The sequence below is a fragment of the Falco peregrinus genome, chromosome 8 (genome assembly GCF_023634155.1).
Source record: "Falco peregrinus isolate bFalPer1 chromosome 8, bFalPer1.pri, whole genome shotgun sequence".
Lineage (NCBI taxonomy): Eukaryota > Metazoa > Chordata > Aves > Falconiformes > Falconidae > Falco > Falco peregrinus.
Window position 1 is genome coordinate 63569644 of NC_073728.1, and position 277105 is coordinate 63846748.

At 45.4% G+C, this 277105-nt stretch overlaps 4 protein-coding genes across 20 annotated transcripts; all 4 read right to left on the reverse strand.

Annotated features, from left to right (window-relative positions):
• Positions 1-11572: 11572 nt before the first annotated feature.
• On the reverse strand, positions 11573-81883 carry FNIP1 (folliculin interacting protein 1). Of its 4 annotated transcripts, none has more exons than XM_055812001.1 (18): positions 81681-81883; positions 51042-51168; positions 42143-42286; positions 37814-37914; positions 37502-37576; positions 36879-36970; positions 34216-34299; positions 33136-33207; positions 32262-32397; positions 31507-31708; positions 30628-30713; positions 24062-24208; positions 21914-22083; positions 19123-20548; positions 18588-18756; positions 16348-16545; positions 15846-15961; positions 11573-14858 (listed from the first exon to the last, which is right to left on the reverse strand). In XM_055812001.1, exons 1-18 carry the CDS (start codon positions 81767-81769, stop codon positions 14780-14782), a joined length of 3513 nt encoding a protein of 1170 aa, XP_055667976.1. In that variant the 5' UTR covers positions 81770-81883; the 3' UTR covers positions 11573-14779. The 4 variants fall into 4 exon arrangements, with proteins under 4 accessions (XP_055667976.1, XP_055667978.1, XP_013159011.2 ...); XM_055812003.1 differs by lacking the exon at positions 81681-81883 and adding an exon at positions 62412-62430; XM_013303557.3 differs by lacking the exon at positions 81681-81883 and adding an exon at positions 58284-58864.
• Positions 81884-82403: 520 nt separating this feature from the next.
• On the reverse strand, positions 82404-96805 carry MEIKIN (meiotic kinetochore factor). Of its 6 annotated transcripts, none has more exons than XR_008748403.1 (13): positions 96572-96805; positions 95044-95131; positions 94658-94736; positions 93571-93631; positions 92632-92769; positions 92078-92197; positions 91797-91836; positions 90484-90545; positions 89627-89721; positions 89142-89300; positions 88710-88778; positions 87448-87626; positions 82404-85965 (listed from the first exon to the last, which is right to left on the reverse strand). XR_008748403.1 is itself a non-coding variant. In XM_055812006.1 (13 exons), exons 1-13 carry the CDS (start codon positions 96723-96725, stop codon positions 85919-85921), a joined length of 1233 nt encoding a protein of 410 aa, XP_055667981.1. In that variant the 5' UTR covers positions 96726-96805; the 3' UTR covers positions 82404-85918. The 6 variants fall into 6 exon arrangements, 4 of the variants coding, with proteins under 4 accessions (XP_055667981.1, XP_055667979.1, XP_055667982.1 ...); XR_008748404.1 differs by having other exon boundaries at positions 82404-86814; XM_055812006.1 differs by having other exon boundaries at positions 87448-87571; positions 92078-92194.
• A 597-nt stretch (positions 96806-97402) lies between these two features.
• Positions 97403-157959, reverse strand: ACSL6 (acyl-CoA synthetase long chain family member 6). 5 transcript variants are annotated; one of them, XM_055812118.1, is made up of 21 exons: positions 157808-157959; positions 130663-130883; positions 129403-129517; positions 127035-127099; positions 126543-126644; positions 126299-126398; positions 125574-125752; positions 125020-125052; positions 123991-124042; positions 118918-118991; positions 115883-116095; positions 113249-113383; positions 112009-112143; positions 110368-110463; positions 108733-108805; positions 107237-107325; positions 106531-106647; positions 106142-106285; positions 105240-105341; positions 104530-104601; positions 97403-102405 (listed from the first exon to the last, which is right to left on the reverse strand). In XM_055812118.1, exons 1-21 carry the CDS (start codon positions 157854-157856, stop codon positions 102265-102267), a joined length of 2307 nt encoding a protein of 768 aa, XP_055668093.1. In that variant the 5' UTR covers positions 157857-157959; the 3' UTR covers positions 97403-102264. The 5 variants fall into 5 exon arrangements, with proteins under 5 accessions (XP_055668093.1, XP_055668096.1, XP_055668094.1 ...); XM_055812121.1 differs by having other exon boundaries at positions 97403-102368; positions 115883-115960; positions 157808-157958; XM_055812119.1 differs by having other exon boundaries at positions 115883-115960; positions 157808-157958.
• Positions 157960-215506: 57547 nt separating this feature from the next.
• On the reverse strand, positions 215507-246033 carry P4HA2 (prolyl 4-hydroxylase subunit alpha 2). 5 transcript variants are annotated; one of them, XM_055812714.1, is made up of 17 exons: positions 245926-246033; positions 244767-244870; positions 237540-237639; positions 235695-235791; positions 233494-233645; positions 231861-231998; positions 230380-230619; positions 228448-228659; positions 227477-227653; positions 223749-223819; positions 223427-223526; positions 222225-222278; positions 219648-219707; positions 219514-219579; positions 217316-217384; positions 216764-216860; positions 215507-216021 (listed from the first exon to the last, which is right to left on the reverse strand). In XM_055812714.1, the coding sequence occupies exons 3-17, from the start codon at positions 237619-237621 to the stop codon at positions 215951-215953; spliced, it is 1686 nt and encodes a 561-aa protein (XP_055668689.1). In that variant the 5' UTR covers positions 237622-237639; positions 244767-244870; positions 245926-246033; the 3' UTR covers positions 215507-215950. The 5 variants fall into 5 exon arrangements, with proteins under 5 accessions (XP_055668689.1, XP_055668685.1, XP_055668687.1 ...); XM_055812710.1 differs by lacking the exon at positions 219648-219707; XM_055812712.1 differs by lacking the exon at positions 219514-219579.
• Positions 246034-277105: the final 31072 nt, after the last annotated feature.

The following is a 277105-nucleotide window of genomic DNA, read 5'->3' on the forward strand; positions in this document are numbered from 1 at the left end:
GACTCCTGCCAAGTCACCAGAGCATCCAATCTGCCCCAGGCATGGTATAGTGTACAACGTTATCAAAAGTGTCTGATAAAACTGAATAAGAACTGACAAAACCATTCAAAATTGTTATAAAATACCATCTAAAATAAAACCAGCTGTTCGCTCAAAGGCAGAAGTTCTTGCCCCAAACGCAATGAAACAGCTCTGTACGAAACAGGCTCTTCTATCAAATGGTTTGTCTGCCTTCTGCTGTTTTATTTTTACTATGCACAACCTACAGATACTTGATTCCAGCCCCAGCACTTCGTTGGCAAAAGCTGAAAGAGCATATGGACCTGTCTAGATATTGGAGGTATCCAGCAACAGTATACAGATGTCCAAGCTCTAGCCTGAAAAAATTAAAGATGGGGGCGGGGGGGGCGGGGCGGGAACCGGCCCTGACAGGAGGCAATCTGGAGCCTAGTGACTACTCCATTTGCATTTTCTTTGTTGTTATAATCAGGTTAAGACTTTAGCTGAAAGATTTTCTTCATTTGTAGCAGGAAACCTCATGCCAAAAAACATTAGGAAGAGAAGGGTGGGTAAAAGAATGGGCTGGGCACAGATAAGATGAAGACTTTTGAAAAATAACAAAAGCAAAACAAAAAGAAAGAACACTCTTGCCATGGGAAACTCCCCACCATTAATCTGGCAACAGTAACCAATTCAACATATCTTATTGCAAACATTTAATGTCTCTTTCATTAATTTCGGGGGTCAGCTTCAAGTTGTACAACTGGAAGTTGCAAGACGATTTCACAAACAGTGGGGATTTTGTGACTGTGACCTGTTGTAACCCAGAGAGAACATGCAACGGTATTTGTATTTTTCTACTGAGTAGCTGTTTTCAGAGGCAAAAAGCCAAAGGCTTGCATAACTCCATATTACCATTCTGTGTATCTGTGACATTTCTAAGTGGACAACATTTTCAGCTAGTAAAGGAACAGGGCATGCCTACGGAGAGGAGCCAGTTTAAATACGATGAAGACTAGAGTAAATAGGAGTTCAGTCCTCCCCCTTTTTTAAGTAAATGGAGTAATTCTGTGAGCATGTGGAAAAATAATAAACAACCTTTCTGCTGCCAAATAACAGGCCAACAGTCTAGACTTTTAACTGGCAATCAACTAGATTAAGAAATTGTGGATAAACATCTGACATGCTATTTCTCTGCTCTATGCAATGGAATATATGCTACTTATTTGTGAATCCTACGAGAACCATTACAGCATTTGGATCCAGATCAAGGCTGGGGAAGACTTGCAGTTCTTACCATTTTCTTGCTGCTGGTGTCACCAGCAGGATACTTTGCAACCGTGAGCATTGCTGTCACCCCTGAGACCAGTGCAACAATTCAGCCAGCATCACATCAGCTTTCCACTGTGTGCATATATTTTGTATGTTTGTAGGAAGATACGTGTCTCTGTGCTTCTGTTTCTGTGTGTGTGTATAAACTGTAATTTGATTACAAAGAAATGTTGCACACTTGAGGAGACTCGGTTCAGGCCCAGGAGCCAGGAATGCTTGGTGAACTCATTGCAAAGTTATGTGGGCCAAAACTCCTTGTATCATCCTCTGGTTTTAGTCGCATATTGATGCTGTCGGTCTGATTTTTCTGATGAAGAGAGTATAAACAGGTCCCACTGACATTAGTGCGTTAGCAAGCACTCAGCTCCTCTGTGCTGTTAAACTGGGTCCCCTTGCATTGAAGCGCTCGGTGTCAGAGGCAGTTGCTTTTATCATCTGCCTTCGCACAATGACATACAACCTTATTATTCCTTATGATCTGTTCTCCAGCTTTTAATGACCTTACAGAGCTAATGAGATGTTTCATTCCCCCACCCAAGCACAACCATATGGATGAGATGGTGGGAGCTCGCTGAAACCATTAAGTCTCAGGCATGCAGAATATCCAGAAAGTTCCTGTTTTCAGCGTGTTGGTTTTAGCCTTCAAATGCAGAAGCGTATGGCATGCTCACATGATGTCAGCAGCATAACAGAACAAACTGTCTCCTGCAGACAAAATCCTGCCTATTTTTAACTTTAAAAAGAGCTGCAGATGACTCTTCTTCCACTTGGTGTGGTTTTCCTCCCTTCCTCCCCTCCTTCCAGAGGCCCTGGCCTTGGTAACATCCCACAGCAATTCTGTATCATGGTAGAAGTGATGGCAGGGGATATCGGTCCCAGAGCCCGGGGTGGCCTCTTCTCACAGCCCAGAAGCTCTCCTGCAGTGGACAGCTGAGGTGCTTGTGCTGAGAGACCACCAGACTCTCTTTTCCCTTCATACATCAAAAAGCCAAGACATCCAGGAATGCCAGCCGTCCTTCCTCGGCTGCAGTGGAGGGACACAGACCCAAAAGGAACGGCCTCGCCAGGCGCAGCGTGGGAGCTGAAGGTACAGCACCTGCAAGAGCCAGCATGCAGGGTCAGACAGCTCCTGCAAAACCTGCTCACTTCTCCTTTCGGCACACAAAATGAGGAGGAACCCTCACTGCAAAGCCTGCCATCCCACCCCAGGGTCCGCAGCACCTCCTGGCAGGGCTGCCGGGGCAGGGGAGTTACATGTGTGGGGAGAGGGAAGCGTTACTCCATCCTGTGCTTTTCAAGTGGATGATTGAACCGGTTGGATTTTTAAATGCTAAAAGTACAACCGCTCACAGTCTTCCTTGAATGAAAGGAAGCGTTGTGTATGAAACACAGGAAGAATTTCCTTTACTGTAACTTGTAGGGAGCAGAGCAAATAAAAGCAGAACAGCAGCTAGATGGAGGTCAGATGATCGTGTGATTCATACGGTGATGCAAGTTATCAAGTGCGCAGCTCAGTGCACCGCCCAATAAAACCAGATGCCACCTAAGTACACAAATATCACTTACCTCCAGTCACTTACCCCACATGGAAGTAGTGTCACTCAGAGCAGAATGGGCAGCTTTTTTTTTTTTCTTCCCAGTTTCCTACTATGAATTTAAAAATCAGGGAAAGATCTATCAAGTAGGACAGTGATGATATTGAGGCAGAAGCTGGTTTTTTAGAGTTTTAGACCTTACATTCCACCTAGGTGAAGGTTGAGACGCAAACGTTCCCCAGTCGAAATACTGAAGAGGCTGCGGTTGGGTTATCGGCAGAAATGTATTTTCAATTTCCATTAGAAATGGGAACACAACAAAATTCATGCAGAAACCAAGGCTGTAGGAAGCACACTGACTTCCAGAAACACCCCGACACCAAGAACAATCTTTTCAAGGAAATACTCTTTTTAATAACTGCATATGAAATGACTGCACAACTTGAACCAGCAAACTTTGACTTTTCTGGAAAGCTGAATGGGGCTCGCTGTATTTTGACACGTCGCAGACAAGCTGTCCCCCGAGTGCCCCAGCTCCCCTCCATGCCATTGGGAACACCCTCAGTGCCGTACCGGCATGCTAAAAGCCATGGATGGTACCAGCAGATATCTCAGCATCTGAATTCTTCAAATTGCTTTAGTGACTAATATTTTTCTCAGCGCTTGGGCTAGTGGGCAGATTCTTTCCATGCAGGTCTGCATTGCATTTGAATGTTGGGTTTCATCACTGTCTTTGTCCAAAGCAAAATTGCCTGTGCTGTGCAAGTGTTTTCTTTTATGTAAATAATTGCGTAGTAGTTGCTATTTTATGAACTACTGGTTGGCTCTGTCTGCGGGAGGGTGTTACAAATGCACTGCACTTTTCCAAGAAGGTACCAAGAGAAATGGAAACAGTCTGTGGGCTTGCAGTTAAGGAGACCTTGAGGGAGCAGGAGCCACCCCAGAGTTTTTTCCAGTTGTGGTTGAAAAGAAGGATATGCTCACAAATGGTGAAGACTCTGCAACCAAAAATGGCAGTAAGAGTATGTCCTGGCTTTTTTACAGTAAAAAACTAAGAGCACAGAGCTCAGCAGGACCCTGTGTCCGGGGTGGGAATTACCAGTAGTTGCAAAGGCATCTCCTGGGGTCTGGCCAGTAGCCGGCACTGACAGACTGTGCATGGAGACAGGTGCCAGAGGCCCCACAGGGGTGACAGTGCAGGGACTGTCGCACTGCCTACCAGTGGCGGTGGTCAGAGTCACAGAGTCACTGAGGTTGGGAAAGACCTTTGAGATCAGTCCAGCCACTGACCCAGCACTGCCAAGCCCGCCACTAACCCACGGCCCCAAGCACCGCACCGACGTGTTTCTTAAACACCTCCAAGGACGGTGACCCCACCACTCCCCAGGCAGCCGGGTCCAGCACTGGACAACCCTTTCCGTGAAGGAATTCTTCCTACTCCCCCATCTGAACCTCCCCTGGCGCAACTTGAGGCCGTTTCCTCTTGTCCTGTCGCTGGTTACTTGGGAGAAGAGACCGACCCCCCTGCCCAGCCCCCCTGTCAGGTGGCCGTAGGGAGCCACCAGGCCCCCGGAGCCGCCCCCTCCCCAGGCCGAGCTCCCCCAGCCGCCCCCCATCAGACCGGAGCCCCAGCCCCTTCCCCAGCCCCCTGCCCGTTCCTGGACACGCTCCAGCCCCCCAGCGTCCCCCCTGCAGTGAGGGGCCCAAACCTGAACCCAGGGTTCATGGTGCAGCCCCCCCAGTGCCCAGCACAGGGGACGGTCACTGCCCTGGGCCAGCTGGCCACACCGTTTCAGATACCAGCCAGGATGCTGTTGGCCTCCTCTGCCACCCCGGGGGCTCATGCCCAGCCGGCCGTCAGCCAGCCCCCCAGGGCCAGCAGATGAAACTGTAGGTAACACCGTGGACAAGGAGGGGGTGACAGGTCTGTTGGGAAAGTATTTTCCTTGCTGAGGTAGCAGGACGGCCACGTGCTCCAGTGATGATGCTCAGCTGCCTCTTCAGTTGACCGTCTGAACAGGAAATAGTTGAATCACAAATTAATTAGAAATGCTTAATGAGCCCTCATGCTTTGACTGTGATGAAGGCAGAGGACAGACACTGCTGATGGAAGACATTGCCTCTAAAACTGCCTCTGTGGTACATGTTCTGAAAAAGAGGGAATTCACCCCGTATTCCTGAGCCTGATGACTTGCACTGGACAAATCCCACGTGGCTTCTGCCGACTGCTGCCCGAGCCGGCGATTCCTTGGCAGACCCGAGGGTGACCTGCCGCCGGAGCCTGCGATCCAGCGGGGTCAGCAGCGAGTGAGCCCCGGAAAAACCAGACAAGGATGTGACAGTCAACTACAACCTATCTGAAAAGTTGTGTTTCTGTTACGGATTATTGTCCCCCTAAGACTGGGAGCCTGAATTTGTGGCTGTGGAGAGCTGCGATGGCCAGCGACATGGGGGTTCTCACTAGCCCAGGGCAGGCCCCTCCATTTTAATACTAAATGAATTCAAGCCTACAGTTCTTAAAAAACCTGTATCTGTTTCCTTGGGAAGGGCCTGCTTTACCCTAACCTATAATTTAAGAAATGGTTCGCAGATTTAAGCTGTATTTTGAAAAATAAATTTGCCTCCAGGCTGATGGCTTTTACAGCCTAACCAGCCCCAGAACACTGTCATGTGAAATGACAGAGATCAGGACCTTTATTTAAACTGTTGGAGCCGTACAAGAAAAACAAGCTTGCAGAATAAAGCGCACAATCATTAATTACTGAGGCACACGCAACACAGCTGTAATTATCTTGTTCACCAAGAATGTCTCCCGCAAATTTTATCAGTCATATTGTTAATAAATGCAAACAGGAGCCCTTTCAGCTCTTTTGGTAGTGATCAAAATTAGACAAGATTTCTAGTTACAGCTGCTATTAATAAATCTGCTCCTTGAAAACTTGGTAGTTAATTTCTTAGGATTCAGTGCACTCAATAAGCTATTGAAAAATATAATTGCTCGTGGCTGTAATTTTGAAGTAATTATAGAAGAATTGCTGAATGTAGTCTTTTCAAATGCATCAAACTTCTCCAAAGTGAAAAGCATCTCTGGCAGGAAAATAAAGCGCACAAACCCATTTGTACCCTCTTCCTAAAGTCATGGTTTACAAACGCCTTTGCAGCGTAATGACCTTTCGCGCTCGCCACGCCAGAGCCTTTAAATGAGGCCGTTTGCCCCAGAGAGGTCCCACCACTGATCCCATGGCAGCGCTGGGAGCTGCCCAAGCGACCTGCCATCGTCACCCCTACACAGGCTCAAGCTTTGCCTCCGTGCGCTCTCACTGCTGCCATCACTGGTGACATCAGTGGAAACATTCTAGAAATTCATTATATTATCCAAGAAAACTGAAGTATTTTGTCTTTAGGAAGTAAGATGCTCATTTCTCATGGAAACGCTCTCACCCATCTTTCTCAGCCCGACTACACGCACTTCCATAAGAAACACGGCTTTCATTTTCTGTGCCACTCAAGGAAAACACGTGTTTTCCATTAAAAGGCTGGGACAAACTCCACCTTCAGCTGTCCCACCCAACCCCAGCGATGCCACAAGCGACACATACGTGTGTCCCAGAGTGCGACCTCAGCCCATCCTACTCGAGAAGGAGATAACGATGAGAGTGCACAGTCCTGCGCCTTGCGCATCGCAACCGCTCCAACACGGCAAAGCTACATGTGACCTGCACGGCGGGACATCGCTGCAGCTCTCCGTGCCTCCTTGGTGGTTTTCCTTAAGAAAAAAGCTAGGTCTGTCCTACCAGCAGCACAAAACCTCATGCTAAGGAGTTAACGAAGAAGAAAAAGCAAGTTCCAGATTAAACAGACACTCTGGTTACAGTGGTTAGAAGGAGCAGCCAAAAGCATAGCGGTTGGAGAAAGTTCCTCTCTCTTAGCAGTTTAGAAAGTGCAGGATAGATAAAACCTGGCAACAAAAAAATACCGGCATTGAACCATGCTTTTACCGGGTAAAACCTGGTGGGCCCAGGGACAGCCCCCACCTCTGGCAGCTGTGGCTCCCTCTCGTTCCTGCAGGTTCTGGTTTGGTAGTGGGAGAACAGGTGAGCCAGGGCAGGACGGTTCCCTCCTGCCACCCTCGCCCCCAGGTAATAAATGTTGAAGACTTTCCTTGGTCTTTTCTTCATCTCTGAGAAGACACATCTGCAGCAAAACTGTTACCAAAGGAGCTGGGTTGCAGGTCCTCATGGAGAACAGCAGCAAACAAAGCACAGAGGCGCTCGGGGAGCGAGGGGTGCATCGCTCCATCCTCCCCCCCAGACCCCAGCTGGGGCTCCTCTCCCTGCCCCCGGGCTGGCTGGGGACGGGGCACAGGCAGAGCAGCTGTGTCACAAGGAGAAGGTCCCTGCTTCTCTCCTGTGCTGCTTCTGAAACCCGGGACCAACCTCCGGCCCAAATTCTTCCTTTGGGGTGTTGCGACAGGGACCTTCCGGCTGGTCCCGGCTGCCCCTCGGTGCTGAAGGCAGCTCCGCCGTGCTCTGCCCGGGAGCCACGGTTGCCCACCCTCGGGTGCTCAGCGCCCGGGCCGTGGCTAGATTGCGCTGCAAGGCGCCGGGACGGAGCTCTGGTGGAAATCTGGCCTGGAACAACCACGTGTGCCTGTGGCGGGGCTGGAGCGCCCGAGCCCCAGCGTGAGGAAGCCGCCCGTCCGGGCTCACCCCGCAGAGCACGGGGCCGGTTATCCAGCCGTGCAGCCCAGCCGGCGGGTCCCCCGTGGGTGCCGGCGGGTCCCCCGTGGGCGCTGGTGGGCCAGCGCGGCGTGCACAGGCTGCCCTGCCACAGACCGGCCGCGGCGGGCATTGCTCAAACCCACAGAGACCTTGAGCAACAGGTACCGGGCAGAGCTGGGCTCAGCTGACGTGCACCAGCGTCACGGCTCGGGACGGAGCACGGGGCACTGCTCCGGAGCTGATGGCGTGGCAGAGCGGCTGTGCAGGGCCCGCAGCCGGCAGCGCAGCAGTGCCGCTGGGCACCCCACCACAAACACTCAGGATGTTCTTCAAGTCACCTTTCCTGCAGCAGTGACGCCTCAAACCACAGGCCCAGCTACTCGCTGTCGTCTGCCTTGCTCCTGCACCTTCTGCCTCTCCGCAGTAATTACCGGTGGTTACACGGAGCTCCTGGTGCCCTGCGGAGGCTGGTGCTCTGGAGCGCAGCTGAAGGCAGGAGCTCAGCGGGGACTCCCCACCCTCGGAGCAGGTGTCTTCAGCTCCAGCTGGGAACAAACAGCTGGAACAGGCAGAGGTTCAGAAATCAAATTCTGCTGCTGTACAAATATTCTTGGCAATGAAAATAAACAAAGACATGGGAGTAACATGCTTCCCCCTGCTACTATGCTTCCTAGGAGGAGACGGGGTGTAAGAGAACAGGGGACCTGCACAACGGTCACACACTGGCACAGGCTGCCCAGGGAGGTGGTGGAGTCACCATCCCTGGAGGTGTTTAAAAAACACGTCGGTGCAGTGCTTGGGGCCGTGGGTTAGTGGCGGGCTTGGCAGTGCTGGGTTAGTGGCTGGACTGATCTCAAAGGTCTTTTCCGACCTCAGTGACTCTGTGATTCTAAGGCCCAAGTGGGTGACACGAGGGTGATGGCTCACGCCAAGCTGTGCATTCCCAGAGGCCACACGACGCATCCAGCCTTGCAGGCCAGCCGGCAGAGCTTGGGAGGCTGGAAACGCTGCCCAGCAGCAGTGCCCTGGGGAAGGGTGAGCCACAGCAGCCCTCTGACACACAGCCCCTCCTGCCAGCTCCCTGATTCCCGTGGGGATCCATAGCTCCATGGGGATCCATAGCTCCATGGGAAGCTCCATGTTGGCACCTCTGTGCCGGCTGGGGCAGGACCTCACAGCGCTGTACTTGGGTGCTGAGCAAGCTGTGTGCCCTGCAGTGACAAAGCTGGCACAGCACCGCTGAAACCTGGAGGAAATATATTAAAAATAAAGTTTTTCTATTACAGACAGTATAGAAGTGCATGCTCTGGAGCAGCAGTTAACCCCTGCTCTGCCGGGTGGGAACTGTGCAGTGCCTCTGGTGTTACCGCAGCCAAACACTGTTCGTGTTTTTCCCACTTTTCCCCCCAGAAGGTGGGGATGGGGGTTCCTGCTGACCTCCAGTATTAATTTACTACCACAATTAATGACACAGGGCACAGCTGATTTACCTGCTAGCTCCTCTGCCAGGAGAGGTCTCAAAGCAAAGCCCGCATTGCCGGGGAACCAGATTCTGCTCTAAAAGCTGGCATAGATCCCAAATGGATTTGGACTTGTGGTTCTTCGACTGTCAAAGCTGAAAAGCACCGATTTCAGTAAAGCAGCAACTCCAGCCAGCACCAGCGAGCACTTTTCAGCAACCCGAGCGCTGGTGTGTTTAGATTTGCCTGTAGCAGCAGCACAGATGGTGTTACTGTACGCGGCAGGACAGGACGGCCATGCAGTTGGTGTGCAGCCTGCAGCCGCTCCTGCAGCCCATAAAAACCGAGAGGGTGGCTGGAACAGAACGTGCCTGCTGCAGCACACAGAACAGAGGCATCACTTTCAGCACAGACTCAGAAGACGTGTGTATCTCCAGGGTGTCTGCTTTTTTATAACTCCAGCTATAAGGTCACTGTTTTTTAATGACAAATGTTTAAGTCATGTTTGCAGCGAGAGAAGAAAGCGGCAGCAGTCCAGCGGCGAGCTGTGTGGGAGCTCTGTGCGCCGGTGCAGCCAGCAGTGACACAAGGAGCTGCTTTCTGCCCCGCGGGTCCAGCAGCTGTCCTGTGGCTGCTCTGCACTAAGCCACACAGAAATAACCGCCCCTGCTTCTGCAGACCCCCCGTAATCACGCAGGGGGTGAAAGACGCTGTGGTACTTGGTGGCTATGGCTTGCTTCCCTGCCTTTGCCTAGGCAAAAGTGAATTAGGTTTCCCCTTTGTTTCAGGAAGATAAAGGGAATTACAGAAAAGGAGTAATAATACATTAAAAATATTGGCTGGCAAGCACGGTATCGCAGTATAGTTGGAGTGTTAAAAGGGAAATCAGTTCTGGGCATTAAATCAGTGTTTTCTGGATGCTGCAGTGACTACACGACTGAGTTTACTGCTAACAGGCACTTGCCAACACCCACACAGAGACACCTGACCCCAGCCAGCCTCGCACATCACGGCAGGAGGGCCCCTCAGGACCACCTGCCCTGTAACACCAAACTCCCTGCCCTGCCTTAGGTGCCCGCAGCCAACGGGGTCAGCGCCCGGCACGCTGCAGGAGGGCTGGCAGCCTGCTTACGGCACCAATGTCCCGCAGCAGGGTCTTGCCGCCTCTCCCGCTGCACCAGCCGGGACCGAGCATCTCCCACCGCAGATCTGGGGGGCCCTGGACTCGCTGCTGCCTGCCCCACATCTCCAGCGCTGCTCGGAGTCGCAGGCTCTGCCTTCCGAATCCCTCATGGCACAGAATGCGGGGCCCAGCAATCACCCCGTCTTCATCGTTACTAAAAGGCAACTAATTCTCTGTTGATCGCTTCTCGCCACCGCACCCACACGCAACACGAAGCCGTTTGCTACCACGCTACTTGGGATGGGAGGTGAGGAGCAGTCGGAGCGGCTCCCCCGCTCCCTGCTCCTCGGGAAAGCTCGCGGTGGTGGTACCCGCACCTCCGCCGGTACAGCCCTCACTCCTGGAGATGAGACCAGAGAGTCTGGTAACAGGAATCTTCTGACCAGAGAAGACTTGGCAGGTGCAAGTGGAAGCCCTGGAAAGCTCCGGCCTCTGCCGCGCTGCCGGGCTGCCATCGGTGCCGGTCACCCGCCCTGTGGCTGGTTCTGCAGGATGGGGCCCGCGGCCACTTGCCTCTGCTCGCACCAGGCTCGGCCTGTGCCAGCCCCGCACCCAGGGGCGCCCGGGGAAGGCACGTGCCAGGGACACAGACCGTCAGAAAGCTTATCAAAGCTGAGGGTGCAACCACGCCAGCGATCTCCATCTCCCGATTATCGATTCCCTCTCCAGCAACACAGGACCCGCAATAATCCGAATGCTCTAAAGGCCGCCGTACGTACACTCTACTACACCTTCCCAAGTTAATTCTTTTACCTGTTGTATAACCTACTACTTCTCTCCTCTTGACAGCACTCCATCACAATCTGAACTTACATTTAATAAAACCTTACAAAGACTTCTCGATAACCTTCATTTGCAGCGGCCCAGAGGGACAGGGAAGGGATTGTAACTGGGGAGATGGGCACAAACCCGGTAACTTGCAGATGAGGAATTACACTCGACCCGTGTGACCAACCGCTTTGCAGGCAACTTTAGGAATGACCGCACCCACCCGCGCGACGACCGCGGCTTTGTGCATTCGTCTGTTCTCCTCGTGCGCAGCCAAGCGTCAGTACAGACGGCCAGGACCAGCCTCCCACCTTGCTGTCACTTTCTTCAGGCCAACAACATTCACAGCTGAAGGGACAGCAAGTTCAAACACCAGTTCCTCTTTGAAATGATTAATTCCCTGAAAGACTCCAAATAAAATGGCTGCAGCACCCTTAAGTGCTAGGCAGCAGGTCTCAAAAGGCATCTGTGATAGGGGCAGACAGACGTCCAGCTTACGGTGGTTAAAGCTTAAACACTCCCCAACACTCTCATGCTATGCGTATAAAAAACAGACACAAAATGTACTAGAAGTAAATTGACATACTGTATTTATTGCACAAATTTCCCCTAAAATTGGGAATGGTTATTATAATACAAGTGCACATCTTGGGAAATATATACAAAACCAGAAGAGGTAACAAGTATGTACATTTTACCCAGCATTTTACAAGTACCACCATCTAAATAATTTAGAGAAAGCAAAAAATTGTCATAAAACACCTATAATAACTAATGGGGAAAACATACGCAAGGTGTAAAATCCTTTCTTTTAAATATTTTTTGTTCTTAGCAGCCCAGTGTTTGCCAATTGCAACAAAAACAAATTTGCTAATTTGTGTGCCTAGTACACTTAGTTTTTAGCCAGAAAATTAAGACATGTTAATGGAGATTGGTAATAGTGGAAAAAAGAAACCAAATGTTAGTTTTCTATTCACATAAAACAATCGCAATATACTTTTAAAAAGTCGATGCTATAGTCCTGTAAAAGATCCCTTTTTGTATTATTTGACAGACATACGTACCGTGTTGTTCACGTACCCTACAAGTTAACTTACAGAAAACCTTCCCATCGCACGAGGGTTTTGGCTGTGCCGGACCATGGCGCTGCTCGGCCACCCCCGCACCAGGAGCGCCGCTGGGGCTGGGGCTCAGCGGGGCTGGCACCGGCCAGCGGGTGACGAGGAAGCCGCATCGGTGGCCTCGTTCATCCATGGCTGATTGAACACACCGTTACGATGACGTTAACGGGCTGTGTTAGGCAGAAGACAGCAGAGAAGGATGCCCACCACCCACCACCTTTTCCTCCTCCAGTTAATACCAATTTAAGCTGCACAGCTGCGCAAGGGCCTTTCTTGAGTCAAATCCATTTCGAAGCGATACCAACAAGTCGCCTAATAAGGTTACGTGGAGGAGAACAGAGTGTTTTCCTGCAAAGGTGCATTATCAGCAGAGTCCCGGGAGGCGCCAGGGCGCAGTGCGGCGCTGCCCAGCGTGCAGGAGCCCCCCCGGCGGCAAGGGCAGGAGCCCAGCCCCGCGTTCCTCTGGCAGCGCCGTGACGCAGCCCGGCAGCACGGACATCACCAGGCTACAGCTGCAAATCTATGTACAACGTTCAGAATCGGAACTATCAGCTATATAGCGTATCATAGCAAAGAGTTAAAAATTCATGTTCTGAGCTCAATCCTGAATTTCATCAAAAACATGTTTACACCACTGGGCCCCTATGTTTTGTGCTCCTTCCAAAAGCCAGGTGTAACATCATTGTGTGGTGAAGAAAGGACATTTGAAGAATAGGGGAGAAACATATCCTTAGATCACGAATTAAACACAAGTTTCTTCCCTGCAGCAGTCAGCGTTAGATTTTATATACAAAAGTTTCAAATGACACTGCCTATATTAACGTCTGGTTTACTTACTGACACAGACTCGGTACTACACGGAAAGGGGTGGGGGTTTGCCATGTAGATCTTTCCTGGAACAGAGTCCTTACATTACAGATTTTGAATATTACTGAAAAAAAAACCACTCCGGGTGAAATCCTGGCCCCAGCAAAGGAAGGGAGGAGAGTTTTGTTGTTGACAGTGGTGGGGCAGGGATCTCTCCTATTGTTTTCAAGTTTATCAAATGGTTAAAATAGATTTGTGTTTAAAATAACTCTGCAAACAAGAATAGCAGGTGTGCTACACTACTGAAAAGATGATTACAGAATGACGTATTTCTAGAACTGTTTATAGAGTCTAGCGACCAAGTGAACACGTATCTCCGACTTCTGTGGATAAACCATAAATTGCAATATACCGAAGAGAATCAATGAAAACAGACCCTAAAAATCAGCAACATTAATTGGCTGCTAGGACAAATACGCAAAGAAAAGCCTATAATGAAGTGTCCAGTTAAACTGAGGTAGTAGAGCCTTTGAAAACATAATCCACCTACCACTGTATATTTACATTACTTACACCAGATTGGGTCCATCAGCTATTCGTACAACTATTGTATATACAATGACAAAACAGTGATGGCTGAGTGAAGGAGAAATGCCGAGAATAAAATAAACAACATTTCCTGCTGGTAATCACACAAGCGAGTAGAAAAGGGATTAGAGACATCTGCATCAAGGGTATATTTTTGAAAAAATAATTTTGATATTACTATACTATGGTGTAATCAATGTTCAGTTTTTGTAGAACGGTTTTAAAAAATATATCAATTAGTTACCTGAGCAATTAAGGGTAATAGCCTTTTCAGTTTTTCCCCAATGCTTTGGTACAGTTATTTCTAGTTCATTATTTCAATAGCTGACTGACTGCTGTAAAAAGAATATGATGTTGCAAGAACATTATAGACCATAAAAAAGTTAGAGGTAATAGTCATGTCATTCTGGGGACCCCACAGGGAACTTTCAGCCAACATTCTCTTTAGATTTTTTTTTTTTTTTTTTTTTTACATTTTGATTACATTGTGGAAGAAAAGCATCACTTAGTATAAAGCAACATTTAAACATTATAAACATTTAATACTGGTTGCAACATCTGGCCAAGAAAGAGACTCTCCATCGCTGGTTTGTCTGTTGGCCTCTTCCTCCCTCCTCCTTGTGCCCTCCCACCCACCCCTGTTATTCCCTCTCCCCAGGACAAAGATCATAAATAAATTTTGGAGCCGAGTGACATTAATAAGCTTTTTACAAAAACAAACCAGCCCTCCCACCCCTGTTCTTCCTCTGGGAAGTATCCAGAATTTGACTATGACATGAAAAAAATAGAAGTTGTTTACAAATCATTGCAGCTTGAGAATTACGGATCTTAACGAGGTCCTAATCAGTAGAAGCCAGTCTGAAGACAACTGCTGCATTCTCTTAAGTTTGTAATTGGTGATAGCATCACGTATGTCTCAAAGCAGCTCTTCCTCACATTCCCCAATATAAAGTACAGTTAGCCATTGTGGTAGAAACTGGTAAAAAATGCAGATCTTCAGCTTTTGCTGAAATCTTCGCTTTCCTGTGGCTGAAATCTTAGGCTTACTCATTTCTCTTTTTTCTTCCTTTATCCTTTTTTATAAATGACCAAGTGGGAGAGGGAAAGTCTCCAACTGTCTGTGTAACGTGCAGTCATATACGGAGGTGCTGCGGCTCCAGGAGCAGTTTGTTTTAATTGCATCAAAGAGAGAGGAGCCAGAACAACTTCGCCTTCCACTGTTTCCAGAGGGGGGAAAAAGTCAATCTCTGTGGCCTCTGGCATTTTAAAGTAGTATCTGGGCAACATACGGAGAGTGAGTGCTTGCCACAGCTGCCAGCAGAGGGAGGTCACTGGATTCAATCCTAGAAGGAAGCAGAAGAGGCACGTTTAACCTAACCCGAAGCGTAGCTGGGCTGAACCCGCGCGGCAGCGGCCGCACCGCCTGCCGAGCCTGCGGCGCTCGGGCCGCCAGCGCACACTGCGCCGGGTGGCCGGGCGCTCCCCACGCCAGGGAAGCCCGTCGCGCTCCTGTGCCACGGCAGCGCCAGCGCGGTTACACAGCGCAGCCACCACCCTGCGCCCGCCTCCCCTCGCTCACGCCGATAGCGACGGCTCTGCGCCGCCAGCGCCGCCCCGGCTCCCACCCGCCTGCTCGGGTGGTTTTTCCCCACAGGGCCGACAAACCGGTGAGAAAGCAGACGGGGGGAGAAAACCCAGCAGATTCCTTCCTCCTCTCAAAGCAAAGGGAGCAATAGCTGAGGCGCCAAGCGCAGGAGCAGAGGACTAGGCTGAGCTGCGTCTGCAGCTCCCAAGGAAGCCCTGGCACTGTGCGGCAGCTCACCCCGCTGCAGCTGCTCCCCCATCTCCAGGCTCCACACACGCTCCGTGTGCCCGCCTGACCACCCTGTACTCCTCTGCATAAGAAGATACTCAAATCCTTCCTATAAACACCCCGTAAATAGCTTCTCTGCCTGTGCCCCACACCCACAGAGAGGTATTATGTGCCTTACATGACATAGAGGGTGTTTTCTGCCACGTAGGGAAAGTCAACCCGGAGGAATCAGGTGCCCCACGCTGTCGAGCACTGACTGACCAACTAAGGAAGGAATCTGATAAGCTCTGGAGTGCTGAGCCCACCTTCCTGCCCGGAGGGAAGAGAGAAAGGTTGGGGGATCCTCGGGACCAAGCACTGGCTAGGGAGAAGCCTGCAGCCATGGGTGATTTATGCCACTCTACGGTTCCAGTCCCACTTAGGAATCCGTTTCGCTGTGCTTAGAACAAGCCCAGGCAGAGGATTTGGCACCAGGACGCGCAGGGCAGCGCTGCTCGGAGCGAGTTTGTGACCGTACCCCAGCACCATGCCCAGCTCCTTGACGTGAACTCTCATCTGGCCCTTGAGATACTCGGACAGCATCTTGCTTTTGAAATAGAGCTCCTGCAGCCGATCCTCCAGGTGCATAACACACTAGAAAGACAAAGGGAGTTGTGTCAGGGAGGAGACAGCGCCATATCCAAACCGCACCCCCCTCAGAGCAGAACACCGCGGACCCCATACATCTATTGCCTTTTCCGTGGCCGTGTCTAGGTGAATAATTAGTAAGATATTCACTGGCAAGACTCTTACTTTTGAGCAGAAGCCTTTGATTGCATGTTAAAACAGAATTAATGAGACAACTGTCTCGGCTACAGAGTGGTGTTCAGACAGCTCAAAGAGTTACATCAGGGGATGCACTGGCTATGAAAACTGCAGCTACGGGTATGTAAACTAGGCAGAACCTTACAACCTCTTTAACCTGTGAAGTGAAAGGATGCTTTAAAAACACCGCTCACTCGATTGTCATTCATACTTACAAAGTTTGGAGATAAATTATGCTTGTAAAGCTGAAGAGTGGAATGAAGCAGGTTGGAGACGAGACTGGAGACTAACACTTCTTTTCCCAGCTTATTATCGATCATTCGCCTCTGGCTACTGGCCACTTGCACCGTCCACTTGTCTGTGTCAGCAATAATGCAAACGGCTTCTGCAATCGGTTCATCCAGAACAGGATGCTAGAAACAGAAAAAGAATAGCAGAACCCTGAGAATGGCAAATGACAATGGTCCTTTCACAAAACATCACCATCCTGGATAGCAGGGATAGCATCCCAGGCACTGCTTCATCTAAAATACAGCAACATGTGCTAGCATTGCATTCCACCTACTAAAATCAGAGCTTTACTGGAAGCAAGGTACAGTCTTAGGAGGATAGTTGCCATTTTACATTTTCTTCCAGGCTTGGAAGTGTGTCACTGGCTGACAATTATATCTTTTGATACTTGATATAAAGAGTTTTGACGTATCTGAAGGATAATTTAAACCTCTAAAAAGGAAAGTACCAAAAATCCAACTTGCTGTTCGACAAGGCTGTGTTAACACGGTTGGATTTATTCCCAGTTGTCACTGGTTCCCTTTACGGGAAGGCCGGCAGAGGGAGTCAGGAACCCAGCCTGCGCCCAGCTCCTGCCTGCTTCCAGCCAGCCCACACCACGAAGGTTTTAGAAAGGGGGAGCATGTGGAACCCCACTGTCCTTCCCCGGCACATTTTTGGGGCTGACTGTTAGGAAGCATCTCCTTCCAAAGAGTCCCACAGGGACTTCACAGCGGGCTGGGATGCACTTACTATTTAAGTTAAACATATAAAATGGTGCTCGGTCCTTTTGTATCCTCTCAATCTTTGACTTTTGCAATTGAAATGTAAATCTCCTGATGGACATGCACCACAATTCGGTTATCGTCATCATCGAATGGTTTGGGTTGGAAGGGACCTTAAAGATCATCCAGCCTAGTGCACTGCCACGGGCAGGGACACCGGCCACCAGCCCAGGTTGCCCCCAGCCCCGTCCAGCCTGGCCTCGGGCACTGCCAGGGATGGGGCACCCACAGCTGCTCGGGGCAGCCCGTGCCAGCGCCTCGCCATTATGTCTCAGACACATCTGTCTCACAGCAGCAGCTACCTCACACTGCTGCTTCTGTTGCCTGTAGTTCAATTACACTTTGCAAATGGTTTAAACATTCGGCTTAAAACACAAGGGTTTCAAACAGCCCCTAGAACAACCATGCAGGGAGCACACTCACCCCCTGCGGGGCCGGGCACAAGGAAAGGGGGCAGTAAGGTGGGCCGGGCTCCAGGTGTGGTGCACAGCCTTAACTTCAGAGGTGGGGAAGAAGGGGACACTCCGGAGGCTCCCAGGGGAGCGCTCAGAGAAGCAGACTGCTCACCAGTCTGTGCACGGGTCTTTCCCCATTCCCTCGGGAATAAACTAGAGGGGAGCACAATCACACTCTGCAGCGACAGCCTGCTTTCCCCTCATCTCCTGATGACTTTAAAAGGGGTAGGAAATGCCACGCTTCCCAGTCATGCCCCAGTTCATCTAAGGAAATGCTTCCGTGGAGAAAAGATGATTGCCAGCACACACGAGAACTGCGAGTCCCCTGAGGACAATTACCTTCATATTGGTTTCTCCTTTCCTGACAAAGCCAGCCGACACTATAGGACACTTTGACTACAATCCTAAAAAAGGAGTAAAGTCCCCAAATACTAAGCATTCCTGACGGCTTCACCACAGGTAACATATTTTGCCCCGCAAGCAGCAGCACACTGGTTAAACGTGCATGGGAAGAGGAGGGAGCAAAGGGAGCTTCTGCACAACCACCGCAGCCAGACTGTGCCCGGGAAGATCGGCACAGCAACCTCAGCGTCTGGTTGTGATTAACATCATTCCACCGCGTGGGTGTGCAACCACCAGCAGACTGCCATGCCTACAGGAGACTCCCCTCTAAGGCTGAGCACAGAGATCCGTCTTCCCAAGGGCATGAACCTCTCCGCTGGCTTCAGTGGAAATATTAAGTTTTTGTGCTCCAGATTTGCAGTGAAATACCCATGTTTTTGCAGATGTTAATTGAGAGAGAGGAAAAAAATCGGTGACCTGGGACTGGGGAAACCTGAAGAGGCTGCAACAGTAAATATTTCCACTTCCAGCAGGTATGTACATTCAAAAACATTTGCCTTTCCCTACTGTGACAAATACATTTACCAAATATAGCTTAATTACCTGCACAGCGTGAGACAAATCTGACACCAAACAGTGCCTCAGCTTTTCATCACTTCCTATTCCTTGCAAAACAAAGTCAGGGACGTAAGATGAACAGTAGCCGCCTAGTAAGGATCTTCCAAAATTGGCGATACTGGGCTGGACAGAGTTCACTTCAACTAATTTTGACCTGCAAGAAAGGTGTATCAGAGACACATACAATTTGCAAACAACAAATTCAGCTGACAGAGAGGTTGCATTTTCACTTCTATCACATCTCTTCTAACTTCCATTCAAGCACTTTTTAAAAAGCAACAGTTTAAAGTCAGCTTTTGCAGTCAGCCCATTGTGGAAGGAAAGGAAACAAGCCAAGACCACAATACATCATTCGTATTTTTTTCCAGACCACTGATCCCTCGATATTCTTCTACGACCAGCGGGCGCAGGAGATACTCTTCCAGCCACTGATGCCAAGTTAGGCAACGTTCCTCCAAACATGTGACATGAGAAGAGGCTCTAACTTTTTTAGGCTCTATTACTGCTTAATAGTACTTACCCAGGGAAGGGAATCTCGTATTCTTCTGCCCAATCTTCTTGCTCTCCTCCATAATAGTTACCGCTTAGTCTAGTTAGATCATGACCTGTATCCTCACTTTCGCTGTCACCCAGGGCACTATCTGAACTCTCATTTCTTGGAATGTCCCAATCAATTCCTGGGGCAACTTTTTTCTCCACGTTTTCTCTGTCCCCATGGGGGACGCGAATAGAGATTTTCTCTCTTTGGTCCTGCTCATTAAAGCAGTTTTTGTAGGTCTCTTGTCGAACAGAGTCCATAAATTTACAAAATTCGCTAGGTGGTTTGCTAGTCTTTGTACACAGCTTTTTAGAAAAGTCTAAACTACTGTTGTGAGCAAGAAGGTCTGTAGCTGCTTGCCCTGGAATATCATCAATAGTCCGGGTTTCAACTGAACTGTCATCAGTAAAATACTCGTCAAACAGACTCATGCTCTCGGCGTTGTACGGATTTGGATTCCAGCTCTGATGCTCACTAGCAACTTCAGGAAAGGGTTCAGCTGTCCCACAGTCTCTATTTTGGTCCTCGACAGTTTGTTTAGCTTCACAGTTCTGATCAGCAGACGCTCCTTCCTCCGTCGCTGGCGGGCTGTGATGCCTAGCAATTTGTTCCGCTACTGCCTGACTTCGGAGTTCGATGTCTGAATCAGGTGACATGGAATCTCCGATGAGGAAAGTCACCTTTGTCTGCGCTTCGGCAGCACTGCAAGAAAATGCATCGCAGAAGAGCTTATCTGGTGGCTTCTTCTCCACAGCAATGCCAGGTGACCTTGTTACGCTGACCGCCTGGTTGCCCGATTCCAGCGAGTCTTCATTCCTCCACACATTTGCTGTTGGCTCCAAACCAGATTCTGTCACTACACGTTTTTCTGGTGAAGCTGACCCTGCGCACACCACAGTCTCTAGTTTTGTGTCCAGGCAGGATCTTGGTGGATTAATATCAACAGCATCTTCCTGGCAATCGTCAGGAACGATAGTTCTGTTCTCATCTGAAGAAGTTTCCAGCTCTACCTTAGGAGTGCTTTGCGTGTCTTCTCTCTCTTGCTGCGAAACACCTTCTATGTTTTGTGCAAGGGAAACGGGACATTTGCAATATTTACAGCTACAGTTGGGAGTTCTCATTTCTTCAGCCTCCGCTGGTAGCAAGTTGCCCCTGTTCTTGTGCATTGTGACAAGCACATACTCGGATTCTTCTACTTCTCCCTTCTCCAGCGTGGTAGTTATAACAGTTCCAGGCATGACAATGGCTTCATCTTCCCCATTTTCTAGAAGATGCGTTTCTTGAAGTTCAGAACATCTGATGAAGTAAGTAAGGAAATAAAGCAACCTCTGTACCAGGTCATGCCTTTTGCCAACCACAACTGTTTTTGCTAATCTCACAGGTGATCCAATAGCCCCATACAGGTCACCTAAACCAGGAAAAGAAACAGATAATTATTTCCCACCTTTATAATAAGTTGTTCTTCTAACAGACAATTGTTGTGGCCAGTTTTCAAAGGCCAGGTCTACAACAGAAAAATTAGTACTAAGGCAGAAGAGCGATGACAGCTACGCTAGTTATTTTGTTTTCAATACAGAGAATCTCAAAGATGCTGTTGGTATCGTATGTAAGGTGACACACTGGTCAGGGAGACATCTGATCTTGCACGTTAGGGAGCGTTCGCACCACCTAACTTCAGTGCCTAGCTCTGGAGGCTTGTCTCCTGTGTTCCTTATATAGCCATCAAGAGAGAGGAGGCATCTGCTCTGAATTACCCTGGACAGTCTGGAAACTGGGCTGAACTTTTACCCACAAAGAGAAAGCTGTAAGGAGAAACAAACCTAATGCCAAGGACCGGGGCAAAAAGCGGCAGTGGTGGGTGCACAGCTGAACCCAGCCTTCTCCTCCCTCCCTCCCCTTGAGCTCTGCCATGCATTGTTTTGACTGTACTCCAGATTCACCTGGAGAAGTGCCTGTGCATGTGCTGTTCTGGAGGTCTTAGGGCACTGCATGAACAGGGATGAAGGGACGAGGGATCCAAGAGGCCTCGAAAGCCAATGTAACCACAGCGGATCCCTTCAGTCCCATGAGGTCTGAAACGAACTCTTCTTGCCAACTCCCTGGCCACTCCTGCCTATACCCGAATAGGGCAACCTCGCAAAACCTTTCTTTCCCTTCCCTAACCAAATTCCATGAGAGTTTGTGTGCAGAGCAGGACGAGCTGACCAGGAAGTAGGAAGCTCATCTCCCCTTCTCTACTCAGCAATTAGAAGACAGTATGACCAGGTACTCAACTGACTAGTCTTTGAGACCTTACCCAGGGTTTGCCTCGTCATGATTTCCTGTACTACGTCACTCCTTTGCCTGCTGTATTGAGGGTATGTTCATTTTTATCAACTGATGGATCTTCTTGCCTGGCTCTTTCGAGAGCCAGGCTTACTGATAGCAGCATCCCCCAAAATAAGAACCGATTTCCTTACAGAGGCAGGACCAGAGGGGGACTGGAATCCTCCATCATCACCAGGGCAGCTGACCTAACTTAGGTGATCTGCCACAGATGACTGAAGAGGTCTTTACTTTTTGGCTGTCATTTCATCATTGATAATGCCTTAAGAAATTAGGGCCCATATAAAAAAATACAGCGACCACCTCTAAGTTTGAAATACGCACTTTTGTCTTGTTTTGAATTAAACCAAAAATTAACGTGGGGGGAAGTAACAAGCATCCATAAAACCCACCACGCGCATACCATTTACATAAAGCTTTGGACGGTTTAGTGATGTTTGCCACATACCGAGCTGTGCCCACAGTGGGTTGTACGGGTGAGTTTTGGCCAGCATGTCCACGCTCTGGGAAGAATGCTTTTCCAGGAAGATTCTTATAGGCGGCTGGCCGTTTGGCATGACAGTAGGGACCCAGGCCAAGTGGTTAGTCAGGACTGCAGTCAGTAAAGCTGGTAAAAACCTGAAAGCAAAATGTTCAACACAGGTTTTTTTCTAGGTACACACTCAGGATGTTAAACTGACAGCAGTTCTACAGCCTGTATGGATCAAGGATTGCAGAAACAACCTAACAAAGTCAACAGAGATTATTCCTTCAGTCTTGGCTCTCTGGGGGGAGAAGGGAGGGATGTACCCTCCCTCCCACCCCTGCAAAGCTCTTTTTTAGAACACAAATTTAAAGTAAAATGAAATATTTTAAAACTGTGGCATCTCAGTTCCTCTGTTTGGTAATAATTATGAGACTTCCTATTTTGCAAGCTTTGTGTTGTAAAACATCTCAAAACCAACTTACTTTGTTCGCTGTAAGAAAACCGCGGCACTGTGTGGCCTCTGTACACTGAGATCCTAAACCCTTAAGATCTGTGACTGTTGGTGAGAAGGAAGTCTATTGCGACCAAACCTGTAAAATACCTGGGTGCTGTGTTCTTTCGTCTAACTGTGATGTGATTTCAGCACATACAGCTGCTTCGTTCCAAAAATAACACACACAGCCCCCCAAAGTTCTCTGGCTCAGCCGGAGAAGGCTGTGTCCTTGTCACTGGCAAAGCAGTTTTCACTAGCTAAGCAAGTAAGGTGAAAAACCTTTCTGACAAAAGTTAACTATCTGAGTCATTGCAAGGACTGAGAGTGGTTTCTGCTCCATGGAGGGAAGACTTTCCTTCCCAGCCCTTTCCTGGCAGGAGCAGGCAGAAGCACAGCCCCAGAGCCCCCCGCATGCCGACCGATGGTGCTGGCAGATGCCGCAGCAGCTCAGGTGCACAAAGGCCACCGAGCCTCAGAATAACGTCATCTGAACAGTTTGCAAGCGTCAGGAACCCTGCAGCTTAAACTTAGCCGTTTCCTCACTGTTGCCTCACAGCCGAAGGAGGAAAGGAGATTTAAAACCGGATTGAAATGATATGGGGCTCGATTTTCCTCTTGCTTCTGTCAGTGTAAATCTTACTATATTTAAAATAAAGCAAGCAAACCCAAACAAATGACCATGTAAATGTAACAAAGATGTATAGGGATCAGAATGGCAGGGTCCAAAGGGGCCAATCCCAGGAAAAAGCTTCCACTGCAGCAGGAGATGATTTTAAGAAAAAACCTCTGAAGCCCTGAGCACTCCCTGTGGTTTCTCCCATTGCACTGAGGCAGGAGAAGGCAGACCACGCTGACCACCAGCGGTCACCCTCCCATCTGGGGGAGAGAAAAGAGGACAAGGTTGGCGGCCGAGCTGGAAGCCAGTGAGCAGCAGCCCCTTCCCCCCCGCAGCCAGCAGCTTCCCATGAGCTAACAGCTGGTCCTTCAGTGCCATTCTCACTCAAACTTCACATGTTTGTGCTTGTTTTAGGACTTCAGTGGAGCCAAACGCTTTAAAAACTTCCTCTATTCATGCCCTGGGGAAAGAGGATGAAGTGTTGACAAAGGAGGAAATTTATCAGATTCTCCTGAGTTTATCAAGAACATTTTCTCTCTCAGTTTTTAACAACTGCTCACGGCTTTGTCCCGAGGGCAGAAAGGTGAGCACTAACGAAGCACACCATTTCTTCAGTGGCACTTTACAGAAGTCAGGTTTAAGAGCAATTTGCGGTCAGACAGTATTACAGGCACGGCTCGAACTGAATGTCTAACCTTGCTCATCATATGATAACTGATTTTGAAAGGTAGATTAATGCATTTCATAAGGTACGTTCATCCCCTTCCAGACATACACACCCATCACACGCTTCCCATGGACATGTTTCAAATGTTTAGCCTCTACCGACATTTAGAGGACTGCGGGGAAGCAGGCATTTAATGAGATCCTGCCTGATTTCTTTTTTGTTTTAAAAGGAAGGTATTTCTGGATGGTCTTTTGATTCTTTTGATTACCAGGATTTTAAAAAACAATTCAAAAATTGGTTTGAAAGAACAAGGCATAAACACATATATAACTTAAAAACTAAAATCCACCATACTGGTTTTTAGAAGCATTTTCCATCAGGAAAGTGAACTCCTTCATGAAGCGGTGGCAAAGCTGGTTCTTTTCTGGTGTCCCCGACATCATAGTAAGCCAGACAGGCTCCCCAATGCGTGGCATCGTGTACAGATTGCAAATAGTTGTTCTAGAAAACAAAACCAAAAAATCCAGAAGAGTGAACAAAAGAACGAAAGGCAGAACTCCCAACTCAAAGAATTTACTGCAGCATTCAGTTCCAGCTGTCATTCCTATCAGAAACAAGTTTTCTCTCATCAACCATTACCCAAACTGTGCTGTTCATTAAATCGCATGAATTCACCCTTCCACCTCAGAGTGAAGCCTCACAGGTTCTTCATGCACCTCCCTAAACCGAGCCCAAACACAGCAACAACTCACTGTCAGAGGGCAAGAGCTGCCCTGTGCCGAATGGAGAAGTACATCAGTTTTTGTTACCTCCCTGCCTTCTCGCCATTTCATTCAAAACATGTAAATCCTCCCACAGTTCTGCTTGATTTAACGACTACGGCAAGTTTATGTGTATCTGACTTTTAAAAATATCTTAACTTCCTCCTTGCTTTAAAAAATAGGTGTATCTCCAGGCCAAACCCACCAAAGCATGGATTTGTAGAGCAGGGGGGCCAGCTTACTTCTTTAGCTTTGAATACAGCATACGAGAGTCAAAGTCACCCCAGGGTTTTCCAGGATTACATACCTACCCACATCCTTTTTGATTCTACAGAGGACAGTAAACGTCTGATTAAAACTTCAGGTCTGCAGTAAAGCACCGGATTAACCCCCCACCAGTTTATTCTTAAAACAAAACTATAATTTAGTTTAGATTTTAGAGGCGTTTAAGTGCAATGCCTCTGCTATGACAGTATGGGAACCTGCGTTTTCATCACAGTATAAGCCTGAAAAACCAAAACAACAAAGGAAATGACTGATCAATTCAGGTTTCTCCCCACTACTTTTTCTAGAAGAGGTATTTTCGTTTTACAAGACAGAGATTTACATTATCCCTAGAACCATCCTTGATTTGTAAAGACCTTCTATGGATACACTTGGCTAAAAACTTACCGACACTTCCAGCAGTAAAGCAAGGGCTGTGCATGTCAGGCAGGCAAACACACTGGAGCAGCAGCTGCCAAATCTTTGTGGTTTAGTGTTTAAAGTGAAACTCCCTGGGAAGTGAGAGCCCGGCACGTCAGCAGCAGAGCAGCATGCAAGGGCGCCGGCGCAAGGGGCAGGAAGGAATTATTCCCTGGGTATTCGGCAGAGAAGAAAGCAGCTGTACAGTGACAAGACCCCCCCAAGAGCAGCTCCCCAAAGGGCAGCAAAGGTGACCAGGCACTGTGCCAAGGTCACCGTGACTGCTCAAGTAGAAAGGCGGTGAGGAGGACAATGGCATCTTCTGCCTTATTTCTTCTATCAGTTTTCATTACGTACAAAATCCATCCTGTGTGTTTGCAATCAACCCCATCTTGCTCAAAGGTGACATTTTCAGACACCCCACTGCCACAGACATGAGAGGAAAGTCAGAAGAATGGTCAGTGGGCTGGAGAGGGGGCAAACTCAGGTTTCATGCTTACCAGAACACAGCACCCAGAGGGCCTGCTGCCTGCGGGGCCAGTTTCCAGCAGCCTGGGAGCTGCTCTACGTTACCCTCTGTGGCGGGTCCTCTCTCGGGGGGAAGCACAGCCTGCTTACGGACCTGGGCACGGCAGTCCTGCCAGGGTCAACCAGTGGGGCAGGCAGCCGGGGATACCGCACTGCCGCACCGGGGTGGGGGAACCGGAGGGTCTCCGGGGACACCAGGATTTCATGGCAGTAGCAAGCTGGGACTAGAGGTGGGATTATTAAGAGAAGGCTTTCTGTTCACAGCCCGTTAACAGATGGATGGATGTTGAAGAGGCCCAAAGAAAGGGAGAAACCCCAAATCCAGGGACTTCAAAGCTCCATGAGTTTCAAAGCTCTAAACAAGTATCGAAACTTATATCCCCCCACACAGCTGACCTTAGAATCTGAAAATAAATTGCACGACTTAAGGTAAAATACAGCTTATTTCTCCTTCATATGCAAACGAACCCAAGCCAAGCCTCTTGCAGCTTGGCTGTTTTGATAAAAAGAAACGACTTCTATGCTAAAACCAATATATTAAAATATTTGTTTTTGTTGAAAAGATAGACCGAGTCTTGTGATTCGTTATTTACTATTCTGGTAACCCTGGCTGCATCTGCAACTGATAGTGTTTCCTCAGAGAGAGATCAGATTGCCCTGGCCGGTGGCCAGCAGGCATGTGACTGCAGTGCAGGGAACCCTCCATGCCAGCGCAGGCAGCAATGGCACACAGACCAAGGGCAAGGATTAACAGCTTTCCAGCTCTGCAAACACGGGGGGAAACAGCTCCTTCAGTTTCTTAAAGAACCACAAAAAAAAAAAAAAAAAAAAAAGCCCCCCCCCCCCCCCAACAACAAACCCTAAAACACTACAGGGAATTTACCCGGATTTAAAAAATAACAACCATTGAAAACCAAATTGAAGACCCCTCAGCCATCTGCAGCAAGAAGCCCCCTCCCCTCTGCTTGCTGCCTCCCCTCCCCACCCCCCGCCAGCATGGAGCAGTGGCATGCAAGGGAAAAGTTCAGTTAACGAGAGGGACTGTTCTTTTGAGGGTTTTGGTACATTTGAACCGATTTGTATCTGGAAATGCTTCTGGGAGGCAGAACTCCAGTCTGGACTGATGGGCACCTCAGCACCAGCAATGGGTGCAGCCAGCACAGGGGGCCGGGGGAGCTCTGCAGGAAACTGCTTTGCACTCAACAGCGGCTTGAAACCCAACAAAGCACAACCCAGCCATACAAAAATGAAGGCCTGAGCAGAATCCCTCCTGCAAACCCTCTGGGGTTTGCTGCTCTGCAGATGCAGATGGCACCGAGTCGAGCAACCCTGCTGCCTGCAGACAGGACGGCACTCACGGTGCTACGAGTGCCACGGCAGCCGCCCCTGGCATGGCATGGCGGCAGATCAGGTGTCACGCTGCTACCTGCTTCACCCTCACCCAAATACATCTCAAACCTCCCCGGCCTTTTTCCTGGTTTTTAATACCAGTCTGAGACATCTTTCCCTGGCGCTGTACAAACCAAAGGAGCCAGATGGCTCCTTGTGGATGAGAGCATCCCTCTGCAGCGCCCTTCCTCCCTAAGGGAAGCACTCCTGACCCTCAGCACTGCGCAGTGAGAGCTGCTTTGCTATTTAAGAGTTGCAATATAATGGCAAAGCTTAGCTTCTCTTTAGAGATTGTTTCAAAAAAAGAAAAAAATCAGTGGTTTAAAAAACTTAATTCATACGCATCTGCTCCCTATCCTCATCGCTTCTTTCCAAAGATGATTTTTCCTTAAAAAGGGGAAAGAAAACAAAGGCAGTAGTAATTGCTGCAATGACTGCGGGAGTGGGGCTCCCCCACGCAGGGAGCCCGCAGGACTCCTGTCCCATGCTGGCACCGGGGCCAGCCTGCACTGCTGAGCAAAATGCACCACTCGGTTCACAGCAGCATAAGCTGCTTAAAAATTACTAGCATAAAATAGGATCAAATCTGGCTGCCAGAAAGCAGAGAGGTGTTTCCCTGGGCCTTGCCTTCAGTGTTTCCTTGCCAGTCTGTGTATTTGCCACACAGGTATTAGTCAGATGTGTAATCTGTATTATCAATGTGCTGCGTTGGCCTCAGGGACCGGGGGAGTCGAAATGTTTATGCAAGTACAGTAGCTTATTTCCTAAGTCATGTGTCTGCACAGCTGACATCCAAAGAGAGTTTTAAGCCTCTAAGTCAAGTGTTAACAGCTAAATCCATCAGTGCTTTAGAAAATTAAAAATTGCTGGAAAGTGAATAATGATGCAAGGGTAGGCCTGGAGCTGGGCACCAAACTGATGCAAATTCACCAATAGCACAAACCTGCAGAAGCAGCCTAGCCCTTCCAGAGAAGGCAGCTTTGTTTTTTGCTGGATGAGACAACAAGAGCAAAGGAAGAGGTTGGTTTTGCTACCTTCTTTTTCCCCCTCCACCCTCCAGTACCAGCAGGTAAATGCCTGCCAATGTCCAGCTGACCCTGTAGCCGGCTCCTTACAATAACCCTGCTTGAAGGCTAGCCAGCCGACCTACAACCACAGCACCTTCCCTGCAGATGGGGACTTTTGGGTGGCAGGAGGGTATGGTAACAAACGTCACACTCCCTCCTCCCTTCTGGGATCAGCATGGCAGCGTGTAGCTGGTCCCCCATGCCCCAGTGACTTGATTTTATTCTGATCACCACAGGAGTACACACTAGCTACACTTGACAACCTCTGAAAGCTGGGGTTTAAAAAAAACTGAAAAAAAAATCTCCTTCAGAAAACAAACAAAACACCCCAGACTGCAATGAGTTAAACCAGCACAGGATTATGTTTTAGAAACACCAACCCACTGAAGTCAGCACCCTTCTTCCCTCCAGCACAATTTGCTAAGAGAGCAGGAATCAACACAAGTCTCAGGTTCACCAAAGGACTCAGGCTCCTGACTTCCCCGTGACTTCAGTGGGAAAGCAGACGCCTGAAGAGATAATACTGGCCTAAATGGGTTTGCTGGACCTGCGCCAAAGCATCTTTGCATCCAGCCTTCAGTATTTAAATACGCCTTGTTTTCCTTACCAGACCCACATCGTGTTGCTTTGAAAAGCAAACAGCTTTTGCATGTTACAGAAACGTTTTTCTTGATGGCAGCACACACTGCCACCCTGAGACACCGCAGAGGCACGAGGACCTTGCCCGCTGCAGGACCTGCCCGGGCTGGGGGCACTGGCTGGTGCACGCCTCTGAATGCACTCACTTAAAAAAACCAAAAAACAAACCCAAACCAGAATTGCCAAAGTCTGCTGCCCCAGGAAATTAATTTATATGAAATTAAACTGGATTTAATTTACTTCATTACAGTACTACAGGGTAATATTTGTATCACCATGGAAACCTCTGCATAAAACTGGTAGTGGGACATGCTCCCAGCGCTGGTTGCGCAATGGCCGTGTCAAGTGAAGGACGGTGCTCGCCGCGGCTCAGCAGAGTGCTCAGCAGAGTGCCAACCCTCCCATGTCCGCCGGGACATTATTTTCCTCCTCAGCCCGATGAGAGGAGACTTCCTTGTCCCGTCTCAGCTCAGCATCACCGAGCCTCCCTCCAAGGAGGAAAAAGCAAGCAAGGGGGATTTTGCCTGTGTTTTCAGGGTTATTTTTGCTACATTTGACTTGGGATACGTGCCCCTCCCCGGCACTCAGGAACTGTTTAACTTGGAAGGACAAAGGAGAACGGGCAAAGTCCACTGAGTGTATCTTGAGGGGGAACGTTTGGGGGGAATTTTTGGGAAAACAGCTGGGGAGTGGTGTTAACATGGGGTGGGAACATGGAGAATGGCTCTGGGTGAGAGCAGGAAGGAGAGCAGAGCTGGGGGGAGTGGAGGAACCACCGTGGCTGCTCAGAGTTGCCGAACTTGTCTTGGGCCCCTGGGCAGGCTCGGCGGCTCCCAGCAGTCACAAGCTCTCTCTGCTCCCTCTCTTGGCACTGCTTATCCCAATCCACCTCTCGCCGCAGGCCCACGTGCTCTCTTCCCTGCCTCCTGTCCCTGCGAGCATATCCTCTGCCCTTCCATGCAACTACATGGAAATGAAGTTCTAAAAAAATAGAAAACAAACCAAATACACTGTGCCTTCATCCTGCAAAACCGTGGCATTCAGGTAGTAACTGCAATCGCAGAAAAATGAGTGAGCCCTCAGGATCCTTTGCTGTTCAGTAAAATACATCCTGATTGTCAGGATTTTCTTTTTGTAACATCAGAGTGCTCTCTTCTATAATGCCTTTTAAACGCAGCTCTACACTGGTTGTAAAAGGAAGCACTTTGCCACTCCCATCTGAGAGGAGATGAATCACTTGAAACAGACGGATTTCATCTTAATTCCCTCCCCATGACTTAAACTCTGGAAAGAAAATACAGTTAAATGCCAGGGATGTGCTTATCTGCCTTACTTTGTACATTAACTGTTGAATGGAGATGCTCAGCAGGTACTGATGGCAAGAGATTACAATACTGCATTTTACTGTGTGAAAAAGATAGTCCTTCTTAGTAGCTGGTTATCTGAAACGCCTTTAGAGCGGAATTTAGAGATGAATAAAAGCTTTGCTCACACATAAGAAAATACACACTACAGGAAGATTTCCCTAACATGGCTTTGCAATTTTTTTCCCTCCTCTCATAAAAGACAATTCAAGAGGTTGCTAGGAGCTTCATTACTTCCTAAAAAACAGAAAACCTTAATCGTCTGTGTCCTGTTCACACCAAGCCCTGATGGATATACACACTTGGCAAAATCTAAAACCACAAATGGATTATCATGGCTTGCTATCACCAATACCTTTATTGTACTCACTTTTGCAGAAGACTTCAGACATTGTAAGTTACCTATCCTGCCCTAAGAAGATCCTTCTAAAACAGACTTGAGTGCTTTTGAAGAGACAGACACAACAGATAGGAGGCAAACTGCTCACCTGAATTCATTAAGGGCATCAACAATTCTGTTATATGCCAAACTCCGCTGACTGGCATCAGCTGATCTACGACTCATTTTCATAGCCTTGAAAACAATCATTAAACAGATAAGTAACACATAGCTACAGAAGGACAAAAAAATGGAAAACAGTCATGTGTTTTACTTTATCTTTCATGCAACTAGTCATGCAAATAGTTTTTTTAAGTGATAAAATGATGTTACAAGTGCCAACTTTCATTTCTGAGGAAAGACAGGTGAGGCACACGCAACTGCAGCCTCTACTACCTGTGTGTTTTTCATCATTCAAGGCATAAAAGGGGTCAAAGTTTTCATTGTAGTGGCAAAGTAACTACTATTTCCTATAAGAGAGATTTGAAGCAAATCTAACCGCACATCTGAACCTTCGATCTTCAAAAATTTCCTACACATCAGAATTCAGAATCAGAGGGTAAAATAAAGGGAAAGAAAAAAAATCTCGGTATTTATTTACAGCCTGGAAGAGCCTAGAGATGGGTTCTTACTCTGCAATCCACTACACTCAGATACAGCTGAAATGGAGGTAGAGGTGGCCTTAAAAGCACCTTTCCCCCTTGGCTGATCAGGGCTTTGCTGGGAGCTTACACAGCACAGCGACTGTTCTGGCTTTCAGCAATCCCTGTAATGCAGCATGCTCTGTTCTCAGCTTCTCTTGTGCTTCTACGAGCAGTATGAAATATCGTCAAAGATGTCACGGAGCAAAACTGGTGCAATTCCTACACCCAACAGCAAGCTGATCCCACTTTTGTAAACTATTACAAGAGTTGGGGATTAAATCTGACAGGGCTGGGGGGGAACATAGAGCAATACAAGTGCAAGAATCAAAAGAGATTGTATTTACCTGCTCTATTGCACTCTTCAGTTTGTTCATGTGACTCTCAAAAAGAGGGAAGTGTGAGAAGAAGAACTCATTAAATTTGTTGTTTTCATCTTCGTCTCTTGAGAGTGAAAAAATAACTCCAATTGCTATCTTTTTCTTCCTAACAATTCCTTGGCTAGGACCAGAGCTGTCATCTGACAAGTTAAAGCTTTCATCCATGGACCTTGAAGCATGAAAAAAATAGAAAATTAACGTAATCCACTGCTTAAAGTTGTACCTCTGTTTCCTATGTAATTTCAATTCTTGAACATTTAACTTCAATAAGCACCTTTTGTGTGCATGTGTTGTCAAACTGTCACCTTTGATAACATCCACTTTGCAATTTTTTTACAAGCAACCATTAACTGATCCTGCAATCACAAAAGCTGGAGCCAGATTCAAAGCGTCTGTGGGATCAGAATATAGTATTCTACTTCTCTCCCACCTCTGCCAAGCATTTGTTTGGAGTAGGATTTTAGGGCTTCTTATCCTCAAAAGTAAAGCCTACAGGTTTACATTTTGCTGAAGGCTTTCTAGTTTAGTCCAAAACAATGAATGCCACGAAGAAAACAGATGTTAAAAAAGATCAGGCGTTGAAGTGCAGCTTGACTTACACCTCTGTGAATATGCCACAGAAAGCAACAGCAAGAGCAGAAGTACATATGCAAGAGCAGAATCAAGCTGACAATGGTGGAAAAATCTATGGGCAGCAACCAGCATTTTCACTCCCAGCTCACCATCGAGGGAAGACCCCATTCTCCAAGCTGGTAGTCTGGCTGCGACGCCAACGCCGCTGGTAACTGCTAGCACAGCTTTTGTTAAACGAAGAGCCCGGAGATGGAAACGGAGTGATGAGCAGACTGCTAAGAGATGCTGCAATAATAAGAGGAATAAATAAAAATCTCTTCAGAAGAAAGAGCACTTGGAAAATAATACTCGGAACTAAATGAAGCCCCTCAAGGTAAACTGGTGTTGCTTCTCAAATGCCTTCTCTTTTGCTTATCTGTGTTTCTTATCTAAAAATAACCAGTTCATAATATTAACAAGATATACAAGCACTACAAGGGTGGGACAGTCCTGCAGCTTTACATAACAGGCAACATACAGGCTGCACCTTGCTCATCAACCCTGAGTATTGGGCAAGAAATTCCTTGTGGAAAGGAGTAATGTTACATCCTTTAACAGCCTTTCCAATCCTAACCTTAGGTGCCCAATATCCTGAATGTGGGGGGAAGAGAGGGGGTCATGGAGGCAAATATTAATGTTTTAACATTACCATCCACCTCAGCTTGGAAAGGACATGACAAGTATCATTTAGAAATGCTGCACACCCATTTTAATATTTAATTTGCCTTGCTTATTTGCAGCACGCTTTAATATAAACTGCACTGCTGTTCAGATTACCTCTGTGAGGTTCCTAATGCAATACCCTCGACACCTACAACATCTGTACACATAGATACAGGTATGCATTAATGCTTATATATAGCAAAACAGAACAATCACATTTTAGCACAGGAAAAACTATTTCGTGATGTCTAAACATCTCACTGGTGGCTATTACTGAATATTTTTGGAGTCTACAGGGTTAACACATGGAACTGACATTACCAGATCTTGCTATACCGCTGTCTCTGTCCTCATTCTGCTCCCTCCCAGGCATATCCATAGGGTTGCTATGAACTGTAAAACAAGGAATACCAATTAGCAGGGGAATATACAGTTCCTTTCTTGTTTGCAGATCTCCATGTAATTAATGAAATAAAAACATGCTCATTAATTCAGATCAACAGCACTGCACAAGGCCATCACCAAGAAAGACTGCTTAGCTGAACAAGCCAAAACACTTATCTGAAAAACTTGTATGTATTTTTCTGAAGTCCATATGTTTATTTTAGTACAAATTAAAACAATTACACTTTGTTTCTTTACACAGATATTTTAAAATGAAATTTTAATGTACCAGAAGGATGCTGGTCACATTAGTAGTACACAGGGTACAGACAAAAAACTCACCAAAACCAATACAAACATGACTTCATTCATATACCAGCTTTCTCATATTTAAATTATATACATAATTTAAAAAGGATCTTACAATGCTGTCTTGAAGAAAATAAATATTTTTAAATTGTGATCATCGCATTGGTTGTTCAACTAAGCTGTAAGCTGTCCAGATTCACAGTCTGCATATACCCAAGATCAAAAGCGTCTCAGGCTCAATAGTCTTTAAATGTGATATATTTTATACATGTGTGTGTGAAATAAAAGCTACTCAGCCATGGAAATAAGACCCAGCCACTAAAAGTAAGAAATGTCCATTTCAAATGAACCTAGGTTAGCTTTAGTTTTTACAGATTGGTTGAAACAACTCCAGGTCAAAACAGATTGACACTACTGTGAAGTATTATTTCCAGAAATATAAAATCCACCATTAAATGTGTAAGTTCCCAATATTAAAAAAAACAACCAACCCACCACAAAGAGGACTATTAAAATGCCTGCTGTCCTCTGGGGATGTAAAACATGTGTCCAAAAAGGTGTGAGAGCAGACATCACATGCTTTTTTTTTTTTTTTTTTTTAAAAAATATATACATACATCTTATTTCCAGGGCTAAACTACAAATCCACACAGTTTTGTCACACCAGCTAGACTAGCCACACAGCACAGCACACAGCACACTGCAAACCTGCAAAGAAAGAGGCGCTCCGGATCAGGCGGAGCGGACCTTGCTCTGAGAATGCCCGCCTAGGGCTGCAAAGCTGTGAAAGACCTACATGGCAAAACGTAAAATACACATGAAAGAATGAGGTTAGTAAAGCAGAACAGTCTGTAGGGAGGGGGCCAGGGCAGGGAGAAGATATAAGCCAACATAAATGCAGACTAACATATGCAGGAGAACAGCTCTTACGCTTAACAAGAACGTTGGTTCAAGGATATGCCTTACACTTGGACTATATAGTACTTATAGAATTAAAATAATAGACCCAGCTTTACGCTGTCTCCCATACAACGATGGGGTTCCTCTACAAGGGCTTTTTTTTTTTTTTTAAAGTTGAAAAATGATTAATTTATGCAGGCTCAAAGCCTAACTTGATCACAAACAGGAGATTCATGGTGGAGTACAATGTTTGTTTTAACATCCACACTGGTGGGGTGGCTGAGGAACGCTGCTGCTGAAGACAGGGAGGATGGGGGAGAAGGCAGGCAGAAATTCGTCTTAGTAGAACCAACAGAAAATTACAGGCTGAAGTAGTTCTGAGGACAGTCAGTACATCAGCTTAGTAAAATGATCATACAGAAAACAAATGTTAGCAGTCTCAGCAGTCCATTTTAAAAGTAATACTGGACCCTAGATATACCAGGGAAAGAGTGTATTTACTGTACAGAGAGCCAGGAAAAATGCATGTGTAATTTTAATGAGTTAATTGCCAGTTCCTCTCCTCAATTTGAGGCTTCTGCTCACTCAAAACTTTCTGATTATACAAAACATGAAGGTTGCACCTCAACAAAGCTCCCTTCCTTCCCCTTAGGTCTTCAGTTGTTAAAGAAAAAGACAAGACCACCAGTGCTGTGTTTTTGTTTTTTTTTAAACCAGCATATCTAAAAAAAGCAGCTTGTAAACAGTTCGCAACCAAAACACACAGACCCTTCTCCTATTGCAGGCTGGCGAGGGCCAGTGAGTCAGGAGCAGTCCTTGCTGCTGAACACAGTTGCTAGAAATGCCGCAGTTACAGATTAACTTCTTTACCTGCTTTACCCATGGTTCCCTCAGCGCTGAAATGGGAGCTGTAAACCAACACTGTCGAACCAACTGAAAACTTGTGCAGCTCAATTACAAAGAACGTTTCAGCATCCTCTCCTAGCAGGCAATCTCATCCCTTCCTGTTGCAATCCTTGCACCGAGGTGCCCCCACCTCCGGGGCAGCTCTCGGGGCAGTTGCCCTTTCTGCCCGGTGGGAAGGGTCACCCTCACTACAGAGCCGGGCATGAACACGTGGCACTGGCTTCACCTACATCACACTGAGTCCATGCTTAACAGTTGCATTATCTGAATTTGCACTTGCAGTTTACATCACACTGGCGATACAGCAAACTTTTGCCAAGCACGAACCACAGGAAAGCCCTAAAAGTAGATGGAGTTCCTCTTAGACCAAGCACCTCATTCACCCATGCACTGCAACAAATCACAACTGAAGTCTGACAGAAATACTCAGTATTAAGAAAAATGCATCTTTTAAACTTTCCTGATTCAGTAAATTCAGGAAGCATTTAATAGATAATAAGCTCTTATAACTTTAATTGGCTTCCCTTATATAAGGGAGCTTTATATAAGGGCCCTTACTGAGCCTGAAAAGCATTTAAGCCCAAAAAGCATTTAAGCCCATACTTAAATGTTGTCTCATCGAAGTCAGTGTGAAGGAGAGAAGTAAACACACCCATCAAGAATTAGGACCATGTCAAAGCCAGAAACCCAGTTAAAGTAACAAAGTCATCAAATTCACTCCTTACTTCCCACCCCAGAAAAGTGTGTTTGACACACGGCAGTATTTTGGAAAGCAGAAAGCAGCCCGATATTCCACCTACTACAACGGACATTTGCTTGGGAAGTCAGCAGTCTAAACCAAGGGAAAGGGAGGATGTGCTGAAGAGCTCATCAGGCTGCTCCACTGGACAACCAAGCACTGAAGCATCTTTACTATCAGCCCCGCTGCCCTCCAGGGGGAAAGCCAAGACCCCCTCTGTCTGTTATCTGAAGTTCATGGAGCCTTCACCTACAGCACTTCCATGAAGGCTGAGAACCAAAGATGCCAGAAAGGTTTTCAAGACTGCTCAGCTTCCACAGACAGAGAGAGAAAGAGGAAAGAACAAGAAGCTATTCTGTCTAATCTGATACAAAGCTCAGCACAACTGTGCAAGGTTATCTTACACAAGCATGGAATGTGTGGCCACATGCACTCAGGTGGCCAGAGTACAGAACAGAATGAAAATTATTAACAAAAATAAAACTGGGAAACTGAGCCAGGCAGAATCAATCCTGCCTGATCTCAAACATGCTGCTTAGAAAGCTCTACAGACTGTTATTTTCCAATATTTTCTGTATTTGAACTTAAGTATATCTAAATATTTCTATTATGCATTTTATATATACATGTACAGCTGTATATATTGAACCACTGTTAATTCCTTGAACTGTCCAATTTATTCTCCTCTAAACCCCACTGATAATTAATCTGTTATGTCTTTAGCTTTTTTTTTTTTATTTGCTTCTATTTAGAAGACTTTCATACTCTCAGTTTACTCAGATTACTCAGTTAAAGATAGCAGGAAATAAAATCTGGTTTTAATTACCTATATTCCCAAGAAGTCCATTCATAATTGTACTGTGGTCAGGCTTTAACGTATTGCTGTCTTGATTAATGAACTCAAGACTGTCCTGCAACCTGTTACAAACATAAAACATACAACTAAACCAGTGATTTGCATTTCAGTAGAATACAGAGTTACTTCATTATAGCCCAAATAGAATGGACAAGATAAGAAGGCAGGCTTCCACTAGAAAAAGCTTTTCATAGCCTGAGTCACATCCTCAGGTGGGCCAATTAATTCACAGAAAACTAAACGCTGAACCCTCTGAAGCCAGATGTTTTTTAACATCTTTTTTTTCACCTTGGACTGAATTCCCCAACTCCAGTGTTCTGTCCTCATCCCTTCTCCTTTGGTGGTTGCAGGTACGTTTGTATCTCACAAGATCAAGCTTCACCATATCAGCATCAAAGGAATGGTTCATTCATTTGCTTAAAGCAAACAAGAGAACCACAAGGGAAGGTGAGGACACTAATGACAGGATGTAACAGATCAGGGAACAAGAAGTTACTTTTCTAGAGAAAGAATATGGAAGGTCCAAAAACAAACTTCTGTGTTTTTACGTACATCTGCTTATGTGCAATAGATACAATTTGTAACGGACTCACGTATTCAAACTTCCGTAGATGCTGCTTCCAGTGCGAGCTGTGAAAACCTTGCTGAGCATGAGCTGAGGAGGTGAGCTAGAGGACAAAAAGGAAGATGTCAGTCAGAAACACAGTGCCAAGACAGGCTTGTGCTTTCCATTCCACAACCCTCCAGATTTTACAGACCTAAACACAATGTAAGTCTTTTGTGTCAAAAGGGACATCAGAGTAACCCTAAAGCAAACTCAGAAATGCCTTTTACTCTCCACTTGCGGCATTCAATTCATTACATATTAGCACTAAGGAGTGAGTCTTTTGAAAAATTAATCTTACCGGATCTGGTGAATTTTCAACGTGGAGCCCTTGTAGCTCATGGCCACAGAGCCAAACATCATCTCTCCAAGCATGTTAGCATCTGAGGAGCACCGAGAACCCTGCAAAAAAATACCCTTCAACATTTATTTTTAAGCATTTTAGAAGCATACTTCTGTCAAGCCAATATAAAACAAAGGAAAATAATTCTTTATTTAAAAGATAAACATGCAAAATATCCTGCTGTAACACTGCTGAACACGCTAAGTTGAACAGTTCAATGAAGATAATGCCATCACAGAAAACAGTCTTCACGTTGGCTGTGAGCTAAACCACTAACATGCAACAAAGCTTAACCCATCCACAGGAGGTGAGGGGAAGCAGTGGGACAACACTCTTTACTGAGTAAGAGCCATTAAGCCTAAACCTTGTGTCTGCTTGACAAGAAGGATTACAAGTTCATAGAGATCTTACACGGACTGTGCATCGGAGCCAAGCTGGACCGGTGCTTTCTTGACAAAGACTGATTCCTAACTTATCCATGGATGGTATTTTATATTTGATGCATTTTCCCCTGCTGCTCCCGTGATGGTACCAGCAAAGAGCTGCAGCGTCATGATGCCAGGATTAGGTTGTGCAACTTCTGCTTCTCGGTTGCTAAGAGCTTGCTGCAAGGCATACTGGCTAACTACAAAGGAGGAACATCATTATGCCACATCACAGGCTAGATCAAACACTGCAAGCAAAAATCTAAAATTAAAAAGTTACTCAGGGCAATTGAGTGGAGACAACTGCTCAGCTGACAATCATCTTATTTGTATACCTTCAACAACTGTTATTACTGTCCCTTTATCCAGGGCTGTTTCATCTCTAGGTGAGCAGAACATGAGTGCTGGGTCTCCATTTGTGCCTTGCCCTGAATAATTGAAAATATCGTGATCACTCACTCACAGAGCTCAGGCAGTTCATAGATGAGGTACTTTGGTACTGTGCAAGACAGCAACGCATTGCCTCCAAGGTGCATGACAACTCACAACACTTCTTGGAGTACTCCCTCCAAAAGGCCCCTAAAACCAGTCACAGAAATACCTTGTGTTTGGAAAATGCTGAGCACCATACCTCTCTATCAGTTATCCAAGCTCTGAACAACCAGGATCCTCACTCAGATTCCTACCCAGGCTTGGAATACACCTAAATATTTTGCCCAGCATCAGACAGTGAGCTCAGACCACAACAAGGGGACAGGGTGTCCACATCACAGACTCCTGCCAGCAGTAAGGAGTGATATGAAAATGACCACTTTATGTTTCTGCTCATGCTAGCCCGCAGAACAAGGGCAAGAGCCAGGAAATGCTAATCAGCCAAAAGGCAACGCGCTTCGAACACTTTTCAATTTTTAGCTCTTCTCAAGCACTCTCAATTAAGATGATGGTACTTTAACAGACATACCATTAACCTCTGAAATCTGCTATCAGTGCAAGAAAGAAAGGGGATGACTAAAAGCAACCGCAGTTATAAAAATGAGGATACAGTTGCAAGGTTTGTTAGCGTGCGTATGTCAGGGCAAAAGCTGATCATTTGCTGGGTTTCACAAAATTTCCATGTTTACCTCCCAGGATATCACGCTGCCTAGGTGCACTGTAGGCAGTACTGGAAAAACTAGACTTTAAAATCAGTCAGTATGACCCAGCAGCTCCAAGGAAATGCAGGCACAGATGTTAATGGCTCTAGGAAATGACAGGTCTGCCAGCATCATGAAATCCTGAAGTAAGAACACTGCAAATTACTACAGCCAAATGTTATGATTGTTATTTTTAAGTCTGTTGCAGATCTCCAGTTGAAGGACTCATTCTGAATGAATGTCAGGCCCTTGATGGTTGGTTTTGGTTTCAACTTTCTGCTGTTGTGAAAATCTAATTCTAAAGCTGAGGAAAAATACTTTAAGATAAAGTATTGATTTTCTTTGTCAAGCAACTGAATTTAAAAAAGCAAGGGAAAATCGGCTGCTTTCAAATTTAATTATAGGGGTTTCCCTTTCCTCTGAAAGACAGAGACAAGCAATGCTGAAGGCAAAGAGCATGGTAAGATGCACCCATGGCCTGTTTCAGTCTGGCATTTCATTTACACTTAATAATTTTACCATGCATAACAGAAGATACACATATGTAACGCATTTAATATGGAAACACTGCTCCAGCTCAACTCTTTGGGCCTTTAATGCTGCAAAATAAAGGTCACTCAAGACCAAAGTAGAGTGCAATCAACTGAGGAAAGGAGTTAAATATTAAAAACTCAAACAAAAAATAGCCAAGGAGCATCTGGCAAAAAGGGCACAACCTCCGGCACTGACAGCTTGGACACAAACCAATTCCCTAGGTCATATTTACAAGCCCACATAAAAACCAATCATAAAATACCCACCAATGTTTGTTACTGCACATTAGCATATTAGAGGTAGTAAAATTTGCATGATTTGGAAATTATATTTCTGAATATATTCACAGCATTTAGTATTCCATTTACTGTACCTACTGTCCTATCAATAACTAAGTACCTATGTAAATTAAAAATGCAGTACAGAAACAGATGACAAATGTCGTCATAAACAGATCAGAAAGGCTTTCAGTCCTGACTACACTGACAAGCAGGTACCGAGGTAATGCCAGCACCGTAATGTGCAAGTAATTGTGGGCAAGCTTAGAACCAGCCAGCTTCATCTTAATGGATTCTAATCACATTTGTGAGGGAAGGATAGGATGTAATTAAAAATATGGAAGCCTGGAACAAAATCCTGTATTTCACCTTGCAATTGAAATCGCTCATATATAGTCAAAGTGTATTTAAACAATGGGAAACATAAAGAACTATTTTAAAAGTCCTACAGCATTGTATTATTTGGACTTCCATTTTACAGCTTTCAAAACAAACAAACAAACAAACTTATAAATACCGCAAATACATTAAGTAACTCCCGAGGTTACTAGACACAGCAGCTGGAAGTTAGGAAATGCCAGGCTGACCAACGTCTGTCTGGACAAACTTACTCTGGCCCTTCTGCACACATGATACAAAACTTTACTGTGCAGTAAAGAACTCCTGTACTTATGGCGCTCTGCTCACTTGCTGGGGAAGCCTGAAAGGAGTACAGGGAATGCAGTAGATATTTTACAATAAATACACTGTGGAAACCAACTGAAGATGAAAGTTTATCACACGCTTTCTGAGCCGGTCACATAGCTGCACGTCATTGCAGTTCAACTCAGTAAGATTTTGACTAAAGGATACGCGTGAGGAAATGGGGACTTAAAAAGGAAAACTTTCCACAGCTTTAAAATACGCTGTTGTGCCAACCACTAAAATTAATTTCCTTTAATAATGTTGACCATTGTTTGCATAGAGCCTCCCAGCAGGAGAGACAATCTATGGATAGTGGGGGGCATCATTTTGCTTGTCACACAATGCACGAAGGAGGTTATTTTATGCTGGAAGGAAGCTGCTGACAGAAACGCCTCTTCCTTTCATAACTGCGGCTAAATGCCCTTCCAGGAAGGGAGGAATGGAAAACAGATCTTCAGCCACCTTACTAAAGCTGTGGAAAAGAGTGTGATGAGAAAGAGAAAACAAGAATACGCGGTTTGCCAAATATAGAGGAGCTAACGTGACAGTGGGAAAGTCAGCACTGAAAGGTTCTTCATTTATATCTACGGTAGATTAAGACATCAGTAGTACTGTACTTCAGAATAGGTTGTGGAGATAGCAGCTTCCCCCAAACACACAATTACTTCATTACAAAGAGTGGAAGGGCTTAGATCTATTTTAGGGTGGCTTAATATAAAACACTTGTGATCCATGGAAGGAGAGATGACAGAAATATATCCGTGTCAGATGACTCTAGCTACCCTCATGGCCAAAATCTCTTAAGCAAAATTAAACTCTAATGCACCCAATCCCTTGTTACACAGACTATCCCAATAGATTGCGTGTTACTCTGTTATTTCCCTGGCATTCAGCAATAATGTAAAATAAACTACCTCATCTATACCAAGATAAGGTATTTGAGCCAAGGCTGGTTGTACCAAAAAAGTGTTATCACTTGGGTCTTAAGACACAGTAAATGTCCTGGAGAAACTGCTGCCATTCAAGAGACATCCTGAGAGAACCAGCTGGTTGGTTTTAGACTTGTTCAAACTCAAAGCTACAGAATTAAACATTACTGAGTTAGGACCAAAGTCTGAAAACTGCTCTCCACCACAAGCTTCTAATTTCAAGCATTTTAAAACATTCAGTACCTCACCTGCCATTAGCATTTGACATGGGTTACGCAAAAAAAACCCAGGAAGAGTGACTCACCTGGTATTTTGGGCATTGTTCTTTTGGATCAGAGAACGAGGAGGATGAATTGATTGAACTATCCAAGGAAGAAGAGCTGTCTCCTCCGGGCTTCAGCTGGCAACATTTCCCAAAAACTCTCACTTGAGCATCACTGCAGAGTTTCTGAAATATAGACAACACGTGACTGACGAAGACCCATGACCTGAAATCACCATTTAGCAGCATTGTACTACACTGTTTAAGTAAGATATTTAACAGCTGAAAGGCTTACACCCCAGGAAAACAGTTAACAGAATATTTATTATTATCTCTTGCAGCCTGGCTGTATGGAAAAAAAGCTGATCTGTTTTACTTCCAGTTAGCTAGGAGGTAACAGGTCACTCCAACTCCATGTTCCTAAGTAGCCATCCGACCCTGAAGCTTTACCAACTACTTTTTTAGACCCAAGATTAGCAGAAAGAACAGTACCAAAGCATTTAATGGAAGGATGGCAACAATAGGCTCCAGCTGTCTTCATCTGGCTCCCTGTGCCCACTGGGGCAGAGGTGACATGGCAGTGTGATGGACACAGCCCTCCAGAGCAACGATGCCAGCCAGATCACGACCAGGAGCAGTTCACGATGTACAGGAAAACACACTGATTAGGAATAACCAAGCGAGAACAACACACAATCCAAGAAAGATTCACACTACAAGAGTAAGTGGAGAGAAAAGACACTTATTTTTATAGATCTCTCCCTAGCTGTGTCTAAGTCCCCGGTCTTGTTAAAGAGTGGCACAGAGGTGACATGCTCCTCTTGTTTTCAGTACGAGGGAACTGTGAGGCTGAGAAAGGACAAAGCTTAAAAACACAGTGTTACAGAGAGGCCAGAAAAGTTTCACAAAGCCATGGAGAAATGGTCCAAAGGGTGATCTGCAATATTCGGACAGAAAGCATAGCAAAAAAGGGAGTTAGGAGGGCTCAGGCGGAGCTGGAGCTGACATACAGGGTAGGCAGGACCTGTGTCCACTACACACACACAGTATTACCCATCACTTGCGTGGGAGATGCCCCACTACTGTTTTGTTCACTAAAAACATTTGCGATTTCCCTGGTGGAATCTCAGTATCCCAAGCAGAATCAGCATCCGTGTTAACGTCATTTACACTTGCACTAGGCAACCCTCTTCACCTAAAGATCTTAACGTATTTTTCATATACTCATTACACTTCAACACACCCACGTAAGGTTGGCATTATTTAAATTTGCTAGTGAGCAGCACTAGGGGACAGAAATAGTCTACACTGCTCAAAATTACATACTAACTCTGCCCTAAGATCTTCCTCATTAACATTTCCTATACAATCACCAAACCAGTAAGAGCAAGCTGGAAGCAAACCCTACGGGAAGTGAGATTCGAGGGACAGATGGAAATACAGAAGTGCTGTTACATGTCACAGCTTCCCCTGGACTCACACGTCCGCATCTCAAACTAGTGCAATCTTTAATAGCTATGCAAAAAGGAAAATGCATAAGGAAAAGTGTGCAATACCCAAGGCAAAGGGTAGTAACTTCATGACTGTTCTATAATCAGAAAAAAATATACAAAAAGATGACTGCCCCTACTGCTGCCAAAGGATTTTGATGAGGGACAAGATGGGAATCCCATGCATCTGTCCTAGGCTGCGCAGGTTACTTTTTTCCCTGCTAAATCTCGCCCACAGTTAGGGATAGGTGACTTTTATTTGGCCCTAGGTGAGATTTTATTGGGCGAGATTTAGCAAAACAACAGAAAATGTCAGGGATTATCGAGCTCCACACGGCAGTCTGCACTGTTCCCCCCATTAGTGACTGCTGCCACAGAAAGCCTTAAGGAAAAATGTGCAGACAAATCAGCAATTCCGTGGCAGAGGGGAAGGAAGCACTCACTAGCCGCTCAGTCCTGTGCTTCACTGACATATACACCTCCCATAGTAGCATCCCCTCATTACGACATCGTCTTGAGTACGTTGAATTCATGCAATATGTAGATTTGCTAATAGCTAGTAACTGTGGCTTGAGCACAGTACACAATGGCTGGAACATGTGAATGATCATCATATGACTTCAGAGGGAACTCGTGAACTAGAATTGCATTTTATCTCTGACACAAACAACAATGTCCTAGGCTAGGCAAGCATCATGTGATAAAACCACATAAAATCCACAGGGTTACAGAAGCTTTTGCAGGCAAACCACATTTCAGCTTGCATTTTCCATCAGATGTTGAAAGTTCCTTCTAAAAAGTTACAGTTTTAACTAACTAAGCTTCCTTGAGACTGTAAAGCCAGTAAATGCATTTCACATGTGAAAAAAAATTCTGTGCATTAAAAAAATAAACTGGCTAAGTTTGCAAACGACTGACTTCTAAATCATTTCTTCTCATTGTCACTGCATTTTTCTGCATAGCAACTTTCCCCAGATCCATTGGGAGTCTGGTATCTTGAAGTAATAGTTGCCTAATTTAAATAGCAAGCCAGGAAAATGGCTGTTTGGTCTTTGCAATGGAGTTTAATGAACCAAGACTCCTGCAAGGAGTCTGTAAAGGAGGTCAGGATCTTTCACATACCACTTTTCAGAACGTTGTGAACAGTAAATCCCTCCTAAAATGCAGATCACTGACAAATTTCGGTGTTTGCTCTTTTATAAATGTAGCACTTGCTTAAGAATAACCTGTTGGACAATGAGTTATCTGCAGTGCCCCATTCCTCTGCTCCAAATGTCAATGGTATTTTAGATACTACAAATCTTAAAATATTATCCATCAAAGGAGTGGGATTACTTGCATTCCAATGTAATATTCCAAAGATATTCAACCCTGGTTCCAAAAATAAAAAGGTAACCTAATTATTTAAGAACTGTGCGAGGGAAAGTTTCAAAGTTGTGGATTTTCTTTCCAAACAGACACAGTTGCAAGAAATCAGATCCCTAGGCAAAGTGCTGCTGGAGTCCTCCGAAGTGCTCACTTTTGCTGGAGAGCAGAACATCTGCTGGAAGGATGCCGCGGGCAGCTGCTGCTCCTGGCTGCCACGCTACTCTCCCCACTGTGGTCACAGTCTTTGTTCTTTCTCTGCCAACTTGCTGCAGATACCGCCCCGCTCTAAAGACTCCCTGACAGTCACAGTTCTTACATTAGAGGTCATCATCTGCTCAAAGTCTTGGAAGACCTATCAGGTAGTACTGAAGATAACTTAAGAGTAACATGTCTTTACAGTACAACAGGTACAAAGTAGTTTTCCTCTACAGTTCTGCTTCTGGAATCTCTTTTCTCCACCTCTATCAGTAAAGACCTTTAACTCTTTGCAACAAGGTCTATGAATTCCTCACTAAGTGGAAAGTACAGGGCCAGTGCTGCGCAGAGGAAGAGGAATTTCTGCTGGACAAGTTTTGGGTCGGGGATAATAAGAAACTTGAAAGAAGCCTGGTGTGTTGAACTAAATCCAGACTGCACGCGTGTGTGTGAGGGCTGTAAGTGACAGAAGGAAAGAGAAATGTCATCATATGCTTTACTCTTTTCTACCTCTCTGCAACAGCAGGTGCTCAAATACCACTGTGGTGGTAGCGATAAAGAAATCTGTATTTCCAAGGAAAGCTGCCACTCTTCCAAGAGCTCTGTACCTCATTTCTAGAACAAGTTTTTCAGCAACATTGAAAAACTATTCCTGAATAGATAAATTAACTCTTTTGCTTTATTAATATGCATTGGTCTGAATAAGTAATTAAATATATGCATCCACCTAGGACATGAGAGTAACCTGAATAGACATTCATTTCCTCCCTTCAAGTGCTGCTCTAAAAATCCAGTAACTTTCTTAAAATGCAGCTGCCAAGTGCTACATTCTCCCTCTATTTCCAGAGCAGTCAAGCTCCTCTATTACTCAGAGGTCAGTGAAAGAAGTAAAGACAACCCTACACTCCCCCACTCCACTAGCAATCTTCCATTTCTGTTTAGAGAGAACAAGCAGAGCTAAGAAGGTGCAACTCGGTCTCTGGGCTTACAGCTTTATCTGTCCGCTCGCTGGAAATCTGTCCACTGAGAGCCACACAGAGACCAGAGTCTCCATTTCACACAACTCACCTAAAATCAAAAGGCTTGCTCTCCAATTACTAATCCCTCAAAGCAATTTGCTGTTCAACATTTATCCAGTGCTGAAGTATATTAGAACACATGGCTAATCCTGGCTTGTTTAAAACAGCATGCCATTTTTTCTACTTTGGGATAAATATGACATTCGGAGTGAAAGAAATTGCTGCAGTAGGGGATCAAATATCATATGACCTTTCAGTTACATTATCTCAAAGATAAAGACAACTAGGTTACATGGCAAAAGTGAACTTTTCATTCCTCAAATCCAAGTCTCCTGTTGCACCTCTAGATCTCAAATTCTGCAGCCCAGGCCACACTTTCATTTCTTCACAAAAACAGAACAAACTGCTTCTGAAAATCGTCTTTTGCCTCTGGGTTGTAGGAACAAGCCACTGTCCTTCTCTGATTCGTTGTCTTTCCCCTTCTCAGCCACACCACCCAAACTCTAGATCCCTGCTCAGCACAGTGCACAGCGTGGCTCTTGCTTTCTCTCCTCCCTTCTCTTCCTCATGGTCCCCTGATGGTGCTTCTTCCTCCCTGGACTCCATGCCTTCCTCTAGGCTTGTTTTTAGACTTAGGAAATCTTTTAGCTTCTTACGTGTCCACCAGCACCAATCTTCAGTCAAATCCCAAACGGTAACCACTGTCCTGTCGTAAGTCATCAGTGGCCAACTTAACAAGGAAAATGAGCAGCTCAATGAGACAGCTAACCCTGACCCTGAACCCGTTCAGCCTGCTCCGAGGAAAGCCCTGATGCATGGTTCCCCTTCCCAGCTTCTTTGGTTTACTCCCCACTTCTCCCTCGTGGCACCACTTCTGTGGCATCCTTTTCCCAGGCAACTGCCAGCCCTTGGAGGAAAAATCCTCGTACTTCAGCTGGCCTTTGCACACCGACATTTACAGTGACATAACTCATGTACCACGCAACGGCAGCGGCACAGTAAAATACAACACAGCCTTCGCGTAAGGTTAGCGTGAATGCAATGTCAAGGTTGAGAAACCAAGCACACAGGGGTCAGGAAAGGCAGAGCCAAGGCTGAAAGCTCAGCACTGGCCGGGCCACCTGGCCTCTGCATCTTAAAAAGGAAGAGGAGCTGCCTGTTGTGCTGGATTTGAAATTCAAACCAGGCTCCGTATCTGAGCTCTTGGAGGAGTATACCTGTGGTCACACACAGCTCCTGGCTTGGAAACTCAGGGGTGGATGTGGGCAGCACCTCGCACAGCCACAGGGCACCGCGCAGGCGGCCAGGGCCGGTGGTACAGCTGAGCAGAAAGCAGCAGGGAGCTGCTAGAGGAAAAGGAGCAGACAAGCACAGAAATGAGTCTACTGGTAGAAATCAGTCATAGGTTGTAACTCTGTCACCTGCAAATCAAGTAACACAGTCTGATTAGAAACGAGACACTTATTAGCATGAGGAACAAACCCTGAAGTAACTTTCTAGAGGACACAGTGGATCAAAACCATGAGTTTGCCCACAGAAGGACTTCGATATCCAAAAATCCAAGGGATGTGGATGTTTGGGTGTGGAACTAGACTGTTTAGTAAAGGCGTCAGTAACATCGACTTCTCGTATCACACGCTGCCCTGGTACATTCAATATGCAAACGCCTGTCGTGATACATTTGCTCATGACCTAGTGTCACCGGGCTGGAAAGGGCAGCCACTCTCTTCTGGGATGCCCTGGCAGAACTCAAGGCAGGGGAGTTACCCAACTTTCTATGCTAGGAGGCAGCAGCCTTTCGGCTCTGCTTACAGAGCCTGGCTGATCAATAGCCCATCCCCTGGAAAGCTGGGGAAGAACCTCTCCTGCTTAGCACCAAAAAAGGTATAGGACTCACAAAGGGGATTTCTCCACCTCCCCCCCATGCCAAGTGCCCACAGCTGCCTCAGGCAGATCTTTGCCTGGCCTCGGTGGAAACGCCTGGCACAGCCTTTGGCCAACATTCCCGGTGCAGCCGCCAGCCCTCCGAGTCACCAGACTGCTTCTCAGCGTGGCTCGCCAAGTTTAACTCTAGCAAGACCCAGGGAAAACATTACTTCTCCTGAGCAACTGAAACATTTTAATGGCCAAACTGTTTTCTGTCTCTGTGCAATACCCTCCCAGAATTCTTGTTTACCTAATATTTAGCTTTACTGAAGACACCAAGAGGTTGATTTAATATCCAATGAAAACACAAAATCCAAGTTTGTGTTACAGTCACATTTCCCTCATGGAGAACACGAACCCAGTAATGCTTTAATAACTAGAACCCAGCTTGGCGTGAGCACACACTCTGCAGTTTTCACTCATCAAAAAGTCAGACATTACTGTTTTATTTCTTGAAACATCTATGTCTGGAAAAGTTTGCTCTGATGCTCCTTAAATTTTATAATTATACCTTCCCTTACAGAATTCAGATGACTGAGCCACGTTCAACTTTGGTCCACCGCACACAACTCTTGACATATGTAAAGATTTGATATATAAAATAGAGCAAAGTATATCTCATCCTGCTGCAGGCATACAACTCTTAAATTGTAATTGCCTTCACGTCTCATAAGCAACAGAGAATGGGAACTGAAGAGCACAGTCACATAAAGCAAACTGAAACCCTCTCAGTTCCCTGCATTAGACCAATTAGACTTCAGCCAGAACAGTCTGGCCACCGCTAGGCACTCTTGCAAATCTACCCCCTAGTGTTATTTGTAAATCCAGAGGTATAAATCATGTTTGGAAATGGGGCGGGGGGGACACAAGAGATGCAGAAAGCGTTGGCTCTTGTGGGGTGGTGAACAGATACCCTTTCAGAAGAGAGCACCCAGCCCACACACGTTTTGCTGCAAAAGGGCAAGAGTGCCTTGGAATGTGCTTAGAGCCAAGATCTGGCTTTGTATAGGCAGGGTGTGTCTTTGTTAATGAAAATCATGATAAAGAGCAAGAAAAATAAACAATGCAATTCCTTGAAAATGGCCAGTACGTACTGCTAACTGTACAAGCCTGTACTAAGCTTGCAGCAAGCCGAGCAGAGGACTCTTCTGCACGTTTTTACCTGCAGAATGTTTCTGTTACTGCAGTTTGTTTTACCAGGAAAGTTTTTGCCTCACATTATCTGAGTGCTGCAGAAGGCAGATATCATGGCAAGCAAATGTTTCAATATATTCTCTTTTGAAGTCTCCTAATACCACAAGAAAGAAGAAATGTATCAAGTTACTAGAGATGAGTACTGGGCATTAGGAACACCCTGGGAACAGTCTTCCTCCACCAGTCTCACATACTCATTCCACAGAGATGGTGAATACAGCTATTTCCCTCCCCCCACCCCCCCTTAGCAAAGAAAAAGAAAGGAGAGATTAATACGGAACCATATTAGCTTCATTATCTGCCATTTATTCTGTTGCTGCTGAGCTGCCACGCTCAATGATCTGTCTGAAATAAACCAAAACAATGAAGTTTGCAACTCCACTATGCAAGAACAGATCTATCTTAAAAAGGTTTTAGGCTTTCAAGAAATCAATTGAAATTATGGTAAGAGGATTTATACTGCACAACATCTTTTTTATTAATGAAGTAATACTTTTTAATTAATGAAGTAATAGTAATAAGCACAGCCAGCAATTCGTACCAATAAACCACTTCTAAAGATCTCTTGTCTTTAATAACCTATTTTCCTGGCAAGAACATCTAGTAGAACAGGAACTTATAAATTATAAAGCTATTCTAACAAGTTAAAATTAAAGAGAAAGAAAGTTGCACTTTGTTCAACATTTGTGAAGCTTGCTTTACTTCCCAAATTCTCAAAAAGAAATAGGAAATGGGGATCTTGACTCAGGGCTATAAAGTAAGTAACAGAGAAGCCTGGAATTCAGTGCCTGATGAGACACAAACTGGCTCCCAGAGGTTAGGATACACGGACATAGGAAGCACTGCGGACCAGGATGAGAAGCAATCAGGCTGGCAGCACTCAGCAACAGGCCAGAAGAGTTTACAAAGATGGATGAAGAACCTTCTGGCTGTACTCCCAACACTCAACATGAAAACCAGGGCTTGGGGGTAACATGTTTCTTTGTCTACTCCTGCTTACAGAACTTAGTAGGTCCTACGGGTAAAAGCAACCGGGATCGTAAATTTCAGTTCATGCAGTGCTTTCTGCTTGCAGAGCTTAAAATTATTTGCAAATGTTTTTAGAGATGGTGAAAAGGAAGTTCAAAGCAGCGCAGTTAAGTTGTCCAACCTCACACAACCACTTACAATAGCACTGTGGCTAGAAATTAATCTTCTGGCCAGAGCCCTTAGAAGGAAGTATCCTCATCTGACTGCATCCATTACAGTTTCAATTAATAGATTACCATGCAGACCATGCCAAAAGGGCAAACAGAGGAAAAGTTTTCAAGTAACTTTGTGTGAAAAAACTGTCAGCAGAGCATAGAAAAGATTGGCAAAAGCTAACCAAAGGGGACACAAGAGGACACTGGAAGGATCTCCTGATTAAGAATGCCGAACCCACCACAGCATAAAGGCACATCCATAAATATCTGTTTATGCCCTGCCTCAGCTCCCCAGCACTGCCTGCTGCAGCCCCAGGAAGGAATCCTCCTCTTTGAAAGAGCAGAAAGTAGATGAGCCAAGGAATAAAGAGATCACTATAGTATTTAAAGCTGTTAAGAATCACTGAAGCCTGAATGATTTGCAACTTGACAGGAATTTAAATACAGTCCTGCATATAACCAAACTTTCAATGTTAATGTGAATAAAACAGAACATTTGCGATTTATCAATCTTGCCATTTAAAAAAATATAGACAGTAACCGTGTAAATTAGTAAAATACTCACCGACACCGAAACATCTTCTATTTTTCTTTTAGCACTGGAATCAAATAAGACATTCCGTCCTCTTCTTTCGCAGTCCTGATACACAATCAGTCGGATCTGACTTGGGTCAAACTCCGGCAAAGGCCAGCTTTAATTAAACAATAGAAGAGCAGAAGGATCAATTACTACAACTCTTTATTACACTGATCTTTCTACATTATCTGTATATACAACTTTATTAAAATAGAAAGTCGAGTAAATGCAATGCCATTTCATAGAACCTTTTGATGCTGTAGCCAGAACTATGCCTTTTGGTTTTTCCTTTCCCCTACACTTGCCAAATTACATTGGCATAAACGTCACCAATCCACTACAACCACGTACAATGACATGTGCAGCATTACTAGCTCTTGTGCTCTGTCTTGTGATATTTAATGTTTTCTTCAAGTTCCAGCTTTTTGCAACCAAACTCATAGAAGAGCTCAGCTTTTGTGTTTGAAGACACAAGAGCCCCTCATTACTGCAAGCACTAGCTTGAAAGCATTCACAATTCAAAAGAAAAAAGAAAAAAGGTATATATTCACACTGGCCTCTCCCTTAAGGAATGAATTTCCACATTTGCAGTCATGGGTTTTCAGTCTCATGGGTTGGCAAAGCACTGAACTCCACAGCTGAAAAAAGGCAAAGCACTTTTCCTACCCTTCTTCAGGTTTCACAAACACTATATGTGTATAAAACTTACTGCAGCATTATAAACTACAGCGTTCATGTTAATATATATACGTTGATGCTGGGAAACAGCCAGCCATGTGTAGCTTGGTCCTGGCTATACTCAGGTCCTTGCTGCATTCAGACTTAGAAACAATCTTCACTGAAACCACTGAAGTTCAAGGCCATGCTGCTGCACGGGTCAGCAAACTACACGCAGCAGCCCTAACAAACCTATTCCCAAACTGGTTTTGCAGTTGGCAACAAGGAAAGGAGCTTTCCTGAGCCTCTGCCCTCCTTAGTGCCGCTGAGTTCAGAGGAGCTCTGCAGGGTGAACTTGCAGGTCTCAGGCTTCAATACCACTGCAGAATCTTGCCTTTAAAGGTGCTTTGTAGCCATCATCTTAAATTTCCCTTTTAAAAAGCCAGCCATCACCTTAAAGCCCAGCAAGCATTGTTGCCCATGGGCTTGAGAATCCATTTTCACTGCTACCTTCTCAGTTCTTGGAAGACAGGAAACAAGGCACCTGCTCTATCCACGAAACCAACAGGAATCACCTTTCAGCTAGTTACAAGCCATTTCCTAGATCATGCGAAATTCTATCTTCCTTATCCTTGGCTTTTAGGCAAGCAGTGTTAGCATGAAACGCCAAGAAGTGAGAAACGAAGCCCTGGAACTTTCCAGCCATTAATGAAGGACACAGGCTCCCAATTTACCAGAAGGACCCGTACATTTATTTCAGAAAAAAAGACACCCGTAAGTGACAATGCAGATTAAAGTATACATGGCATGCTAGACTCCAAGACTATGGTAAATTTTACACTCCTCTGTCCCTCTAATTCACCATCCAAAAGGTTTCCCCTCTCTGTGCCCCTGCTTTGTGTGATCAGTACACTTATGAGGATTTGTAACCCAACTTCTATAACTGGTCACAGCAGAGAGTCAATTTGATCACCAAAGCCATGGTTACCTACCAGAAGTTTTTAAGACTGTCCAATATAGATCCACAGGCTTTACAACTAGTGTAGTCCTAGCGAGGTGAAACTAAGCACCAAAACATACAGTTAACTCTGTCTCTTGAGAGAGGAAATACACTTCCCAATCTGCTCAGCCCCACCATTTAGCAACAGGAGAGAAAAACAGAAGCCGCAAAGAAGATAGCGTGCAACAAAAGTCAAAATCAACTTACTACAAGAAAAATGCTTGAGCAACTTGAAACTGAAATAACTTGATGTCTAGATTTGGGGGCAAAGACCCACGCATCCTCTCTGGGCACCTAAAAGCCAAGCATCGTCCACAGAGGGACATGCCCACGCAAAGAGCAGATGGCAAACTGAGCCAATTCTCTACCAAAACCCAAGCACAGTGACAGACTCAGAAGAGCCAATGTCTACCGGGGGCTCTGCTAATAAGTCCCATCTTGCACTTCAGAAAATGTAAAAAACCAAAATCCTTGTTGTTTGATGCATGTTTGGAGCGTTACCAGCTGAGAGGCTCATGGGCACTAGAGCTGGGGACGGTTACTGGTAGGAGCCTGACTGTGGCTGGAGGTGAGGAGGTAAGTGAGACCGCTGGATGAACTGGCTACCTGGAGGAACCATCTCCACCTATTCAAGTGACATCAATGGAAGTCTGGAAACTCATTTTGTTTCCAGATAGGCCACTGTGGCTCCTCATAAAGAAACAGTATGTGACAGTAACAACAAATGGCTTGCCAAAAAGATGGTATCGCTTGCTCCACCCTTGCAACACATCTCATTTTCCTTCAAACTCAGACAAAAGCATGCCTTCCATTACCTAGTACTTTTGATATTTGACTTTGAAATTACTGGCAAAGAAGGGCAGTAGCTGTTCCAGATCTTAGGAAAGTCTACTTGTAAAAAGCTCCAAGAGCAGATTACACACTAAGAGGAGAGAAAGCTAAATATAAACTCTTGCTGTATTCAGAAACATATTTGATTGAGGTAAGAAGAGCTTGTTTACTCTTCAGGTTCTTCACGTGACGATTTAACTTTCTCTAGACGAGAATTTAGTAGGTGTTACCCATCGTAATTTGTGATAGTTCCAAATAAGCTTATTGCCATTACATAATAGAGTCCTTAAGCACATTTCAGCCTTGCAAAAGCATTCCCTGGCAATAGCAGGGCACTTCCCAAACCAGAAGAAACTTTAAGAGAGCTGGGGGAAAGTTAATTTAGACAGACAGTAAACAGAGGCAGACTGGCACCTCTGGCTCCCCCCACGCCCCAGCCCCGATGAAACAGGACGCAGAGTAGCTTTGCTTTTGTTGTCAGCAGCTTTAAAATACTGTTAAGCTGGATATCGGGGTAAATTGTCCCCAGAAACATACAAATTGCTGCGTGCAATACCCAGGGCACGTTCTCAAAACAAATGTAACAGGGCAAAACTCCAGCGCTGCTCTTCAGGCAGATGAAAACTGACCTAGATCTTCTGAATATAATTAGTTCTGTTTATAAACGGAAACTGACATTTAACTGATGTTTTCTTGAGATTCTTATAGGAAAACCAGGAGACTTAGAATCAAATGTTCTAGCGATGTTAATGAAAGGTGAGTCTCCATCTCCCACGCTGTTCTGGAAATGACGGTTCTCTTAATGAGGACTTTTTCCTGCATGACTTATCTACCCCTCTTTGATCCTTCCTTGAAACTGATTATATTTACAGGAGAAAAACCAAAAACAATCCCAGAACAAACAAACATACATAAAAACCACCACCAAGAAAACCCCAACAATCTTTTCAGCAGTGGAAATGTTTGTGACTTTGCCGCACAGTTAGTGCTGCAAGTTCGAAAGGAACAGTGATAAATTATTTCTGAGCAAGACACCAGTCCTGCGGAGATCCCCACTACACAAATGGTGATGCTTCTAGAGCGAGATATTCAGAAATACCTATATGAATAGCATGGGGTAGAAATCCACTGCTGTATAAATGCTGCGTGGGATATTTCAGAAACAAATCACGTAACAGCAGATTTCACACGATCACAGACTGGTTGAGGCTGGAAGGGACCTCAGGAGGTCAACTGGTCCAACCCCCCCGCACAGATGCTAATGCAAGTACAAAGCACAAAAGGAAAGGAATTATTTGGCACAGAAAGGCAACATTCCACGTGAACAATTTTGAAATTATTAGAAATTAATAATAATGAAATCAAGTCCTGAAAAATGTTATTTTCATGCATGTTCACACTTAAGCCCTAGTACTGTTCAGCTCTTCTCTTTCACCCATTTCATTTTCCTGCCTTTTTTTACCTTCAACCATGAAATATAATTTGTAGTTTCCATTTAACAGATCCATTATATGCTTCCTGACACCTGTACTGTGAGTTGCATGGCAATCCAGAACTCCAAAAGTTCTCCACGGATGGATTTTCGCATGTATCTAATTTCTGGAGTTTATTACTGCCATAGACACTTCTCAGCAAGAGGCAACAGAATCGCTTTGAATTGGTATTGTTACACTCTGTGCAAGTTCTAACAGAGGAAACGACAGCCACAGAAATCCAGAGTTACCACTCCACCAACTAAAATACAAGATTCTCCCCTGTATCTGAAAGCAAGTACAAGTACATTCCTTCCTCCCTGTTTCCACTACAACATGAACAGCACTTCTTCATTACATTACAGGTTTAGCTTGGTACTATTTTTCCTCTTGCCCAAGACTTAACTTTTAAAACTATTTCATGTTAACACAGCTTAGATAATTATTAAAAAGTAATTGGATACTAACACAGACATTTTAGAAGTCTTAAAGTAATTGAACAAAACTGCTCAAGATATTAAGCACGTAGGAAATGTAAAAAAAGTTTGCTAAAAAGTAGTTGCTCAAAACTAGAATTTGACTAATCATTGAAAAAGTAATTTGAAACTATCAGTCAAACTATTGTTTTCCTACATCATGTTACCCATAGTTATAAAAATTGCCTGGTGATGAATCACTTCGAACTATTTTTAAATGCATCTACGCACATGATATTTATAGTTTATGCTAGCTTATCTGTTCTGCATGTTTTTCATGTTAGCACCTTTTTTTAAAATGCTGACAGGAACAGCCAGGGCAGACCAGACAGCAGGTCCACCTTGCCCCATGCCCTCCTCATGGGGCTCCGCACAGAAGGAAACGCCTTCCTTTACTCCTATTAGATGAACATCAGAACCGAGGCGTAGGGATCCCCAGGGCTTATCTCCAACTTCTGCAGATGATACTCTTCGTGTATGATTGTTGTTACGGCGGTGCTTAGACCCAGCCAACTTCTACACAAGCATTGGACAGAGACTGTTCCTGTCTTGAAGAGCTTACTTTGTAAATATGAGACCGTTCCACTGGGTGTGCTGGGATACTTCAGACGCAGATTATCTCCACGTTCCACAGAGAACGCATTCACATTGAAGCGTGCTCATGCGTGCACACACAGCCCAGTAATACTGAGGATCGTGAAGTTGCTTTGTTATAGGGATGGGTGATCAGAAGCAGAAGGAAAATGGTCCTTGTCTGGTCCAGCCACCCTACCATACACCTCTCGCCCCTGACCGAGATGCTTTTTCCAACAAGAAATTCCCTTCTCCTGCCCAAATTCCTCTGCACACTTCTATTGCCTGCTACTGGATTATTTTTTCCTTTTGGCTTTGAGAAGACACAGCAAAAGTTGAGTACACAGGACACACAGAGAGGGTGTTGTATGGATTTTAATACCTTGTTACTGCAATTCAGTAAGTCACTTATTATTTGACCATTATTGTACGCAGACAGCTGTGTAGACCTTTCTGAAAGAGCACAACTAATTTGGAAGCAATGAAAACAGCAATGTACGGCATGTTAATGATGCTTCCAGCTTTGGAAGACAATCCATTAGCCTTCTTCAGAGAGGCATGGGCAGGTTAGTTATTTTTTTTGAGAATAACACCTGAAACACAAAAGAACTTTTATCAGGATTCCCATGATAAGGATGATCCAGACTGCACTGCCAATTTGCAAAACTGGCATTTTCAGCAAGAGAGTCCATTTAAATGCTGGTGACTTAACACGACCATACGGCTGCGAGGAGGAAGAAGATCCCTAAACTAGAGAAACCACGGGGCCTATACTTAGAAGAAGTTTTGCAAGATAATTGTCTTTACAAGAGGAGGTCACTTCAGGGTTGTGTGACTGTTGTGGTAAATGCCTGCTGATTCTGCAGAGAAAAACCAGTGTTTGTGACTTGACCAAAGCCACGGAGGAAGCCCGTGATGATCGATTGCGAAGTCTACCCAGCACTCTGGGCGACACTGCCCTCTATCACTCTGATCTCAGCTGGGGTTTTGCAAAACTCAAGGGACGTCTACTCTGGGTGGCTTGGAAAAACCAACAAACAGTGGATCATCTTAGGGACAACCACCCGTGACGGTTGGCTGCTTGCAGCAGTTGCATTTTTCAGGTTTATCACAAGGAAATAGTGTTTCTTTAAAAAACAACAACAACAACCCAAAACATAAAACATAAAATCCAAGCCATCCCCTTTTTATTTCTTGAAGGAGGGTGACATGTCCACAGGCACTGCAGCACTGTAGAGGTCAGCTCCATGCTACATCTATAAATCCGTCTCATTCATTTACCAGCTTAGTGATCCTCACCTTGAATAGCTGCACTACTTGAGCTCCAGGAAACTTCTGCTGCTTATACTAAGCACATATTGTACACTAGCCACATATTCAGTCAGCCAGATATTCCACAGTTGGTATAATAAACTTAGATCTAAACATCAATTGGCTTCCGAGGTCCTTGGCTCTGTCCAGTTCTTTAAGTGTATATGAAACTGACTTTATAGTTTGTTTTGATTTTTTTTCTCCCTTCTACCAAGTTATTTGGCTCTCATCAAGACACCTAATTTATACTCTAAAGTCCAATACATGAGCCAGATGCCTTTCCACAAGCAAAAAGACGTTAATATATATAGGTTAGGTGCAGTCCAGTTAACACATCAATCATAATCTGGAGTATGATATTGAAAAGAAATAGGTTGGAAGGTTTTGTTAAAGAGGTGTAGCATGTTGAGTAACTTTGCAATTTGCACAGCTTCAGAATTTACAATTAATATTAGTAATTTCATAGAATATTTTGGGGACTACTTCACACACAAAAAAAATGTTTGTTCAGCTTATAGCTGCTGTAAGCACGTATATGCATGCAAACTTACGCACATACACACACACACACGCACAAGCTCTGTGCTCTTCTGAAATACCCGTTTTAATAAAAAATACACACAAACAAGACACAGCTCCTTTCAGTTAAATTCACCAGCACTGAACACAATGTTTTATATTATTCAAGCAGACCGCACCTCCTTTTGCAAAATTATAACACATAGAACCAGTTCAGGGGGGAAAAAACCCAAAACATTTGTGCCATTTAGCATATAAATATAAGAAAAATCATACAAAAATTAAATCCTTAAAAGCTTCATATGCCTGGAAAAGAAATACTTTCATCACAGACAAAATATTAAGCCATCAAATAATTAAAATAATTGCAAGAACTGTGCGGTGATCGTACCTGGGAAGCATCTTTGTCCCCCGAGCAGTTCCACTTTTCAAAATCCCTATAAACTCCTGTTGTGCCCAGCTGCCAACTCAGGTTAATAATAGCAATGAGCCATATTCATCCAAAACCACAAGACTGTCAGGTGACATATCAAGAGGTCTGAATTTAACTCAAACAAAAGACTCTCCATGCTGCAATGCAAAAGGCTTAATCCTAGCAACAGGATCACAAAAACCACCTTAAAGCGAGCAGTTCGCCGAAGCACAATATAGGCGCTTGCACCAGGCTGTGTTTGCACTGCCCTGGAGTTTCATAACCCAAATCCTGCCCCTCCATTCTGGTGCACAGCCCGGGGTTTCTGCTCAAGTGAATACCGCCCGTCTTCCCCGCGCCTTTGTCTCTTCCCGTGTATTGCTGCAGAGAAGATCAATCTAATTCATCGGAAAGCTAAGTGCTGCTTCGGCAGGCGCCGGAGCGTACATGTCACTGCCATCTATCCTCCTCTAGCGAGCGGATCGGAGTTGAGTCTCATGACCCAAGTCCCCTGGCAACTGTGGCTGCCGTCCTGCACCTCCACGAGCCGCCACCGCCGGGAATTCAGCCTGCTGGGACAAGAAGGGAGCGGGGGGGGGAGCAAAGCAGGGCGGCCTCCTTCCAGGCTGCACCCCCAGCCCTCACATTCCTGGAAGCGACGGGATGCTTGTGCTGCGGCCGGGCGCGGAGGCAGAGGGGTGGAAAGGCGAGCGCGGACAGCCACCACGTGACCCAGCTGTCAGCGCGTGCCACCTGGAGCCGCCATCCGCCACCAACCCCAGCGCCGCCGCGACCCCCGCGCACCATTTCACCGTTAAAATAAAGGCCTTTAAAGGTTTAACCGCGGGGGGCTCGTCCGCATGGGTGCTGGGAAGCGGGGAGAGGCGCCGCACAGCCACCCCTCTTTGGTGCCCGCCTTCGCGTGGCTGGCGCCCAGCGGCGCAGCGCGCTCGCAGGCGAAGCAAAGCCAGCTCTGCGCCGCTATCACAGCAGCGCCCGCTCCCCCCGCCGCTCCTGTAAGAACAAAGGAAGCACTGTATGCCCTCTAAGGGCTCATTAATATTACAAGGGAAGCATCAGGAACGTGCCAGACAACTGGATAGCAATATAGAGGGATTTTTCAGGGGGGGAGTGGGGTCGGGAAAGAAGTGAAATAAACGTCCGAAGAAATCCTGACCGACCTGGTAGCTGTAAACAAGGTTTCGTGATTGCTCCCTGTGGTGACCCAGGCCATGCTAGGAAGGCTGCCCGGTACACGACAAAAGCAAAAAGCTTGCTATTTAAAGAACTTTTTTCTCTAAATTGCGGGGGGAGGAACGAGAGAGATGAACAGGGAAGTGAAGAAGGAACCAAGCATCCAAAAAAGCAATGCACATTAAAAGGCATCAAGTCTTGTCACAGGCGTAGGTGGGGCTAATCATTCATACTATTAATTCTGTATTATCTTCGGACAAAACGCAAGAAATATGTAAAGGCAGAAGACTGTAGCATCATAGATCCTACATCCCCCCCCCCCCCCGCCCCCCCCCCCCGTATCTGAAAACCTACAGCTTTTGCCAATATTTCAAATACAAAGGCAGCAAAAATCCATTGATCATCAGAATCTCCTGTTCCACTGCATCCCACAAGACAAAGTCTAGGGCTACTGACAATTCCCCTGTATCACAGAGTGGGTGAGCTGACACTTGTTCATGGGCTCTGGCCCCAAGACGCAACAATCCCAACAGCCCAGCTGACGTACTGCCCTCTGAGATGGCCTCCACCGGAGAACACTGAGCTCCCTCTTCTGCTACATGTCTCCTGGACTAAGCTAAGGAAGAAATCAAACTATTGACACAACAAATAAATATGACACAACAGCAGTTTTGCTACTTAATTACAGGAAGGTGCTGGGCAAGTTTTTTGACACAAAAGCAGTAATACTAAAAGATAGGTAGGTACTTGGTTCCAAATCCGAACTGTTATCTTTGGTGACCAGGAATGTTTTACAGGAAGTTTCTCATTTCAAAATGAAGAGTTGAGGCCCTGATGCTGCACAGACATGTATTATAGACCTGCCTTTTCATATGTGACTAGTGCCAGGGAACTCAATGCAACTACTCCCATGAGCAGAATGGGGCATGTCCTATTTTACAGGACCCATGCCTTTAAACCGTATCTTGCCTTTTAAGCTTGAAATGCCGAGGCTTGGGAGTTGTAAGCAATAACATTTGACCTCCTACCTTCCCAATCTAGTGAAAGGAATGTGCTGTGCACAGTAACTTACCTTACCTGTGTGGCAAACGCATTGCTCTCCAAAGGTTACTGATGTCAAGAGTGACCTTTTTTCTTAGACATGCAATGGTGAGAAGTTCAGTGCAATGCATTATGTAAACATTTATTTGCAGAAGTAACATCTAAGGTTTCCATTTTACCTCAGGGTAACCTGATGCGTACTAAAGACAAGTGCTTTGAAAGCGGACCCAGCCTCCATCCAACAACTGACCAGGAAAAATATTGTAAGGAATTTCTCTTCAAACAAAGACAGACTCAAAGTGTACAGAGAGTAAACAGTGCTTTAGCCAGATCAGTAAATATTTATTGCTTGAGGAAGGCCTTCAGATACTCAGTGTTGGTTCATGCACGCTGTCACCATTCCCATACCCAAGAAACTACTCAGGCCTCTAAGATTAAACACGCACCATCCTCTTCCCTAGGTGTATATCCAGTCACAGGGAACATTCTATTTACTGAGCTGGAACACAGGAGGTAAGTTTTCAAAAACAATGTCTGATTCTAAATTTCTGAGGACACTGAGATTTTCTGGTCACACCAGTACGTACCTATGGTATTTGAAACCTAGGTCCAAGTCTGCGCTCAAATCCAAACGTACCGGCTGCCAAATGCAGACACAAAGCCAGGCTCCGAGAAGGTTCAGGCTGTGCAGGGAAGGGGGAACGCAAGGCAGGTGTGCAGAACCATAGCCCACCCTGCTCAGCCAACAGCAGCTTGCAGTGCAGAGGGGCACGGCGCAGCCCCTCGGCCACTCCTCGCTGCTTGTCTGTGCTGTTTCTAGGGAGGGGTGTGTGTGTGGAAGTAAAAATAAAACCCAAAATGGGCCACTGATCAGTAAAAAGCTATAACTACAATATTGAGTTATATTCCAGATACAGTAACTTGTTTTCACCTACACCATGAAAGCTTTACAGGTTTTGCACAGGCCTACAGCACCAATCACTGAAAGGTATCTCCAGAAAGCTGCCTTTCCCTGCCCTGCATTCCCCCCCAAAGAGTCCCTCATTCACCACCTAGGCAGTATTTGGCTTTGGCAGGGAATATGATAATCTCCATCTCTTCGAAAGGGTGCAGGCTTTTGTGTGTGCGTGTGTGTAAATCTGAACTCGGAAAACAAAGCTGATAATACTACCTAGCTTCAGAAAGACACTTAACAAGTTCAAAAAATGAAGTGATCAAAAGCTCCTGCCTTAGCACCTCACAGAGAGATCCTGGGAGGGCACTCCAGTATCCATGCACATCCACCCAGTTGCAGATGGGAAAGGTGTGGGTGGCAGTGTTCAGCCCATCGAACAGCCCTGAGAATGAAGCACCTCGGAGCCCAATGGATTCTGTGCAGACCCCGATGCCAGACTGCGGCTCTGGCTCCTTCCTAAACATACTTAAGCCAAAAAAACCCCTTAAACCTCAAAACAAAACAGCACCAAAAAGAGTTACTTTCTTAATTTTAATCCAAAGGCACTTCTGAAAACATTTAAAGCTACTGCAAAGGCTCACAGGCACCTTATTGGGTATAAATCATCTGATTTTAAACCGAACAGACAATAGAGTTTTTCCAACCACAGGCTAAAAAAGTAATGAAATGATTCATTCTCGGTCTCCACTGCCTTAGCAAGTTTTTTCAGTCTTTCTCCTGAAAGAAGGCTTCCCTCACACATGTTGTAAATGCACACAACAAAGAACTGGCAAGCAAGCCAAGAAATGTTTATTGCTTAGTAATGCACGAAGGTAGGAGCTGGAAGCCACATTAGACAAAAAGAGAGAAAACCAATTAGGATTTTATTTGAAACCTGACTAGCAATAGTTGGATACCATTTCTTTACAAATACTCACCTTAGTAAGATCACCACTGAGCCAGACTCTTACAAAAATGTGCTTTCTGTCCATTTTTGCATCCCTGCAAAAAAAATTCCACTGAATTCCTCACTGCTGAAGAGGAAGAGTGGGCAGTATTAAAGCATAAACCCACCGTATACAACTGGAGCACATACACATACCTGCACGCACCATAGATAAGCACACACAGACATAAACTCAGCCAAAGGTCAGCAGGAGCCAAAACTATGAGAAAGATCACTGCAAGCAGCCTGCAGGCTTTTCAAAACCTGGGCCCCTATTTCTTTAAAGGAAACCAGATTTTTAATACTGAAAAGTGCTTTTCAGATGCAATTAAAAAAAAAAAATCAGAGAACAGTTTATAAACTCTCCATACACTGGATTCTAACTAGCAGCAAGAGGTCTCATGACTGGAACAAACTGTCTCCATCGGTGATGTAAAGGAGCATCAGCATAAATACAACTATGCCTGGGAGCATTCCTGGAAGGTACAACATAGAATATTATCTTTCTTTGTAAAACGTGGATGCTGAGACCTCAGCAAATCGACTGTCCCTTCACTGTTATAATTTTTCAAGTCATGATAGAAGAGTCTTAAAATAAAAACAACTATCAATGTAAAAATCTGATGCATGGTTAAGCTACTGGAACATTGGTGTTTGTTTTGAATCACATTTCCAGTTGCAATCTACTATAAATAAGACACCGAACAAACCTCCGTAATACCAACTGGTACTGCGAGACAACAGGGCATTTTCCCCCTGCCAAACAGTTATTTTATTGTGCACTCTCAGGCGTGCAGAGCAGAATAATCTTCTGCTGTAGCTATTAAAGTGTAAACAGTTCCGTATTGTGTGTCTTTAATGAAAAGTTGGGGAGAAAAGAATTTCCAATACAAATTGCTTTTGATGCACACCAACAGCTGTTGGAAATAAAGAATTTTCTAAAATCACACAGAATTATCTAGTGTAGCAGAAGAGGGTTGGCAGGGGGGAAGTCTTTTTCCCCCTCCTTTATGCTGTGTAACTCTGGTGATGCCTAGATACGTTCTTTAGTGTTTAAATCCACACATAAAACTATCTTCTGTTTTCCACCCCCTCTTCAAAGTGTAAATGACAGCACAACACTCCATGACATGCAGCATCTATCTGTGCCCGATACGTGAGAGTTTCCGGAGCACAATAAAGCGACCTTTGCCTATGAAAGCCAGCATCTCTGTTACATCTGTGACCACTGTTGAGAGTTAGTAATATGATAAAAAAGTGACTGTTTCACAGTGCTAGACAGAACAAAAACAAGCTCACAAGCTTATCGACTGCAAAGTTTGCTTAGGTAACTTAATGGTAAATTGATGCTTTTTATTTTGGCGATCATGGATATTAATAGATGACACAAAAAAAAAAGAAGATACATTAGAGTCAAGGTTGACTTCAAGCACTCTGTTGCCATGAAAATTAAGACATCTTAGAGGGATTGCTATAGCTCCACTATTGCTATTGACTCTAATATTAATAATAAGAAGAAATCCTTGAATGACTCCTGATATAACAAGAGTACTTTGGTTGAGGAATCCTAACATTTTCATTTTTTTAATAGGCAAAAATTGAATTTGCTGTATTTATCTTCAGCCTAAAGAGTCTTTAAGGCTTTTATTTTCATGCCCTTCCCAGCAATTTTAAGAACTATGGCAGTTTTCTTTTCACACAGTGGAAACTGAGATTCTCAATACATTACTTCAGAAGATATTAAAAAAAAAAAAAGCGCACTACAAGGTCCGTAAACAAATTGTTAGTGTACTCTAGCTACACCTGACATCCTGACATGACACATGATTTCTGCACCAAGCAAACACACCTAAATAAGCATTCATTCTTTTAACAGATAGATATATTAAGAAATAAATAACTTTTTAAAAGCTAGAAGACTAGAACATAAACAGCTGTATTTTTTTATGTCACGTTTTTTAACCTGTGAGCTGTGCCGGGATGGGCCAGCGGGGCTGGGTGATGCTGTGCCCAGGGCCCTGGGATGCAGCAGGTCCCTGCCGGGGCAGCTGCCCAGACCCTGCTTTCTCCTGGGCTCAGCACAGCCCCGAAACCCACTGACCTTGCAGCAGGCGGGCCAGAATGATCCCAGACTGGTATCTCCTTGCCTGGAAATACTGCATCATGGAGTACTCAAACCACTGCTACTTCCAATGCCAGGGTATGACAGCAATAAAACTGCCCGCTATAGATCCAGGCATCTGCTGCACAGCCCAGCGCATCCCATGTGCTACCTGGGAGCCCACCACCGTGTCGGGGTGGAGGTAGCCATCTGTTTATGCTGATTAAAACATCCTGTAATACTTGTTTTGTGAGTTTTATAAGGGGAAAAAATATTGCCTTGGTGGTGAAAGTCATACAGCGCAAGAAGGCAGCGTGGGGATTTGAGCATTCCTTGGCTGTAGGCCACGTCTGTGTAATTGATTAAGGTGGCTGCACTTGTGACTGAGTGATAATTGAGAGCCCAATAAATCTCCACACAAGTATTTGCCACCCAGAGATGGAAAGCAATTGTTACGGACCTTTCATAACACGCTGCAAGCAAAACAATTACAACTAAAACTAAAAATACCAAGAATGCCCCCAGACCACTCACAACTTCCTTGCCCAACATTCACATTTTCAGTTAAATTTCCAGGAGTGTCAAACGCGCAAGAACTACACACCTTCAAGCTTTCAGCTAAGTCATTCCCAGCACAAACTCAAATCATCCCACTTTCTCAAGATTTTGTCAAGCACTTCTAAGTCTTCTCTTCCCCCTACCCCTTGTCTCATGTATCTGCAAAGACAGCATTGCTTCAGCCGAGGTTTACATGATCTTTTTTCCCTTGGAGAAAAAAAAAAAAAAAAAGGCGGCAAAGCTGCAGCTGTTAAGGTTTCCTTGGAGAAGGAGGAAGACAGATGTAAGTAGTTATTCTCCAAAGATTCACAATGATCACTGCCTGAGCAGCATTTTACTCTGTCCCTCATGTGACTGTTTAATTAGGTGTTGATTCACTCAGTCATGAGACACAAGGAAACAGGGCTGCAAGCCCTAACGTCAAAGAAAAAGTAATGCCTGTTCTGCCAGTTTCTGTATTAGCAAAGCACAAAGGGGACATCCAGTTCTGAGAAGCAAAACTCATGTTTCCTTGCCCATAAGCCAAACCATCAAATCGCTTCAACCTTTCCACATGAAAAAAAAAAAAAAAAAAAAGACAAGACATGAATTATTTCGGAGCAAGATGCTTGTGAACTCCCCGATTATTCTCTGCCGTAAGAGCTGAGACCAGCTTGAGCATTCGCAGCGCAAACTCTGAGGCTCTGCGAGCAGGGTGTGCCCCTCCATCTGGTAATCCAGGTCCAAGCTGCTTCAGGATACCACGCTGGGGCTGGTTTGTTTGCTTTCGGAAAAAAAGAATACAAGTTATCTTGCTATGGCTTTATTCCTGGTTGTTAACTGAATTTCTTAGCCTTATAACCAAGAGGCTTTTCTGTTATGGGGTCCAGTTGCCATAGCAACATGCTTTCAAAAATATCAAAGAAATTTTCAGCACATGGTAAACCAATTTCACAAACTGTATATCTGTAATAGGAAAAGCTAGCGAACAATTATTTATAAGTACTCAGTTCAACTGAGGTTTGACGTAGGGATAATGCCAAAATGCTGCTTTCAGTCTGAAGCCTGGTGTTGTAGAGGACTATGGTGAACTTTAGCTTGCTATGTTGCCAGGTCATTTATCAAGACAGTCACGCTCACAGATGATTATCATTTTTCCGACGAAGGTGACATTTAAGCTCAGCGTGTCACTAAAACGCATTAAATGCCAGAAGCTTTTTTCCTGAAAAATACTACCTTAAACCTTTTATTTGTAGCATTTTAAACATTGCGTGTTTTGTAGCCTTACCCTCCACATTTGTATAGATTTTACTCAAAAACAAAAAAACCCACCCCAGACTCTGGATCACCAACTTATTTAAAACATATGCCTAATGCTAAGCACATGAGCGGTTTCGTTGGGAGCAATGAAACTACTTACATACTTAAAGTAAAGCACATGGCTTAAGCAGAGTGCTGACTCAGTCTTATTCCCCCCTCAGATTTCACCAAAAACTCATCTCAGTTACACAGGAACAACTGCAAACTAAAGACAGAGGATGATTGTATAAACAAGTATAACAAATTAATATCTATGAAATGAAATCCCAGTCTGGCCTATCCATACCTGATGCTCATTTACACCGATACCCCATGAGAGCTAATGATAGATACTCCCCATGAATCAACAACTGCCTGACACCACAGCGTTTGTCACTTGAATCTATGCATCCACCAACACCTCCAATGTGATGCCTGGCCCAATTCTGCAACCCTTCTGCACAGAGAGCTGCTTCCATGACAGCTCTGTGCCCAGGGGCCTTTAACCAAGCCCCTTAGTTAACCCTCAAAACTACTAACCAGGAAGTTCACTGCATTTCAAGACTACTGCCAGGCTCTGAACCAGAAACAATTAGGAATGCTTTCACAGAGCTGCCACATAACATTAGTGAGTATCTAGGTGGACTGGCTCTATCCTACGGCTGCTTTTCAGGAGGGAAGACTTTCCTAACTTGGCTCCAACCCGCGGACTGAACATCCCTCCCTTACTGGCTCTACAAGTTGAACGGGCCCCTGCTTAATTTGCAGAGAGGATGAGATGTTGATTTGTGCAGATATTGCAAGAGCCCCAAGACTACAGTGAGGAGCCTAGACTGCTCAATTCTCCAAGGCAAGAGTCATGCTGCTCAATCGTTTCCCAAATTAAGCATGCAAAGGTGACCTGAAACTATTTCAGGTAGATCTATATAGAGCAGACACTAAAAACATTGCTCGACTTCACTTTTATGTAACTTATAAGGACACGAGGACAAATACAAATCAAGATTCTTGAACAAGCCACATGGCCACACAACTTCATTTAACATCTGCAAAAAACCAGATTGCCAGAATCATGGAACAGCCTGGCTCCTAACAACACACTACAAATGTGAGGTCCCGAATACTTTGGTTCCCCAAAGCAGAAGAGCACTTGTGCATGCTTTTAGCTGTCAGACAGCTAGTGGTCCCTCTGATTTTAAGGAAGCTGCTCAAACTTTAAACGAAGCTTAACAAAGCGCTCTAATGGGTTTGCAATGGGTTACTGAACTCCGCACTCGTATTTCCTGCTGTCCCCACTGGTTTTCTAAGTGTCACTACATGCTCACAGCCCTGGGTTTCTAAGAATGGCAGGAATGGGAAATACAGTGTAGGACTAGCCACTGCCCTATCATGATTAAACAAAATAAGCTTTTCAACATGACTGTCCATCTAGAGGGATTTTCTACTGCAGAACAGCTGAACTGGTCAAGTCTTACTAAGAACTATGCAAGACAGATACACGCAAGCTCTGAGCATCAGCTGAAAACAGTCCCGATGCGTCCACATAGCTTTTCTTACTGCAAAAATCCTAGTCTGCAACAAAGAAATTGCAGATTCAGCTCAGCATGTCCTCCCTAGGAATCAGCACTGAAACTTTTCACGCCACACATACACACACCTTCCTTATCGCAGGATTGAGCTGAAACACACAGTCCAAACCAGCTCTGCCTCACAGCTCACAGAATCAACAGAAACACTTGATAAAACCTACATTGTTCTGCTGGGAGAGGTTGTACTTAATCAAGAGAGATATATATATTTAGTGTATGTTCAATAAACCTCTTTTTGCCGGTGGTAATGGTTTGATGAGAATGTAGCTCCAGATACTCCCAGCCAACACAGCTTGCCAACAGATGGGGCAACTCCTGCCTGTCTCCCAAGAGGGACTCTCTGGGGGTTGCAGCAGAACGAGCCATTTCCCAACTAGCTCCTATCAGCTCAGCATCAGCTCTTGTATCTTCTGTACTTCACATGCTGCAGTCTAACAAGAACATAAACCCCCCAACATTTATTGTTTCCTCTCATTCCCATGGAGTGGCACTCAGCTTTTCTTTCTCATTCAAAAGTTCTTGCCTCATCTTTTTTCTCCTATTCAGTCAGTCCACACGAGCATCCATAAGATGTGGGAACTCAAAGAACCCTAGTGCTGCAGGTATCCCGCTGTGAACCACTAACAGCGCCCCATGAAGCTATTTATTCTGCTGCATCAAGAGGAAAGAAGGGCTCACGTGCTGGACAGCAATAGCTGTCAATGCCACCAGGACATTTTGGACTTGGTTGTTTTGTTGGATTTTTTTTTTAAATGAGCTCTCGACAAAGTAATCGCTCTCTTGGCTCTTCATTTCCCTTTCCCCTTCTCATGCTAGTGCATGTCATCTGAAGTGACACAGCAGTAACCCCAAACAGGATGCACCCTACTGCTTCTGGCAGGAGGAGGAGGGGACAGTACAGCACCCAGGGGAAACCTTGAGAGGAGAGGCAGCACTGTAGGTCTCAGACAGAACAAAACTAAGAGAACAGAAAAATGGAATGGAAAATGAGTGAGGCTTTAACTCTTTTCCTCCTCTGTGTGTGTGTGTGCATGTGTGTAAATACTAGTTTCCAAAGGAGAGCCCCAAACAACAGGGACAGTGATGATGAGGGAGAACATTACAATGAGCAGGGAATACCAACCAAGCAGAAACAGTCCCACTAAATATATGCATTAAGTTACAGCAGCACCACCCAACTGCCTCCAACTACACCTGCACACATATCTTTGTATCTTTCCGCACACAGGACAGCTCCAAAATGCTACCACTTTATACTCATTACACTCACTTCACACACAGCATCTCCAAACTTTTATTTTTTTGTATTCAGCAGCTGTCATCGTTCACATCATACCTTCCAAATAAAAGCCCATGGCACCCCCCTCCGCTCTGCTTTGCTGCAGCTACGCAGAAGGTGCAGGCAGACTACCACCAGCCCTTCTCTCCATCAGCAGACACATAGGCAGTGGTCCCCAGCTGCTCTAGGGCTGCATGCACTGTACTGATAAACGCTGGGAACAATCTATTCCTTGTCCACAAGTGAAAGAAATTCAAAAGTCTCTCCATCTCTTCTGTTGCCAATATCTGAGCTTATATTTATACAGCACCTATTCCCCCCTGCCAAATCCTAACACACAAGTTTTAGAACTATGGTTCTGGCCTAAGAAGCAAACAAGTCTGTCCAGCATTACATTAAAACAATTTAGGCCTGTCTACACAGTGTACACATACACTGAATTTAGCTATCTCACTGTTGGGGAAAAACACAAAAGACCTTACAACAAAGACAGCAGTCAAGCACTGCTGAACAAGGTAGGCAGGCTTCTGCTTCATGGTCTTCTGATGGCTGAGGTGCACATACACTCAGAGCTGTGACAGCCAATGAAGCCACCTGGGTGTATTTTGAAATACACATACACACACATATATATACAGGAGACAGAGATCCGAGAGTAGGATCTTTCTTGCTCTTAGGATCTCTTTTCTTCCAGCATAAATATCCTTTAGCAAAGCTCAAGGCTGCAGCACTGAAAGCCTTCAAATCCCACTGAGTTACACTGAGAACTTTATAGGGTTGGGCCATTTTGCATTTGCTTTGTTTCCAAGTTTCTCTTTTTTTTTAAAAAAAAAATTATATTGAAACAATCTCTTGCTGAACTCCCTGCACCACGTTATTTTCCTCTGTTTTCTCTACCCATACAAATGAGAACAACCGCCATTAGTGAATTTTACGTCATCTTGCACATTTTTTTCTCCACCGCAGGTATAGACTAATGTAATCTCCTGAGAGTAATTTAGCTGATTTGTCCTGCTAGCTTGCTAGCTACCAACAGAAAAGATGAGTCTTTAAGTGAATACATACCAATCCGGGGGACAGGATGGGATGTGGACAGAGGACAACACCAAAAAACCCCAAAACCAAAGCCCAAGCAAACAAAAACCCTAATACCCAGTGTCTTACCTTCTAACCCCAATGTGAAAAGAAGTCCTACAGAACACACAAACACAAGCTGTCTGCTGGTTGTCAGCATTCTTCAACCAAAACAGAAAATCTGATGGCACGTTTTAAAAATAGACACATTTTCAGACTGATCAAAATAATTCATTTGAAGATAACTGCACACAAGGTACTATGAAAAAAAACCACTAGAATTTAAAGCAAGTTAATTAAATCAGTCATATCAAAGTGGTATTCTTCCTTATCTGAAAAACAAAGTTTGATAAACATTGCTGTTTATGTAAAGATACAATTCTGTTAGTCTCATAAGAATTTAAGTTGCTTTGATTTTTTTTCATTCTATCCTTTTTAATTATATCTGTTTTCGAAAAAGAGGTCATGAGTTCATGATTAGCATCTCTTGTATGACTAGCAAATGCATGTAGTTAAGAAACCAACACGCTTATTTTCACAGCTTCTCAGCCCTTCATGCTGTCAGTAGAACAATTTCCTTTTCTACTCAGAAAGTAGAGTAATTTCCAGTAACTCACAGCAGCTGAAATATGTTTAAGTACTGAAAAAAGCCAACCACCTTTTTCTGTCTGACTATTTAAGTTATATGTCAGAGTTTGGGCTGCCTTTAAATAGAAACACAGTTAGCACTGTAAGCCAGTTCGCTTTTTGAGGCATTTCTTTAACTCTGTCTTAGGAGGTAATACTGTTGTTTTTCCTGTAGGAACAAGAAAATTCTGGCAGACTTCTTCCTTAACAGCTTCTCAGATGTTCAGATAATATAATTCAACTAGGACAACATTCTGAGAAGGAGAGTGCATGTTCTGCAGACCATGTTTTGCAGCCTGTGTTCTCTGAGCACACAACCACAAAGCTTATCATCTGCACCTATTTTTCATTAACATCTGAACTAACATCATTTTTCTACCAATTTCTGGTACCAAGTGTCACCAAAAGGTGTAACCAAATCATTCAGCCAACTCTCCAAACGGCAAGAACTTTTTCTAGGTAGGTCTGGGGTGGGGTGGGTGGGGGTGTGTGTGCACGTGCGTGCGTGTGCAAAAAAACCCTCACAAGAATCTCATTCCTGTTTGATAGTTCATTTCTCAGCTAACTGCTCACACGTGCTTCCTTCTGACTTGCTGTCCTCTTTCACAATTACCCTGAAACATGCCAAAATAAGTGCTGAGTCCACAGTCTCTGAAGGTCTGTTTATACCTTGGGACAACACAGTGCAAGGCACGCACAAGGCAAGAGAAATGCAAGTACATAGCAGATGGGTGTGTATTTCAGTACTAGCTAGAAAGCAGAATAACTGGCAAAGAGAAATTTTGATGTCCTGGTATTCACAGTAGTGTGGGACTGGCCTTTCTTGTGGTCACACTATAGCTGTTTCCTGAGCAAACTATGAAGCCACAGGTGTGCTGTCTTCTTCCAATACTCGGGCTGTCCCCACGTCTGCTCTGAAATGCCTTCTGAAAAGAGCAACATGACGAGGTGTAGCCAACTCAGAGCTTCATGGGTACTTACGGGCAGGAAGCACGCAACAGCATGTGCAGGATTTTCACTCAAGTTACAGAAACTCAGCTCACTCAGACTTCTGCTCTCGCATTCTCCACCACACATGACTGAAGCCAACCAAAAGGTGTTGAAATTACTAAGAGGGGAGTGCGAGACTGAGCGCAGCACTGCATGAGCCACCATTTCCACAGGTAGCAAGGCTAAAATAAAAACCGAAGAGAGCATACAGCAAAGCAACTGCTCCAATGGGCTCTCTTGAAGTGGAAAATGACAGAGAAACTGGGGTGAAGATACTGCTCTGGCTTAAAATAGGCACAATGCCAGGAACTAAAGTCAGGGCTGAACTGAGCTCAAAGTTTCTTCATTTATCGACTAAAACAGATGGCAGAGAACTGTCATTTGGCTCCTGTTTCCTCCCAGTTATATATCACACAAACTGAAATGGTAGAGGGTTTGTGGTACTGTTACAAGTTTAATGTTCTGTTGACATTTTGGCTGGCGCAAGGGAAAGACATTTGAAGACACTACTAATGAGGCAACAAGCACATCTGGATGAGTACCATGGGCATGAACAGTACCTATAAATACGATTGTTTCTGTGATGTATTTTACTCATTTTAGGCCAAATCGTTGCTGACAACGTTGTGGAAACATCCTGGAGAAACAGAGCAGGCTCAGTGATATGTAATAGATCATTTCCATGCTTGAAGATTACCACGTCCAGCAACAGCTGCCTCCTGGGTCTGCGCTCACGTGACAAACCGCTCACGGAGTATTGCTGGTGGTTCACTTGTTCAAGCTGCAGCAACAGGGTATCTACAGCTGAGCTTCTTACTAAGTGACACTGGCATCACTCAAAGAGTCCTCTACCTATATAAAATGGGGGTTTCTTTCAAGGCCATAGTTTCAAAGACAGATAATACATAAAAGCTACATTCTAAGTGCAAAACTATCAGACAAGACTGCTTAAAATAAAGAGCTTTTCCATTAGTCAAACTGCTTAAGTCCAAAAGTTTAATTACTTGATAAGGGCTATGAAATTACTTTTTCAGAAAAGACAGAAAACTTTGTACAAACACATCGCACTTGCGGATGCGTGCTATGTGCATGCACTGTTAATATGCTGTATGTAGTTTGTATAGTATTTTGTGCTGCAATTTACATGTTTGAACAAGTTTCTCTGCGGTGTATTGTATTCTGAATAACAGTATCTACAGAAGCTATTGGTTTCAGAAAAGAAAAAGGTTGTACTTCTTACGCAAATGTGCAGAATTACCTCAATTAAAAGCTTCAGTTGAGCACTAAGCAACTGCACAACGCATTGTTGTAAAAAATAAATAAATCCTTTTTAATACAAAGACTACATAATAACTGTTCACACTTCTACAGAGCAGAACACATTTGGGTATGTATTTTTAGAAGTGATTAATCCTGCAGAGAGGACTGCGCCTTTTGAATGTAATCATTACGGTCACATTCCTTAGGCACAGCAGAATCACATGTGTATTTTGTGCAAATGAGTTTTTTCAAAGGAGTATTTCCCATATATTAGTTCTGTTACCACTCAGTGTAAGGTGGAGCAGCTGGTGCATTAGCAAGTCATTTACAGATGAATAAAACGACTTCCTGTTTTTAATGGGCAGAACTTTTTTCCCCTCCAGCAGATATTCTATAGATTAAGGTTCTCTGTCTATACCACAATGCAAAATTTTTGAAGTCTTCAGAGACAAATTCTGCTTTTTGCCGATTCTGGAAGCCCAGCACAACCACGCTGTGGATTCGCTGGTGCAACTCGGAGCTGCATTTTTCCTAACGTTACTCACGAACATGTGATCTTGCAGACATTCTGCTCCAGATGTAGCAATAGGAGGGAACACAGCCTCTGAGCATGAAACCACCGTGTGCGTTACTTTCCACTCGTAAAACACGCTTCTAAAGTGGTCACCTCCAGCATTCAGCCAAAATTACAACACAAGTTGCAGGCTCCAAGTCACACTGGACCAGTTTATTCCAGAACAGAAGCCTGAATTCATCCAAGCTGTCACCATGAGCATACGCTAACTCAGAAGCGAACACACAGCAAAGGATAAAGCCCTTTGAAAACACAAGAAGGACAATGCATCAGTCAACCAGAGGGGCTGGCCATCCCAAGAGAGCAAGGTTGACAACATGAGACATGTAAACACACCTTCAGACACCAGAAAAAGAATGGTAGAATTGTTTCAGAAAAAGAAGCCCTCACAGTGGACAAACAGGTACAGACAGCCCATGCTCTTGGCACATCTTCATACCCCTAATGACCTCACCTGGAGAAGGAGGCGAAAAACCAGAACCCTTAAGTTGGCAGAAACACCTTCTTGCAACACTTGCCAGCATAACCCAAGTGTAAAGAAGCATTTTCACTCCAGTATGCCTACACATACACACAGAAACCATGGCAAGAAGTCAGCATAGCCTTTCTCCCACAGCGGAGATGATGGGCCAGCTCATCTTGTCTCCACAGAACAAGCATGGCAGCAGGGTCTGTCTCAGCCACATTGGGTCAAACCCATGGGGAAGAGGACGGCAGACATCCATGCCTTCCAGAGGGAAAACAGCCACATTCTCTTGCCTGGCACGTGCAATCGGAAATCCAACAAAAACTCAGAAGTAAAATCAAAGGATTCACCTGGTCAGCTGGCAAGATCCAAACTAGCACCGTGGCCTGAAGGCCTAACCACCAGAGGTCCAGTGGTGATTCACTCACTCCAGCTTCTCCTCAAAACAATTTCTAACTTAGAGGAAGGAGATGAAATGCTGGAAGGGGAACCAAGAAAGTGACTGTCCCAAGGGCAGCTTAGCAAGGCAAGAGACTGCAGGCCATGCTCAGACAACCCGTGCCATCCCAGGGGGAGGAAGCGATGCAGCAGGCTGGGAGGAAGCCAAGCACACGCACTGACAGCGCCGACCTTGTGATGTCCACTAAGGGCAGTGTGACCTTGTGACGCCAAGTTCTTAAGTCATTGCAAGATCCCAGCCACCATGGGACATGTCAGTATGAAAGGCAGTAAGGGTGACCCTTAACCTGTGAATTAGCTCATTTTGTATCTTTATCTCCTTCCAAAAAAAGAGAAAAAAAGAACAGAGGGCTTTTCCACGCCACTGTTCATGTTTGTTCCACAAGCGACAGGAAGAAGCTAAAGCAAAGCGACGGCTAGGCAGGGTGTGTTCCCAGCAGGGCAAAGGAAAATTTTCCAAGGGACAAAGTCAGGTAGGCACAAGCACCCCAACAGTTTTCAGATCATTTGGTCACTCTTTGCATTCACATGCACCTAGCATGATGGGGGCAACGATCCAAGTTAATCTCTTTGGATCTAACGACAATACAGGTAAATAACAATCCCTGGCTGGACCACCAACCCTCTGATGTGCAGCTCCCTTCAGCCTTTGCACAGACCCAGCTTGCAGCACTGACTTATTCACAGCTAGCATGTAATACTCAATGACATGCTGGATCTTCTAGCAGCAACACATGCCTACCTGAAGAAGCACTTGGGAGACCTACAGAGTGGTGTCAAGGAGGGCTTGGAGAGCGGCCCCTTCAGCAGAATTTGTCAAAACTTTCTCTGTGCTCCAGAGGTGCTTACTGGAACCTATTAATTTGTACATCTCTGCTTCCAAGACGAAAGCTGACCTAAAGCACTGGAAGGTACATAAAAGCTCAGATGACAGGAAATGCAAAACAGAATCTGGCAAAAATAAGTACTTTAGAAAACAGCAATATATTTCAAAATACAAGCCAAAGTCATTACAGCGATAGAGAAAACCATGCATAAATCAGAGTGAAGTATTTATTAAAACTTGCTACATTCAAGCTAATGAATGCAAGTTAAAAAGCCAAAAACTCTTCCAGAGACATTACAAAAAAGATGGATTATTTTTTTTATATAAAACCCAAAACTTAAGGGACGTTAAAGGGCAGAAGTAATCTTAATAAAAACACATGAGCATTTTGGATGTTTAAGAATTTGAATAGTCTTTAAAAATTATGGGACAAAAGCTTTTTGAATTCATGAGAAAAGATGAAAAGCTAGTGCTATTACAAAATGAAGTCCAGCTAAAGTTCTTTTTGAAGGTAAACTTTGAAGCAGTGAAATGCCAGGAGCTTTACAGCTACTGGTGAAAGACTTGCAGAATGCCAGAAGTGAGCAAATATCAAAACACACTGTTTCATTAATAGCACGTTTTGGTCAGACTGGCTTGACACACTGACACCAGTGCTGAGGAACAGCTTTAAAAAGCCTTGTGCAGTGCTGTTAGGATAATGAATTTGCTAGCTGCATTGCTCACAAGGACTGACACAGCTTGGTAAGAGATTTGCTTCCCTGGGCTCCAGCCAGGCTGTACACACAGCTACCTGCTGTGGATGGAAATTTGATTTGACTGGGTGAAGCAGGATACCTTGTTTGCTGTGGAAGCAGTAATTCAGTAAGAGTAAATTCAGTAAGAATTTTGGCAGTATTTTTGTCAGTTTTTAAGCTCTCTCTCAGATCTGATGATACTACTTAGTCCAGACACTGCTGGCTCTGAATTCCTTTGGCATTTCATGGAGCCATACCTTAAAAATGGAAAGCAACATGGCAATCTGTGGTGGTTACCCCTGTCCTGAGCACAATAAATTATTTATGTCATCAGTGCTAGCCACCTTCAGAAATAATGTGAAAGCTTGCCAGGAAGTTTGATGGGTAAAACTTTGACTGTAAAAATCAATGTAAATACAACTTTAATGTTCCACTTTCACCTTACTCCATCCACCACTTTAAAAAGTCCTCAGCTACACTTTGTTAAATGTCTTCAAGTCTCTTCATAGTTTATTTCAAGAAATCAGCTACTGGTTCAAGAAGCATTTATGCCTTTGAAAGAAAGCATACAGCATTTTTACTGTGCAAGAACAATAGCTCTGCAGAAGAGCTGGCTCATGAAGCATCTTTGTATCATGCTACCCATTTCCAACTCCAGGTTTATTGCAATTCCCTTGATGAATCCCACTGCCAAAAATCCTGTGAAAGGAAACAAATCTCAGGATACCATTTAAAATCACTGCCACAGAGAACAGAAAGAGTCTGGGCTGATGGGGGATACATGCCTAGACAGATTTCAGGAAATACTACTTTCCAGCCCGCCTTAGGCCTTTCATATCTCACAAACCTGGCAAACTATTCTCTCAATAAAGGAGCAGCACATATTACAGAAAGACCCCAAAAAGCACGCTTCCAGGATGACAGAAAATGGCCTCCTCCATAAAAAAGAACATCTAAAGTTATTTATTCCTGTATCTTCCCACTTGGAAAACTGTGCCTGTCCTCAGAAATACCCAGATAACCAAAGCAAACCCCTAAAGGAAAAATGTGCCCAAAGATACTCCACACCATTGGTGAAACTCAAAACTGGAAGGGGTTCTTTCAAGCTTGAACAATTACCACACAGCTGTACCTCTACAACAGGTGCTTTAACAAGAGCAAAACAGAGTTTGCAAACATCGGTGGAATGTCCCTCGGGGTGAGATGGTTCTTTAGAGCTCCCTAGATTTAAAAAACAAAACAAACTCAAAAAAACCCAAAACCCAACAGACACACACTGGAACCTTTATTGAGCCGTAGGGTCAAAAGAACTCCTAATTAATAATCCCTCTACCCCCAGCTAGGTGGGAAAGATGACTAGAGATACAAGAGAACACATATTTGAACTTTATACATAAGATGGGAAAAAACCACTGAGTTTCTCTCCTATATACAACCCCAAAACGTACTAGGTCCCATAATGCAGTATTGTAGGACCATCCATCTCCCTCTGCAGTAGGTTAACAGGGCTCCAAGCCCAGTTACTATCTCAATGGATGCACTCTGCTGCGCTCCTTACAGCTGTATTTACCGTTGGAAATACTGCCCACATATCTTAACAACAAAGATATAAAGCCCAAGACCTCTCAGTAATTTACTGAGCCCATTCTGGAGAACAAAAACCTGGCTATCAGTGATTTAGCAGCTCCCTCTTCTCCCAAGCACTGCAACAGACCCCTAGAAAGCCAGAAGAGAAACAGCAGCTCAAAACTGCTATCTGTGGCAGTCAGTACTGTAAATGTGCAGTGGAATGCTCTGTGTGCCCATACAGTATCTAGCAGAACTGCGTGGCTGCTTCTGCTTAGTTTAAGGAAGTTTTTGTAAGATTGTTTCCATTTTACTACAGAAATTGATCAGAACATTCTGGAATAGTGTTTATTTAATTGCTATTTAAAAGCGTACACACCTTTTAGAGCTTTTACAGCATACAACTCATGTGAACAGCTTTATACATTTTTACAACAGGAATACTTTGATTCTGAAGTTCTAGAAAACAACATACCTGAAATTTCATATTCCCAATCACTGTATCAGCCCAAGCATGGGCTGAGCTCTCCTGTCACCAGCAGCCACCAGTGCCAGATGCTACAATATGGCCAAGAGCTCCTATTTATAGTAAAAGCTACCCTCAGGGAAAATCCACTCACGTGAGTACTATTTGCAGTAGATAGCAGGTACTCTACACCTTGGAACTTCAGGGTTTGTCTCTTCTTTAGAATACTTGCAGGTGTTTCTGTGTTTCTTGTAAACAGATTTTACCACTACAATTTTGAATATTCTTGCTCACCATGTGAATATCCAGCTGTACCAAGAGACTTCAGTCTAAAAGCCAAGCCTGCCAACTGCCCTCTGTTGAACTGAAGAGCTAAAATACTAATACGTAGTGGATCTATTGTGATTTTCTAAGGTTTCTTCTGTAAAATAAACTGGTATATATATATATATGTGGAAAAAAAAAGGCAAACTGGTACATGAGCAAATGCTTGACACTTGCTAACTTACTGGTCACATCACTAGAACTGTCAGCCTCTCTAGCGCCTACTTCTGAAGGATTGTACCCAGTCTGCCTAGACCCAGGCTCGTAAAATTTCACACACCCACAGCACAGAAAGAGATTCTGAGTAAGGGGAAAAAAAAAAACACCAAACAAATAAATCAACAACTAAACAAAGTACACTTCCCCTGAAAAGTATTATTTTATTTTTGGAACAGTGTAAGCTTAGATTAAATAGAATTTATGTCCTGCTAAACTTTGACAATGAACTTGACAGAAATGCAAAATATATTCATAGTCAAAAAGACAATGAACATCAAAATCATCCTTAAACGTTCTGCTATACTGCCGTCATTGCCAGAGTAGTTGGGCTTTTCTCTCTAAGTACATGCTATTCACAAAATCTATTAAGGGAATTTATGTATTTTTTAATAGTTGTTCTACACAGTCTCTTCAGTAAGAGGACAAAGCTTTCAAAGTGAAGACGGTCAGAAATAACAGCGCTCAGAATATTTAGAAAACGTTCTGTTATTCAGAATATAAACAGACAGTAATATATCAATCCATAAACATAACCTAGCCCAAATGAAATTGATGAGGCTGGTGCCTTTAGGTTTACTGGAACCAGGAGCAGTCTAAAAATCCAGAGTGCTTGTTTCCAGTCTCCGAAGACCCAGCTGTAATAAATAATGGTCTGTTTGGTGTGCATTATCCAAGAGTTTCACCAGTAAGTGACTAGACCCATAGTGAGGATTACCTAAAGACTTATCTCCATTTGAAAAATGAAAGCAGCTGTTAGGCAACATGCCTAGAGGGCATCTGTGTTAGTCTTCAAAAAATAGTACTTGGCTATCCTAAGAGCCAGGTCTCTCACCCACCTCCAGAGCCTTAGTCAGAAGAGCCATCAGTCTCTTCCTGGGATTTTATACCTGTGGGTCCGCCAACAAAAGTAACTGCAGATTCACCCGTTACCAGTTGACAGTTCACATCACAACACGAAACAGCGCCATGTAAACACAGGAGGGAAGAGCAGGCAGTGATATCTTTCTTTAAATTTCACCTCCAGTTTGGTACAGAGTGATGCAGGTGAAGAGGAAATAAAAGACCTTGCCAAGTACTCACTCTTCTCTCCTTTCAACACAGGCGTGATCCCCACATTTCTGCCCCAGGGTCTGCACTGCAGCTGTTGAATTAACCACCAGTCTCTATACAAATTCATTGTTAATGAATGTCTTAACAGGGAAGAAAAGGCAAGGCAATTACACAGAGCAGTCCCGGTGCCCCTTCCCCACTAAGGGGTCTGATCCTGGTATTAAGCTGCTTTAGAAAATGACAGAGGCATCATTAAAACGTTTCACCTCTTTAAAAAGATTATTAAAAAAAAAAGGAACCACCATTCGCAGTAAAGAGTGGCGAGGTGTGTGAGCAGCTGTGACTCCTGTCTTTACAGGGTGTGTGCTAGCAGTTAAAGCACTGGCTTCAGGTAGTGTCCAGGAGCTTGTCCCGACTCTGTAAGGACACAAAAAGACCCACCAACATTCTGTGAAAACCCTGATGCTTAAATGACTGCAGATAGACTATTAACCACCTAAATTGCATCACTGCAGTTAAAAGGGATATCCCACCACATAAAATTAAGCCCATCAGCCAGAGACCTACCTTTACAGAGCAATCCCAAGGCTGCACAGGTAACAAATTTAAAGGCAGCGGGTGGGAGGAGAGCTTTACCACACTGAGAAGTGTTTTAACAAGTGCACAACTCTTACTAACGAAGCGTACTGTATTTGCATCCAAGCCTGCACTTCCAAAACGATTTTGCAGGTTCCCTTCTGCCGCCGCCAGCCAGGCCGAGGCCCGCTCGCTGCCCAGCGCCTTCGCCATCCGCTCGGGGAACGGCGCTTCGCCTCCACAGCCACAACAGCCACCTGTTCCCACGCGCGGCGGCCCCGAGCGGACCCCGGCTCGTTCCTGGGCCCCGGCGCTGCCGCCCGTCCCCACGGGGGACCGGGAACCCCGGCCGCCACGGGACCCCCGGGGGGCCTGTGACCCCCGGGCCGCCCTGCCCCGCTGCCCCTCGACCCCCCACGGGGCTTGGGATCCCCGGGCCGCCCTGCTCCCTGCACACCCGCCTGCAGGAGCAGGGGCCGGGGCCGGCTCCCCCTCCCGCCTCCCGTGCTGGGCTTGGCACCCCTCGGCAGATCCACTCACGTCGCGGATACAGCGTGACAAATTTCACCAGAAACCCCACACCCCTCCCGGCAGCAGCCAAAACTTCACGTTTTATACCCACCCACCCCTCTTTCCTCTACGTTTCTAGAGGCTGCTCCCGGGTCCGCCTCAGGCGGAATGGCGCCCTCCCCCCCAGCCCGGCCCGCAGCATCCCCGCAGGGAGCCGCGGCCCCACACCCGCCCCGGGAAGGCCGGGGGGCCCCGCCGCTGATGGCGACCGGGTGAAACCCACGGGAAGGCGGCGACGGGCCGAGCTGGGGCTGAGCCCCGCTCCGCAGCGGGCTGCCCGGGCCGGGGGGGCCGCCCGAGCGGAGGCAGCCCGGGGCGGCGGGGGGGAAGGCGGCCAGGCACGGCCCAGCCCTGAGGAGAGGCGGCCCCGACGTGGCGGCCCCGGGGGCTCCCGCCCAGCGCCCGCCTGAGGGGCCAGGCCCGGCCCGGGGCACCTCTGCGCGGCCGGGGCTGCGGCGGCGGGCGGGGGCCGGAGCCCCGGGACCAGCGCTCCGAGCCAGGCTAAGGGGAGCCGGGCAGAGGGGAGCCGCGCCAAGCGGCCCGCTGCAGCACGGGCGGCGGCCGAGGGGGCCGGGGGCTGCCGCCCTCCTCCCGCGGCGGGGCAGGGCGGGCGGCTGGGAACTCGGCGCAGAAGTTTGGGGCCGGGGAGAAGGGCGGCCCCGTCCCGCTTACCTGAAGACACAGTCGTCCCGGGCGTCCCTGGCCGGGGAGTTCAGCCCGTGCTTCTTGTTGAAGAGCTTCTGGAACAGGGTGGGCGGCATCTTGGGGCGCCGCCGCTGCCCCCCGCCGCCGAGGCGCTGGGCTCCGCGCAGCGCCGTCCCCTCGCCGCGGCTAGTTCCGCCCGCCCGACTCCATTCGGTGTCACAGTCATATGACAGAAATTAGTCACCCGGCGCTGCCAGAAGGGGAGGGCCGGCGGGGCGGGCCCGGCCGGGCGCTGCGCGGGCCGCTCACTGGCTGCGGCCCCGGCCCCACGTGGGGAGCGGCCCCGGGGCGAGCAGCCGCCGCCGGTAGCCCCGGGCCCGCCGGCGGGGAAGCGGCAGCGCGGCCACCAACGGTGGCGGGGGACTCGCCCGCCCCAGCAGCTTCTGCGGCGGCAACCGCGGGCGCGGGGGGAGGGGGGGGACACACGCGCCCCGGCCCCGCTCTCCGCCAGCGGGCAGGGAAGACAGAAGCACCAAAGGCACAACGAGGCCCAGGCCCAGCACCGCCCCCCGCGGCCCTGCCTGCACCCCCGCCCCGTCCTGCCGCCCCCCCCCCGGGCCAGCGGCACGGCACCTGAGGGGGCCGCCTCCACCTCTGTATTTCGGACTTAATACGCGGCAGGTGAACGCAGAACAAGCATACAAGCAAAACAAAGAAGTGCGATTGCTTTTATAAAAGCAAAAGGAGCCGTGGAGTTTTGCAAAACTTTTATTAGTAAATGTTTAAATGAAATGGAAATCTTGGTTACAGTTAAGAGTCTCCTCCAAGCCTTGCTGTTCAGATACAACACTACTAGAAAGTTTAATTAAGGACTGACAAAACTGACTCATCTGCTTTCCCTAGAAAATGGAATTAAACTGGGTATGATGTAAGATTAAATTAAGCAGATTATTTTTAAAAGGCCTAATTTAGTGCATGTGTAACATATCTATACAACAACTCTTGACAGCCAGCCATCTGTAGGAACTTTGGTTTTCATCTACTAGAAGTTGAAGATAATTTTAACAGAAAATAGGAAATGACATTTAGATGCAACTTTTCCTCCTTGTGCTGTATGGAAGATACAACTGCCTGTCACAGCTTTAAGAGATGAACACCCCCTCACCACGTGAAAGCCCCCTAGCTTCGAGATGGGCACGCAAATACTGTCTCAGACATAAAAAGTCCTGAGGGAACACCACGAACTAATAGAATTTTGGCCAGAATACATAACTCTGCTTTCAGTAGTTTCACAATTTACAGCGATGAAGATTTAGCTAATATCAAGTACAGTACAATTCAAGCTGAAGAGTCCCTTTAAAAGTAAAATACTAGCCTCTTCCAAAACTCTATTAATAGAGCAAGTGATTCTGGTAGGTATGTCAATCAAGCCTTAACCAAGGGAGTGGAGGGTGGGCAGCAAGAGAAAAAGTGATAAATACAAGTTTAATCGTCCATGCTCTTGTTAAAATCTCTGTACAGGCAGATCTTCATACCTACACAAAGAACACTAGTTTCAACCGTGTCCACTCAGTGCACGTTGCCTTCGGCCCAAACCCCTCCTGCGTTTAGAGATTATGAGCCAGAACAGAACCATTTGCACGTAAGGGCTTTACCCTCCAACAGTACAACTAGTACATGGACCCGTGTAGCACTCTGGTGTGAGAAGCAAACATCTTTCATCATCTCCAACCACTTTAAGTCAAAGTCTCCTAGAAGTACACTTCAGATAACAGAACTAACTGAACCGTGTTAATGAAAAACCTCTTGCATATTTATATTATATATATAAATCTATATTAAATACAGATTTATGTATAATACATTTACTAAACATGCATCCGCAATGCACAATTCCTAGTGATGAAGTATTATCACAGTTCTTGCACAGACTGACTCACTAAGCAATTCCATTCACGCCATTAAGACTTCATCATGTCTAGGATGAGAGAGAGCAGCCCTATTGACACTGAACAGATTTCTCTCCTGAATCACTGCAGAAATAAGCTCTTCTGTACTACCCGTTAACTGGCTGTGACCCATAACCTTTATCCACTAATATGGAAGAGCCAGTTTCCACTTTGAATGAAATTTTATGCAGTCATTCTTCAGTTTAAAACCAAAACATGGGTAAATGCCTTCCCTTTGAGAAAAGCAGAACAAGAGTAGATATTGTTGCGGCCTCAGCATGAATAAGATTTCCTTCCCTGGGGCAGAGCGCTAGTCTGGTAATTAATTACACTTTCTCTGAGAGTCAGACAAAAGATGAAAATAAGAAGCAGCGCTTTCATAACTGAAGGGAAGGACAAGAGAGATTGTGGCTCATGGTATTTCTGTCCTTCTAACATAGCCTCCTCACATCAAGAAAAACAAAAGCAAAACTCAGCAGTATTTGGGCTGCTACAACTAACTCCAGGGTTACACACCCTAATTGCTTCTCTTGTACTCTCCAGTTAGCTTGTCAGTATTAGTCTGTTTCTTGCATAGAAACTTCAAAATGGTTTGAGGTAAAGTAAGTGTTTTTGCCTAGGACTCTGAGAATACCCTTATGACAAACATCTCTCATCCTAGATCATCCTTTACTTGAACAATCATCATCATAACGACTTACTAGATGCATAACTTTCAATTTTGCTTAAAACTGCATCAAAGAGCTCACCTCTAATCTCCTAGGGGCTCTAGATTCTTGCATAATTACCGGTGGCTTAGTATTTGCAAGAACAAGGATATTGATAATTAGAAGCATACCTGAGAGGACTCCAAGGAGTTATTGGCAGAATTCATTCTACTAACACTTAAAAGGAAAAATAACTTAATGGCATAATTTCTAACCTTGAGCCATATGGTATGTTTATACAATACTTGTTCGTAGACTAATCTAGCAGCATTAATATGCACTTCCTTCTACCCCAGAGCTCAGGGTCTGAACTTTCACAGGTATTTTCAAATGTAGTCAAACTAATTAAAGTTGTGGATTTTCTAAGTCTTCTTGATGTGCTCTTTTTGGAAATACACAACTATTTTCCAGGGCATGAATATTCTGGGTGATAATACTGAGAAACAAACTCAGACTTTAAGAGGTTTGGAAAGCCATACTATAATTTTAAAACATTGAAAAACTTCCTTTATAACTACAAAAGTCTGAGTAAGGGGCAGTGTAGTGAGAACACCATAGGGGATCCAAATTACTTTAGCCTGCAGTGAATTCAAGTGGAGAAAAACCATGCTCTTGTTTTCTGAAGCATTCAGCACGTTTATGGATTAACAATCCACAAACTGAACTGGAAGCACTGACTGGGAATGTATCCTATATGCCACACAGTGTGAGAAGGAACCTGAAAATCCAGAATACTGGTATCAGTTCTTGAGACAGTTCAGCTATAAAAGGGGTTTTTCCACCCTTGTATTCATGTAAGGCACCTACTTCCTTCACCCAAGTCTGAAGCCACTAGAAGACCCAATGACTGAGATAAGTGAAACTACAAAGTGACAGAGATGAAGACAGGAAGGACTCCGAGATGACAGTGGATGTGCCTAGAATGGTGACAGCGCTTATCATAAAAAGCTAGCATGCAGTGATGGTAGGGTGAAGAAGACTTGTTTTCATGTTCTGTAAATGAATTTACAGCAGAAGACACAGAGTCCTGTACCTCCAAAGTTCTGGAGACCAAAGCATTCAAGGAGTGCATTTATACAAAGCATACATGGAGTACACAAGAATTAGCTAGTGTACTATTGACTTCTGGGTCGCTGAAGGTAGATGAATGCTTTACACATGCATTTCCAGGACATGCAGCTACCTTTATAAACAGCATTAACACTGCTTTACTCAAGCAGGGGTAACATCTTTAGATACAAATGCTACTGGAGAAACCTAGAAATCCTGGCAGAGCAAGGGCCAAAAATAATTCCATTAATGCAATTTGGTCTGCTGTTCCCAAGCCACACTTTTTAAAAACCTAAATGAACTGAAGAATCATCTTTAAGGATTTCTTACAGAACAACGCCCAGCATAAAATCTAGTTGCTCGTACAAAACCATTTAATATTAAGTACTTGTGTGAACTATTTACAAGCTTACAGCAAAGCATTGTACTAAATTTCAAACAATGTATATGCCAAAAAAAATAAGGCCATTAATTACTGGTTAGTAGTTCTGTTTCACCTCCCTGCCACAGCAGAAAGACAGTTATTTCTTCTGTTGACTCCTGCTGAAACCCAGAAATCTCATCTGTCTTTAGAGTAGATCCAATTTTTGGTACTCGTAATATTATCTGGTGAAAAAAGGGTAAGTTAAATACTATCAGTTAAGCAGCACATTCTCAAGCGTAAAGGAAAGCTCATTGATCTGACAAGCCATTTAGATGTTCAACAGATATCCATGCTATCATTTCTTTGGAGGAATCTGAATCTTGTAGGTCAATTGCCAGTGAGAACAGTAGTTTTGAGTGTATGTACATTCCTAACGAAGAAAACCATCACTTGAAAGACTCCTTGAGCAGAGGTGAAAACATCCAGCATACACCTCACCACCGCCACCTTTATGCAGCCTAATTCCCGATTCCTAGACTTTTCTAGAAAAGCAGTAACAAAACCAAACTAGTGTTCTGCCAACACTGGCTAATTCCTGAGATCCACTTGCCTATCAAGTACAACTTATGCTCTGTATTACCACAGTTCTCTTGGGCACGACTTAACATCCTTGTTCCTTGATCTGTACAGAACCATCAAATGATTGTCATTAATTCATACTTCCACACACTTAAAAAGCACTTCCCTGCACGCTAGATGCTGAATGTAACTCAATCTGTAATGAAGTAGGAGAGTATTTGGACCTAAGAGACTGCAATTACATTGAAAATTTGTGTATATTCAGTATTTTTGAAAGCTATTATGCTTATGCAGTATCTCTGTATTAAATTAAAGCAGCCCAAGTGACACATACAACTGGCAGAAAGCTTGCAGACATTGTCTGGAAAGAACGACTTCAAACTTAGGAAGATGTACGCCATCCAGCGGCACGGCGGGGAACTGCAAGGGAGACTGGAAAGGGAGCGGATTTCGCCTCTATGGTACTGATGAGTGAGTTTTGTACACAGTTCTCATTTTTGTTTAACAAAAGCCTAGGAAGTGAAGAAAGGAGATTCCCCTATGTTAAGGGTCTCAGGAGAAAAACACAGAAACCTTTAGAAAGAAACTGATAATTTTAAAATACACCCTACTATGAGAACTACTTTCGGGGGGGGGGGGGGGGGTGGGTGGGAATACTGAACGCTAAAGAGCTCAGTTTAGCTGAGCAAGATATAAAACACCCCAATGGCTGAAAAGTTGAAGTCAGATATATTCACACTAGAAATAAGGCACAGGATAACAATTTACTAAACAAGCTGGTATCTTTTCTAGGGAGTCTCTATACCAGCACTGAAGCTCAAAGTTACGTTGAGGAGTAACTGGAAGAGGTGCAGATATCCCGCTTACCTAGCAGCACTTCAGGCCTTAACGATCCAGCCTAGGAAACGGCTATACTGTATGAATTCCTTTGCTAAAGGTCCGTGAAGGAGAAAGCGTTAGTGTACTTCCTTAGCGAAGTACTGTTGCACAAGAACACTGTTAGGTCAGAAATTCAAAGTTTTCAGCCTTTTTTACTATTTAGCCTTGTGATTCTTCCAAATATTCAGACTTAACAAAAAGAAGCCACCTTTAAACACTCAAACAGCCAGTGAACTGCACAGTGAACCAGTTCTAAATTCTGTTACCTTCAGGGACTCCTTCGGGAAGGCAGAACGCTTTTGTGTTAACTGGAATTGGGTGAGGTTTGGAAGGCCTCTGGCGTGGTGAAGTTCTAACGATGGAGCAGATTTCTTGTCTGCCACACAGAGGCTGGAAAGATTAATGACATTTCACTCATACAACTATTTCCATCGAAGAAACTCTTCTAGGGAAATTAAAGAGATGACATGCAGATTTCAAGGGATGTCATTAGAAAATATTTAGGACTACCTGTGTACACTTAATATGCTATTAGAAAGGGTGATAGAAAGCTTCGAAGTTTAAAAATTCTCTTTAGCCATTTGTAATACTGTCAGGCTTAAATATATAGTAAATTACATACTAGCATGCCAAAACTGGATTTAAAGAGTATAATAAAATCAGGACCTCAAAACCATTCTTTTCTCCTGGAGTTCAAGGAATATTTCTGTTTCTGAGCTCAGAGATGCAGGAACAGCTTCTTCTGAATTTACATATGGACCTGTGGTATTCAGCAATAGGTCTTCTGCAGGTGAGGCTTTGCACACCAGTGACAAGCTAAGCTGCAGCTCCATCAAAATTTTAAACATACAGCAATAACTGCCCAAATAAACAATACACAACAATTCAAATTGACCAACACTTCTTGGCTCATGCAAAAGATGTTCTGTTGCTTAAAAAATATAGTTTAGGACTCCAGTAATTCCTGTCTTCAGCCTACAATGAGACCCTGACGTTCTCTATTCGTTAATCTAGTATCCATGAAACTCAAGTATGCTTGCAATAACACTAGGAAATCCCAGTATGGTTTTCTGCCCAATACTCTCCTGCAAAATTACGCAGACTTTCTATTTTAGCAGTCTCCCTTTTTCTAAAAGATGTTAAGAGTTTGCCAGTTTCGTTGGGAGCTATGGCATGAAAGCGAGAGATGTCACTTCTATTCCTGCAGAGAGAAGTGGTGTTACTATACTACATTTACTGGCAAAGAATTCAAACTGGCATTTAAATATCAAGTTTTTATCAAAGTAGTAATGCAAGTAAGGCTACCAGGTGCCATTTTTAAATTAGAAGATGTAAAAATACAAAACAGATAACTACCTACAACAAAGAAACGAGTTATTTTAACTGTCCAGCTAATAGAATTTAACATGTAGTTTGTTGTGCAATTTGTATTGTAGCACAAGTATAGCCAGAATTGGACCTTGCCGTGAAGAACTATTTGTTTGGGTTTAATCATTTAAAAGAAAAAAGCATCAGGATAGACACTCACATTTAGCTCTGCAGGCCGAGCATCATCAAGATTATTTTCCCCTGTGATCAGCATGGTGGAACTCATTTGCTAAACAAAAACAGAGAAGAATTCAGCACCAATTATTTGCTGTTTATTATTAGTCCTACAGTATTCCCTTAGTACACAATACCATTTATAACAACTCCATTTAGAATTAATAATAGTTTTTTTCAGGTTTAAGTACTGAATTCCTGTTGTTCACTTTTTTGTTCTTATGCTTTCCAAAATTAAGACAAAGAATCAGTTTACTGCAGCACAAAGCACACACATTTCAGGTCCCTGTCACAACTAGGGGATAAAGCACTTCCTACCACTTCTCATATTTAACTGTAACTTTTGTCAGGATTTAAAACACTCATGTCAATTTTATATCTTTGCTAATCAGCAGGGCACAATGGGAATACTACCCACCACAGCATCTGTCCGTTTGGATGGCAGTACATCTGCTGCCAACTCCACCGATTTGGCTGAAGTGTTTCCCGAGGCATCAAGCTGACTGAATGATAACGTAGAATTTTTTTCCTTTTTCTTACACTTCAGCATTTTGGGTTTAGCAGTTTGATTATCAGACTAAAAGGTGAAACAATTACATTTTGCGTTATAAAGTGAATCTCCATAGTCTGGTGAACATTAACAGAGTCCCGCTGTCATACCCAAACACAACCAATTCAGTACCACTGGCACAGTCTGAAAACCAGTGAGCTCAGGGGGCACCCACGACTATTACTGCTATTCTGAGGTAGAGCAAGCTACAGCTTCACTACCAGATGTACAAGCTACAGGCAAGCACCCCTTTCAAGGGAACTGCAACACTTCTAAGTGGAGTCTTGCATGTATACAGGGAAAGAGCAAGTCATCTGTGTTAAAACCTGGCTGATCTATTAAGGATCCTTCACCTTTCCTTCCGGTCCTAACGGTGAAGAACAGCGCATACCAGTTCTTAGGTCTGGAGTTCTCTCTCTTGCAGCTGTAATTTTACAGACATTTTTCCCTGTGATAAAATTTTCAACAAATTTAATTAACTTTGAGACAAAGACCACAACTACTCTCCAACCCATGTCTTACAGGACAGCTTTCAAAGAGGGATCGTTCCAAAGCCACCCATGTAAACACACTTCCTCCCTTCAGTACAACCCTCCTCTCCCTCCCAACAGGGCTGCTTTTACCCTTTCCTTGAGGAAACAAGGTTGCTTATTAATCTTATGCTCACCTGGCTATACTGCTAGGCACTCATAACGTGCAAGCAGAGGAACTGCATAATCACAGCAGTCTTTGCCAGTGGCAACTTCTGCTGCTATTACTGTCCAAATTAAGCACGGGAAAATTATGCGGTACCTGAGCTGTAGCCAGAATTGCATCACTCAGAGTCCAGAACTGTAGCTACATGAGAGACTACTAATAGTATTTGTGAAGCTGCTATAAAATAAGTTCAAGTAAGGAGCATGACACAAACAGTTCTGTTCCTGGATAAGTCAAATAAGACTGATTTTCATTGAGCATCACAGGTGATTCAATAAAAAAACTTAGGGTTTGGGGTTTTTTTGCTCTACTAACACATGAATTAGAACCAAGTATTACTCACAGAGAAGGTTTTCAATTCACACTTCCCCTTCTAGACACAGTTGAGCTTAGCCTGTGCTGGGGGACAAATGACCTAGTGGAAGCTTGGTTCTGTTATTTTGGCATCATTTAAGTTTGGGTAGAATATTTTGTTGTCTCACAGCTAGTACAACTGCTTCAGGTTGTATTTTACCTGCCAAAGTAGTTGAAACACTTAACGCTGAAGAACTATAATTGCAATTTGATGGTCGCTTTCTAGAAGAGGAGGAAAAAAGTGAACAACTATTCTGAACGAATGTTAAAGTTAAAAAAAAAAAAACACAACACCACCAATGTATAAGGAAATAATAGGAAAATATAGACTGGGTGAAAAGGGATAAAGCTTCTTTTTAAAAATATCGTTACCGAGTTACTTAATCACACTTAACAGTTATTTGATAGTTTATCATCAAGTCACACAGCTTATTCTGAAGATACTTGCAATTTAAGACCCACAGAAGACATACTCAGCACTGAAGCATATTAGGACAGAACATATTCAAGGAGGATGCAGGGGAAAATTAGGTTCACAATAAAATTCAGATTGAATTGTGTAAAGATCTGTAACACTGTAAGATTGGTATAAATGAGTTATGAATGGAAATGTCTGCATGTAAAAGACTGGAAACAGCAGTACAAGGGTTAAAAGAATTTATACTGTTCCTAGAAAAACACTCAGGTTACTCAGGTTTTTATGTCAGGACCTGAAGGCAACACTGTGACAAGGCCAAGTACAGAAGACCCTTCATTGTGACCAAAGCATCCTGCAGATGACTTGTCAACAGAAACCCTGGCATCCTAACAGCAGGAGGATGGCACCGGGGTCGCAGCATATCACATACACCATTCTACTTCCTGGTAGACATGTATTACAAACAAGAAAAACTGACAATGGGCAGCAACCTGCCCCAAGACTTAAAAAGGCTGAAGTCAGCATTATTCTGAAGGAAAGGCGTACCCGTATGAGCTGATGATTCCTAAAGAATATAAAAGATGCACCCAAAACCTAGTTTTGTCCTGGCTAACTACAGAACACCAGAGACTTAACGAGGAGTTGACAAGAGGTACCCTTCACACCCTGTTCTGCACAGGCAACGCTGGCCAGACCACCTGGGCACACACACCTTGCTGACTGTGACTGAATGAAATCTGACAGCGTAAGTGCAACTGGATAAAAGCAAGTTATTTAGGGATTTTGTAAATAAACATCCCCTTCCCCAAAATCCTTCAGTGAGTTTTCTTGCATTGATTTCCCTACAGTTACAAGATCAAGCAAATTCTGTAAAGCAAACTCTTACTTGACTTAATGCACCAATTTCAAAGTCAGCAAAGACACAGGTAGCTGAAACTCAGAAGAAGCGTGTGCAGGATCAGAGGTTTATTCATACTGGCCTTTCTTTTAAATACCATTCAGAAGAGAAAAAACTGAACATTTATGTGCATCAAAGAGTCTGCTTTGCACATTACCTTCTAGCGTATTGGTCTTGAAAATCCTCCGGACCAGGTTCTAAAAAAACCATAAAAGCTAAACTTTAAAAGAAAAAGCAATGCAAACTAGGCAATGTTTTAGTGCACAATGAATTATAAGGCAAAGTATTACAAGCAAGCACAGACCACTAACAGGGAGCTGTTCCCCATTATGCAGACATGCCTTAATGAAATTATTGTCACATATTTTACACAGGTTCCTTGCAACAGGGTGAGGTTTGTTTATGTGTATATTCTGAAGTACTGTAGAAAAGAATTACCTAATATTGCTGAAACATTTGAGATCTGTGGCATCTTATCTATGGTCACTGCTCTGCTGGAATTCAGGAGAGTAGAGTTCTTGTACTTGCCAAAGTCCTCAGAGTAGAAACTGCTTTCTTCTGGACATAAGAGATATAATTGCAAGCTTCTCATGCTGAAATTCATTGAGTTATTAAATTTGTGGCCAAAATGAAAGCAATCACATTGACAAGATAGGAGCTCCAAAGCAAAGTGAAAGCATTGCCTTGGTTCAAACAGCTGCAGAATAGTTTCAGAAGAATTTGACTCAAAGTAGATTTGTTGGTCATCCCCAATAAGCAGCTTGTGTGTGCTGTTTGGTGAATACTTTTAAGTTTACAGTATCATGCACATTACACCAGGACCTGATTCACACTGGATTGGAGGACCAGATATACAGATCCCATGTTAAGCAAAGGCTGGCTTACAGCAAATATGGTGAGTCAGACCCAAGAGAGGCCACTAGTCTTCCTATTGTAGATAGTCACCCCACATTTTCTACGTCAAACAAAGATCAAAAACCCAGAAGTCTCACCTGAACATCTGAATGTTTCAGGGGATGGGCAACTGCTCAGGCTGTCACTAGTACTTGTGTTACCAACTGCAGTTCTATCCACATCTAAACATTCTAGGAGAAAGGTTGAAACACCTGTAGGAAGAGTCATTCCTGTACCTAGAGAGAGACACAAAAAAGCTGGCTACCAAAAAAGGAAAAAAAAGTATCATCTTGCACAAACAATTAGGATTTCCCTATCTAAGTTCCATTCCTGTGATGAGTTAAATATTGTCAAGTCAGTATCTTATACCAATTCTTAATACAGTTAAAGAAACAAATAAACAAAGGGCACCCTGAAGCCAAATTTACACTACCATAAGCTAACAGAAGGCAAGTTCCTTGCCCAAGGCTCACCAGAAATACCTGAAGAATTTAGCCTCTGGTAAGGCAATTCTTAGGCAGGTTTGTTTTCAGAAGGACAAACTATTTACCCACAAGCTTTTAAAAATACAGCGCTGAATAAATTGAAGAACTCATGTCAACAATTAGTTCTGTCAATGATAAAACCAAGATCATGCGGTTTTCAGCAGGCTGGGCTCAGGACCATCTCGGGTCTTGTAGGGGTCCTCTCCTGTTTGTGCTACCTACACTCAATTCATGTGAACCAAGCCACATGCTAGACTAAGAGGCAGAAATCCAGCCAGTGGTCTCAAAACCTTTACTTTCTAATACCACACAGTCAGAACCAGTACAAGAACAGCACGCCAGTACTTTTATAGAACTATAATTAAAATTACATAACAAATGTTCTATTTAGTTTTATATTTAATATTTATATTTATATTTATTTAATATATTTAATTTATAATTTTTATATATGTTATATATATAAATATATATTTTTATATATAAATATATATAAATATATAAATATATAAAAATATATTTAATAATATAAGATATTGCCATTAAACTCACTTGAAGTCCATTCAGCATCTTTCAGACTTTCTTTACTTTCAGAGCTGATTATCAGGGATTCCTAAAATTAAATGACCAATGCAAACAACCTGAGAAAACTGGATGTACACAAAGAAACCCAATTAAATCTATTCCTACATTAGTAGATCAGAAACTTCCTGTCTGGTACTTCACCACTTAAACTTGCTATTCACAGTGTAATTTGTACTAGGGTTTTTCACGCATTGTTAACGAATCAGCAATCTGACTTTAAGTTCTAAAATTCATAATGAATACCCCATCATTTGATCCTAAAGTCTTTGTTGGATGAGACTTCCAGTGAAGGCATACTGACATCAACTGCAGTTATGCACGATAGCAGTGGAGTAACAAATTCCCCTGTCGTTGGTTTTGGTTTAGTTTGCATTTTTTGTTTGTTTGTTTGTTTTTTTTAACCACTGCTCACTTTCAGAATCCCGGACCATTTCTATAATTACAACTATGTCACGTACGTAGTGCATTCTACAAAACTAAGTATTTGCAGGAAAGGTAAGTAACTGGTGGACTTTAAATAAGGGCTAACATTTTAAAGAAAAATATTTTTATACCAACATCACTGGAGCCCTTTGCTGTAACAGATTTCAGTTCAAACACCTGGTGAACTACTTTCTTGCCACTGCAGCATTAATCGTCCTTAACACTTTTGTTCAGTCATCTCAAAATACTTTGTTCCAATTTTATTAATACAAGGAAGAGCATAGCAGTGACTTGCCAAAGGTCTGTGTCTGAACTAGAAGTGAACAAATTCTCTGGAATCACACTCTAATGAGATATCTTCCACACAACACAACTGCTACAGTCTTTCCTTGTTAAAGGATAATTAGCATTGATGTTTTCTCATGCTACTAATAGCTCCAACAGCTTTTATTCTGGCCAAAGACACAAGGAAGTGTCACCAAAATACAGGACGAAGTTCAGCTGGAAGAGTGTGTGCACACACATCTAACTCACAGAAAATTCTACTTGATTAGAAAAATAATTTAACATGCCACATTTCTTTGATTCATCCTCTATAAATTACTAGCAAAGAGCAAGACAGCATTCTCACCTTCAGTAGTACAGTGCTTTCTTCTGTTTTCTCTACTTTTATTTCCAAGTCCGTTTTTTCTTTGACTTTTACCTGATTGCTGCAGTTGAAGAACAAAGCTAAGCTCAATATACAGAGCTACAATGGTCTAGAGGAAAGCAACAAAAACTACAAAATGCCCTTACGAGGTGCCAACAAATAATCTGACAAACTTTTTTTTTACTGAGAATTTTTTTTTTCAGTTTTCTGAGTTTTCTCTGAACTGAACTTTCTCTGTTCTGAACTGAAATTTCTCAGTTTACTGAGAATTCAGACTGTGTCTCCCCAAGAGATGTCTCATGCAGGCAAAGCAGTATCAATGATTAGCTAGTGTTAATAACAGTGTATTTGAATGAGTTCTAACAGACCTTTGGTTGCAAGAAGGGCTCACATTGGTAACTTCAAGATTTTCTTTGATATCTGGTAGGGTTTTCACACCAGATTTTTTCTTCAGACCTAAAGAAGAATAAATATTTAGCTCAGTAATTTTAGTTTTACTATTAGAATGTAGATTATTATTTCTAATAGGACATATTTAGCTGTTTCCCCTCTTCTACGCTCATAAAAATTTTGACCCTAGTATCAACAAGCACTGAAAAATCTGAATTTGCTTCATTATTTTTACCCAAGCTTTTTTTCAGCAGTATATCAACAAGACAAAAAAAACCAAACCCAAACCAGTAGACTTCAAGAAATACTTCAGGTGTTTTAGAAACCTTTTGATTAACAGAAAACAAACAAAAAACCAACACTCTGGAAGTGACCTTTACTCCACCTAGGTTCAAAGTACTTCGAGTCTAAATCAGTTTTAAATAGTTTCTCAGGCATATCATAAAAATTTCTATACCACCTGGTGCTCACTCTATATAATTCCAAAGGCCATGATAACACACTTACTTAGGAACCAGGAAATTTCAGAAACATATTTCCACATCCTAAAACCAACTTTATAAGCTGTTTAGTTTTGTGGTTTACTTTCAGTAACCAGGAACTAGAAACAGCCACACTTTTCTAGAGTGCACTTTCACGACAGCGAGTTAAATGAGCACCCATCCATCTCCACACTCAGCATGGTGCAGAGGCCTTCAGCTGAAGCTTCCAGGGAGTTCAGGACAGGACAGCGTGTGAACAGGGCTCATCCCTTTTCCCTCTTAAAGCATGGAAGTCATGCAAAGCAAGCAGACCTCATGGCGCCCAGCTGGGTACACACCAGTACAGACCACCGGGAGCAGGAGCCAGCAGAGCACGACCGAGACAGAAAGTAACGTTCATCATACTTGTAACAACAGTTCAAAGTCTTAAACTGTTAAGTTACCAAGACGAGAGTGGCACCAAGACATCCCACGCTGGTCTTTCCCATTTACAAAGTTACCCTGCTACTGCCAGCCTCCACCCGAATCCCACACCTTCTCCTCACACCGTGTTTTGTAAGGGCTCCGACTGTCAACACGAGAGCCGCTCAACCGCACTCCACACCAAGACTGCTCCTTTTGCAGAGTACATAAAATAATTTTTTAAAGCGACCTCTCAAAGGCGGGCAAGGCTCTTGTGCGGCCATCCTGACGGAATCAATTAGCTGGGGGGGCGAAAATAAAGCGTGGCTTACAAAAGGAAAACCCGTTTTTATGACCAACAGCTAAAGCAGCGGAGCGAGCCCGCTCTCCCCAAGCTGCCCCCAGGCCGCCCCCGCCAGCCCCGCCGAAGCCACCAGCACTCAGGGGCTCAGCACGGACAAACCCTCCCCTCAGGGCGACCCGACCCGGCGGGCGCCTTCGCCCGCTCCTCCCGCCGCCGCGGGAGGCCGAGCGCAGCACGGAAAGCACCGCCCCGGGCCCGCTGCCCCCGGCCCTCGGCCAGGTCCCCGGCGGCGGGGAGCCCCGGCGGCGCAGCACTTACTGCCGGGCTGCAGCCCGCGGCGGGCCGCGCTCCCGAAGAGCCGCCGCCGGGAGAGGCTGGCCCGGCTGCCGACTCCGCCCGGGTCAGCACCCGGCAGCGGGGACAAGCGGCGCTTCTTCCGCGGCGCCCGGGCGTGCCGGCACACCCGCTCCATGGCGGGCCGCGTCCCACGGCAGCCCCGAGCGGCCGGGGCCGGCCCCGCTGGCAAGTGTCGCGCCCTAGGGCCGGCGCCGAGCCCGCCCCGCCGCCCCAGCCCGCATGCGCGGCGCCACCCCCGGCCGGCGGCAGGCGGCGCTCCCGGCCCGCGCCAGCGCTCGCCGAGGGGGGGCGGGCGGCCCCTGCGGGGGCTGCTGGGGGCGGCGGGGCGGGGGCGCCGCTGGTCCCGGGCGCCTTAGCCGCCGGCGCCTGGCCTGAGGGGGTTCTGTTGAACGCGTGTGAACGAGGGTGGTGGGGAGGCGGCGGGAGCGCTGCCCCGGGCGGACCCCGCGGCCCTCCGGGCGGCCGGGCCGGAGGAGCCGTGAGGCGGGCGGGCGGCGCCAGGGGCGGCCGCGGGCTCGGAGCAAACACCGAATTCTGAGGCCAAATAATAGCGTGTCCTTGCCCGGAGCAGCCCTGCGGGCCCTTGCGGGGTGGCGCCGCCCCGACACCCGGCCCGGCTATCTGGCAGGGCCGGTGCTCGGACACCTGGCACCCGAATGCGTGCCTGACCGGGCGGGCCCTGCCCGGCTCACCGCCCCTAGCACGAACCGTCTGGGCGATCCTTCCCCGCGCCTGGAGTTCCATCCAGGGGAGAGGTGGAAGCGCACGCAAAAACGGGAATGGAGACGGAATGCTTTTAAACTTTATTGGTTTAGACACATAGTCTGAAAAAATACTATGCATTCCCAATTGTCAATTCATATTAAACAAGCATATACATTTGGTTATATTATTATTATTATTGATTTAAAATAAAAAATGAAACCATTACAGAAAGTGCTGCATCTTCAGAGAACTTTGCAACATTTTTTTCGTAGAAGATTGCTAAAACCAATCTCAGGTTCCAATATTCCTTTGGTTGTTACTTTATTTTACACATAATTTATTTTTTGTTTACAACACGTTTAGTATAGGCACACATTCTGCGTCACCGTACGGATTGCGAGGACAGAGTGCTGGAGCAGCAACGTTTTTTATAAAAGAGCTTTAATCGTACATCAGTCTATGAGAAAAAGCTAACGAGCGGTTTTGAGAAATGGGACAAATTTATTTCTTTACAAAAGTTTCCATAGATGACTTTTTGACGTACATGCTGATATACCAAAACTGCTAAATCTTTAATTACAGATAAGATTTTTCTCTTTTTTTTTTTTTTACACAAATGCATATGTTCTATTTTAACCCCTTCACCGTTAGTTGGAAATAGAATAGGCAACATGGAAACGCCTCATTTGTTTGCTGCTTGTACTTTGCTAAAATACATAACAAAAAGCTGAAATGAAGGGCTTAAAGGGGCTCTAGATGCCTCAGAAAACATTTTATTTTGGAACAATTCCAGGGATCGAAACCCTTTTACCTCCCAGACTACAAGCATCCAGATTTCTCCTCCAAAAAGCATAGCCTTAGCTTCGTCATTTTACAGGAGTAAGGGTGGTATAGAAACCACTGCATATGCAAAGTACTAATAAATGTTAATTCCAAGAAGAAACAAAGATCTAATTCTGGTAACTTTTATTTTCCATAGACAAAACCAAAGTGAGCTAAAGATACAAAAAGTACACAGACAGAATTGCCTCTAAATAAAATGCTTTTCCAAATTTCCTGTAAGGCATCAAGAGGTCTTTAAGTAATCTGTTACCATGCAAAAATAGTATATTCTTTCCCAGTTTACATTCATCTTGAAGCAGTTTATTTACATATAGATCACCAGTTTGTGCTTTAAACACATGGAAAATAAATTAAAAAAAAATTAAGTTAATTTGTTTCATCCCAGAAGATTAAGTCAGATTAGTTTCTGTTATATGCAAGAATTTCATATTCATGGCAAAAATGACACTGGACTTTATTGATGCTGATACATACTTGCTAACAGTGAGGACAGATTGCAAAACAGTACTTTATCAATAACTCACCGTCTCTCTCTCACCTGATGTGCGTCAAGCATTTTAACTGGCAAATGTGCCTTTCAGGACAGAATAATGCTGTGTATTTCCTGCCAACATGGGGTTAAGACTGGTATGGTTTCTGCTCCCACTTGTGTGTACCAGACCGTTTCTGTGGCAGAATGGTATTTTCTCTGTGCAATATATTGAGCAAAGAACATACGAAACACATAACTAAGCAATATTATCTTCCTGGAAAATGTATTTTATTCTGAGTTTTGTATATGAGCACTGGAGACAGCCTCCCAGTGGTTTCACAGGCATAGCACCAGACGCGGGAAGAACCTGCTATATTTAACACGCCCAAGACCACCGTCCCTCAGCCCGCAGCACCCGCCGTTGGGCGACGGTGCCAAATGCTCTGTCTGACCCGGCTGCGCGAGGCCGCTGTGCTTTCGCCGCTCCGAGCCACAGCCTGGGCGCAGGGGCTGGACTCTGACCGTGCACCCATCCCACCGGCCGTGGCAGGCTGGAGCGGTGCTTGTTTCAGTGGGCTCGCTGGATTCTTTTCATTAATTGATTGCGGAATGAAGCCCCAGGTGACAGCGACTAGTTCAAACCCCAAAGCTGTCAAGAATAGGGCTCTTTACAGGGAAAGGTAACTTGCATCACCATTTACACGTTTGAGTCTAAACTCTTTCAGTAAGATGAATATCAATAAATTAATTTTGTAATTAGTTATTTTGAGGGGGAAAAAAACCCCACACTGGTTACTGAACAGCCCTGGAGATTCTTCCTTGGTAGGCACAACAAGTATTTCAGTTTAAGAAAGCTCAATGCAAAATAAATATTCCTGCAATTTGAGGAGAAGCATGTTTGTGCCTAGCTTATATGTTACGCATGTATTCTTTTTGAGTTTTAATCTCTTACAACGTTATTACAATTACGGTGAGAGAGACTGACCTGCAGAGGAGCATCTGATTACACAAGAAAGCATTAAAGAAAGATTTTAGTTTATTTATACAGCTTTTCACAAGCTCTGAAAATATTCACACTTTTGGTGTAACAACCCAATTTCTCCCAAATTTTGCGTCATCCTAGTGTGGCCACGTCCCTATTTTTTCTTTCTTATTCTTTTGGTGTTCTCATCTTTGGCTCTAGTACATCTGACATTTTGCATCAAATACCAAAAGAAGTTACCCAGCATTATATACGTAAAGCTAACAGCCACCTAAGCTGTAAACAAACTCATACTGGCATCTTCTATACTTACACAAAGTCAGAGTTTAGTTGTCTAGAAAAGTCTGGTAAACTGAAATCAACTTAGGAGAAAAGCAAATTAAATTCATGTGGTAGAAAAAGGTCAGTGGAAAATAGCTTTTCTGTACTTATGTAGATGACTAGTTTTGCTTTTTATTTAAAAAATAAGTCACATTAAAACAGACAGGAAATTGTATTGAATCTAATTCTTCATTCTTTGAAGCATGCGTATGTAATGACCGTCTTTTGGCTGATACAAAAATGAGATGAACTAGATTCCTCGGAGATGAAAATCCTTTATGACTTGACGTAAAGAGCCAGATTTTATCCAGTAATTCCTATGCCCTGTAGATGTGGCAGACACAACTTCCCCAGGGATGCTGTTGCTGCGTACATTGGTGACAAATGACTGTACAATACCATCAGGTCACAGTAGCAATATTTCTTACTTGCTTTGGACTGATATGAGTCATTGCACTGGAATCAAATGAGGAATCAGGCGCAAAAAGGGATTCAGACACGTACTCGCGCATTTGATAGATCAAATCACCATGTTCTTTCTGTGAGTGATGGTGTTAGCTGACAACAATTTCCTTTGTATCATTTTGTTCTGAAATCACTGCAATAAATCAGTCTTCATGTAACGCTAACTCATTAATTCAATTTATTTCATTTTGAAGCATGCAATGGAATCTCAGAGGGAAAGTAAGAGATCGTTCAGATGAAAAATTTAAACTTTTAGCTTCAAAAGTCTACAGTGGACTCCAGTTTAAGAGAGAAAATAAGTGTGCTTTCACTGTCCTAGCAAAGATGATCTAGCAGGCACAGCTCCATGCTAGTATGCACTGGTGCAACAAACAGCAGCTATTAAAATACACATAAGTATTTAGGACCCTGTTTAGCAGAAGGAAGCCACCGGCAATCCAAGTATGCAAGCCACTAGACTTGTTTTCTCATTGTTTTGTACCGTGCTTTGTATCAGGAGAGAGCTCTAGAGTCTGTTCCTACTCCACGTGGGACTTAGCCCTTTCCTAATGGCTGCAGCTGGCTGTGAAATCTAAGGTTTCATCTGGAAAACTTGCTCTTTACTCCAGAGAAGGCCCTGGAAACGATGACAGCGGGCACTGAGGCTTCCAGACGCCTGAACACAGATGTTCTCTCAGCAGGCCATTCTGCAGCCATGTCCAATGTTTTACCATGCTGCGACAGCTTACAGCAGCAGCGGCTGCCACCGCCTTTCACCCACCCCTGCGCACCTTGCAGGGCAGTATTTTCTCCTCTTCCCCGGCCAGCCGAAGGATGCCCTCCGCTGCTGCACCACGGGCTGGCCTTCCTCCCAAACGAATTCATTTTGCTAAGCCCTGTTCAGAATCGCAGCTTATATACCTTGTGCTCCGTTTCTTTAGCACTGCTTCTGAAAGGGAGTTAGTCCAACCGGATGATGCAGTATTAGCAGCATGTAAAGTAATAAATTAGGAACCGGGAGCACACGGGTTAATGTGAACTCCCACAGAAAGCTGCCACAGAGCCAGCGATGCTTTTGCAACCTTCTCGGTTTGAGCAGTTCAGATGTCCGTGAGTGTACTGAAGGCGGCCCTAATGCAAAATCAGCACACCGTGTATAAACTGAGTTCAGATGAAAAGGAAAGAGAGGGAATTCTAGCCTAGTGCTTCCTACCCTGTTCATGTAATTTCCAGGTAATGTTAATCTGTTCGATGTAATATACTCATAGGTCTACTAAGTACAAATAGTGGGAGATTCATTCCTGTTTGTATTCTGGTTGTTAGGTAGGTCATTAATGATTAAAACAAATCAATGCCAATTATGTCTTGGAAAATACAAAAACTATCACTTAATATATAAAACAATATCCAGCTTGAAGTTGCAGATCAGGGAAAATAGACTTTCATCATCAATCACTGATTGTTTGAGGTAGACCACATTATTGAATTATCCACAATTTTAGTTTCTAATGTATTAGTTTATGTACAATCTAGTATCAACAGACATACGTGAAATTTTCTGTTTGAATTAGAAGTGTTTATAGTTATTAATAAGGTACATTTTCATAATTTACTTGGTCATAGACTGAAATTTCCATATGTTTTGTGGCAATTTAGCATAATTCTTAGTAGTACCCTACTGTGTACATAGAGTAAAAAATAAACTATCACACCTGATGGAAAAAGAAGGAAAAATGTGGTTAGTGCTGACATCCTAGAAAAATTAAATGCTCAAATGTAAGATTCAGATGCTTATCCGTTTCAGCTGTGTCGTTCTGGCTCTGTACTTTTGAGTATTATTCTAATATTGCTACGAAGTCCATTATTCAGAAGATCCTTGCGGTGATTTCAGATGGAGATGCTTGAATATAGCTCTTCTATTTGTTTTTTGAAGTAATCTCTTAGTTCTGGTCTCTTAGCCTTCAACGTTGGTGTCAACAAACCGTTTTGTACTGAGAACATATCAGAGTGAATATAAATAGCTTTGACCTAAAATAAAAGAGGGATATATTTATAGTGAAAATTACAGGTGCCTCCCTTAATAAGCATAACTCCTTACGCCAGCCTTGCTGCGGTTACCTCTGGCTGTGCCTGGAGCCCAGGGGACCCTTCCGCCAGGTCCTCAGGATTTTCCTCACCTGCCCAAGTTTTCCAAGGTGTCACTAACTTCCCCCCACACCCCTCGGTGCTCTCTGCTCTCCTGCCTGTTCTCCCGTGTCCGCGCTGACCCGCCAGCCAGCCAGCGCAGAAGGGAGCTCTCCGAGAGAATGTGGTCATAAACCCCTTCTCCGTGTGACACCAAGGCCAAAACACAGCGAGGCAGAGCGCAAGGGACCACGTCAGCGTGTGTGATGTTCTACCTGGCAGTACAACAGGGAGGGAGGGAGCCCTTCTAAGAGCCATCACCCCCACTGCACTGCAAAAGTAAGGAAGCAGCACTAATTCGGTCGTGCAAAATTATCGTGAAGTTTTGCAGGCACAAGGAGCGTACATGGTGATCATCTTTAAAGATGAACTGATGGTGGCTTACTAGCTAATTAAAATGATATAAAATCATTCAGCCTAGGCAAAGGGGTTGTGCAAGGCGGCCCTTGTTAGCGGTGGTGTCTCTGAGCACAGCGGGGAGCCTGGCAGCGCAGATGGGAGCGAGCTTTTTCCTTCCAGTGTGTTTATGGGAGTGCCTGTGTGGGAGAAGGCAGAGAACTGCTGTGTGACTGGTCATAGTCCACCGATTTAAGACAAAATTCCCCAGCCATCTGCTGCTTTTGTGACTCTCCAAGCCAGACCGGTTTGCATTTTGCTAGACTGGGAGTTGCAGGAACATAGACTGAGAATCAGATTTTAAATTCCCATTAGATACGTGATTCCTTTTTCCCCTGCAAGCATTGTGGTCCAGTTCCTCCCCCAGTGACGCCCTTCACAAAATCAGTGTTCGTGCTGCTGATGCCTCCCCCACTTGGCTGCAGAAGCCATAGTTGCCATTTCCAGCGCAGCGGTCCAGGCTCAGGCCCCTGGCGCTGCAGACCGGGATGTGGCTCTTTCCCAGACATGGGATCCCATCCCACAGGAATATTAGCCGTAATACCTGGCTCAAAGGTTGGTTTTAAGATTACGTATTGCAACAGAGACTGAATTTTGAAGCCCTTTAGTTCTGAAATGTGAAATGTTCATTCTTAACTTTTAGAAAGGTGGCAAGGCTTTCCTCGCTACTTTTTTAATTGCAAACTGCTGGTAGAATAGATTACTTGAGGATATCTCACACTGTGAAGACTATGGCAGGAGCAAACAAGACTTATTACCACAGACAATTATGTGCATTACAAATGCGCTTTATATTGAATTTAATTTTTAAATTAATTTCTTTTTACTATCATTTCATTTGCATGTGTAACTGAGAAATAAAAAAATAACAAGTTTATGTTTAATGGTGCTTCTGCTGCACTCAGATATGGTGAACTACTCATTAGAATTACCACCCAGAAACAGCCTAAACAAAAGCAGAAAGGCCTTTGCTAATTGCATGTAATGACTAAGATGTTCATTATTTTAACAGAAATAAGCATTTAACATTGTAACATGTGATGGATTTTATTTTTTTTTAACTGTGTCTTTAATGCTGTGTAATCTCTGGCTGATTTTGGATCTCTCCTCAAGTGTTTGTAGCCCTGTTGCAGAAATATTTACACAAGCACCAGAAAATAATTAGTGCACAGGCTGAAAATAAATAAACGAGCAGCATTTCCTAGGTCAGTCATAAGAATGGTAATTAGCGACCCAGTTTCTTTACAGTGCTTTCAGTGGCAGAAGAATCAGTCCTACAGATATTTATCTTGACTTCTGGTTGTCAGACTGGAGATTATCCATGTCCCTGGATTAGGTTTTTACCTCCGCACCCAAAACTTTCAGTAAATTCAATTGAAATTTCAAGTGTGAGTGGAAGGCAGAATCACATGTATATATATTTCAGAGGAACAAATACAACTTGCCAGCAGTGTGCGGCTGCAACAATGACATGTAGTAACATAACAAATGCTGACAAATCCCCATTCAGTACAAATGGTCACATTGCTCGCCTGACCCCCCCAGAATAATGTATTAATTGTTTCATTTTACCTGCTCAAAGGAATGGAGTCCACTCTCCTTACCTAACCGTACCATGTCTTCCATTATCGCTTGCTGCAGTTCCTGGGTTAAAACACATAAATTGCTCATGAAACAGCAGAGTCAACCTTACGCACAGTTAATGTCATTGTTCATCATGAAAACGTGTTTCAGAGTAAAGTTCAAGCACCTTATTGATAATTAATACATAATTAGAAAATATTATATTAAAGAAATGTACAAATGTTAAACTTGAGTGTGGTGGTGTGAACTGTGTCCTCAGTATGGAAAGTACGGTTAGATAGATGCTTAAATTTGCAATCCGTCAATCGCTTGCCAGACTTGGCTGCAGCATCATTTCCCACAGACACCAGTGGGATGGTTCAGTGACATCAGCGTCCATCGATGTGATCCAACTCAGTTATTAGAGAGCATGTGTAAATAAGGCTGCGGTCCTTATTTGGGACATCTAAACAAACACACACGACCTCTCCTAGTGCTGTCCTGCTGTTCCCTGCCAGACAGACCCTTGGTGCCCCAGTGCAGGAGGCTGCAGAGAGCTGTACCGTCAGTCAGCACACATCCCTGTATCCAGGTCAACCCTGCTTGATTTCAGTGAGGAAATCATTCTTGTCACTGAGATCATTAACAGACACCTACTCTAACTAGGTTATGCTACAGTGAAAAAAATGTCTTTCCTGCAAATAGATAGAAAGGCAAACCTTATTTTTACAGAGTTCTGCATATGTTCCATCGAACCCTCTTTTCTTTGCCCAGCCTGGCATAACTTCGGAATCGGGCACAACAATTCCCACCAGAAAGGCCTGTAGGTGAAGGAGAAGGAGAGCTGCAGGCAAAAGCTGAACATTAAGGCTCTACATTAAAGTGAACATACAAACCGGCTGAATTTGATATGTGCTTATCACTTCCTGTTTCATTACATCAATAATTTGCTAACATGACATAGTGACGTCTATTTTGGTGCCTTTGCCTTTTCCTCAGATAAAACTGTTCTCTCTGACTGTTCCTGCATTTGCCAACAATTTTAACACCTTCAGCTGGGGTTGTGTTCTGCTCGGACATTATTTAAATTACTTTTTACATAAGCCAGAGCAGAACGTAGCCCGTATCATTTCTACACATGCAATTCGTAGGCCTGTGAGTCTCAGGCAAACTCCAATGCCAAAGGAAGCCTCACGTTTGTGGCCAGTGAATGCAGAGGAATGAAGTGCAATGGTTTCAGAAGCTGTACACGTTTGTATAAACATGCAAACAAATGGGACAAGATTGGTCAAAATGGGTAGGCAGTGGTTGTGGAGCAGCGGTGGCTTTGCATTCCTCTGGCTCACGGCATGCAACGCGCCCAAGGAGTGCGCTGGAGGCCCAAGGGGTGACACTGAAGCAAATGGAAAGGCTGGAGCTTTGGCCACAGCGTCCTCCAAGCTGCTGAGGGGCAAACAGCAGCTGAGCTCTTGCGTGGCTGGCAGCCAGCTCCAGCGCAGGAGGGAGACGTCAGGGCAAAACCGTGGCATGATCCACTCACACTTTCCCCTCATCCGTGCCCAGCTCTCCATCTTCTATTTACAAAGAATAAAGTAAGAGTTTCTGAAGATTTAGTTTTTACCTGCAGGCTGTCTCCATGGACGTAGATCTGGGCAACAGGGTCACTGCGGATATAGATATTCTCTATCTTCTCTGGTGCAATATATTCTCCCTGAGCGAGTTTAAATATATGCTTTTTCCGATCAATAATTTTAAGAGTCCCATTCTGTTAAGAGAAAGAAATGAGATGCTCTCAGATAAGCTATTTAACCACAGAGACAGTAAGCAGTCTGGTTTTAGCAGATCTCTTTGAATTGCCAGAAAATGCTTCACTGACATATTGAGCTTATTCTACAAAACATAAAATTCATCCTTTGTAAAGATACATCTGCTTGGAAATTTAAGTTTGGTATTTGAAAATTTCCATGGGATAATACAATCGACATGACTACGGATCTGCTCCATACGCACAGGCAGCCATTTCCCAATGTCTCCAGTGTGAAGCCAGCCCTCCTGGTCCAGTGCTTCAGTTGTCTTCTCTTCATCTTTCAGATAACCTTTGAAAACATTTGGTCCTTTCACACATATCTGCAAAAGAGTCAGAGTTGCTGATAAATTATTTTATTATTCTGCTGTAAATACTAACAAGTTAAACAGTAATTAACTAAAATAAAAATGTTTTAAAAGTTGACTTAATGGCTGCGCTCCACGAAACTAAAATATATTTTGTTATAAAATTACTTATGGATTTTTTCAGACTAATGGGAGTTAGTTTTTCAGACTAATAAGAAGCAGGGATTGCAAAACTGATATGCTTGAAGTTGATTCGCATTCAGCTTGCAGTTAAAAAACCCCAAAGTTATTTCAATAAGTTTAATTTATGTGCAATGTGGAAATAACAGCAATGTAGAAATCACACAATTCAGCTCTTCTTAGTTGAACTAATTAATTCAGTCTTAGCTGTTAAAGTAATCAGGCATGGCATTGGCTGGAAGTACTGGCACAGCCCCTGTTTAATTAATGCTTTGCTGCTCTGTTGCTGAATTGACGTTTTCCTTTCCTGGTTGTTATATGTAATGCATCAGCAACCATGCACCTTACAAAGGTAAAATGCTTCTATAACTACTTAACACAGTGTTAACTAGTGAGTATTTGATATAAAAATTTGATTTTCTACCTCTCCTTCTCCTTTGGAAGCAAAATAATTCAGCTCTTCCACATCCTTCAATCTGATTAAGTTACAGGGCAAAGGGGCTCCTACATGACCTGGAAATCAAAGTTATCAAGTCACTTGTCATCTCTCCTATAAACAATAATTAGTGTTTATTATTAGTTGCTTGTGTAGTTGCAGATACACTGGATGTTCTTGCAGGAGCTGTGTCTGTGTGCAGAAATAATTTCCTCATTTAATGTTTTGAACTATGAAGACGAAATACACAACCATCCTATTTGGATATAAACCCTATTGTCAAATGTTGACATACAGACTGGAAAGGCTTCCCCTTTTTTTGAGCTTAGCTCATTCTAAAAGCACACAAAGCTCTGGACTCCCATCACGTTAATGACTCTCAATTATTTTAACCCGGGAATACCAACTGCAGTGACATTATGCTGAACACATTTCCCCCCACCCCTACAGTTTCTCCAAAGATGACATGAGGACACAGTCTGCTGTAGCCGACAAGTGCTGCTAGAGCACCGTGGTGTTCCAGACAGTCCTGTTTCCCCCAGAAACAGCCGCTGGGGAAGATGGACTGGAAAGGGGAGTCCCAGCTGCACCGCAGCCCTTTGTGCACAGTCGCTCTCAGGGGCTGAGGTCTCATTTTGCAAAGCAGCCAGATCAAAGCGTGCTGAGGATGGGGATGCGGTCGGGGTGTGAGCAGCTCTTTGCCTGGTGCTGTCAGAACACGGGCAGGGGGGCGGGGGGCAGCGAGCCCCAGGACACACCAGTATCTCCAAGGGGCTGGTTTGGGTTTGAAGAAAACCCAACAGATGGCCACTTGCGCTGGGAGAAGAAAGCATGTGCTCTTCTCTGGGCATGGAAAAATCTGGGTTGGAAAGATGGAAGCATTTAACTGGCCAGACCCATTAATGTCCAGTGTCCAGGTTTTCTATGTGAATGGGTGTGATACCCTTTTCAAAACATTTTTTATAAATACTGATGAATTATATTAACAAGAAATTCAGCTGCAGTACTTGTATGTGTTATGTGAGTCTTGCTTAGTGCTAATTTTTATCTGATTTTGTCAAGGTTCCAGAGTTTTGAAAGCCCTGAAACATATGAAGTATGGAGTAGCGGTGGATCTGTATTCAAAGCCTGTGTTTGCTCACTAAGTACATGAATGTATCCATCTTTTCTTTGTTCTGGCATTTCATTCTAACAAATGTTGTTTTAAATTCACCTCCAGTGTTCTAGAGAGGACTCACAGCACCAGGAGTGCAGGGATGAGAGTATCACAAATAACAGCTCAACGACCAGTTCCAAATCTCCCGAGGCACAGGTGCCCAGCATCTGATCCCTGTGTATTTATTCTGGACTAGCGACACTTTCAGGAACTTTACATTTTCTGAAGATTAATTACATACTGGTGAATGTTGTGTAACACCCTGGATTTTCTAAAGAAATGCACGTTTCTTTTTTTTTTTTTGGAAATGTTGGAAGAAAATAATTACCTGATGTCCAGTCACCTGGAGTTGTAAAGGTGCATCCAGCTGTGCATTCTGTTTGGCCATAGCCTTCATAAACCTGACAAAGAAACAGGTATTTTTAGAACACCACAGATGATTTCACTATTACAGAACAAAATTCTAAGAATCGCCTTCTGTTGCACAGTCCTGTGAGCTAACCCTGCCAGCTGCAGGGCACGGAGCACATCTAACCCAGGGACGCGTCCCCAGCTCTTCCTGAGCAGAAAATGTCATGTACCTGGCTATGAATGACCATGGCTCTGCAGAGCTGAAAAAAGTGAGAAGACAAGTTCAGCACTTAGCTTTTGAGTCAAGAAATATGTTACTCTATGGAAGCAAAAGTGGGGGGAAAGGTATTTTTGTGGGACATTTTGAAAATATAACTTTTAAATATTTTTTTGCCTAATTTTAGGCTCTTGAATGAGGCCTTTTCATTGCCCTGGGCTTTGTAGTCAAAGAGAAATAACGCAGTGGACATCTTAAGTGGGTTAAATTGCCATCTGAAGATTATCTTTCTCCATTTATATATAGAATAAAACATGTGTAACAAAGTTCCTAGCACACGCGCAAGCACTTTTAATTGCACATACTCAATTAAGTGATGAGTGGCAGGTGGGATGAGTCTATGCGCTTTTTTTGGCAGCTGCCAGCAGCGAAAGCAGCCCTTGCCTGCTGCCCCCTCCCCAGGGCCGCTGGCCGCCCCCCCTCCAGCCCCACAGCTGCGGCAGCCCCGGGGACAGCGGGGCACTGGCTCTGCCCCGAGCCCTGCAGCTTGCTGCTGCATCAGTCCTGGCAAAGCCGTCCTAAGTGCAGTTCTGAGGTTCTAACCCTTCTCCTTGCTTAAATGCAGGTGTGGTGAAAATGGATTGAATTGATTACTGCTAATGAAAAAGTCTTTGTAATTAGAAATCGCTTCACTCAGACAGTGAGCTTGGGGAGCTCAAGGACAACTGTGATGAGCAGGTGGGCCCCCTGCACGAGCAAGATATGATCAGGACCATACCAACAATAAATTTTGCATGTGGCTGTGTCGTGGTGGTGACTCCACCACACTCGTGCATCTGCCCAACATCCCCGGCATGTGTGAGCCTTATGGAGTTCATGAGATAATGCGCGCCTGCACTTAGCCTAAACTTAAAAGTTTACATACACTAAGGTGCATAAACTATTTTTGGTTTTCACCGAGTATAAAGGCAGGCAAGCTTTGGGACTGGGCAGAAGCCTCACCCACAGGCGGACGCACCACACAGGAATTTCCCAGTTCCCAGAGACTCCTGGCACTGGCTGCAATGGGGCTCCCAGCCCAAGTGCGGGCCTGGGTGATGTTAAGGTGGTAATTGGTGATGGATCCTTTCCCTAGTCTCTAACGCTTTGCAGGAATGATTTGATGCTTCACCTTTATCGCTCTTTTATCATACTGTGCATAATAATGAGTGCTATTTCCTTTTATCATATTGCATGCTATTTTCCTTTGTTGTATTGTAACAGAATAAACTGCATTTATTCTTGTATTTGATTTGGAATTCATTTCTTGCTTGGTATCCAGTCAATCAGCAAACGAGCAAGTGCCTTTCCCAGCTAACAGTAAGTGAACAGCCCCGGGCAGCCGGGTGAGCCCACCTGGCATCCGAGGGCTGCACGGAGGAAGCCCAGGACGGTTGGAGACGCGGGGGCAGCACCGGTGACAATCATGCGAACGCACCCCCCCAGGCTCGCCTGTTTGATAGCAGGAGAAAACACAAGAAAGCATCACAAATTACTACAGATGGCAAAACCTGGGTAGGCTGCAGACCTGCGGGGAGGCAGCCTCAGCCTGCAAGAAGCACATCTGACTCTGGGGAACCCCTGGGTAAAAAACAGGCTCTTCCCCCCCACCTCCTGCCCAATAATAAGCAAATTTTTTGCTTATTTGCAACTTGTCGTTCTTAATGAATTGGCTCCCAAGCAATCTAAAATAATGCTGTCCCTTTTTTAAGGCAGATGACCTTCAAATATTTCTGGAAGGCGTTACATCAATTCCTGTGTTGCAGTTTACTTCTTTCACACCCCCCTCATTTCCTTCTTCTTGTTCTAAGAGTAAAAAGAAAGCCCAGCACAAAAGAAAACAACTCCTGATTGAGCCTGCCAGTCTCGCCAGATCCTGAATCAATATGCAGCCTGGCTCGCCTCGCGTCTGCGCTCCCGGCAGCGCCGTGTGAACTCTGCTATCTTTGCACACTGAAGACAACTAATCCGCGGAAGAAAAGTACAGTCAGTTTCTTTAGTTAAAAATAAAGTGGCATGTCTCCAGATAAGTTATCCGATTGAAAAAACGAAGTAATCAGAGCCTCCTAGAGCAGTACGGAGCCTGGAAAACCTGGTTTAAAGCCAATGTTATCTTTTTTTACTGAGTAGATGTGTGGAAGACAGCAGGGCATTCTGATTTCTTTCTCTCTTGTTAAACCATGATTTACACATGCATTTTTCTCTACACCCTTGTTTTCCTAGGAAAAAAAGCAGTTTTGAATATGCCCCGCTGAAACCGCCTTAAATCCAATTGTATCTGTGGAGAATTTGCAGAAAACTTTGGAGCAACATCTCTTTGATCAGTCACTCCTCTTCCCATGGCCGCCTTCCTGGATTCCACCCGCAGCGGGAGGAGACAGGCAGAGGTTTGATGCCACCTCTCCCCTGCCCGTTGCTGGGCCTGAGCCGGGAGAAGCCACATGTCTGTGGGGCACAGGCTGAGCCCAGTCCCCGCAGGGCAGAGCACCCAAATAAATGGCGGGGGGTGACAGCGGCCCTGATGTTGGAGGCTACGATCCTGCTTCTGGGCAACTGCGCTGGGCAGAGGGCACGTGCCTCCGCACTGCATCGCATCCCTGCTCGGTGCCTGGACAGGGGCACAGCTTGTAGCCGGGAGCTGCACAAAATGGGTCCTGTTCTGCAAACAGGGGGTGTTGTGGCAAAAGCTGTCTTAGTCTGCCTTGTGCTTCTCCCTTCCCCACTGGAAAATCCTAACAGAACTGAAATTTTGGCATCTTATGCACAGTGTTTAAAAATAAATGCATAAAGAAATGTGGCAAAAGTTAATGGAACAACAACCCAATGGCACAATCCATTTCATTTTTCTAGTCAATGTTTCGCTCTATTTGCTCGTGAGCAGCAGCTGCCCGCAGCTCACCATGGGGCAAGCGGCCCACGCTGGCTTCAAGGAGAACCAGGCACTGCTGCAAGAAATAACAATTCTTGGACTTCAGACTCACTTCTTAAATTGCTTACCTGTATTTTATTAAAGAAAAGTTTATCCCACAAGCTGTCATTTCTAATGATCCCATTTCGAACTTCAGCCTTTTTCCGTTTTGCAGCAAATTCCAGAATCCAGCGCTTGAGGGACGTGTCTGCCTGGCTGAAGATCTGCGGGAGCGCAGGGTGGCCGGCGGTGGCACCGGGAGAGAGAAAACGTTAGCAGTGGCTCTGACAGCTGCAGCTGCACATCCCACCGGGGCACAGCTGGGTCAGCAGTGCAGGGCCATGAGGCTACGCTAGGGCTTCGTCAGCGGGGGCGGGGGGAGGAGTGGTTTATTTCGCTCCATTTGCTATTGTGCATGCTGTTCCTTGGGGAGCCAAAAAGAGGGCGGAGGACAGCATAGGCTTTGACTACATTTATATGACTGCTATTTCTGTATGATTTCTGTGATAGGATTCAGTGAAATCATGCCATCTGAGCAACTTGAATACCAGAGCAGGTATCGGTGCTGGCTGAAGCGGCGATGGGGGATGCATTTACCTTGGCTTCATCACTAGCATGAACTACACCTCCACAAACAAGAAACCCCCAGTGCCCATCCCTCTAATAAGGCACCAGAACCCCTGATCCAATGGTCCTGACCTTGGGGAAAAAGTAAATCAGTAGCTTTTCCTTAAGCTCATCTTTGAGGATAAATCTTCTGAGGAATAAATATTCCCAGCTGGTCAAACAGATTTAACATGATGACCAGACATGCCTGTCTTAAACACATTTCAAGACCATCTCTTAGTTTTAAAGATTTCTAGATCCAAAGGCCAACCTCACATTTACACTCCCTAAATCCTCACAATCTTTTTGCAGTTCCTGATTTTCAGCTGTTATTGCCACCAGAAAGAGAGATTCCAATTCCAGAACTGGTTGAAGGGCACAACAAGTCCTGGTGCATCCAGGTTTGATTGGTGTTTCTGTAATGAAAAAAATCCCTCATCTCTGGAAATGTCACTAGTGACTTCAGTGAGAACAGGGCGAGATGCTAACACAGAGGAATTTCATATTAACATGAATAGCCATGTCTGCAGTCTGTGTAAATCAACATAATACAGACCTACAGATCGGAGCAGCTGTATCAGTTATGCAGGGTAAGAACATGTTTGCAGCAAAGCAGGAACAGTATCATCTGCTCAGGGAATCTCTGTGACAAAGGGAATTCTGTCACCTAAGTACAAAAGGGACATAAACTTTATGATTACAAAAAGATAAAATTAAACTCACCTTATCATACATTCTGTTTAACAGCCGTGGCACGACAGGGAAGATGGTTGGACGCAATGCTTTCATATCGTCAGACAAGAGACGAATATCTCCTTGAAAGAACCCAATTCGCCCTCCATGGCAGTAAACTACAGACTGACAAGGAGAAAAAAGAACACATGTAACCTCTTTGCTTTTAATTCCCACGGCAGAGCATCCCTCCCAAGCGCAGAAGTGCCCTTCCTGAAATTCTGCTCTCCGAGATAGGAAAAACAGGGCTTCAGAAATACATATAAAAGTAACAGTAAATTTTGCACTGAATAGAAATATATGGATAGCTTTGGGCACTTCTCAGTACTGGTAATTCAGCATTCACCAAATTTGCCACTGTTTCTGGAAGAAGAAGGAAGCAAAAGCTTTTATAAGGGATTTCCCTTTATCCCTTTATTATTCCCTTTATTATCCCTGCACACGGGGGTGGAGAAGTCCAAGTTACGGTCAGATTCTGGATCTGAACTTCTCCTCTGAAGCCCAGACCTACCACAGCAGCTCACAGCATGAGCACCTACTGTCAATAAAAACGCATATTAAGAAACACCGTAAAACATACTGAGCAGCAGCTGATTTTTAGATGTTAATACTTTAGTTTTGTTTAAATTCAACAACATAGACTATGTTAAGAATACAGTGCCTGAGCCTGTATCTCAGAAATAGAAGCCCACTTTGTAGAAGGTGCTTTACTTCTATGGAAACAACAGATCCAGAAGTTTTGTACTTGGTAAGAAAACAGGCCACTTAGATGGGATCAGAGCAGACCTGGACGTGCAGGATGGGGCAGGGGAGGCTGCCTGTGATGCACCAGCTGGCAGCTGAAGCAGCAGTTCTGGCAGTCAGTAACCCTGCAGAGGACTAGTCACTAACTTGGGAAAACTGGTGGTTTATCCCTGGAGAGCATTTGGGGACCAGCATCACTACCCTGCTTTCAGAGTGGAAGCAGGAGAAGGCGTCCTCAGCACAGCACCTGTGATGCGGGAAGCCGAGCCAGCCTTCCTGAGCCCAGGCCAGCGTGCTCTGCAAGGGGTAGACCGGGAACATCAGCTCCCTTTGGTGGGCTTGTCTCCCCCAGATAACTAAAAGAGTTTAAAATTCTTTAAGAGACACCTAAGTCTTTTTGTGCTACTCCTAACAATCTCTAACAGTAACTGGAGCAGTCTTGCTGCTCTGCCATCCAGTTAGAGATTGTCTCCATCAGCTGAAACCACAGGAATTTTATGTCATGTGGGTTTAATGAACATCATGCTGCCAAACCTGTGTTTTACACTGCACGTGCATTAAAAAAAATAATGGGAAAATATAATCAGCGTGCTTGTTGGGAATTAAAACTAACTGCTAGAAATTTTTAGCTTTAAAGAATGTATCTGTATAATTTTGACTGTAAGTTCCAGGAGCTAATAATGTTGGCTAAAACTAGGGATGCTGAAACAGCGCTTGCTGTTCAGAATGCTTTTGAAAATTACTTTTTAGCATTTTGGAGAAATACCTTTATATTAATGAGCTTTTTTAGCAGGGAGGATAAACCTGAACATCCTTTGGAGGCCTGTCCCTTTCAATATGGCAACATCCTGTGCAATGAGGTTATTTCAGATGTTTCTAATTTCACACACATACCCCCTTCCCCTATCAGATGACTTTTTAATAGTTATATTCTTCCTTGCCTGCAAAATGGTTTGCCTGAAGAGTGGTGGCACACCGACCAACTTGCTTTACAAGGAAGGAAAGGCTGTGCTGTAATTTTCCAAATCTTTCATGGACTTTCACTTCCAATTTGCAAGATTTTTAACAGGGCAGAATATATTATTTCTGGCACAGATGTTACTAAGGAGTGGGAGGCTTATATTCGGATGCTTGTCTGACTCAAAAAGTATGCTTTCAGCCCGAAACAGTCCTCCCAGAGAAAGCACAGAGCTGCAACTGACTCCAGATCCAACCTTCCCCTGTTGGATCAGTTTTGAGTTTGCAGGCTCTCAAGCCAGGAGAACTGAGGCCATCGTCCCATCTGACTTGCCTAACACACTGGCTGCAGCACAAATCATCACCGGTCTTTTCAGAAAGAGATGTAAAAGGTCAGTTCCACGGGCCGGCATGCATTAGCACTTCTATTTGCCATTATTACAAGGGATGCTGGCTCCCCATTATTGCCTGCCGTACACTGCCCTGCCAGGAGGATCACGTGTGTCACACCATGATCTTAGTTTCCTCTTTTTCAATATCTGCAGGTTTTTTGCAGATCTGGTTATTTACGCAATAAAAGGATTTTAGCTGGTGGAGAAAACATCACGAAATTATTTTGACTCCCCCGATACCTTATCCTAGAGCGCTTTGAAAAGCTGCCCCCAAAACGGTGCCGGTTGATGAAGGGCTGTTTTCCAATCTCAGAGCCACCAGTGTAAGCTGGAGAGCCTGGGAAACTCTCCTGGAATCGCTCTGGACTCACAGCCATGTCACCAAGACCAGAGACCAGGCCCTGGTGATATGCACGTGGCACTTCTGGAGTACAAGTTTTTTTAGTGCTACAAGATATCGCTGGTTATTTAGTATTTTATTTTTTTTTTTCCGCGTGGAAAAAGGTGATTCCCACTGACACTAGGACCTTACCTGTACCATTCTCTCAAACATGTGTGCTAAAGGCAAATAGGAAATGTGTACATCCTCACAAGTAGGAGACCACTGACTCTGGAAGAAAACACAAGGAGCCCCACGAGGCCTCGTCAGTTCAGGCAGGTTTCTTACCTGTATAACTCTTTCAAACATGTGAGCCAGAGGCAGGAAGGAGATGAGCACATCGTCCTGTCTCGGAAAGATCACTTTCTGCAGGTGAAGGGCATGGGAGACAGAAAGGAAAGAAACACTGACAGGAAGACAACAAGAAAGTCATAAAACAATAAAAAGAAAAATGGCACCAGAGGAGCAAAAGGGTAAAGACTGTCAAGAGAGGAAGGGTGCAGCATACAAAGTGAAGCGTTAAGCCACAGTGTCAATGAAGCTCAGTTAGCAGGAGGAGTAAAGAGCACGGAGATGTACACAGAGGGCAATGGAGAGGCCTCTCCATGGCAGAGGGCATATCGTATCCACACAGCTCACGCTGGAAACGGAGGCTCACCCTGACAGAGAATCCCATTTTTATCCACTGCTTTCTACCACGAGGTGCTGAGACCATGCTTTGCACACCCAGCCGCACGCAGACCGCAGGATCCTGGTGCAAACCTGCAGCAGCCCCTGGGAATCAGCGGGGCTCTACGGGCACATCGGTTTTCCACATTGCACAGAGCCCGTCAGAGATTCACAGCGTTACCCAGAGTCACAGCTAGAGAATTTTTTCTTTTCCTTTGGTTAATCATTGATTTGAATCAGAAGATGTTGGAAAAATTAATGATGTTTTTTTCAGCTGCAACAATTAATGGCTTCTGTTAGTGTTTCTCATAATTTTAAGTGATTAAAATGTGATTTTAGGGGCATTATCGCTGCCCCACAGACAGGTGCAGTGGGGAAAAAGAAGGCCGGACAAATTATTCAAAACATAAAAGTGACCAAAGGCTTCAGTTTGCCAAGGTTTTAACGCTCTCTTGCAGACAGGGCTAAACAAGGGCCCCAAGAGCCTTACCTGATCCATGCCCCAGAAGGAAAATAGCCTTTCGACCTGCATTTCCAAGGGTAAGGCTTGCCATAATATTATGGATTAGAAAAACTGAAAGCTTGATTACCCAGTAACTTGCACCAAGGGCAGCGGTTAGTGGAAAATGGGTATAAAATCTATTAGCTCACAGTATTAACAGTTTATACCCACTTTGCATCTCCACTGCTGTGATGGAATCGATAGCCCGTGACCTGGGACATGGCGGTGGATGGAGGCACAGGAGGTTCTTCCTCGGGGAATATTTTATTGAAGTTAAAGCTGGGAAAGTCAGATTTGGGTATGCCCTCCCAACCATTACCTAGTAAAGTCAAACATGATTGACCACGTGGGCATTTTCAGCATCCAGTTTCATATTATTTTGTCTGTCGGTCTGAATTAAGCCATTAGGGCCTGCAGATCTATTTATACATCATTTCAAATTGGCCTCATTTTCTGCAAGCACAGTAATGTAAAACCAGTAGCATCACCAGCTATGCTGCTCTTTTTTTCCCCCACTGCTTTAAGTGCCTAGACAATAAATTATTTGGTTTTAAATTGGACCAAAATGATGACATTGAATAGTATTTCAGGTTGGCACAGTTGTCCAGTTAAATGTAAAATCAAAACAGTTTCTTGGCATTGGAGAACACCCTTATAATAAAGCTCTAGGTTCACTTAAAAAAATTTTCTATTTATAAAAATCACTGAACTAAGCAAAACTGGCACAAGAGCATGTAAACAGCAAATCTACAGTGCTACTCAGCTTGAGGTATTTTTATTTTATTAATTTATACTGCTTTCAAGGATTTTGCACCCTTGTTTGATTTCATTACTGTGGTTAGATGTTGCCCCAGTTGTGTGGATCAGCTATGGGCATTTACACTCTTGCCAACAATACTCTGGTGACAGAAGCTATCGAATTTGCAACCCCTTACACCAGACTTACGTCTCAATCTGATACCTTTGAGATTAAACAGAGTCCCACTGCCATCAGCGAACACTAAATCCATCTCTGTGGGCCACTCCTGGAAGATGCCAAGTTCCCTCAGCTCCCTCTAAATTAGTTTTTTTCTGCCCTTTGAAGCTCAGACCTATCTATGCATCAGCTTTTATTTGCGCATCGTGCTGCCTCTGAAGCCAACAAAACTCCGCAAGCTGTGAGCACGTGAGTTCAGGGGGATTTCTCACATCATGTGTCCAAGTTTCTTTATAGGAGTGTTCTGGAAATCTCAGAAAATTCAAGGATTAAGACAGTAAGAGTGCAGTATTTTCCGCACCAATGATAACACCAGCAAGGGGTAGAAGGTACCAAATTGTCTGTCCTGTGTCTACATGGCTACCTTATAGAATTGCCTGTTCACTAAATAAAAAAAATATTGATTCTTTATATTTGTTAGGTACAAGCCGTATGAAATCCTTAATATGTTGTACTAAAGCAATTCTGTGTTCTGTATCATTTCTAAACACAAGCTTACACGTTGCATGAAACCGATTATATAGGTATTTGGCTAGTACTATGCTTTTTAAAAAATATGTATAGCAGAAACTGAGATATAATTTAGTATCAATGAAATTAAACGTTCTTTTAAAAAACATGCCTGTTCTTATACATACACACACTCCATATGCAGAGAGCTTTGACAGAAATGAGGGCATTGTGTGGTTATGACGGGACACCAAGAGCACAAGCGGACACTGTACTCTTTTTCTCAAGCACTGGTTGCAGGGCTTGTTTGCTCTCCTAATCCTTCAAAAGGAGTTAATTGATTTACAGGAGCCAGTGCCGCTCCTCTGAAGCGCTTTGCGCCCTACAGAGCCCAGGAGCCAGTGCTGGAAAGGGGATTTAATGCCCTCCAGTGCTGTAAGCTCAGACTTGCTCCCATTTCCAAGGATTTGGCCCTCTGAGTAAAAGACGTTTCACCTCTTATCTGCAAGAGCATACTCCCAGCCCATGCAGGGGCACACCTTAACCCACACACTCTGCACATAGCAACATTTTCTAGATCAGGGTATTCACCTCCGTCACTTTCAAAAAGCCTGAAAAATCAGCAACCACGTTCCCATGAGTCAGCATAGCACCTTTGGGGTTTCCTGAAAGGAGACAAAAAGTGATTTTAAAAGATGACCCAGTAGAAAATTTCCAAAAGCTTAACAAAAACCAAACCAAGAAATGGTTAAAATATTAAGTTCTCTTTTTTGATTTTAAAACTTATGTAATTTTTGCAGTCATTTCTGTGCAGTAACATGCACCAAAAGCACTTACTACAATACCCAAAATTTAACAAAACGATACGACAAACACTAATATTTCTATTGGAGACTCTGAGCAAGTTTCCACCTGGAATAGCCCAACTGCAATTTATAAGAGCACTCAGATGGAGACACTTGACAAGCACGGCCATCCGACCCAGCTGGCTGTTCTTGACTAAGAACGATCTGGAATACCAACAAACCCCATCTCAAAGGCTCTTGAGCTCCGACTTAGCCAGTGCACTGGATAACCCAAACAATGCAGAAAACCAGTAATACATGGTGAAAATCAGGTTACAAGAAGACTCTATGAGACTGCAGTTAAGGAAAGTCATTAATATTATCAGCAGCAGTGTAGAGGTGTCCTGGAGACACACCAAACCCATCATGGAGCCGGCAAAGCCCCCATGTCACATCCCAGTGCTGGGCACTGTGCCTGCAGCGTTTCACCCGCTGCCTGTGTGGCCACCTCCACACTGTCAATATTTGCTTTTGCACCCTCTTTTCTCTTCTGAGCCAAGAATTCCCCTTTGCACCAGGACACATCTTTCTGTACACCAAAATAGGGAGTTTGTTAAGCAGCAAATGCCCAGGCTGAAACCTCCGGGCACAAAAACCAGAGCCAAGGGCCCCATCTGAAACGCGCTGCTTGCAGTGCTGGCATGGGGGCTCTGCACGTCCTTCTGTCATGGAACTGTCCCTTTTTCAGCACCCTCAAAGGGTTTATTGCCAAAAAGAAGATGTAGCTCAGCTTGAATAAAGATTACAGAGCCAGTCTCTCTCTTCAGCATGTTTCTAAGCAGATTGTTTTAATTCGATCACACCGCTGCAGCACGGCTCCTGCCACACCGTGCAGAAGCAGCTCAGAGGAGCTTTACCTGCAGGTCCCCTGCCAGCCCCGCACGGAGGGCACGGGGATGCGCCAGGGGCTTTGCCATGCTCTTACAGTCAATGATGGATACAACAGCCTCGCAAAATTGTAAATCACCCAGAATTTTATTCTGGCTTCCTCAGATTAGGAAGGGGCAATGGTGTTTTGTGAACCAGTTTCAGCACAGGCAAATATGCTTAATCCTTTCGGATTCAGATGAGTTTGCGGCTGCGCGGCTGGCAGCCCTAGGGTGCAGGCATGCACCCACGTGGCACAGCCTGGCTGAGGTCCTGCTCCAGTGCTGAGCCCTGTGCCCTGCCAGCTCAACTGACATTGCTTCTACTCAGCCTCTCAAAAAACTAAATAAAGGCCCCAAACAAAAGTAGTAATTATTGCACACATTTATTGCACTGAAGCAGGACATTTTGAACACAATGTATTTTAGTGAAAATCTGTATTTGAGATTCCAGGTGCCGTTGAGTAATTCCGTTCCCAATACTTGCAGATGAACACAACGCACAGGAGGGTGTTTAGGCCATCAGAAGCCCAGAGGTGAAGCTAGGGCTGACATCTTTGCCAACCACAACTGCTCCTGTCCTAACACGTTGTACCAGACAGGCTTGCAGGCACCAGCTCAGCCAGGCGGGCTTCATTTCAAGGTGTCTGTTTTCACAGCTGGGTGCACACATGGATCCAGACCTCAAGAAAACTCCACAAACTAATGTCAGTTGTAAATACACGCCAACAACCCAGAAATTACTCGTGTTATTTTACTTGTGTCTAGTCAAATATGCATGTCTAGCCCCTGCAACTCTACAAGTAGTCATACTCCCGCAGCATCGCACAAGTTTCTCTGCATCAGCACCCAGCAGGTCACACACTGGTGGAGGGGATGTGCTTAGTACTGGTTTGGAAATTCAAAACTGTGCCCTCCAGCTATACAAACAGCGGATCTGGCTCCTGCACCTTGATGCAGCTCTTCAGACTTCTTTTGGAAGGTTTCTCAAATGCTTTGAGACCTCAGACTCATTTACTTACTCCACCTCTGACATTAATGCAAATTCAGTACCTCTGCTCAGCTCACCACGACACACTGGAAGCAGCGTGAATGTCCTGACTCCTTCCTCTGTGTCCCATCTGCAGCAGGTTCAGTGTCCTGGACAGGCTACAGCGTTAATGGTGTCAAAGCAGAGCAGCAGTGTTAGAGCCAGGATAGCCTTCACCAGGAGAAATCCAGAATAAAACCATCCTGCCACAGGGGAGCTGCAGCTTTTTGGGCTGTGGAATTTTTAACCTTCTTCAGTAGTTTTGTTTCAAGAGTTAACCTAGCGAAACAGGTGCCCCTTGCTACAAGCCCTTTCCCAGAATTACCACTCCAAGAGAAAAAAAGGTGGCACTGATACTGTTTTTTTTTAAAAAAAAAAATATTAAAAAAAAAATCAACGCCAGATCTGTATCACTGCTCTCAAGTTTGAATTTCCTCGTCAAGACATGCCTTGTGTGTGTTCGTATGGAAACGGGCGCACTGTGATCCCCATCAGTTAATAGCCCGGGTATGGCAGTTTCTCCTTATCTTGGTGCCAGGCTGGTTTGACAGTTCTCATAAGCAACAGAGGAACCTGTTCCACATCGTTAAATGGCTCTTTCAAGTAGCAGCTCCAGCACTAACTTGGTGGCATGATCCGTCAGTATTTTGGGATGTAAGCACCTTCCTCCTGCTGGGAGCCTCCGGCACTCAGGGATATCCACTGGCAGACTGTGGGAAACCACTGGGAAGCAATTTTTATCCAGTTGGTTACAGTTGGATCCTTAAGGAAAGGATAGTTTGCTTCTCTGGAATAGCCAGCATGAAAAATTGTACCCTGATGGTTTGGAGACATCTGTGTGTCTTTGGCCCACTTCTGTGTGCTGTTTCTTGGTACAACGGTGAAAGCTGGTCTTGTCATATGAGCTCAGCCACCCTGGCCTCTCACTTCTCCCCAGGGAAGCATTTGGACATCTGGTCCTACCAAAGAAAAGCACACATTAAAGTCTATTTCTGCTTGTTTTTGTTCGTTTGTTTTTGTTTGTTTTGTTGTTTTGGTTTTTTTTAATAAACAGCTAAAATTGTTTCCTATTCTACAATTTCCAGTTTACAAACTCTATAGCTAAGATTGTTTCACACAATACAAAAGTATTTAGAGCCCTTCAGAACATATCTATTGGAAGAAAATCTAAAATCCAGTCATTAAAAATATCCTGATGTAGGCTATACAAAAAGCCAAGCCTTTTATGTCAAAACAACACATGGAAAACAGACCAGAGTGTTGATGCAGCCCCTGGAAAAGCCAGACAGTGATGGGCAAAGCCCTCCAGCAGAGTGGAGTGGAGGGTGGTTCACAAAGCATTACTCTGTGAGAGTTAATTTGCAGATTATTTGCAGAATTTGAAATCTCTGGTTTGGATGGGAGAAAGCAAATGAGATCCCTGGTTGTCCTATTTCTGGAACTTCAGGCATGTTCCTAAGAAAAGCACAAAGTCAGAAACCGGCCCATGATTGCATTTGCAAAAATAATTTCGAAAACCCTTCTCTATTGAGAATTTCTTATTTAGAAATAAAAATATCAGCAAAAATGTGACTTGAAAAAATAATTACTTTGCACTTCAAAACCCCATACAGACTGTGCCCTGCTGTATCTGCAAGCATGGCTTCTTGGGTTTCCTGTAATTCCCGTTTGTGTCTGGCCACTTTGCGCTGGCACAGCCGGCGCTCACAGGGTACATGGCTGCAATGTCCGTATCCTGCACTGGATTCTATCTTTCCCTTTCAGGAATTCCCACTGTGGGACAGAGCAAAGCCACAGGCTCCTTTCACACAGTGAAACCTTGGGTACTCTGAAGCGCTCAGATCTCAACACTAAGAACAATGCATGAAGGTAAAAAAAACAACAAAACTTTTTAATACATTTTGAGTTTGTACGTGGAGTTGATAAAGCAGTTGCCTACCTGATCTGTAGTACAAGTCTTCCGCAGAGGTGGAAGCTGACGATGCCCCCCCTTGCTCAGCCTAATCCGCAGGCTTTGCTCTCTGCAGGCTGAGCAGCACGAGCAGCTCCCTTGGTGTCGAGAGGCATCTTCTGCTTGCCTGAACGAGTGGAGGCCAAACTGAGGATGCTTTGGGGTAGGACCAAGTGTTAGGCAATCCTGAGAGCCCAGGTGAACCTACAAGAGCTGCTCCAGCAGCCCATGGAGCATGGTACTTCCCTGCAGTAAGTATAAAAGCAGTTTCCCAAGCAATCATGCCTTGTGCATCTGTGCCGCCTGCCTGTGTAGCTTTTTGGTGGATGTTACAGAGGTTGAGTTCTCAAGAGTAGGAAACTCCTGCAAGCTATATGAAGACCAGGGTCTGGAAATCACTGCATCTGCTAAGAACAGGCAGGAAAATGCTGTGCTCCTCTCCAAGAAAAAGGGGCCAGTGGCACAGGAGTCCTGGCAGGGTGGGCTACCCAGCCTCACCCCCGAGGGCTGACCCAGGGGTGTGGGCAACACACCAGCACGCTGGGGCATGCTGCTGAGGGGACAGAGGTGCTGGGGACATCAGTGGGCTTAGGATACAGAGAATGGAAAGCTGTGGACCTGCATTTCTTTTTTTTTTTTTTTTTTTTTTTTTTAAACACCTGCAGAAGATAAATACTGATCAATCAAGCTCTTCACAACAACACTGCAAAATGAGAAGCAGAAACATGGGCAGATTTCCAGAGAACTGGAAAATCATTCTTCCAAAGTGTATGCCAGGGGATTCAAGTGAAAATTAAATTAATCATTATTTTTGATTTGCAATCTACATAAAAAAATATATATATTCTTAAATGCATAGAAATATCATTGCTATAGCAGTATAACAGCAAGTTTGCACATATTGAGGTGGTATTAATAATTCATTTCATAATCTATTCTAACATTATGAAATTAAAATGCCTCTTCTGTTACCTGTAGTGCCACTAGTAAAACAGACAATCGATAGATCTTCTGGCCGAGGAGGCTAGAAATACACAGGGAGAATAAGAAAATCACATCAATCAAATGCAGAACAGTCAATGGTAGACAGTTGTCATCGTATAAACTTGAAGATCAAACCACTTATATTTCAGCTTTCCCATAAAAAGCTTTCATTCCCCTTGGCAAATATAAGAGACCCTCATAAAACTCTTTTTATCAGGTTTCTTCAGTTGATGCAGACTCTATTCCTCCCTTATGTTTTGCTCCAGCATACACTAAGGGCATGCTTTAGTGTATGAAGACTCTGATGGAATATTTGTCTTGCAGTTAGTATTTTCAAAGACACTGTCTATACCTGGAGGCGTGTGGGAAAGCTTAAGATAATTTACTGATTTTCAGATAAATTCTGGAAATGTGATTATTGACAACAGGGGACACCTTCCCGAAGCTGCTGATTGCTCTCGTTACCAGTAAGTGTAGAATATTTTGGGTGCATGTACGTGCTATTTTGGGTCATGAATGAATAAATAAGCAGCCTGAAAATCAGGGGCTGCTTTTGGAAGTTTTGCACTTTTTTGGAAGTATGAGCATCCAGTGAAAAATAAAAATGCAATTTTCAAAAAATATCCCAGAGAAATACTGCCAAGTAGTGTTTCTGAGCTACAGAAACCCCACTGAAAAGCCAGAAGTGCAAACGCATTCCCCTAGTGCCACTTGGGTACAGTAGTGGAATTAGTGTGGCTTAACAATGGCATTTAATTACTGTCCCATTAACACATTCAGCAAGGATGAACTATGTCAGTCAAGTGTCCCAGGTGGAGGGTATGAAGTAACCATTCACCACAGATATGTGGTGTTATCGACAGTCCTTGGGCTCCTCCTCCACCTTCCACGTGGAGAGGGTGACGGCACACAGGGTTCCTTCTGCCCAGAGCAAAGCCTTCCCTCTCTTGTCAGGGAAATAAATGTAATGTACCCAGCTGCAATTATAAGTGGGAAAAGCAGCATGCCAACACTCACCACAGGCACATGTCGACTCTCACGGCCACAGTCCTGAAAGAGATTAAAGAAACAAAAATGATTCCCACTTTAATTCCTGTGGTGTAACTCACTTGCTAATAATTGCAAACCATTACAGGGGAGCATGAGCTGGAGCAGAAAAATTTGTGGCTAACATTTAGGTCATCTTTTCTATCCAAAGTTTCTTGCATTAACTGCAACACCATTCTTGGATTTCAAGTAGTGCTTGGGCTGGCTGAGCTGGATCCAGGCTGTTTCATAGAAGTGTGAGGCTGCAGGCTTACACGTCGCAGGACAGTGGCTTGAATAGCAACCCCCCTTTGCAGGCTTAAACCGCAGCTGATATCTTACTTGAGCAGGAAGGTTTGAGACATTGGCTCGCCTGTCAACAAAGACTAACACTAAGAGGCAACTGCACTGATCAGCAGTATCAGCCACAAGCTGATACTCTCCAGGCACTGAACCTGCCACATAGTTCATGAGTCCCTGTATACTTCATTGTATTTTTATGGAAACTACAAAATATAGTAAAAGAAGAGGGAGAGCAAACTTACCTCCACCTCCTGCATGGTCTGGATGCGAACTCCACAGCGCCTTCCCCTCTCCGTCAACTCCTTCTCAAAGGGATCCATCAGGATGATGGAGCTCAGACCTGGGGTTTCTCTCCTCTCCACGTGGTCGAGGAGTATTCTGGCTTTTTCAGGTTTGTCACAAATGACTGTGGAAATGTCAGCTGGAGGAAAAGCAGCCAAACAAGCTGTTTAGGGTAAATCTTTTTTAAAGCAAGACTGGCTGCTGGTTCATAGCTAACATTGCATCAGTCCCGATATCCACTTCAGGCTAACATTAGAAGTCTTAGAATATAACATATATTTCTCTTAGAAAACTACTGCAATTCTAGATAACCTAAATCAATGCCAAAGCTGTAGCTGACATCTACAATTATTCTGGGATTCAGCTCAAAAAACTGAAATTGCTCACCATGTGGGGTAAAAAATCTAGGAAGCAAATCATGAAGCAGCACACGAGTGGGTGGCTGTGGAGTAATTCCCGCAGCCAGAGCAGCCCCGTCCCTGGCTGTGCATGACCGGGCACATGGGAAACGCGGCAGAGGCAGCCCTGACCCTGCATGGAGACACGCCGCTCCCCAAAATCCTCTCTAAGTAACTTCAAGACACTGAGTGACTATAATCACCTGTCTTTTGGAAAGCAGAAGAAAATACACTATTCTGAGCAACAAAATTGATCTCCGAGAAGATTACATTAATTTTGTTTTTACCTGTGTTGACAATGTAACGAATGGCTCCAGGACCTAAGGTATCGTAGAGGGGAACCACCACCATGGAGTAGGTATAGCAAGCCAGCTCGGAAATGATCCACTGCAGGAGGACATGGAAGCACAAAGGTGAGAACGGGGCCATGGGAGCAGATATAGCACACTTCAGAACAAGCTTCAAGTACAGAGCAAGCTCACAAGGCAGGAACGTTATCAATACAGCATCAAGTTGAACTTAACGTCTCACCTCTGGACGGTTTTGAGCAAAGACCCCAATGAACTGCTTTGTGGAAGGCTTGCAGCCCTGCTGAAGAAGGCCTGAACCCAGAGCTTCTGCTCTTTCAGCCACCTGGAATAAGAGGTATATAAGAAATAACAAAATAAGTGAAGGCCTAACTTGTATGGGGAGGGTCTCAAATTATTCTATCTAAGAGCCCAGGGCTTTTTGCAGTATCACAAGCCATCAGTAGCTGCCCAGCAGTTGAACTCTGATTGGCGATGCCCATGGCCTTGGAGCATGTCGGTGCTGCCAGCCAGAGCGGGCTCGTGGCACTGAGCGGGTCCCCGAAAGCTGACACACCTATACAAAGCTGGGGTGTGCCCGGCTGGGGAAACCGAGAGCCCCCACACCATCAGCACCCCCTGGGCTAGCGCGTGCGTGTTACTGACAGCGCCCTCACACCCCTCCTGCCGGGCACCAGGGGGGAGGACTTTGCGGGGGGGTTCGTGTTCAGCTCACCTCCTTGTAGGACAGCCACTGGTAGGGCTGCTTGGGCTTCCTGAACCCCAGGCAGGGGCCGTTTTCTGGAAGACAAGCAGAATGACGGAGTTACAGGGGCAGTGCCAGGGGTCAACATGCCACGCTGCAGGGGTGCAGCGGAGCCCTCAGAGTAAATCTGTTATTGGGGCTGGCTCTCGCTCCTGGGGCAGAGCTCATGGAGAGCCCAATCAAATTAAAAACATGAGTGCAGCTAGTGGGAGACCAGCTGCAGGGATCTCCCAGTCGCCTCAATGCTCCTCCCTCATTCGCAGAGGAGACACCAGCGGTTTGCCCCTGAACAGCCTCATTAAAAGGCTTCTCCAAAGGTAGTGTGAGCACCAGCATCTGATGAGGGCTTACATCCCAAACACCAGCTTCTACTGCTTTCACTGCCTTTTCATTTAAATGCTTCAAAGTGAAAACTGCCATTTTTAGCACAGCCTACTCTGGAAGAGGGTAAAACAACGCACAGCACCAAGTGACAGGATGAATATTTGAAAAGTTTAATTGATTTACTAACTGTACTTACTTGCACAAGATTCATCCCTCCATACTAACTACTGAGTTATTTATTTACCCCTGTCTTGCAGGGTGGAATATTTGTAATTCCATTGAGGCTTTTGGTGGTACCAAAAATTAACCTGACAATGAAATTGTTGTGTTCAGTGAGGCAGGACGTCGTAAGCAGCAAACACAGGAAGAGTTACAGAAGAGCAGGGAAGGGTCATCATGGCTTTCTGGAGCAAGAAATGACATCTCACGAGTGTGTGAGAGCTCTTGGATGGTACTGTTGATCATGGGGTAAGGGCGAGGGAGTGATACACCACGCTCAGCCTTCCTAAGAGCTTTTGCCAGAGTCCCTCACCCTGCCCTATTGTGGAACAAAAAGTGAGCTGGATGAGTAAGTGATGAAAAGGCAGCAACGAGCAGCACTAAGTATCAATGTTTGCAGCAGAGGAAGAGCTCTGCTGTGTTCCACAGTTCTATGCCCAGATCAGCCCCATTTAATGTATTCACAAATATTCTGGAAATGAATAATGTATAATGAGCTTTGCCGATGCTGCAAAACTGAGGATGTTAAGCTGTCTGCCAGCAGCAGCAAAAAGATCTCGTGGTACCAAGAGACTTCACAGTAAAATTCAATGGCATTAAGGGCAAAACAATGCACATTGCAAATAATAACCCTAATTAAACCCCCCACGCTCCAAAAGTGTCACCCACACCACCATGGGCAGCACAGGCTGCAGCACCTGCCCTGCCCTTGCTGGGTATCCTCCTTGCTTGGACCTACCACTCTCTGGATCTCCCAGTTCCCCGGCCTCTGCCTCTCAGGCCTCCCACTCCCACTGGACCTCCCGCTTTCCCTGAGCCTCGCACCCTTTTTCATCCTCCCACAATACTTTTGCCTCATACGCTCTTTTGACCTCTCATATCTTTTCAGCCTCGCACTCTCTGAGCCTCTACAGTATTTTGCCCTCCTACAAGTCTGGGGACCCTACACTCCTTGGGTCTTTCAAGTTTCAGTGGACACCTCATAGCTCTTCGGCCTCCCACACCTTGTTGGTCTCCGAGAAATCTTTCAGCTTCTACACCTCATTGGCCTCCCACATCTTTTTAGCTTCCCAAACCTTGTTGGCCTCTCACACCTTTATCAGGCTGAACATCCCATCGGTCTCCCACCACCTTTGTTGGCCTCTATACCTCATTTGGTCTCCTACACCTTTTCAACCTCTACACTTGTCAGCCTTCCACATCTCTTGGACCCCAGCATTCAGGCCTCTCAGCCTTTGGCGTCAGCACTCCTGGGTCCTCCCACAGTGCTTTGGCCTCCCACATATAATAGTCCTCTGTAGTTTTGGGGCCTCCCACACTCCCTTAGGCTCTACAGTCTCTGGGCTTCTGCACTTTTTTGGCCTCCCACACGCTTTTGGGCTCACTCTCTCCTTCAGCAATCATATCTCCTTCAGCTTCCCACACTATTTTGCTTCTATGCTTTGTGCCTCCTGCACCCTTGGGAAGTCCTACACTTTTCAGCCTCTTCACTATTTGTGCCTCCCCCATTCGTTCAGCCTCTTGCTGTTGTGACTTCTACAATTTTGTGGCTTCCCACATTCTGGTGGCCTCCGTCTCCTTTTTGGGCCTCCCATGCTCCCCTGGCTTTTGAGTCTGAATGGGTGTCTACACCATTTGGGCCTCCCACACTTTTACGGGCTCACACACTCTCAGCTTCTATGCCCTCTGAGCTTCCCCAAGCCTCTGAGCGCCCCCTCATTCAAGCCTACACATTGCCTGGTCCTCCACCTCTCCCCACCTCTGCCCCAAGGCCTCCTCATCACCGCGCTCTCACCGGAGATGCTGAATCCCCTCCTGAAGACCTCATACATGGTCCTGGCATCGTCGTAGTAGTGTGTCAGCAGTTGCGGGCTGTCCCCGATCACCGACCGGCGTGCCCCAGCCAGGCCCTGGGCAACATGACAAGACACGAAGTGACACAGCCATCAGCACTGCCCGGCGGGCGGGAGATGGGGAAATCCACAACCATAAAGCTCCCCAAATGCCAGAGAGACCTCTGAAGCCACCACCATATTCCTGCCCCAACACCCAAAGGGATGGGGGAGGCGGGACATCCTCCTCAGTGCCCCAGGGACATGGGCAACCACCTGCCCAGAGAGGAGCATTTGACCTGCCTCATTGTTTGGTATTTCCCAAGGAGATTCGAGGGGGAATTATAAATGCGCAAGTAACAGAGTGGGGATGTGCTGGGGGAGCAATTGGGCTCCACAGGTCCCCAGGACTGGCACCGCGGACACCTTCTCAAGGACATCTAGACCAACGCCAAGGAGAGGCTGAAGCAGAGGCCAGAGCCCAGCGTGTGGGTTCAGCGGTGGTGGCTTAGGAGGGGGCAAGGGGAGGCAGGCACCAAGCGTGACCGAACCACAGCTGCCCTAAGGGGAAAACTGTCTTGGAAAATGTAGATTTCTCCCACCCTTTTTAAAAGTTGTTGGAATTAGAGGCAATAGCGTTTTAGAGGGGACATCACAAAAGGCTTTAAAAATTCCCATCATACTTTCAGATATTAATTTAAGTGGAAACAATTTTCAGAAATATTTCTTCTCTTTAAAACAGAGCAGCTTCATAAAACTTTAAAACCTTTTACAGCCATGAAAATTAATAACTCCTCAGCCTCTAAGCATGGATTCAGGTCTATTTTTTCTTATTATTACAAAGTTTGCCACAGCAGACTCGGTAATGGGCACACAGAAGATGTGTCAGCTGATTTGATCTTATCAGCTGTTGCCTTTCAGTGGTTTCTCCCATGCCATGGCAGCTCCTGTAATATTTGGTCATGGATGGCTAAGCAAAAATAAGACCAAAACATTGCCGAAAATCTAAGAGAATAAATTAATGGGCTGTAGGCTAGCTTTCCAGTTTACAGCAAAAGGTGAATTAAGGAGTGAAGTGATCCCTGGCATAGTGCATCACACGACTGATTTCAGGATGAGGTTGAGAAGCCCTCAAAACCAAACAAAAGCACCTCCTGGCATCCCCAGGCATGTAAACCACCGGTGGAACCCAGTTGCTCCCGCCGGGGTGCCTCTGGCCTCACCTCGACTTCCTCCGACTGCATCCGCAGGTCGCAGGGCGGCTTCACGGCCCGGGGCCGGCTGGCAAACCAGTAGGCAACAACGGCTGCGAAGGCACCAATGCCCACCAGTGCTGTGGCTGGCAGGTTGCGGAAAAACTGGCTGAGGTCGTCGAACTCAGGGAGCCGCAGGCTCCGCAGGATTTCCTGAGCCTGCATCTTCTCCAGGAGCGAAACGGCAAACTCTGCAAGAGCCAGAAGGATGCTGTCAGGTCAGGCTGCCGGACGAGCGCAGGCAGCATGGGGAGGACATACTTTCCCTTGTCAGCCATTTCAAACACACTGCTCTGCTGACCCACGGGGCGCCCACCACCACAGACCTTCACTTGGGAAGAACAGCATCTATGGAAGATATACAAGAAAGGAGGAAGCATCCCTACAAGGGCGAGCAGGAGCAGCCAACTCACTTCTAAAGGAGAACTGAATACAAATGTACATTAGGGGATGCAGCTGCAGTTAGCTACAGCAGACAGATGCTGTGACAAGCTCTAGGATCCAGCTATGACTGTACCCTGAGGGCTGCCAGGAGCTTGATCTGCCTTTCCCAAGCAGCAGGGGGGCTGCATGGTGACCACAGCCCCTGGCAGGGTCAGGCAGTGCGGCACCAGCTCCAGCCACAAGCCCTTGGCTCAGGTGGAACGGGGCGAAGCCAGCGTGCCTCTGTGTGCAAAACGCTGTGCGGACACGCTCTGAAACACCGCTTTCTGCCCTTGTGCCAGCTTCATGTTCTTGACTTCAAGTTCCTTATGATTTACATCAGGGTAAATTATAGGTGATTGAAGCCAAGGAAAATTTCATTTCATTGCTTAAACATTTCCTGGAAGAAACAACAAACAGCTGCCGAGTGGGGATAAAGGAGTGCCAGGGTATCAGGCTGAGAGCACGCCAGCGCAGGGTCCCCACCCTGCCGTCCTGCCAGACACACCGTCTCCGGATGCTCCCCTGGAGAGATGGGTGGCTCCTGGAGTGGGAAATGCCAGGGCATTCCCCAGCGGGCAGTCCTGCAGGGTGCCGTCCCGGCACCAGAAGGGAAAGGCTGCAGCCTCGGCTCCTTGGATACAGTGGGACAGCCGGGGACCCCCCAGCCCCCACTGCCAGCCCCTGAACTGCTCCAACAGTGCTCAAAGCAAAGAAAAAACCTTTTCTCCAGAGGGTTGTGCATAGAGGAGACAGGTGATAGGACAAGTTTTATGACACAGGATAACGCTGCTGTCCCCATCTCATTCACTATATACCTGCCAGCATCGTTTTGCTGTGAGCGCAAGGAGGGCAGGTCTCTGCCATACGTACAGTCTGCCTTGTGCCAGACTCACAGAGCAGGAGCTACTCGCTAGGAAAGCAGAGGACAAGCAGCTGATGGGGCATCTTTCCAAACACAGCCGCTGCAGGTTGCCTTACTGTCCTCTTCTGCATGTACAGAAACGGGCACCAGCAAGAGAAGCCAAGCAGCCGGCTCACTGCTCCCGGGGCACAAAGTGAGGCTGTCCTCAGGGGACTTGTCTTTGGGTGTTGAGTACACAAGAAACATTTTAAGTAACTCGTATTTACAGTAACAGGCCAGTATCAACTCCCCAGCAGGGAATCTCCAGTAACAGCCACCCCTGCAAGGGACAAGCCAAGCAGATGCTGTAGAGGAGGGAATCCAAACAGTTAAGGTTTCCTGTTAAGCCCCACAGCTTTCTTTATGACTTTACCAGCAATCAGGATCTTAAAGAGAAAGCTTTTCTGCCGCAGGAGCCCAGGCAGCCCCTTTCCTCTCACCCTCTGGCCTCGCTCCAGCTTGTGGAGTTACTGAGTGATTAACAGGGGGGCTTCGCTCCCGTGGCAGGGCCAAGACTTCCTCCACAATGCCACCACTGACGTTAACACAAACCAGCTTTTTTCCTCCTGGGAACAGTGTCTGGGTTATGTGGAAGGTCAGGACTACCCTCTCACAGCCTCTTCCCCTATTTGTGCCAAGTGAGCTCTGGAGGCTGGAGCAAACATGGGGGCACCCCTCACCAAGGCTCTGGAGGAGGTTTTCAAGTTTGCACGAGCAAAAAAATTCACAGCAAACAATTAACCTCACCCGTTGTTGGGCTACAACATGGGCTCTGGCCCAGTCATCCCTTGGGCTAGATGTTGCACCCCAGTGCCAGCCCAGCATCCCGCAGCCACCTCTGCCCCTGCAAGAGTTCCTGACTGAGCAAACCCTCTGGGACCAGAACCAGCCTCTCCAAGAACAGCTGCAATGAGCACAGCAAATGGATCAGCATCCAGATGATGCTACTGTGCAATAGCCACCCAGGGGGTAATTTTGTCCTGAGCTTTTAGCATCTTTCCAGAAATCTCCACATCTGGTAAGATATCGACTACATGGGTGCAACATTAGGATGCACTGAGACAGAGTGCTGATTTCTCCCTTCTCCACATCAGGCTGTGAAAAGCAGCTTGCCAAACACACATTTACTAGCAAGCTGCAAAAAGTAGGAGAGCTCAGTGAGGGAGCTATTCATTTACCGATGAATTAGCTATTTGTGCAAAAGCATTTCAGCAAGTCCCACTTAAAACAGCCTGCTCCCAGAAAAACAGCCTGTTGCACCAAAAGTAGCTTCCCAGTTTACCATGGTTGTGGTTACACTGAGATCTTGAGAATGACTCCCTCGACACCAGCCTGTGAGCGGTGTTTTGCATCCACCTGTGCAGCAAACCTGAAAGTGGAAAGCTGGGAAGATGCTTGTGGGAACAGCAAAGCAGCAGCAGCACTGCCATGGGGGGATGTCCGGCCACAGCCACGTGCTTCTGCCCTGCTCGGCTGCGGGTGCTGCCTGGGGAGCACCAGGGCCAGGCCCTTCTGTACATCTGTAGGGGTACAGGGCATCCACGGGCATCTGGAGTTTGTAGCAATGTCAAAATGATTGTGAAAGTCAGGGTCACAATAAAAAGAATGAGTGTTTGAAGACAGATGCTGTTACAGTACAGGAATAAAAGTACTTCTGTTATAATCACAGAGTCACAGCAGGACCAGGGCGGCAAGGGGCCGCTGGAGCTCACCCCGTCCCCCCTGCTGCAGCAGCTCTCCTAGAGCAGGACCCACCACGTCCAGGCGGGTTTGAATGTCTCCAGAGAAGGAGACCCCCCCGCCTCGCTGGGCAGCCTGTGCCAGGGCTCCGTCACCCGCAGGGCAGGGAAGTTCTTCCTCACGTGGAGCTGGAACTTCTCGTGGTGCGGTTTGTGCCTGTTGCCCCTTGTCCTGTCGCTGGGCGCCACTGGAAGGGGCCTGGCCCTGTCCTGCTGGCACTCGCCCTGAAGATATTTGGAGACATGGATAAGGTCCCCTCTCAGCCTTCTCCTCTCCAAGCTGAACCAGCCCGGCTCTCTCAGCCCTTCCTCATCAGGGAGATGCTCCAGTCCCCCCCTCATCTTTGTATCATAATACAGATCATGAAGAAAGCGTGGTCACACCTTTACTGACTTTACAGCCCTTTCACATGTATCAGGTGTGATTTACATCAGTACCCAGATTTTGAAAAATGCTCTGGAGACATCAACAGCGTGGTTTTCATCTGTTGAAAAGATACAATGCTTCAATACGGAATTAAAAATTATTTATAATTGCTAGGAGGTATTTGGTTTGAACAAAGTGATGGGCATAGTGTTCCTTGGGTTTGCATGGAGTATATGCCCCTTATTGGGGGTTGGCAGGGACACCGTGGGCCATCGAGCACCACGAGCAGGGTGCTATTGGCAGCATCTGCCTGCAGTGAGGTAGAACATACTGCAGCAGTCAAAGTTACACAAGACCTATGGGGAAACTGCTTAAATTGCACTCATTCCATCCGCTCCCAGGGGAAAAATCAGAACATTTACCTCAATCAGATGCTCATGGTACATTTCTGATCACTTGTGCCACATTCTGCTGCCTTCTCCTAATGCCCTGCTCAAGCCGTTATTTCCCACCAACCTGAAGTTTTTGTTGCACAGAGGATCCTATCCCTGGCACAGATGGCAGAATCCTTCATTTGTAACCACATCAGCTGGACTAAATAAATAAGCATGACTGGAAGACAGAAATTCACTTTTCCTCTGCTCAAGGGAAGCTGTTGGCCCATTTCCATGGTGAACTTACAAATTCCTGCAATCATGAAGTCTGCAAGGATTTTTAGATCCCTTGTGATTAAATAAAGCCATACGTAAGTACTTTCTTGTACCCCAGAGCGCACTGCGAGCAGATGCTGCCACCACCTCCGCCTCGGGAGCAGCAGCAGGATGCTCTCCACACCCCTTCTCCAGCAGTTTTGCCCCATTTCTGTTACCTGCAGTGAACCCACCGCCCTGCTGCAGTGCATGCTCCCTGTAAGCCACTGGCCCTGGGCGCAAGAGCAAGCAGAGCACAGCACCCATGCACGGGGCACCTGGAAACACTGGCATTTCCACTTAGTCCAAACAGGACTTCACATTAGCACTGGATTTCTAAAGTATTCCCATGGCAGAGAAAAGGGAACAAATACACAAGGGGGGGACAGAAGAAAGCGGTTTGGGGAGAGGAGGTAGTGCTGGTTAGCTGGGAGGAGGGATCGCTGCCCGAGCTAGCCGGCACGCCTGAACCTCCCCCACCCAGGGCTGGGGTGAAGAGGGCTTCTGCAGCCGGGCTTTGGGTAGCCAGCAGGGACATTGGGCTTTAAATCACCCACCAGCCTTTGTTAACAGGGGACAATGCTTATTTATTTTTCCGGTTACAAATAGCGCTATTGTGCGATTCTGTTTTATCTTTTCCTGCTGGAAGTGATTCTGTAACTCCAGCTCAGTCAATGGAGTTCCAGTGACATAAACCAGTGTGGGAAGAGCCTCAAAGTACTGGTGTATCCATAATGCAATTAAAATTTTACCCATTCTGTGTGGTCGTGCAGTCACATCCTTCCTACCATTACATCAGCGCCTGGGCGCCTGCTTGGGAAGGAGAGCTCCTTTTGAGATGCCTTTATCTTCCTGCCCACCATGAATTCACGGCGGGGTAGGGAAGAGGCAGTTGATTCATTTTACATTGGAAACCGGGCAAAGCATCTAATTACAATCTCTATACTCAAGCAAAATAATAATAATTTTAAAAAAGCTATTTACATTTGACTTTATAGTACTAAACCAAAATCAAATGAGCAGTTTTTCAGGCTGTCTAAGAGAATTAACAGTTTGCAGTGGAGCACTACAAAACGCAGCCAGTGGGCACATGATGGCTCGGAGCCCGCAGACCCACAGCTTCTCCCCGTGTGAGCTGCAGCGAGGGGAACATGCCTGTCAGCCACCGCAGATCCGTGTCCTTGGCTACGGCACCGGCTGCTCACTCATTTCACCAAGGAAACAGAATTTACAGGATCTAAAACATCTCAATCCAGAGAGAGAGATTTAGAGGGATTTCACTCAAGTGAAACAGTATGAGCTTGTTGAACTCCTAAAGCTGTGTTTTCCCACATTCAGCTCCGCAGACCCCAGACTCTGAGATCTGTAGAACCGGGGTCAGTGACAGAAGATTTGCACGAGGAAGCACCTGGCAACACTTGGCCCATTCTCCCCTGCCGAAGAAAAGCAGGCTGGCAGTACTCCGCACACACGGGGCAGGTGACACTGGGATACAAATCATCTCATGCTCATGTCACTACGTGAGTCTCCATTTACGTAGGGTAACGGAACATCCAAATTCACAGGGACACATAAAACCAGCAGGTATTAGTCAGACTGCATCACTGGAAACCTAATTAAATGAAAGCTGTTGCAGTGATTAACGTGTTTCTAAAACCATGTGCGCAGAGGCTGCTGTAACCAGGCAGGCAGGGGGCATCTGGGGATTTTGTGTATTGCTTGCAGAATACGATTCTTTTTTTACTTTCTCTAACTTGGCCAGGGTGGCAGCTTCTTGGGAGACCACAGGCTATGAATTCCTAATCACTGTTTTAATTAAAACGGGAGGTGACACCAGGCCAGTCTCTGCCATGCATCTCTGTGCATTTTGCTTCTACAGGCACGAAGACAAGGAGCTGGATGGACCTTCAGTTCCCACCCCAAGGCCCGTCTGGGCTCAGCCGAGGAGGCGGGACACCAGCCACCCCGCAGCAGAGGGGTCGCACGCTCGCAGAGACGGAGATGGAGAAGATTTTATGAGAACAAATGATCTAATGAGATCTCCAACCGCAAACCCTGAAGTCCAGCTTTTGTCATGCTTCAGCCCCAAACGCAATACCCAGTGTATTCCAAACCTGCAGATTTTTTTTTCTCTTTTGTTTTAATTAAAGATGACAAAATTTGGGAAGCTGAGGGTACTTGGCCACCTTTCCGTTTTCAGCTGGGTTTTTAATAGTTTTACACGTAGTGTTTATGGAAGTGGTAATGCCACACTTTACAGCATGTAACAGTTAATAACAGGGAGGAAATGCCGTTATACTTCGTGATCATTACAGACAGCTACTGAAAACCTTACAGAAGGACTACGCCGCTGTGACACCAGATGCCAGACAACTGGCAAGCCTTACAAACTGCTTGAGAAAGAGTAAAGGGGACGATAAAGGGGAAAATACGAGCACCAAAAGTATCTGAAACTATGAAAGAATCCATGTGCAGAAGTCCAGTAAACAGCCCTGAAACGAAGCAGAAGATCAAGCGATACTTCGCTCACATACTTCTGCAAGACTCCTAACTGCTTCTGTCCGACATGTGCTGTTGTGGTATAAACCCACTGCCACAACAGCGACGCAAAATCCACCACTGCTCGGTGCAGCCCCCCACGAGCGGCTCAGGCACCAGCAACCCCACAGCCCTGACCCATCTTGCACAGAGATGTGTATGCAGGGACCCGCTGTACTCTGCAAGGATTAATCAGCTGTAATTACTTGGGATTCAGCAATTATTGGGGTTATTGGCTGAATCAAGGCTAATATTATTCAATTTTTTTTTTAAACTTTACTCGCCTTTGCTCCTATAAAGTGTCAGGTTTCACTATAGCCCCTTTCCCCATTTCATGCCTCTCACCTTTGGTCAGACCACTGAAGCAAACTCCCATGGCTTCCATGTGATGTATCACTGCTTTGATTTTTGGGACAGTAAATTTCCATCAAAATTGCGTTTTCCATTTAAAAAAAATGCCCCCCACCCACGAAGACAGACCAAAACAAACTCTTGCAGGTGCTTAATTTTACCCACTGCGAGCAAAATAATTGACTCCCAAGCACATCATCTAAGCCCAATTACCGTGTTTTACTTAGATTACGCAATTCTTTACAGGGTCAAATAATAATTGTATATTTAATTTCAGAGTCAAAGCAAAGGCATTAGTTCTCATTGACTATGGTTCCCCTAGAACTCAGTGAAACATAAAGGGGAAGGAGAAAGAGAGAGAGAGAAAAGGAGAAAGAGAGAGAGAGAAAAGGAGAAAGAGAGAGAGAGAAAAGGAGAAAGAGAGAGAGAGAAAAGGAGAAAGAGAGAGAGAGAAAAGGAGAAAGAGAGAGAGAGAAAAGGAGAAAGAGAGAGAGAGAAAAGGAGAAAGAGAGAGAGAGAAAAGGAGAAAGAGAGAGAGAGAAAAGGAGAAAGAGAGAGAGAGAAAAGGAGAAAGAGAGAGAGAGAAAAGGAGAAAGAGAGAGAGAGAAAAGGAGAAAGAGAGAGAGAGAAAAGGAGAAAGAGAGAGAGAGAAAAGGAGAAAGAGAGAGAGAGAAAAGGAGAAAGAGAGAGAGAGAAAAGGAGAAAGAGAGAGAGAGAAAAGGAGAAAGAGAGAGAGAGAAAAGGAGAAAGAGAGAGAGAGAAAAGGAGAAAGAGAGAGAGAGAAAAGGAGAAAGAGAGAGAGAGAAAAGGAGAAAGAGAGAGAGAGAAAAGGAAGACTTTAGAGATAAAATTGCTTTTTTTTTTATTAGTATGCCAGGACTCAGACGCCATAAGGTGTGAGAGGGAATGGATGCAGAATACAGATTTGCTCTTGGACATCTATTTGCATGGATGGTGAACAAGGGAGGAACAGCACATGATGTCTGCGAGCCTGTGGCACCTCTCCAGGGAGCAGAGACTGGAGAAGCACCAGTAAGCAAGAAATTTAATAAAAGCCGTTTATAACTTTTATATTTTGTTTTTGCTAATGAAAAACCTCCCTCTCCCTTTCCTTTGGGAATCAGACCCGTCCAATCTGTTAAATTGGCCTCTTGCCAACAAGACTATTAAAGAACGAGGTTTCAATGGTACATAAGCCTCTTTAGCTTGAATTGCTTTCGTGCTGGCAGAGCCGGCCGGGGGCTCAGTGCACCCCGACCTGGGTGCCTGTGGCATGGGAAGCAGACGTGGGACCACAGCAGTGCATCAGGGACTGTCCCCGTGCCACTGCCTCCCCACTCACCCCCCAGTGCTCTCCCTCTCCGGTCAGCAAGGCAGTTATCTGCCACGGAAAAAGGCTTTACGTCCGGGTCAAGCCTCTCTGATCTGCTGGAGAGGAATAAGGCAAATAGAATTCACAGCAAGCAAGCTGGCGCTGCTTTCGCGTGACCTCTGGTCACCGCACAGAGCAGCGAGAGGACAGGGATGAATGAAAGGGACTGGTTCAGCACATGCGGGGGTTGTGGTATAAACTTGGCCCAATGACGTAAGCTGGATTTATTTTATTTGATTTATTTTTATTTTTTTTAGGAGGCAGGCACCTCCTAAAAAACTGCACCACTAGTTTCAGTCTGGGTGCAGAAAAATTTTCTCAGAGGAAAGGCTGCCAAAGAATTTGGTACCATTATATACACACTTATACATACACACAAAATTATCTATCTGTATATGTGGATGTATATGCTTGTGTGTGCAGATATATATAAAATATACACATATAAAAAATTTCCCCTGCTCTGGGTGACTATGATTAACACTTGTGCCAGTAATATTGTTGCAGAGGCATCTTGAGCTCGTGAAAAAATTCCTCACCAAGTACCTCTTGCATGAACAGCATGACGACAGCACCACGTTCCACTGTGGCTCCCGGGGACCGAGCTGGTGGCAGATCCCAGCGCTGGGTGCAGGGGACCCCACTGACCCACCAGCCTTCTCGCCACCCAGCACCAAAGGCAGGGTGCAAATGAAGGATGAGAATCTCTGAGCAACCCAGAGGAGCAGCACTGGCCTCTGCTCCCTCCTGCTCCGCACCGCCGAGAAATGCATTTGCAAGACTCAAGGTCTTTGCAAGCATCTGCTAAAAAGGGAAAAATGCTAACAAGGAGCTCAATGTCCTGAAAGTCCAGTTTTACAGAAAGAGCTCAGTAAACACACATAGAGGTATTTAAAGTAGCTAAAATACCTACAGCATACCAGTCCCTTGCACAGAGAAATTATTCAATAAATAATTCAGCTGCTGTGTGGAGATCTTACTTCATATATTTGGGATGTTTCAGAGAACAAAATCCACCACCCAGCTGACTTGAAATGCCCTGTGCTGGGAGCCACGTCACCAGCTCGTCCTCATCATTCAGCATCGGGTCCACCTATCCAGCTGTTGATGCCAAACCTCCCAGGAAAGCTTTGTCCTCCAGTCACACACCTCCTCACCACACTCAGGCACCACTCACAGATGTGAGCCAACCTAAAAATACCTCTCACACCCCCGAGCAGACTGGCACAGTGGTACTCTGAAGCCACCATGACTCACGCGTACAGGAAAGCTGAGAGTGGGATTCTGGTCCAAATCTGCCATTCGTCAGGATAACAAAGCCTCAAGAAGCCCGCGCAAGTATTTTAAGTTTCCTACCAGAAGGGAAAAACTCCACAGCTCTGAGCTCTGTTGTCTCAAGTCTCCAATTGCCTAAGGCCTGGTGAACGAAAAAGCTCCTCTAACTGCTGAAAAGTCCTTAAAATGTTACCCAGCACCAGCACGTGTTGTTCCAGAGTCACGAGGTTTTAGTGACCAGGCTAAAATCCTCAGCCTGTGGTTGTAGAGGATGAAGTTCAGATGGCAAAACCCACCTGGGATATTTTTGCACCCACCATCCCCCTCATCTCACCCTTCTTGTGCCAGCGTGGCTGCTGCATGCTCACCCCGAGCTGGCTCAGGGAATTCCTCCAAGCTGAAACAAAACCCAGCCCGAAGAAAAAGCAAACCCCCAAAGCAGTGTGGTTTTTTGTGTCTTCGGTCTTTTGCCTGCAGCGCTATCAGGGCTGCTGTGCCAAAACCAGCTCAGCAGCTGCAAAGTTTCATCTGGGGAAGCCACAGCCTGATCCTGCCCGCATCCTGCCCACTGCCCTGGCTCTGCTCACAGGCGGCATGGCCCTGGGAGCAACCCGTGGAGGTGACTAAAGCAGGAAAGAATTTGCCCCTCAGCCTTATGGCAGAGTTTACAGGTGCCAGCGAATCCTGTTCGTGTTTGTGCAGGCACAATTACAGCAGGGCTGTTCTGTCCCTGCATCCCTGCCAAGGCTTGGGTTCAGTTCTGGAAGATGCTTGCAGAGCATCTGCAAAGCTCCCCCCACCTTTATGATTATCTGTGATCACTTGTAAATCTCAGTTCTTGTGAGGAAGGGGCTGTGTTTTTTGGTGAGGGTTTTGTGGGGTTTGGTTGGGGTGGGTTTTTTTTAGGGTGGGGTTTTTTTTGAGTGACATTGACGGTTGACTGTCCCATATACTATATGGTTCTTGAATGCCACATGACAGACAATGAACAAACAGCTTAAATAATTGCATAAAAATAGTTATCTAGGGCAGAGTACAAAGAGAAGCACTGAATGGAGTGAGAAAAGGCAGCTGCACCCATGGCACACTGTTTTGCAGAGTGGAAAGAAAAAGGTGCTCCGTGAAGAGCTCGATGGCTTGTTGCCAGGCAAAGTTCTGACATTTGTCTTCAAATATTGGTCGGATTTAAACAAACCTCCCTGTCTGTAGAGACCATGGCCCAAGTAAGAATCCCAGTAACCTTAAGTTTTTGCAGCAGCATCAGTGCTGGTCAATGCAGAGGTGCAGGGACCCACCAGCCCAATGTGGCAGGGAAGGAAAGGGAGGTCCAACCACAGCACCCAGCAGGCTGGGGAAGTTCAATTCCAGCCTTTGCTAATTCCCATTTCATTGTTCTAGTTTCTTTTTCTTCCCCCGCCCCCACCTCCTTTCTTTCATGACAAGCACACCTTCCATTGCTCAGCAGAGGCTGCAATTTACAGTAGCGCTGCACCCGCGCTCCCAACCCACAGGCTACCCCCAGCTCTTAGGGGTCACTTTTTGCACCCCTGCAGGCTGCCCTTCAACACACCCAGGTGGGATGTAACCTGCTCTGCAGGGCTCGTTCTCAGTCTCCCTACCTCAACACAGCAGAGCCAGGTCTTGTGTGACCATCACAGTCTCCAAAGCCGCTAGCCCAGGGCTGGGTGGAGGAAAAGAGATTTTGGGTGAAATTTCCCACTCTTGCATGCCCAGGCAGGGAAGAAGCAGGTACACGAGCATGCATTGCCCTGGCTAGTGTGGGCTGGCTCTGCTCTGTCCCCACAACAGGTCACTGCCAGGCAAACAGGCAGGTCCCAACACTGCCACTTCCCAGCCCGGCTCAGCTCTCCATGACCCTTCACATGCTGCCCTTGGCCGTGTCTGCATGCTCAGTACGTGTGAGACCAGTCACAGTGACATGGGGAGGGCTGAAGGGACACCAGAAGGCAGGAGCTGGCCCCTGGCTGCTCTCCCACTGTGTACACACACTGTGCCAGGCTGGGTTCCTGCTTGCTGTTTGCACAGTGGGATGGGGCGACCCAAACCCACCCCGCTGCTGGAGTGGGGCCATGGGGCTCCCCGCCCCCAGCCGCTGCTCCCCTCTGCCTTATGCCCACCCTGGGGTGCATGGTGTTGGCCTGAGCAGGCAACTGAGCTGGCACAAACCTAACTGTCCCTCAGAAGTAACAGGAAAAAATGCTTGGTTGCCATACTGTCACCACAGGTGGGGGCTTGGTTGGAATCATAAGCACTGGTGCCGGGATGGAGCCAGAAGGAGGTGTGCAGGGAGGGCAGCTGGAGAGTCTGCTGGCACCACGGCTCAGGGTGGCCTCATTTAACGCCAGAATGGCAGCGCACAGTGGCAGGGACCACCCTGTGCTTCACCTGGCCACAGCTGGTGGGAGCAGGGCAGCTCCCCAGCCCACCAAACCCCCACCTCCTGCCATACTGGGAGCACACTGCTGCCAAGGCCACGTGGGCTCTGGTGCCCCACAATGTGCCCTGGCTGGACAGCACAGTGAGCCCTGCTGGGCAAGGAGCCCTCCTGCCTCCCCACTCCCACCCTGTCTTTCCCAGGCACCAGCACAACTATCTGTGCAGCAGCCCAGATCACAAATATCTGTGATCCAGCTGCAAACCTTTCTGGGTTTATTGCTGCTGTTTCTTTTTGCAGCAGTACCAGAATAAAGTGGTTTCTGAATAACACTCTGAGCATCTCGCACGGCTGTTGCTTTACGTTCAGGCAAGTATGGCAGCCCTGGGAATGCATCATCCACAGTGATGCACAAACCTAAACAAGCTCATAAGAGAAGACCTTCCATAATGCTTACGAGACAACGCACTGGCATGCTCAGAGCTAGTCCTGCAGAGGACAGGAAAGAACAGGAACGTTTTGTACACCACTTCCCAGCCATGCATTAGCCTGCATTCACTGACAGCTCAGACTGGACTGAAACTCTTACTTGGTCAAATTTCAATTTTGTGGTGCCTTCTGCAATATCAACAGTTACGTAGGAAGCATTTGCAGCAGGGCCAAGTGGCCCAAACTGCAGCTGGCATTGCTTCCAGCCATGAAGATCCTGGACATCAGGGCTGTTACTGTCCACAGGACGCTGCCCATGCCATGTCACACTGCAGATTTTCATCTGCCACTACAGAAGACAGACTGAGAGCTGCTAGCTTGTAATATATAATAGCTAAGCACTATATTTATCATAAGGAGCAATTCTCTTTAAACCAATATTACAGCTTGAAGAGCTCCCAGACCTACTGATCTGCCACCGCAGTAAAAGCAGAGCATGGAATAACAAGCAGACTAAAAGGCCTTCTGCTAGTCATGTGTCACACGCGTGCGCATAAAGGCAGTGTTATGACTGTCACACAGAATCTGAAACTAGAAAATGACATTGAAAATGGGAGCTTAAAAATAAAAGTAACAGTAGTGTCATGATCTAACTATAATAAATACAGTTGTATCCCTCACTTACAGTAAGCAGTCTATAATTAGACCAGGTTAATTACCAATCAAGTGGCCTGCAAGTTGTAGTGCTTTTCTGAAGGACCCTGTTGTCGCAGTTGGGAAGGAGCAAGGGGACCCTAACGGTGTAAGCACAGCCAGAGCGAGCAGGGCTGTGCCCGGACCCTGCACGCATGTAACGTGCTGCCTGAATCAGGCCCAGGCTTTATCCCAAAATAAACCAGCAGCTGAGGGCAGGTTCAAAAGTTCCTCAAGGCTTAATTGGCAACCTTGCAGAGCAACAAGGGACAAGAAAATAAGGGTTAGGAAAGAAGGAGGTCATGTGCCAAAAGACCTGAAGGCAAGGCAGCGGGATGGCCAGCTGAGGCAGGAGAAGCGCGGTGCGGCAGCCTGGCCCGCTGCACAGACCTGCCGGCTCCTGCCATGCCCTCTGCCTGCCCGGGCCCTGCGCCAGCACCCGCGGTCACCACTGAAACACGGTGCCTGTAAACAGCCAGAGCTTCTCAAAATAATCTTTGCATATTTTCTGTGCATGAGAATACCACCATGTGTTTAAAGGAACATAACTTTACATTTCACTTTTGCATGCAAAGCCAGTAAAAACAAACCTATCGCTGCAGAAACAGCCTCTGCATCAGGGACCGCTCTCACCGTGCCGGAAAACAGCAAATAACCACGTTTGTCGGTGCAGATTTCCCAAGGAGGCCCCACAGCTGCACACAACCACCTCGGCAGTGGTACCCGACAGCCATGCTGACCTGCCATGCTGTGTACACTGCCAGCAACAACCATGAACCCTCCACAAGCCTCTTGGAAACCCCTGAAGGCACCTTTTTGGCATCCCCAACCCAACCTGTCCCCATCACACCCAAGGATGGGATGCACCAGGGGTGGGGCACACACCAATGCAACACAGCAAGCAAGAAACCACATTCGACATCCAGAGTGGGTATTTCATGCCTACAGTGCACATGCCTAAAAATAAAAGGCACTACTGTGCCTAAAACCAGGGTTACACCCCACCAGCGTTCATACCCCACACACCAGTTTTTCCCCACGTGGATAGAGCACGCACATGGTTACGTGTTTGAGGGAGGTGTGAATCCACAGTGTTTGGTTGGGAACCACATCACACCGCACATTTAACACTTGTAAACTGCCACTGCAGTGTAGCTTTGGCAAAGGCACCTGCCAGTCACCAGCATGTGGAGATCCCATGGACAGTGATGTCCATCCCGAAGAGCCTACCTCATGTCTGGGTGGTTGAAACTCGATATATAAAAAGCCTGGAAACTGGCAGGGTGCCAACCACAGCTACATGAGTTTGCCAGTCCCCACAGAGCTCCCGGTATGGGAAACAAGCCCTGATGTGCAGGGGCCGAGAGTTTGGGGGAATAAAGCCCAAAATGGCAGAGCCCCCCCAGGGCAGCCCCAGAAACCAGGTTCCATCTCTGCAGCTCCATCTCCGCAGCCAGGTGAACTGTCCCTGACAGGTGGCCAGAGCGTGGCAGAGGTGCCAGCCCCGTGAGCCCCCGGTGAGCCCCCAGAGGGTCCCCAAGCCCCAGGCTGGAGCTCCACCAGCCCTCAGGACTGGCTGCCTGCGGGGCCGCTGCCCCCAGCGCTGTGACCCCCGGCCCGACCCAGGCTGCAGCCTCTCCCCCCCACCCTGAGGCTGTTAGAAACACCTGAAACAAAAGCACACTGCAAACCACCCCCCGTGCTGTTTCACCCCGCCAGCTCCCCCCGCACTGCCACACCAGCGCACGCAGCCCTCCCCGTGGCAGCGGTACCCGTGGGTCCCTCTACCCGAAGGGATCCCCCGCACCCCGCCTTTTTTGTTGTTTTTGGTGAGGTTTTTTGGTTTTATGGGTTTCTTTGATATTTTTTCCCCGCCAGCATCCCGGAGCCCAGCTGCCGCTGAGCCTGCGGCTGCACCGGCGTGGGCGAAGCCCTCCGGGGTCCCGCCACGCCAAGCAGCTCATCAGCAAGAGCACCCGAATAAACAAATAATAATAAAAATAATATCCACGGACTTACCAGCTCCAGGGAAGCGGGTTTCCCCTCCTCTCCCCTTACAGGCAGTCAGCTCATGGCTGGGTCTCAGGCTGGCGTTCCATGGACTTGTTTAAGAACTGCTGACTCCAGGACGTCCCACCCCCTTCCCATCTGCAAACTGCTGAAAGAAGTTAAGCTTGGCTAATATCAGCTTAGGCTGTATTAGCGCAGCAGCAGCAGTGCCCCGGTGTAACCCTTGAGGCACTGGAGACTCCGCATCCCAGCCCTGGGAGCCTGGGCTAACCCTCACCCCCTCTGCTCTGAACGTTGCACGGGGTTGGCACATCGCTTTATGGTACTGGAGGGTTTAGGGCTCTGAACAGCCTCGAGGAGAAGGTTTTGGATGTAACACTGCAAAGCCTTCCTGCAAATGCTCCATTTAAAATGAAAGGCAGAAACGGGTTTTGGTTTTTTTTCTTCTGGGAAAAGTCATCATAAAATCAAGTTTCTGACGCTGAGAAAGCCTATGTCACCAGTCCTAGTATGCTGAAGTAGAAACTTCATAGCTTGAGTAGAAAGAATGTAAATCATCTGAATCAATAAAATAGTAAGGGAATAACTATTGACAACATCATCCTTATATTGTCACATGTATTAAAAGCAAAGAAAAAACAAACCTGGCATTTCAGCCCAAACCAGGTTTTGTTACTTTACGCTGATAATAACAAAACAAAAACTCTGCAATTCATTTGAGGTGGTAAAATTATTAATGTTTAAGATTTTGAGAGGTCAGGCTGAAGCATTTCTCCTAACTAAAAGAACATTCCTTTCAACTGAAAACTGATAGCCTCTGCTTGCTTCCAACGCCCCACTCCTGAGCAGATAACAGCTCAGAAGTTAGCTCAGCTAACCACCAGCAGCCCTCCCCTCCCCATAGTGCCACAGTATTTTCTGTTTGATTCCTTTCCTTCTTAGAATTATGGCAGTTAGGGAGGCACTCGAGGAGTCCATCCCTCCCAGGGGTGGATACCTGGCTTTGTTAACATTGAAAATATTGTTTTCCTCACCTCTTATCTTTTTTTTTTTTCCCCAAAAACCATATGTAGGCTGGATCTCCACAATCACTTGGCAGAGAAAAAGGGAGAGATGCTCTCTCATGATTATCACAGTTAATAAAGTTTCTATCTGACCTGTCCTAAATTGTACTCACAATATTGTGCACTTGAAGCGCATAATGGAGAATTCTCAAAGAACACTTAACACTCATGAATGAAGAGAATATTTAATGAGTTTTCAGGCAAGCTTGTCAAACATCACTAGTTTGGCTCACATGTGGGTATTCTGCAATCAGGCTGAATTAAAAAAATTGCTAGGGTAGGCAGAGGGTCCTGGCCTAAACGGTCTGCAGGTGTAAATCAGCATCACAGTGCTGACTTAATGGGACCTCAGCAATATTCACCAGCTCAGATTCTTCCCCCTTTGTTCCTTATGAGCCGCAGCTTGATGTAGTCAGGAAAATATTTCAGGTGTGTGAGCAGCCCCAGCTGGCTGGGTGCTTTGGTGCCTGTAGCCCACAGATACAACACACTTGTGTTCCTGATGGAGTGCTCCCAAAGGGATGTGGGAACACTGATTTTAAATAAATATTGGATTAAACCCAAGTGAATGTGCTGCATTTATTTATAAGAGCTCTTCTTTCAAGCTCCTGTTGGTAAGAGATGCCTTTGCCCATCTCTGTGGAGCTCACAGTGGGCAATATACCCTCCATGTAGGAGGAGGGCTTCAGTAAAAAAGTCTTTCAGGACAGCTTCAGACCTTTCTACCTCTTCAGTAAATACCCTGAGCAGTTCTCTTTCTTTTGTCTTGCTTTTATTGCACATACACGCAGCATAAGGTCTCGCTTGCTGGAACAACCATAGGAGAAATACAAGTGAGAACAAAGGGAGGAAACTGGATTTAGGCTTCCTGCCTTCAGGGAAGATGGGGGTAAGCACGCTCTAAGTAATACACCGAATAAAAGCTTCCCCAGTGCCCCAGCATTTTCTGCCAGGTGACTTGCAGAGCAGAGTAATCGGGAGAGCATTTTATGGGAAGACAACCACCTTTTTTGGAGGTGCAGCCAAGGGAAAGCATGCAGTTCACCATAAACAGGGCTTTGCTCTGAGAGCCTTTGGCAGCAGAACGCAGCGGGCAGCTCGAGTACGTGTTTAGATCCTCCTGCAGATGTATTAGCTGTGCTCTGCAGAACGTGGGGCTGACCGCAGAGGTGCTGAGCACCCAGGCGCCCGCCAAGGCAAGAGGAGCCACCAAGCCCTTTGTGCTTCAAACCAGGACTCAGGCTGGCCCTCACCGCAGTGTGTTAAGTAGCAGGGACGTTTATATGTTGCACATACAAAGGAAGTAAGACTTCACCTTTTGTGCCGATTATTGCTCAGTCTAAAGCCCAGTGAGATCCAACTACCAGTAAAATCAATGGAAAGACTTCAAAGGACTTTTATGGGATTTGGCTGAGACCTCACCTGTCCAGGAAAACAAAAAAAGTTACATCAGTAAATTATAGTTCTATTAATGCTCACAGTCAAACACAACGTGAGAGTACTGTAAGAGAAAGTAACCTGTTGAGTTTCTCTATGCTTTTAGGCTTTATCAAAATTAATGAGAAATACATATTAAGGTTGAAATTTAAACAGCGATGCTTATAGCCAGGAGGATGTAGAGCCATCAGAGCAGCTAAGCAAGGCTGTACCACCAGGAAACCATGCCGAGCTCAGAGCCAGCCTGTGGGCTCCTGGGCTTTCATCACTCCACAGCCCAGAGACCCACAAAGCACTTCAAAATTCTGAGGACAAAGCACTGAAGACTGTTGCTTCATCTTTCAGGACGTTCCCTTAACCCAGGGAAATAGCTTCAGTTACACAACAGAAATCTGCCAACAGTATCTCTACGTTCCTTAAGGCTCATCCATGGAAAATCCTGCCACGACTGGAAATAAAAAACAGCTACTAGTTGAAATAATGTAAGTCATGTAAAAGATGAGGGAACTTTACTCCCCTGTGTTTCTTTTCAGTAGTCTCTTTTTCCTTTCTATGTCTTTCGGTCAGATATTATGCTTATACTGACTATACAGCGTGCATTTTTGACCACTTACACAGAGCAGCAGGAAGGAAGCATGCTGTATGAACAGAGCAGAGAATTAATTCAATAATTAAGGACACTAATATGAGGCTACCAGGGAAGTGTTTCTGCCTCCTCTCCCTCTAGCTCTCATTTCCTTACACTGCAGGGATGCCAGTGGATGGCAAAGAAACAAAAATAAACCCATGATGATGATTTTATTGCTTATGCATCTCTTTCCAGCTGTCAGCTTCAAAACAGTTTACAGCCACCCAGAAGCACGGTCTTAATTTCGCAGCACTCAGCAAGGTGCAGGGGCCACATCCTGGCCCAGTCCAAGGGGCTCCCTGCTGCATCCGGGCATGTCCACAGGGCTGGCACGCACCAGCCAGAGACCCCAGACCAGCCCCAGGATCCCCAGCAGTGAGGGCCTGGCACTGCACTGGAAAATCAGGGAAAAGGGGCAATTGGCATCATGTCCGGGAAGGTTTTTGAGAAATGTGTAATTGGGCTGTGATTTGAGATGTCCTTAAATACTCGAAGTGAAATACTTCACCAAAACTTTCTTTTTTCCTGACAGTAATAACAAGTGGTTACATTGGTGGAATGTTTTTAAATGCTTGGTTTATGTTTCAGGGGCTTTGCTATTGCTTTAGGGCTTTTTTTAATTTTGTTAACTAAAGCAGCAATTAGGTTATTTGTATTTTTGTTTCTAGCCAGTTCCGCTTTCTGATCCCGCACCCTGCAGCACACTGCACGTTTCTATGCCTGACTCTGCTGTAACTCACTTTTGCTTTCCTTTTATCACAGCTGTTTTAAATTCCTTTCCTTGTGAAGACATTTCTGCCCACGCCAAATTTTGCAAACTCTGCCGAAGTCTGTCTTCGGCCACACATAAGGGGATTTGCAATTCACAAGTATACAACACCTTTCTGCTGCCTCCTTGCTGTCAGGCTTTCCCCCACCTGCAGCCCCCTTCAAAAGCAGCCTTTAACCCCCCCTCTGTGGGTATTTTTAGATGTGTCTAAGACACTGGAGCAAGGTTTCAAAGAGTTAAGGTGGGGAGAGGCTCTCAGACAGCCCATTCTTCAGTCTCAGTGACCCAGAGCTTTTGCCTTTTCAAACTTATTTCACTAAATAAAGTGAATAGAGGATATGCAAATGCCTTTTCCCAAAGGAAACACAGCCCTGAATTGTTGTTGGCAGGTCAGAGCATCACACCACCCTCGGCAGCCTCTCAGCTGCGGGGATTTGCCTGGCCAGGGAGAGGCTGCACAAAAAACCCTTTTCAGGCAAAATAAACCCGGGGCTGGGGCGGTCTGCAGGGGCAGAGGGAGGGGGGCACTGTGCATCACTCCCCCAGCAGCCCCAGGGCCCCAGCTGGTCCATGACAGAGCATCTCCCTTGTGTGGAAAGGCCAAGAGAGCTGGGCTGGTTTAGCCTGGAGAGGACCTTATCCATGTCTCCAAATATCTTCAGGGCGAGTGCCAGCAGGATGGGGCCAGGCCCCTTCCAGTGGCACCCAGCGACAGGACAAGGGGCAACGGGCACAAACCGCACCACGAGAAGTTCCAGCTCCACGTGAGGAAGAACTTCCCTGCCCTGCGGGTGACAGAGCCCTGGCACAGGCTGCCCAGCGAGGCGGGGGGGTCTCCTTCTCTGGAGACATTCAAACCCGCCTGGACGTGGTGGGTCCTGCTCTAGGAGAGCTGCTGCAGCGGGGGGGACGGGGTGAGCTCCAGTGGCCCCTTGCCGCCCTGGCCTTGCTGTGACTCTGTGAGGCTTCACACTCCCTACGGCAGCACACGCGGGGTGTGCCAGGGAGCCCCACAGCAAACACGGTACTGTGGGACCCAATCTCTCCTCAAAGTGGGCATCAGGGCACTGGTACGACTTGGGGAACCTTTTGCAAGCAGGCTGCTCACAAGCTGCTCTCAGCTGGGGTGTTCGAAGGGATTATTTGAACATTTTGCAGAAAACATAATTCTGAACTAGGTCACCTGGAGATGTGTTTTACCTAAAACAGTATTGGAGACACCAAGTAAAATACATTTTACATTCCAAGAGGGATTCTAATATAATTGTCTCTTCCTCCACCATTGGAAACAATCTTGAAACAAGCTCTAGTGTTCTTTCCACTTTTTACATGGAAATACTGTTCTCTGCAGAGATTTGCATCATTCACATCTTTCAAAATTTCAGTGCAAGTTTGCCTTAGATCACTTCTAATTCATTTAAATCAACAGCAGAATGATTTACTCTTTCTAGATACCTTTTCAAAGGGAAAAAAAAAAGCAAATTAAATCAATTTTGCAATCTCAGTACTGGTTCCTGCGCCAGCCAGCTCATACTTGCCCTTGGAGGGAAAAAAAATAAAAATCCCAGCTTAGCAAACACCTCCTGCTTTCCCCGGCTGTGGCTTTCAGCTGGTGCCATCTAGCAGTGACCGGGACACCCCGGCCATCACAGCAATGTCTACATTGCTTGTTGAGCTGATTTTAGGGATTTGGCAGCCCTGGAAAAGGAGTTGCTCATCACTCTGAAGGCAGAGGGGAACATGGCTCGGACCCTCACCATGCAGAGACATTTGCAGGTCCTTCCCTGAGGAGGCTGTTCCTGAGGCTCCGTCTCTCCCCAAGCACCATCATCAGCTCACGCAGGTCTGTGCAGCCCGGGGGCTGCTCTAGCTTGTGCACGGGGGCAACTCAGTGTCTTGATGGCTGGTGGGAGAAGGAAAGGTCACCTTAGCCACTTTTCTTTTTGGCCATGAACAAACGCAGTGGGTTGGCTTGCCTAGCCCAGGAAAGTAGAGCTCTGCAGCTCTCCACTCAACAGATCGCACAGCAGCCCAAAGAGAGCCATGGTGCCCTCTGTGCCCAGCCACGTGCTGCCTATGCTCCCCACAGCAGGAAAAACCCATCCTTTCCAAAGGCAGAAGGTACCAGGCTGAAGAGGACCTGGCAGGATGAGGGCAGAGCTGCCACATGGGCAACAGCCCCAGCAAGGAGGCAGGGCTGCGGTCGGGCAGGAAACACCGGGGGAAAACAAATGGCTGGGCTGAGACATCACGTTGGCATCTGAACAAGCAGGATCTGGGTTAGCCATAAGAAAATCCGAGCTGAAACTTGGAAGGTTTTGAAGCAAAAGTTTCTAGAGCAGCTTTCCAAAAATGAAAGTGGATTCACAGCATGGAGGGTCACGCCTCTGTGGAAGGGCCAGCCGAGGTGGGACCCCACACCAGGTCCCTGCCAGCCCCGCACTCCTGCTTCTGGACCCAAGGATGCACCTCAGAAACAAAAACTGTGGTCAGGCTGATAGCCTGAAAGTGGCTATCCTTCATCTGTGGTCAAAGCACAACCCCAGTGGTCCAGATGGAGCATCCAGGTGTTTGTTCCCAGGTGTGGGACTGGTGCTCCCCTCCTTCCTACCATCACCAAAACCCTCTGCAGCAAGCACAGTGAACACTTGTCTGAGTTTGGCCACTAGAAGATGGGCTTGTGCAGGTAACCGCCTCTGCCACAGGCAAGTGTGGCTAAAAGGCCCTTTGCTGGTGTTATTTTTCAGAATCACCCAGGCTCTGATCACTTGTGCAGGGTCCTGCTCAGACAAGGATCGCTGCTCCCTGGGCCAGCGACACACTTTACCTCAGTGAGCAAAGCCACCTAACACAACCCAGCTACCTCTGGGGCATCAGCCTCACCAAAGCCAACTCATCCAACACTGATTTTGCAGCATTACTGTGCAGTAACGAAGTGGAAACTCTTCACCTTGGGTTTTCTGAGATTGCATCTACACCACAGCAGCCACATCTTTGAGCAAATGGAAATGTGAGCTGCAGTCTTGCAACACCACAGCTCACAGGTCTAAATATAAAGAGTTTTCCTCCCTTAATTGGGGGTTTCCTAATGAGATGGTGATTTCCACTGAATGATACCTTTTTTCTTTTGACAAGTGACACTTTTTTTCCTGTGGCGCAAAAGAAAATCACTTGGACAAGGTGGCTGGATTTATCTTCTTTCAACATTTTCGAATGGTACACCACACAGCCCGGAAGACAGAAAAGCACCTTGCGTGGGTAACGGGAGCTTCCGCGACAGCAAGTGGAATACCTGGGCTTTGTGGAAGAATCATCGCAGGGTCTCGCCAAAGCCTACTGTGAACTCAGCCCCCACCAAGCAGGGGTCGTGCTTTTAGTCACACTTCTCCAAAGCATCTGCTATACCTTGTAGCTACATTACTGCCTGTAAAAGCCCAGGCAGTAAGTAAGGAATGTGCAAAGCAGGGCTACAGCCAGGAACACGGGGCCCAGCTCCGGGGTCCTGTGGGCTGAACTACCCCTACGGCTTTGAAACTCTTTCCTAACTAAAAATCCCTGCTCATCTCAGTGCCTTACTCTTTCTCACCACCAGCCTCCAAGTTTTCCATAGCACGGTCTACAGCAAAATGGTACAATAATTTTATCTATATAGAGAGCATAAGAAAGCAGCAGAATCAGGCAAAGCGTCTATCCCCCTCCTGCCCTCAGCCTCACCTTCCTCCCCACCAGCCTCGGGTCACCTTGGAGGTTCCATGACAATGTTTACAGTACAAGGAGGACTTGACACAGTAAATGACTTGTCACCAGCAAGCGCTGATAGCACGCTATAGCGATCAATCCGAGTCCAGCAAAACATTTGCCCGTATCACGCTGTACGGTATCAACACTAAGTTCTTTGGAGTCTTTAAGAAAGGATTTGCAAAGACTGAATCAGCATGTCTGGGAAGAAAGCCCCTGGAGAGCCAGTGGCTCACAGCAAACTACAGGAAAGTGTAGAAAGGAGCATGAGGGCTCCCACTGGGGCTTCATGGATTTTACAGATATATTTCAAGCATACTTACCCGTGTTTTAAAGCTACATGCTCTCTGATACACTTTACCCCACCGCATTGGGCTGGTTGCCAGCATAAGAGGGTCCCTGGGTTCACAAGCTCTGCAAGCCCTCCTGTCCGGAGGGAGAGGAGAGAGGCTGGAGCTGTTTGGACACCGATCCCTTCTCCAGAGGGGACAAGGCCAGACAGCTGCAGGAACGAAGCACTGCAGGAGCTGCCTGTGCTGCTGGCACCCGCAGCCCTGCAAGGATGGCAGCAGGGACAGATGGGCCCCCGGTGCCAAGGACCCGCAGGGCTTTGGCTTCACACGGTAGCACAAGAGACATAAATAGCAGTGATGGAAGAAACTCATTACTTGCATTGATCCATCACCAAAGCAAGCAAGCAGAGCACGTAAAAATAATAAAAAAAGTGTATTAATAGTTGTTGTTTTCCTGTTAATTTCTGATCAGAACGAGGGTGATTAAGTCGATCATTTTGTTTGAGTCTATATGAAGAAATAATCAAGCAAAGCCAAGAAAAAAGCCACAGGAGACGAGCTGCCCTGGACGCCTGTGCATCCATCACAGGGCAAATGCCTGTGTCACGTCACGTACCATCGCTTCTGGTCTCACCCAGACTTGCCTCTAGTTAGCTACAAGTTATTCAGGTGCTGGTCACAACTGTGCAGTGATGAAGAAATAAGATGCTGGTATTTCTCTCAAAGAACTATCAGAAATGTAATAACAAGGAAAGGTTTAAACCCTGTGGTACTCTGCAGTGTTTGGTGATGTCAGAACAATGGCAATGGCACTTATACCCTTCCTGATGTAACTGTGTATTTCTGTGGATAACTGGCTAGCTGAAAAGGGTCACATAGACATAGTCCAGCTGGCTGGACAAAAATGCACATCGCTCTCAGCTTATCTGAAGTAAAGCAAAAATACACTGTCTTTGGCTGTCCTTGTTACACAGTAACAGGAAGATTTCGGTGGGAAAAGAATGTTGCAGGTGGGAACAGATAACTACAGAAGAGAAACTAGGGGCGGGCTTGGTATTTAGGCAACTAACCAATAATGAGCTTAACTTTTGTAATATGTATGAGCTAATTATAACAAGGCATAAAAGGTGACTGTAAGGTACAATAAAAGAAGTCTGCTGATCACTCATATTGAGTGACTGTGTCTTCCCTCCGTCGCAACATATTTCTTTGTTGCTGGCTTGCTCTCAAGTCAGCTTTCCTATTTCTGTGGATATTACCATCTGCCTTCAAAGCTTTTCTTCTCTTTTTGTTACTTGAATATATTTGTAATATCCATAGTAGCATGGAGACAAGAATCAAGTAAATGTCTATATTAGTCCAGAGCAGCGAAGAAAAATTGCTATGTGCTGTCTTTCCCTGCAAGCAAGCAGTGAAATCCAAATACATTTACTCTTTCATTTTGATGGTATCTAGCAACCGTTCAAATGGAGCAGTAAGAGGGATGGAGAATAAAAGCAACTAAACATACCTCATCAAATAACACAGGCTTTGCCCCTTGTGCAGCAGCCAGCACACTCCATGGACTGGGCTGAGCAGCCTTGGGCATCCGCTCTGTTCCATACACAAAGCACAGCAGGAAGCATTTCTCATCCAGAGACCTGAATTTCAGGGCATCATCAAGGACTCCCATGTCACAGCCAAGAGCTGCGTTCAGAAGTGCGACTGTAGAAGTCTGTTGTGGCACCAGATGAACCTCTTGCTTCCTTTGCAAGCATACACTGAGAAATATTTGGAGATGTGCCGGTGCCGACAGGGAGAAGAGACACCGTGATGGCAAAACTCCCTTCTGCCTCCACACGTGGGTGCGGGCACCTGCCAGGGCCTCCAGCACCCATGAGGAGAGCAAACCCTCCTCTTCCTCACTGAAGGCAGGACTGACAGGGTGGGGGGGGTCAGTTTAGGGCTGCAGTCACATGAAGTAAGGGGGGAAGAGAGCAGAGTCGTCTCTGGGATTTCCTACTTAAGGGGAGAGGAGCAAGGGGTAATGTGTAACCTCGTACTGCTTCAACCAACCCAGCCCAACATGCAAATCCGTGGAGGAATTTTACTATACCATTCTGTGCATCCATCAGATCATCCAAGTCTAGACATTGGGAAATAATTAGCTTTGTCTTTCTCTGACTTCTACCATTATTTCATTGAGGTGAACATTATAGCTCTCAACTAGTCAAAACCTTTGTGTAAAGGCACCAGAAATGAATTTAAAATAAATAAGAGTGCTGCACTGGGCTGTAACAGCCAAGGGGCCCCTTGCTCAGTAAATCAGCACAGCCACTGTGACTCCTTTGCAGCATGGGGTGGTACCTGAGGGATGGGGCCACCAGAAAACTGAGACCCTGTGCAAAAGCAGTGACTGCAGACACAGAGCTGAGCCAGTGCCACGCTGCTGGGTCAGGCAGGGCCCTCACCTCTCCCAGTGGGATCCATCTCCCACAGGTGACCTGTGTTGCCATACATCTTGGCTGCTGCTAAAGGCAATAACAGCATAGCTGTCTTCCAAGGGCACTGGTTCTGTAGAGAAAAACATTAGGCTAAAGTCCTGTCCACACTTATAAAAAGAGCACAGCAGGAAAAGGAGGCCATGAGTCAGAGCCGCACCTGGACGGACACATGTGTTGGGATGGCTGGACACACACGGGGATGTGTTTGGGCACAGCAGGATAAACACCGAGACGGGAGGCACAGGGATCAATACCGTAGGGTGGACATGAAGGTCTGGGAGCAGGAGCTTGCACAGAAGAGCTGTTCCCAGCAGACCCGGTCCTCCTCCCATTGTCATAAACAAGCCTGGCGCATCCAGTAAGGCAGCTCGGAGCAGTCCCTGGGGCCTTGGGGCCCAAACCGCTGTAACAAACACTCGCCTGCAGCCTCTGAGCCAAGTCCTGCTTTCTGATTCACCCATGTAATTCCCTCCAGGCCATATTTGCACTGCATGAGTTTTGCTACAGTTCAAAAGCAGCTGATTTAAGCTGCTGATATAAGCAACTGTAAGGCCACTAACTTTAATGGGAGCCACCAGGATATTTTCAGAGACCAAATTCAGGCCAGTGATATTAAGGTTCCCTTTTTCCCCCCCCCCAGTGTGAAACAACCCTTTTCATAATCAAAAATAGCAAGTAGATATGAACATATATAATCATGATGTTTTCTGTTCTTAGCACTCCCCCTCCCCCAGAATATTTACCTAAGGATACAAAGATGCTGTCTTTTAAAATCATTTCCCCCTTTGTATTCATTTCCCTTGGAAGCTTGCCTGCCTAGAGGAAAGCTGTTGGACAGATACAGGGGGAAATAGCACAGACACTGAACGTTACCTTTCCTTAGGACAGGGACTTCACACAGATTCAAAGGATTCAATTTTGAATTGGTGTGGCAGATCATTTCAAGCTGAACCTTCAGATGCCTTACAGATAGCCTCTGATTTCAGGCTTGCACGTATTTTCTAACCCAGACACACTTCGAATCACTACCGCCTGCCCAAGACAATGGGATTCACCATCACTAACGCACAAGCACACACCCCTGCCATGGAGAAAGCACCCTTCCAAATGCACCCGAGATGGACCAAGCGAACGAAATGGCAGGATGATTTGGGAGAAGGGATGTAACGCGTTCCAGCTCAGCACGCCGCACCGTGCTGCACAGCATCTCACAGCATCCCAGCGCGCTGCACAGCATCTCACAGCACCTCAACATCTCAGCGCGCCGGCTGGCCGGGCGCACCATGCGGCAGCATCTCCCATTTCCATCTTGGCCAGGAGGTGCGCGCTCCCGCCTGCCTTTTCCCTACAAAGCGCCTGAAATCCCCTTTGCCTCGGAGCAGCGGGGGCGAGCGGGGAGCGGGGGCGCAGAGCAGCACTCCCAGGGGCTTCCAAGGAGGGGGGGGCGGCATTCCCGGGAGCGAGGAGCCGGAGCAGGGCAAATCCCGGAGGCCGAGGGGTTTCGGGGGGAGCACTCACCCAGCAGCAGCCAGCCAGAGCCCGCGGAACCCAGGAGCGGGGCGAGCATCCCTGCGGCGCGGCCCGCTCCGCTCCGCGCACTGCGGCGCGCTCACTGCGCACCGGGGCGGCCCGGCCCGCCGCGCCCCGCCGGGCCCCGCACGCTCCCCGCCGCTCCCCCGGCATAGGGCGGTATTTTTAGCAGCCCTCCTCCTCCTCTCCCCATCCTGCCGAGCCTTCCAGCTCCGTCTTAAAAGGGGCGATGCTGCTCGCTGGTGTGCGGGTGCTCGTCAGGCGAGAGCATCCCTTCCCCCGCGGCGGGGGAGAGCGGGGAGGGGAGGGAGGGGAAGGGGAGAAACTTCATCCGTAATGACTGTTATACTCGCCTTTGGCCGATGAGATTGCCTCTGGACGGTGACCTGCACAGGAGCAGTCCTAAACCCCCCTGACCGCCAGAGATGCTGAAACACCTACAGCTCCATCAGCAGAGCCCAACAGACAGCAGCATCGCTTCTAGGTATTTCAACACCCCAAAATACAGCTAATGGCTACTTAAAAAAAAAGGAGAGAAACTGTGTATGTGAAACTAAATACATGGGGGAATCGCAGATTTGTGTTCTTAGTTAGCGCTTCCCTCTTTCCCTGAACAAGCTGGTTGTAGAAAAACCAGTCTCCAGGCTCTGTGGTACAAAAAGGGTTTGGCAGAAAAGGGCTTTAGAAGGGCTGCACCAGTGGTGAGACAGCATCTTACATCCCTCTGGCAACCACAGTGCCAGTGGGGTAAACAGGACAGGAGTGGCAAGAGGGAGAACACACTGGGTTTTTTTTCCTCCAGCCTTTTGAGTGACTAACATGGCAGATCTGCAAAGCAGGCAGAACCCCTTGCTCAAAGCTGTGATATGCAGCTAGTTAACTCTTCATGAACATGGACCAAGATACACCCCAAAAAAAATCCCTGCCTGTACCATGAATTAGCACTAGTTCAGGTATGATTACAGCTGTCCAGGGCATATGTTTCCTTTGAAGATAAAGGCTTTTGGTTTTCTTAAAGGTGAGAATGAAGTTGACGTAAATCAAGAATTTCCATTTCATGGAAAACCTGGTTTTTCACAATGTGGTTTCCTTCTGATTCACTATGAAAAGGACTTTGACAGTTTCCTACATACAGAGGACCAGCAGCTGACTAAAAATGATGTCACTTGTATTAGCACCACCACTGCCCACTCCTGAAAGCTGTTAGAAAATTCCAATATCCATTTTGCTCAAGGGCTATTTGGCTTCCAAGATCCAAGGTCTGAAAGCAGAAAACCATCACCAAGCGTACTAACAACCAAGCTGGGAACCAAAGACAACTGAAGTTCCTCAGGCTACAGTTCTCACAGTAAATGCCTTCACAGCCATTGTGACCAGCTACACCTGGTGTCATAAAATCAGATAAAACAGCACTCAGCAAAATAGTCTCCACTGCAATCTACTTTACTACAGAATAAAACAGATTATAGATTAAATACTGCACAATTTATTTCAATTATTTGCCTAGCCTAGTCCTACAACCTTCTCTTTAATGATAAGAAAAAAGTTTCTACCCTCCTCCCTGTAGCAGATTTTGTGTTGGAAGGCTGTTAGCATGTCTCATCTTGTGCAGGCGACCCAAATCCTACCATCCCTGTCTCCAAGCATGCCCAGCCTTCTCCCTGAACACCAGTGCCCTGTGCTGACCCCTGCTTCTGGCCTCCTGAAAACCCGTGTTAGCTAGAAGTGACAGTGCTGAAGCTCATTGATAGGACAAATTGAGTTGTCCCAGTGATATGTGATCTCTTGGTCTTTCAGGCGCTGAACCTTTTCAAATAATATTTCCTTAGGGAAACTGAGGAACCTGTAGAAACTGGTTGAAGTGTACCAGCTCCCAGAACTCCACTACATACACTTACAGCATTGCACATAGATTTGCACATACAGTTACACAATGAGTCCTGAACACCTTTCCTCCATCTACCATAGGAGGAGTGAAGATCATGGACACAACAAATAACCTCCATGCTCCTGCTTCGGGGAGCTGCAAGGTGTCTGCCTGTGCTCTTCAAAGAAGGGCTTTCCTCACCTCATCTCCTGCAGCAGCTCCTCCAATCTCTATGCGGATTAAAAAAAAGCAAGTGCCTTCCTATGTTTCACCACAAGCTTCCTGCCTCTCTGCAAAGTTCTCATGAACTTCTTTCTAATTCATGACTTTAAAACCCTCGACAGCTTTATACATCTCTGTACACTGCAGCCCAAGGCCAGCTTGGCCCAACTGGTTACCAAAAGGCTCAGCTACTGCATTTTCTCAAGCTGTTCACATCTCAACAGCATCCAGTTTACATGCTCTCACTGAATTAAGTGCTTTTTCTTAGTTTCCATCATCTGGGATGATAATAATGGAGATATTTTTTTTTGTCTCCAGGTGTCATATACTTGTCACAATGCTGCAGAAGTTTTCCACAGTAAGAAACCACCTGAAATCTTATGAGCCACAGAATTGCTCCAGGTCACTACTAACGCCACAGAGCCATCTCCCCTGCAGAGGACAAGCCTTCAGCCATAAAAAATTTAAGCCACAGGCCAATGGCAATCTTCCTAATAGCCAGAGCAGAGGACATCATCAGAAGAGACTGGCCAAGAAATCTGAGCTTATACCCCTCTCTAAACTCTGTTAGATTTTCCAATTCACCCCAAAACCTGTCAGCACCAGAAGAACCCTCTCCTCTGTGTTCCTTCAGATCCTGGTGTGGGTTACAGAGAATATACACTACAACACTTCCACGTGAATGAGCAAATCCAAAGTGGCTTCTACTTGTTCTCACAATTAGGTGCAATAACATTAGTCTGGCAGAGAAGATATATCAGTTTTTATTTCTTGCTTGAATACTTGTATGTGTCTACTCAATGGTCCAGTGTAATCTGTTTGCCCCAAGTAACACTAATATAAAAAACCTCAGAAGTGTTCCATTCCGTTAAATCTTTAAAAAAGATATATTAATATATTTCAAGCTGCAGCTTCTCTGATTTTTATTTCAGGTTTTTCAGTCTCTCCTCATTCCCAACCAGCTGGTAAATAGTTACTATGGCAGCACTTAATGCAGAGTGACTCAGCACTCCCCCACATTTCAGTTGCAGCTTTGTCTACCCTTCTGGTTTTTTATGATTATAACCTTGTCCTTTCTTTATCATTTCATTGCAGAATTATGATTTTTTAAAAATATCATTCTACCCTTGTGTAATTCAGCATTTACTGAGGGAATCAATGCAAGAATGTGCTAAGTAAAGACCATACCTATTCAGGATGCTATTTCAGCTTTCCTTTTGTGTTGATCAAAGATGTTTGAACTGTTTCCACCATCTCTTAGTGTTTCTTTGGAGTTTTATATTACCCATTGCAAAGTGAGCTAGTCCAACATCAAGCCACAGCATCCCCAGTCCCAAAATGTCCCAGTCCAGTTGACTGTGAGCAGAACGCCCCCCTTGCCTTCATTATTGTTCAAAGCTCCTTGCTTTCTATTCCTGGGAAGGAACTTTTTTTATTATTATTTATCTTACTTTGAAGGCTGTATTTACACTGTGAGTTTTCTTCTTGATCCCTTCTTAGGTCTTTAGAAGTAAACCAGACAACTAACCCTCATTACTAGCAGCGCTGCTGTTTGAGTACACAGGCATGCTACATACCTTTTTGCCTGTATCTTAAAGCAGAGCGTGGAGAACAGGAATCCACCACACATCCAATTGGCCACATCTAAAATCATGAGATGGTTTTGGGGAGGCATCAGTTTAGAAATAATTAATTCTGATAACAGTGAAGCCTGCAAAGTCTGTGACTTTCCATCTCATGGTTGCATTGCCCCAGGCCAGAGGGTGTGAAGTGTGAACTCTCTCATGAGTGTGAACTCAACTGCTTTTCCTGCAGCTGAGGCGTTTGTTTTACCTTCTTCCTGCCTATCATAACACAGGTGAGTAAACTGGCTGGCTGGGTATCTCATCCGAGTTCATTTCTTAACTTTCACTTTAAGATTGTAGATGACAGGCTTACAAGAAACAATATGTCAAATATCTGTGGAAAGGGTTAGGTACTTCTCCAGTACACCTGATGAAAGATAGTTTTTTTAGACCCACAGTGCAAAATGTAGCTAAAGAAGAACTTGGTTTTCTGTAAAGCTCCTCAGGTGCCTACCGCCTTTCTCCCAGCTGTTTCCGAGCACTGACAGGCCCGATGTCACGCCGCAGGGCTCGCAGCCGCTCCCCCCGCCCAGCATCTCTCGGGTGGCTCCAGAGCCAGCGACACGATCGCGCCCGGGCCCCGCGGGCTGCTCCAGCACCACGGACAGCGCCAGCCCCACATTATCCTCATTAATTAACGGGCCCATTCTTTGCAACTAATTAAGAACCCATTCTCTGACCCATTAAATCACCGACATTTGTGACGGGCTCCCTCCTGTATTACTTGCCAATATTAGAGACAGCAACATTGATTAACTTATTACCCTAGAAGTTGCAGTCGTTCCTTCCCTGTCTTCCGCTTCTGCACCAGCCTCTTCATTAGCCATTTTATTTTTTTTCTACCTGTGGGAGAGAAGATGACTAAGTCCATGCTGTAATTCCCAATGGTCCTTTCACATGGATGAATGTGGGCCTCTGAGTGAGGGCCAGAGGGCAGCACGTGCACTCAGGATGAACAGAGGGCATATTTACCAGAGGGACAGCACACAGGTCAGCGCTATCTGGCAGCCTGAACCCAGAAGAAGAGATAGGAGGACTGACATTACAATAAATCTATTTTGCATCTCATAGCCAAAAGCAGTACAAAGTGCTGCTGAAAGCTGTACAAATACAGCTTATGGTGCCAGCTCTCCCTACCTGCTGGACCTTGAAGATTTAGAGAAAGATATTTTGGCTAAATGAAGGGACAAGATCAGCCCTTGAGTCAACAAAAGCAGTTACTGACTGACCACTGCACAGGTACCTAAAGCATTCTCAACTTTCATATTATTCTTGTTAGCTTGCAGAGCACTTTGATTTGCTAGCAGCTCTCATCTAAGCTATGTTTCTGTCAGTGTGTACCTTACCTTAACAGCAGGCATGGTTACAGCCAGGGTGCAGCAAGGGCTGACTGCTCCCTAAGACATGGTTAAGCTGGGAGCTGAGCACGGCACATCTGACTGCACCAGCCAGACTGCAGTCCCATGGCACCCAAGCACAGCAAGCAGGACAGGCCTCAGGGTGGCAACTGGGGAGGGGCAGCCAAGAGCCCAGACCATCAGGTACCTGTCTGGTCCTGAGGTAGGTCCAAGGTCAGGAAGCCAACCCACAGGCTGGGGTCCAAACCAGCAGGTGCCATGGCCAAGCACAGACGTGACTATGACTGAGCTGGAGACCAGCACTCCTGCAATACAGGGCAAGAATAAAAAACCCTGGGACTGAGCTTAAATGGGCTCCTGGGCCCATGGGGAGGGTGTGGGCAGGAGCCCAGGTGAGGCTACTCAGGACCATCAAAGCTTCTCAGTGCCCTGAGGACTCTGAAAATTAAGACATTTCTACAGTAAGAGCTGTCTCTTAATATTTGACACTCAGCATTTGGCATAATGAAGGCCCCACATGATGCTGTAATAGCACTAATTAACAGTCTTTCATCTGTTAAACTTTCACAGTAAAGACATTTCATTTGGTAAGTGCATATATGCAACATACATACACACAAATTATAATTATTGGACTCTGAATCAACTTACCAAGTGCAAATTTTTTACATGTCTCATTAATTTAATCAAATTCAACTTATGCATGACTGTTAGCTGAGATGAATGACCTTAGTGCCCAAAATCTTCCTAGCTATAAGGAAAATGCTGGACACAAAACCTCTACTTAACTATTCACAGGAAAAAATCAGTTGATCGTCTATGCAAACTGGGAAAAATAGAATATTTTGTTTTGGGATACAAAAACACCAGCAGGTATTAGATTAGAAATGGTATAATGACCTAGTTTATTCATTTGGTTTCTGGTAACGTCCATCCATCATCATAAACTCTGAACTACTTCTGTCCGGGTTATGCCAGGGGAGTGCAGGTGCCACTGCTGCTCTGCGGCTGCCCCAGTCCCAGGCTCCAGCTGCAAAAACAAAGTACAAAGTTACAAGAGCTTTTTGAGAAGAAACAAATCCCAGTCCCACTCTTACTACATTACAGTGTAAAATAAGAAAACAAGTAGTTCTATTGTGGTTGTTATGAGACAAATTAAGTTATCAGAATTGGACAGAACTTGTTTAATCTTGTAACCCTTCATGCCAGCTATGCTGAAATCACACCAGACAAACAAGAGATGTTCAGCTTAACTTCTGGCTCAGAGCACATACTGACAGCTTGAATCCAAAAGGATCCTGTCAGCACACAGGAGCAAGCTCTGGTCACACTGAGGCCATGGACAATAAGGATTCATTCTGTGGAAGGAAATTATGTGGAGGAAAAACTCCACCAGACTGGGAGTAAAGCATCAGCTCCCTTATATAAAGACAAAGATACATTGTAATGACCTTTGCACTTTCATCAGACAAAAGCTCTTCCTTTGGGTTTGGATAATGGAGAAATACAGATACTGTGATTTGGCTCAAGATTAATGAGCCACACCTCTAAAGCAAGGAGGTGACAAAGCCGGTACCTGAGCACATAGGAAAGTGCCATCTTTTCACAGTGCTTTGGGAATTCCTTGAATTTAAGTGGAGTTTTAAAGGATAACATATATATTAAAATAATTTTGACACAGATTTTGGATGGAGGATTCATCAGCATTTAAGTGGTTTATACTGACTGTTAAACTCCTTGTACTTCACTTTCCTTTCTTCCCCAGCCCAAGGATGAGGGCTGGGAGGTGGGTGAGGGGACACCAGTGCAGACCCGCTAACGGCAGTACCTCGGCATTGTGTGGGCAGTGAGGTTGTGCAGTGGCTGCAAAGTGACACACTGTTCACGCTGGTGATTCAGGAAAATGTAGATCCTATTATTTAAAAGCAGCCAAGCTCCTTTCGAGCTGTAAATGCTGCACAGAGAGGCAAAGCACTCTGTCTCCCCAACCTAGGCGAGGAGAGAGATGCCCTCATGGCCGAATTTTGTTATTGATCAATGATGTGACCTTGTCAACAGCAGCAGACTGCAGAGCAGGGCAATGAGCTTTCTGCTTTGTTCTCTCCTCTAGTAATTAATCCCTTTTGCCCCTCCGGTTTTGAGGAAGCTGCCATCTGCTGTCAGCTCAGGCAGGCAGACATACAGCGCTGGGGACGGGGCCAATGCCAGTAAAAGCAACAGAAGCCAAAGACCTGCAGAAATGCCCCATCCCTGGCAGTGCCCAAGGCCAGGCTGGATGGGGCTCTGGGCAACCTGGGCTGGTGGCAGGTGGCCCTGCCCGTAGCAGCAGGGCTGGAACTGGGTGGTCTTTAGGGTCCCTTCCAACCCAAACCGTTCTGTGATTCTGTGATTCTATGAAATTGTGCAGGCTGAAATGCCTTTTATATGACTTCTTATTACTATCTGTATCTCACACATTTATTCATTATTTTACATACTTAGCTTGTACTGAACTGCAGCATCTTTTAAACAAGCATTTGCACTGAAGACAACAGGCTGTTTAAGCCAGTCTTTCAGGACTTTTGGTGTTGTTTGCCTTCTTGCCACTATCAGCTGCCTATTTGTGTTGGTTTAGTTAAAAAACAGAAGGAATAAGTCATGTAAATTTTATAATTTAAGAATTTAGAGAACTACTTAAAAAGAAAGATAAAAGAGGTATGAATATCAGAGCTGAACCAGAATGTGGCAGGCAGGAGTTCTGTAGGAGCATCAGCATGGAGCCCTTTTGTGCCACATGGGAAGATTGCTGTTTACCAAGGTAACTGCAAAAGTGGCTGTGAAATAGTAAATCTTCCATTAATATTTTGAATCAAGGAATATATCTCACGAGGGAGTAAAATACACTGTATGGTCTAATAAAATGGATGCAGTAAAAATGAATCCTAGACTGAATATGTGGATGTAGAACTGAATGCGCAAAAAGGGACATAAATAAAATCAAAGCAAAAAGGGGTTTGAATCATTTCAGTCAAAGGGAAAATGTCATTGCATGAAACAATTAATTCAGAGGAAGTACTCACAAAAGCATGTGTCATCAGCAGGGTTTAAAGCCAGAATTAGCAGCACAAGTGACCCGCATTGCTTAATGTCCCTGGAAAAGGAGATGGATGTGATGCTGGAAAGCGGGGAGTGATGCCGAATACTCTCTGAAGATGAGTATGAGGCGTCCTAGCAGGACCTTGCAATGATGAGTGACTGGGCAAGAAAACAGCACCAAAATGTCAGTGTTGGTGAACACAGGCGTGCACATGGGAAACATAACATCACTAAAAATAGCAAAGGGCTCTTCATGAGTCTTACTCAGCCCAGGGTCACTGTGGACCATCCTCAGCTGCATCAGCCCAGTTGTGGGAAAGGCTGTGGGAAAGGCTAATAAAATATTCTAAATTGTTTGGAAGTGATTGGAGAATATATAAAAAAAAAAGGAATTGCGTGTGTTTGCCATATCTTCAATACCGTTTATGGGTCTGGTCACCCCGTCTCTGAAAGGGCACCACAGAGTACAAGGGGGTGCAGGGGAGACTGGCGGCACAGAGGAGCTTTCTGAGCAGGGGACACTCAGAAGAGGAGTGGTGGAAAGGGAGATCCTGGGCTTTGCAATCAAGAGAGGCAGGAAGAAGGTGAATGGCAAGTGATAATTCTTTACTTCTCGAAATGGAAAAATCCCAGAACTGTCAGGCAGCAGCTTGGAATAAAAGAAAAAAGAAAAAAAATAAAAGAAAGAAAGAATAAAGAATAAAAAAGTACATTCTTACTTAAAACTCAGTTAAACTACAAGGTTAATTGCTGTGGCATATAATGGAAAGAAAATGTATATGTAAGTTCAAAAAAAGTGACACAAATTCATAGGTCATAACTCTGTAGCATTAAATTCAACAATGGGAATATTACACTTGTCTCAGAGGTTTCCCGCATTGCCAGGGGCCAGGTGTCAGGAGGACATGGCAGGGCAAGATCTTTCTATACCCTTCGCAACTGCCTTCCTGAAATATCCACTTGCTGCTCGCAAGACAGCGGGCAATGACAGACCAGGACATCCAGCCTCACATTCTTCAGTAACGTCACTATGTTCTGACGGACAAGCTCAAAAGGAGCCATCGCGTACTCGTTGGCTGCATGTAGACATGTACATCGAAGTGCAGGCAAGGAGCTAAAACATTCACTATACACAACAGAAAACGAAGTGAGTTTGTTACTACATTAAGAATAATTCTGCTGAGCTAAACCTTTTATACCCAACAGGAGAGACAGTAACTCAGCTCAGGTCACCGCTGTGATGGCAACAGAACCAAGGGATGGTGCTGCTGAACAGCAAGGTTACAGCCAGCTGGAAAAGCACGGCGGGCTGGAAGCCAGTCAGATGGGAGCTGCTAGGCCACCATTAAATAATTTAGAAATGAAATACCTCTGTTGCAGAGCGCTCCAAAATCCACGCTCATATTTTCAAAACCTGTCCTTCTACCTGCAAACCTGTAATCACAAACACGGTGATGTTCCTGGAGAAAGCGAAGTCCCAGGCACGCAGGATCGCTTGCGCCAGCTTTAGTACATGGGCTGGGCTCTCAGGAATGGTCTCAGGTTGTAATTCCAAATGGGAGACTCCTGCAGGAGCAGTGGTGACCACTTCTGCAGACGCTGGGCTCAGGGAGCTGAGACGGCAGCAGACTCTGACATCTAAGAAGACACTAGAAGTGACTGTGGAGTTGTGAGAAACCTCCAGATGATGCCCATATATCCTCCTATTGCTTGGTCTTCAGCAGCACCTAAACAATCCCGTGGGCTGGTGCTTATTCACACGTATTTTGGTGACAAGTTTCTTAAAAGAGGAACTGGCCATACAGCTTCAGGCTGCCTTGAGAGGGGTTTGAAATAATGGCTGTGGGACCGAAAAGAGGAAGTTGGTTAACGAAATGAAAAATAGATGAAGGTATCAGGAAAAAACATGAAATATTTTGGTATACTTTCTATGAGAGAAAAAGCAGAAGCACAGAGGTAAATTCTGACTTTAGGTCTTTCCCCGCTGTGGTGCTGAGAGTTTCAGGCAGTATTTCTGTTCTCATGTGCTGTACGAGTACATGTCAATATTGTGATTAGCTGTCGGCACAGATTTTTCTCACTTTCCTAGTCAAGAAGCAGAAACAGTCCCCAGCTGAGCAGCTGCTTTGACGGTGGGACATGAGTGAAGAGTTGCAATGCTTGGGACCGATGATACTGGCGTAAAAATCAGGTGGGCTACAAAATCCACAGAAGGCTTTGACTTTCCCTTTACATTGGTGTTTTGACACCACCTCTGGAACATTGAAGCAGCTGCCTTTGAGCACACGAGGCCTCAAGATCTTCTCCTAAGGCAGGTCAAGCCGTTCCCTGGAGAGCAATGCTCCCCGCTCCCGGACCGAGCAGGAGAGCGGGAGCAGCTGGAGCTGCCAGCCAGCAGCACCGAAGCAAAGGATGTTGTGCTGCCCGTGCTGCTCCGGGCTAATGGGGATGAAGGCGCTGTCTGCTTGTTGCTTCAAAATAACATGCTTTACTCCCAGAACCTACTGCTCTTTTCCAAAGGGTGAGAACTATTGAAACGCAGTAGTTAATTAGGCAGATGAGACCTAGAAACCTATTTCTCAGTACCCAGGTGGAGAAAACCAGACCAAAATCCTTACAGCAAGCTGAAATCTCCCCCCTTTTATCCTCCACTGAATAACCTGACTGATAGATGTATTTGCTTTCTCAGCCCTGCGTCGTTGCCATCTGTCTGCTCGTGGCTGTGGGGATGCTGCCGTGCAGGCTGGTGTGTGGTGCACACCAATGGACATGGGCTGGGCACCCCCATCTCCCCAGCTCTGTGGGGAGAATTGGGTGTTGGTTGAATTGGCTGAGAGCGAAATGGCCTCTTTTTTCGTTGTTGTTGCTTAAAAATAGCATGGCAATTCTAAACACTGATGTTCCTCTCAGCTGATTTGGAAATGTCAGAAACTTCCAAAGGATGTGATTAAACTTCCAGGCAGGATCCCTGGCAGCTTCCCAGGAACTGCAGAGCGCGCTGAGACAACTTGCTCCACAAACTTCATCCTGGGCTCCTTAACCTCTGACTCTCGGCATTTTTGTCATGAAGACACTGCTGATTGTGGAAAACCTTCTGCCTGAGAAAGTCCTGCCTTGCCTGCAGCCCTGCAGTAGCTGAGGCATGGCCAGTCACTGCCTCGCTCCCGATGGGAAGATGAGATGCATCCCGAGGGGTAAGGTTAGGTTTTCCCATCTCACAGGATTTTCTGTTCTCAGTTTCACCCATGGTTTTGGCCAATTACAAACCAAAACAGTGGTGCAACCGTGGTGATTTCTCCAATATTAGTCAACCTGCTTTTCAATTAGCTACCTGAAACAGAAAAATGTCATTTCTTTTTCCTAGCAGTGAGTAAAGGGAAAATGTTAAAGTGAAGTAGACATTCATGATATGCTGACCAGTGCAGAAAGCTGGAACTGATAGCTAAATGCCCATAATTTAGATAAACCCAGGGAGACACAGGTTGGAAGATCTTTGTCCTTCTCTGAAGACTGCCTATTAGTGAGAAGACTACCTATAAGAGAGTTATTCTGATTTTTCTAGGGATTTGCATGGAAAAAATGGACAAAGTAAGTATAGTTTGCAGTACAAGACATGGCCAAAAGCAGGGAGGGCCGGGGAGCGGCAGGAAGGCAGCGCTGCCAGGGCTCACCAGGGCTTGGTGCCCTGGGGTGCACCACCAGCTCCCACACAGCCACAGTGATTTTTTCCATCACGCTGGATCCCACTGGTTTTACCAAGCGGGATGTGATGCTCTCTCATAACGTGCTTTCGGAAGATGCACCTTCTCCCTTCTGCTGGGGAGCCTCACACACCGCTTATCGTTTTCTTTTGCCAACAGACTTGTAAATGTTTAATCACTAGGTCAAAATTTTCCATGCTGACTGGGAGCTTATCTTGAAGATGTCAGTTCAGTAGTTTCTAAAACAGGACTAAGTAAAAAAAGTTACTTAGTAAGACTGAAAACATAAAAACCATCTTTGAAATCTCTGTGGCCTTACACAGTGCAGTTCACCAAGGTTACAACCATGCTGATGTCACTGGGACTCCACAGGGTACCTTGCCTGGGATTTTCGTTTTCGGTTTACTGGACAAAACCCCCTCAAAATTAGGTAGGAAAAACTACTTACTAAGGATTATTAAAGTTGCAAAGCAACCACTTAGAAGTTAGAAAATACTATAGCAAGACAACAGCTGCAGTCCAAGAAAGGTCCACCCTGAGCAAAGTAGGGGTTGAACAAATTTTTAGTGGGGAAAAAAAAATACAAAACATAGCTAAAGGGAGTTTGAAAGCACAATGTAAGGAGATCAATTTACAGTCACATAAGTAAACTTCATTTTAGGATTTTCTTCCTTAGGAATCATAGAATCATTTAGGTTGGAAAAGACCCTGAAGATAAGCTTCTGAGAGTTCAACTTTGGTCTTATTAGCAACAAGGTACAAAAAGTGGTAAAAGAACTCATTACACAGACAACAAAAGGAGACAAAGTCAGATTTGTGAAATCTGTTACCAGGTCACTTGTATCCCAGGCTACTACAAACCTGCAAAAAATGCCCAGGTAAAAGCCTTGGCTACAGGGACCCGATCAGCACCTGTGGCTTTATGCTGATAGTTCCTTTCTTGGAGGCTGAAGGTTCATTTCATGAAAGATATTCATAAATAAATCCTCAAGTACCTTTAAAAACTAAATTTTCATTCTCTCTGTGGTTACTGTGCATAGGCAGCATCCTTCCTCCGAAACAGAAACCACCAGCTGCCATTTGATGTCTACTGAGCATCAGCAGCTCACCAGCACTGGGAATGAGGAGTTTCCAGTCCCTTCCCACAGCCACCTGCATCCCAGCATGCTGAAGGATGTCTTCCAAATCACAATGGATTAGGAAAGATGACTGATTTCTACACTTGTCATTGACAGTGGCCTGACGATCATCAGGCTGGCATCAATACTCTGAATTCTGTCTTGCATTTGTTATATTAAATGTCACAAACTACTTGCTGTACTTAAATCATTCTCGTTTGCCTGATTTAGTTCATGGAGCTTCCCTGATTTGTGTTTTGGACTGATCGTGATTATGGGCTTATTTCCCCTCCTCTAGTGCTACTGATAATGTCTCTCATTCATGTAATGCTGATGCAGCCAACTAAAGCTTATGCCACAGAAATTTATAAATGTAAAGCCTCACTGTACCTCCCTTTCTGTACACAGCCACTACCAAATGCACCTGATTTATTGAGAGTTTCAAAAGAAGGAAAAAAAAAAATCAAGAAAAGTAGAGATAACAATGAGTTCTTCTAGTCAGTGCACAGATTATCACAAAATATCTTGAGATACTTCTTGGCCACGTGGGAGCAAATGACACAAGAACGAAGCGTGCCTGTCCTGTGCTCAATGCAGGAGCGACAGGAGCCCAGCGGAATGCAAGATTACGTGTACAGGAGGACAACAGACCTCAGACTCTGCCAGGCATTGGGAAGATGCAGACTGACCTACACAACACAGCTGACATTATCATTAATGTTTTTACTGTCAGAACAAACTTGCCTAATCTTGTCTAAACGCAGCCAAAGAGCGGGTGGCAAGCACAGGTGAAGCAGCCAGGCTGCAGCCCAGCAGAAGGCTCCAGCTTTGCGTTTTCATGGCAGGCTGGCAAAAGCCATGACCTTTCCCCTGCTGAAGCCTGGAAGCCTTTACATGACTCAGAGAAACTTTTTCAGAGGTCTGTTCCAAAGCAACAGGCATTTGGATGGGTGCCAGAGTCCATGGTTAAAGCTCTCCTCACACCTTTGCATTCCTGATGTCTCGGCGAGACCTTGCGAAGGTTCTACTAAGAGTACAGAAAAGCACTTGCTGCCTGTACCTGTGGGTTTTGTTGCAAACCATCTGTACAGCTTCTGTAGGAGACTGGAAATAAAACCTGTGTAAGGTAAATTAACTTTCTGACACAAATATTTCTGTTACTCTTTTATTCCCTCAGGAGTTTGGTTAATTAAACATAATTAACAGGATTGTTAAATCAAGATCACCCAAGAGTAAGTCTTAATAGTTCCAGGAGAAAACATCATATGGTTGTAAACATATACACATTTTGAAATAAGTGACTGGAAGGAGAGTAAATAAATTGAGATTAGCGAGCATGGAGGATATCTACCCTTTTGCAGAAGCTCACTCCGGAGAGTGGGCATCCCAAAAATCAATTAAAACTTCAGCTCAGCTTAATGGGAAGCTGAGTGTCAGAGTAACTCAGTGCCTTGCAGTACAACGGCAGGGCGGTGATCCACCTCTGGTTTGCCATCTATTCCCAGTCACCCCATCGCTGCAGGAGAGGCCAAGTGCTGTCCTACAGGCCGCATGCAGTGACCAGCGGTGACAGCTGTGCAGGCGGGCTCGCTTGTGCTGGGGGCTACGGACTGAGACAGCTGCATTTCTTCAGTATTTACTGTACCAACAGCACAAGGTTGGTACGATGTGCTACCTTCAGAGAAACCAACCTCACCTCATTACCAGGAGATTCTGCTTGGAGTCAGAAGAGAGGGCATCCCTCCTTCCCCCGTCCTCCAGCTCCAGCAGGACCAGAACAGCCCCTCTGACTTTGCAGTTTTCCGCACACCTCTGGGCATTACAGAAAAAGCATTTGGGCTGATGTAATCACCACCGATGACTATGCACAAATCTTCCTCTACACCACTCTCCAAGACAGGTCAATGCTGCTCATCTGCCACAAGTGTGCCGGTTCCTAGAAAGGGCCCTTGCAGGTTTCTTAGAACGGAGCTGTACATTAGTTTGCAAAGAATCTAGTTTCCCATCTTGCAATGGGCACAGTGGCTGGATGCTCACGGTTTTACAAAACACTACAGCAGTTTGAAGCCTAAGGCTTTGGGGAGATTTTCTTTCCTAAGACCAGATACTAAACATCCAACGCACCAACTCCGAGCTGTATTTCTAGAGGAGAACCTACATGCTGACCACGTAACCCTCTGTAACTAGGTTATCTTCTTGAGGCTCTTCCTTTGCCACCAACACACAGCTGTTATTACTCATCTGTTGCAGAAATTTGGAGCAAAGATTCTGTAAGCCAGGATGTATGTAGGAGCTCTAGTCAAGAAAATACACTAGTTATCTTCATAAAGAAAAAGAAGCCTGAAAGAATAATTAAATAAGATAGCCACAGCTGAGCCTGCAGGACATGATGCAATTAATTTTCACGTTTCTAAGGCTCTCTGCATCGTGACCGTGGCTGACTGCCAACAGTCCTGAAAAACTCAGAGGACTATGGGAATTTCTGGGAGTGGAGAAAGGCAAACACAGCCTGGGGCCAGAAGAAAGCCAAGGAGCTTATGGAGCAACCAGCTCGGCTGGAGCTGCCGGGGGATCTGGGAACCAGTTCTCTATCGGTCTCTTCTGCAAAATAAGGTGGTTGATGAGTTTTAAAATAGCCAGTATGGGTTTGGGGTGACACAATCTGTTCTTCAGAGTTAAACTGTTCTTTGGCAGAGTGACTGCCCTCGCGGGTGAGGGGAAGGTGTTGCTGGGCTCGTGGCAGTGCCTGGCACAACAGGCTCAGGACTGAAAGGTTGAAATGTCTGAGGACATTTTCTTCAGAGGATGAAACGTCTTGTTATTGCGGACAGTTTCCTACCAAATGGAGGGAACACACTGTGGGTTTCACAGCCAGGTTTCCTGGCCCAGATATAATAACAAAACAAAGTAATGATGAACCATTTGAATCACAAAACAGGGACAATCTTTATCAGATTTGAGTGTGATGTGTTCTCGGGAAGACGAGGCACAAAGCATGACACTTACGGAGGCAAGTGGCCAAAACACAGACACAAAACAGCCAAGCAGCACTGAAGGGTCACAGACATCAGCTATGTTTGCCTGGTGCAGGATTATTTTGTATTTCTTCTTCTCTTTTTTTTTTTTTTTTCCTGTTCCACATTTTATAAATGTGCAAAATCTGTTTGGGACCTACCAGCAGGCTGTGGAGATATAAGACACGACAGATCCTTACTCTGTCCTGCACATCCCTGGAAACATCAGTAAGTGTCTCGCTCCTGTAATGCAAACCCCTTTCCCGATGAAGCACTTCCTCAGAGATGGTGCTGACACCAGACGGTGACACTGTTTTTCCATAACCTCCTCAGCGCAGCTATTTTCTTACTCTAACAAGCTAGACTGTATCCAATAAAGTAATCATAAAAGTCATAGTCCTGGCATTTATCTCAGATTATCAGCCTGGAGTTTAACACTGGCTTTTGTTTTTTCTGGCAAGTGTCTTGCTTGTGGGGCTGTGTGAGTAACTGCTTTATGCTGGCCTGTTGTAAATCGCTTGCTGTATTTGAAGTATTCTTACTAATATGTTTTACACCTGTCGGTTTCCCTCCTGGACCACTCATCCCTGTCTGCACACTCTCACCCTCCTGCCTAAGCTTTCAGCCGGTCTTCAGCCCTTGCCTGCACACCAGGTCCCCTGCTCTGGCATGAAAGTATGTCCAGGATGATAAAAAATTCATCCTGAAATATGCATGACCCTGACAGCTGCACTAAAAATGTTGGGAATTACCAGAGAAGTGTCATAGATTATTGCAGGAATGTGGAAGGAATTATTAAGCACAGCTGAAATATTAGTGAAATGATGAGGAAACTATAGCTCATTGCTGGAAACTACCTCTTAGATTAAAGATGTAGACATGTGGGAGCACTAAGGTGGCTGGAAGAAAGCCTACTGATGATGTGATTTGCCCGTATCTTAACTTAGGAGATAGGTTTCTCCTTTCCCCTCTAACTTTACATTTTTTTAAAGGCTGTGCAAACTCACAGTGTTGTCTACAAAGTGCCTGCCACGGTGCAATCTCTTTCATATTACAGCAGGAGAAAAGCAGGTTGTTATAGTAGGGTCAGCATTTCAGGAGGTTGATGTATTCAGTGAATTTAATGAAATGCATCCTAGAGGTGCAAAAATGCAAAACTTTGTGTGACTTGAACATACCTGATAGCATGTGAGCTAAACTGAGAGACAGCATCCAGCCCCCTGACCTGTAGGCAATAAAGCACCTGCAGGCAGGGTAAGGGAGTGTTGCCCTCCTGGAAGATGCCCCTGGATATGGTCCAGCCAGAGTAACACCGCAGCCTGCCAAGAGCCAACCTGACTTTAAAACCTCTTTCAGCTTCCAGAGGGCAATAACAAACAGAAAGCAAAGCAGATCATGTCAAACATAATGTTTGGAAAAAATAGTTTGCTCTTTGGACTTATACTTTGGTTAGTAGAAAAACACTTCTTGAAATGTTTGCCTAAGACTACAGCATGTTTTCATAAGCAAATTAGGGGAAAGTAACTGAAATTACTGTATGAAGTACATCACTGCTAAACAGAGCAGGTGAGCAACAATTCACCATTGGCTTACAAGGCTGTAATTAGCCCCGGCTGTAAGGATCTGCTCTGGGTCTAGCGTTATTCAGGATTTTCATCAGCAATATTGGATTAAAGAGCAAAGTACACCCTAACAAAATTTCTGGATGATGGAGTGTGTCCTCTTCCTGCTTGCTCTGAAGTGGGCTAGGCACGGGAACACACTGAGTACAGGATTCCTTTGCCTTCCCAGGAGATGGCTATAACCTCATCCCGCACCCTCAAGTGCATTCTCAATAGCCCCGGAGTTAATAAATAGCACTGTGATGTGGAAACCACATTTTCAGACTGTAAATAAAACATGGAGAACTACTGCTTGGTTCACATTTCCACTTGTAGCCCAAACCCAAACCAGTGCGAGATGCCACAGCCCAGGCTGATGCGGAGACCACAGCTCTCTGCCAGGACCCCAGCACCCCCAGCTGAGCTTCCCAGTGCCAGCCTGGGGGACAGCTGTTCTTACGAAATCCCATTTTTTTTATACCCACAGGCCAGGCTTCTGAATCATCCTTTACCAAATTTCTCCACTTGATATTCATAATTAGCCTGTCCTGTGCACTAGCAGCTCTACCCATATTAAATTAAATTTGATGGCAAACTGTTTTTTGGTTGCCATTCAGGTTTAGTTTCCCCCTGGGACAGCTGGGGAGCCCCCCCCCGAGGCTACAGTGCCTTTCCCCAAGCGCCCCAACACGTGACACCTCTGGCCTGACTCAGTCAAGTCGCAATATATTTCCTGAATTTAACCACACAATTCCCTGTAGAAACTGTACAGGATAGTTCAGGTAGATATCATACAGATCTTAAAAAAAAATAAATATTCTAGTGTTGAGCACTATAACCCTAGGTGTCTGGGGGAGCCTGTACATTTTCTTTAAATGACCTCCAACTTTTTCAAGTGCTGAAGAATTAATATAAATCAGGGTTTCGTTCTCCAGCATGTACAATTGTGCATACATTTGTGTATATGTGTCTGTGTGTAGCCCGTGAATGCACGCTTTAACATCTTCACACATGGATACAGACACCCGGCTACACTTCACCCGCACGGAGGATCTGTGTGGCTCACCCTGGGAGTACACAGAGCGGAGGGGTTTGGGACAGAGCCTGCAGGACCGCTCTTCATGTAGAAAGTACGTAGACTCTTACTAATTTGAATAACCAGCAGATTCCATTCCTCAGGTAAATCTTCCCCGCCTCCCCTTCAGCAAGAGCCTGTTTGTGGTGAGATATTAATCATTTCCTCCAGTGCTGTGTATATAAGAGGAACCCCCGGCAGAGGCAGGCATCGCTCACCCAGCCGAAGGCAGAGCTGACATCATGATGCTGCTCCAGGTCGTGGCTTTGCTCAGCCTCGGGGCGCTGTGCAGCTCAGCACCACTGCAGGCATCCCAACCCACCAGCTCGTCGACTGAAAAGCACCCCGGGACTTTGGTAGGACTGATGATTCAAGAAGTTCTTGAACACATAAAGGAGCTAAATTTAACTGCAGTAAGTTTCTTTATTTTGAATGGCTTTCAGCCAGCTGCCTTTCTAGTCCAAGTTTTGTTTTTGCAGTTGCTAATTTCATTTTCTCTTCACCAGGCTCCCAGAGTTGTAACTGTGAATGCTATGGTAAGAAACTGCATACTTTTCTTCTCTTTGAAATTATTGTCTCAAATCCCGAAATTTATTTTCCACTTCAGAACCTAGATAGTACTAAGACAGCTCAAACCCAGGGAAATGCAAAGTTATGGCCAGAACCTACAGAAAGCTGCTGCCCATGCTCTGTCAGTAGGCAAAGGTCTTACACGTGCACTGACATATTCTCCATAGCCTCCAAAATTCACGCTGAACCCTTAGTTTTGGAACAGTCAGAAATTACTATTAGGTCTATATCCCATACAGACCCATTAACTGCCCTGAGCTGTATGTGCCTGCAATCCAGTGGGAAAAATGAGCTTTTTATGGAGGAGATGAGCGGTGCAAGTGAGAAGTAGGAGCCCATCTCCTATCAAAAATGAACATGAGGCAAACAGCACCAGCCCCTCTTATTCTCAGGGAGAAAAGTTGCAAATTCACAACAGCAGCAAGAATTACTTTATTTCATCAAGCAATTCTGATCTAGTTTTAACAGAGACATGACAGCAAGTAACGAAGCCCTAATGCAGGGTTGGCCTTTCCCTCTAGGAACAAACGCCTCCCGTGTTGGACACCTCTAAATTCTGCATGTCCAGTTTCTAGTGGCACCTGCAACTTCCATCGAAGGCAGCAGAGTATTTTTTTGTCCCTGGCATGTTTTTATATGAAAATTATAGACTGCCCCATGGTTTCCTCAATTTAGTGTCCAGTAAATTGCTGAATACAAAACTAGGGGCTATACTTTAAAACGCAGCTCTTCATTCCTGTAGGTTATTATTTTTCATGGGTATCTAAATTCCTGGGATATGATGTGTCGTTTACGTGGTACCAACGTATTGCACAACTGTCGCAATAACTGTCCCCTGTGCTTGCAGGTGGAAAGATGCATGCAGAGCCACCTGAAAGCCTTTATAAGCACCTTGGAAAAACTTGACATACAAAGCAGATTCATCGCCAAAAGACTGACCTTGCTCGAGGGATACCAAAACGTTATCCCCAAAGTAAGTTTGACTTTGTGATATTCGATAGCACAATATTCAGCAAAGGCTGTTGCATAACGGGACACAGCAGCTGGGACAGGCACTGATTTGGCTGCAATGGGCACTAGAAATGTCTTCTGAAAATTAGTATCATTAAGAAGGGTGCAAATTCTTCCTTGAAGCACTCTCCCTTAAGAAGCCATGTGCTGCCACCTTTCCCCGTGGTAATCTCAATTGCAAGAACCATAATAATATGAAAAGCAGCTGGATCTGGGTGGCAGCATCATGACACCCTCTGTGCAGCCACCGTCGGCACACCAGCACGCCGCCTCGGGGTTTCCAGAGACCAGCTCAGCTCTCCCAAACGTGTGGGATATTATAGCCCATTCTATAGAAAACAAATATATCAAATAACTTAAATATGATAAATAGAAATATGATAAATATTTAAGTTACATGCCTGAATTATGTTCTTTTTTTTAAAAAAAGGATCTTGACAAGGAATGTAAGACTGTTCAAGTAACGAGCAAAGTGTTCCTGGACACATTGGGCAATTATTTGAAATTGCTCTCTGAGAAAATTCCAAGTGCCTAAACAGAACAACAGCACCAAAACCAAGAGGAAATGAAGAACCTGAACTCTACTCCAAACAAAATGTGATTCCACTATTAACTTATTCTCAGGAATATATGGCCATAGAATATTTTTATATAAAGATATATGGGGTTTGTGTATAGATATATGCATATGGGTTTGAAGTATATATATATGTATAAAAACTGATGGTATGACAGCAGCCATGCCTGCCATAATGATTGAAACATGCTGTTCTGTTAAAAGACAGGTATTTAAAATAATATTTAAATATTTTATATAGTTTTAATATTTTAACTTATGTCATACTGATTCAGAAAGAAAGAGTAATTTTATTTATTTATTTATTTATTTATTTATTTATGGCTACTTTGAGATATTTACTGTGATGATGCTGTATTTAAGTGTTGACTTCAGGAACCTGCTGTTGAGTGGTGTGTGAGGAGGAACCCCGTGGGTCCCGGCTGGGGCTGCAGCCACACTATGTCTCTAGCACACTGCCCCATGCCACCGCCCCAGGGCTCGGCTCTGCATCGCCCCAGTGCTCTCACAGCTGGGACAGAGCCACCCTGAGATGGGGACAGGGCCATCGGGGCCACCCAGCACCTTCCCCTCCCTCTCAGCCCCCAGAACCAGCCCCGGGGCTGGAGCAGATTCACTCCAGTTGTGAGCTCCCATCTCTGCTCCCTCCCTGGCCGTTGGGATCCAGTGGGTAACTTCAGCCACTACATGTTTTATTATTGACTAAGCAGAGCTGTGTCACCCAAATCCAGCCAGACTCCGGGTAATACAAAAGCAAACAGGGCTCTGATGGTCTTGTTTGCTTTTCCTCAAAGTTTATTCAGCTGATATGAAATGTTTCCCATGTCTCATGTGAGCTGCATTATAGGGAGCTGAATCAGGCAATACTTGTTTTTCAAATTGTTTAAGTATCCATAGCTATGGGAGGTACTCAGAAGGTGTGTATCCATGTAAAACTACCAGTTTAGATACTGAAAGTTAATATTTAATAAAATAATATTCAAAAGGAATGTTACTGTTCAGGCCAGTTTGTAAGGATGCGTGCCATGTGTCGCCTATACTGACGTATTCATTACCGAATGTTTGCAACCTTCCATGAACACAAACGGACATTTAAAAAAATAAAGACATTTTCTTCCAGAATTAAGTGACGTTGATTTGTGAAAGGTGAGCAGTTCAGAGCTGTTCAGGGGAGCTGAGTGCGATTGCCAAGTGGGATGGACACATGGATGCTGCTGGGAATGGGGGGCACGCACCCTGCTCAGGGTGAGCACCCCACATCTGCCCCCACCCACCCAGGCACCTTCCCAAGGACCTGGAGCCCTCATGCTCCAGCCTGGCCCTGAGCTCAGCTTTGCCACCTTACACTGTGCTTAAGACAAGTTTTTAAGATGAGCTGCCCTCTCGCTCACTAGGGTGACTCATTCCTGGCTGCACTGTGTCCCTGCCATGCTCACGCTGACCGCGGCGAAAGCAGAAGAGCTTTCACTTGCTGCAGCCAAGCAGCATCCCCTCACCTTCCCTGGCACGGGAAGCTCCAGCACAGAACATTTGAGAAGCATCCGTGTTCTTCAAGAGGATGGGGATGGAGGGGACAACCCAGCTGGGGTAGGTGCCCAAAGAGTCAGAGAGATGCAGCCACCATGGCAAGCACCAATGGAGCCAAACACAGAATGCCTCACAGAAACCTCCAAAAATGTGGTTTTTTCCCCACTGACAGCATGGTGGCCCCCAGCCAGGGCTTGCTGCAGTAGGGGGCTGGCTTTTACCCCTGTCCCATCCCTCCCACACTGCAGAGCACACCCTGTTTTTTCAGAGATGCACACTCCCGATGGTCAAACCAAAAGCAGCTGCACTTTACTGCACTTTACGTTCAAACAGCACCTTCCCCATTCAAACAGCACCTTCCCTGTTCAAACAGCACCTTCCCCATTCAAACGGCATCTTCCCCGTTCAAACAGCACCTTCCCCATTCGAACAGCACCTTCCCTGTTCAAAAAGCACCTTCCCTGTTCAAACAGGGTGTGTGGCAGAGCCCAGCCAGGTCAGACAGACCGAGTTCACCCCCTGCTGCAGGAGGAGTAGCCCCTGAAGCCCCCACAGCTGGGATGCAGCTGCCAGCCCTGGGAGGGGCAAGTGCCCTGAGCATCCCTGGGTACCATGAACTGCCAGGGATGCGGACAAGGTCATCAGTGCATCGGTTTATATTGAATTCCCATAGGAATTAGGAAACCTGTAAATAAAACCAGACCACAAATCTGTTTACTAAAACCAGAGCAATGTAGAGTGAATGTCCAGGTGGACACCCTGTCACTAAACACGTTTAAGAAAATCTCTGGTCCTGAGCAGTCTCGTTCAGTGCTGAAATAGTTCAATAATAAGAACCACCCTGAAAAGGCTCTTACTGACATTGAATTTCAAAGTTTATATTAGCAATGAGGTGTTGAATTTTCACCTATATTATTTTGAATTACATTTAAATATCTTACATTAAATTTTAAATCCCCCTCCAGATAAAAGGGAAGTCATGGAATCACAGGTATATGAAAAAGAGAAAGATGTCAGGGTTTTAAGTAGAAAGCATGAATCAGGCTCAGTGTTCTTGCCATGACACTCCCGGAAACTCTGACAAACGGACAAGAAGGAAAAACGGAGTGTTAATAACTCAGAGTCAACACCGGGCTGGCTGCAGGCACCGCACCAGAGCTGTTGCCCAGGGCACCAGACTGCCGGGGGGAGCGACAAAGTGGTGGGCCAGCGGCTCCGGCAGCGGGATGGGGGCAGCAGGTCCCAGCTCCGGAGGGAGCCTCCCACCTCCCAGCCCTGGTGCCGGCAGCACCCTGCAACGCTCCCCGGCATGGCACAGCCCGTCCTCCCCACCGCCCTGCCTGGGCGAGGCGAAAAGCCCACGTCGCTGGGGTTTCCAAGAGCCCTACCGTCATCTCTGATCCCATGCAGGCGTTAAGCCGACCAGAAAACTGCAGTTCAAATAGGAGTGAGGAGGATGGCTGGTTTCAAGCAGGAGGCACAGTCTTACCAGCGGCACGAGCACCAGCAGGCTGAGCACAGTTGCCTGAGCACGATAACCACGACTACATCACAGCTTCAAGAGCACTGATAAGAATCTTGCATCATCACAACACAATAAAACACACGTACCTTAAAATCTTAGTTAAGTTGCAGCTTTGACTTTTGAGGGCTGCTGCAGGATTGTTTGGATAGGAAGTAGATTTTTTTTGTTAAAAAATGATTGATGCATTTCTTGCACCACTATCAGGAAAAGCAAGATCCCCATGCAGATCCACGAGCCCCAGATTGGGATGAGATGTGAGACAGTGGCACAGTGGGGGAAGGTCCGTTTTACGGAGGCATGTTCTACTTTTAGAAGTTGTAGGTGTAGGTTATGTTTAGAATTCCCCATTTGATAAGCAAAACATTATTCTCAGCAAAACCCATCTCCCCACCATGGTGGCAGGACAAGCAGACCCCCCAGCCTGCCCGACACCTTTGAGGTGCACACCCCATGCCTATGCCTGTCCATGCACATGGGCTCCATGATGAGCTCTCCAAGGGTGGGAAAAGCCAATCCACCCTGTGTAGGACCAGCCACAGTCTCCTGGGTGCCCTCCATACCCTTGATGGTAGCAGATGTCCTCTGTCACCACCATGAGCGGGGCTGGAAGAGGGTTTGACCAAGAGACATCAGGCTCTGGGAGCGCGTGGGACACACAGCACACCCCACTCTTGCACAGACACCAGCATCTCGAAGCCATGTTTTGCAGCTCAGACCAGGGGTGTCTCTCCTAGAGCCCCACTTTCCAGGCTGCGGCTGGCTCTGGAAGAGCTCCTCCTGCGCGGGAGCCAGACCACCCAGCATCGCCTGGAGAGGGGCTGCCCCAGCCCGCAGGTGAGCTCCCTGCCAGGGGCTGCCCCTCATTTATTCCGGGGCAGAGCTGACAGAAAGCAGCTTGGACACAGAAACACTGCTCCCGAGCTCCATCCTTCCCCTCCTGTCTGAGCACTGCTTCTGCTGCTGTCATTTCTTAGCCCTAATGATGGGAGGGATGGAGATCAGCCGTGGCATCACACTCCTGATCAGCCCTCTATAGGGGATGGGGATGCCATCGTGGCCAGATGAAAGCAGCATCAACTCCATCAAGTAGCAATCAGCAGCTAAATCTGGCTTAATGTTCCACAAGGGTAATTCCCCATTTTCTTTTTTTGAAATACTTGATAACTCATTTTCTGTTGTTATTTTACTTCCTTTCTCAACTTCAGTTCTCATTAGCCACTTGTCAGGATTCATGAACAGTTTCTATATTTTGCAGAACACGATCCCTATGAGTTCTTTTCTCATTTGTATAGTCTCTTTGCCACCGAAAAGTCAGATGTCCTTTTCTGGTTACCATCCCTCCAGAGCCAAATCTTGGCAGGTCAGTGGGTAAGGCTTGGAAACACCCATTACAGGTTGTTTGGATGGATTGTCTGTGTTTCTGTCAGGCTCGCTGGGTTTCAGACGGGTGACTGCAAAGGCATGAATCACCCTTAGATACTGCCAGCCTTCTCTGGACACTTACCAACAACTGCCACAGCCACCGCACACCTGGGATAGGCACCAGGCTAAAGATGCGAGAGCTGTGGGACCATGGCTTCTCCCAGGGTCCCTGGGGAGCTTGAACGGGATTTACACCCTAAACTCAAGCCCAGAGATGCCTTGCAATTACCGTCCATGGGTAGGAAGATACAAGAAACTGTAGGCATAATTTCTTTCAAAAAGTAGGGAAGGTGTTTTGTTTTCTTTGCTGTCAGGGCTGGAGGGTGAAGCACGCGTGTGATAATGTATGTTGACCCATATGCACCAACCTGCCACCACTGGGGCTGGAGAAGTGCGGAGGCTGCCTGCAAAATCTCTTCTGACAAAGCAGGTATGTCACTTCTTAGAATTAACACCAAAATCCAGAATTTATCTCTAATTTCACCTGAAAGGTAAGGAATTTGTTGTGGATCTCCAGGACATCTCTCTGAGCAAGCAGGGAGATTTCCCTTGCTTTCCCAAGCTGGACAGCTACAAAGAGGTCCGTGAGTCCTAAACCATCCAGACCCTGCTGCCCCCACCAGATAGAGGGACCCTGGCAGAGCCTCGAAAGACAACGGGATTGCAACAGAGGGCAGGGGGTCAGGAGGCTGGGATGTGCAGAATGAGTTGGCTTTGGATTAATTTCTGATTTCATTAGTCTGTGCAATCCTCCCCTGGTCCTGCAAGGGAAGGGCATGCCTCTGTGACTCACAGGCTTTTTTTTTTTTAAGTAGCTACAGAGGAAGTCATAGAAACCTTGGGGGAATACCTTTTGATTAAACAAAATATCTTCATGTGCCCAGAGCCTATTTCAAAACACGCAGCCTCTGCTCTTCACTTAGCCTGACTTGGACCCACGCTCCAAGGGCCACTTTCCAAGTGGACAGCCCACTGTCCAGACATCTGGCCATGGACCAGCGACCACAGCCAGCACGTGAAACACGAAAGGAATGTCCTTGGGCTGGGGAGCAGAGCTGCACATCTGGTGCAGATGCCCCGACTGAGCAGAGTCACCAGCGATGATGATTTCAGTTCCTACTCTTTCTGAAACAGCATTTAAAATCACCCTGCAGCGCACAGAGAGGTATGGTTTCCTTCCTTCTGCAGAGGCAGACCACAGAGATACCATGCTGCTTAACTCCTTCCAGTGCCGAGACGAGAAGGTATCGATGCTGTTGCACAAAGATCACTGTAAAGCATTGGCCTCCCACATTCCAGGTTAAGTCAAACTGGAAGAGCTATGGAGAAGGGCCGTGGAGGGGAGGAGGGAGCCCATCGTGTCTTAAGAGCCTGCTCAGAGGTGTATGAGTGCAACTGCCAGCTAGAAATGTGGCAGGGGCAAGTATCTGGGGGGAAATAAAAGCATTTCAATGTCACACAAGAAGGCCTAGATAAGAACTTGACACAAGCATGAAAAGGCTATTCAGAAGTGTGAAGGGAGGCGCTGATCAATCTTTTCTTAGAGGAATGAGAGCAAGAAGATAATGTTAAGATAGAGTGTCATAAATTAGTAAAACTACTTCCAAAAATGTCTGCTTCCCCCCTAATACAACAGGGAGCTTCACAAGAGATGCTCTTCAGCTGGCTGAACTTCCATTCCAGTGGTTTATATGTGCTGATGACCATAGAACGACCACATATATGGAGATGAACCAGAAGTTCTGCAAATCCTTCAGAGGGACTGAATTGTGCTCCGAAGGAACAGTCTCCACATCACTACGCTGAGATTGCTCATCAGGATTTCTACTCTAGTCATGCAGAGCCCAGCTCATAAAAATGAAGTCCATCATCTCTCCAGGCTTAGAAAAGTGAACATTTCTGTTAGTTTTCAGTTAATTTTCTGTTATCTTTTCAGATTCTCAGTTAATTTTCTCTTAAGCTTTCCATCCATTTCTAATGAGCTAGGCCATTTTCTGTTCATTAATTTAATTCCATGTCTGACTAGGATATGGGTATTTCAGATGGCTCTGCCCAGGAGTGAAATCACATCAGCGTTTCACATCTCATTAGCTGTAAATCCTCCTCAGGTTTTCTAGCGGAGGTGGAGTTGGATGGAGGTGCTGCTCCATGAGCCCTCATGGAAACTCCCTCTCGGCCCTCTCAGCATCTCACACAAGCTATCCCCTAAGTGCAGAACAGAAAAGAAAGGTCAGCGCTGATCCTGCCATGAGAGGAGCAGAGTGGCCACGGTGGTTTCATTTCTGAGTGAATATTTACAAATGAGTCAGTTTGTGAGAGACCAACTGATCAGTGTACGTACAGAATACCACAAGTTCCATCTTCCTTTCTGATTTTATCAGCATTTTTTTTCCACCCTGGCTGCAATCTAAGAATGTATTTGCATGTCATTAGAGGCTATAAAAAGACTAAAGAGAACAAGGTGGTGTCCCAACTTCACAATTCTGTTTTTTTCCAGCAGTAAAAGTCTGCCCTGCCCACACCTTTCCCTTCTGCCCTCTTGGCAGGGACTCTCATTTCTTTAGCTAGTGTTGAGATAAAAGCAAAATCATTGATGCTCACCAGTAAGTTCAGCTGCAGCCCTAATTCCTACTGCTGGACCTGGCTGCAGTATACGGTACCAGGAGGCACACTCGTCCACGTGATACGCACGATCCATTGCTTCCCCTTAAATCGCACGGTATTCCATTTTCTCCCCAGCAGCCAAAGCAGTGCCAGGGATGTGCAAAATCCCAAACCACCCGTTCGCAACGAAGGCAGCAGATATGGGGCGAGCATCTGAGTCTCAGCCGCAACTGTGCTTCCTGGGGTGTGCAATGCACGGTGTCACTGGAAGGGTCCACACCATTCCTGAACTCATTAAAATCCAAAGAACAACAGGGTTTTCTTTAAAAGGGACCAGCCATGCACCGTGGTGGCTGGTATTCACTGCTGCTCCCCTCCTCTCTGGCTGAATCCACACAAATCCCTCGATGGCACGAGGCAGAGATATCATTCCAGCGTGTGCTGCCCCACCACGGTAACACACATGGAGTAAAACCGATCTGTTGATTACAGGGAAATATTGGGAATATCAGGGTGACTGTAACAAGGCAGGAAAACTACTGCGCCAGCGGGGTCGGGGCAGGCAGGCAAGGGAGCACGGTCTGCTTGGCACCGGGCTCCTGCTTCCCCGGCGGTTCATCCAGCAAAGGCTCCTGAACCGAGCTGCAGGGAACGGTGGGGAAGATGCCAAACTCACCAAACAATTAGCAAAATGACTGAAAGCAAACAACTGAACAAGACTGCTCCTCAGGGGAGGGAGGTGCCCAGCAGCAGCTCCAAGACCTGGTTTGTAGCTAACACGGCAGCAGCTCCTGATGTAATTAATATCATGCAGGGCAAACGCTGGAGTTATAGTACATGTTCTGTGCAACTTCAGCTCAGGGACCAGTAGGAAAACACCACGAGTGTAGGAAAAGCAGCATCTGGGCTTTCATCAGCTTGGATGGCACATGTGTGGGTGGCTCACCAGCTTTTGGCTCAGGGGAGAAGGAGCACCTCAAACAAAACAGTCACTAGAGCTATGTACCACCAGATTGTCTTTAAGGGTAGGAAAACCTAATGCACATTAAAGGATGTTAATTAGACAATAAAACTCCTGCTGTATTGAAATAGCAAAATTTAAATTACAGAAAAATATATGAACAAAAAATTCTGAGTTTTTGGATAGTGAAGAAGCGATGTCTTGCAGGTGTAATCCTGGCGCAGTTTTCATTCCTCTTGCTGTGAGCACAGGGGAGCTGTGCAGCAGGGCCAGGGGCCAAAGGCAGCCCTGCTCCCCTCCCCAGCAGGCTCTGCAGGGCTGGGGGGCAGGAGAGGGCTCTGCTCAGAACCAACCACGGCCACCCCAGCACCCACCCGGAAGCTTGAGGAGCAGTTCTGCCAGAGCCATCATCAGTGGGATGCAGCCCCATCACCCAAACTTCCTGCAGATGAAGTGTATGGAGGTACTGGCCAAATGGTTTCAGCATCCTTAGCAGAGGACAGAAACTGGGCAAATGCTCCTTAAAGAGCAGCCAAGGAGCAGCTCTGCTGCCCTGGTGAGATGCTGAGCTGCCCCGGAAGCCCCGGGCTGGTCCTTCGCACCGCTGGGGCTCAGAAGGGCTCCCAAATTTGTCATTTGTATGTGAGCATCGGGTTATTCATGTGGTTCCATATGACAACCACACAGAGCGAGGCAGAAGCATTAGTTCGTCAAGGTGAGTATTATTCAGTGTAATTGTAATATTAAGTGGGGTGAATGTGAATGTCAAGACCTGAGAGCCATTTATGTAGCCTTGGCTTATCTTGTACCAATCTTTAGACAAGATCAGTTCATAAAAATGCATCAGCATCTAAAATCAGAATGGGCTCAAGTATCTGAATTACGTAGCTCCTACTGAACTGCTGGGGGAACCCTTATTTTAGAAACAGTTTCCTCAGTCAGATAAGAAACTAACAGCTTCCATTGTGCAGGTGACTACTCGCCTTCAGTTTAGGCATATTTGTGGTGAGGTATTAATCATTTCCTTGCAAGAGAGCCCATATAAGAGGAAGCCAGGAGTCATGCTCAGTCCGAGGAGGGGAGCGCAGCGCTTTCACCACGATGCTGAGCCTGGCTGCAGTTTTGCTGTCCTTCGGAGCGCTGTGCCTCATGTCCCCCGTGCTACACACCATGGGAACAGACTGCATCACTGGCTCTCTCATCCAGGAGACCCTCGAGGAGGTTCAGACACTAAGCTCTAACTCTAAGGTTGTTCCACTTTCTTTGTGCCCCACATCAGACTTTTTGCGCTAGAGGAGAACCTGTTATGTTATCATTTATCATTTTTATCCATCTCTTTCAGGGCAGCAGCAAAATCCCACCTCTGGTAAGACACTGTCTGGCTCACATTCCAATGCTGTGTGCTTGCTGTGCAGCTACTGTGCTTTTCAAGCTGGAAGGAGAAAGTGGCCCTTGTCCAAGCCCACTGAGGATGCCTGCAAGCTTTTATGCTCTTAAGACAGGTCTTGGATGGCAACCGAGCCATTCATGGGCTTTGCGGGAGCACTGGGCTGGAGGGACTTGAGCTGTGCTGGGAAGTGATGCTCGGCTCCCCCAGGGCAAATCCTCCTCCCTCCATTGCCACCAAGGCAAAGCCATCTGCCTGGGAAACCAGTGCTCGGGCTACTGCCTGCAGCAAAGCCGTGCCAGCGCTGGCTACCCTGCCCATCACGGGGCACGGAGGCAGAAGTGACCATCTCTGCAGCCAGCTGGAGGCAGGCATCCCCCTGCCCTGGGGGGCGCGGGGACAGGCTGTCCCCCCCAGCCCTTCTGGGGAGCAATGCCCACGCTGCTGGAGCCAAGGGCAGCGTGCTTCAGCGGCGGGCTCAGGGGGGCAAGGAGCAGGCGGCAGGGCTGGAGGTGCAGCTCAGCATCGCTGCCTTCCCGTGCCTGGGCGCTGCTAAGGAAGCAACTAAAAAGCAAATGGTGCCCAATCCTGCCCAGTTCCACCTCCACAGCCTCGCTCTGTAGCTTTCAAAGGTAACATCAGCTTTCAGCAGAGCACTGGGTTGCAGAGTTGGTTCCCTACTCTTAAGGTGTCCAAAGTTACTATAAATTTTTGGCCTCATATTATTGCACAATATTATTTTTTGTAGTAGGCATTTTAATTGCATTACCGTGATACAACCTGTGCCAGCCATACAGCACAGAAAAGACAGAAACAACTATGCTTTGTTATTGCAGAAGAGCATGATGGAGATGGAAGGGAATTTAACCACCTATCTGGAAGGATTTATTGAAGCCCTAAAAAGCCACAAAAATACTTCAAAGACACTAATAGTGCATAATCTGCAGAAAATCCAAGCTGATGAAAAGTCATGCCTCAGGTTGATGGTATGTTTGTGTTGCATTTTCTGCTCACTATTTTATGTTGTTTAGCTGACCACGAATAATACTGAGGTGTTTGTCCTGATGGCACTGAGAACAAGTGCCTGACTAAAGCACAGAGCTGCCTCCCAGTCGGGTGGCTGATGGGAGCAGCTTCCAGCCAGCAGCTGTCACTTGGCCATGGCCTTGGTGCCTCCTCTGCTCTGCTCACCTCTTCCCAAAGTCCTCTCGCTAAAAGAAAGTCCATCCACCATTTGACGGACGTGCCCGTAGAGATGGGGACCAGACCCCCCAGCTGCTGCCCCAACCTGGGACTGCTCTCGCTGGGGGATGGCTGCACTAGCTGCAACCTGCAACACATTCCTTGTGCTTTCCTACCCCATTATCTTCCTCAGAGACTTCGTGGTCTTAAAATTAATTATTAAGAAAAAAACTACAGTCAGGGAACAGAATGGGATTTGTGTGCCCAGATTCTCTTCTTTCAACTGTCCTCCTTTCTGTCTGCCCCCAAGCCACAGAACTGGAAGCCAGTGGAAGAGGAGGATTTTTTTGGAAATTTGAAATATTTCTTAAGGTTCCTGAATCACAATAACCTTCTGGACAAAACAGAGTAGTCTTCAAGAAGTTTGAAGCACCCCTGGTCCAGCTGCTGGGAGATGAACTTTGCATATCCTCATGTGCATATCCTTATTCCAACAAGCAAGGCTATTGGGAGCTATTATTTATTTATTTATCTATTCATATTTATTTATTTATTATATATTTATATATTGCAGAAATTTCAAATTATTTATTTTTATAATGAAGACATGCAGTATCTATTTACTTTAGGAACCTGCTGTTGAGTGGTGTGTGAGGAGGAACCCCGTGGGTCCCGGCTGGGGCTGCAGCCACACTATGTCTCTAGCACACTGCCCCATGCCACCGCCCCAGGGCTCTGGGACGGAGCCACCCTGAGATGGGGACGAGGCCATCAGGGCCACCCAGCACCAGCTGCTGGCCTCAGCTCCCCTGAGCCACCCGTAGGCACGACCAACGGTGGCTCTTCAAGATGCCAAACCTTAGCGAACCCTTGACAGGACTGCTCGCAGAGTTGAGGCAGAGCTCATCCCCAATTAGAGCCTATGAATGCAAAAGTTAATTCTCACTGAGCCTTACGGGTGCCCCATAGGGATAAACTGCCTAAACAAAGCCTGATGGCTGAGAGCCTGGCACACAGCATATTCCTTTTATTTTCAATCAAACCAAGTCTTCATACAATATGCTTTGATGCTGTTACACTCTGGCTATTTCAGCATTTTGCTGCTGCAGCTGAAGTTTTCAGATGCCTTCAGAGGAGTTTCACATCTCTTTAGGAGGTTAAGGGCATTTTCAGAAGAAAGTCTTGTAAAAGGATGCAACTCTTTACTTTTCAAATTACGCCTAAGTACTTGTATTAACTGAAGAACATTGCCATGCTATGAACACAGTGACAATAATTTTAAAATGTCAAAAATCCAAGGTGCAAATTGTGGAAACATGACTGTTCTTACAGCTCTGTGTTGCTGACACAGTGCTTATACATTTTTTACAGTTAAAAATTTGGGAAACTTGTATGTAGAACTCTATGAAATGTAACTGAACTCTAACAGAATCTATGCAGAAATAAATCTCTTGCACAAAGGTGTGACTCTTAACTGAGTTTTGTGTTGTTTATGGTGATTTAAGGAATATTCTATCTAAAAAAAGTTAGACTGATCAAATCAGGGTCTTCTACTAGTGAGATTTTGACAGCTTCAGGAGGTTATTATATTAAAAAACATGTAAGTTGATTATATAGTCTATGGATGACTGACACCCCTGTGTAGAGGATCACCATGAGGTCCAGATACCACCCAAGACCACTTGTGTTTTCAAATTTGGGTAAGCAAATAACTTTAGCAATTTTGGGTAAGCAAACATTTCAATAGTGAGTTAGGATTTTGTTTCTTTCTTTGCTCTCACTTCACAGTGGACATCTCATGGCAGCATCTCCCCTTTTCCACCTGGTTAGTTAGACATTCTGATTTCAGATATTCTGAATCTTTCGATTCACCCACATAGAAGAAATCAAACATTTATCAAACAGCCATAAAATCCCTATTTAGGGCTGGGATGAGGCAGCAGCACCATCCTGCAGCTGCATCTGCCACCCCATGGACCATCAGGGTGGTTTGGAGCACACCTTCCCCTCCAAGGGGATTCTCCCACCCAAATTTCACCTTCAGGAAGCAATCCTAGCCTAGCCCGTGATCTTTATGTGTTTTTGCAGGCATCACTGAGCACCTGCAAAAAAATTCCCTAAATACCATGATTCACAGAGAGCTGAGCAGGGAGCAGTGCTTGTGCAAGCTGTGGTGTGCCTGTGGGATCCCCCGAACACCACGCTGCCTGCAGGAAAGGGCAGGTTGAAAAGGCAGGGAAATCCATGCTGGAATCTGCAGGGATTCCTTAAGGCAACTAACATGCTTGAAGAATTAGGTAATATTTTTAATAACACCTGAAGAAGAGTTTTTTGAGGGCAGGGGAAGGCAGACAGTAGTCATCACATGAACATAAAGAAAACAAAACCAAACAGTAGTTCAGTCATCGTCACCCTGCCTCCCCAAAATAACCAAGAATAAAGCTTCAACCAACATACAGAGTGCACAGAAAGAGGTTCAACGTTTTTAGTGGCTTTAGGTCAAAGCAGCTCATCCTGCGAGCGGTGAGGGGGAGGGTGACAGCAGGTACCTTCTGTGCCCGCGTTGCCAGTCCAGGAAAGCCTCACGTGAGAGCCGAGGGGACGCCCCACTCCCACCTCCCCCAGAGCAGCACACAGCCTGCTCAAAAGCTGCTCTTGAAGGGCAGTTACTGACCTCCAACTCAAAGCCTGAAAGCTCTTTGGAGAGCTGGATCACAATCCCACATGCTGCATCCCAAGCCACTCTCTTGTTTGGAATTGGGGGCAAATGAGAGGAACAGTCACAGCCTTCCAAGGAGGGAAGGGGCCACAGGCTGTGGGATGCGAGGGGAAGGCATGGCAAAAGGCGCAGCTCACTTCCAAAGAAGGTTTTGCTTTTGTCAGCACAGAACTTCTGAGAGGGAGATAGAGCCATAGGCCGGGAGCACAGGGAGATGCTGTGGATGCGCATGGTGGGGAAGGAAGGCTGGAAAATGGTTCCCTTCGGGCAGGCTGAACCCAGCATCATCACTGCCAGGTGCTTGGGGAAGGGCAGACACACGTACCCCCAGACACTACCTTCCCCGCCCCTTGTTAAAATGCAAATACAGATAAAATTGCTGTCGCTATAAACCAGGTCATCTGACCCGGGCAGCTCGTCAGGCTCTCGGGCTGGGGTAAATCAGGAGCAGGCAGCTCTCCTTGCTCCCGGGCCTGCGCACAGCCGGGATGCGCTGAGGTGTAGCGAGTTTCTCCTCCGACAGCGAGCGAGCAGCCAGCGGGCTGCAGCTGGCGGTGGCTGCTCCCTATGCTCCCTAGGTGGCAGCCCTTGCCTGCCGCACGTCCCCCCGGACCGGGACCCAGGCAGAGCCAGGAGGCGGCGGGGGGGCTGCCAGGCTGGCACCCGCTCAGCCTTTTCATCAGCTTTTCTCAGTATCACCCCAAAGGGCTCAGAAGTGTCACGGAAAGGAGAAGGAAGGCTTCAGGCAAGGTATTTTCTGAACGAGCCTGGAAAAGGGCTTGCGTGCCTCAGCGCCCCAGCTAAATGCACACCTCTTTGCACAAACCCCCAGTCTTTCATGTTCGTTATTTGTCACTGCTTTGGGGAATTGCGTGCTTGCTTGCTTATCCCAGCTTCTCAAAACTCCCGCTGCCAACACCCTTGGAAACTCTTTAGCTGGTTGCATATGTGAGCAGTCCTGTTTATAACATCTTTGTTATAAAACACCTTCTTGTTACCAAAAGGCTATCGATCCGACGGGTTGAATAAAGTACAGCAGATTCTTGCCTTTCATTACAGAAAAAGTTAAAAGCAAAGCAGTGTGGCTGCAACTGTGCACGCAAGAAGCCGCTGGCCACGAGCAGGAGCCAGCACACGGGTACGAGGACTCGGTCCCTACACCCAGCCCCCACAGCACTGCGGAGGTGCACCCTGTGCATGGCCCGGGGAGCTGCCTTCTTTCAGCTTCTGTCTTGATAACATCTTGCTACTTCTCTCCAACAGTTTTAAAGCCGTTTGATGCTAAACCAGGGTATGTTTTCCAGGTGGGTGAGTACTAAAAGGAGCCATGTTGCTCCAAATGGTATCTGGTGTGGAAATCATTCAATGAACAGATTTAGTGGGTGTCAGTATTTGCCTAAATGCTTAGATGAACATACAGCCCAAACAAACAGTGGTTTGCATCTGGTGGATCTGGTTATTAAATCCTTGTACACAGTAAGACGTGGTTGAACCTTTTGTCAGCAGCTTCCCCTGGGGCGAATGATCCAGGCAGAGGTGGGAGAAGCTAAAGGGGACGGGCTGTCCTGCCCTCTTCTCTCCCACCTTCAGGCGTGAGGAGCAGAACAGACTCCCTGGTGTTACCAAGAAATACTGACATTTACACAGGAGAAAGTACAGAGAGCTTTGTGTTTGTTTTTTTTTATCTTTTGGTGTGCCAGTTTAGCACATTTTAGTGACTCATTTTAATCAACTCTACCTAAGGCTGTCAGCTGAAAAGAGCTTGCAGGTGCCAAATGTTACTTGGTCTCCCAACAGCTTGGTTGGGAAAGGAGGGAGCCTGGACACCAGAGAACCAAGAGCAGTTTGATCCTAAAATTTGCCCTTTGAGAGGATGATTCAGGCCTCTCATCAGAGGGGTGAGACAAAGCAGGGCTGCAAAGCACAGCCATGACAATAATTTCCCATGTGGTTGTTGCTACAAGTACCTTTCACATAGCATTGGAAAAGGTAAACACCTGCTCTGCAAACTAGTGAAGTTAAATGAACTGTGAATAACGTGGTCACAGTTAACACGCAGACTTATATTTTCTAGTAGGGACAACCCAAAACATACCTAGACAAGTAATTTAAAACATCATCCAGTCTCAAATTTTCATATTACATTTAGATGAGTATCCAAAGTGAAATGTATCCCTGACTCAACAGCAAAGATTTCCCCTAATTAAATCTGGTAAAATCCATTTGCTAGTTCTGCACTGTCAGACATTTTCTGCGAAATACCATACGTAAAGATCAAAAAGAGGTTTAGAATAGAAACTGGACCATATTTAGGCCAGACCCTCAGCTGGCACAGGTTGACAGGGATATTTGCAAAGCTCTGTGCTGATGTGCCCTGGCTGAGAGCCTGGCTCCTTGCTAACCCCTTCCAAACAGCTCTTGCCAAGCATATTTCTGCTGGCACTCTTAGCGGGCTTCCTCGCAGCTCGCTGCTGGAGTGGTGCTGAGCTGCTCTGAGCAGGATGAGGTGAGGCACCAGGAGCTCCTGAGGCCGGTTACAAACCCCTCCTCTGTGCTGCCGCTGTGGTTGGCACTTGCGCTGACAATCAGCAATTTCCCTTTTCTTGGTGGCCAGAAATAATCCCTCACTGAGAGCCCCCGTGATGACACTTATTTCATTTGCTGCAATATTAATTGCCATCCATCGTGGAACAAATCAGACTTTTTTTTTTTTTTTCTTTAGAGCTGCATTATCTTAAAGTTACGTAATCCCTGGCTCTGCATTCACCCAGGCCGTTTTGCTGTTCAAATACAGTTATCTAGGAGGGAGCTCCCTCGTGTTTGCTCTGCTCTTAGCTGAATGCGCTGGGGAGAACCACAGCCCCCCCAAAAGCTGAGGAAAGCCTGGCCCCCTCCTGCAGGCATGCCAGGGTCCCCCCCTAAAGCCCCCTTGACACGCTGCCGCACAATGCTCCACTGTCCCTCCAGCCCTTCTCCCCACCTACGGACACGTTCCCATGTGCACAGAACACAAAGCACCTTACTAACTTTGTGAAGTACTGCGTAAGGGTCAAAGTATCCTCAAGGAAGTGACGAACATTCCCCACTCCCCAGGAATGAGAAGCTGCAGTTACCAGCTGAGATTTGCACAGCACTGCCATAAAAATTAATTACACCAGGGTAAGATCCAGCCCTCACACTTACTAATTACAATGAACAAACAGCCTTTTGTTTTCTTTTCAGGTCAAAGAAAAGATACTTGCCATAGAAAAGTAGTCAGTTTTGCAGCTGTACGTGTCTGTGTACCCCTCTGCTCCCACACGCCTGCCCACGGGTGCTGTAAAGATGTAGATGATTGATTAGGTCCTACGGGCTCCATCTTCAGCTGATATTGGCTCCAGAGGCACTAAAATCTTTGAACTGCCGTAATTTACAGCAATACATGATGTAGTCTCATCTGATGGGAAACAGTCAGCTTCATGGCTGTGCTACTACGAGTAGAATAATTTCTTCAGATATTAATGTTCTTCTTTCATGATACCTTTGTACATCATCAGTGCCCTTGGACATTGCTCTTGCTTGAGTTGAAGCACTGCTCTGGAGTTAGAGGCTTTAGGAAGTTTACCAGAACATTAATCAAGAATATTTCTAAAATCAGATATGCTGCTAATATGACAGCACAACTTGTTGTGATTTATGAATGAGATAAGATAGTAATCACATCCTGCACTTACTCAGCTGCTCTATATAAGCGAGCTCAGCATCTGCCGAGAGAGGTGAGCTTGAATTCAAAGCCCATTTCAGATAAAAACGATCGAGCTCTCCAATACAGCACCTTGAAAATGTATCTTCATCTGTTTTTACTGTTTAGCTCCGGGGTATCCAGTTCATTTCGTCCTCTGAAGGAAATGCCACATCCACAGAACAAGACTAAACACACAATAATCGACGAAATGCTTTGCTTACTTGACGCTGAAAATGAATCCATAAAAGTAAATAATTTTCTACTTCCTCTGCCCCAGATTCACTTTTTGAGATGATTTCAAATTTGTAACTAATGAATTTCTATTGTTTTCAGGTGCAGTTATCCGAACCGCTTCACATAATGGTAAGAAACTAATTTCCTATTCTATTATTATCAGTCGGAGTCTCCAAAAGGAACGTAAAATGTAAGCTCTGGTATAGCAGGTCTGAGGACATTTAAAGGCAAGATGCAGGATGCTCGCTGAGATGGGACTGCCAGCTGGGCTCCACCTCATTCCTGCCCTGGAGGCAACTGTGCTCCTCTTGCTGTCCCAAAATATCAATAGTGTCCTGTTTTTAAAAGATTACGTCAATATGGCTAATAATCCAACCTAATTGCTAACAAAAATTAATAGCATGCCCTGCCTCAGTTTGTATTGGTTATTTTTAATGCTTTTCTGGAGAAATTTCTGTTGGTGATTGTAAAGCCTGGTCTCCAAATGACTGGGAATATAAAGAGAAATAGTTAAAGCAGTTCTCTGGAAGTGTCCTACTTCCAAGGCAAAGACAAAAAATCAAATCACTCCTTGATTTAGATGGAATTGAATCAAATTCCCAGTGTTGTCACATTCAGCACTGACAGAAACTGAACCTTTTTATTGCAAAGTTTCCAGCTATAATAGTTATGAAGACTGTCCTTATAACAACTCTTAAAAGAAGGTATAAAAAGGAAATCAGATCTAAGAAGTTAAGATTTCCAGTTGGCATATTCAATATGATTTATCAACAGTTCTTCTTAGAAATAAAAGCTTTCTGGTTGCAAGCTAGAACACTATTTGCTCTCCCTTTTCTCCTAGAACCCAACTTGTGCACATAAAACCACAGAAAAATTTATTCACGAACTAAAAAGGATACCCAAATGGACGTGTATGAAGACAGTTGAAAAAGATATGGAAGAGCTAGAAAATAAGTGTTCCATTTTGAAGGTAAGCTTTTACTATTTTTTGGATTTTGAGTTTCAAATATTTTCCGGTAGTTATCCATTAATCCAGTTTTTTTACATCGGGGTGATGTGGTTCAAATGCCTGGTGGCTCTCTTGGACACATGTGGAGCAACCCAGCAGCTGGAAAGCCACAGCCCTTTCTCCAGCTGGGCAATGCTGCTGCACCTACTGGGCTGCACCGGTGCCATCACCTGTGTTTTTGCACAGGATGGAGAACAGGGCATGAATCTTTAAATGAACGTAAAGATATGCTGAGAAAACATCAGGAGCTGTTCTTGTGATTTAAAAGAAACCATCAAGCTTCCCTAAAAGTTAATTTCTCTAAATGTAATAATTAAGGAAACAGCAATGGAAGTTGTTAAGTAACTTCACCTGTCACTTAACATCTTGCTCACTTTTTGGTAAATCCTAGTTCAGAGTTTTGAGATTTGTTAGCAAAGAAATGCTTCCTCCTTCGTAATTTTGGGCCAGCTGCAGCCTCAAGGAAGGATGTTGAGGTTTATCTATCATGCACAAATTAATTCTTATATGGACTATATGAATATAGTTCATTTAGACATGCAGTAATGAAGATAATTTATTAGGTGCAATTAATAATGACCTGTACAGCTTGTCCTTCAGGAAGAACAGGGCAACACACAGCAGAAAAGATACAGACCAGGAATACTGCAGAGAAAGAATCTGCCTTTTCAATATAAAACAGAGATAGAGAGAGAAAAGAAGGGGATTGAAAACGAGATTTGCACGTGTTCACCCAGTGGCTGTACTTGCAGCAATGACTGTGCTTAGACACTTCCCTGGAACAGAGAAGCAGGCTTTAGGGAAAACCAGACATGCATCAGTTTGCTAACTACTGCAGGTTGCAGAAGAATCCATGTCTAAATCTGCCACCGAACCAAATGCCTGCTGAGCTCCACTCCGCTGCAACTGGATCCTCTTCTGCTCAGTGCTAAGAATGAATGTGGCACGATGTTGCTGGAATCCTGGGGGCATCCCACAGTCCCTCTCCGTCCCCAGGATTTGCATATTACGAGAGAAATGTTCTGACCTGACTTCCCTGCTTCCAGGTTGGCAGATAACTCCCCTGCCCCCAAAAAACAACCCAGAAAAATCTGCAGTACCATGAAAGTCAAAACCAAATAGCAAAGTCTTATTTGACTCATGATTTTTAAGAATTGTGTGCAGTGGTTTGGGGCTGGTGAGGGCCAGCTAGCCAGCTTCATCCTCCATCCCAGTGAGGTGAGGAGCCACAAATAATGTGCAGCATTTGGGTGGAATTCCTCCATAACACATACATCAGTATCTACTCTTTTCTCTTAGAAATCTTCATCCAACGACAAAAGCTGCTCAGACACAGCAAAAACAAGTTTCTCACAATTTAAAGAGAGTCTGAAAGAATTCTTGAGATGGGTCAACGAGAAGCAGGACTGCAGCAACATCGTGAGAAATGCGTCGAATTTCTTCCTGGACAGCAAATGCAGCTGCCCTGACCCGTGGGACCACCGCAAAGGCTTGCTCTAGGGAAGGGCTGGCCGGGCAGCGGGGAGGCTGGGGGGAAGTGGGGGGGAGAAATGGCTGTAACAAATTAGGATCTTTGCCAAGTGTTAATGCAAGCAAGTGAATTAAAACCGTACGCAGCACTTAAAGTTTTGTACGACAAGCATGGCCAAGTATTGTCATTTACGTCATGCAGTTACCAAACGTGAAATGTCGCTGTGTCACCAGAGACACCTAGTAAGGCTTGAAGGGGGTGGGGGTGTGGATCTGCACAAAAGACCCAACCCCGACCCACAGACCACGAGACCATTCAAACGCTTTGGGGACTGGGGCCAGGAAACGTTCCCACAGGTGGGTGCTGCCAGGGTGCCTTGAGGGTTGGGACAGTCAGTGGGGATTTACGGGACCCAGCACAATGGCAGCCCCTGGGGAGGGAGGGGACCCAGCACCCATCGTTCACACCATCTGCTTTAACCCCTCAGCACTAAAATCCTTGGGTTTAATTTCTACTGGTTTACAATGAATTTTAACATGAACATGACCAAATAAACCTTGACGTCTCACATGCTTCCCACTTTGGTCACGGTCCCTTCTCCCAGCATACTAAAAAGCTTTTGCTTTGCTTTGAAAAAGCTTTTTTGCCTGAAAAAAAGCTTTTGCTTTTTCAGCTTTTTTCAGTATACAGCATTTATACAGTTTATGACTGGATCCAAACAGATGCCGAATCACATGCTTTAAAAAAGATACAGAGCATAACATTCCTTGCACGAGACCTCACAACGCTCTGCATAAATCACCAGGTGCCAGATGCTCTTTTTCTGACGTATATTTGTATCTTTGCAAAACAGGCAAGTCTTAAGCAGAGATTTAAAAGGGAAAATTTTTTTTAAAATGCAGACTATCACGACTAGCAATTAAGAGCAATTCTGGACACAGCAATACTAGTTCTCTCAGTCTGAAATAACAAAACCAAGATAACAGACATAAGAGGTCCTGGATGATGGATCCCCCCAAGGTTGCTTGCCTGATGCCTATTTCCATGTGTGCAGGCAGCAGCGACACAGTTGGATTCACAGGCACCACAGATTTCAAGGGTTTTGTCCTCAACACTTCAGAGAAGCTAGGGGAATCCAGACAGAAATAGTTTGCCATAAAATTGAGCCAAAAGACAACTGGCACCTACCATAATAAATCTAGCTGGTATTAGTTAAAAATCTGTAGTTCTTCTAATCCCAGCAAAAGACTGAGACAGGAATTTGAAACTGCTGTGATAAAACAAGATGCAGTCATCAGATGGTCCTTCTAACTCAGAAATATCACAGATACCTGTTTGTAAGATAAACCTTATCTCGAGTGCTTCACCACACTTGTACTCACAGCCTACCCAATGTCTGTGGGTTTTGGTCAAGGATTTGTGTTGAAGTCACTAATGACCATGGAAATGACTTGTCATGAATGTAGGATTTATCAGACAGCTAAAACCAGGTACAATCCATATACACACACAGACCAGAAGGTTTCCCATAATGCCATAATCATTAACAAATATCCCGTCTAGAGCAAGATATCAGAACTGATTTTTGCAGCTGACTAAAAGATGGTAAAAAGGAGAAAGAGACACAGCATTTATAAGTCACATGGAGAAAAAAAACTGTCCTATTTTCATGCTTCATTCCAAATTTAAGTAGTTTTCTAGCATGCTCAGAAGGCCCCGAATCATCAGGCATCTCCAGATTAAAACAGCAGCAGAGATGAGGTGGTACAGGTCTTGGCTTAGCTGTCTGCATCTTTCTGCATCCCATGCAAGGTGAGCCTTTGGAAACCCCACATCACAGCGATCTTTGAAAATTGAAATGAAATGATAAATTAGCAAAGCTCAAAGCCTACGAAAACATCTGAAGTACCAACATGATTTGAATTGCAGCAGGGTCCTGAAGTGCCATATTCCAACAACCAGGAAAAGGATGAATTTCTGTGGCTGTGCATGAAGGGACGGCACCTCCACAAAGAAACAAACCTCCTGAGTTACTGTACTTCAATTATTCACAGCACATACCGTAAATACAAGCAACTACTAACCTTCCACTCAGAGCAGCTGCTGAGTAATACCTGAATTTGCTCATATTCCAGAAGACTTTAAAAAGCACCAGGCTTCAAACAAACCACTTTTAAACTGGACATCTTCCAATATTTTTCATTCTTGAAATTCACTGTTTAATTTTATTTATCTGTGATTTTACTTTAGTCACAGGGTTTTACTCGAGTCATCCACAAACTCCTCAAAATCAAAGCCACACTCTGCTATGCCTCATACCTCTACAGGGTGAAACAACCAAGCAAAACTTACAAACAAGGAAAAAAATAATACTGTCCTTGCACCCCAGCATCTTTTAAGATATCAGAGTACGTATTATGATAGAAGTACCAAAGCTGGGCAAAGTTTTTAAAAACAGACTCTGACGCAGGTTACACTTAATGTTGATTCTTCTGTGGAAAAAGGCAGCGGCAGAATTTAGGGTGATTACTGATACAATCTGAAATTGCTTGCTGAAGCCCTCCTGCTCTCAGCTGTATCAGAGAGAAGACTCGCACAGATCCAGCCCACAGGATTCGACCCAAAGGTAACACAGTCAGATAACTTCAGCACGTAAATTATTTATTCCCACGATTCTATCAGATCAGAGTGAGGAAATACAACAGGCACTGAGGTTACAGTACTTGTTTATCATAGCTGAAATATTTCAAGCTTTTTTTTTTTTTAAAAAAAAAAGATACACAGAGTAGCTAGCCACATCCTTGAGTCACGAATGCCATGAGCTGTAGTGGCCAAAGAATATATTCTTATTAAAAGAAGCCGCGGCCTTCTCTAATAATAATTGCACTAAGAGACAGAATGGAAAAATAATTTTAAAATACCATATTAAAAAAAGTCAACGGAAGAAACAGCAAGTATTAAATCTTTCATTTGAGCTAACAGCCCATCAGTAATTCATAGACTACAAGTACGGTTACCACTGACATTGACCTTATGTAAAAAGGTATAAAAGAATTTATTTCCCAAAGATTTGAGATCTATAGGAACCCAATCTAATTCTGGTCAGAGACAACCCTGAACCAATCCCAATTCTCTATATCTAATTTTCTAAGTTATTTGAATCTTCATCCAGACCTTGAAGCTTTTTAAGTGCAATGCTCTGAGTATTCTCAAAGGCAATGGAAAAAAAAAAAAGAAATCTGGATGTAATACTCTTGGCAGCAGTACAATCTTCATTCTAACAACTTCCATAAGTACTGTGCTCTCATATCTCAAGGCATATGTTATCTGTGATACACCTCACATGCAAGCTTTTTTGATTTTTATTACTTGCAATTAAATGTTCCCACTCCATCCTCATGGCAGGGTGTAAACTTTCAGCACAGGACAGAACTCAGGAGGAACCTCCTTGACTGAGTACAACTTTAACCACCTACCACGAGCAAACAAATAAACCAGAAATAACGGGGAAGTCCTGTCCCTGCCTTTCTCCCCCTCAGCCATCTGTAAAAGCGTCACCCAGCCGTGTCACCTCTCCGAGCCGGGCCACCAGCAATCCCCTCTCAATAAGCATGGGGTCTGACCTGCCCAGCTCGCTGCCAGGTCAGCAGTAACCCATGCCTTATGGTCTCCATAAATCCAGACACGTTACTCTTGAAAAGCCACGACCCTCTCAGAACCTGCTCGTGATATCAAACTTACCAAAATAACGGCTGTTCTCCCTCAGCTTAAATATTGCCTTCAAAAATCGTGTCATTCAAATAAATCACGAAAAAATTCAGCAGCTAGAGCCACAGGTGCAAATCGTTTTCCTGGTGGCCAGAAGGCTACAGATGTATCTTGCAGTCTCCAAATCACAGGATGGAAATGAGCTTACCTTTTCCCTTCCTTTTTGTCGACAAGATGCTACCCAGAGCAGAGCCACCTGCGATCATTTACCGAAAATCACAGCCTATGATGGAAGAGGTTTAAGAAGTATTTTAGCTGTTATGAAGTTATAAAGGAAGGCTTATTAGCTAGAAAATAAAAAAAGAAAGAGGTGTTCTACACTGAGAGAGACCTCCCTCAGACAGAAGTGTGAGATAAGGTTGCGGTTGAAGAGCAGCAGGAGCTGAGAGCACAGGCAGTGGTCATTGCTGTGCCTCAGCTTCCTGTGCCATCCAGTCTTTATTCCTGGAAAAGCATCATGAAATGAAATTAAAGTGAACTTACTTTGGTTTCTGAGATGAATGCAGTGCTGCTGAAAGGCTAGGGATGGATAACCCTGGGTGAGGAATTCTGCATCCCAGGGATCGGGTCCTTCCCAAGTCATGCTGCCACGACCAGAGTCCCACTGCAGCACCTGCCTGGTCCTCGCCCTTGTCCTCTGCCGGTCTGCTAACACAGGGCAGGGGTCAGTCCTGCAGCATCAGGGCTGCTCTGCAGCCTGGCAATCCAGCAGAATGTATAATGCAGTTTCCAGAAGCTCAAATGAACTTCTAGTTCTGCGATCTTGCCAGGATTCGAATCAATCATCAGAAACATCCTTTATCCAGTTGTTACTCACTGAGCTTCTCAGTTCTGCAGAACACATCCTTACCCAGCAGCTCCTCTGCTTCTGCAGCTTTCCCATTACAATAGCACCTCTTGGAGTTAAAATGCATTAAAATGCATTAAAATGCAATACCGGGTACTAACTATTAGCACTACAGCTAGTACTATTTACTAGCAATGCAGTTTAAGTTATAGTTGATCAATCTAATAATGCAGCATACCAGGTAGTTACGTGCCTACGAGCGGTGCACATCATGTGAAAAGCTTTGCTCATGACTGACACTTGCAGAAGCAACAGCTGCTCTGCCATAAAACATCATGACTATAAGACACAGTTTCAATAAGCGTTGTAGCTGGTTCCAAGCAGTTTCCATAAGCACTGCTTTGCAGCTGGTGCACATCTCTTTCATGCTAACAAAAAACCAGCTTTTGGTAGTAAAATTCCATTTTAATTTGCACTCCATTTTAACAGAGTTTTGGTACCAGTTTTTACAGGTAAACCCCAGCCAACCTGAGAAATGCAGCTGCAGGCCCGCAACGAATGGCAGGAGTGCAGCTGCTGGGAAAGGGCAAGATAAAGCCCTTGGAGAAGAGCAGTTTCCACTGGCACGGCCTCAGCCAGCCCCACAGAAAGCTCCTACGCCTGCACCATGCCACTTTGCCTCTGAACAACTTACCTTTGTTGGAAGCGTTAGACAGCATTTTGTTGGTAACAAGCCAATGCACCTGTAAAGGTCCTCGGTGCCCCTGATATTCCAGAAACAGCGAAACAAGGCAGGGCTTCAGGTGAGCCATGTTCTCGGGGGAAATGGGGTTAATAGTCAGGCTCTGGTCTGCCTTGCTTTGATGTGCTAAACAACATGGGTTTCAGGTGTGCTTCCACTTCGGGATGACTCAGATCACACCCCACAGCCTTTTCAGCTCAGGGCAACCTTACCAGAAGTTATAAAAGCTGCTAAAACTACATAAAATGTCTTATATTTACTACAGGTAACATGCTAAGGAGACAAGGTCAATTCTATCTCCCTGCCACTCTCCAAAAGGATATTGCATCAACTTACTATGTAGACACAGCACAATGATTTGATGCTTTGGTTTGTCCAGTGGAAGAATATTTTTCTTTATTGTGTAAGTTATAATTGCCACTTTGCCTTTTCACCCTGGCACATTGACCTACTGCTCCCAGACCCAAGTACTGCACTAGCTCCTCAAAGGCTGTCAAGGGTTGAGCATCAGTCAGAGGTGAGGATTCAGGGATTTTGTTAACAAGGAATTTGTTTTTAATATTACTTGGCATATTTTAAAGTTGTTGGTTTTTTTTTTTTTTTACTAGAAGTACTTTTAATAAAGGAAAGCTGGTTTCTAGGAAACAATTCAGTGGTCAGGCAGTTGGACATGATCACTGCAGGTCCCTTCCAACTGAACTATTCTATTAATTCCTCCCTCCCAAACACTGAATGCTCTTTCTCACACTATTTGAGTTGCAATCTGCAGCCGATGCTCTGGCAGACAGCTCACCCAGCTGGATGCGATCAGCCACGCCGCTCCCTGCAAGGTTTTCGAGCTGTGTGTGTGTTTACGTGGCACCCGAGATGGGTCCGTGGCACTTGTGTTTACACAGGGCCCAAGCAGGGCACATCCCACATGCAAGGGTCACTTCAAAGCTGGCTGTGGCCAAGCCTGGGTGAAAGGAACAATTTGATAGTGCTAGCTTTGAAGAATTTCCCAAAATAAAATTCCCCAAAGAATTAAACCCAAATTACAAGTCATTATGACTTTACCTAAGAATAGATGGGTCAAGTGTTCAGCTAACAGGGGCTGTCGCGTATTAATAGCTCAGGAAGCTTTTCTTACAAACATTAGCATGCTTGGGTAAATACTTATTTTTAGCAAAGAGATTTTGTGGCCATCTATGCAGTCTGAGACACATGAGAGATTTGATCTGGCCCATATTTATAAGAAAAGCAGAATCAGCACAGCACTGCTGGGGTAACGCTGGGGGCACTTACAGGACAGAGCCTCTAACTCCTTCCAGCGCACGATGACTCCGTGCTGGGTCACAGCAGTTATCTAACCCAAATCACTCCTTTTGCACACTCAGCTCTGCACCCTGGATCTTGATATCGAGATGCACTGAGATTTTCCACCATTAACTGATACCGGTGGGAGATGCCGTTGCCCTCATCTGTATATCAAGCCCAGGAGCCATGCTGGGGCATTTCTCAGAGAACATCTTGCGGCTAGCGGTGGTTGTTTTGAATGACATCCCGCACTGAGCTGCCTTTAGGCAATGTTTCTTAGAGACAAAAAGCTTCCTTGCCCATTTTATCTGTTTCCAGCTCTTGCAATAATTTTTGTGCTGGTTCAGTAAAAACCAGACAGCTGTTGCTGAATAGCCATGGAAATTGAGGGTATTATTTATTCACAGGTTAGGTAGGAACATTATGCACTTCATCACCCCAGCCTGATGGTGTAATTCCTGATCCAACAGAGGGATGTTATTTGCTGTTCCCTACAGCTTCTCTATCACAAGGAAGGATCAGATTCAGCCCATCCTGTTCTCTCTTCTGCTGGAAGCTTCCAAGAGGCCCACGGGAGGCACCAGGGGCTGTAGCTGGGTGGCAAGACTGGCATGGGGGAGCGATGGCAGAGCTGATGACTCAGGGGATGCTCCATCACTCCAAGCAACACAGTGGGAGCAAGCCCTGCAAGTCAGAAGACCTGCCCCAAACTCAGCCTTAGATACATGCCTTGATGCTGAAACCAATGCACTGGCTCCAGAGCTCGCTGCCCAGACTCTGCAGCCAAGAGAGAGGCAGATGCTGCCAGGATGTGGCCACCGACAGGGGATGCACACCCCCTCTACGCTCAGCACTACCCGCTTTCCAGCTGTACCGAGGTGCCGGGCACTAGATGAGATGAAACCCCCTTGCAGCATCCCTGCCAGGCTGGCACAGGCAGGGCAGAGCGGGAAAGGAAAGCCAGTCCTTGCACTAACATAACCAGGAGAGCTGGGGGAGAGGAGCACTCCTCGGAGCACCAGCCCCGCTCCAGGCAGTGGGGTTTGACAGGCCTGAGTTTCTAAATTCCAACCTCCCAGCTAGGTACAAGACACGCTTCTGACTTCCTGAACTTGGAGCTCCTGTTTCTGAAAGACCCGAAAGTGCAACCACAAACAGAGCAGTGCCTTGGCAAGAGCTGAACGCCAAATGTGAAAAAAACCAAGAGAGGTACTCATTGCACGATGGTTAGTAAAGCAGCTTCTGATGTGTGCGAACCTCCAAGTTTGTGGTTTCTCAGGTACGAGCTAAAAATGGCTTTTAATCATTAAATCATTTCCTCCTAACTGCTCTCCAACTCTTTTATTGACCAACAAATGTGAAACTTCATCATGCAAACACTCGTGCAGATCTTTGATTTGCTCATCGTGTTCATGAGGGTTTGCCGGGTAAGGACTAAACAGGACAAAAATGACACAAGATTCTCAACAGGAGAAATGCCACTGTTGAAGGCACAGGTGTGGGCTTGTGTCCCAGTATTTCAGAGATCAGCTGGTAAGAACTGGCTGGAGTTTGACTCCTGGTGCACTCTGGAAGCCAGCATCACTCCACGGAGTACCCTGGCTGCACATGTGGGGTAAGGTGGCCATGCAAATACCACCTGTTTGCCCAGGTTGTGTCCTGCAGCTCTCTCCTTCTGCATTCCAACTGAGAAGGGAAACACTGCTGTTGGGCCCTGGATTTCCCACAGTCTTAGTTTTATTTGCAGAATTAGCATGCTAATTTACATGCTTTCTCTCCTCCTGCTTTTGCAAGAACATTTTTACTCATTTTACTTGTAAAAAGGAAAAAAAAAGATTTAACAGTAAGATCTAGTGGCATGAAGCAGAAATCTACCTCACAGCAGCAGACCATCCCAATGTTGTCAGCTAATGCTGCTCTTGCATTCCTCAAGTCTCGCAGTGAGCAGCGGCACAGCAGCAATTAATGCATTAACCATGCTGGTGCACACCCAGCACACTCCTGCCATCACCCCATCCATTGCTGGTCACACAAGGCAGCTGGGGACCAGCACAGCATGCTGCTCCAGCCCTTGCTTTTGCTGCCCGTGCAAAATCACAGCTAACAAAGATGGGAATACTACTCTGAACTCATGTTAACTCACCCCCTGGCACCAGCACCCCCTGGGAAGCGCCAGCCGAGGGGTGCCCAGTCGGTCCCCAGCAGCTCGGGGGCCAGGCACACATTGCACGCTGCTGTCTCACTCGGTGCTACAAGACACAGCTCTGCTCGCCAAGGAGGCAGGTGGAGTGAGCACAGCATTTGGCTGCTGTCCTCCACCTTTAAATGCACCCAAAGTTGTACAAATGTTTTTTTGTGTACCACTTCAAAACCAAATACAGCTTGCCATTTCCTCTTTCCGGTGAGTAAAACCATGCTGGTTATCTAAAATGTCCAACTCATCATTTACTCAGAGCAAAATACACAGATGAAAAACCACAACGATACAGCCTGTGGAAAGCTTCTGACTAAAAGTGCTTGGGGGGGGGCGGGGGGGAGGGGCACAGAGGGGCAGCTGTTCTTCTATCACTGGCAACACAATCACAAGTGACCTGTTCTGGGAAGGAATATTCAAAAATGGGAGCACGTAACAATTCGTATGCTCAAGCCTCACTCAGGTACAATTCTGAGTCATTGAGCAATCTGAATTTCTATGCAATGCGTTAATACAGAAATTGTTTCTTTTCAATGATCCAAGTGATGTACAAACTCTTTCTTGCTTGAATGTGACACAGTGGGACATTTCCACTCAGCAACAGTGCCCAAAAGCATCAGACCACACTGCCATACCCAGGTGGCTCGTTCTCTGCATACATGGTGTCCCTGAGCTCCCCCGTACCCTCCCAGTCCCCAGGCATGGCAGGTAAACCTCTACCAGATGCAAATCATACTAGAACTATATTAAATTAAGCAGGCAGGTGGCAAGATCCAGCCTTTCAAATATAAAATGTATTTCACAGAGAGATAGCATTTCATTTTAAGTTGTGCAGACTCAGTTAAACAGAAACTCCTTCTCATTGTTAAAAGACCTGGTCAAATAAAAAAAGGTTTCAAGCATTTGTGCTAATGCTTTCTCAGCCTCTCCTTATTCACAGGAGCAATTCTCATTAATGCCCTTAAGAATTTTTTTCAGATAAATCCAACAGGTGCCAATACCCCATCAATACACACTATTGCTTGTGCCTATAATGTTGCCCAAAATGAGAGTAAAATGCAGATTTTCATCCTTTGTTTGGATGCAAAAGATTATGACCTTATGGAGGTCTTGTCCGCAGCAAGAGTGAGAAGCACCCCTTGCAGCTCCCCCATGCACAGAGCCACCCTAGGGTGAGGACCCACCTGCAGACCCCCCATCTTTCTGCCCGCCTCTGCTCACAGCCCCAACAAATGGCAAGAATACTCTGGCAATGCACTTACAAGAGAGCCCACAGCTTACCACCTCTGGCAACCTTCCTCCTCATGGTGCCTTTTTAAACAGAAAAGAAGCTCAACTGTGTCTTTGGCAGCACTGGGAGGGAGCATGGGGAAGGCACATGGTCCAGGGCTGCCTGCCCAGCTGCTTTGCAGGGCTCGGCATCCCTCAGCCCCTGGGAATGGCAAACCTACCACCTGCACCTTCAACAAAAACATGAACTGTGATGGTTGTTCGGAGATTTCAGCAGCGATGTTGCTCCTGCCAACTGGCTGCTCCACTCGGCTGCACCCTGTGCTATATAAGACCAGTTCCCTTAACTGCCTGCATCCTCTGTGCTAAGCACCAGCCCTCACAGACCTGCTAGTGCCCTTCACCAGCTCCTGCTAACTCAGTGTTGACACAAAGGGGCTGCTCTGAACCAGGAGCACCCAGCAGGCGCTTGCCCGCTGCCATATGCACAAGCCCAGCACAGGGCATTAGCAGGATCCAGCCGCACAGGAGATCACACAGATTTTTTGCATGCAGAGTTCATGGGGAAGGTTGGGCAGCAAGCAGGGCCTCGGCTGGGCCGATGGGCTTGGTAAGAGATTTCCATTATTTACTTTGGCAAGGATGAAGCTATGTGAAGAGCTCGATGACCTCAGCTGCTTTGTCTGCTAATTTAAAACAGCTCCCTCCCTCCTAACCCAGAGCAGCCTGTGGAAGAGGCTAAGCTGCAGAAAAGGTAAGATCCACCTGCAACCGGCTCATCCAGAGGAAGAGCCCATGTTCCCAGCTGCTAGAGCAACTGGGGAAAGCCATGCTGGAAGCAGATAAAAACCTTTGCAGGGTAAAGGAGGACACCCACAAGAGTCAGACTCAGCTCTTTAGTGACAGGATGACATTCCGCAGGCACATGCAGCGAGCACTGCTCCCAGAGAGAGGGCTGCTGCAGCCAGCATCCCACTCCCTCCGGCACACACAGGCACATTGTGCATTTTGCAGTATTTCTCCCACAAAAATACATGTGTGGAGGCAAAGTGAGACCAGAGAGCATGAATAAATTAACACTTGTTAGGAAGTGACAGCCATAAGGCCACAGGTGGTATTAGGGTTTACAAATTCATATACCTCACGGAGTCAAGACTTTCATTTGTCTGCCCTCATTCAGGAAGACTAAAACAGGGGAAATCAATACAGAACCAAGCAAAAACATTTAAGTTGTGGTAGGACCTGGGAGCAATCTTGCTGCCAGCACATCTGAGGTGCAGCATCCATGGCTGCATGTCTGCAGAGAGCTCAGTGATGCCACATGCACTGTTGTGCACCTGGACTGCAGCCGAGTGCAGCTGCCACACTCAAAGTCACATACAACTGCTCCATGGCCAAAGGAACAAGCAGTCCCATGGGCCCAACCCATCTTCTCCAGAAGATGGGGTAAGTGCCAAGTCAGCCACTACTCCAGCTACTTCCAGGCAATGAGTCACTTACAGACTCGTCTCGTCTGTCTTGGTCTACAAATTGAGATACGTAGAGGACTGCTGAGCCTTGGGAGACCACAGCTGGGTGAAGCACTGCAGCCCAGACAAGCAGAGGAGACTGAGAAAGTTCATCAGGTCCTATCAGGCCTGTTCTCTGGTAGCCTGGATATGCACCATGATACATCCAATCTTCCATCATTTTTGCAGATACAGACCACAGACACTGACAGCAATATCCTCTACAGCTATGAAGTGTCTCGAGGCCCTAAAAGACCAGCAACCACACAAGGGGCTGTTGCTGTTTGCTCAAGCCCATTCCTGTGTAACTTTACACCACCATCAGGCTTCAGATGTCTCAGGGCTCCCACTTGCACACTGGAGTTCAAGGCTAAAAGGATATCTTTGAACCCAGGCCCTCTTTTTGCAGCAAGCGTTGAAGGAGAAACTGTATCAAGGTCTGTGGTCAAAGATAGGACCCTACCTAGACTGGGCTATCCTGTTTTCTGACAAAAGTGCATCAAAACATCACTCCAGTGAAACTCTTTCTGGTCTTCTTCATCTCCTGGGAGCAGAAACACCAGGAAGCAGGAGCACAAGGATGTTCTGAACGCTCAGACAAGCCAGCAGCACAGCTGCACCCAAAGCCCATCCCTTATGGCAGCACAAGGGAAGGGGCAGTGCTCTACCCTTTACCAGCTCACAGGAGCTAAAAACCAAAATAATTTCATAAATGCTACTCAGAGGCACCCCAGAACAAACAAGGAGTTAGAAACACCTGGGGTTACACCGAGGACACATTCAGGTCTGCCATTTCTGACTCACAACTTGATCCAAAACACCTGGAAAAGTCTATTTCTAGCCTAAACCACCACATGGCAGAACAGCTTCACCCACATTCTCATTTGCCAGCAAACAGCCCTCTGTGGCTTTGCTTCTGGTACCTGGGCTGCATGAAGATTTACAGCAGAGCACGCCACAGGCAAGAGTTTAATCAGAGCCATGAGCTGTGGCCACAGGGCTGCCCACCTCCATCCTGTGGCCATGATCACATCCCTGCTACTGCCCACCTGCCCCAGAAGCTGGAAACTAAAACCACAACCACACTCCTCCCACCCTTCAAAGAGCTGGGTGCTGGTTCATGCACTAGTTACACCTGCCCACACACTGCAAGGAGAGCTCAGGTCACCAGGGCCCTGGCTTCCCGTAGAAGCTGCCAACACAGCTGTGAGCCCTGGGAGTGGGGGAGAAAAACCAAGTAACAAGGAAAAAAGAATTCTTCAGCTGTGTAGTGAGTTTTGACCCAGTTGACACTTAACATCAAGTGAGCAGCTTTTATCCTTGACTTTCTTTCAAGGCATCACTAGGAATTTGCAAAGAAATATCCTGAAGTGTATGCTTGAGCCAGAGGCAGTCTCCAATAGCTGCAGAATGCCTGGCAGGCAGTTTCTCCCAGGAACTTTCAAACAAAGTCTGTCTTTGGGGCAATTCTGTGTGCAAAACAATAAGCAGAGGTAAGTTATGGGGTGCAGACTACCTGGCTTTGCTGGAAGGTCAGCTTCCAAACAGCACTACAGGGTGGGTGAGATTCTTCTCTCACCTGCACCAGCATCCCAGAGGGTACACATTGGTTAACCATATCTTAATGTTACTACTAATTTGTGTGACCATCATGCTGTTGCCCAAAGACACAAGAACACCACTCTCACTTTGAGCGGTGCATCCCATGACAGTCCCAGGAAAGATCCTGAAGTATGTGGAAGCTGAAGTATCCACCTTTAAGCCCGTGCTTCTGGCAGCGTAAGGCTGGCAAAGCCACAGAGATGCCTTTCCAGAGTTAAGGTGATGCTGTAGACAAGATGGAGAAAGGAGGCCAAGACAGGAGTCAGGGAAGTTGGAATCAGATCAAACATAAGGGCTCCTGGGGCTGCACCAGTCTGGAAGCACTTAACTGGAACCATCCTCTTTTTCGGGTTCACCTCCACCTCAGAGGGATGGGAGACAACCACCCCCAAAGGGCAGCACAGAGGCAGTAAACACATGAGCATTTAAGGAAGGATTATCTGAATCACTACAGAGGGCAAGAGCTGACCTGGTTAAATAAACACATCCTCACCACACACAGCCTAGCTAGTCTTTTCCCTGCAGGATGAGACAAGTTCAGGACTAAACATGTGAAACCGGTCTCTTTAAATTCCCATTACCTAGAGCTCACAGATCACTGGTTCTGGCCTTCTTCCAGAGTCCCTGACAAGGGTTCCTCTTACTTGGGCCAAAGGAGCACAGGCTACACTGAACTGTGCCCCAGCACCAACTCTGGTTACTGGAAGAACAGAACGAAGAGGCTTGGGGACAGCTGTATCCTAGGCTGCAGTTTACACACACATCATCCTCATCTCAGAACTTGGCATCATTGAGAAAAGACTTTTTCTCTTCCCACATTAAGGATTTTATAGCTCAGCTGAGGTCTACAACTCTTCTATAATATAAAACAGTCCCCCTCCCAGCAGAACACCCCAAATGCTCTCAGCCATAGATTGTACAGCTTCCCTTGGCTGTCACAGCCAAACCTTTTCTCCACTCACTACACATTTTAGTCTGGAGGCCAGTTTTCCCCTCCAAGATGATTAGATGATTTTCACATGCTTTTCCCACTGTAACAGGAAAGAAAAGTAATTTCTAATGCACACAAAGATAAGTACTTCACTAAGTCTATGCAGCTGAACATTAATGCTTCAGGTGATTTCCTGACCCAGCTGGAGGGCTGCATAATCACACAGTGACACAGCGTATGTCCACACAGCATTCAGGCCAGGGGTTAAGAAACACATGCTCAAACTGGATGTGGATTAAGGGTGGTTGTTCTTTTTATGACTACATAAGCCACAATAAGAGACTATCTTTCCATGAGAGTGCACATGGTGTCTGCTTTCATCAGTACCTGTTATGCAGAGCATCACCTTAAAGACCTCATCAGTAAGCTAACACTAACAGATGTGACCTGAAGATCTCTACAAAAGGTCCCAAAACACTCTGAAGGGTATGGCAGCTACTTGTCCACGGTAAACCTTTGTAGTGTGTACAAGTATCTGTACTAGTACTTAAACCCTGTGAAATAAAGACTCAGCAGTACGTCAGGAAAAAAAAATTCCAGTCTTAACAAGACTTAAGGACTTAACTATACCTGTACTTACAGAAGCTCCCTATGCCTAGGTGAAAGAAAGCTTATTTGTTCCAGCACATGAGTCTTCTCTCTTTTAGGTCTAAAAAACTATCCCATAGACTTAATTTTAGAGTAATTGCCATATTCCATTCATCTTCTAGAATGATAGGAGAAAATAGGGAGTATCATCTACCAGGCTACACAAACATGTCAGGAGGTTACTGAATGCCCACAAGTCACATGCTCTTTTCTCTCAAGTAGCTATTATTCTTCAGATCAGATTAGCAGTAAGTGAATCCTGCACACAGCACAAAAAGCAGCTCAGCGTTTGAGTCTGCATCCACACTCATGACATCCTACTTCAGCAATGGACTGGAGCAAGGTAGAAGACAACTCAGAAAAACAGGATAGGGTTTTGCTGGAGAAAATAAGTAAAATGATCTTAAAGAGTTCAGTATAATACAACAGTTAATGGTATTTCCAGCCAACTACACTATTTCAGAAGGGAGATGTGCAGATTTTTGGCTAGAGTCCTAATGTGAACTTTATCTGTCAACATGGAATGTTGACAGAAAGTTTAAATAGATTGCTCTTCCTCCCCCTGAAATCCAAAGTGTTCCAACCAGAGACTGTGGCTTTGGCTCATCATCAGTTCTTCACATCTGTGAGGCTTTCATATGTTGAAAGCTTTGTTATAAAGCAACACCCCTTATTTCCTAAGTTTACGTTGTGCTGAGAGATTTTACTAAGAAAACTAGAGGTCAACAATGAAATATTCTGAACACCCAGCCAACAACCACAACATTCGTGGCAAGCAAGGGAGCACTGTAAGATATTAGAGAGGAACTACTGAGCCATGCTGTGCTTGGTCATTACTGCTTTATAGGGAAAAAAATAATCTTGCAATTCCTATAGCTACCTGCTGTAACTGTTCACAGAAAGCTTATTTACAAGACTAGATGCTCTTCTCATTTCAACATCATTAAATGGAGCTCAAGAAGCCTCTGCCTGAACAATCCAGTGCCTCTCTCTTCAACAAGTTGTGTAACAGAAAATTCTAAGCTTCAGTTAATACATGTACTTGCATGCTGCATCTAAATGACTAAAAGCTAACTAACTGTTAAGTTCATAAATTTCTCACATCTAAAATTCATGGGCACATGATCTATTGTTAAGTCACATTGCTTTATTACCAATAGAGTAAGTTGATGGCATACATCTGTTATACCTAACACATAAACCCTTTCTGTTCCACAAATCTTTCCTAGGATGACAGCAGGTGCCTTACTTCTAATCCTGCCCAACAGTTGTTTCAAGCATTACCTCATTCTAGCTCATCCAGTCTTTTCACAACTTAGAGCAACAGTGAAGTACAAAGGAAACCAACATTTGTCATGACTGCAACTGGATGTTTCAGTGTAATTGAAGTTTGTTTCACTTTCTTAAACCAGTTTCATACATTGGTATATTAACAATTGCCCAAGCTAGTCTTTAAGCAATAACTGACAGTTGTAAAACCATTACCATTTTGGGCTTTGAGTTCACCTGCAGTCATCCATATCCCCAAGAAGTCATGCCCATAGCAGAAACAGCCAGTGAGAGATCTGAAGTCAATGATCCCCCTGCACAGTGGCACACTGATACAACAGTATGGTACTAACAGCAGGTTTCTACATTTCTGAAACGCTTGCCTATTTCTCTACAACTTCACTCTTTTTCCTTAGCAATTAACTGTCATTACTTCTGACTTGTAATTCAGCACTGGCATCTCCTTTCTCTTGTGGACAACACTGTCCTCCATGTGTTGGCCTGGGGCCATTACACACATGCTAACAAAGCAAAAAGGCAGAAAACCTGAATCCTTGAGTTTTAAGAGCATGATTATTTCCAGCCTCTTTGAAGGGAAAGACAAACCCCCACTCCAGTCTACAAAAGTCAACTAAGATTTGCTTGCAAGACATCCTACTGACTTCATTAGGTGTTGAGCTCTGCCAAATCAGGTGTTCCTGTGGTAAAAAATGCAGTGTTGTATCAGCAGAGATGCCTACTTTTAGAATCAAGAATTGTCAAGATTGTTGAAAGTTTGCTTGTATCAAAAATATAGTGCCCCACAAGAGCAGTTACCATCACAGGGAAAGGCTCCGCCTAAGTGTAATACTACTGAGATCCCAGCTGCCATTGGCCCGAAGCGTGTAGCCTGCCTGCTCCCAGGATACACCGCAGTTTCAGCACACAAATGAAACCTTTCCAGCTTCAGCACAAGATGCAACAGTTCTCTGGTGTGCTAGAGCCCTAAATAAAACACCATCCAAGGCCATGATGCATTTTCTACAGAAAAAGGGCAACAAAGCAACAGGCTTTCATTGAAGGAAAAAGTACAGGCCCACTACTCCCTAAACCCAAGCACTGATACACCTATTAAGGACACAATAGAGAATCACTTTATGGAAAGAACATTTATTTTTGTTTCAAAACTTGTGATCCATAGAAATACAATAAAATCAACATGTACCCAACTTTTAAAAAAACTTTGGTTTAAAGAAATATGTAACATCTAAATCTTCTGAGGTACAAAAGGCACAAGACCAGGCACCCATACCAAATCACCCACAGCACTGTTTGCACCACTACTACAGTGAAAGCTGGGAGGGCAGAAGGCAGGTCAAAGGAGGGTGGCAAGGGGAACATGGAAATAACAGCAACCAAAACAGAAGTATGTGTACAATGCCATTTACTCTTTCACAGGTGTTACATATTTTGTTGTCCTTTTTTGGTAAAGTGCCAGGACTCTTGGAGAAAAGGATGGATCATTTCTTAGAAATGAACTGGAACAAACAACAATAGAAAAGGAGGCAGAGAAACAAAGGCCTGCAGCAGGCTGGGTTTCAGTCAACCTCTGTTCTCCCACAAGGTCTTAAGAATTCATTTCCTCTTTCGTGAAACCATTTGTTTGAAACTGCAGAAAAAAGGATGTGAAGTGAATTACCACGTACCCAGTGCATGTATCACCGCAACCCAGATGGCTGCTCCAAGTAAAATGTCATTTCAGTCTGATGATCCCTGTTTATACTTCTCTAACCATCCAACGGGAAAGACACAGGAAGATGCAAAGGGCTGGGGAAGAAAGCATCTTTCCAATTGCACAGTTCTGGTGCCAACAGTAACAAAGCAGTGCATTCTAGATCTGGTAACATTTATCAGTCCATATGCTCTGGCACTCCAAGGGAATGCCTTGGAGGCTGGGGAGGTGGGTATGGGAATGGATGACATGAAGCTTGAAAAGCTTTCAGTAATTAGCAGAAATTCCCAGCATCTAGATGTTCCTATCTACCTTACAAGGAACTGTCCTCGTTTTGCAGTTAAAACTATACACAAATCTTTGTAGGAAGAGACCCAATTCTAGTCAGGTGATAATTCAAGTCATCCTGATGCGGCTACACTACACAAACGCAGTGATATTCTTACATTTTGTGCTGCCATTGACAAAAATTCACTAAAAAAAGCTACAGCTGAACAATGTGGCCACTAAATGCTACATGATACTGATGGTCAGAGTTTTCATTATGGCCAAATTATTCCAGTAGTTAAAATGGAAACACCCAGGTTATTAAATGCTGTTATAAGGATTCAGTATATCACCAGCTTTGCATACACATGAACCTTCCTTCAGGTTTTGTTCCTGAAGGAGTATTACTTACCCCACTTACACCCTACTAGTACTGGACAAGCTGCATGCCTTGTTCTATAATCACCCTCGCCACTTCTGAAAAGATTGTACCAAAACACTGCTGTTCCCTGAAAAATGAAACCAGATCTGGATTAGTCAGAGCCTAGTCAATACTATTATTCAGGTTACAGTAAAGGTAGGGGAGAACACCTATGAATTCAGCTGCAGACGCTTATGAAGCACTTCAACATAGGTCACCACTGACAGCACAAAAAAACCCCCCTTAGTTCCACTCCATTAATTCAACCACATTCAGAATAGTGAAGAGTTCTACCTGAACACAAGTTCTTTGTTAGTACCAGCTCTACACAGAAGCTGATTACATTACACATTGCAAAACAAAGGAAGCAACCCTACAGTCTAACACATCAGCTGCAGCTGCCTTGATACACAGCAGCCTGTCAATCAAGCTGGACAGGACAGCACTTTGTCACATTAATGGACTTCTAAATGTATGCAGGACTGTACTGTGGAAGAGCCAGCAACAGGAGGGAGGAGAAATCAAGCAAAACACAGACTTTACCTTCTTGGGCCATATTGCTGCCCCAAAATCTGGGAAAACTGTAGCTCCTCCAGCTTCTACATCACTCATCTGAGAAAACAAAGTCCACAAACTCTGTCCATTTACAATGCTTGTTGCAAATTCAATCCCACAGGCTAGAGTGCCCCAAGCCCTAACAGAGATATCTACTTGCACTTCTATGAGAGGCACTGATGAGGAAAGGATGCACTTCAACCAGCACAAACTGCAAAAGTAACAGTACCTGCTACCAAAGGCTTTTATTTCAGATGAAGGCTTTTGTTCAGCACTTGTCTGGATTATATGTAATTTATGGCACAAACAATTAGCCATAACAAGTTGTGTACCTGCAGTGTTAATAAGTTCTCTAGAACAAGGGAGAGGACTTCAGAGTAAATCAGTTTCAAGAATTTCATTCCAGTTTATGATCCAATTAGGAAAACAAGTGTCTGTTAAACTACATGTTTCCTCAAATTGAAACCATGTCTTTGGAACTGATTTTCATAATTTAGTTTATGCATCTTGGTCAACCACTTCAAAAACTATACAACTTTTAGAAAACCTCACTTTCTGCACTGTTTCTATGCTATTCACCAGTGATGTTATGCCACTTCAAGCACTTTATGCATCTCAAGCTTTAATACAAACAGCTATGGGACTCAAAAAAAGCATCTATCTTAATGCTTTGCCCTTCTACATTGACATGAATTTAACCCTACTGAATTCATCATTAATGATGTATTCACTATAAGTTCTAGACTTGATCCAAAACTCACCGAAGTTCCTGGAAACACCCCCATCAAACAGATAAAGTCTTTCCACCAATTTCCGTGAGTTTTTGATCAGATTCTAACTCTAAAAGAAACAAATTAATCAGATCCAGCTCCCACCAATTTAAACAGCAGAACTACTATTAATGCATTCCCCAAGTCCCCACATTCTCTATTGTAACTTGGATTTCTGTTTAAAGCAGATATTACCACTCTGGTGTCCTCTTGCTTGGTACCTACAATAAAAGGGCATAAGATGCCACAGGTGCACAGGTTTTTGCCCCTTCCAACTAGAAAGCATGTGCATGCAACTTTGCAAGTTAATACCTACATCTTAGCAACACAACCACTCTTTTTAGTAAGGGTGTTGGTACATGTATGATATGTTCTGCACAGGACATACAAGGGTAAATTGCCTTTGACCATGTACAACTGGCAGAGAATAAGGTGCTTATTGATTCTAAATTAAGGCTTGTCCAAGAGTCTGAGAAGCAAACAATACAGATTGAGACAATTAAAAATTAAAGCCTCTTTGCAGCACACTTTCACAGCTACCTATCTTATTCCAATTCTTGTTTTGGAGATTTTTCTCTCCCCTGCCATATGAAGTTGAAAGCATTTCTGGTTCTGTTCTGAGCTGCATCTCACACTCAAGATATCAGCCCAGCCATAAATGCCATAAATATTTCACCGCAGAATTTTAAATCTCAAGTTGCATCACTCAGAAGTTAGACCTAGAAAATTAGGTGATCCAAGTTACTGATATAGTAAGCATAGGCTGATAGATAAAATACTGTCAGAAGACTACTGTGAAAGCATTAGGCCACTATCACTGGCACTTACATTTTTGTTTCCAGTGTACATGGTCTGTAGGCTGTATAATGCATGCAAGTAATGAGTCTTTTCAATTCTGCATTTAACTCGGTTGCACCAAGTTTATTAGCTATGTCTCCTCCATTTGCTGAAGCGTCAGCTAGACCAGAATAACTCCAGCTTTGACAAACAGCTACAATGGAGGCTGACAGACCACAACATCAAGTGCTGTCAAACAGTGGTGGGAGAGCATGACTGTCTCACAGTAAGTGGCTGATAGTCAAGTTCTCAAACAACATACCACATGTGGACCCCAAGCACTCATCTTTGAGAAATAAGCCAAAATCTCCTCTCCGACCAACAGGAATCCAATGAAGTAAAAGATTTCATAGTATAGTGGCCAAAAGGGGAAGCTGGGCCCTATATTCAAGTTTTCTGCTCTGAGGTTAAATACCACCAGAATTCTATCAACTCAGACAGGACAGCACCTGATGCTGCAAGAATAATGAAATCCCTACTTCCAGATGCCAGGGAATCTCTACAAATAACCAACTGCACAAGCTGTAAACAAGATGCAGCAACAGTTACACTCAATGCATAAAGGATCATCATACTTACATAGTTTAAAAAAGTGGCCACACGATTTCCAGTCCCTAACCGCTTGAAAGCATCTGGCTCATCTTTCTATAAAATTAAATAAGAATAACTGCAAACTTCAAGCTCACAGACAGCAGACAGACAGAGGTACTTACATAGTTAAGAAACGTCGCTAGCCTATTTCCTTCCGATTTGAGTGTGCTGTCAAAGGGTCGCTGTAACAGACAACAACTTTAACCCAATTTCCAAACAGGCTCACATTAGACATATATGTGTAGCTCTGCAGAGAGATCCTTAAGCCCAATTTAAAGAGTTGGAATAGGAAGGGGACAATTGATACAGGGCAACATTAAAGCCATTACAAATTGCAGCCAGGGTGCATAACTGCATGCACATAGTACTCAGATGCTAAAAAAGTAGCACTGGAGCAATTCTTCGGGCAGTGTTCTCAGGGCCTGTGGCACAGATGTTATCCAAGTAAAGTCAACAACAGGCCATTAGTGCATTGGACACTGATCCAAAGTCAAGAAATTAGGTGAATATGAAAAGCTGATCTTCAGTAGGTTTTAGATAACACACTCTAAATGTAGTGGTGAACTCAAAGAAATACTGTCACAACAAGCAAAAAATTCATCTTCTGCCAGCAGGCAAAAAAATGCAGAATAGCAGCATGAACTTCTTTCAGGTGGTTGCCTGTTTAGGACTAAGGACCACATCAAAAAGATCAAACTGTCTTTACTCTGCAGGAGACATTAAGTTTCATTTGTTAAAGTATGAGATCTGTGGTGCCAGCTTAGAAGCAGAAAGAACATCTAGAATACCAATGTGTGTCTCCTCCCTTCAAAAAGTTGCAATTAAAAGTTTTACAACCTTAACAGTCAGGAAGTAATTTCAGCCAGGAGACATTAAGGTGCACTCTTCTACAGACAACTGATAGCCTTTTAACATTCAGAGAAAAGAAGAAATCAGTATTAGAAAAAAGCAAAGAAAAAAGCCACCTTCTCTAAGACATTAAGAATTCAATCTACTTGAAGTATATGTTGAGTAGTAGTAAAAGGTCTTTCCTGAAATGAACATAAAAATCCAAAGACTTTCGCATCTGCATACGCAAACTCAATCCAAAAGTGCCAACATAAGAGCACTAAATATAGGGGATTCCCTGGTTTCTGCAGCTGCTGCCAAATTCAGGTCCAGCCATACATTTCTGAACTTCAGTAACAAAAGACTTTTCAAAATTTTGAGCAACAACTAAAATCTTTAAGTTGTAATATGCAACTATTAAAAGAATCCTTATCTGAGAAATGCAAGGGAACAAAAAGCTGCAAGGCTGGTCAGGAGATGGTAAGACACAGCCATACCTCTGTATTTTGTTACTGAAAAATCTGTGATGCACAGAGAGCCTGGAGGACCCGTCCAAAACTAGGGCAAATTCTGCAATTGCCTTGCCTTAACTAATGACTGCAGCCAAGGTTACGTTCCAAGCAGAGCTCTGCCCCAGCTGCCTAATCCAAAAGTCAAGTCCACACTGGCCAATTTGATGACTAAGGTCCTTGAGTTCAAAGGCTTTGAGTAGAATTTAAGAGCATTTGCTTGATTCAGGAAACAAAGCAGTCAAAGTTAACAGGAAAACTCTTTCAACAGGCCAAAGCTAATGAATATGAGCTTCCACAGTGTTGAAATTCAGGATTTTTTTATATATATTTTAACAGTGCTAAGTTGGGTGGCCTCAATTCTGCAGTCAATTACTGGGTTGCACTCCGGCTGCAGCCATCCCTTCTACCAGGTAAAACCACTGGGACAGCCTGAATTAAGCTAGATTCCATTGAAATGCCATGGTTCTACTGGAAACCAAGACATCAGATGGATTTTATACAGGAAGTTAGCAGTCACTATAGCTCTTCAGTACGATTAGCACGTTCCTAAGCTGTTTTAGGGTAATAATTAAGAATCTGTTTCTCTCACTTGCAGCAAAGCCGAGCTGTTACCTGCCAGGTAGAGCCCTCTAGTGCCTAGCGCAGATCTGGCACCCACCAGCTGCAAGTTCTGCTCACTGTAGCACTGCCCTCCCGACCGCTGACCCGACAAATCCTCTTTAGGCCCTATAGCTGCAGCCACACTAAGGGTTTTGCCAGAAGGGCTGTGTGACCCATGAAGATTTCCATAATGGCTACTTTTTCGGAGGGAGGTAGAAGGATATCTTCTCCTCAGCCAGCTCCTGCAAAGTGCTTTAAAACAGCCACCAAAGGCAGACTTGGACAACCTTGCTGAACTCAGAAGCTTAACGGAACAGCACAGACTCATGATCCCGGGCCTGCAGACCTCAGTTTCCAAATAAAGTAATGGAAAGAAAATATTCAAGTGCTGCGTGACTACCTTTTAATGTCACAGAATCGTTTAGCTTGGAAGAGACCTTTAAGATAGAGTCCAGCTGTAAACCTAACGCTGCCAAGTCTACCACTAAGCCATGTCCTTAAGTGTCACATCTACAGGTCTCTACACTGTAGAAGGAACCAAGGTGACAAAGACAAGCAGGCAGATTTGTTCATTGTTCTATTGAACTTTCAGCATCAGAGAAGGCAGCACAAAGGCTTTTGAAAAGTCATCACCCATCCATGCAACAGGGCTATAACATTAAGTGTTTTAAAAAACAGTTTCAACAGTTTTCTGTCAAAACTAACTGTTCCCCCCTCCCCATCCCACTAAAAAAAATATAATTGAAAGTGTGATCTTACCCTAGAAAAATCAAAGTGTGGCTCATACTGCCCTCCCATTCCATAGTTGGCAACCTACAGTGTGGAAGAAGGAAGCATAAGCATCAATTGAACTGCAAGTGACTGCTGCAGAAGATAGTATTTCCTCTCAGAAATACAAAACATGGTTTAAGAAACAACACTTTGTGGCAAGATTGTTATCTATAGCACAACTGGTTTCTCTTTAGATTGCTAGAAGTGAGGTACATGGATGAGAAACAACTTAAGTACTCTTTCCCCTTCATAGTTTAAGGGTTTCACTGAGAATATTTCTCAGTACCAAATGTTTCTCAATAGCAGCACTCTACTTATCACTACAACAGCCTGTTTAACTTGAATTAGCTGCAATAGTTTTACACACTCTTGCTCCCTCCTCTGAAGAACTGAGTGTATGTAGTTCTCCAGTATGTGTGTCCAAACTAGGAGACAGAACTAGGCTGCGTCACACATGACGTCAGATAAATAGGCCTACCCAGGAACACAGAAGGCTCAAAGCAGCTTAAAAGCACTGCTCCCCTTACTTTATCTGAAGATCAGAGAACATTGTTTAGTTACTCTGAGGCTGCACTTCACAGGTCTCCCAGAACAATTCCCTGGTTTCTGCGGACAGCCAGTAATCAACAGTACTTCAAGCTCTAAAACAGGAATTCAAGGAGCATGGAGGAAAAGCAGCCATACACAGGCTAAGGTACAACTATTCTGGCAGTGCTGTACCACTTCTACTCTCCTTGCTCTCCAGAAAGGTATAGATCAAGAGTCATACAAGAATATAGCAGGACTATGAAAAATATTTGGGTCTTTGGAAGGTTCATCTAGGAAGAAAGTTCAGCTTTTGCAGACTTGAAAGTAAGTGGCAGGCATTTCTCTCAAAACAAACTGGTAAGTCACAAATTCCTACACAAAGTTAATCTTCCATGTCTTTGATACCTCCACTCTTCTCTGCTTGGCACACAAAGGGAAAGCCATCTACCTGCCAGGTCCCTACAGCTAGCAGCAGCTGGAAACACCCCATACTCTTCATACAGGCCTTACCTACTCTGTGTGCGTAGTCAGCACACCATAGAACGAACCCCTAAGAGGGACTAGGTACAGGCCAGCTTTGTTTATATCTGCATAAGCACCAGATCACCCCAACCAACAGCTAATTTTACTGCTATTAAGTCTGACAAGACAGGTGTACCAACCTGCAATAGTTCAGCTGTTTTCACTGTCAACCCTGTAATCTGCTGCATTCGTTGATTCACCTTGGCCACAACAGGATCATCATCTTCCTCCAGCCATGAACTAGCGTAAGAGAAGGATTGAAACATTATTTTGGAATACCAACCACAGCACCGCATTTCCCAAGGCAGAAGGATCCTTCTGCCCCAAGACAGATAGCTAAGAGCCATTTACCATGCATTTGTTGTGCAAGCTCTTGCTACATGCAAAGCAGTTCAGCTGTAGGTAGCAGGTGACAGCTGTTAAGCACAAAAACCTTAAAGCTAAACTCTTCTCTATGCTTACCTTTTTGATACCCTGTAGCTAGCCACTGTAAGGACACCGGTTTTGGGATCACGTACTGTGGCTCGTGCCAGCTGTGTCAAAAAAATCCCAAGGGGAAAGAAACACATCAACTACAGGTTAGAAAAAATTTCCTCTCATCTTAACCAAAATCAACACCTGATCTGTCCAACTTCAGTGTATCACTGGATGAAAGTTATAGCTCCAACCTAGAGAGGTTTTTTCCTATTTCTGCTCAATACATGCAGAAACAAGTGCAATCCATCACCTGTATTTGATCCTGGAAAAAGAATTTGACTGCACAAGCCACGATATTCATTAAATCCATAAGTACTGCTTGCTAAAGAGGTTTTGAAGGTACGTTTTTTAAACAGCTGGGGTCAGTATTGGCAAGAAGTAACAACAGAAGCTCACAACATACAAAGCCCAAGGCAGAAAACTCCTGAAGGCAACTCTCAACATTACCATGCTCAGATTTTCCAGTTGGAAGATGCCTGGAACATCTAATGCACAGAGACAGTTTGAGTTGTTACACCATGAAGGTAACTTTGCAAAAGCACAGCTCACCCATACACTTTAAACAGTAAGTAACACATCACCCTTAGGTCACATCATATTTGTAGGACAATTCTGGAACTTGGCAAGACTGATTATGTTTGCTGTAGCGTCAAAGCAATAGACTACTGCCAGCATAACACAAGTCACTTTGGTTTTACATTTGCAGCCGAGACCAAGAACTGCGACAGTCCTTTTGCAAACTCAGACCACATTTAAATTTAACTCCTGCAAACCACACTTTAAATCATGCCTCCTTCCTTCCACCTAACTGTAGGTCACAGAAAGCCTTTTATTTGCATTTTCTTCAGAACATGCAGTCAATTATTTCCTTCATTTTTCCTCAGTTACATCTCCAGCCAGCTTTACAATCCATGTCAGCTGTCTTGTCCCCATACAAGAGTTTTGGCACAGCTGTTGCTGTAATTCTGACTCACTGTTATTTTGTTCCAGATTTCTCCTGCATAAATCATAACAGAAGAGCTGGGCTGACTGAATGTTGTTCTTCACTCATTTAACAAAGCATAGCTTTCGTGATATAATTTAGCTTCCCAAACTTTTCATTCTGTTGCATTTTCAAGCTTGTATATGTTTGCTTGATTTCTGCACCTAGCATTTGACCTAAACAAATCGGAACTAAAATAAGGCTGGCTACATTCACATTATTACATATCTCCTCTTTCTGATAGGCAGGCTTCTTTAAGACATACAAGCTACACCTCACTTGTTATAACCAACTGACAAATGTAAGGCTTCCTCTCAGGGTGGAGAGCGCAGCCTTATAATAGTAATTTGCTGGGCTTTGAAGAATCATCATAACACACTGGACTGGTCAGAAGCTTTACCCAGTCTTCCTCTTGAGAGTCTACATTTAATTCAGCATGTAGTCCATTGGCTTTTCCTTCTGAAATTCCATATTGCTGAAACCCTATAGCAATGAGTTTGAAGATATTCATGTGTCTCCCTCCACACTTTTTTGCCTGCTCAGCCATGCCTGTATTGCAGGGAACAGCCAGAATTTTGGGAATCGGGTTCTTATACTTTCAGGGCAGACCTGTCCCAATGCTACCTACACCAATGAAGTTAAGGATTTTCTTGACCCTTCCCAGCCAGCTCTGATGTATTGCCTGAGAAGTTGGAACTACTTTTTGGAATTGGAGAACAAGTGATTGCATTTTGCAAAACAAGCATGAAAACCAACTTGAATACAGCTACTCTCAATCACATACAGATGTTGTTTCTCTACAAAAAGTATTGGCAGTGTAAACTGCAGATAATGTTAAAGTTCTTGGACCCCAAAGTAGAAATTTCTTGCAAATACATTTTAGAACAAAGGAAGTGCTCATCTTTCTGAGCCCAAAACTAACACACTACTTCAGAGTTCTGTCAAAGCTTCCATGATTGCTAACGAAAATTTCCTGGCTGAAATTAAGCTATATTTATTAAGGACCATCTCATTACAGGACTTGCTTTTCCCATTCTTTCAGTAGTACTGCAGAATTTAAAGCTATTCCTGCAGCTGAGCTATAGATTTAGAAAAAACCCCAACGAATTAAGACAATGCTTGCTTTGTGTGAAAACTTTCATCTGAAGCTTAAGACCACAATATTTACCTATTCTTACAGGAAGTGGTCCCAGTTCTACACTACATAGATTATATGAAAAATTCCTATGCTATTAGTAATATAAGCAAAACTCAGTGAGCAAGACTTAAGATTTTCAATAAATCTTTCAATAAAAAGGGAAAACACTAAAAGAAAAAATCTGTCTTATTTAGAATGTCCTTATTTTGATAAAATAGATTGTGACACACCCTATTTGAATGTTTCCATTTCATCTGAAGCTCTTGAAGTTTTACAGTATGATGTAATAGGAAAAAGTCTCCATTTATGGAGGTGAGAGTCCTCACTGAGACAGAAGTGTTCTGCCAATACTCCCATGGCTGGCTGGTAGTCATAGAAGTCCAGCTTCACAAACATCCCAAATTATTCATGTTCCTAGGAAGCATCAGTTTCTCAACCTAACTATATGTTTACATTTAGAAATACATACAGAAGGGTAATTCTTGACTGGAACTTCAATATACCACTCTTCATAGCAGTAGCTAGAGGAGTTATAAAATGAACTATTCTTCTATAAAAATAGAAGCCTTTCATTTTACATGCTTGTTAGACCTGACAAAAAAGGTGTAGCGTCTACTACTGACCTCACACTGCCACACTTTTTTGCCAGAAAGGAAACAGACAGGAAATTCCACCTCCAGAAAAAAATCAGACAGGGTAATTACTAGCTTTGCATTAGGTAGCTGCTTTTTTATTGTGTGCAGTCATTAGAATTCACACCATGGGTAACTGGTATTGCATCAAAACTAGGGTTGCTACTCAAAGCTACTGCATTTGAGTTGAATCTACACTTAGCATGCTGAAGCTGTCACATCTGTTTCTTTGCTGCCCAGACAGCTACCTAGGTGGAAAGGTCAGAGCTAAGTGCTCCAAGTACTCCATCCTTCAAGTCCCAAATAGGAAATTATTTAAGAGCACAAATGATTTCTCCACTGTGTTAACTGTATCACATTATTTCCAATGAGCCGTGTACAGCCTCAGGAGAACACCAGAGTTCCACTCATGGATGCACCACAGCATCTAAAGTGCCTGCCTCTTTGCAGGTCTAGCCAACAGTTTGAAACAGCAGCAGTGGATTCCAGGTTACCTGAAGCAGGAAACCAAGCCTCTAGATATTCTTCTAGCACAACTTAAAAACCAACACATTGTTTCTTTCCACTTCTCTTTGAATTTAGGCTTTTTTTTTAATTTTCATGTGAAGTTTGGCTCCATTTCAAAAGGCAGGCTTCAGGTATATTGGACATCCTACTTTATCACTGTCAGTCAGTCATCTACCTTTTCAGGTCGAGTGCCTAGTTTCCTAAAAGGTTTCTAAGCCAGTTACTGAGAACTTCACATAATTAAGTGCAACAATGCATAAATACCTTCAGGAGCCTGGGCTTTATGGTCCTACATCACCAGGCAGTTTCGAAATCGTTCCCCTTAGGCTCACAGCTGCAGTGTATCATCTGTAGTATGAAACCAGATCTTTCAAATCCTTTGCCTAGTCTTTGCTAACAGAGATTAAAGCATGGAATTAGCAGTCATTAGTGAGATGGAAGAGGGGAAACTTACCCTTGGCTTAGCTAGTTGTTTAATTTTCTCAATTTCTTCATCAGACATGACATCATAGTATCGTACAATATGAGGGCTATCCCATTCATCTTCTTCCTTAAAGGGAGCTATGAGCAAATGAGGGTTTCTATTTCCATCGTGGTACCTACAAAAGAGCCTTTTCTGCCTTCGAGGTGTCTGAAACAAAATGCCAAACAAAACATTGTTTGCTTAACCACTTTTCATGAACTTAAAAACAGGCAAGACAAAAAAGGAAAGTGAGCTTCATTCCACAAACACTGTAAAAGTCATCAGCTGACTAGCAAATTTAAGAGGTAAGCATGAGTGATTCTGCAATTTACTGCAAATAAAGAGCAACATATGCCACTCAAGATACCACTGAGCAACATCCAAAACACTAAAGTTCAGGAGAACTAAATCATAATAGGTTACAGATCAAGCAAATAATTGCACCAACAGCCACCTGTAAATAAAGTGTGGTTCTTATGATTAAGACTATGCAGATGGAATAAATGGATTCCTTTCCCTGCACTGTGAATTAAAGCCACATTTTCAAGAAGTAACAGAGACTGGCTGGTCAAAATAGTCACTGCAGCACAAGGACATGTCTAAGATGCAAAAAGGAAGGAACAACACGATTCCGTAAGTGTGGCAAAGCGTAACCAACTCTAGTGGAAAAAGCCTCCAAGTATATTTACAGCCAGCATTTGAAATGGCCGAGCAGGCAGACTGAGGAGAACCAATCAATTTTCAACCTTGAAGAGTTACAGTTGAAAGCTGGTTTTCTGTCTAGGATTAACAGCTAAAGATAGAGAGGCCAAGACAAAGTACAGATCTCAGCCTGGACAGAACTACATTTAATTTTTTCTTAAAAAAACAGTTTCACAAAGAAAAAACTTAACACGTTCCACCAAGCTTGATCACCCTTATGCAAAGGCCGCGTAGTCAAGAAACTTTTGCCTTTCTCTTACCATTTTTACCCCTTCACCTCTGCAAAGGGCCTCATAGATATCACGCTCTGGCAAGTAGTCAAGAGGCCTCTCATAGGCACCACTTTGCACCACTGGTTCTGTTGTTGTCACAGTTTTGTTTATTGACCTCTCTTTCTTCTCTTCCTCTCTCTCCTTCTCCAGCAACTTCTCAAAGTACCGCAGATTACTGCCTGCTCTCTCATGAGCACTGTCTTCATTGGGAGAAAAACAGACAGAACCAGTGAGGTATGTAATCTCAGGAACTGTTAACACAAACAGGTCTTTGTATCAGAGACAACTATAGTTCTCCCCTTCTTAAAGCACTATCAGGCAATCAAAGGCATCGGCACCGGGAAATTTCTGTCTTTGCAGAGGGAAGATAGGCATAGTGTGCAAAAGAATCTTTTCTGTAAGGATCTGTCACAAAACTTGTATTCCGGGGGTGGGGGGGAAATAACACACAAATCCAAATGGTTTTGGTCTTCACATACCTCCTTTCCTTTCAGCTTTTCTGACCAGTTCTACTTAAGATAAGCAGATCATGAAGCTCATCAGCAGAGATCAAGCTAGTCTACTTGTTGCACCCCTCCCTTCCACCATGCTCCTCATTCACACTGTGCAAGCATGCTTTAGCCAAGGACTGCAAGGGAGTCCCAGCCACAAACTTCAGTCCCAAAGACTTCCTCACAGTTGGGAAGCTCACAGGTATGCATTACCACTTTAGCAGCCCACCCACAGCATCCATCTCTAGATGTCTGTAACAGGCTTATATGGGAGGTATCCTGGATCACTACCATCATTGAACTTATTAGTGATGTATTAATCATGTTAGTTGAATCAATAATCATCATCAATAGGTCTTCACCCAGCATAACTAAGAAGGAACAATTTCCCATCACCAATGTTTCTGGACACCAGCACCTAGAAAACTTTCTTTCCCTTCTGGCCCTCCCAAACTTAACTGTGTTTATCTTACACAACTAACCCAGAAGGCCACTGAAGTAACCACTTAGTACAGCTTAGGCTAATAGTAGCCAGACGAGGAAGTTGAGCCCAGAGCAGAGAAAGCTGCTGCTCCCAGAGGGGACTGCCAAGTCTGTTCCATTGTTTGGTGCAGATAAGGATTTGGATTCTGCTGTCAGTGCTAAACCCTATTGCAGAAGGAGCTAGATTCAATACATATTCTTTTTCTTCTAGATTCTGATTTATGAAATCCAATGCCTGCAGAAATTAGACCGATACATATTTTTCAAAAGAAAGGTTTCAACCACACTCAGGATGCAACTAACATCTAAACTAAGAACCACAGCTGGTTAAGGAAAAAACACAAATACATAACACAGCAGATGTTAACTCTATGCAGGAAGTAGGCAAAGTTGGATAGAAAGCAATGTTTATTTGCTTACCCAAGAAAAAGCTAGAAACAGACCTGAGAGAAAAGGAGGTTTTAAAAAACTCAACCTGTTCTAAATATTCAAAAATAAATACTTTAAGATCTCAGGTAAGGTAGTCTTTCGGCATCAAAAAATACCTGCACTGAGGAACGAAGAGGAGTATATGAAGTCAGTAGGACTTTACAGAAGTTACAGCACACTGCCCAAGTCTGTGGTAGTCTTTATCTCCAGTCGAGAAACTCAAGACTTAACCGCTACCAAACACAGTGTGTCAGTGCACTGAAGCAAAGCTCACAGGTACTGCAGTCAGACACACATTTGGTCTTTGGGTAATAACTGCATGGACTATAAGTCAGCTTGCTAAAGTTATTTCATGCATATGTAGAATAGTTGTCTTTTCCAGGACCTATGTTTATTTTAAGTCACCTGGCATGATATCCTTCCAGTCAGCTCACCAATATGTATGGGCCATGACTGCTCTTGGCTCTGTTGCTGGCAATACTCCCGAGTGCTAGGATAGGGTGTCTTTTGTTCTTACCAAGGGATATCAGGCGCCTGGTAAACTCCATGGCTCTGTGTAAATCCCCAAACTGGAAAACAGCATAGCTGAGATAATCTAGGATCTCCACTTTGCTGACTGTTGTATCCTCCCCCTCATCATGTTGTTTTAAGGCTTGTTCCATCCAGAGCACTGTGTGATAGTAGTCTCCATCATTGTAAGCAGTCTTCCCCATACCAAAGCAGTCACCAACTGTCAAAGTTGATCTATATTTTGTTCCTAAAACCAAAAGGATAGCTTTAAGCAATCCACACAGAAGCATCTTTGCCTTCAAATACATGGGCGCATTGAGGAACATCTGTAAATACACATTTTCATCATCCAAAAAGGCTTCTAAAAGTCAATACTTTCACAATATTTTAGGTTCTGTACTGAACTGATCACCCTCAGAGTTAAAGATTAAATTCTATCCTAATTCTGTGCATTAATTCCTTTGGAAATTGAGACATTTAACATAGAAATTACAGCATTAAGCTATTGAGTGTTCTGTTTAGACAAAAGCTGAGCAGACTAGCAGCTTAACAGATTTTACTGAACCTACAAATTAACACCGGTAGATGATCAGAGAAGCCTGACCAAATGCAGGGCTAGCTTGTCTGCTCGTTACTGGAGATGGGTATTTGTGCGTAAGAAAGCTGATGGCTATTAATACAAACTGTGTATCCATTTGACTAACTGCACTGATTTCTGGTTGCTCCAGCTCAGCAGATACACGGGTAAGACTAAGTTCATTGTTAATAACCTAAATATAACTAAAACTATACAGTCAGCTGCTCTACCTACACTTCAGCAAAGCCTATTCAGCTTGTAAACAAGGTGTTGCTACCAACCATAACCTGTCTCAGTAAGCCTCTCATAAGCAGCAACAAACATTTATCAGGACTCAGCTGCCAAAACACTGAAGCATCCCAATATACTATGCACTTTCCAAAACATCTCTGTGGCAAACACTATTAATCCTCATTTCACAGATAAAGAGCAGAAGCAAAGTTATTCAACCACAGCCTCACTGGAAGACCACAACGAACAAGAACAGAGCCAAGCTTTGTAAGAGCCAGAGCAATGAATTATGGAGCAGCTCCCTCCCTTGGTTCATAAGTTATTTGGGGCAGGAAGTATCCATGGTTATCTGCTTACACAGCAACTAGCACAAGAAAGTATGTCATCCTTTGTTGTTTTGGTATACCAATCATAAAAGCCAGCATTTTCTTTTAAGTAATACTAATTTTTAAAAAACACACTACTTGAGCTGCACGCTACTGCGGACCATAGCTCTGGCTTGGGTAGGTTCTCAAAGCACTGACATAGATAATGTCCTCAAGAATTGAAGCCACACAGACACTCAGCATCACGGTTCTTCCTCGCTACGGAAAAAGAGACTTCTGGAGAGAAACACCTTCTGCAGAGAGCTTGAGGATGTTACCAGTTCCTTTTAAAGCAGGAGACCTTTGTGCACTTACCTGGTAAGTTTCCTCGAGAGAGGGTTTCAGGATCCAGTTTGTATGTGTCCTGCAGGCGCATCAGAGCCTTTGCAGCTCCAGTCTCATCTTCTTCAGTTGGAAAAAACTGACGCTGAATTGTCAGATTTGTAATAAATCCTTTGCAGTAAAAGGGAAAGATGTTACTTCCAGAGTTTAGATAAATATCAGTACCAGATTACCACAGAAAAGGAAACACCTGCTGTGTTTTGGGAATTGAGATTCAAATAATCCAGGTTTTAAGTGTCTTATTAGGCTCCCAAGTTATAAACACAATGCTTTCTGTCCCATTAAGAAATACAGCTCACAAGCAAAAGATAAAGGATAAATAACCAAAACTCTTAGCTTTCTTGTGCTACACAATTACCAAAGTACAATGTGAATCTATGATCTTCATTTTCCCGTAATCTCTTTCTAGCATGAAAGCTTAAGAGCTTTCATCAGTTCTCTGGAACTATCGAGAGACAACTGCAGATCCTCATACTGGACAATTTCAGATTCTGTACTCCAACCTGTAAAGCCACGAGAGCTTTCAGGATCTCAGCCCAAGGGACACAGACTCTGATCCAGGATCCCCTAAATAGGGCTACAGCCTTACTCACTAAGAGGCTTTTAAACTTGACAAGTAAAACCAGATGACATTTAGAAATAAAATAAGTGAACTACATAAACATATCAAGGTTACACAGCAGGTTGGTTGGGTAGAAGCAGGGCGATTAACTGAAGGAAAACCACCCAGGCATTTCCAGTCACACAGCAAGCAGAACTAGAAAAGGAAGCCTTTAGAAAAAGAATTAATGACAAAAATACTCAATAGAATTGAGTATTTTATTTCCATCTAGGATGACTATTCCAAAAGGCAATAAAAATCTTAGCTGGATAAAACTTCCAAGTACCTAAACTTTAGCATATGCAGAGTACAAAGGGAAAACATGTGTTCTGCCCGAAAACAGTCTCTTCTCCCTTACTTTCAGGAATCCAGTAAAAATAAACCTCCATTTAAAAAAACAAAACTGTGGAAGCAAATTCAGGCAGACACTTTGACAATGATGCAAAACCAAAGATTAGTACTGGAAACATTTGATTCAGAAGGCTAGGTTTACCGATAGCAATTGTGTATTATCCTGTTATCAACAGACCAACTACAACATCTGGCAACTCCAATGCTGGGGCTGATATGAATGCCTTCAACGATGCAGCATGGGTCTCATTTTGATTCTTAAGTCTTACACACTGATCAACATGGTCAAAAAAACAATGATCACGAAAATAAGCAACAGACTGGGAAAGCAGATAAGTGAGTTTTACATATAAAGGAACATAAAGCTCAAGACTAGGCATAAAACAATAGTTGTCAACATAGCCAACAACTTTAGCATATCCTATTCTCCCCTTTTTCCCTTAACAAAACAAGTACCAGCTTGAGTCCTGACTGAAATGTGTTTCAGTGGCAAGTTTCACTCACTCAGGTAATGTGTAAACAAGAGGCCAGTCATTACTTTAAGTTTCAAACAAGCTTAGCAACAATATTTAAACCACAGCCGAGTTCACAGCTTTTCAGAATATAAGCAGCAACTGTGTCATAAGGCTACCTCCTGATATCTTCCCCACTTACCATTTGTTGTATCCTGAAGAACTAGGTTTTCCAATTCCAGCCAGTCTGTATTTAAACGCTTCACCAGCTTATATGCATTTACAGGATGTGCCAGATACCCTTCTGGATCAGAGGTCGATTTGCTAGTCAGTATATCCATTTTTTCAGCCCAGCTGGAATGGGAAGTGTATACCTCAGTCTGAGAACAATTTACAAACACACATATTCCTTCTTAAGTCATTCCAATTACACAGCTACAATCAATTTATTGCTGCTTTCACCATCATCACTACCTCTCAAGCTTTCAACTTCAAAGATAGAGTGAAGTACAACTGATTTGTAAATTACAAGTCTTTCTTTTAAAAGGGATTTGTTTCCCTGCTTACTACTTCAAGCCTTACTACTGTATGCATGCATGTCACTTGCAATGAGTCTAGCCATTAATTTTCAGCACAATACACTTCAGAAAACAATGACATAGAGCACACAATCACCATGACTGTCATTTATCTATCTCTTAGTAAAAACATAAATAAAACTCCAAGAGCTTTTTAGCTTTACAGAAACTAAATCCTAAACTTTGGTTTTCAGACTGGAAACCCTCAGAAAGTACAGTGGCAGTGCTGTCAGCCACCCAGATTACACTGTTGGTCAGCTTTGAAGCAGTAGTTAGTGGGAAACTTCATCCTCTGGTCACAGTACATTTGAACTGCCAACTACATTGCTGATGCTACAGTGAGAATTTCTTCTGTTGCCCTTCATATTATCCCTCAACACAAACACCTGGCCAAGCTATGTGTTCCTCTGATACTCAACAGGAAGAAAACACTGCTGAGAAGCTAATAACTGAACATAAGTCCCCTTTGAGCATGTATTCTCAAATTCAGTAAGCCATGAATGAACTATGGTTACAAACAACTTCACATAAGCACAGATAAAATATTGTCAGACTACCTGGCTTCTTTGTACTGTGATGCTGCAACAGAAAACAAAAGATTCCAGAGATCCTTTGTAGGGATATCAGATCATCTAACATACTTAAGACCAGTCTTACCTGCACTCCCTTTTTAGACTTTCACTGCTCCTAATATTTATTTTGCAAATAATACAGTCAAGTTCTAGCCTCTTTACTCACAACACAATGATTTTGAATTTTGGAAGTAACACACAATGCTGAAAAGCATTACTATATTCAAATGATAGAATTTAGCACCTCTGTTACCAAGGATATGCTTCATACACTAGCAGGATACAAGGACTCAAATACTGACGCAGTGATAGAATACTCTTGCTTACAAATACAGCAAAATACAAATCATCTGAACACTTAACACATTAAAAAAGCACTCACACACATCAATGTTTTGCTCGAAAAGGCAGATTTTCAAGAAATTAACATCTGTGTATATACAAGTGCCAAGGCATTCCTATCATTTCACTGCTCCATAGCCCCATCCCCACCCTATAGCCCCAAAGGAAGATCAAACCACTACATATAGCCTGGAGTTTAGAATTTTTTTTGAAACATGGCTCCATTTAAAGACACTCAGCTCTACAGAACCTGGACCTCATTTAGACTAGTGTCACACCCTATTAGATACTACTTTCAGCTCAAGAAAACATGAACAGTCTTCCCAAGGGACACAGAGAACACTGATTGTCAGCAAGAGCCTTTCAAGTGATCTAAGCAATCAGGATAATGTCTCAGATGTGCCGTAGCCAGGTCAGCAACTGATGGGAACAAGGCAGGAAAGCTGTCCCTGAAGGGAAAGCCAATACAGGAAGGAAGCTGGGGATTCAGTGCATGCTCCACTAAATGCAACTGCCACACTTCACCGTAAGCAGTGCCAGTGCTGTGAAACAACAGGCAGCGCAGAGCGCTGGCACCCAGAGGCATTTAACTCACAAGTGGGCAAGGCTCCTCTGACATAAGTAGTCTTCTCCACAGGAGCACTGTAATGGTACAAGGAAAGGGAAAAGTGGGAAGAGCCCAGCAGACAGTTTCTAAACAAGCAGACGAAGTCTAAATGATATCTGAAGCAGGGCCCCTTCTCTACAGGTTTATGGGAATAAATTACAACCAAGTGAGTACCTATGGTATCACTGATTCTGAGGAAATACTAACAAGATCCAGCAGCAAGAAGTAATGACAGAAAGCTGTGGTGTAATCAAACACAGATGAGCCATTTTGTCACCCTTCATTATGCAAACCTCTTCCCCACCTTTTAATCTGAGAGAGCTTGGTCTCTTCTGCTCTGATATATTCCTTTAAAGACTGTACCAAGTCTTTCTCTGCATAAATCAGGTCTGTCATTTGACCTAAAAAACAAGAGTATGAGCAAATGTTAATCAGACCTAAAAAAGTAACAGTTTCCAACAGCACAGAAGACAGACCTTAAATGCTCTAGGGCTATTAAAACCACCACAAAGAACAGACAAATTGAGGGTGTGCACTTCAATGCCTGTAAACCACAACAACTATTTATACATACAGGTCTGGCATTTAAATGCTTCAAGAGGCTTTTAAAATCCCAGTTTCAGTGGCTTACATACCTTTGCTGCAACTGCCTCCAAATAACCTTTAGTATTATAACTGTATGCAAGCTAGTCAAAAGAAAGGTTTAGCATTAATACAGCTATTGAGTCAAAGCAACAAAAGATCCAAATAGTTGCCAAAGCATCTGTTCTACATATGGATACAGATTAGGTCACACTAATAAATTGTTAGTGTAACCATTGGCATCACTTAAAGTTACAGCTTTTCAATATGGGTAACTGTGGAAACACAGCCTAACATGAAGTACAAAGGAATTTCAGACTAAAGTTTCTAGACTGCCACACAAACTCTCTCCTGATTAGCATTAGTGGAAATTACTAGCATGTCAATCCTAATTGCTATGACAAATTTTGCTTTTCAAAGACCAAACACTGAAAGACCGGATGAGATTTATAAATGCAGCCACAGCATTAGTTTCAGCATTCCACAGTAATTATTAACAAGGCATGATTAAGCAGATGGAAGTCAGCATGCTGTGCTATTTTCAGCATTAGGAAAGGTTCAGAAACAGCTAAGTGTAAGGAAAAGGTGACCCCTCACAGTAACTTTGTACAAAAAGCTACTTAGGAAAAAGAAAACCAAATAATACACGTAGTTAAATACTGTTTAGCCAACTCCAGAGCACAGGCGCATGTGCTGGAGCTCGGTAGTGAAACACCATTGCCTTGCTCTGGCTGAGTGGTTCCACACAGTGATGCAAAAGAAACCACTAGCAGCTTTGAGTTTTACCATTCAGAAACACAGCTCCACCAAGCTCAAAGCGTATGTTAGAGAACAGCCAGTTTAGTTAATCTCTAATATCCTTGGGGCGGGGGGGTGGGGTGGGGTGGGGGGTGGGAACTCCCCACAGTATTCCACAGGAAAATATTAGACCAAGTCACAGCAGAAACCTCTGTTGGTGTTTATTTTATTTCACTCTACCAGTCATACATGGTTGCATCACAGCCATTAGCACACAAGAACTAAGTTGTCATAAAAATAAATTTCTTTTCAGAATTTATAACAATGTAAATTCTTTGGTATTTATTCAAGTCTTCCAAGACACACACAAGGGGGATATTTTTTCCTTCTGACCCCTCACTCTAGCTTTTTGAGAAGACAGGAGATCTCAGGTTCTGTGAAAGAAAATATTCCACATATTTATCACTTCAATTATTTTCATAAATCAAATTCAGAACTGTACTTTTTACCATAAGGTCTGTACTGTGTTCAAGTTGACAACAGGTGCACATTTCTTAACACAGGCACTGTCTAACTTAACTGACAGCACCCCTGGAGAAGCTTGTATCATGTTGCTCACAATGTGCTAAGTTACCCACGTGCAAACAAATTGCACTGATGCAAGATTTGCAATTCAGAATAGCATCAAGGATGCAGCAGAGTAGCTTTTCCTAACATGGACAGTGTTTGATAGGGCCATATGAAGAAAGCCATGTGCTGCAACTTTAAACTTCAGTTTTTGCAATCACATTAACTTCATCACAACATTGTGCATTGGTTCCTTCCATACCTATGGAGGTGAAGAACTCTGCTTCTGTGTGCCAGACCAGGAAAATGCAGGTAAAGAACACCAACTGTAGCCAGGGCTTCATCTTCCAGATTGCTCAAACCTGTAGCAAAAAGGAAAAGGAGGGCTAAAAAGGATTAATATTTGTGAGAAAAAAATCCAAGGCATTATTCTTCCTCTTCAGTCATTTCACCCTCATGAAAATTATTTAGGTCCTTGAAAGACTGAATTCTAATCAGTAAAGCTTGAAAAAGTCTTCTTTGACCACAGAAGCTGTTACTTAACACAATCTCAATGTGTAACCAAATGCTCTCTGGTATACTCTTTGGGATTTACATTGAAGACACTGCAGTCCATAGAAGGCTTACATGACAGAAGCAGTATATTGTCCCTTGAGACATTGAGAACAAAATCTTCTGCAAGGGCAGCTCAGTGCCTTCCACGTCATGCATGATTATAGCTGGAAAATAGGAGAGTATGAAAATTTGTATTGTATTCCAATAATAACAAAAGTCTAAATTAAATGGTCAGACTTCTAGCATACTGTGAAGCTCAGTTACATAAACTGTCTAGAAATACAAACAGTGAGACAGCCAAATAGAGAAATATAGCATTTTGTAGTGTGGAAGTGGCAGCAATGGTTGGAGAAGTTGAAATTTCCAGCTCTGCTTATTCAAGATGCATCTTTCCAGCACATGGGCCTCTGGGCACAACCCTTATGACTTCTGTATTTCAAAGGCTGTGCCAGCTTAGAAACCTAGCCCCTTGAGATGGAGGCTGAAAGCAAGCTGTTGTATTTCTAAGAGCACAACCCACACAGGACATGGAAGGGAAAGACTGAGCAGACAGGCAGACAAGGTAGTAGCCAAGTGAAGTAAGGGATGCAAGGTTTGTACAGAACAGACTCCTGGGAGCTATAATTCCCCTGGTAGATCTGATGGCCAGGACTGCCTCCTATGCAGAATTTATGAGGAGCCTGCGCTGCACTTGGATCAGCCCACAGCTCACCAGAACCGCCTGTTCACTGATCAGGAACAGCCACCACAGTCAGCCCCCACATACAAGCACCGCTCTCAGCAAACACTGAGCTGTCAGAACACCCATGCACGCAGTGGCAGAAGGATGATGACAACTGTTCACCTTAATTCAACAAGCAATTCTTTTCTCCTACCCAACATAACTGGGTAAACTGGTGGCTGGAAAAGACCGCTTGCAACCTGCTCTGACTCCAAATACAGTAAACAACCTGCAGCTATTTGGGGCAAAATAGCATCACTTAAATCTGATGAGAAAGGAGGACAGAGCAGAGAACAAAAGGGAAAAAACACAGAATATCCCAAAATTTCAAGCAATGCAGCAAGTAGGAAGGTATTAAAATAAGATAATTCTTGAACAACTCTAGCTCCTTGTTCCCTTGGGGCTCTATATATCTATCTGCCTGCACATCATGAGACAGAAGTGAAAGGTGGTTATCACTCTTTCCTTCTGGGTTTTCAAGCCCACAGCATGATAGCAGCCCTCACCCTCAGCTGAGCTCACCAGTGCCAAGGATGTAAACACCAAACACACCATCAGTGATCACTATCATCACTAAGACATTAGTAATTACTCTGTTCTCTGCTATTTATTATCACATGGCAAGATGATTATTTTTAAGTTATTCTTTTGATTGCTTTAAAAGACTGCATGAGGAATCATGAACATTTACCACAACAGTTTGCAAGCATGAGTAAGCAGGAAAATGTCTCATGGCATTATAATAAGTCTTCTCCTTTCTCTCTTCTGTTTCTCACCCCCCCTGCAAACCACATATTCCCAAACTGCTTGTTTAAGTTAGTTCAGAACTAGTACACGGGTAATCTGAGAATTGAGCAAAGCTGAATGAATAGTACCATGCAGAGGTCTGCCAATACTGAAAGCCACAATAAGTGATGTAGCAGAAAGCACAGCAAGTCAAAAGCACTTGGGAAGTACATTAATTTGGATATATTAAGCCACAACTGTCCCATCTGCATAGCCTGTCATTGTTTCGCAGAGTGTTTTTTTGGACACACTACACAAAACCTGGCAAAACAATTACAAGGGAATTTTCCTCTTAAAACAGAACTCTACATTCTCTGCTCTACACCTCCCCACCATGTTCTCATGGATGAGGACATCTGCCAAGAAGAACACTTACTACAGCTAGCAGCTTGTCTTTATAGCAGATCTTTAACAGCTTTTCCGTCCTACTCAGATTTACTTGAGTCAATAAACAGAAACCTCAGTAAACACAGAACTCAGTTCTTGCTTGAACAAGGACACCTGGCTGCAGGGTTTTCAAATTGTTTGTACACATTCTTTTCACAGCTGTTACTTGGAAAACCAGCACAAATAACTAACTACAGGAGGCTGAACATAATGTTATAACCACATTCTTGGACAGCACAAGCATGTGTGCATACACACACGTATGCATGCCCACCCCACCACAGCTAAACCATCTGCTAACAATGAGGGTAAGAGGCAGAAGGGACATTAGCACCTCCTACCTCAATAACTGAGACAAATGTTTATAAAGCCACTGTGTTTTATTCAGAGAATGAAAGAACTTAGTTGCATAGAAATGCCAGATAGGAAGTCTGCATAGCACAAACAACCTACTTTCCTGGCTTCTTTTCAACAGCATCTTCAAATGACTAAGACATCATGCTGGACAGGTGAATTTAGGGTCTCCTTTTATTAAAGGGATACTTACATGGTAACAGCAACATTCCTCTGCACCAGATTGCAAGCACTTGAGCAGAGCAGCTGGGCTCCATTCAGCCTTGGGCTGCAAGAACCTCCCCACACAGGAGCTGAAGCCAGCAGTTCAGGCTGCGCTGAGCTGGGCTTTAAGAGGGCCCAGGACAAGCAGCACAGTGCCCTGGCTTGTCAGGCTACGGCAAGTGCCATCAGCATGGGGCTCCTAAGGCCACACGTACCTTTGAGATGAGCACGTACACCACTGCCTTACCTGCAAGACAGCTCTCACTAATGAGAAACTGTCCCAGTAACACTGATAGAACTAAACTTCTCTGCATACAGTAACAGATACTTAACGTTTCGCTCCTTTCCTTCCCTTGAATGTGCCAGCCAGCAAAGCTAAAAACTAACCAAAGGGATATTGTACAGACACTTCTTTAGAGTGTGAGACCTCAATGAATCATTGCTCCCACTGGAAAGAGTGCTGTCAGACTTCAGAGAGCACTGGCAGAGGGGAAAAAGGTTTTTCTAGACAAAATAGACCAGGATGGAATTTTTTCTCCACAAGTTAGACAGAATTCTTTATTAAATAAGCTTTCTAAAAAATCTTAATCAAGAAGATAAAAACATGGACCTGACCTACAAAAGTTTCTTGCACATCTGCCAACGTTATCAGTTTCTCATCCACCCCAAATTTCATATCCAGTCACAGGGGATTCAAGCCAGCTCCCACATGAGCCAAAGGGATAACTTTTTTCAGGTCAGAAGAAACAAGAAGCTATTACTCATCCAGTCACTTTAGGGCTCCCACTTTTGATCAAACTGATAGGATGCAGTCTCCTTTGTATGCCACAGAACAAGAGCATGACCCTAACAGAGCCCTCCTTCAGACAGCAGGCAGCACACCTACCCACATAAGCCAAAGTTAGAGACCCTAAAAACATGAACTTTTCTCTCCATCTTCACCCCACAAAAAAAGACTCAGCAAGTACCATTCACAGTTGGTACCACTGTGTACAAGGGAAGTTGATTTGCATTCTGCCGCCTTTTAAAATAATGTAATAGTAGCAGCATACAGGATAGGTAACCGAAGATGCAAGTTGTGCTGTCTCATGGCTGATTGTTCACTCCCGTCAGTTCCAATTCCCAGATAAGGGTGTCCTCAGAAGAAAAAAAACAAGTCAGAAGAAACCCTCCAATTGCCTGATAGCCTAACTAAAAATGGACTGACAAAAACAAGGCCTTCATCCAGGCTCCAGATTTGCACAGACTTCTCATGGAGGAGAATTAAACTAAGTGGAACATGACCAGCCTATGCAGTCTAAAGAAGAAAAGTCATACCCCTTATTGTTGCTTATTGTGGCAAATCTAGCCAGTGTGACTTGCTGTATTGTGAACTCTCATTTGGATCACATTAACTCCAGAAAAAACCCTGCAGTATTCCTTCCCTCCGCTACTTAGACATGACAGCACTCCCTTTGCTATGGGGCTTCTCCAGGGGAGGTACGGAGCTGGGGTGTGATTTAGCTGCTCCAAACTGCTACCAGCAAAGTCACCTTCCTTTCCAAAGACTGGGGGGAGCTTCAGAGGGTTAATTTCAGCCCCTGTGAATGCATTTCTTCCCAAGTCTGTATTCAAGCCTCCAACCCACAGAACTCAGGTGACATTACCTCACAGCCACTCCAAGATAGTAATACAGTTGGATAACAATTAAAACTTGTATAATTGATAGATCAGAAGTGAAAAAAGAACACTAAGTGTGCAACACTTCATTAAGCCTTATGAAATTACAGTCAAAAACCTGCGTACCATTGCTGGTCTGCAAACTGCCAGCTCACCACATCAAAATGTTACTAATACTGAGCACAGTTCACAGCAGGAATCACTGCTCTGTCAGTATCTTAGGTCATCAGACATTCTCTGTGATGTTTCCTTCATGACAAATTTTAATTACTCCTAACAGATCTAGTTTTCTATTTCTTCCAGGTTTTGAGTGGGGTTTCTGGGTGTTTGGGGTTTTTTCTTTTTTTTTCCCCAGAGCATACAGCAACTGTTTCCTCCAAGCAACTGAGGTACACTACCACTCCCTAGTTAGATTCCATTCTTACAGACCCACACTTTGCTACAGGGGAAGAAGGTTTGCTATGCAAAGTAGTATAACTAGATACTGTCAAAAGCTAACATACCATTTTTGTGAACCACCAGGATGCAACAGCCTACAAGCTGATGACACAAGTAAGGGTTACAGCCCATTTCCTCTTCTGGTCTCGCCTATGCTATTAAAAACACCTGGAAAATCACTGCTAAAATGCTGTTTCCACATGTATCTAAATTTAAAGTATCATGGCAAGATCTAACAAGCAAATCACTACTTCAAAGTCACATCAGGCCACAGATTGGTTCTTGGTGCACATACAGCGGAGGCCCACATGCCAGGCTCTGAAGAATGGCCCATCCTCAAACAGCAATTTGAGGTTGAACTCTCAGATGAGACAACTCCATTTGAGACTTCTCTAAATGCCACAGCTTTCTACCCCATCTTACTGCTTGCAGACACAGCATGAAGTAGTAACAGTGCAACTGGCTTCATTCCCTTTCCCCTCCACAAACAATGGAGTTTCAAAAGCAGGCAACAATCTATCACTATTGATGGCTGTAGATAAGGCTAATTATATTTAAGTGGAAAATAATACAAGAAAACCTGCAAGATTGCTTACATACTTTTTTAGAGCCAAAAGATGGGCTTAATTGTAAACAGATCTTCAGGATGTTGCCAAGGACAAGCTTCTCTAAGAAAAGCAGTCATAAAAAACCATCCAGGTTGTAGCAGTTTTTCAATTCTTGCAGATTAGCCTGATACATTAGTCAGGAGATGCCTGGCACATTGTGGCAGCTATAAAACTATTTTAAAAAAATATTAAATACTAAGGAAACATTAATTTTATCCTAAGAAAGCAACCACTAGCTGAAGACTTCAAAACAAGTAATTCAGAGCCAAAATTCATTATCCACATCAATTCAGATGATCCAGCATTCAGCTACTCCTCTGACCCACAGAATTTTGGATATAAACGCCTGTCAGTGCCCCACTCAGACTGCCCCATCATATCTCAAACCTCATGTCAGGATTCACACCACCACCGGTGCAGCATGCAGCTAGTTACCTTGCTACAAATAGCTAGCTCTCTGCCATGCCCAGGGAGACATGAGAGGCAGTGCTCCCTTTCAATATTAGGTGCCTCCTCAGAAGCGAGTTCTCTTTCCTCCATCATCAAATAACTGCTTCCCAGCTCCTTCTCCAGTACATGTTGCACTTACTGCTCAAACATGCTTATGCCAACATCACTACCTTGCTTCCCAAAGGGTTTAATGTGCATCTGAAAACAACTGTAATTGGCTAACAAACAATACGGCACAATTACCTTGTACTTTTCAAGGCAAGCCAAAAGGAAGAAAAGTTGTCCACCTGCACACATTAACAAGGATACAGCACATCCATGCAAAACTGTATGAATTTCTTCTAATATGGGACAACTTGTGCCATCCTTCATTATAACAATCTTAGAAATTAATCTTCTTGATTAGCTCCCAACAGTTAGGTTTTTTTGAAAGCCATAACGAAGAATGTTTCTTCTGCACTCCAGCAGGCAAGAAAATTCACGCTAGTCTACAGCGCAGCAAATCTGCCTGCACCTTACTCTGCAGTATCTGCAAGCTCACCCCACATGAAACAGCCTAGATCAAATCCCACAGTCAGTGAAGATGGCAAAACTGCATGCTCTTTTTCCACTAGAGCTTATTTTTTCAACATTAAAATTTAGACTGCATTTTACTTTGCAAATCCCGTAATTTTAATATTACCATGATACTTAACCTTCCACAGGCTCATAGTATTAGGGAAAATATCCTCCTGTTCAGAAATAAGGGGGTTTTTTTGTAGGAAAAGGTCTACTGTCAGCAAACTGTTTCTTTCAATGAATATCAGCAATTTAATTACAATCAGACATTATCGCGGAGGTGTAGGGGTTGACTATTCTGAGATCACCCCAGAACCTGCCCCCTACAATACACTGCATTCTCATTTCTCAGACATATTGAAAACCATACAGAAAAATCAGAACTATTCATAGGAAAAACATCTATGTTTACAGCTTGCTTCTTTGGAAGTTTGCCAATATGCACAGCATGGAAATTATAAACAGACTGGATTCCTGACTTCAACCTAGAGCAAAAAACTTCTTACACTAAATGGTAAATTGTGCTCCCTCTGCTGTTACTGTCTTTGAAATACATAATCATACTCTGGGCTCATACTTCCTTGCACTGCTTCCCAGAGCATGATTAGCTACACTAAAAAAACAGAAACTCAAGAAATTATGGCATAAGCAAGAAGCAAAATTCTTGTCTCTTAGTGTCACAGCAATGCCAGTTTACAGCTGTGGAATAATGTTCTGCCTGTAAAATATGAGTGACAGTTATTGGTTGCTATATATGTTTTCAACGTACCTGTGGGATTATTTCCTAGGTCCTTAATGCCAGCAAGCTGAAGTATTACCCTGGTAAAGATGGCTGTGGTGGCCTCTCTGCTCAGCTTCACCCGCACAGAGCACCTATAAAATTAAGGGGCCAGAGGTTTTGTTGCAAGAATGTCTCCTAGGGAAGCCTACTTTCTGTACTGCTACAGAACACGGGTGATGCCAGGCTAGGAAAACCAAACACCACAGAGTTAGCTCCAAACATTGTCTTTATTTACACACCGTCTTTCCTTCTTGCTTTCAGGTTACAAGGGCATTTTTTGCTGCTTGAAATAAACTTATTCCTGTCTGGTCAAAAGCATGTTTTGCTCTACTGTGCCCCAGCTGAGCTGTGGTAGCTAACTTTGATACCAGGCTGCTCTCTTGCACAGCCCTTTTCCACCAAGGTTGCACTGCACCCGCCGCGGCGGCCGCCTGCGCCCCCGGGCCATCACCCCAGCTCAGCTGCGCCCGCTGCCACACACATGGACAAGCATGTTTGGGAAAACAAATCTCAGGTTAAAACAGAATGAGACAGGAGCAGAACAAGCAGATTTTGAACACCTTTGTGAAGCACAAGGCACCCTACACTCTGCCCTGCGAGCGTGCAGCTGGCAGCGCACACAGCCAGCAACGCGGCGGGCACCGGGACCTTCCCAAGCGGCGGCATCAGTCACCCCAAACCCCAAAGGGCAAGGAAAAGGGGAACCAGCCCTGCCACGTTTTGGTAACGATAACACTTCGAACATGTTGAGAGAAACCCGGTAATTTTTTTTTAATGTTATTTTCGGCTTTTTCCCCCAGGCAAGGGGCACGGGCAGCGCCCGCCGGGGGGCCGGGCGAGCACAGAACCGCGGCACCTGAAAGCCGGGCCCTCCTTCCCAGTCAGCCCCGAGCCCGCTGCCCCCACGGGGCCCGACCCCCAGCCCGGCCCCGGCTTCCCCCGCTCTCCTCAGGAGGGGCCTCCCGCCAGCCCGGGGGAGGGGGGGAGCCCCGAGCGGGCTGCGGCAGCGGCTCACCCGCGGGGGGCTACAGCCCCTCAGCGCTGCAGGGGGCGGGCGCTGCTTCACCTGCGGCCGCGCCACCGCCAGCCCAGACACCCCGGGGCACCGCCATCCCGCCCACGCCCCGCCGAGCGCAGCGCAGCTCACCCGCCAGCCCGCAGCCCTGCTCGCCGCGCTTCTAGAACCGCCCCGGCCCTTCCAGCCGCGCCGCGCCCGGCCCCGCTCCTATTGAGCCGCCGCCACGTTTGAAGCCCCGCCCCCAACCCCGCCCCCCCTACCGTAATGCCGCCAGTAGCGCCGCACACGCCTCGCCGCCCCCCGCGGCGCCCAGCGGCGCCCTCCGTCACCTCAGGCCCCTGGGGCGCGGCCGTGGGGCCAGGCCCGGCCTGGAGGCGGGGTGTTCCCGGGTTAAAAGCGGATGTCACTGAGAAATTAAGCACCTGTAAAGCCTGCTTGCTTTCTAAAAACCCGCCTGCCTGGCTCTGAAAGCCTCTTCTGTGGGGTCGCGGTTGGAACCGGCTGCACTGCCCCTTGGGCAGCTGCTGGTCTCCTCAGGAGAAGGAAAATGGAGTTTATAAGGGACATGAGAAGATGATGTCCGTGCTGGAACATGACTGGGGTGTACGTGTGGGGGAAGGGGCAGCCCTGGAGCCCCGCGGTGGCTCGTGGGCCGCAGCCCTGGGCAGAGCTGGAACGAAGCCAGAGACATTGTGCCAGCTCCAGAACGTCTCAGGTACTGTTTTTCCCCTATACAAACAGATGTTCACACCAATTAAGAGCAACCATCACTCAACATCATAACCATTACCTTGGCCAAAAATAACTTCTTTTCAATATTGAGAGTCAGAAACCAAATCAGACCATACAAGACACCAAGAACAAGCTACCTCTGGCTTTCCAAATCCACCCCCCACCATCACAAGTCTGTTCGCTGACTGGATATCTAGCAAAATTTGACTGAAAAAGCCAGGTTTGGGGAGATGACTCACAGTATCAGAATCCATAAAGAAAGTGGAAAACGGAAAAAAATATCTAACATAAGGTTGTAATTTCACTGAAGCTTTTAGAAAAAAAAAACAAAACACACAACCAAAATTGCTGATATCATAAACCATAATAAAAGGGTCTGGCTGTGCTGTCACCAGAACATCCTAACAGAGCTCCGAATGTTACACATACATATGCTTTGTATCTTAACATTTATTTGGGTGAAATTAATTTCCATCATATATTTAGAAGAGATTCATTACTGTCAATGAAAGAAGCAATCTGTAAGTCTGTGATGGCACTGCAGGTATTAGTACATTTTAGAGACTGTAAAAACAGCATGTCTGCAGGGACAGTGATGTGGTGCAGAGCTGGGTTTCTTAGTTCTGATGCTTCTTTTTTAACCTATTTTTAGTTTAGACTTTTTGCTTTTATGGAGAAATAGATGGCTTTTTCCTCTGTTTTAGTGGAAGGGACTAAAAAATGTGTGTGTAAATGCATATTGCGTTTGCGTGGCTAGGTTTTGGTCATGGGGGGGATACAGGGGTGGCTTCTGTGAGGGGCTGCCAGAAGCTGCCCCCATGTCCCATGGAGCTGGTGCCAGCTGGCTCCCAGATGGACCTGCTGCTCGTTATGGCCGAGCCTCTCAGCCAGGGGAATTGGAAGTGAAATTGTGCCTGGGAAGAAGGTAGGGGTGGGGGGAAGGTGTTTTTAAGATTTGGGTTTACTTCTCGCTATCCTACTCTGATTTGATTGGTAATAAATTGATTTTCCCCAAGTTGAGTTTGTTTTGCCCATGACAGTAACCAGTGAGTGATCTCTCCCTGTCCTCATCTCACCCCATGAGCCTCTTGTTATCTTGTCTTTCCCCTGTTGAGCTGAGGAGGGGAGCAACAGAGCAGCTTTGGTGGGCACCAGCCTGAAGCCAAGGTCAACCCACCAAAAGAAGGAACACAGGGACATATGAATCTGCTGTCTTTGCTCATGTGAATAACAAGCTGTGCAGTCCTTTTGACTGTATGTATAGACCATATGATATAGTCTTAGCACAAAGAGCATTGTAGTATTTCTAAATACTACATTAAGTGTTAGCCATATAAAGTTCCATTTTGCTTTAGCTCTCTTGGCTTTGAAATTCTTTTACGTGGAAGTGCTGGGCTTGCAGAGTGGCCCTAGCTGACACCAGGAGCATGTCTCAAGTTAAAAACAGCTCCTTTGCTTCTGCCTCTGGAATGAGGTTGAGAGATTTCTGATAGAACAGAAGAAGGAAGAGATACTAAGCCACAGTACAGGGAGATGAGGGGGAAATGGCTGGAGGTAGTTTTTCAACATCTGATTCTACCAATCCAAGTTGATGTTCCTTCAGCAACAACCCCAGCTGGCACCTCGAGAGCTATGACATGGGAATATGGTTTAAAACCAGGAGAATCAAGCATTCTGTGAGAGTTTCAAGCACTTAACCTCCTTAAAAGTGGAGTCAAAATCCTTTTGCAGAGATCTTGGCTGCCAAATGCACACACAAGTATTTTTGGATGCTCTCTTGTCTCTCACATTACAAGGTGTTTGTCTGAGACCTCAGCAGAGGAAATATTAAAACTATCTAAGAGGACTTACATAGTGTGGTATAGTATTTCCCAGAAAACAAAGCACTGAGTCAGAACGGAGGAGGCAGGCATATGTCTGGATACAGAACTCTCTGACATCAGTGTAGCTCAGGTTTCTCCCTGAAACTGTAGTTAAAAAGTACATGTCTAAAAAGACTTTGTACATTAATAAATTCTAAATTTAGCTGTATGTCTGTTGCTCTTCCTTTGTTTCTTGTGAATGAAAAATAATCACACCAGATCCTAGAAGAGCAAGAATGGAAGCCAGAAAACAAGGCATGCCAGCATCAGATCTGTGCTGTTTAAAGATTCAGCCAAAAATCTGACCAGTGTCTTTACACCTACCACAGCTAAAAAATCATGCTATGCTATGGAAGTGGCATCTGCTGAAGTATCATGTCATTATTAGTCTTCCTTTAGTGTGTGCGCAGATGGATCTTACAAGCTGAGGGCAGGCTCCATTGCCAGGGAGAAGCAGGGGCTTCTGTTACTCAGTCACTGTCTGGTATCCAGCTGACAGCAACATTGTGGATCATTTGCTGGTAGCGAAATTCATAGCATCTGTCAGGAAGATATCCTGGATCAAAAACCCTGAGTATGAGAGAAACATGGTCCATCACCAGGAAAAAGTGTGACTAAAATGCAAGACTGGCCAAACCCAGGAGAAAGGCTAAGAAGCCAGATGTACACACCTGACAATGAACAGACTTGGATACAATTTCCTCCTTGAATGATACACTACGCACAGCAGCAATGGAAAGCTACGCTGGGTCACTGCACATCCACAGTGCGGTGCCACAGCCCACACAGCCCACTGCTCCTCATACTCATGCTGCTTCTCCGCTTGCCATCTGCTCTCTGGGTTGCAAGTGAATTCGCCCAGCAGCCAGCTCAGGCCAAGCTCAGGTGTCTCTACACAGGGCTGCCCCGTGCAGTGTGCTTTTTCCTCTGACAGAACTCGAGACGTTGGTTGCAAACAAATTCCTGCTCTGAATGTTTCCTGAGCAGTCAGACCTGTGCCAGGGTCCTCCTGGAATGGGCAAAGGGCCCTTCATGCTTACACTGGTTTGGGAGCTTGGTCCTGTGAGGTCCTGAGCCACCGTAATGCTGGTGCACAGCCAAGCTGAGCAGACTGGGGAGGTTGCAGGCAGCAATCCGTGTTATACAACATTGCACCCCTTGAGGACACCAAAGTGCAACCGAGAGAAACGAAAGGATGGGATTTACATCTTGAATTCTGCTGCAGATAATCTAGATGAGAGTTAACATGAGTTAAACACACAGCTTTGAGATGGAAAAGGTCTGTCATACAGAGTGGTAGCTCCAGCTGTCTCTGTGCCAGGTTTGGGAAATGAAAGCTGGATTCACGTCAGGAAGACAAGCCCGGGGAGGAATCCGACAGCTCGTGTTCTTCTTTAATGTAATTATGGTACAGTTGAGGCTGGTCTGGCAGCGCTCTGAACCGTGCCCAGCTGCACGTTCACAAGGTCATTTAAACTTCTGCAACCACAGAAATAGCCAGTAATTGCCTGACTAGCTTATTTAAAACTGAGTGCACCCATAGAGAATTAGAGGTGTCTTACTACAGAGAGGGAAATAGACATAGTCTCCCCTTCTTTTCTTATTTAAAATGACACTACCCATATTTTAATTAGATTTTCCAAATTGTGCAGGGATGCCCAAAAGAACCAGGGGATGTAGGGATGCAAATCGCAGCCTTTGCTAAACATTAGAAGGGCTTGCAGGGAGTGAGGCAGCTTTTATAAATGATGTTCTGATGTTCTGCTCCAAAATCCAAAGGCGGGCAGCTCTGCGAAAGCACTGCAGCCTTGATCGTTTACATGCATAGGAGGCACTCCCCAAGCTGAAATATTTTTAAAATCATGTCTATGTTTTATGCTTTTTAATCAAAGTCTGGCCCCCTCCTCAGCAAATGAGTAAGCTGTTTTGTAAACTTGGCTAGCAGGAATGATGAATCACCCTGGGTTCTCTCTTTGAACTGAGGGAGAAATACTGCAAGTTGTCGGAGCCCAGGGGAAGATGCTGAGAGCTGCAGCAGAGTTCAGCAGCAGCCCCAGCTCTGGCAGAAGGACACATTCCCATCTCCCCATGTCACCGCACCCTGGGGTGTAAGCGATGTGGAATGTACCTGGGCGGCTGGCAAGCCCGCAGCTGCTGAGAATTGCCTGTCTGACCTCAATGTTCACCACGTAGCAGTAATTTTCACTGGTAACTGGAAGAAACAAAAGCTTTGAAGTAACGCAGGCAGACCACCCCAGCCGAAGCTCAGTTAGCAACCTGCAAGGGGTTTAGCCTTGCAACACATTTAACATCAGGGTTTGTGGGAGGAGAAGCCTATTTTGATGCAGAATAGAGAAAGTCCCAGAGGGAGTGTGGAAGGGGGCTAGGGTCATCCTGCTCTGCGCTGTGCAGACCTTCCTCCCTGCATGTCCTGGATTTTAACACATATTTTGTACGAGACTGAGTGGTCAATGTAAAGCAGGCTCTATGAGTCATTCTTTCACAGGCTCCAGCATAAATCAAATCCAGAAATAGGAAAGGCCAGCCGGTCACATTATCCCTTTTAGGTTTGGGGAAAGATGTAGTTAAGAAATGTGGGTAAAAGACATTACAAAACCATGAAAAAAACCCACAAAAATCTCAACCTGTATTTTATTTAGGCTACTAACTAGTGGATGAACAGCCAGACCTTAAAAAAGCACATTGAACCAGGCTGAAGTCAGACCAGTATGAAATATTTCTCTCCAGATGGGGATAATTTGCAGTCACTGTGCTTGAGGTGGCTACCGTCTTCTGGGCATAACTCCTTCTATGTGTGTGGGTTTTCCACATGGAACTGAGATATATTTATCCAGAAGAGATTCCACAAATGAGGAAAGGGTCACCACATCTCTTCTTTTAACTAAAGAGAGCAGCCCAGACAAATGCTGCTAACAGGTCCTGCAGTTTCACTGCTGACTAGCTCCAGCGCTATCAGCTCCATATCCTTACTCATTCTGTGTCAGCCTGTGCTGGCTTGTCACATCCCTTCTTCGCACACAACATATTTTACCTTGGAAGGGAAACCCAGCTGATGAAAAATGGTCACACAGAAGACTCATTAGCTTTGTGCTGAGATTCTGAAAGTTCAGCTCTCAAATTAAAATCCTAGGGAGGTTGACAGCATCCTTCCTCAATTTGATTGATGATGGGTGTAAGTTCCACTCTTGACAGAGCAATGTTCACCCACGACCTCCAGGCTTACCGCAATGAGCAAGCAAAGGGAATGTATCTTTCTTCCATCTGCAGAACACTTAGGCCTTCAGCTTCTCATTGTTCTCACACACAACATCCCCATGGAATTTGTGTTTTGTATCACAGAATCATCATCACAGAACCACAGAATAGTCTGGGTTGAAGAAGACCTTAAAGACCATCCAGTCTGACCCCCCTGCCATGAGCAGGGACACCTGCCACTAGCCCAAGTTGCTCCAAGCCCCATCCAGCCTGGCCTTGAGCACTCCGAGGGATGGGACATCCACATACTATTTGTGGCTTATGCACAGCCTTCCAGGCCAGAAGATCCGTCTTCTTCCCAGAGCTTTCTCCATTTCTGTCCCATCAGGTGCTTCTCCTGCAAAGGATCTTTTCTGAATTCCCATTTGAGTGTTGAAGCAGGGCAACCCTGCCAGCATGAGTCCTGATCCTTCCTCTGGGCAGCAACATCTGCACAGCAAAATGCAATGGTGGAATTGTTAATTTCTGGTGTCCCAGAAATCCTTTCTGGCACATCATTCAATTTTAAAAATATTTGGCTGACTTGAACAGTAGATCTTTTATTCCTTCCTAGGCAGGAGAAGTACAGTGTGTGCACTGTATACTCAGCATAAGTAAACAGTGGATGCCTGAGCATGGACATTCACATAGAGGTATTAAATAAGGCAGTAAACTCCTTTCACTTCAGTTGCTGGTAGGGGAAAGGACATCTTCTACATATGCCCAAGCTCCAATTCTGTATATAATTCATGCCATGCACTTGCTAAGGTTATCTCAGAGCAAATACTTTTCCTTGCTCTGCCTGTGCTAGGGCACATGAGGCAGTTAACTTCTGGCGTGATCCAGGGGAAGTGTAGGAGTCAGAGACTTCTTCTGTAATGACTGGTTCTGCAGTAAATAGCCTGTGGTGGAAGCACCATTCAGGTCCTCATTTTCTAAGCACATTTGAATAAAGCAAAGAGCTTAAATCAGGATGGGGTATGTTCTTCCCTTACATTGCAAAATCCTCAACAAAAAAGAGAAAGAAGGAAGTAGACAGGCAAAGGATTGAAACTGCAACTGCATGAAATGTAATTCCGTATCTGTAGAATATATACATTTAACAATTTTGACATGTGAGCAGATTCAAGGGTTCTTTATAGGCATTTTCATAACTCCTGATATAATTGCGATGATATAACTCTCTGTTTTTATTTCCTAGTCTGCCCTTTGTTATATATATCTTCAGCTCTATTTAGCAATTACTGAGCTGAGACATCCCAGTTAACGAAGATTTAAAGCTCCATGGTTAATGCAGAAAAATAATGTTTGGTAAATGTGTATTAATACAACCAAGAGGCTAAGTAACAATATCTGCAGTAGACGTAAAAAACATCCCTTGGCTTTTTTACTTTCCATAGATCTTGGTGGAAATTTGAAAGAAAATGAAATTATGTTTTCTAATTTCTAATTCAAGAAACACATTAAAATACCATAAAATAAGTCTTCATTCACATTTCCGATCTGCTGAATCTGGTTTACATTGCATGTATGGATGACAGAGGAAACTTAGCACAAGGGAAATAATTTTGGCCCTACAGACATGTCTTCAGCTGGTACAAATTGTAAAACTCTAATAATTTCAGGAGAATGACTCCAATTAGCGAAGTTTCAGGGCCCAAGAGATGAAGCTATTTTTAATTAGCTGTGGATCAGACCCTGGTATTATGGCCTCACATGCTGTCCTTGTAACAGCTCTGAGGAGACAAAAATTAAATTAATCACCCTGGACAAAACTAGTATTTGTGTTAGGTTTTCTTTAAGGATGCAACTTGTGGCACAACTTCACAGCTGTGGTTTTACATTCCAGTGCAGGAACTGCTGGTTGGGCAGCCAGCAGTGCAGGACAGCCCAGGAACACAGCCACAGCTGCCCCGCTCCCGGCAGCACCTTGCATGCCTGGGTCTGCCCTTTCTACATCACTTTCAGGGATCATTTTGCTGCAGGAAATTAAAGGACACTCTTAGGCTATCAGAAAGTTCCCTTTAGAGCTGGGCAAAGTGACTTTCCATGCCTCGTTGTGGCAGTATTACTTGTTTATTTCACAGGAGCTGTCTGAAGGCAATGCTGTGGTTTCTAACAGGAGCTCAGCATAGCATTGACCCCATGCTGCCACCCAGGTCCCCACAGCAGCCCTGGGAAATATCCTAAAATCTCACTGCTTGCCAAGGGTTGTGGCTGTTTCCTCCCGTAAAGGAAGGTGTTACAGCTGTTTGCCCCCCAGGCCCTGGCTTCTGGCCAAGGCAGCCCACCAACCCTCTCCCACGAGGGCAAAACACCTCTTTTTTCATGGTACAGAATTAAGTAAGGTTCCTAATACTTTATCAGCTCCTCACTGGTTGTGGCTCACTGAGCTGCATCTTGGTGAAAGCTGGCACTAATCTGCACCACCAGAACCACAAACAGCTCAGCTTTACATTCTGCTGGAGACCCAGTTGCTTTCACCGTAGCCAGGGTTACCGAAAAACATAGTCATGCTGCTACAGGATGCTGGAGAACCACCCTACCTCCTGCTGGTTCCAGTCACCGCCGGCAGGCCACGTCCTCTCACTAATTCGCTACATTTACAGTTAGATTTGTCCCCATCCTGTTACCAGTACTGACCTCGGATGAGCCACCTGCACCGCAGCCAGCACCCGCCCTGGGCGAGCAGGATGCCTGAGCACACAGTGCCTGGAGAGGGCCTAGAGGATGCGCCGGCCGAGGCAGTTCTGAAACTGGCTGCTTCGGCTGTTGCTGTGCAGGGCTGTGCAGGGCTGTGCGGGGCTGTGTGGGGCGGTTCAGGGCTGTGCAGGGCTGTGCGGGGTGGTTCGGGGCTGTGCAGGGCTGTGCAGGGCTGTGTGGGGTGGTTCGGGGCTGTGCGGGGCGGTTCAGGGCTGTGCAGGGCTGGGCGGGGCTGTGCGGGGCGGTTCAGGGCTGTGCGGGGCTGTGCGGGGCTGTGTGGGGCTGTGCTGCCCCGCAAGTGCGCGGCCCGGAGCGCTGTGCGGCCCGGCTGCCGTTCCCGGAGCGGCCGGGAGGGAGCGCGCCGAGCTCGGGTCCTGCCCGCGCCGCAGCGCGGGGCCGCTCCGCAGGGGCCGCGGCGGGTCACGGGCAGCGTGGCGTGGCGCTCGGCTGCCCTTGGCGCCCTGCAGCACGGTATGGGAGGGGAGAAAAGGCGTGGGCTGCAGGGCTTCCCCCACAAGACTGGGTGCGGGATAACTAGCATCAGGTTTAATTTGCAGCAGAAGCCATTAAGCTTAAAATTACTATTTGAGTATCAAGCTGCTGCGGGTGCAACTCCAGCAGGCGGGACGAGTAGTCTGCCAGCCAGCTTTCGAGGAGTCCGAGCTGTCATCTTCAGGAAAGGGCAGGATCAGCCCGATCCAGGTCAGCCAGATTTTTCACCTTCTGGAGCTGGGTGAGGGACTGGGTGCCTTGTCTACCCCTGCATTCCCATGCCTAAAAGCTTCCACAGCTGAAACTGAACATCGAAGTAATGAACGTTTTTCTTGCTGTTGGTGCTCAGAACAAATCCATTCCCTCAGTAGTTGTGCTGGCTCCACATGGCCGTGGTCAAACAGTTACTGTCCCTGAAGGGAAGAGTCTCAGCTGGGCAAGGAAGTGAATAATATGCAAGTACTTGTTACCTCACATCAAACTTCAATACAAATTCACATTTTGCCAATATGTTGCGGCTACACATGTAAGCAATATATTTCACCCTGCATTGCACTAGTAATTTTTAACATGATACCAGCTTCTACTGTATGTAATTTGGTTACTAACAGAGTAACTTTGGCACAAAATTCAGTTGTAATGGTTCCAATGGTTCTGTTCTAGCCCAAGTGGGAAATTATGGGTATTTCTGTATTTAGGATATGTGCTATGCTTCTTTTAAGTAAATGAATGCAAGTGTGCTCCGAAAAACCCAAGGATCCTGACCTTATCCTTAAAAATATTAAACATACTCAAGTATAGACCAGTGATTGACTCACCAGCTTGATGGTGAAACACAGAATTAGGGGGATCAATAGGCTCTCAGACACCCCAGGATGGGTAATGCCACAGTTACTCTCCTGGTCGTGACAGAATTATTTTGGATTGATCTGATTCAGCTGAAAGGGCAATCTGCTCCCGCCAGGCTGTCTGTGCGGGAGCCCCAGCTGGCTATGAAGGGAGGACAGTTTGTGACGGCCTCTGTGAATCACTGGCACAAGCAGAGCAATGACTGGATGGCATCAGCCACTGCCACAGCTCCTGCTAAATGCAGCCTTTGTCACCACTTCACCAGGGCAGCCAGGAAACAAGTAAGCAGGGAAGAGTGAACTTCCCTTTGGCGCTTGCCTCCCAGGGACCTACACAAACTGTGTGGCCCAAAAGAGCCTGTTTCTAAATTGATTTACTTAAATTGGTACAGTCACTTTCTGGGTGGGAATTCAGGTGAGCAGGAAGCCAATGTTAGCTGCTCTGCATCTGGCCCCACACCGGCCAGCTAGGAGTTGCATCAGAGACTCTGCTGGCTGAATTGCAGAATTCGAGCTGAATTGCTCGAAAGCAATTGAAACACAGCAGGATGAGTTCTTTGTGTGGCCTTAGAGATGCTTTCTCAAGGAAGGCAAAGTGAATTGACACCAAAGTTCATCATATTACTGCCTGGACAGTTCTCTGCATCCCTGCCTCCCTTTCAACCCTGAGATGAGCACCAGCTCCCTCCCTGCGGCTGGGCATCGCTGGTGCCAGCTCTGTACATGGGCTGCATGCTCCTGCGGCCCCGACAGAACCATCACCACCAAAGGGCTCAGAGCCACTGCAGCAGCACCCCATGCCCTCCTGCCCTTGGTTTTGGAGTGGTTGTGGGAGGAGGGTGTGAGGGAAGCAGGAATCATGCAGAGGGAGAAGGGATGGAGCCACTTGCAAAGCCTATGTGTGCATCCTGGACAGCTGAGCTGGGGGGACCCACCGCTCTGGGTCAGACCTTCAGCTGCCTGGAGCGTGGCCACTCTCGGCTGCTTGCTCAGCACCAGCAGAGCCAGACACACGCATATTCCACAGGTAACCTTCATCCCTTGGGAAAGAGCAGAGGAGCTGCAGCTGAAGTCCTTCTTGAAATTAAAAAATAAATTTAACACAACTCCTGAAAGCTAACACAGGCGTGTAGTGCAAAGGACAACGAATATGTCAAAAATACAGCAGGAATTTAACCAGCCCTGAGCAGACACTCCTGTCAGCTGGGTCTGTTTCTCACCGCAGTACAGTATGTTTAATACACCCTCCCTACAAGATTTTTTAAAAGCATTTTGAAATCTCCCATGGAAAGTGGCCAGCAGCCGTGATGCTACCTAATAAAGGCAGGCCCCACCGGGAGGGCCTGACAGCCCATCCATAACCCCGCTCCCTCCCGCGCGGCCCCAGCCGATAAGGCTGACTCAGCCGGCCGAGGTCTTGCTCAGCGCCGCTGTCATGGGCCTCCGGCTCAAAGCTGAGGGAGCCGTGGCGTGATCGCCCCACCCTGCCTTGGGAAAATCGCTCCTCCATGCTAGCTGAAGTCCTTTATTCCTCCTCCTCTATTGATACGATGTTTGGCTGTGCGTTTCGGTGATGCATCACAGATGTGGATGTTGTAAGCCAGCAGAAGTCCAAATTCCCATCAGCTTGGAAGAAACAGTAATTTTTGAGTGTTCACCACAGAGCTTACTGGGAGCCCACTTCTCTCTGGGTGCTTTCCGTGCCTTGCCGCAGCTGAACTGGAGCGTCTATGCCTTGCACTCACCTGCTTTTCCTTTCTGCAGGTGGAAACGCCCTATCAAAGAAGTGATGGGAGCTGGCTCCTTGCCATGGCCTCACTGCAAAGCTACAGAAGCCCGTAGTTTGGTTCTAACAGCATCAGACCTGCTATCCATTAGCACAGGGTGGATGCCAGTAGATGCTGGTGGCAAAGGACTTTGGGGACAGAGAAAACTGGAGCTGGGTGTGATGCTGAGCTCTGTCCTGCCGGCATCAGTGGGAATCAGCCTGGCTTTTAAATTACCTCCGTCAGCCCCGGGGAGCTTGGCAGAGTCCTGCTGTCTGCAGGACACATGTGGGGCATTTTGACCTTCCTACTCCTCCACGGCCTGGCATTTTTATAGCTGCAGATGTGCTCACTAACCACAGAAGCGGTCGGCTCCTCTTTGAATCCTACTCATTCCTAAATAAAAGCAACCTAGTGATATGACTGAAGAGGAAAAGCCATTCTAACAGCTGGGTACAGGTCTTGTGCATTTGTATGTTAATGTAAGATATTTATGTGGGCTGAAGGTGAATAGAATCTTTCATTTCTTGATGAAGTATTTTACTGACAGAAAGTCACACAAAGAGAGAAAGGGAGGAATACATAGTCCCATCTATTAATGCAAGTGCATAAAAAATCACGTACAATGTAAGATTAGATTATGAGAGAGTCATAAGAAGGACAATTTATAGTTAAAGGTCAAAAGAAATGGAAGATTGACCCACAGAGCAGCTCTTGGCCTTTCATTGGTCTCATTCTTTTGCTCTGTCATTGTTTAAAGCCAGAACTCTGGGAATCCTCCACACCAGGCAGCCTTCTGCCATCTGATGTGCCGTATTTCTGGTTTGAGCTCTTGTTCCCACAGCAACAAAACTCAACATTATTTGTATTTTCCATACGATCATGCAATTTCCCCCTTGCCTGGGGACAGAGGGCCCCATGACTGCCGGGGGGATCCAAGCACGTGGGCAGGCAAGTATTCTGGAAGTGTTGGAGCAAACAGCAACAAATTGGAGGCTCAGCTTTAGAGAAATCCAGCATGATGGTGGTAACATCCAGACACCGAGCTGAGGCAGACAGGCAGAGCCCATGTGGCTTCTCACACAGATGCCGTAGCCCAAAGCCACCCCAGACTGCTAAGGCAGCTGAGAACTGTCTGACATCAGCGCAGCTCAGAGGGGGAAGAGCACTGAAATCAATGGACTTAAAGGGTGTAAGCCAGATAGAAGTGACAGTGGTTAGCTCGGTTGTTACAGCTCCCTTTCCAGTCAGTTCATTAACAGCATCAAAAGCACCTTGGGATAGTTCTGTAGTTCAAGCTGCTCCCTCCACCGTGGAAATCTTTGAGGATGGGTTATTGCATGACAAAACTCTAAGCACAGGACTGTGACCAGCAGTTTAAAGCTGTCCTCAGAGTGGTTATAGCAAAATTCTGTTTTTCGCATAAAGATCTGTTAATGCCACTTCTGCTCCTTAAGTGAAGGCAGATTTTTTAAAAAGCAAAAGCATAAGGGGCAAAAGTCTGATTCAGAACCTCAGTTACAAGCCCCAGAAACTGCGAGGCCATACTTGGTGTGCCAAAACGTGGACTGTCAATGAAAGGCTGCCAGAGGTCGGGTACTTCATGTCTCTGCCCCAAAAAGGACCAGCTTGCACGACGCACAGGCACAGCGGCTGGGGTCTCTCCTGCAGCAGGCACAGCAGAAGGGTTCCTTCATTTGTCTCGTGTAAAGCTCTCTTGCTTATGCTCCGGCTTGGTGTTGTGCGTCTTGGCAGGACTCGTACAGCTGGTGATTTATTCCCCCCGCCCCTCATTCTCAGCAGAAGTGACTGGTTGTTCCTCACTTTGCAGCTGTGCTGTTTCTGTACTTGGTACCTCTCCCTACCGAGCTGGATCTTACTTATTTCAGATGTTTTTTTCTAATGCATTTGCAGCCTCTTTCAGCTCTGTGCCCTCCCCAGCTCTGATAAACAGGCTGCCTGCCCTCATTAGAAGCCAAGACAGTGCCCATGGCATTGCCTTTCAATATGGGCACTCAGGGCTGGAGGATTTTTCTGTTCCTCCCACTAGAGACAGGCTGTTTCTTGGGTGACCTGCATGTGGATGCCAACACCTACGGTCAGACAAGCCCCACTCCCGAACACTCAGTCTTCTAAAGTTAGTCCAGAAAATCAATCCCAAAGCAGCCACAGTTGCAGAACACTAACCCATAAGTCAGTCCAGCAAGAAGGCAGCAAGTAGCCAAAATTAAGCTGCTGGTCTAACACCTCTCTTTATCTGAAGAGATTTTTTATTTTTCCTGGGGGTTTCATACTGGATGAGTCACTTTTCCTTTTAACCTCACTACTCCGAGTGCATGGATGTACATCTGTCATCCTGGCCACAGCTGGGGTAATGCAGAGGTCAAAAGGATAAATAGCAGAGAGGCTTTATGAGCATCCCTCCCCCATGAAAAAAAAATCCCCTCTTTGTAGCCAGGAAATAAAAATCACACAAAATCCATCAACTTGCTTGCATAATTAAGACATTATTGTAAAAAATACCCTATGTTGACTTTCTTTTCCCTTCTTTCACCTCCTTTCTAAAAGCCTCTGGAATAGGATTCCCTGTTTTCCATGGTCTCCTGACATGGTGCCAAACAGCAGAGAGCAGCTGAGGCCATATTTTGTCAAATAACCCAAAAGCCAACATACTTGGCAATAAAGATGCACAAGATGTTACGGTCATTTTTATACAATGAGTGTATTTCATTCTGAGCCAGTCTGTTTTCATTGGTCTTAAAGTTTTTGTGGCAATGCTCTGGCAGAGTGATTATTTTCATTCACAACCAAGTTAGCAATCTGGCATTTGCTAACACCATTATCACACTAAATTATCAGGAAAGCTTGCAGTCCCTGCTCACATCTGCTGTTCACCTCGGAGACCAGAAATATGGCCACAGTGCTCCCAGTTGTGCGTGGTATTGCATCTAGAGGTAGTCTCGAGTACACTTCTGCCTCTGTAAATCTTTCTGACTTTATTAATGAGACATTTGGAAAACGAGGCAGGGAGCAGCCCCAAGAAGAGCCCCTGGGAATGACCAGCGTGTGTAGCTGAGGCAGGGGAGCCCTCGCCCCACTCCTGTAGAGGGTGAGGAGGAAGGCCTGTGTCCCACAGGGAGAGGGAGGAGGAGGCAGGGCATAGGGCTGTGGTCTGCTCCAGCTCCTGCCCCAGCGCCCTGCGCTTGGCACAACGGTGCAGCCTGGCTGTGCGGAGCTGCTTGTAGAAGGCAATGTTTGCAGCGGGCTGGTAATCAAACACTGTTCTGACAATGGATGCTAACCCCGGCAAGGGGCGGGGAGGAGGGAGGCTGTGTTTCCCTGCCCTTTCAGGGCAAATGGCTGCAACTCTGCCTTCCCCATGCCACCCCACCCCATCCCTGTTGGTGCACCCAGCTGGCTCCTTTTAGGAACCCGCTTGTCTTCCACGCCAACAGATTTCCTCATTGACCACGGTGCTTGGCCAGGTCTTCCTCTCTGGAAGGAGTTTCTGGGTAAAATGGGTACACTCAAGAATCCAGACTCCTGCGCTGTCTTTGCCAGTAAAGATCTGTATTTAAGAACCACCACTGATTTCCTCAAATAAATAATTAGCAATGAGTCAATCAATGTGTGGGGCCAGAAGCTTAGTTGACACAAATGGGCAAAGCTTTGTTAGCGGAGGTGCTCTCCAGACTTTAAAGCAAACGGAGTCTAAGTGAGCTGTTGACAGTAGTTGTGCAAGTGACTAATTAATAGCATGATAGAATCATTTAGGTTGGAGAAGACCAGCACTTTCCAGTCACAGGGAAAGGCAGCGGAGGACATGCTCCCCAGGGTGCAGACACCACCGGCTCCAGCCTCTCAGGACTGTTCTCCCAAACCAAGTCTCACAGCTGCAACCACCGTGAAGGTGGTGACAGGAATTTGGGGGTTCTGGCTAAAATGCCTCCATGTATTTCACACTGGGGCACGGCAAGGCGAACAGCTGGAAGGAAGGAGAGGGCAGCAGCTGAAAATCGTGTTTAGCCAGGATGAGCACAGCTCAATAACAATGAAGTGATGTAAACCCAAAGCATATCTTCAGCAATTAATTAACATGATTCCATATAAGCAAGCCCAATGGTAACCCTAGCTTGCCTTCTGCTGTAAAAGCAGACACTGACTCACAAAACGCTGCAGTCCAAGATTTATAATGGCCATTCTTGTTACCGTCACATAGAAAAAGGGGAAAAAAATTGCAAGTTGGGCTCCAGAAATAAATAAAGAGCAAATCCTTATAAACCTTGGAGCCGATTTAAAAAATAAAATAAAATACAATTTATTTTAAAACCTTTCTGAAACACAGTGTCTTTGTGGAGTTTCTAAATGAGCTAATAGTCCAGAATACTGCATTTTATTCTGGCGGGCAGACTCCAAAACAAAGAGGCTGTTTCAGAGGGGTTTTTACGCCCAGAGGATTAGCAACAGCCTAAGATGCTGTTCCCTGTCCGTGCATCTCCAGGTGTTTTTCAGAGGAAGCTGTGGATGTTTCCCTGGTGTACAGCAGGGCTGGAGGAGCGTGGGGCTTGTGCAGCTCCCGCAGCGGTGGAGCCAGGACCGTCGCAGACTCTCTTGAGTCCCTGCCTGTGATACCCGGAGCTGCACTGGCTGCCCACCCAGGCCACGCAGGCACTCAGCATTTTAATAATTCAAGGAGCATGGATTCCTTCTGTTGTTCTGAAAGTCTGAACAGAGGTTGGTTTTCTTTACGTGTGGAATTGGCTGATGCTCTGCACAGAAGCAGCTGACATTCATTAGGTGTCCCTCATCCAAAGATTTGACCTCTGATTACTAATAAGCTGATTAATAAATTAGCTGGTTCAGAAACATTGCAGAGAGAGTATCCTGAAAAATCTCGTATTCCTGAGAGATTATGTGTGGCACTAATTGCAAATGTATGTTGGACTTCAGCAGCTGTATGTTCTCCTTCACTAAGCACCGTGATAAGGAAGAGCTGATACATACAAGCAGAAGATCTGTTCACTTTAATGAAACATTTATTTGATTTAATTAGAAACCCAGATTCTGTAGAGCATTACTGCTGCCCTGAATTCAATTACAAAAGTATATTCAGTAGTCAAGTTCAAATTAATCAAGACCGGCTGAGTTCAACTCAAGATACACTGAGAGTTGTGGGAACATATTTTCTTAACACGTTCAAATGTTTTTTCCGGTCATGTTGTTATTAATACTAATTACACCAATGGTGTAGATCAGCATACATGCATTTGTGAGCACCTAGTCCTAGAGCATAATAGCAAAAAGCCTAAAGCTTAAAAAAAAAAATCTTATATTTTTTCCTTGGCAATCACAGCAAGAGGAATATATGATTTCTTCCACATTTAGAAAACAACAGGTTTCCTCGGAGTTATCCTGAAGTGAACTCAATTTAGAGACCCAACCCAGCCACAGCAAGTTAAAAGACATCTTTCCACTAACTTCGGTGGGAACCAAAGATTTGCAAAGAAAATGTTGGCACATCTTTAACAACACAGGAATTTTGTACTGAGTTCTTTAGGGAGTAATTCCTTCATTAAATGCAGAAGAAGTATAGGACTGTGTATCAGTTATCATCCATGAAGAGAAGCAGGTGCTCCTAACGTGACTTCCAGACACTGAAGGAAATGAAGCCCCAGTGCAGCCCCAAGTTCTGGCAAGCAGGCTTCATGTGGGAAATGTCCATCACGGCGTGCTTGATTCTCCACGTGCTTTTGAAATACCCAACTGGGAGAGCAGTGAGTGCCAGGGGAGAGAAGCCATGGGCCCCTCCACGTGTGACACCCCCGGGCTGGCTTCTGCTGCCTGCTGCTCCCACACCACTGCTCCTCCAGGTGCTCCCCAAGCCACTGAGGCACACCTACAGCTGGCCGGAGGGGAGCAGAAAGATGGGTTTGTATGAATTCATGGGATTGCAATTTGAAAGCCGTGGACTGTGCTTTTGTTCCCAAAGGCCGGTCACTTCATTTTTGCATGTCTCAGCTTTGCAACTAGAAAAAAACCTTTTCCTTCTCTCCATCTCACAGCAAGATTTCCAGCCTCCATCCATTAGCCTTGGTGACACCAGGAAGGGGAAAGTATAAGCTCCTACCCAGTGCCAGGCTTGTGCTGGCTGGTTTTGCCCCCAGTGCAGTTGCAGAAGGGCAGGAGGACGTGCCAGGGCTGGGGCCGGTTCAAAGGGACATGCCAGCCGGGGCTGGGGAGCTGGCAGCTGGGAGCCACATTGCTGCCTTAGTGCCAAAACACTCCCTACAGCTCTGCTGTCAGCCCCGCAGATGGATGATGATATAGAAACAGGAGCTATTGCCCAAAACAATTCTTCTTATACTAAAAGGCCAAAACCACTGTATCCTCCTCACATCCACCTTGTGGTTTTACTCACTATGACCATGTTTTATGACATAGGTATGTTTGGCTTCTGCAGGAGACAAATCACAGTTCTCAACAAAGCAAATGACTCAAAAATATTACATGCATTTACAGGTCCAGCTGTGCTGTGGGGTGGAGTATGGGCTGTATCTGGCTGAAAAAAACCCACAGAAATTAGGACTAAATATGTGCTGTAGCATAACAGTGACACATTTGTGACAGAGATGGCTCTTGGTGCCTGTAGGGGACACAGCATGCTAGGGAACATGCACGGTGTTTGCACGGGGTAGATGCTGCATCGCTCAGCAATTACTGCTCTGCAGCGAGGTGAGCCGGGGCCAGGGGTCTGATTGAGCCTGGGGGATGGGACTGTGAAGCAGGGCTGGCCTCCTTGATAGTATCTGCTCTGTGGTGGTCCTGTGGGGGAATTTACTTACAGGCAATGGAAAACAAATGGGGTGGTTTTATATGTCACATAACGTTGGGCTATGAAAAGCAAAACAAAGGCAAAAACTTCATTATGCTTAGAAACATCCCTGTTTCATTAGAAACCAAATAGCATTTTGTCTTCAATGACTATAAAGCAAATGTCTGGGAAATATCACAAGCAATCCATTCCATCTTCTGGCCTGCTCCAAAAAGCCACATTGACAGGAGTGCTCACATAGGTTGGATCCCAGCCAATACACAAAATGTTTAGGGGCCCCTTAGTGCATTCAGCAGAAGTAAATCCCCTTTAGGCACCAACCTCACTCAGAAGCTTCCCTCTCAGGCACCTCTAAGGAACCACAAAGGTCATTTCTACACCTCAAAATTATATTTGGGCACCTGTGCATGACATATCACCTGAAAGTCATGTCTGTCTGCATCCATCCATTTAAAAGTCCTGTTGCTTTGGGTGAGTGGGTCAGTCGAGTAGGGACCATGCCTCCAACAAGGAAACCCCAAGTTTTACACAAAGCACCATGGAAGTGTCCCCATGCATGACAGGGCACAGCAGCCATTTGTTAAGTTCCCAAAGCTACGCTGACTCACCATGCATAAGGAATTGACCCTATATATTTTATAGATCTACAAGAAAACATCTTTTCTTTTTTTTTTTTTTTTTTTTTTTTTGAAGAGTGCTTAGCACCTATAACTAGGAGCTGAAAACTTGCCATGCTGGGAGGATTTAGGAAACCATCAGGCTGAATGTTTGAGGCATACAGGTTTGCACTGTTCTCCCATGGCGCTGGGTGCCAGCAGCCTGAGGCTGAGGCACCTGTGTTTCCTACCAGTGCACAGGCCAGAAAAGCAGAGGAAGTGCCTGGGAAGGGCGATGGAAAAGAACCAGATTTCTTATAAACTAACAACGCTCAAGTTAATGTTCAAAGGAAATTAGGTTTTTGCACATAGAAAGCTTTAGGTGAATGTGATTTGATTGCCTGCAAGAGGAAAAAACAGGAGACTGAAAAAAGACTGAAAAAAACCCTCCTGAGAACACTTTAGAGCGAAGATACACAACCCTGAGGTGTGGGAAAGGCAGAGACCTCCAGCTACACAGAAACCGTGTCCAAAGGAGTGAGATGCTGGGGTGTGGGAGGACTGGAGCCACTGTAGCCTGCAAGGTCTCAGCCACCAAAAAGCCACCGGGAGCTGCTCTGCCCCAGCCATCGCCGACCGGGACAGCCCCTTTGCCCCTCTGGCAAACTAGCACCCCTACAAAATTAAGGTATTTATCACTTGCAACATCCAGACCAGCTGTAAGCCCTCTATTTCTGAAAATATCAGCACTGCAACAAAAGTTAAGAATTTTCTCAGTATAAGAATGTGAAAATATATGAGACAAACTGTTAGCTGGCATAAAGCAGAGATGAATATGCCTGGACACAACTACACAGGCTGACACCAGCCAGAGATCCAGCCTCGCTGATTAGCTGCCCACGAGGAGGATTATTAAAGAAAGGCTTTTAAAAACACGAACAATAAATTTGCCACCTGGGTATAATTTGTGGATTTCAGTATTTGTTTAGGTCATCACATATTTTGTCTCAAATGAAGCGTCCATAAAGTAGCATAATATACCGACTAACCTAAAATAACTCCATAAATGGAGACAAATTAACAGGAGTTCAGTTCAAACCAGAATCAGGCTTTGTGGTTTGTTTGGGATTCTGCATCCTGCCTGCTCCACCACTTGGGTGCGATTCAGCAGCGGAAAGTCTCCCCCCGCCGTCCCGACTTGAGCTGATGCTCAGACCTAATGGGGTGTGCAATTCTGTCTCTTTTTAGCTTCTTACAGTGGGTGACCCAATCTGATGAGCTAACAGGAACCTTACATCATTACAGAGGATAAAGCTCTGTCCAGGACTAAAAATACCATGTCTGATTGTCCAAAAGGAAAGAAAAAGTATGCTTTCCTAAGCATGTTTAACTATTGAGTTGGACACTGGCCATAACGGCCTCTTACTCATTAATTCTGTCTTCATAGTCACAGAAATAGAGAAAAGACCTAATAAGTTGCCTCACTAATTCAGTGAAGAATATTTTCCTGACAGCGTTGTCCAAAATTTTTTGCGAGGTTCAGCAAAGGGACTTCCACTATTTCCTTTGTCAAATCCCTTACAGGATCAGAAACTTTTAGGTTGGTTTTTTTTCCTGGTATCTATTGTTTTCGGCTGGATTTCATCCCTGCCCAGCAGCATGGAAACGGCATGTGCAGCGAGGGGGTCTGCAGGAACAGTTGGATGGAGGCTGCGTGCTGGCTGGGGACAAGCTGCCAACAAATCATTTCCAAATGAGTCATCAGCAGCTGATGCTCAGTGACTGCGAGATGCAGAGAAACCTCTCTGCTGTTGAACTCAGCTACGTGCGTGCTCCATCCCAGCTTCAGTTTGTGAACCATCAAGATGCTCAAAGTTTCTGTGGCATTTCAAAAGCACTAGACATCCTTCCTTCTTCAGCTCTTCAGACCTCATCTGACTTCAAATGAGGTCTGACTACAAAGCTGGCCCTGCTCTGAGCTAGAGCTCGGGTCCGATGACCTCCGGAGGTCCAGTCCAGCCTCACATGCCCTGTGATTCTTCAGGTGTTTCATTAGTGTGTGTTGGCCAGCATATGTTAATGAGTGTCTTTCTGAAAGGCAGCTGTGGGGAAAGCTTATGCAAAAGCCACAGCCTGGGCTTCCACAGCTACATCTGACCTACACTCCTGGACTGAGTTAGCCAACACAAAATAACTGTGTAACTGTAAAATTTTACCCTAATCATCAGGCCTTCACTATGAGCATCCGTTGGGGATGAGCAGAGCAGGGCCAGGGGCAGCTCCTGGTCAGGGGGCATCTCCCAGCACCTGTCCTGCAGTGCTTCCCGCTCCTCACCTCGCTGCTTCGCCACCTTTGGGTCACCAACCACTGGAGACATCCCAAAGCAATCTGTGAAACTGCTGCCAAAACACACCAAACCAACCCACATGTTTCTGCATACAAGTGAAACGGGGGGAAAACACAATCCCCAGAGTAACCTCTTTATGTGGTTGTCAATTAAAACCATTGTGCCAATGCTACACAAGAAATCCAATGAATTTTTATTTCCCCCAGGAAGTTACATTGATCTCTGGTGAAGAGGGCTGGAGAAATACTAACTTGACACATACCTGAAAGGCGTGAAGAGGTTGGCAGTGCTGTCCTGGAGGGATGCTCACTGTGGCCATGGTGTGACCGGGCTGTGCCTCCTGCGGGAGCTGAGCAGAGGGGCCACGTGTAGGAGTCCCCGGGAAGGCAGCCGAGGGGCTGGAGCCATGCCGGGCTGCCCTTAGCACTAACTCAGCAATTTCACTTGCTTTGCAAAGTATAGTTTAAAGAATACTTCCGTTCAGAATTATTTTTTCAGTCTCTTTCAGAAGAACAATAGTACACCTATTTAAGAAATTCTATAACTTGGAAAAATACCTGGGGATCCATAAACTAAAAAGCTTCCTTGAACACATGTTTAAACTATTCATGCTTCTCCCGAGACATTCTGAACAGGCACAATGAGCTTCATGTCCACGAAAACAGAAAAGTAAATATTGACCTGCGCCAAGTATTTGTGTTCTTTCTCCCTCAGCAGTGATGCTGATGGCTTTAAAAGTAGTGCTGAAATTAAGATATTGAAAGAAGCAGCGAACAGTTCATGGGGTGAACTAAAGAAAAACGATGCAACTTGGGGTTTCCCTGGGAGCAGGCGAGCAGAGGCGATGCCCTGGTGCTGTGCAGTTGTGCGGCGTGGGCAGCCAGCCTGAAAGCAGCCGCTGGCCACGCTCAGCAGAACCATCAACAGGTCAGCATCAGTGTTGCTGAGGAAAAATAACCAGCTTTAGAGCACTGTTAAGATTTAAAGCCAATCGAAAAAAACACATTGAATCTTCAAAGAGGTGCAGAGGAATTAAAAAGCTTGAACAATTCATCTTCGTGCACATTTTATGAGCCCCCCAAATTGCTAGCATTTGTTTGATCTGGTGGCACCTCGCCTTGAAGGCCTAAACATCTGTAAAAATACCATATTCTTTGGCAACCAAGTATTATTTTGTATGATATCTTTAAAAGCTGAAATAGTTTCCTTTTGGTGGCATGCCATTAACTTCTCCTGCTAACTGGTGGTGTGTCCAGATGAATCTCGGGGCAGCCGGAGGACCCTCTGTCCTGCATGGCTTTTTCAGACCCATCCATCTTTTGCTTAAACCACAGGAGAGGGAATTAGATTGGGTACAATTTCTAGCAGGAGCTGCCTGTTTGTCTTGGAACTGGTTATTTAACCATTTGATGCCACAGTCTCACTCATTTGTTAGAAACATTATTTATCCTCTCTGTGAGGACAAATTTGGAGATGAAATTTGCAAAAGGGCCTTAAATGCCTTGGTTAGAGAAGCAGATGGGAGTTATTAACAATAAATTAAAGTTCAGGTGTAGACTGATTACTATAATGTAATACTGTGCTTGAAGCAGGCAAATACTTCAAATGTTTGTCACATTTGCTTTCCATGCTCCTTGAATTGTAAGTGTTTCTTGTTATTTTTTCAGAATGTAAGGCATCTTTACTCCATAGTTAGGTCATACCCTTGCCTAAGAAAGCCAGAAAAAGACTGAAAAACATCAGGAGCTGCATGCGTTAGACAAGAAATAGTGACATCTGTCTCTTTATTAGGTAGAATCACTGATTAGCCTAATGCCCACTAAACACTCGGGATAACAGCCAAGCTGCTCATTGAAATGACTTTCCCGCCACCGCTGGTGGGAGCTTTTCTATTGACATCACTGAATATTGGATCAAAGTTCTCAAGACTGCTAGGCATGTTTCTGTACAGTGTCGCCTAACAGCCTTGCAAGTTCTTAAATATCATTTATTTTATTTAAACTCTTGAGTGCAAATTCTACTCCAAATCATGCAACGCGGCTCTCAACCTAAATGAGTTGCCCAGATGCAGCCGAAGGTAGAGCTTTGGCCTGGCCGATGCAGTTTCTGAGTAACGCATTTCTTTCTCTCCACTTCCTTGTGCTCCAGCAAATGTCAGACCTATTTCTCTGAGTAATGACAAATCCTTCAAAATACTTTAAACGTTTGTTTCAGGCTCAGCTTTTCCACGTCTGAGTAACAGCATGCTTGGAATGAGGGGAAAAAAGAAATTAAATTACCATTTGTGCTGAATTAGTTTCATCAAGGAATATGCTCCAGAAGGCAACCAACCAAGCACAATGCCCTGAAGAGATCAGAGGAGCACCTTCAGTGGCAGGAGCCTGCAGCTCATCAGCCACATAATTAGGTGTCAAGAACTTGATGATACCAAAGGAAAGGGATGGACAGGGATGTGCTTGAACTTCTCTGAACAGGGGTGTCAATGTGTGTTGTCCTCTGCCTGCAGCTATCACAATCTCAGCCTCAGCCTAGACCATGCCCATCTTAACCGTCCTTCCAGTCCCCAGTAAGAATTTCCTACGATGAAACCTCTTAACACTAATCTTGTTTGACTGAAACCTATTCATGCAACCCGCTGAGCAGGTACAGGAAGGGTGCTGAGGAACCAGAGGGGATAATCTCATCGCCCACACAGCTCCAGCTGAAAAGGATGGGCACCCACAGCCTAAATCGACAAACATGGGGGAAATCCAGACAGCTCAGACCTGAGAGGGCAGGTTTGGAGCTGCAGGCGAGCGGCTGGAGGGCCTGACAGATGAAAGGAGCAGTGATGGATGGTGTTGTAGCAACAGTCACTGCAAAGGCAGAGAGGGAAACAAAAGAAACAGGATATGGCTGTTTAAGGAGGTTGATATGTTACATTCCTGCAAGCATTTATGAATTCCTGCTTATATGCTAGATTACAAATATTGGCAATTACTTTTATTTTTTGCCTACTCAGTAAAGTTACTTCCTGTGTTCAGGGTTTCTGAATTCGTGCTGTTATCCTTGTGTAATCTGGGTGCACAAAGGCAGACTTAGAGAATATTAAGAGAGAAATAAGACAAGAGACATAGTAATTCAAAAGACCAATCTTGAATTGTGATGGCAATCTTGAAAATTATATCTGCATGTTATTTGCCTGCTTTTGGTCTCACTTGGTGCTCAGGAGATTCACTGCCAGAAATGGCAGGATTTGGACACTGAAGCATCTTAATTCTGGCCTGCAGGTGAGGAGAGGAAGGTTTAGTCCATTTGTTTCTTCATAGTAACCAAAAAGTGAGGGCTGAGCTAAAGCCCATTACATCAGCGGCAAGTTTTTTCATTTAGTGTCACTGAGTTTCTTCATTTAACACTCATGGACGATGAATGCTTATTCTTCTGTCTAGCTTGAACACCTCAAAGCATTTCACCTCAAACTTCAAGCAGAAGATTTTTTGAAAGATTTTTTGAGATCCTCCTCCAGCAATCTGATGAACTTGGGAAACCAGGAGAGTTTGACTTGTTAAATGCGCATCTCACATCCAGGATAAACATCCCCAAATATGTTTTGCATTTCCCACTTAATCCTAGGGCATGTTTCCTTCAGTTCCCTAAGAAGTGATGTTGTGACTGCGTATTAGCGCATCTTTACCTGTGGTGTGAAGATGCTTGTGCCTCTATGGATAATTTCTGCAAAAGTCCTGTAAGTGAAGAACAGCCTGAGCAGAGGGAGAAAGGGATCTATGCCAAGTACTAAGCTGAAATGTGTGCCTTACGTCCTGTTCTCACACCCTGAGCAATTTTACTCGCCTTGCTTTGCCCTTGCCAGGCAGTTTACACTTTGCAGAGTGCAGCCTTTCACACCGGGTGAGGACAGCTCACGCCGGATTCCCCCTGGGCAGCATATCGGATGCCCTCGGCACAGCCTGAATCCCTTAGCACGGGGCGAGACACCAGCTGCTGGCTTGGGCTACATGAACTCCGGCAGAACACACAGAGATATTTCAAAGCCTATCCTCCTAGTTTTTAGCGTACTGTTTGTCCCTCTGTCCCTATCAGTTTAAGGCTGTGGGATACTCTGACATTAACAAGAAAGCTCCTGTGAAACCCACCTACAGAAACTGTTGTGATTACTGAGGCTTAATACGGCATCTGTGGAACTCAGCCATTCAAGAACAGTTAGTTTGCTGTACTTATCTCTGAACGATAAAAGGCAAACTTTCCTTGACCTGCATAAATTTGGAACATTCAGCTTAATTTTCTCCGGTTGTCTGCATGCTGGAGCTGTACAACACCCTAAAAAAGGAAGCATCACTATCAACAGAGTCAAGAGTTAGGGTGGCAAATGCTGCAGTCCCAAGGAAAGGCTGGGGACCTCTGCTAAACAGGTACTATTGCTTCATTTCTACTGTATGAAATAATGATACTAAAAATGTACCAATTAATTTGTTCGCAGAATTTACCAACAGCTGACTTCTGTCATGATTTCACAAGAAAAAAAAAAAAAAAAAAGACAAAAGCTCAGTGTTTAGCTGCTCGGTGAAGTGACTCACATTATAACAGAAGTTTTGACTTTGTTCTTCCAGACACCGTTTCTGATGGGAAATCAATCAGTTTAATCCCATAATGGGAACATTAGCCTTACAGAAAAAGCAGATCACTTGTAATCTCATCTTCTGCTTACAATGTTATGCCAATATTTCTTCTTGTTTTCTCAACTGCCTCTCATCGGTCACATTGCCATGCCTGCGAAGAGGTTCCAGCTCACAAGGAGGAAGAGCCGGAGTTAATCCTGCCCTCGCTGTCAGTGCCAGGGCAGCAGCTGAAGCCGTGGGGAGGAGGTCATGCACCCCTCAGCTCCTTGCATCTGGCCAATGCATCCCAGGCTTGCAACCTCATGGGTGAGATGAAAAGGAACCGAGCATCTCCTCCGGTGCGGCAGCTGGTGGTGGCAGGGCAGCAGGACAGCCCCAGCAGGGTCCCCACCTGCCCACTTCGTGATGCTCATCAATGGGTTAGTCTCAACCTGGGGGTTAGAGACTGGGAGTAAGATCAGACCCAAGCTAACATGCACTTGGTCATCTGTTTGCTCCACTGCCTGAGGTGGAAAGTGGGACTGAGATGGGGTGAACACAGGGCCAACTCATTTTTCAGCAAAATTGATAGGAAGCAGGCCATATGAAAAAACATCGTATTTTGTTTGTAAAAAGTAAACCGAAACATTTTGTGAGCTTTCTGTGACAAGCTGCCGTGTCCTTCCTCACCCTTCTGCAAAGCTGCCCGTTATCGCGTACAGGCTGCTGCTGTGCTCCGACACGAGCCGACCATGCGTGTCATTGCTTCCTGGTGTTCCCCCTTGGGAAATCCATCCGCCGCCTCTTATCCTGTGTTTAGTCTGCAACGTTTGCAAGGTGGGGACTTATCCTTGCTGTTCAGCGGGCTGCAAAACCCCAGCCGTATGAAATGCTGGTAGATGACTTGTAGTCTGATGAGCAAGGATTAGAATGATGCACAAAAACTGTCTTGCTAATATTTGACAGAACAGAAGAATAAAATACATTTTGGCTGCTTTTTACCCTCTGACTACATCTTACAAAGGATTTACCATGGTCCTTACTGTGAATCTGCATCTGCTGTACAGTGTTTAAGCAAGTCAAAGCTAGAACTGGCCATGCGCAGGACTATTTCTTGCATACAGTTTTCTCCGTAACGATCCTACAAAGCTAGAAAGCTTTGGGAGGCAGCAGGCTGCTCCACCTGAAGGTGATTACAGATGAAGAAATTCTACGGGACCAATGAGATCTTTTTCATTATCCTAATGATTTCTATCAAAGCTGGATTTTTCTCTGTGGGATGCTTAGATCTACAAGATAAACTTTTTAGAAATTACTTAGATGAACAAATGAATTAAATGGAACTCAGGATGACAGTTCTTAACACTTGGGTATCCGCCAAGGAACTTTCAAAAGCCAAAATAATAACTCAGATCTGAGAGATCCTGCAAAGCCTATAAATTAAGTAATCCTTTGGAAACTTGCAGTTAAATCTGCCGTAGGGTTGAGATTTGCCTGGACTTAATCCAGATAATGAGTTTCAAAATTAACTGTTTTCACAGGATGTTGGGTTGGTGGGGGGTTTTTTTATGCTTTGGATTTTTTTTAACTATTAAGTAAAGAAAGAAACTGAAACCCTTAAGAATCTATTGTACGTGAATCCCATCGGGTTAGGAAGGTACCAGAAAGGATTCATTTAGGCAATGAAAATGGAAATTAAGATGAAACTGTCAAGGACTACTGATTAATGTAAGAAAGAAAAAGAGGTTATACTTTGGGAAACACTGGCTACTGGGAGGGCAAATTGCACAAATACCATGGAACATTGCTTAGAGTCTTTACTCCCACAAGCGTTTTGAATTCATGTGATCACCACCACTTTCAGGGACCATTTCCAGTCACCAATACTAGGAGGAACAACCAGTGTTAGAACTTACAAGTGACTATTCACAACAAATGAGTTTCAAACACAAACCATCAGCCACTGAATGTGAAACCCAGTTTTCACAGGAGTGTGGCTGTTCACAAGGCCAGCCCACAAGCTGACATCTAGTGTGGTGCTTAAAGCTGCTTTTAGATGTTGAAGATCTGCATTAAGCTGTTCACAAATGGTCTAAAGGGGCATCATTGATTGTTCCACTCCGCAGCCAAGGAACTATCTTAGATTCCCAGCTTCATTTAAAAATTACATATAGATGCTTTCATGGATTAAAAAGTGCATCCTATGAAACATATATGTACATTAGTTTAAAATATATCCAACACAAGCTACACTGAAAGACAAAGATCTCATGCCTTGGGTAACCACCATGAGTTGAAACAGAAGGTCTATAAAAATATTTTCCTTACCTTAGTGACAGGAAAAAGGGGAATGGCTTTAAGCTGAAAGAGGGGAGGTTTAGATTTAATATAGGGAGAAATCCTTCCCCATGAGGGCGGCGAGGCGCTGGCACGGGCTGCCCAGAGCAGCTGTGGGTGCCCCATCCCTGGCAGTGCCCGAGGCCAGGCTGGATGGGGCTGGGGGCAGCCTGGACTGGTGGCCGGTGTCCCTGCCTGTGGCAGGGGGTGGAACTGCGTGGTCTTTAAGGTCCCTTCCAACCCAACCCATTCTATGATTCTATGAAAACACTGAAGAAAATTTTCCTAACAACCCATACATCAACTTATCACCCTTAAACTGATGTGAAAACATCAAAACATCAGCAGAACTCATTTCTACTCCCACTAGACCCAGCCTGCTGCAGTAGAGAACTCATGGCTAACCTCAGCCTCCTGAAGCCACTCTAAGGAGAAACAGCCATAGTCCAGAAGAAGGGAATTTGCAGAGAAAGAAAATCTCCTGACCTGAAGACGAACTATCAAGCCATAATGATGCTTGAGATCGCTGTCATGTGGGCAGATGTTCAAAAACAGTATTGTGGGAGGGTGTCATTATCGGGCCTCCAGATAAGCACGGAACCTCTGCTAGACATTGGAAGGGTGGCAGATGGAAAACCTGAATGCTCATTCAAAATGGGACACAAAGCTGAATAGCCGTAGTTTACCCAGTCCGTCTGTGATAACAAAGGAAGGAAACTGAGAGTGTCACCAGTGGCAAAGGAGAGCCAGAATGGAATATTCAAAAAAAGAAACAAAGAGGTGATAAGGCTTCAGGGTGGAAAAATACTGGAAACAAGCATTGAGGAAAATATTGGGGGGGGGGGGGGGGGTGCGGAATAAAAGCAAATGGAGTGGTGAGATTGAATTCGTGAACACGTTTGACCTCTCTTTTGAATAACATGTGGTCTCTGTTAGAGCTTGCTGCAGGGTTTCAGCACTCGGCTGAAGAGCGAGCACGGTGGAGATACTGTGTTTTAGCTGGGTGTTAAGGCTTGCTCCCACAGCAAGGTTCATACGTCATCTTCTGTTGGTTCTGTTGACTTCTCACCCAGAAGAAGAACTCCAATTAGGTTTTGGAAATGACTTAAAATATAATTTAAAAATTCTCAAGTTATCAAAGACAGAAATAGATAGTTTTGAGCCCCTTTGGTTGACTGAAGTGAGAGTATGACTGGGTCCTTTGCAGGCTGCAAAACTGTATTGGCTTTGCTCAGAGAAAGCACATGTGAAAAGGTATGTGAGCTGCTGAAAGAAAATGAGGCACCTATGAAATGTGGAGTTCTTTGGGTGATGTTCTCATTCCCCAAATCAGGGGGAAAAAAAGGTCTATCACTGATAGAGGGATGCCAAATTAATTCCTGATGCAGTTCTGAAATCTGAGGGCTGCTCTACATGTGGACACTTTCCATTAGAAGCAATTCAACTGCAGATACTTTTATTCAGGGTAAAACTGCCTCTACTTCAGCTCACTTTAATGTATTTCAAAATGTAGTCTCATTTGGAATAAGCATACCCACAAGTTTATGCCAAATTGGCTAATTATAATTGTATTTTACTTGGGTTAAGTTTTTGACGAGCCTTAAGTTACATGAGGGGTAATGTAGGCTGAGCATTCAAAAGGCCTTGAAGAGAAAGTGCCTCAGAACCAGCCGCTTTCCCATCAGTTCTTGAAATGAATACTTTAATAGTGGGGATTTCTGTGTTTTGATCATCTATTTCCTGTGCCAGCAAATTACTTTGAAAACCCCGATGGTTTGCTGCGCAGCAGAGCCTGCCACTCACAGCCTGGGCACAATTCAGAAACCACCTCAGTAATGAAGCCCTGATGAACACCAGTGGAAAAAGTTTGACTCCAGAGAACTGCAGTCCCCATTTTTTTCTCCGCTCTTTTCCTTTTCTCCTTTTTTTTTTTAATTGTTGCTACTTTCCAGTGAACTTAGTTTCTTCTACAGAAAGATTTTTTTTTCTTTTCCCTTCTAAAAGGAAGGAGATGCTGGTGCTGACCCACCGCATTTGTGAACGTCTTTAACCCAGTCCTTTCAGGAAGCGCTCCTTGTCACCGAACGGCGAGAGCAGGAGTGGTGGGACAGAAACTAGCCCTCCAGCTCTCTGCAAGGCAAATTTCAGTGTTTGGCTGGGTGGATTTTCTAACGCAAGCAAGGAAACCTCAGGCCAGCCTACTCCCAGACTTCTGCAGGCTCGGTGATATCATGCAGGAATGAGGAGGTATGATTCATCACCAGTTGCACAGACAAAAGTCAGCTTTTATAGTCTCTCTCAGTGGAGGCAAGTGCTTGTGTGGAACAAAGAGTACGGGTGAAAGCTCTGCTGGTACTAGCTGCTGCTGAACTTCTCCTCCGTAGGCACCTTTCTAGCAAAGCAAACAAAGTTTATTGTGTTTTGGGTTTGTAACACAGCACACTCGCTGTATTCATGTTGCTAAATCACAAGGCTGCAGCACAGCTCAGGAGCGTGTTTAAAAGCCCCAGCTCCCACCGCTGTCCAAAGCCCCCTGGATAACACAGGCATGGCCAGGGGACAGTCACACAAACCTCCCTGTGTCATGAGCAAATGCGTGCAGAAAGACTTCACGGCAAATAGCACATAAATCAAACTCACAGAAACCGGGCAACAAGAAGGTACTTGATGAAACTGGACTTTTCAAACAATGAATCCTTTGTTAGGTCTTTTTTTGAAGTGGGATATTCTGGCCCACCCCTTCCAGGGAGAGAGGGAGGCTTACAGGCATTTTGAGATTTGCACTCAGCTTTTGAGGGAGAAGCTGAGAAGCTCTGCTGACCACCCATCTCACCTCCGAGCAACCGCTGCACGCCAACAGGGCATCAGATTAAACACCCTCTGCAGCATGGCCCTCTTCTGGGTGCTCCAATGGTCACTGACTCAGCTGTACCACAGGGAAGC

What these genes read in the sequence shown, in the direction of transcription:
- ACSL6 (XM_055812118.1), bottom strand. Translation starts at nt 157,856, where the DNA reads ATGCTCGCCCCGCTCCTGGGTTCCGCGGGCTCTGGCTGGCTGCTGCTG. An exon ending in AGTGGCTGTCCTACAAGGAG is followed by an intron (nt 126,645 to 127,034) that starts GTGAGCTGAACA and finishes CTCTTATTCCAG; the next exon opens with GTGGCTGAAAGAGCAGAAGC. An exon ending in AGAGTCGACATGTGCCTGTG is followed by an intron (nt 124,043 to 125,019) that starts GTGAGTGTTGGC and finishes GTGTATTTCTAG; the next exon opens with CCTCCTCGGCCAGAAGATCT.
- FNIP1 (XM_055812001.1), bottom strand. Translation starts at nt 81,769, where the DNA reads ATGCCGCCCACCCTGTTCCAGAAGCTCTTCAACAAGAAGCACGGGCTG. An exon ending in ATCTACGGAAGTTTGAATAC is followed by an intron (nt 36,971 to 37,501) that starts GTGAGTCCGTTA and finishes TGTTTGTAACAG; the next exon opens with GTTGCAGGACAGTCTTGAGT. An exon ending in AATGGGGTCTTCCCTCGATG is followed by an intron (nt 31,709 to 32,261) that starts GTGAGCTGGGAG and finishes TCATGCTTCAAG; the next exon opens with GTCCATGGATGAAAGCTTTA.
- MEIKIN (XM_055812004.1), bottom strand. Translation starts at nt 96,725, where the DNA reads ATGGAGCGGGTGTGCCGGCACGCCCGGGCGCCGCGGAAGAAGCGCCGC. An exon ending in TGTTTCAACTACTTTGGCAG is followed by an intron (nt 89,722 to 90,483) that starts GTAAAATACAAC and finishes ATTTTATCACAG; the next exon opens with GGAAAAATGTCTGTAAAATT. An exon ending in CCAAACGGACAGATGCTGTG is followed by an intron (nt 88,779 to 89,141) that starts GTGGGTAGTATT and finishes GTTTTTGTTTAG; the next exon opens with CAAATGAGTTCCACCATGCT.
- P4HA2 (XM_055812714.1), bottom strand. Translation starts at nt 237,621, where the DNA reads ATGAAGCCCTGGCTACAGTTGGTGTTCTTTACCTGCATTTTCCTGGTC. An exon ending in CAGGCGCCTGATATCCCTTG is followed by an intron (nt 228,660 to 230,379) that starts GTAAGAACAAAA and finishes CTCCCAATGAAG; the next exon opens with ACAGTGCTCATGAGAGAGCA. An exon ending in CACACTTTGATTTTTCTAGG is followed by an intron (nt 219,708 to 222,224) that starts GTAAGATCACAC and finishes TGTCTGTTACAG; the next exon opens with CGACCCTTTGACAGCACACT.